This window comes from Apodemus sylvaticus, chromosome 23 (assembly GCF_947179515.1).
Source record: "Apodemus sylvaticus chromosome 23, mApoSyl1.1, whole genome shotgun sequence".
NCBI classification, from domain to species: domain Eukaryota; kingdom Metazoa; phylum Chordata; class Mammalia; order Rodentia; family Muridae; genus Apodemus; species Apodemus sylvaticus.
In genome coordinates, this window is record NC_067494.1 from 13,441,078 (window position 1) to 13,683,561 (window position 242,484).

At 44.3% G+C, this 242,484-nt stretch overlaps 2 protein-coding genes and 1 long non-coding RNA gene across 3 annotated transcripts; 2 read left to right on the forward strand and 1 right to left on the reverse strand.

The window, feature by feature from the left end:
- Positions 1-6,342: 6,342 nt before the first annotated feature.
- Map3k5 (mitogen-activated protein kinase kinase kinase 5) lies at positions 6,343-214,735 on the reverse strand. Its single transcript, XM_052170035.1, has 30 exons — positions 213,637-214,735; positions 152,283-152,422; positions 139,459-139,482; positions 135,061-135,254; positions 133,714-133,882; positions 132,259-132,365; positions 129,375-129,545; positions 108,418-108,530; positions 97,548-97,707; positions 95,119-95,272; positions 85,179-85,286; positions 75,262-75,311; positions 72,760-72,855; positions 68,980-69,061; positions 54,393-54,526; positions 50,093-50,220; positions 49,555-49,691; positions 45,422-45,527; positions 41,657-41,814; positions 39,077-39,254; positions 38,321-38,341; positions 31,253-31,430; positions 30,992-31,160; positions 23,866-24,051; positions 21,245-21,350; positions 16,605-16,848; positions 11,886-11,998; positions 10,610-10,722; positions 8,051-8,127; positions 6,343-7,164 (listed from the first exon to the last, which is right to left on the reverse strand). Exons 1-30 carry the CDS (start codon positions 214,112-214,114, stop codon positions 7,104-7,106), a joined length of 4,155 nt encoding a protein of 1,384 aa, XP_052025995.1. The 5' UTR covers positions 214,115-214,735; the 3' UTR covers positions 6,343-7,103.
- Positions 176,250-178,287, forward strand: LOC127674177 (uncharacterized). The gene is made up of 2 exons (XM_052170036.1): positions 176,250-176,710; positions 177,965-178,287. Exons 1-2 carry the CDS (start codon positions 176,411-176,413, stop codon positions 178,022-178,024), a joined length of 360 nt encoding a protein of 119 aa, XP_052025996.1. The 5' UTR covers positions 176,250-176,410; the 3' UTR covers positions 178,025-178,287.
- LOC127674178 (uncharacterized) lies at positions 206,571-212,656 on the forward strand. Its single transcript, XR_007975307.1, has 3 exons — positions 206,571-207,456; positions 207,555-207,674; positions 210,628-212,656. It is a non-coding gene; the product is annotated as an uncharacterized LOC127674178 (long non-coding RNA).
- Positions 214,736-242,484: the final 27,749 nt, after the last annotated feature.

The following is a 242,484-nucleotide window of genomic DNA, read 5'->3' on the forward strand; positions in this document are numbered from 1 at the left end:
AGCGAGCGAGTCGAGCGTCCACCGGCAGCCCCGGTGCGGCGGGGGCGTTCGAGCGCTCTGTTCCCCTTTGAACTCTGAAGCCGCTGGGTCAGTTTCGGCTCCGTGCGGACTGGAGTTCGTGGCGACAGTCGCCCAAGGAGCCGATGCCACGTGGAGAGCTGAAGTACACCGCTGGGCTCTGCGCCCGCCGGGATCCCCGCTCTGCCTGTGCTTTGGAAAGCCTTCGCCGGTGACCCTAGCTTTTCCGTGTCCGGTGGCCCAGCACGCACGTTAGTGAAACCTGCGCTGACTGGCGTGGCGTTTCTTATTCTTGGTTTCCGATTAGTAAACTGTCTTGTGGCTATCTTGTTTAGAAGGACCAGAGGCGTGGGGTAGGCAGTTTTAAAAAGAAACATTAGCAACTGAGAAACATATTTCTGCCTGGAGGAGGCAAAATAAACGATAAGCAACGAAATGCTGAGGGGTGTGGTTAAGCAACCTACAGAAATGGAAACAGAAGAACAGAGCAGCCTCCCAACTCCGCCTGCTCGCACAGAGGGGCACGTGCCCACCCTGGGTTAGCTGAACAGATCCAACGAGCTTTTATACTTCGAAACCCCACATAATGTGCTGGGAACAGAAAAGTGTCAGAACACAATCCTTATTTACAAGAGCTGTCACTCCAAGCCCAGGATTGGAGTGTGGGCTTTCTGGTTTGTCATGGATTCTCCCACAAGCACCATGCCTACAGTGGAAGAGGCAAACAGATCATTAAACAGTGAGAGATAGTCCTACATCATGTTCAAACCAATACCAGGCTTCCGGGCTAGGCAAGGGGAGACCAGGTCGTTGACCTCGGCTTAAGTGTAAGAAAGGATGTTTTACTTTTGAAATCAGGAGAGTTCTGGATACCTTTCTAAGAACAGCAGAAAGTCTTAGCTGAATGTAGTTAGTTCAACTCTCCTGGAAAAGAAAGGTAAATTATTTTCAAGCTTCTGATTGACGTTAAGTACACAAGTCAAGACATCATTCATACTAGATGTTTCTGTTCTGTTGGTGTATTTGTTTACTATTTTATTGGGTTTTTATATCTACCACTCACCCTTCCAACACTAAGTAGTTAGGAGAGAAAGAAGAGAGAGGAAAGGGGAGGGATATAGACCTTCCTTCATAGACCTTGTCCTGTTGATTGGGGCGTTGGGTTTCTTGGGGCAAGTCCAGTCGTAGTGAGAATATCCAGCTATAACAAAAACAGCACCAGACGGCTCCCGACTCTATCGTTTATACCCCCTCCAGAGTGCCCAGAATTAAACTATCTGCAGCTGGCAAAGATCACGCCTCTGCTAGTGCACGAGGTAGATCGTAATCACCTGCTGTGAAGCAGCCTCTTATCCCACGCCTGGGATTTAAAAACAACAAAACAAAATATTCACATAACATAACTGAGATTTTTAAGAAGCCAAAATTCTCACTACACCATCCCACCTTACTCCCTGAGGCAGGAGGATCATCAGGAGTTTGATGCCAGCCAAAGCCAAATAGTGAGACCCTTTCTCAAACAAGTACGAGAAGTCATTAATGAGTGCGAGGCGGCAGTTGATTCGCTGTGTGCTTGTCCTCCTGTTCTTCTGATTATGTGTGTTTCGGTTGTTCCAAGTTAAAAATGCATTGAGGAGGACACCCATCTGCACCTAAGGCCTTGGACAGACTCCTCGTCCCAAACCTAATTCACAGTGTCTGCTGCACAGTAGATGGTTAATTCAGGGAGGGAATGACATCTGTCACATGTCAGATGCCACCGTACTCTGTCCTTTAGGTTGTGCTTTTTACTAGGAACACAGAAGCCTTCTGCCTTGAGTTCACACAAAGCTCTCCTGATCCCCCCACTTCCCCTTGCCAGGGCCTCTGACACCCTGTTTCCCTTCTGCCTCCTTTTCTCCCCATCCCCTGGAAACCTCTCCACCCAGGGCCCCTTGACAACGTACGGTTTTTCTTGCTCATCTGCAGTAGCTTTCCAAGTGCCCATATCAAGTTGCTGAGTGCTTTCCTATTAGTTGTTCCCCAGATGTCTTCTGCCTCCTCCGCGATTTCGGGGACAATAGGGGGACAGTACCACCCGAGGGTCCCCTAGATATTTTGTGGACTGGCTCCTGCATTATTCTCCACTGGCTCACTCCCCACTAACTAGGTTTTGTACTCCCTGCGCCAACTCCTGTGTTGATGTAGATCTCTTTTCTTCCTGTTTCCTCCAAAGATCTTAATACTCTGCAGAGTTTTTTGTTTTGGGGGGGATTTGTATTTTTTTTGTTTTGTTTTGTTTTGTTTTGTTTTTTCAGAGACAGGGTTTCTCTGTAAAGCCCTGGCTGTCCTGGAACTCACTCGGTAGACCAGGCTGGCCTCGAACCAGAAATCCACCTGCCTCTGCCTCCCAGAGTGCTGGGATTATAGGTGTGCGTCACCACCGCCCGGCTACTCTGCAGAGTTTTAGCCACACCGTTCCTGTCTGTGCTTTGGGATCCTCCACCTTGGTGACTCTCAAGCCTAGAATGTGTACTCCTGGCCTCAGTGCTAACCTTCTCCAATACATTCTTTGGTCTGTGTGTGTGTGTGTGTGTATAGGTGTGCATGTAAGGAAGTATGGAGAGCAGAGGCCCACCTGAAGGACAGTGTCAACCTTTGTTTTCGAGACAGGGCCTCTCATTTTGTCCAGTTCTTGCTTCTACAATGGCTGCCAGCAAGTCCCCAGGGATCTGCCTGTCTCTACCTCCCCAGTGCTGGGATTACAAACATACACACCACCATGCCTGGCTTTTGGCTTTCTTTCCGTTTGCTTTCCCGGAAGTTGAACTCAGGCACTATACTGACTGAAGTACCTTCCCAGCCTGTTTTCCATATTCTTTGTACAATCCTATCAGGACGCTCTGCTTCCGAGTTTAACATATCCAGAACATCCCGGCTGAGTTTCTACCTTTGAATCCTTCTCTTACCCACTCAGGCTCAGCGTTTATCCTATCTTCTCCCTCGTCATCACTGCCCATAATTCCCATACGTTTACAAGTCGTTGCTGATGCCCTGACATCCTGTCAGCCTGACTCCTGCTGGATCCTCTTTCAGACCTGAGACAGCCTTGGAACTGCCCTGTTCAGCTCAAGTCCTCTTGCACCGTGTCAGTAGATTATCAATCATCGAACACACACACAGCCACTTTACATAGTTCCATCTGGCTCGAAACCATTTTAATAGATTCCCCATTTCCACATAATGTGATGTTAGCCTTACTCCCTCCCCATCCCTACTCCCCGACGGGTCCTTGGACCCCTCCCCCTTCTAACTTGTGCCACGATCATTTGAATTTCTGCCCAATGAATTCTACATACTTTCCACAAAATGTTTCAGATCCCCTTCTGGCCTTCCGTCTGCCCATGTGATGCCTTAGTCTCACCTCTGAAGGATCCTCCTGCCTGGAGTTTGTCTCCCTGCCCTGGCTCCGTGGGCTTACCCTCTGAACGTCACTAGTTTAGCATTTGCCCAACCTGTGAAATTTGGGAAGATTTATTGCAAATCTGGCTCTTCAATCGGATGCACGTTTTTGATGACAGAGATTTTGTCTTCTCCTTGTGTCTCTAGACTTTCCATAAAGTCTGGAACTAGGAGTCATGTGCCCACAGGTTGAAATGTCCTTGCTGACATCATGTGCAGAGTATGCACTTGGTAGGCATCATTTATTTCTCTTCTATAGTGCTACAGCATCTCAGCCATCGGAGCCATTTAAATGGGGTTCTGGTAAATCCGTTCTCTCTCTCTTATGACAGAGGCACCACCACCCCCACATAACTTTTTATTCTATACTATCTTCCCAGGCTCAACTCAGCCTTGGAAGACTTTTCTTGATCCCCTTCGTGACTTTTGTATCCATAACCCTTCCTACCCTCACCTGAGTGGTAGAACTACCTCTTACTCATATACCACAGCGTGTCCTCTCCAGTATTCATTTACCATGTTGTGTGTATAGTGTGTGGGGAATTCAGCTTGCACACATGTGGAGGCCTGAAGACAATTGTGGAATGGATCCGGCCTTCAACCCTCCCCTGAGTTCCTGGGGATTGAGAGATCATCACAGGCTACCAGGCTGGCATGACAAACACCTCTGCCCACAGAGTCATCTCATCGGCCCACAGTCAGTATTTAATAAATGCTCCTGAGTGACACCTACCCCAAGACGGGCAGCACCCGAGCACTTACTGTATGCTGAACAGTCACTGAGTACCTCAACTGTGCTGTCCTTGTTGAATTCCTAGAACAATCCTTTGAGGAAGGCACACCATTTCCCCATTTCACAGAGGAGGGAACTAGGTCAAAGAGACTAATCAATCTGCCAAAGGCCAAAGTTAGGTGAGAGTTTCCCTCTGGGCTAAAGAATAGTTTCAGTCTCCACAGTTAACAGTGAGGTAGCCATCTGACCCCCCACCCCCTTATGAGAGGGGCCATCTCCTACTTTGCTCTTCACTGGACATGTGATTTGATCATGTTAAATCACTGACAGGAATTTAAAAGATATGTTTGAGCCGGGCAGTGGTGGCGCACACCTGTAATTCCAACATGCTGGGAGGCAGAGGCAGGTGGATTTCTGAGTTCCAGGACAGCCTGGTCTACAGAGTGAGTTCCAGGACAGTCAAGGCTATACAAAGAAACCCTGTCTCCAAAAAAAAAAAAAAAAGATGTTTGATGCTTTTCTTTTTAAAAGATTGATTTTAAATTATGTACATGTATGTCTCTGCATGGTTATGTGTATATGAGTGTGGGCACCCCTGGAGGGCAAAGGCAGATTCCCCTGGAGCTGGAGTTACTGGCAGCTATAAGCTGCCAATGTGGGGAGCTGGGAAGCACACTTGGATCCTCCAGAAAAGCAGGAAACAATCTCAACCTCTGAGCCATTCCTCCTGTCCCAAGGTGCCTGGTCCTTAAGGTGGCAGGCTGTTCTCTTGTTGTGTATAGTGTTGCTGGATTGCACCTACAGTCTCACACCGGGCTAAGCAAGTGCTCTGTGATAGCACTTAAGTATCTAGGTCATCTGAACATGAACTAGGTTGAGAAGCCCTGACGTGTTCATGCTAAAGGCCTTCCTAGTACAAACCTTCCGTGAACATTAATCCACAATGGACAACCTTCTTATGTGTCTGAGATGCATGGTGTTAAGAAAAGCCTATGTTGGAGCGATGGCTCAGTGGTTAAGAACACTGTCTGCTCTTCCAAAGGTCCCGAGTTCAAATCCCAGCAACCACATGGTGGCTTACAACCATCCATAATGAGATCTGACTCCCTGTTCTGGAGTGTCTGAAGCCAGCTACAGTGTACTTACATATAACAATAAATAAATCTTAAAAAAAAAAAAAAAAAGAAAAGAAAAGCCTATGTGGCCTGGGCACATAGTGTGTGTTTTAAAGGCTCAGAGACAATGGGAACCTACTGTTATAAAGGCTCCTAGACAAGGAGAGAGAACCAGAGTGGGGGAGGGTGGCAGAGAAACAGAGACAGACAGACACTGGTGGGAAAGACTGAAGGAAAATGATATGAAGAGTTGATTGAAAATGGGTAGCTTGATCCTGCATACATACAATGTAAAAGAAGCACTTGAACTATTGGAATTAATGAGATGACCTGTATCTTAATGCAGAGGGGACCGGCATTCTTCAAAATTTCTGCAAAGGATTCAGATTAATGTTCTGTCCTCAGAGGTGAGGTGTTTTAAAGATCAACCCTGTTGCTGTCATGTGAGAAAAGTTTCAAGAGAATATTTTATATATTCAGATGCAATGTGATACACTGTACTTTTAGTTTCACACAGAAATAGAGGCCATTTGTATTTTATTGAAGACCTTTTCTATGGGTCAAATCACGACACTCGGATCCCTCTGCCCTGTTTCCACCCTATGGAATATACATTCCCGTGTGTATAGGAAATTAACTTTATTTATCCACCTAGGAGCTTCGGACCTCAACCTGTTTACATAGGAAGGCTCATTCATAAAAATATATTATTTGGCTCAAAAAAACTTCCCCAGATGTGAGAACCACATCAAGGAGACAGGAAACTTAATGGCGTCCTCTTGCAAACCGTTTGAGATATGGACGGTGGTGTCTTACTTTTTCAAGGTAACTTGGGGTCATGGGGAAATACATGGAGTCTAAAATATTCACCACGCTCTTGTGCCCCGCCGCTGTCCCCAGGGACCATTCTGGATCCCAGCAGTCCTTTGATTGCCTGAACAGAGACACATTCTATTGGATGTCATAGATGAAAACAAAGACAAAAACACAAACTCTAACCCATTCAGCACATCTGCACAAAGTAAGAATCCTCTGGACCTTGTCAAAGTAGCATACCAGCAATCTTTTTACTTTTATGCAAACATGACACAATGGATAGCTTTAGAACAAGCTAACATCACTGTGATACAGCATGTGCAACTGGTACCGTTCAGTAGTACACAAACCCCTCCGACAAACACACCTTAGGCCAGGAACTTAAGTTACAAAATACAGCCAATACGACAACCAGTACAGAGTAGGAACCATTACTCTCAGTTTCTGCACACTTTAAAAAAAAAGAAAAACAACTTTATACAACAACTGAAATTGTGCATTTCTGCTCAGACGCTCGGCACACCACACACACAGAGAACCCTAAAAAGCCGTGGTCACATTTTGGTTTTGTTCCAGTGCTATGGCGGTTTCTCACAAAACGTTCTGTCTTTTCTGTGATAAACACTGGGTTGACACGAGATAGCTGCTGACTTAAAAAAAAACAAAAACAAAAACAAAAACAAAAACAAAAAGCCTCTCCGTCAAAATGTGTAGCAATCCCCTACGTTACAACTTTAATCAGGATTATTCTGAAGGCCTTTACGAAGAGTCCGTAGGAATTTTGTAGAAATAGAAGTTAGGAAATTTCGGTGCGTTTTGTCCATTTCTTTCTTTCTTTTTTTCCTTTCTCTTTTTGACGCGAGTAAACAAATACTGGATTTAAAGTGCGGCTTCTTCCTCTCCCTTTGACTCCCCCTCCACAGGGAGAGCAGTCCTAGATCACGGTTCAGAATCTCCGATCAAGGTCACCCTGGAGGCCGTCAGGCGCATTTGTCCCGAAAGTCGATGATGGCCTTCCACAGCGTGCACAGCATCCCTCCCCTGCTCAAAGACAGAAGAACAAGCTGAAGAACGCTCTCATTCAGAAATGCCCTTGAGACAGAAAAAGGACCTTTTAGCGTTGGGCTCCTTGGGTGAGAACGTGAAGATCTGGGTTTATCGGGCTCTCTGTGATCGTGTGCACAGTACAGGCCCACCACTCCTTATTCCTTTCCTTTTCATTACTCAAAGTATCAAGGACAAAACATCATTTTACATTTCGAGCATTTTTGAAATGTGATATGTATGTATGTATGTATGTATGTATGTATGTATGTATGTATGCTTTGGTTTTGTTTTTCAAGTCAGGGTTTCTCTGTATAGCTCTGGCTGTCCTAGAACTCGCTCTGTAGACCAGTCTGGCCTCCAGCGCACAGAGATCTGCCTGCCTCTGCCTTCCAAGTGCTGGGATTAACAGCATGTGCCACCACCGCCCAGCAAATGTGTCATCCTAGAGGTAAGTTACCCATCTCCTGGACCAGGAGAGAAAACTGTGACAATAAATTGTACCAGATCATAAAAACCGACCGCTCCAGCTGGTAAGTAAGAACCACATCTACTATTTTATCAGAGGACCACGGGCTACATTAGAGCTCTTCTTCACGGCTGCCTTAAGAGGGTCTGTATGACTTTGGTCTGCAGTCTTACTTAAGAAATCTCTTCCCATTGATTGTCCCATATTTAAACATATGAAATACATTAAGAGTTTCCCCAAATAGCCTTACCCAACTAATGTAGTTTAGTCTGTAAGGGTGGAAAGCCAGACACAGCCCTTCCTGAGCCTGCAGAGCTGGTTAGAGACCCTGCAGGGCAGGAACCCAGAGTTCCTGTTCTAAACTTAGGGCCTTTCCCTCATGACAACCAAACGTTAAGGAGATGAAAGCAATACCTTAGTCTGAGGCACTTCAGATCATCCCGTGTGACGTAGTAGAGGACGTCCACCAGCGTGTAATCCTCAGCCAGGAACTGCAGAGAGCAAAGCATGCGTGTGGTAAGACCCTGGACATGCCGTGAACAAGCAGGATCTGCCCACAAGGCAAAGGTTGCTAATAATTAAGAATGAACCTAAAAGGAAAGTCGTGAAAAAAAAAACCACCCTTCTAGAATTAGCAGAGGAAAAGCTTTCTGATAACATAAGTAGAAAGACACACGTTGGTGTGAGTCCTATTGCTTACAGATTAGAAGTGGCACAGGCTTAATCCCGATTGTCACTGCACACACACAGGCTGCTCGCGGCTAGACCTTGTATTAAACAAGACTAGTGCGCCACAGCTCTGTACCCAAGTAGACAAGATTCTAGGGACGTTACTGCCTATATGTAGACTCTGAACTTACTTTCCATAACCAGTAGCAGAGACCTTCCTGTAATCCCCTGCCAAGTCGGTCCTTGGTGGACACAGAGCATTTAATTTTAAAGCAAATGAAAGGGAAGATGGTTTAGTGGATCATGACTTACTCTCCCCTTGACTGTGATTTAAGCCCAAAAGGATAAATATTTTGGAGAACTTGGTTAGGTATATTGTTTTCCCTTCGAAAGAAAATTATTAAAAAAATTATTTTTACTTAGGCAGCAGTAAATTGTTAAAAGTGTATTTCTAAGGAGGCCCTATGTTTTATATAGTGCATATATTGTGAGAATAAAAGTTTATTTTAGTTATTTAAATCTGTATACATAAATCTGAAGACAGCATTGTATTATTAAGAGGTCCTTCCTAGCAAATGGAAAATACAACATCCTAAAAATAAGAGTTTTGGGGGAACTAAGAAAGGGGATGACATTTGAAATGTAAATAAAGAATATATCTAGTTGGGCAGTAGTGGCGCACACCTTTAATCCCAGCACTATGGGAGGCAGAGGCAGGTGGATTTCTGAGTTCCAGGCCAGCCTGGTCCACAGAGTGAGTTCCAGGACAGCCAGGGCTACACAGAAAAACCCTGTCTCGAAAAAACCAAAAAATAAAAAAATAAATAAATAAAAGAGAATATATCTAATAAAAAGAAAGGAGAGACACGTGCTCAAGAAAAAGAAGAGTTTTTATTTCTAAGTATGGGTAACGATGTGTATTTGCATATGGGTACGTGCGCACAGTGCAAGCATGTCTGGACTCTAGGAGAGGGCATTGGATTCTCTGGAGCTGAGTTCTACATGGTTGTCAGCCACCAGATGTGGGTGTTGGGAACCAAACCCCAGTGTTCTATGAGAGCAGTACACCCTCTCGACTGCAGAGACATCTCTCTAACTCTCAAATAGTACATCTTAATATGTACACATGTGTTATGCATGTGATATTAGGTCAAATGCTCTACACGTTAAGTGTTGGGGGATGAGACAGGAATTCGCTGTAATAGACATAACTCGGTTTGCATAGCCAGGACCTCGGACATAAACTTACCAGCCACATCTGCTTTGGTCAAGTAGCAATTAAAAAGCTACAGCTTAGGAGAGATTAGTGACATTTGCAAAAGAATTAAAATGTTAAGAGGTCACAGCAGAGGAGAGCATTTCCCTCACAGTTCTGTTGGTTCCTTCCTCACCCTTCCTTTCCGGGTCTAAAATCAGAATCTTTAGAAGTCATGGACAACTGCACAGTGTCCACGCCTTCTTTGCCGTGGGGCATCTTCTACCCCATGGAGAAGGAGCTTCCTTTCCTTGTCTGTCCTGTCCTCGTTTACACAGTTGGCCTACCTTATGGCACTTTCTCCTTTAGAGTCATACACTGCCCTCCAGGAGACCCGCACATATGCACATACCCACACACATATGCATATACACCACAGCCCACATATACCATACACAAGCACATACATACCACACACAGACAAGCATACTACACACAGACACATTCAACCACAAACATATACATACCACACACAGACAAGCATACCACACACAGACACATTCAACCACACACAAACATACACACACCACACACAGACAAGCATACCACACAAAGACACACACAGACACGCAACCACACACACACATATGCACATATACCATTCCCCACATACACCATACATAAGCACATACATACCACATACAGACAAGCATGCCACACACAGACATACCCAACCAACCACAGAAACATAGACAGTGCACGTGCGCGCACACAGACACACACACAGACACAGTATGTACATACATCACACACATGCACATACACAGCACATATACACACAGAGACACATGCACACATATACATATCACACACAGACACAGGCACACACACTCAAACACATACAGACACACACACACACACACAGACCCCTGAAAACTCTGTAAGACTTTTTTTTTTAAATCAGGGATATTCATTCGTATGAATTTCCGGAGGGTGGGGCCTGTCTCTGACTAGCTCAGCAGCGCATCTCCTGTGCCAGAGGTGTCAGGCCCCTCATCAGGATGTAGAGAACTGCAACACCACCGGTCCCACAGATAGTCCCTCTTTACCCGACTTATAGTGTCGTCATCAGCTCCGTTCTCCCTCAGCCAGCCAGTAAGTTCAGAATCTTCAGTGCCTATGCCAGAAGAGTTCAGGTGGCACACGGGAAACCCGGGGATAGCTACAACCAAAAGCGGGGAGAATCATTAGCTTCACAGACGTAATGTGGAACCCTCAGAATCCTTGATAATTTCTTGCTCATTTTAAATTAATAAAAAAAAAACCCAGATTGGCTGTATAAATGAGAATATAAATAAAACTCAGGCTAGCTACTCTATTAGTAAATGGGAAGCCCGAAGTAACACTGTCATGAAACACAATGTATATGGTCATATAATTAATTAATTAATCAATTAATTAATTAATTAATTTGGTTTTTCGAGACAGGGTTTCTCTGTGTAGCCCTGGCTGTCCTGGAACTCACTCTGTAGACCACGCTGGCCTCGAACTCAGAAATTCGCCTGCCTCTGCCTCCCAAGTACTGGGATTAAAGGTGTGTGCCACCACCGACCGGCCATGTAATTTCTTAAAATTAACTTTGCGTGCACTAATTATGCCTTGTATCTGTCCCGCAACCAAAAGAAATAGTTAGCGGAGTACTATACCGTTATAATCTCTTTTTTGACTATTTGTAATAATACCAAAGAGCCGAATAGCTGAACAAGGAACTGAAGCTACAACTTCCCCATAGCGAGGCAAGAAGACGCAGCTCTAAGTTCTCATAAACCTATCTCTCCCAGGTGTCAAGCTACGGCCCTTTCCTCCTGTAAGCCTGTCCTGCGTAAGCCTCTAAATTCGAAGGGAGAAAAGGTGGATTATGCTAAAGACAAACACAGATGAACCAACGTAGCACTGTTGGATTCTGGCATTCTCGTGGTGGTGAAATCTTCTTCTGTTTGTTTTTGTTTTCCCCTGAGACAGGGTTTCCCTGTGCAGCCATGGCTATCCAACTCAGGGATCCACCTGCCTCTGCCTGCCGAGTGCTGGGCTTAAAAGTTTTGCCCCCGCCTCCCTCACTGAGAAATCTTTAAAAGGACCTCAAGAGTGGAGAGTCTTGTTTACTTCAATAAGGCACTATCTCTGAAACCGTCACCGTGAGCATGTGGTTTCGCTGTGCTTATAGAAGACGACCAGTTACTGAAGTTAAAAGGGGGTCTTTAAACCGGACTCCTGGCTGGGGAGGGAGGGGCTGCTGCCTGCTGCCTTCCCGGCCTTCCCGGCCTTCCTTCCGCAGCTTGAGCAGGCTGCCTGAACAGGGGAACTTTGGAATCTGCCGCTGCTTACCTATGGGTTGGGACTTAAGCTTCAGATGCTTGATTTCTTGGTCCTTTTCTTGAATCGCTTGATGAAGGAGTGCTTGCAACTCTTTCTCTTTCCGAACCAGCTCTTCAAGTAATCTGTGGGAGAGACTCTGGTTGGTTGATGGGATACCAGCAAGTACTGGGATTTTATAAAACTACAAGAGAGCACCAGTGGCTCTGGTCTGAAGTCAGGGAGTGCATGTCTAATGAGCTCTCAGTAGACAGGATGTGGCAGATCTGTGGAGACTCGCAATCATTTTTCTTAGGAAAGTTTGAGGGATAACCGAGGTGAGGCTACCTTTTATACCTGGCTCAGTAAATGTTAATGGTTATTGTTGCAATTGTAGTCATTACGGCTGTTTCCTTTTTCCCTTCTTGCGGGGTGGGTTAGGTTCGAGAGGCATTTAAAAGGACAGCCCTGTTCCTGGTTCGTGGTTTCCTAAGGTGGATCTGGTGTGCTCCCAGATGCAAAGATAAATTCTGATATTCTAACAAGATTTTTGCCCACGGAAAGCAACCAAGAACCAACCAGTGACCAGCTCACACTGTCCGGCAGGTTTCTGTGAGGAAACAGCTCAGCGTATGGAAGCAGCATACGGAAGCTGGGGTTTGAGTTCTTTAGAAAACTGCCTGAGTGATTCCGAGTCACAATTCTGCAAGCTTAAAATATATGATCACTGGGGCTGGAGAGTTGGCTGAGCAGTTAAGAGCACAACGTTATTCTTGCAGAGGACCCAGGTTCGATTCCCAACACCTGCATGGCAGCCCACAGCTATCCATAACTCTAGTTCGGAGGAATCGAATACCCTCTCCTGACCTCTGAGGGCACCAGGCACACACACGGTACACAGGTATACACGTGACCGAAACACTCATACACATTAAGCAAATTAAAAAAAAAACATAATTATTAACAAGACCTTTAAGACAAATGATTAAATAGCTCGTAGCTCTCAGCAAGCTAGCTCTGTTTCACTTTATGACCACTGACAGATTTACTTCAGGACCACGCATAGCCAAATGTTTGTTTCTGTTGCCAGGCTGAGCAGGCAGCATGGCGTAACTGAGAGCTAAGCCTGGGCCTTCGGGCTGGCTCGGCCTCATTTCCTGTGCTCGTTTGAGACACGTTTCCCAATGCCCCTGAGAGACAGCCTTCCGGTTCATTAAAATGAAATGGAAAACTCCTAGGAAGGATTACTGTGGGAATTCCACGAGATAGCATATATAAGATACTATGCCCAAGTAGGGGCTCCTAGCTTGAGCCCCAAGATCTCCCTGAGGTCCTCGCGAAGGAGATGCACCACCGTCGAAGTGGCTGCGACCTGGGACGAGCGTGACGTACTGTAAGGGAGAGAGGTGGCTGAAGACCTTGGGCAAGCAAAGGTCCCCATGGAGAAAATACTGCGCAGTTAGATGGTTAAACAGCAGGGGCTGGAAGCGAGGGGCTGGAGGGAGACGTTGTATCAACTCCAGTGTGCCCCAGAATGGGAAGCAGGCACTCCATAGGTTTTCAATGGGTGATTTTTCGTCTGGAATGCTTTGGTCTACCCTGCTGATTTACAGACCTATAGGAAAGTGACGGCATATCACTATAGCCCTCTCAAGGACACGGGCATTTCCTGGAACTTCTTTCAGCTGCACAGTCCCCTTTTGAACCTAACTCTGGCAGCACAGGTGTGCAAGGCCACCTCAACTGTCCCACAGCTTTAAGACCACTCGACCCGCGCAGTTAGCCCACAGGCTCAGTGTCACCACACGCTAGGTAGGAGGGAAATGACATGTAAGGATGCCATCTCTTCCTTTCTGTTTCGGAACAGAGTGACATGCCTTCTACCTCAGGCACACACACACACAGAGCCTTGAGGTGGCCTGGTGGGCAGAGCCAGGTACAGCTGACTTCATCAGCAATTCTAATAATTATAAGCTTAAGATTTTACGCATGTGTGTGTGTGTGTGTGTATGTGTGTGTGAACTCAATGTGTGTCTTTCTCAGTTGCTCTACATCTTATCTTTTGTGTCAGGGTCTCACTGAACTTGGAGCTTACAGATCTAACTCGATTGGCTGGGCACCAAGTCCCAAGCATCCTCCCCAGTGCTGGGACTACAGACCTGTGACGCCACGTCTAGCTGTTATGTGGCTGCTGGGGACTGAACTCATGTTTGCACAGCAAGCCATCTCTTCAGTCACTAAGCTTAAGGTTCTTAACCCCAGAGTTGCACCCTTTCCTAAAATACACACATGCACGTATGTGCACACATGTACGCTCATGCACACACATGCGTGCACGCACACACACATGCATACATTTTGTGTGTGTAGCGGAGGGGGCAGAGCTTGAAATCAGGGTCTTGTATATGTTAGACAGTGTCCTGTCACTGAGCTATACTACCATAATGACATTTAACTGCAGATAAGTTTAGGTAGCAGCCTATAATCTCTGTACTTGGGAAGTTGAGGCAGGAATATCAGGAGTTCTAGGGCACCCTCAGCTACATACTGAGTTCAAGGCTAGCCTGGACTACATGAGATGAATAAAAGGATTGAAAAAAAATTAAATTTTAAGAAATAATATTTAATTGAAAGTATAAAAGGACTAAGGTAGACATTATCAGTCCCGGCTTTATGCTCTTGGTGCTTTTAATAAACCGTCCACCCTTCTTCAGACTATTTGTAAAGAAAACATTGACTCTCTCCTCACTTTTCTGCTGGTTAGGGGAATCTAGGGGAAAAAAATCTAAAAAGGAAGGAGGAAAGCAGTGGCCCTTAGACTTCCCAGAGTCAACTGAGAGCACGTAGAGAAAACACAAACGTATGTGGATTGTTACAAAAAGGTGGCTATGTCTGTGGGTAGTACAGACATATGGCAAATCCCTCTCTGTAGGAATAGATTTTGAAAAGCAAGACTTCCGGTTGAGCAAGAGGACCTCAGAGAAGACCTGTGATCACGGGAAGGAAACAGTTGGGAGGAGAGCCACTCGCGCTTCTGAGTTTAGACAGAGAGCTACCCAGGTGCCCAGGTGGGCGGGCTGAGGGACAGACAGGCAGACAGAGCAGCTCTTTGGTTAACTTGGTAGCTTTCCTGCAGAACCATTCTGACCAGAAACTGTGGTGGGTGGGGTCAGAGAACACAGTAATTCCAGAAGCTTCCCCCGCCCCCAAGACTGGAGCAGGGGCTCCAAAATCAGGATTTCATGGCCGCGTGAGGCAAAGCACCTGAGTAGGTAGCCGCTACAAGGAAGGGTTAGAAGAGGCACGAGGCGGAGCTGTGTGTCAGAGGACAAGGCCAGGTATGGCTTATCAGAGCTACTGCCACCATGTTCTAAAACTTCTCCCCATGAAAAATCACCAGAGATAAGTTAGTGAAGTTTAACTTTTAAAACCTTAAACTTTCAATAAGAGATAAGTCACCTTTGCCACCAGCGGTGGACAACTATATCTTCACGACTAAGGTCTCTAAATATTTGAACACTTTTATTGATTCTCTAAAATGTTTTCATTGTAGGCCTAGAGCCATAAAGTCAGTTTCCCACATGGTGACAGGGACCGGCACAGGAAGCTGTAAATCACAAGTACTCAGACTTTGAACTGTGCCACCAACTGTGAAGAACAGGAAGCACTCGATGCTCATTCGATAACGTGATCGAGGAGGCTCTGTGGTATCCAATTCTTGGTGACAAACCCGATATATCATGACACAGTCACAAGTGTACCAGGAACCTTCAAGCGCCTGAGCGTAGTGTCTGGTTCTGTCCCTTTGAGTACCACGGCTTTTCTTAAAAGAACTAGATATTCCTCCAGGTGTAGTGGCACACGCCTGTAATCCCAGCACTTGGGAGGCAGAGGCAGGCGGATTTCTGAGTTCGAGGCCAGCCTGGTCTACAGAGTGAGTTCCAGGACAGCCAGGACCACATAGAGAAACCCTGTCTCCCAAAAAAAAAACAAAACAAAACAAAACAAAAAAAAAACAACAACAACAACAAAAAAACCCCAAAACCCAAAAACCAAGAAAAAAAAAAAACCGAGATATTCCCAAGTCATAGGCGAACTCTGTTCTCTCTCGCTCCATCTACTGCCTGAGTCTGTTTCGAAGAGGGCCCATCAGGTCACAACTCAGTTATTCTGTAAATCCCAGTGCACTTGGGGCAAAGCAGCAGATAAATGCTTGACCCACCAGAGGCAGGGAGCACCATTTGATGAGAGGCTACAATCAATCGTTGTTGATTTAGAGACAAGCCGTTAACTTTCTGTGCTGGGATGAAAGAACATCATATGTGGGTCAGAATTTTGTTTGTTTGTTTTTTGTTTTTGTTTGTTTGGTTTTGGTTTTTCGAGACAGGGTTTCTCTGTGTTGCCCTGGCTGACCTAGAACTCACTTTGTAGACCAGGCTGGCCTCAAACTCAGAAATCTGCCTGCCTCTGCCTCCCAGAGTGCTGGGATTAAGGCATGCGCCACCACTGCCCGGCTGTTTGTTTTTATATACAAGGTTCTTCGGTGTCCTTGGTGTCCTGGAATTCACTCTTTAGTCCAGGGTGGCTTTAAACTCATGGAGATCCACCTGCCTCTGCCTCTGCCTCCCGAGTGCTGGGATTAAAGACATACACCACCACACCCAGCCCGTGGGTCAGACTTGTAAAGTAGACTCCAATCATTCACTTTTATAGAAATAAGAAAAACGAAACCAACCCACACCGTCACATTACCTATTAGTTTCGATCTTCATCCTTCCGAGCTGCACGTTTAGTGACCGCTGTGCGTTCTGGGAATCGTGGGACACGGTGGAGCTGAGGGTGCTCACCCCCGAGGTAGCCACAGCATCCTCCATGACGGCCTGAGGCCTGCGCGCTGCTGGATTTGACGGCGACTCCTCGTGTTCCTCTTCAACATCCAGGTCTTCCGGATCAGCCGTGTCGCTTTCTGACGCGAGGCTAAAGTGCGGCCTCAACTCTGTGTGGCAAAAAAAAAAAAAAAAAAAAAAAAAAAAAAAAAAACATTTATTATTAATGAATAAGTCTGGCTGTCTATTCAGCTCCATGCTTTCGGATGCATCAGCCCCCGTGCAACCTGCCCAAGCTGCTCTTTGAAGGGAGGGCGAATTTCTGTGCGCTTGTTCCAATGTGTTCTTCTGGTGGGAACAGCAAGCACTCACAGGGCTCTAAATACCATCCTCAGAGCAAGAAGTCCATTATCAGTGCCCTTTAGCACCCCAAGGCCGCCCTGGCTCCTGTGCTCAGCATTTCTGTGCCTGGTCACCATCGAGAAGCAAGGAGAGATGCTCAGCGTTTCCTGGGGATCTCCAGGACAGCCTGGGGACAGAGCTCCTCAGGGGCTCGCTCCACGGCACGCTGTTCCATGACATCAGCTTGGCACAGGGAGACTGAACACTTGGGTTTTTGTTTGTTTGTTTGTTTGTTTGTTTGTTTTTTGGATTTGTTTTTTTTTTTTTTTCCGAGACAGGGTTTCTCTGTACAGCCCTGGCTGTCCTGGAACTCACTCTGTAGACCAGGCTGGCCTCAAACTCAGAAATCCGTCTGCCTCTGCCTCCCAGAGTGCTGGGATTACAGGCATGCGCCACCACTGCCCGGCGACTGAACACTTCTTAAACTGTTATTTTGAAACAAGTTTACAGTAGCAGAGAAGTTGTGTAGCACAGAGAGCAAACCTACTAGAAGCTCGCCCTAACCTTAACATCCTATGTGACTTCAGAACTACTGTCTCTTTCTCCTCCTCCTCCCTGTCCTCCTTCTCTTCCCCCTCTTCCTCCTTCTCCTCCTCTTCCTCCTCCTCCCCCTCTTCTTCTTTCTCTCTTTCTCTGTCTCTCTTTCACTCTCTCTCTCCCTCTCCTCCCACCCATCTCTCTTTCATTTTTAAGAACAGGATCTTTATGGTCCCCACCATCCTGCCCCACAGGCCCGGATGACAGACCCGCACGCACAACAGCACACCTTGACACAGTGGCAGTGTTCCTGCTGAATCTGTCTCTTTGCTGACTGACGGTTCTCTCACTGCAGCGAGGCGCCAGTTCTCCTGGTCTCTTCCGATCTGTGACTACTACCCCGGGCTAACTCTCATGACCTTTGCCTCCCCCGCCCCATTTGTCTTAGTTCTCCTCAGGGAGGGTCTCTGTAGCCCAGGTTGGCCTTGAACCCATGAGCCTCCTGCCTTAGCCTCCCAGAAGCATCCCACTCTTAAGGAGAGCTGTTCAGATATTTTATACCATGCCCCTTACTTTAAGAACTCTTGATAAACTCTCATCATCAAATAGAGACTGCATTTCAAAGAATTATCAGACATGATTCTGCACCTTTCCTGTGCCCATGACAGCAAGAGGTGCGTGGCGCAAGGGCCTTATTACGACCGATGCTTCCCTTGGTTGAGGGAGTATCCAGGTCCCCCTGTCCCCTGCCCTGCCAGAGTTACTGTCTTTCCCTTTGTAGTTAGTAAATACCTTGCAAGGAGAGACTTGGGAGCCATTCACTATCCTATCTCGTCACTGCTTCGGCTACTAATGTTAGCGGTCCTTGCCTGCCATCAGTATGGCTGCCGGTGCCTGTGAGGTGGTGGCTCTTCTCTGTCCTGCACTCCCTCGACAGTTGGCAGACAGAACTTTATTGTAGCTAAGGGCTGACTCTACTTATTCCATCGTTGATCTCACCCCCGACACACGGGTAATTCATCCTGTCAGGCTTGCTACAGTTTGGGTCTGGGGTTTCCCCAGAGGGGAAAGGCTCAACCCGTAGTGTGGCATCCCTGGAAGGTTGTGGGACCCGTAGGAGCTGGGGTCACTGTGAGGCATGTGTCACTGACTTGAGGAACCTGGTCTCTTGCTTCCCGGCTATGAGCTAAGAGGCTTAGCTCTACCAAGTACCTGGACAGTTTATTCAGGAGTCAAAACTTTCAGAGGCTTAGCTAGGACCTGTCCCCACAAGCCCACAGCCCAATCGCGGCCAACATAAACCGTCTCTCTTACAAACTGATCATCTTAAGAATTTGTACGGTGACAGAGGAATGACCAGCACAGACCTATAACCCAATACCATTTCTGCTTCATTTCCTTTTGCTGTTTAAATGGTGGTAGCATGGACTCGATGGGATTTCAAGTTGGACCCAGCGTCCTTGCAGTGACCCCTGTGCTGCTCAGAGTCACCGCAAGATATCTCCATCCCACTTTATATTTATCCTACCTCAGGCCTGAAACCAACCACTTCAGCAGGAGCCCAGATTCTACCTGTCAGAGGACAGTGTCTAGAAACTACAATCTAAGTCCAGACACACTTAGGAATCTACAGGTAGTAAAGATACTGGGGCCACACCAGCAAACCAAACAAGGTATTCTTAGAACAGAGAGGGAATTCCACAATTTCAAAGGATTCCCGCTACTTAAAAATTGTGATGTTCTAAGATATTTCCTATTGATTCTTTTAGCTTTCTATGTCTTATGTTTAAGATGCAGGCATACAACCTAACAGCAGTACCTGTACCTACTAACTCACGCATGTGTGTCTCTCTCTACAGACGGACCTGTCTGGGAACATCTCCACTACATACTAGCTGGGCACTACATACTTTCTGCTGAAAAGTTCTGGGGCTAGAGAGATGGCTCAGCAGTCAAGAGCACTGACTGCTCTTCCAGAGGTCCTGAGTTCAATTCCCAGCAACCACATGGAGGCTCACATCCATCTGTAATGGGATCCAATGCCCTCTTCTGTCTGAAGACAACTAAGTGTATATAGATACATAAAGTAAATAAATCTTAAAAAAAAAAGTTCTGACTCCTGAATAAGCTGTCCAGGAACTTCAGAGGTTAGCCTCTGAGCACGAAGACACTCTGCACTCATGTCCCAAACCTCAGCTCATTAGCACTATGACTTTTGTGTCTCAGTGCCCGCCGACAGAGCGAGAATGTTGGGGCTAGGGATGTCCAAACCCAGCCATGCCTCAAAGCGGCCAGAGAGCTCTACTCAAAGTGGATTTCTATAGCTAGAGTATAGAGGATGTTTTTCAGAGCCATAAAAATATTCTCTGTGATATCTAATGGTGGGGAGACATCATCCTATTATCCAGAGCCACAGACTGCATAGTCCTAAGAGTGAGCCCGTGGGAACGGACTCTAGGTGACTAGGATATCCTAGTCCAAGTTCATCAGCAGTAACAAGTGTGTCGTCGAGATGGGGAGTGCTCACACTGGGACAGCTCACACGCATGTTGGAGTGGAGAACATACAGGAAACCGTGGCTTTCCTCTCAATTTCATGATTAATTTAAAACTTTAATTTTTTGTTTTTTGTTTTTTGTTTTTGTTGTTTGTTTTTTCGAGAAAGGGTTTCTCTGTGTAGCCCTGGCTATTCTGGAACTTACTCTGTAGACCAAGATAGCCTTGAACTCAGAAATCCACCTGCCTCTGCCTCCCAGAGTGCTGGGATTACAGGCATGTGCCACTGCACAGCAAAAATAAATAAATAAATAAATAAATAAAAATAAAAAATAAATAAATAAATAAATAAATAAAAAAAGAAAAATCTAGTTCCTGGCCCTTAACTCCAGAAGACTATTGCTGGTTGGTCTGAGACGGACTGGCGAGCTGATTCATTGGGAAGAATTGACACTCACTGGTTAAAAGTCGTGACGAGGAAACATGTCTATGGGAACAGATATGTACACATCTACACGTAGAAATTCATAACTGTTCGGGGCATCTTACAGCTTCTAGGTTTCCTTCATGTCCTAGCATGCTGTCTTAAGCAGATCTTCCTCACTGATGGTGAACGTTTTGCTCGGTGTAACCTTGTGCATACTGGATTACTAAATGAATGATATTCAGTGACTGTGGTGATTAAAATGAGAACACCTTCCCCCCTTAAGCACATGTAATCGGGTGCCTGGTCACTAGCTGGTGACACTCACTGGGAAGGCTTAAGGGGTGTGGTGGCCTTGTTGGAGGTGTGGCCACTGGGAGCAGGCTCTGAGAGTTTAAAGATCTTAGCCACTTCAAGTTTGCAGTTTCTGCTTCACGCTTAGGATTTAAGATGAGGCTCCCGGCTTGCTGCTTCAGTCCCTTAAGCCACCAAGCTCACCCTCCAGCATGGCCTTCCTGCCACGGTGGTGCTGGGCTGCTGTGCTCTGGAGCTCAGAGCCCTGGTAAACCCTTCCTTCTCTCAGTCGCGTGGGTCGTGGCGTCATCAGAGTAAAAGAAAAGTAAGACGGCAACTCAGAGATGATTTTTTTAAAAGCTAACAAGGGCTCTTCAAACCACTGAAGAAAGTCAGAGCTGAAATGGCAGAGGCTGACACACCCAGACTATACAAGCACTCATTATCTTTACACAATAAATAAACAGCTCTGACCTGGAACCAGAATGGTAATAGCTGTCTGCACGGCCTTTCGGATGATGCTGTCCAAGGCGAACATCCAATGAGGCTTGATGTTATGATTCCGAAGAACTTTATTGACCTGGAAAAACAATGACCTTTAGTCTATGGTATATTATTTATTACTATTTATTACTGTTATTCTATTCCTCCAAGGTGTGTGTGTGTCCATGGGCGTATGCATGAGGAAGAAGAGGAGGAAGGCTACAGTTTGGGTACTTAGCACAGCTGGTAGAAGGTGTAAAAGCAAGAGAGAGAGGTTCATTCACGATTTGGAAACAAAAAATCAAGGGAAGAGAGTCCAAATTAGCATCCATGTACACCGCACACCTTGCCGCAATGTGAGCTTTGTCATCTTTCCCTGCAACGGCTGCTGATGCCTGTCTACACAGGGGAACAATCTGCTGGAGATTTCCACAAGGCCCAGTCACATTAAAAAATGGTTGTTGTAAAGATAACTTATTATAATGACTGGTAAAGGTCCCACCCATCCAAACAGTCACACACCCGACCATTCTGTCCTTTCAAAAAAGTATAGCAAAGCTGGGTGGTGGTGGTGCACGTCTGTAATCCCAGCACTCTGGGAGGCAGAGGCAGGTGGATTTCTGAGTTCGAGGCCAGCCTGGTCTACAGAGTGAGTTCCAGGACAGCCAGGGCTACACAGAGAAACCTTGTCTCAAAAAAAACCAAATCCAAAACAAAACAAAACAAAACAAAACAAGTATTGCGAAGTACATAGAATATAAGACTTCCCATGTTAATCATTTTTATCTGCTCAGATGAGTTTTAATAATATAAAATTAGTGGTTTCAACCTCCTGAGGCAGCGTGTACCCGCATGGAGGTCCTTACCGACCATCCTTAGGACTCTTTCTCACACAGAATTGGAACTCGGGACCCAGTCAGATCTCAGTTGTCACCCAATGAATTGGTTTTTGCAAGACCATCCTGCTTGACTCAGCATGACATTCTCGGGATCCATTCACATCTACAACCTGTGCCGGAATTTCTTTTTTTTTTAAAGATGGAGCAGAATTCCCTTAACATGTGAATTGAGTCTGCTACCTCCTGGTTCACACTGTCATCTGTGGAAGCAGGGGAAATGGTGGCTGAGCTGCAAACTCGCGCCAAGAGTCGGAACAACAGCTGTTCAGTCTTTCCCTTGGTCCAGACTCATCAACCTGGTTTAGGAGAGAGCCAGCCTGGGGATTTTCTCATAGTAGCTGCTCCCAAGAACACGAACTACTTCTTGGACCTCACTTGTTCCAGGAAATTCTTTTGGAGTGAGGTTGCAGTACCGCCACTTACTTCTTAAAAGAACTGGGCTGCTGATGTGTCTAACCAGCCTATCACTTAGGAAATAGGAGTATTTTAAATGTGAATCCTTTATAACCACGACCTGCCTGCACACCCCCTTATTACACAGGGGATTGCTCAATGCCTCATTACACAGCGTGTTACCCAACAAGAGCGCTGGACAGACAGGCGAGGGGCGAAGCTGGGATGAGCCGCATGTCTGTGTCTGACCTGGGCCCAAGGCCCAGGATTACAGCTCAACAGCTCTCCTTCTGAATTCTCCAGCCAATTCGCACCCAAGCGCTTGCCCAGAGGCCAGGGTGTGGGCAAGCACAAATCAGCTTTGTCACTGCACTCTATGGCAGAGGGCTGGGTTGCCACAGTTGCAGTGTAAGCATGCCTTAGCATTTAGTATTAGTGACAGGCGCTGCCAGCTGCTGTGATTCTCTGTGACCTCCTCGGTCCAGTCAAGAATCGAGTTCATCATTACAGCAGAAAAACCAAACAGATTCCACCCAGAACACCAGTGCCTATTGAAGGCTGAAGATCCAGTTTGGAATGGAGGATTGTTTCTTGTTTCAAATACAAATGTCAAGAAACCATCGAACACAGGAGTAATACATTATGAGTTAATGTTAAAAATTTAAATAAAGTGTGATTTTATATTCACATAACAGGCACCATCAAGATTTTTTTTCCTGCCTCCCATACCTTGTAAGTGAGTCTGAGAGTGGCTTGCAAAGGCTAGGGAGAAGCCTTATCCAAGAACAAGAGGAAAGGTTTTGAATCAGACTTGCAGAATAGCTTCTAGTTCATATTGCATAAGACTGTCGGCGATCTCTCATTAGATCACGATTCGTTTCCACTCACCAACTGTCTGTACTCTGAACCGTATTTCCGGTGGGAACATAGTGGATACTTTTGAAATGAACCTGTTAAGAATGTTTGCCAGAGAAAAGCCATTGGGGCGGAGGGGAGTGGTCACCAATTTAACAGTGAGCATTCCCAGGTGTAATAGTGCATTTCTCTCAGTGGCCACTAGATGGCACTTCTCATACAGCATTACAAAGCACATGACTAACTTGCACTGATTCAGAGGCCAAACCAGCCCCATGATCCCCAGGAGAGCCCCAGCCTTGGAAATGTCTGTCAGTCTTGCTCTTTCCCATGGTGGCCCAGCTGTGTGGGTCTCTGAGGGAACTCAGTAAATACCTCACTTCTGTCCTCTGAAGAGGATGCCGTTGATCGAGTAAATGAAAGGGAGCAGAATTTAAATTGTAATCACGGCGCGCGCGGACTTACCGCATCCTGGAAGCCAAAGAGGACCACCTGCACCTGGCTGATGCCGTGGCTGTCGAAGTCGAGCTCCAGTTTGAGCTTGGAGAGGGTGGTGGCTATGATCTTCCGGTCAGTGGACCTCACGAACTCTCTGAGGCTTGAGATGAGGGTTGTGATGTGCTCCCACTTTAGCTTAGGCTCTTCAGCACCCTGCAAACAAAACCCCCCGCAGGGCCTCAGTCACTCTGTTCTCCACACCAGCTCTCCCCCACCCCCTTCTCAGGAGACCTGAGCCCCAAGAGGCCTATAATGACAAAGAGTGTGTTTTGAAATCTGCGACTCCTGTTAGTAGCCATCACGGCTGCCAGAAGTAACCAACCTTTGGAGAAACAGCCTTCCGCCCACGCAGGTCGGTAGCCAGGACACATTTGGGCCGTGCCCAGATGGGGAGAGTTTGAGGCGCTGAGAATTCTGTTCTCAGGAACTTTAATTGGACACTAAGGTGAGAGAGGGGCACCGAGCCTCGGAATCTTAATCTGAGTCCGCCCATAGAAAGGTCACGACCCAGGGTCAGGGGTGCACCCAAGGACAGCAGAGGAGAGCAGGGGAGTCAAGAATGACAATGTGTAGGGAAAGAGAAGGAGACAGGACAGAGGCAAATTGCAGAAGGTCAGCAGCAGCTAAGGAAGGGCAAAGATGGAAGGAACCACAGCGCTTTCTGCCTCCCAGACTCACAGACCAAGGTCCTCTTGGCCAGGCTCAGCCGGGTACCAATGGGCTACCTCTCCTGGCTGTGTGAATCTATCAAAAGCTATGCCTGGCCCTTCCACTGCCTTAAAGTCAATTCCTTGTCCTAAAAGGGGCCAGCTTTGGAACGCAGCCTTAACACCAACTGGGCAATCAGTTATAAAAAAAAAAAAAAACGAACCAAAGAAAGGTTCACATATTTAAATAGACCTCTCTTTAAAGTGATTTTCATTTTAATTTATTTTAATGTGAGCAAGGCACACTGAGCCAGTAAAGAAAACCTAATTTAAAGACGCTGTTTATCCTCATTAAACTTCAAGGATTTCTATTAAGCTAACTTCTAAGTTCGTATTGCACTTTCTAACTGTATTATTAAAATTAAGTTTCTCCACCGGGCCAATAAAATTCCCGTCACTAGAATTCCATGAAAAATTTCACAAAAGCGCCCTCACCTTTTCTACAGATATTCCTGATCTGGGAGCTAGGTCCCTGTTCAAGTTCTCATGAGAAAAATCTGAACTGAGAGGCCTAAAGGCTGTCATTAAAGAAAGAGTTTAAAATTACGCTGAGAACAATTACGTGCTTTGTTTCTTTCTCACCACAAACTAAATGGCAGCCAGAGGGGGGATTCACAGGCAACTCCACAACACCAGGGCACTATCAGGGGAAAAAGCCGAGTTTACCCAGCGGCTAGGAGAGCAAACACTTATGTTTGATGTCAGGTCTGTCTTCAGAACAGCAGCAGGGGCACCACCAACAACAGAAACAGGAAGCCTTTGGATTCTGGATGCGAGTGTTGCTGTCCTACACAAGAGTCTGCCCTGGGAAACACTTTCTGTCCAGGCCGCCTCATCTGGTTCCTCCTCATCACTTCTGTCCTAACTCACATCCCTCTGTGGTAACTCATTAGACGGTTCCTTTCTGAGCAGGCATGTTCTGCGGGGTCAACGTGTCTCAGAACAATGGTGGCATTGACAATGAGCCTTTCCCACAAATTCAGCATTCATAGGTTTTTCTGCCAAAGTCCTCTCTAGTCTTGTGTGCACAGGTGTGTGTGTGTGATACAGATATGCACATATGTGAAGGTCACAAGCAGATATTGGGCTATCTCCCTCTATTCTCTTATTACATGGATACAAGTTCTCTCAATGAACTGAAAGGACCTTCCATCTCAGCTTGGGCTGGGTTTATATGCATGCCCTGCCACGCCCAGCTTTTGATAGGAAGGGAGATTTGGATTTGAACTCTGCTCCTCCTGTTCACAGGAAATTCTCTTGTCTACGGAACCCTCTCCCTATTCTTTACTCCTTCCACTGTTAGCGATTGGTGGAAGGTGATAAGGTTTAAAGGCGTGTCTGAGGCCAGGGAGATGGCTCAGCAGGTAAGATCACTCTCCAGGAAAGCAAGACCTGAGCTCAAATCCCTAACACAGAAAGAGAAGGCCTTGTCTTCACCTGCCTGTAACCCCAGCATCACGACGCAGAGACTGGTGAATCCTGAGAGCTCACAGGCCAGTCAACCTCGCTGACAGAGCAAGCTTCAGGTGGAGACACTGTCTCAAGGTCAATAAGTCAGAGAGTAGGAGAGGAAATCAAAGGTCAATCTGCTCTGACCTCTGACCTCTGACCTCCACATGTGCATATACCTGCACGCTCCTGTGCATGCAACATACACATGCTTACCTCCATCCCATAACACACTTCACAGCACACACATACAAGATACACATACCCCAAAATAAAAAAAATTAAAAAAAGCTTTTATGGGTTAATATACTAAGGACCTGACCAATAATCCCCTTTGGGTTTGTTCTGTCGTGTAGAATGAAATGTAAATATTTCTCTAGAAAGGTTTAAAAACGTTAAGAAAATAATGTCTACATAGAAGGGATTGTGATCAAGGTGCATGATGTGAAACTCTCAGAGAATCAAACAAAATGTTATGTAGTGGCGGGGGTGGGGTGGAGGGGTGGGAGGGGGTGTGGGGGTGGGGGGTGGGGGAGAAAATTATTTCTGCCTGGTTGTAGAATAATAAAGAAACTAGGTAACTATTACTAGGTTGGTTAACAGTAACAGGTTCCCATTTGTACAGTGTTTTTTTTTATTTTGACCTAAGTTTCCCATGACTCAGGGACTCCTGCTAGCAATCCCATGAGGCTTTGTCTAACAGGCGAAGCAGCTCTGGTTCTGAGGAGCTCAGTAACTTACCCGGATGGCACAGCCCTGAAATGAGGGAGCCGGGACTCCGACCAAGGCAAGTCCAACAAACTTACTCCAAGTGTCTAACTATCTATCCCCCTGCCACGAGCTGGAACATCAGCTGGAGTCAACACCTGTTCTGCCCCCTAGTCACCACGTGCTGCGGCAGATGGATGTCCCTCTAAGGAATTCACAGTGTCCTGAACAGGGCAGCCCACCACTGTCATCCGACCATGTGGGTGTGAGTCTGGCTGGCAGTTTCGGGTCCTCTAGGAGCTTCTTGGTGTCCACGGCCTTCTCTCTAAGGCTGACCTGGATGTGGGTCCTCAATCTTTTCTCTCATAGAAAACATTCAAGTGAGCTTTATTTTAAAATGTAGATATAAGCTGGTCGGTGGTGGCGCATGCTTGTAATCCCAGCACACTGGGAGGCAGAGGCAGGAGGATTTCTGAGTTCAAGGCCAGTCTGGTCTACAGAGTGAGTTCCAGGACAGCCAGGGCTACACAGAGAAACCCTGTCTCGAAAAAAACAAATCCAAAAAATGTAGATATGCTAATCCACTGAAAATAATTTGAAAAAAATCCTCAAATTTTAGGGTTTTATTAGGTTTACTAGGTTCATAATAAGCCATAGCCCAGTGGTAGAACACGTGCTTGAGATATTCCAGGCCCGGGGTTTAATCCCACAAGTGTATTCATTCAGTCAATCAGTCAGTTAATCAAAATTTCAGCAGTCACAGGAATGAGTGTTCTGGAAAATGGAGCTACAGTGAGAACCCAGGCAGTGACGTCACAGTCCATTAGGAGTCAAAGAAACAAAAAACAAAACAAAACAAAAACAAGAACACATCTTCTGTACCGGAAAACTGTGCCTTTTTGGAATGTGGATAATTTAGACAATTCCTGACCTAAAAATAAACATCATAAAGTCACGGCCATCAGCGAAGCCTTCATCCCAGCGTGGATAGCAGTGACCTTCCACCCCTGCTTTTCCACCATTTGCCGTGTCAGGGAGCCAGGGCAGTGTGGAGGTTATGACTAGACATCCTGGAGCCAGACTGTCTCAATCCCAACTCCATCTTTCAAGGGTGCATGACGCTGGGAGCCACACACGCCCTCTGTGTATTGCTTTCTTCACCTGGAAAAGATGGCTGCTAATAGTACCCTTTAGTTCTGGCATCCTGAGGATTGAAGGAGTGTGCACAGAGATCATGGCCCGAGCTTTGTGCTGTGGTCACAATGTATCTAATAACAGTAGTAGTAGTAGTAGTAGTAGTAGTAGTAGTAGTAGTAGTAGTTGTTCTTCTTCTTCTTCTTCTTCTCCTCCTTCTCCTCCTCCTCTTCCTCCTCCTCCTCCTCCACTTCTTATTCTTCTCCTTCCTCCTCCTCTTCTTCTTCCTTCTCTCCTCCTCTTCTTCCTTCTCCTCTCTCTTATCCTTCTTCTGCTCCCCTGCCTCCTCCTCCTCGTCCTTCTCCTCTTCTCTTACAATGTCAACTTTGGTGGGATACGGAGTTATATTTTGTTCACTGTTGTATCCCCTGCTTGTGGAAGAGACCTGGTGTGATGGTTTATATATGCTCAGCCCAGGGAGTGGCACTATTAGAAGGTATGGCCCTGTTGGAGTGGGAGTGTCACTGTGGGTGTGGGCTATACGACCCTCATCCTAGCTGCCTGGAAGTAGTCTCCTCATAGCAGCCTTCAGATGAAGATGTAGAACTCTCAGCTCTGCCTGTACCATGACTGCCTGGATGCTGCCATGTTCCTACCTTGATGATACCGGACTGAATCTCTGAACCTGTAAGCCAGCCCCAATTAAATGTCCTTTGTAAGGCTTGCATTGGTCATGGTGTCTGCTCACAACAGTAAGACCCCAACTAAAACACCTGGCATTCAGCATATGAGCAGTGTTGGCTGAATGACTACATGAACTGCAAGCCACACATCTGCTCCCTCCATCCAACCTTGGTTCCTCATATCTCAATCTGTCCTCTTCTCTGTTCCTGAAGGATCCCCAGGGGCACACCTGGCCTCCCTGACAACTACCGTATCCTGTTACCTAGAGGCCTGCCTGCCTGCCTTCTCAGGCCACAACACCTGTTTCCTGAGCCTCATGATCACTGTGGTCCCTGCCTGAGATAGCTTTCTATTAGGACCACAGTTGGTCTCCTTCAGAAAGTAGTGACGGCATTCTCTAAGTTCTCTCTGCAGCCGGAGCCTTTACTGGCACACACATTGCTCTCCATATGAGATCCAAAAGGTGGATATTAGGGAATCCTTATGGTGACAGGATGTTCAGACTCAGGGAACAGCACAGAAGCCTAGTGTGGCTGACGAGACATACCTGGTGCTGAACAGGAAGAGCCAAGAGAGAGGACATGGCTCCTCATCTGTGCTGACGGAAGACAAGGTCAGGCCAACGGTTGGACTGGGATAGTCACACCCTGGCCCACCCATCTACTCTCTTTGCAGCCATTTCCCTAGGACCAAGAGAGGAGCAGAGCTGTGTGCAGTCCACACTGCCACAGCCATGAGCTGTCCACAGTGTTCACGGGGCTGACAGAGGATGACAGATATCATGCTGAGGATTTGCTGTGTCTGTGGGAAGAAAGCGTGCACTTGCAAGAGGCCTGGGCTGTGGCCTATCTGCTGGAACTGGGGGACTCCTATTACCTCGGGCGTAAGTAAGGATGGCGTCCAGTCCACCTGGACTGGAATCTTCCTAAGATGCTCGAGAGACACCAGGGTGCTCATGTGCAGAGAGCAGGGCATCTTGGGATACTGGGAGAAGACCATCATCCATTCTCAGAAGACAGTAAATACGCTGGCCTTGCACTGTAAGCCTCTAGAACTTCAAGAGAATACATTTCTCCTGAGCGAGACACCTGGTTTGTGGCCTTTGGCAAGGTGTTCGGTTGGTTTGATTGCTCTTCACACAGGAATTCTAACATATGACTCAATTGCTCGCTGCTGCCCCCCTCCTGTGTGGATCTGGTGACCTCATAAGCTAGGGTTCCATCTGCTGATCAAAGGCACAGCTGACAGGCAGCCTTGCGCTAACGTCGAGATCAGCAATTCACGTGGCTTAACCCCCGTTTATCGACCCTGTGAATGAGCAGCAGAATTGTGTAGGCTGCCGCGTGTGCCATCCAAGTACTGTGTCTGCGTATGGACACTAAGTCCCGCACACTAACTTGCTAATAAACCAGCACATCCACCATTTCTACTGTGCTCTATTAGAGCTGAGGCTTTACCCCTTCAAGGGGGACTGTAAACACCTTAATCTCATCAGTTCTTCTCTTAAAAATGCAAGGACGGGGAGGAAGGGAGGGGTGAAGGGGGAAGAAGAACTGAAGAAGGGAGCACATCAGAAAGGATGAAGGAAGGATGGACAGAGGAGGGAGACGGAGAGGTGGGGATGGAGAGCAGCCAGCAGGAAAGGGGAACCGCATTGCTTTCGATGTAACAACAATTAGTATTCACAAACGTAGTTTCACACTTGAGAGGGTTTTTGTTTGTTTACCAGAAGGAAGGGCTTTTATCGTTATTTTTTTTTGCAAAATAAGGTCTCCCTATGTAGCCCAGGGTGGCCTAGAACTCTCCATCCCCCTGCCTCAGCCTTGCAGGGGTTAGGTCACTCAGGGTGTAGGTTGGTCTCACTGCTCAGAGTCCTACAGCCGCCATACACTTCCAGATCTCCTGGGCAACTCCAGGGTGAAAATCTGTGGCATTTGCCTGGGGTATGGTGGGTGCCCCTGTAGCCCCACCTAGTCAGGAGGTAGAGTATAAGGACAGCTTGAGCCCAGCCAGGTCAGCACAATGGAAATCGATCTTTCAGAAATTAAACTGGGGAGGGGGGAGTCATAAAATATGGAGTGTAAAAAAGCAAATCAATAAATTTTTTTAAATGAGAAAATTAATTAATTAATTGTTAATTAAAGTAGCCGGGTGGCAGTGGTGTCAGAGGCTGCACACGCCTTTAATCCGAACACTAGGGAGGCAGAGGCAGGCCAGTCTCTGAGTTTGAGGTCAGCCTGGTCTACAGAGAGAGTTCCAGGACAGTTGGGGCTACATGGAGAAACTCTGTCTTGAAAACAAACACCACCACCAAAAAGATTAAATAAAATTAACAAAATAAAACAACAACAACAACAACAACAAAACTATGTAAATCTTCAGGAAGGGAAGGGCCCCGGAGGAGGCTTTACCTGGGCCAGAGATTCCATTAGGTTCCTTACAACCTTGTCCTGGTCTTCGGTCAGGATCCTGTGAAGGGTCGCCCGCCTCTCACTATCCTTTCTCAGCATAAAAAAGCCGGAGTCTTTCTCCTCAGGAGATGGGGGCGCGCTGTGATCCTCAAAGTTTTCATCCGGAATGCTGTAATAATGGGTACAACATAAGTCAGGGTCTCCTCACAGAGCGACAGTCCACAGGGCATGCCTTTCGTCACAAGCAAGTCAGCTCTTTACCCAAGGAACAACGTCCGGATCCCTTTCCCGTCCTTTTCTCCACAGGACTTAGCTCTGGATTTGAAGGAGAAGGGGTCCGCCTTCAGCTCCGTGTCAGGAGAAACAGAGCCATACTCGCTACTGCTGCTGGTGTCTTCCACTAGGACAGGGACCGGCAGGGAGATGCTTCTAAGATACTCTGTGACAGGAGGAGAGAGGGAGAGATGGCAGCTGACACTCTAAGAACTTTATCCTGACTAGCAGGCACATCTTCGAAAGAGCCAGTATCCTTTGTCACGCCCACGACTGGATAAATCACGCCCTGTAAGAAGCCGATCATGTGATCGCCAACCCTGCCTCACTCAAAATAACATAGGACCCTCTTGGACCCTGAAGGGGACATCTCCCAGGAAGGAAGAATCAGGCTGCAGGCTCAGCACGTCCTGGGCTCCCATTTTAACTGATGACTTCAATAGAGATTTATAGGTCTCATTCCCCATATCTCAAAATAGAATGAGACGCACGATTTAAAACTTGAAAGCTATATCCTCACAGGTGTGAAGGTTCACCTTAGTATCTGTGGCTGCCCTGGACGTAGGAAGGAAAGAGATGCTGTGGGTATAAGCAACAGGATCTGACCCTGCTTCCCCTCAGACAAATATGCTGACTGCCACACGTCACGGCAGGAGGAGGCACACCAACAGTTTTGGAAACCAAGAGACCTCTAGGACTCTCCCTTCCTAGATGCCAGACATGAATCCCACTGCAAACACATTCATCTGCCTTACTGAAGACTAAGACGCATAATCAGAGCTCCCGACATTTCATTCCAAACTGTTCTAAAGACAGCAAAATTCTGCCAGAAACATCTTTAATGTCTCAACATTACAAACATCTCTTACTAAAAATAAGGCAAGTGTAAAGTTATATATATATAAAGTAAAAGCATGCATGGCTGCTTGGAAACCATTTTTTATTTAATTTCTGTTATGCTGGGTTGAGCTGAGCTCGCCTGAGTCTTAAAGACTGTGGATAATCAGTCAGCAAAGGCTCCTCTACCTCTGTTCCCCACCACTGCAAGTCGGCCATCATTGCCGGGGGGGTGCTGGCCACCGACCACCAGACAAAGGCCCACACTGTGATCACCCACTCTTCTTTCTGGTTTACAAACACCCAAGAGCAGGGTGGCAATCTTAGCTTCCCTTCTGTTAGAGCAGAAACGGCCTAGGTGACAAAGGGTTTACCTTAGCCCACAGTTCTAGGCTAAAATCCAGCACTTCAGGGACCAAGCGAGGACCCAGGTCAGGGCATGGTGATGCTCACACGGTCAACGGCCAACCTGATCTGACAACTCCTCACTAAGACATTCTTCTGGGGAGATTCTAGACTGGGTTAAGTTGACAAGTAAAACCAACAACAGGCCTTCTATTTTTCCTTTGGCTTCTCCAGGTACTTTTAGGTTGTAGACTGTGTGTGTGTGTGTGTGTGTGTGTGTGAATAAATGGTGTGTGCTGCATATGTAACTAAAGAAAATACAAAAAACTATGCCATAGCATTAATAGTAGTTCTTTCTAGAAGATACAATTTAGGGTGAAAATATTTTCCAAGTTTTTACACTAAGCAAATATTTTATATGTGCATCCAGGTGTGTACACATGTGTTTGTGCACATGTGTGGGGCCCAAAGCAAACTCCAGTATTGTTTCCTAGGCACTATATGTTTAAATTAAATATAAACATATATTTATATATTAAATATATTATATAAATATATATTATTCATGTAGTATATGTAGATATGTGTATATATATATATATATGAGCATATATATACACATATATACACTGCCACGCTTCCTGCCTTGATGATAATGGACTGAACCTCGGAACCTGTAAGCCAGTCCCAATTAAATGTTTTTCTTTATAAGAGTCGCCTTGGACGTGGGGTCTCGTCACAGCAAGGGAAACCCTAACAAAGACAAGTAGCAAAAGGGCTTTGATAAGAACCTGATTGAGCTAGGCACAGGCTGTAATCCCAGCACCTAAGATACCCAGGCAGATACCAGGTGAAGACTCAGCAGGGCGGGGCAGGTATTAATTTACAAATCAGTAAGACTCTATCTTCCCCAATAAATAAGGAATCAGCACCATGACCACTTGAACTTCAAAAGCAGAACTGGTATCTTGGGAATGAACAAATCAATAGTGTTTGCACTACCAGCTAAGATGTTCCTATCTTGTGCTTCTGTAAATGTAATCATGTGATGTGCAAGCACGCCTGTCTACCGAGCAGGGAGCAAGGCCTTAGCTATCCTGGTTTTTACCTCTCTGGTCTCCTTAGGGGGCCTGAGTAGCCAGCACTGAGAAAGCCTTTGTCCTGTGAATTTTAAGGTTGCTATGGATACTGACTGCCAAAAAGGAGGCCTCCCGGGGTAAAAGTCTACGTGGTTAAAGGCGGAACCTAGCCTCAATCATCTTATAGAGGACTTCTGTGGACACCGTGTGTCGTCCTGGCGCAGCCTCAGCCTGAGGAGAAGTCAACCCATGGACCTGGTTCTAAATTGCTCCTCTTGTTAAGCCCAGTGCCATGAAAAATGAAAATGCCCCTAAGATTTCTGTTCTCTAAAAATTAATGGAGATATATATTATTTACATATCATGATGAGAAAGAATGCAAGCTGGAGGGGAAGTCTCTGTAGCAGACAAGGGGCGTTATTTGATGATTCAGCCTACAAAGTGGGTTTGAGTGGAGCTCAGAAGAAATTTGGGTCAGTCACCAGGGACTTCAATGTAATTTAAAGCAAGGCGTGCCATAGCTTAGGGAAAGGGAACACACCCTTGCAGAATACCAATATTTCATAGAAAGGGGAGAGAGAAGCACCGGCAACGGAGAATGATGAGTCTCAGCCGCGGGAGGATGAGGCGTCAGAGAGGCCCACACACGGCTGAAACAAGACAAAACCGGCTTTCAGGCAAGAAGGCTCTGAGAACTGGGGAGAACTGAGAAAGTTCTGGTTGGATTTACCTCCGTGGGCCTCACTGGCAAGTTCAGTCAACTCGGGTTCAGAGGTCAAGTGGAAGGGCAAATAATGGACTACCAGGAATAGAAAGCAGAGGACACATGGAAATACTGGACCTGCAGACATGAATCTGTAATGGCAGAGAGGGAAAGAGCACAGTGCTAGGCGAGGGGCATATAGCCACCGGAGACTTATACCACAGGGAAAGGCTGGGCGGAAAGGACCCACCTGGGCTCCTGGCCTTCCAGGGATGCTGTCTGTCATTAGGGCTAGGAAGAAGGAATGGGTACTTGGGTGTCCAACTACACGCTTATGGGGGAATCTATTCTAGATTGTTCCGCTTGCTCTCTCATGTTCTGGAGCTCTGTGGGCCGAGAGGAAGAGCTGTGTCTCCACAGGCCTCGAACAGCACGGGTACCTGGATCCCAGCTCAGACAGGGGATTACTGGGCTCTCAGGCTGTGGAACAGGAGGTGGGAAGGGTTTCTAGTCACTGGCAGCCTTACTGCCAAGACTCACGAAGCCTGCAGCTCTGAGGAGCTGGCTGCAGGAATCCGAAGAGGCTGATGGTCAGCTCAGAGGAGTGTCTCTAGAGAATTATCGGCATTGCTGAGTTTTAAGGGCTCATGGAAAAGCATGTGAGTCCAAAGCCCTCTAAAGGAAAGCTTTATCAGAAGGCCAGGTTTGGCTGGGGAAAGGCGCAGGTGGCCCCATCTGTGGATAGGACCCAGATTGCCAAGAGTTCCCATCTAGAGGAAGAAGAGGTGCTAACTCAAAGAAATTAGCTATGCTCTCAGTTGCGGAAAGTGGGAATTTGTTGGATGCAATTTCCACAAGGAAATCTCAGAACAGATATTCAGGGGCAACCGGGACTTTCTAGGTTCCCCTCGTGGACAATCTAGGGACAAGGCTCCCCTCCAACACGAAGCCTCCCACCTAGACAGCCTGCCCGTCTCCAGTTGCCTAAGCCTTGGTGAGCAGTCCCCGCACTGTAGCTGCTCTGAGCTGGCTGAGCTCCCTCAAGAGAACAGGAGTCCAGGTTATGCTTCCAGACCATGGGAGGGGCCAGTAGGCATCTTAATAATGACTAGCAAACACCCAGTTAGTCCAGGTAGAAGGATCTCACTCTGACTCACTTCTTTTTTTTTTTAATTAGATATTTTCTTTATTTACATTTCAAATGTTATCCCCTTTCCTCATTTCCCCTCTGAAAACCCCCTATTCCCTCCCTCCCCCTGCTCACTAACCAACCCAACTCCTGCTTCCCTGTCCTGACATTCCCCTATACTGGGGCATGGAGCCTTCACAGGACCAAGGACCTCTCCTCTCATTGATGTCTGACAAGGCCATCCTTTGCTACATATGCGGCTGGAGGCATGTGCAATCTTTGGTTGGTGGTTTAGTCTCTGAAAGTTCTGGGGGTACTGGTTGGTTCATATTGTTGTTCCTCCTATGGGGCTGCAAACCCCTTCAGCTCCTTGGGTCCTGTCACTGAGCATTTGCCACTAATTCCTCTTGTGCTAAATGAAGAGCACCACTGAACCAATGACATTAAATAAATAAACTATCGTCTACCCAGCTTTGAGAATGATGACTAGTTTCGCCATCCAACGAGGTAGCTGGAAGCCTCAGGTGATTATTTACATTAACATTTAAATAAAAGCCACAGGCCTCAGCCACAGGTCCCATTTTTGAGTGTGAGACAACCACATAGGGTCTGGTGGCTGACGTACTGGACGGTGAAGACAGGACATGTCTGCTATTAGAAAACTCTGGACTCAGTGCTGGTTGGTTACACCGTTCCAGATCAAGTTCTCTCTGCTCTCTGCCCTTCTTTGCTAATTCTTTAGTAATTGGGTGCCGAGCCCCCTGGGGTCCAGTCGTGAGTGCCCTGTCCAGATCTGTCATCTGCACACATGCTAACTACCGGCACTACTAAGCCACCAGGTTCCTGGTAGGGCAGTATCTATGCTCTACCCAGAAATAGGTATATGACCTACAAAGTGCACCCAAGGAAAAAGGATAAAGGAAGGTTTTCTGTCATCAAGAAACCCCAGTCATGGTTAGATGTAATGGACTGGAGGCACAGAGGTCACAGAGACCCTCGAGAACAATGAGGTGGTACCTCTGCTCTTAGTTTGTTAGCATGTGTGTCTTACATGCTCCTTGGGGATATAGGGGATTCCCCTCTTCTGAGGGCAATCTTGTTCAGGTAAGGGGGTAGAGTAGGGAGGGATAATCTCTGGGAGGGAGAAACTCACAAGAGAAGTTCTAACAGGAAAATCCTGAAGGCCCCGAGAGAAAGATCAGGGACGCTCCGGCTATGGGAACCATGGTGAACAGCCTCCGGGGAAGCCGTGCTGAGCACAGGGGGCCTGCCTCAGGAAGAACCAACGTGCTTGTGTTTGTCACAGGTCTGACGCCAACACCCGTCCACTGACTCTCTTATAGTCTCAAGACCTTATAATAGCTTATCTAGAGCTAGACATCAAGCCAGGGCAGAGTCTAGATTCTTGCAGAATTACCCTGAACGCACAGCCAGAGGACATGGGAGCCTCAGCTGACCGGCAGAGAAAACCTGACACCTCACGCTCAGTCTGAGGCACACGCTCGCTGAGCAGACTGTGAGTAGAAGCAAGTACAGTTCACGCAATTTAATGTGTGTGGATGGGAAAGGCTTCCCACACATGAAAACCACGGCCCGTGGAAGGAACCCAAAGATGCCAGACTGAGAGGCTGGGCACAGCTCCAACGCTCCTCCAGGACATTAGTACAGTCTCAGAATCAACTCTGGGGAGCAACCAGCACAGAGTGACAGCTAAAAGAAGCTTTTGCACGACACATAGGAAACAAAAAAATAGAGGCCAAGGCATCAAAACTGACTTCTGTGCAATGCAGGGTACTCAGAAAGCTAAGAAGCGCTTGGGGTCTACCCTGAGGAAATGCAGGAGCTGCTTTCTATACCCCTGGATGCCTGTGGAGAAAAGAGGCAGCACCATAATCCTGTCTCTCTGCATCTTAGAGACAGCCTCGAACTCAGAATCACAGGAAAACCATAGTGAGAGTTACTGGAGAAAGACTGTTGAATGGGGAAGTCTGTTGCATGGGGAGCCTGGTGCATGGGGAACCTGTTGCATGGGGAGCCTGTTGCATGGGGAGCCTGTTGCATGGGGAACCTGGTACATGGGGAGCCTGTTGCATGGGGAACCTGGTACATGGGGAGCCTGTTGCATGGGGAGCCTGTTGCATGGGGAGCTTGGTGCATGGGGAACCTGTTGCATGGGGAGCCTGTTGCATGGGGAACCTGTTGCATGGGGAACCTGGTACATGGGGAGCCTGTTGCATGGGGAACCTGTTGCATGGGGAACCTGGTACATGGGGAGCCTGTTGCATGGGGAACCTGTTGCATGGGGAACCTGGTACATGGGGAGCCTGTTGAATGGGGAGCTTGGTGCATGGGGAGCTTGGTGCATGGGGAGCCTGGTACATGGGGAAAGCCTGGTGAAGGGGCTAATGAGGCACTTGAACAGCCTGCTGAGACCTGCTGGTGCTACTCCGCCCCCCACTACAATGGACATTAAAGCACTCCCACTCCAACCACCCACCCACCCACAGCCATCGACCTCTCCTTATTACTCTTCTAGATACTTTAGTTGACTTGAGCACAAACTTGTTATGATTTGCAAAAACTAACCAAATGAGACCAGACCACACCTCTTTGCCCGCTAGAGTACAGTGTACTGCCCTAAGATACCCAAAGAAGGTATATGAAATTGACATCTTCCTCCCAAAAAGATAGCCAACTGGTTTCTAGAAGGAAGACACAGACTTCATCCAACTGATGATTTAAAAAAAGCGGTCACCGCCCTGCGCTCAGGGAACAATAATCCAGTCTCTGCTATGGCAGAGGGCTGTTTGTACAGGAGGACACTGAGCCAGGCTGCGTGACTCCTCAGTGCTCAGGCGCCTCCCAGGTAAGCTGCAGGTGGGGAGGCGGTGGCCGAAAAAGCGTGGCCCGTGTCACATTTTGCCAGTTCTCAGGTCAGTGGGCAAAGGGAAGGGCCGACTCACCGTTCGATCCAGTCGAGAGAGCTGTGTGGGGGGAAAAGAAACAGCGTGTATCAGCTTTGTCGTTAAGCTGGGCAGCACACAAAACCCGAGCACCTAATAGGGGTCAATGTCATTTCCTGCCGTTCCTCTGCCCATCCAAGATAAACACCAAGGACCTTGGATAAATGCCAAGGACAGGCAGGTCCTTTACCCCATCTTTCTTCCCGAAATAAGTTATGGAATCACTGACCAAACTCGCTTATAAGTTACACTTCCGTTTTAACTGTTACTAGCAGCCAGACCACCTGCATTCCCTCCTCCTTTCTTCCATTTTGGGCAAATGTTCAGAAAGACCGTCTCTGAGAGGCAGCAGGTACTGCCTACCTCCTACAACTCAAAGGCTTCATTACCTAGATGTTTGGAAATTTAATAGTTTTGTTACAGCCAGTAGCCCATTTGTGGCACTGGGGAGTTTCAATCCTGAAGGACTCAAGATACCTCTTTCACCCTGTAACCTTTATTTCTCAATGCTAGAAAGCAGTAGAGGATGATACAGTTAACTATAATGAATATGCTGGAAGGCCATTACGGAGCAGGCCCCAGCATTTGTGAAATGGAAGGTAACATGACTTCCCGATAAGGAACCAAATGACCGATAGCAATATTGTCTTTACACCCATTTCCAGGGATACGGTATCTGGATGCTTACTTAGGGAAACACCGTTTCATTTAAAAGCTTAAGATTCAGAACCCAACCGGCTCCGTGCAGCAACCTACCCGAGAGTTTGGGTTGTGTCTTCTTCTTTTTGCTGGACACTTTTAAGAACTCGTCAATAAGCAAGTCGTTGGCACAGGCTCTCTTGTCGGGGTCTGGTTCAAAACACTTGAGGATGAATGCCTTGGCCTCCGCAGACATGGACTCTGGGATCTCTGGGTGGACCTTAAACATCCCCACCTACAGCCAAACCAAAAGCACTGAGCCCCCAGCATCCACTCTCCCTCACCCCGCCCCTTCTCCTCCTCTCCTCTCAGTGGGACCCAAGGCTTCCGGCACCAAGCGCCCTGACACTGAGTGGTATCCCCGGCCTGCCCCAGCGTTTCTGCGGGTGACCTGAGATGTGCTTTCTGTAGGTTACAGGAAGCTTACAGACTGCTTTTGTAGCTTCAGCAATGATGCAAGAAGATTTACTAGCTGAAGACATGCACAGTGTAGAGTAATAAGACATTCCTTCAAAACCTGAGAACACTTTAATATACTCTGCACACACACACACACACACACACACACACACACACAAAGATATTTTGTTGAGATCACTGAGCTGCCCAGAATAGCCATGGCTGGGTGGGTTGGAGTTTTTCCATTTACCGACGTCATGGAATCCTCTCAGGATTCCGTCCCTCTTAGACACACAAGGAAAGTATGGCTTTAGACAGAAGCATCTTGATTTGCTTTGTTTAAAGTCCACGTTCTTTCCCCCATTGCATAATTTGTAAGCATTTCCCCATCTCAAATCACCAACGTTAAGAAATATTTAAAAGCACTTTAACATTAAAGTACATTTTATATCATGGTCAGAATCTACTTCTAGTAGTATTCCAAAGGGTGGGGGCAGGCCAGATGGCTCATTTAAACGTGCTTGCTAAGCAAGCCTGAGAACCTAATGGTTGGTCCCTGGGACCCAAGGTGGTTTCCACATGCAGGACATCACGTGTGCACACACACACTCACGCTCCCTGTCATGTGTACTGTACATATCAATGATGTTTTCATGCATTTGTATCTACAAATATACATCCTAATAAATAATAATATAAATATTTATATATATACTCTTTATGTTAAAAATGATTCTAGGTGCTTTACATAGATCATTTCTCACATTCCTCAAAAACGTCCTGTGAGAGAAACCGCTTTTCTCCTCATTCTGTACCTACTGATAAGGAGGTTCATTAATTTGCCCAATGCCCCAAATATCCGACCCCATTGGAGCCTGTACCATAACACAGTCAGTCAGTGTCAGAGGCTGTATGGTCTAGCCTGGGCCAGTATCACTTCCCATGGTCAGCTTTCCAAGGCTGGAGATGTGCTAACCTGTTAACTGATAATTACTACATTATGGATAATGAGGACGGGGAGGGAGGAGGAGGGAGGGGAGGGGAGAGAGAGAGAGAATCCTGTGTCTCAACGCTCCCAGAAGCGCTGGCAGTGGAGTTTAGAGCTAGGGACAGAACTCAGAGCCTCCTGTGTGCAGTCCTCATTCTCATATCAACTTCTCAACAAGTGTAAAGTAGATCACACTTGGTACAAACGTTGATGGTGTGTAAGTATCACAGGGCCCCTGGTAAGAAGCTGTCTGCAGAGAACTGTGGGCTGAGCCCCAGGCTGAGGCTGACGGCTGCACTTAGCGGCCGGAGCTTCCTGGGAGCCAGGCAGCCTGGCTGGGAGGACTGTAGGGTCGCTGCTTTGTCTAGCCCTCTGCTGTCCAAAAATCTCACGCCTACATATTTCTATATCACTGCCCTTTGTACTGGGGTGGGGTAGGGGTGTGCTCTCACTTCTCAGAATTACTTAAGGAAAACAGACTGAAAGAACAGACCTAAAAAAATAAAGTTGGTTTACTTAAGATGGTAATTATACCCTCTATAAGAATGGATTCTTTAAGCCTGGTCAACAGAGTGACTGCCAGGACAGCCAGAGCTATCCAGAGAAACCCTGTCTCAAAAACCAAAAATAAATAAATAAATAAATAAATTAATTAATTAATTAATTAAAATAAATAAATAAATAAATAAATGAAAATAATTTGATGTAATTTTTAGGTGGATTCAAATGTTGTTTTGTGAATTTTTTGTGTTCATATGTGCGTGTGTGTGTGTGTGTGTGTGTGCATGTGAGTGCATGTGTGTGTGTGTGTGTGTGTGTGTGTGTGTGTATGTGTGTGTGTATGCTTGCTCATGAGTGTGCAAGTGTGTCTGTGTTGAGGTGCTATGGATTAAACCAGGGATGCTAGAAAAGTGCTTCCCCACTGTGACAGATGTCCAGCCCCGGAAATGTTCTTATGATTTTCTTACGAGGAGAACATCCACACTATTCCCCAGAGCTTGGAGTTGTGGGTCATTTATACTGGACGGTAAGAAGCTTACATGGTATCTCAGTTTAGAATGAGGAAAACTAAGGCTGAGGCACAGGTGTGGCCTGCGGAGGGGGAGAGAGCATCTCCTAGACCTTGTCTGTGACTCGCTTGTATTCTCCTGAGCGTCTCTCCTAAAAAAAACTCTGATAGCCATTCATGCACAAAACATCCATCAGCTATGAGAATCTTTTATCTCTTTGTGTTTAATATGATGTGTGACCTTGAACATGGCCGCCTGTGGCTCTCCTAGTTCATAAAATGGTGGTTTTCCAGTCGCCATTTCAATGATCGTGCAGCCCAAGGACCAAATGTCGGCAGCCTTCCCATAGCCTCGTGGTCCTTTATCGATTATTTCTGGCGCCATATACTGAAGGGTACCTGGGGATAAAGCAAACACATTTCCACTTTAGAAAGGCAAAGAATGATACCTAATAACCACTTCAGATATTCTACGTAAATACGACAGTTAAGAACATATGACTCAGGTCCTGATGTCTCATCTTTCTCTGAGATCCAGCTCTCTCTGCAGTTAATAAACCTGGAAGCGTAAGGGTTCATAATGAATTTTATCGCTGAAACAGAATAGTTCATCAATAGCTTCTGGTTATGGGTGGGTTAAGGCTGATCTGCCCCTCGAAGGGATGTTTTAGCCAGTTGACCATAGTTGGTCTTTTTTTGTTGCTCTGAACAATAGGAAACACAACATATATTTCTGTGTCCAGTTCTTCCAGTATGTGCCAACTTCCTTTACGTGTACTTTTCCAGAGAAAGTCTAGTTCATTTACTGCTCTCATTCAAGCCATACAGTCCCCAGTTCCAGAGCCTGGTATTTGACTCACATATTCCCATTTTAGAGCTCACTACGGTAGGAGAACTAAGCCCAGACAAAGATGAGTCCCAGTGTCATCAAAGACGGGAGCAGAACAGTGGTTATGAGAAGCTGCAGGATGTAAAGAAGTGAGAGACAGGTAACAGTGGTCAGTCAGCACCACGTCATAGTCAGGAGAAAGCAGTCTACCCCACAGCAGACAGCAGGCAGCCATAATCAATGGTGTGCTCTGTGTTAAAAACAAACAAACAAACAAACAAACAAACAAACCCAACACCAGCAGAAACCCAAGAAACTAGAAAGGGGACTCCTATGCTTTCAAAGGAATGCTTAGATGTTTGAGGGGACAGATGAAAGACATTAAACAATACATGCACGTATTCAGATATCACAGGCACTCTTCAATCTCAAGGGGAAAAGACCCGTGAGGCTAGAGCTTTGGCTCAGCAGCATAGAGCTTTCTAAGCACGCACGCGGGCCCTAATGCAGACAAAAATAACTAGCACCAGGATTCAGAGAGCTATGGTGAAAAAATGATTCAAAAACTTCTGATGCATGTGATTCTGTAAATGAAATCCTTGCAATTCCTACTGTGGATCTTAGTAAAATGAACCATGCAGTGGTTCTCCATCCGTGGGTCGTGATCCCTCTTAGAGCTGAACTGCCCTTTCCCAGGGGGTCACCTATCAGATTCTGCACATCTGATGCTTACATTATGATTCATAAGAGTAGCAAAATCACAGTTATGAAGTAGCAACGAAAATAACTTTATAGTTGGGGGGGATCACCACGGCATGCCAAAGTGTGTTAAAGGGTTACCATTTTAAGAAGGTTAAGAACAATTGTTTAATAGATCAAAGACAGGTCGTGACCCCCGATTAAAGGTAAACCAGAAGAGTAGACTCGAATAAACCAAGCAGGAGAGAGAGGGGGTATACAGAGCCAGGTAGTACACAGGGTGTGGTGTGTAGACAGGGAGTTGAGGGAACTAGACCCTTGGGCCTAGTTCTGGGCTTGAGGGAAGTCTATGCTCCAGCGCTCTGTGAGCCAGAAGCAGGGTCTGAAAGGCACTTGGCTCCAAGGCAGGCCGCACCTTGTCAAGGATTTCAGCTTTGTTTACTCTGCATGGAAGCCATGGAGGGCTCTGGCTGCAATGTTGAAGATGGACAGGAGGGGGCAGGAGCAGAAGTGGAGAGGCTGAGAGAGGCAGCTGTGACAGGAGTGCAGGACTGGAAGGGTCACAGCCCATCCCACGTCTGAACTGACATACTTCCTTGATGGTCGGACCACAGCGTGAGAAAGGGCGCCGGTGACAGCCAAGGTCTCAGTGGCCCTCAGTGGAGATAGAGAAGAGTGTGGGTGGGAAATGTCTGAGGAGAAGGTAATTAATTCCACTTAGCATGTTAAGTCTAGTTCAAACCTCAGATCTATTACTAAACAGTTTTGTGACCTTGGGCAAGTTATTTAAACCCTTTGAACCTTAATGTTCTCACCGTAAACTGGGATAATGATACCTCATGATTAGGGTTTATGTACAAATTTCAGTGAATATAATGCACTATGCGCCCAAGCAAAGTATGCAGTCAGAGCACCATAAATGATGACTACCTCTGCTTGCCCCTCACCCAAACCACCTCGAGCTGAAAACAAGCCAGGTCTTTCCGCCACATTCACCAGAGGTGATGAGGCATCTTGACCCTTAGACAGTCAGGACTCCAAAGCACTGTGTTGTAAGGACCAAGGCCTGCCTGCAAGCTATGGCTCTCAGATCAGCATGAAAGAGAGATCTGCACTCCTTAGTCATACGCTGTACATAACGCCTTCATGTGTGGCCAGTGGGAGGGTTACAGGCACAGGGCCCCGGTGAGGACTCCTTCCCTACAACACCTTGAAGACAAATTTTCAAGATGAAAAGAAGACTAAATCAACATCCTGCCCCCAACACATTGCAGAAGTAGGAATTATCATCTCCCAAGTTACTGAGCCTGGGCAACATCTACATCGGCGCTTGCCACGCTGAGAGAATGAGAGTAGAAGCGCAAACATGGAAGCTGCTAGTGGGTTTGAATTTATTTTTAAAATACATTGTAAATATGGCCAGTCTGAAATATGTTGTATGGAGCGTAGGAGGTGGAGTGGATCAGAGGATCTGAGAGACACAGGGATCTCTCCCTCCTCCTTCCCACCTCTGAGGCCACCAGCAGAGAGGAAGATGAACTGAAGTCTGCAGGCCAATGACAAGAACAAAGGGAGAGAGGAAAACCCTGACTCATTTCCATCATAGACAAACCGCCATCTCCCAGAGATGTCTCCCGCCTCTTTCTACCAATGTCCCCATCTGCTAAAAGGAGGAACTTTTGTCTACCTCAGGGGATTTGGAAATGGGCACATCTGGCCATTTTGCTTTACACTGAATCAAAGATTAGTCACTGACTCCTTAATTTTTTTTTTTTTAGTCAATCTCTAAATCTCTGGCCCTGCCCTCCTCCTCTAATAATAACAGAACCCAATGCTCCTAGAGAGTTAACATTAGAACATGAAACAGAGACATGTTGCAGGCTCAGTATCTAATGGGCGGTCATCCATCTGCTGGCTCTTGGCTGTGCTCCCCGCAGTCTCCACCCTCTCAAGACTTTGCATCACAGTCCCTGCGTTGCCTAATTTCTCATCTCCACCTCTTCCGAGTGGATGAGTCACTTCCTCTTTTCTGAATTGAAATCTTAGGGTTATTTCTATTGTGCAGTAGGGGAATTGATTCCTGGGAGAAAACAGACTGAGAAGGAGGGAAACCAGAGCCCAGATAGGAACTGTTTGAGTATGAGTAAGAATCAGAGAGGCTGGGCTAGGGCATGTTTGTAAAAAAGCAGTCTCGTGAGGGTCAGGGGGGCTGTAAGCCAGTCAAGGGGGTAAAAAAAAAACAATCAGAAAACAAAATGCAAGCACGTTGAGAGCGGAAAGTAGCCTTCAGTGGTTTACACACAGAACTGCAAGAAGACAGAAGGGCAAGTCAGACCCCGCACACAGTTTTCCAGCTAGCATCTGGCAATGCCAGCATCAGAGTTCGTGAGAAACCTTAGTTTATCTCTCACCTCGTGCGGAGGCTCGGCAATTGCATTCTTAATTATCCAAGATCTGTATCGTTAGGGAAAGGCGTACCTGTGAAGGTTTCGGTGCATGGGTTGATGCCAGCCAGCCTCTTGGATGTCCCAAAGTCAGAGATCTTGAGCACACCGCTGTAGGTATTAATCAATACATTGTCACCCTAGGGAAAGAATATGCCAATCAAAACGTTATCTTCTCACTGACGCTGTTTGTGGTTGACTTGATCCTAATAAAAGTGCCCTGAGAACAAACAATGGAATTCGTACTGTGTTCTTCAGGAACAGTTTATCACAGGAGAGAATCCCTTTCAACACAGAGTTCTTGATATAATTTTTATTTATATGTTATCAGTTGGTTATAATCTTCTCTTCAGGTCACAGGTCAAACATGGCCTCGAGCGAAAGCTAACCACCATTTATAGTTAGCTTGGATTACCTGTGGACAGTATCTATATAAACAACTTCCTTAACGTCCCAGGCACTTTATTTTCTTCTCTGTGTTATTTCTTACTTTCTGTGGATTACTTAGGACATTTAAATTGGTTTTAGGGTTGTAAGCCATAGCAGGTGCATAGAAACAAACACCTATAGTACATACAGAACACTGCTGTTTGTTTAAATGGTCTTCAGGGCTCGGTCTTTATTTTGGCTAATACTCTTTAAGACGTATTTAAGAGAAACCAGTCACACAATCACTCCTGCTCTGCTAGGAAGCCCAGAGTCATCTTTGCTCATTACCATCCTAAATTCTCAGTTCTGGAAGTATTATGTTCACCGTTTATCCCTTTGACCACGTGGATCTTTGCCCCTAAAGTGGTCACAGGATGGACACCATGAATTACATGTGCTCAGGCATGTGAACTTTCCAATATCAATATGGGTATGTATGGACAGGCTCCACAAGAAAAGTCCTCTCTCTGGTCAGGCGTGCACCCCAAAGTAAAAACCACCTCTGCTTGCTGCCTCTAAAGAGTGAAAGGCTCTTCTCTTTCTATTTCCTGGTTGAACTTTATGGCTTTGTATTCATCACCAAAAGGTAAACTCATTTTGTTTGTTTACAAAAGTAACATATTTTAAGAAAGCCAGGCTCAGGCTGGAAAGATGGCTTAGTGGTTAAGAGCACTGACTGCTCTTCCAGAGGTCCTGAGTTCAATTCCTGGCTGCTACATAGTGGCTCACAACCATCTGAAATGGGATCTGATGCTCTCTTCTACTGTGTCTGAAGACAGTTATAGTGTACTCATATAAATAAAATAAATCTTAGGAGAGGGGGGGGGGCTCTGTCAAAACTTCATCATTTTTTTTGCTAGTAGATTTTCCTGAACAGGACTTCATTTGCCAAGGAATTTAAGCCCAACAATCAACAAGTAGGACCTTATAAACTAAAAATCTTATTCACAGCTAAGAAACAATCAAATCAGGAGGAAGCCCATGGGTTAGAAAGGAATCAGCCCAGCAGTGAAGGTGCACGCCTTTAATCCCAGCACTTGGGAGGCAGAGGCAGGCAGATTTCTGAGTTCGAGGGCCAGCCTGGTCTACAGAGTGAGTTCCAGGACAGCCAGGGCTACACAGAAAAACCCTGTCTCTGAAAACAAAAACAAAAAAGAAAAAAAGAAAAAAAGAAAGGAATCTTTGCCCAGCTATATATCTGATAGAGGATTAACATCTAGAATATATAAAGAACTCAAAAATCAGAGTCATAAAACCCCAAAGGGCCAATTCATAAATGGGCCTGGGATCTGAATATATATATATATATATATATATATATATACACACACATACACACACATATATATATACATACATATATATATATGTATGTATATATACATATATATACACATATACACACACACACATACATATATCATGGAATACTACTCAGCTGTAAAGAAAAGTGAAATCATGAACTTTTCAGGTAGATGGATGGAACTACAACAGATCATGTTGAGTGAGATGACCCAAACCCAGAAAGACGAATGCCCTGTGTTCTTCCTCATCTGTGGTCCTAGCTCCAGGTCTTCAGATACGAGAACATGAACTAGAGTAAACACAGCAACCAGAAGGTAAAAGGAACCAGGGAGCGTGGTGGGGATGAAAAGGGGGAAATACCTGGGTGGAACTGACTTGTAGAAGGAAAAGCAGGGGGCACTTTTTTTTTTTTTTGAAACAAGGTTTCTCTGTAAATCCATGGCTGTCCTGGTAATTAGGGAGGTAAGGGAGATTAATGAATCAGGAGAGGGTAAAATAACAGTAAGAATGTCTGAAAATGTCATAAGGCATCACAATTATTATCCAGCTACCAGAATTACATATAAGACACGTAAGCCTATACATATATACATATATCTACATACATGTATATATATGTGTAACTATATATATATACTTAATATGTATATATAAGTTAGATTTACCATCTGGGCTGACAATTCTCTCCCCGAAAGTCATACACTAGCTAACAAAAGCCGAAGTATCAGGCATGAGGAAGTACCCTTTTGAGCTGGGGTTCAGGGTTGTTGAAGACACTCCCCACACATAGCTTGGATGTCTCCCAGAGGCTGACCATAGTAAGTCTCTATTGGTGAACATACAAAATACTTTGGACACAGACACAAGGAATCCAAGCTGGTTCTGATTTTAGAGCTTCCTCCATGAGGCCAAGATTTCGTTGTATCAAAAGAAGCCATGCATGCATCCAAAGAAAGGAAGTGCCCAGCTATGATGCCCATGAACCAAAACCAGCACCGCCCAATGTACCTAAGAGTGCACAGTGGTGAGCGTATTTACTGGAAACCACGAGTTCTCTAATTGGACTCAAGGTCCATTCAACAAGAGGGAAATCACGCCTAGTACTAGAACCCAGCCAACTTCAAGGGATGAAGTCATATATAAAGTCATGAGCCTTGGAGGAGAACCACTATCTACTAAACCATCACCATTTCTACCTCCATTCTAAACATGTATGTTTATGCCCATAGAAAAGAGTAGTTCTCATTTCTCATCAAAGCAACTTCTTGTAATAGACAGAGACCATTAAAGAAATCAAAACTCAGAGAAGTGACAGTATGACACCCAGGCCCAACAATACACCTATAACACAGCTCCTTCACCAAAGGCCCAACAATACACCTATAACACAGCTCCTTCACCAAAGGCCCAACAATACACCTATAACACAGCTCCTTCACCAAAGGCCCAACAATACACCTATAACACAGCTCCTTCACCAAAGGCTCAAGGGTCTAGGCAGAAGAGAAGACGGAAAGATCCAGACAGCAACAGGAAAGTTACTGTGAGGTTTCCTCTCCTAGAAATGTCAGAGAAGCTATACCCAGGAAGTCTCATCAATGTGGATGCCTAAATAAAACCTGGACAAGGATGACTGCCACCAACAGACACACTAACATGGAAGTCAGAATCTCATGGGGGCATCAACTCGAGACAAAGAACTACAGGCAACTAAGGAGTGCTGAGAGCAGGAGAAATAGAAATCTTCCCCAGAAAGGAGCCCCCAAATTAGTTATCCAATACTAAGAGGTCAGCCCTGAAACAAAGTAACACTTCACACACTGAGCAGATTGTATTTACATATTTTGGAATATATCTATCAACAATTAAAGAAATAGAGGCCATGAATTTGAGAGAGAGAGGAAGGGAGGGTGCAGGGGGAAGGGTGTATGTGTGTGTGTGTGTGTGTGTGTGTGTGTGTGAGAGAGAGAGAGAGAGAGAGAGAGAGAGAGAAAGAGAAACAGAAAGGAAATGATGCAATTATATTTTAATTTCAAAGAGCCAAGGTTTATTAGTTTGGAGTTTTCTTTTTTCAAGAGAAGCTGATGTTTTTATTTTAAGAATCTGTGTAAGGATAAATAGGCCTGGCTGTGCCTCAGGAAGAGGCCATGTCCTGTTCAGCATGGGTGGACTAAAGTCCACCCTACAGAACTCCTAGAAAACCCCACAGATTGCCAGTAAAGTCTCCTGGCTTCAGCGGGTAAGGAAGCTCTGCCGTCCGGAAGATGGCGGCATGAACATGACTGTGCACAGCGGACAGGGACTGACAGCTCTGTTATAGCTATTTCCTTACTCCCCATTGACAGAGAGCACTCAGAACACAAAACACGACATTTTCAGGTAAAGTAACTACCCAGAAGGGACCCCAGGAGGAGGAGTCACGGTGCAGCCTACCTTTATATCCCGGTGGACTATCTGGTTGTCATGAAGGTATTTTAATCCTTCCAATATTTGCTTTGTATAGAAGCCAATGGTTTGCTCATTGTCCTTTAATGGGCCCCATTTTGAACGAAGGAGAGCGGAGAGACTTCCTGTAAGATAAGAGAAAGGGTGGGCAAAACTCATCCAAGCTCTTTGTAGCGTATACATAACGTGACACTAAATTAAGCCAGAACGCACAGGCTCTTTACAGTAGGCCAGACTCTACTGGTTACCTGGGCTCAAATAAGAATATGAAAATATCCCTAATGTGAAGGCAGTCATTATCAACAGTTTATAAGAAATAGGATGCTCAGTTGCTAGCTTTAATCCAAGTCACAGCAACTGAAACTAAAGGTTTCAAAATGTCTGTACTGTCTGCTGAGTATCCTCAAGGTCATGTCACCCATCTGACCATTGTCTCAACACAGATAAATCATGACCTGGACTCGATCTAGCTCTTCTTCAGGCCTTAGAAATTCACACTTCTGAGAGTAAGGCAGGTACCTCTTACCTCCCGGGACTTGCTCCATGAAGATTTTGATGAAGCCGTTCTCACTGAAAGAGCCCAGATACTGAACAATGTTTTTGTGTTTCAGGTGCTTGTGCAAGGCGATTTCTTCATGCAGGGGCTGGGAGTATCTGGAAGACACGCAGATGCCAGTGTGCTAAGCATCAGCCAGACTCTAGAGTATTAACTTGAGCAAGACTAAAAATGCCAGCTAAACTGTGCCCACAAATAATGACCGCCTAAGGCCTTTATTTCTCATCAATTCTGTGACATTGGAGCTGCACCAGGACCAGGGAGTTAAGTGCTGGATATTGTTGAAGCTCCTTGCATAGATCAGCTCATTTCTTTGAACTAAATGTACTATCTATGCAACACCATTTTACAGACAAGGGAAGTGAATAATGACCCCAGATCACAAAGCTAGACAGACATAAGGCTTGACCTAGGAGATCAGACACTATTCACACCACTGTATTAGCACAGTAGTCTGCTCCACTGACTTCATCATCATAACCACTATACCAGGGAGCTCTTGTTCAGGAAGGCAAACATTCCCAATATCTTAATCCCATTCATCCACAACTTCCCAACGGTTGGTCAACTCCTTAGTATTCCTACCCAAAAACCGTTATGCTTCAATTTCCTTCCATCCACTCATTCACCCTTTTAAATAAAACCCTTTTAATAAAAATAAATAAAAACCTTTTAAATCCACAAAGTCTATCGCATTATGATTTTCACTTGATCCTAAACCAGCTTCAACACTGAAAGGCCAGCTGTACGCCAGAGTTCAAAAGCATGTGCTTAGTGTGTGTAACCATAACAAAGTACCAACATGTTTTACGTTTCTGAGCTAGCACCGTGCTTCTGATCATTAAGCGAGGTTTTGTAAGGCTTATACTCTGAAGAATAACAAGATCAGTGAGCACTTATGCAGATATTGCATAGCTTGTCCAATAATAAAATTTCAACAAATCAACTTTTAATGATTTAATTGGCTTCCACTGGTAATTCATGACAGCATCTGGTCCAAACAGACAGGAGACAGGACAGGACAGGACAGGACAGCTCAGGCTTAATGTAGTTTAAGCAGCAATGAGAAAACATCATGGTGCACAGAGTCACCGGCTGGCTTCAGGTCATTATGTTTGCAGTATCAAAGCAGGGAGGACATCCTTATTCTGAGGGCTTAGAGTGGGTGGGCTTCTTGGGACACTGTAAATCTTGATTTACGTAACGGTGGGACCTTATGAATAAACAGATTAGGTGTAGGTGATGTCAAACCTGAGCATAAACAATTCCATTTTGGATTGATCTGCTGCAGCCTAGAGTGGGCAGTTTAAATCAAGATTCTTCTATAAGCATTATTTAATATGCTAAATATTCTGGGATATCAGCAACTATAACTAACAATTCAATGCTAGTCCTTTACACACACACACACACACACACACACACACACACACACACACACACACACCTTCTCTCCCTTACTCTTTCTGTCTGTCTCTGTCTCTGTCTGTCTGTCACTCTTACAACAAGGCTATAGGTATGAAAAGCTCTCATTATATTAAGGTGTATTAATTACATTAAGGTATTGAACAGAAACTTGATCTCTCACTCTTGCTTCAGACATACTCTTAAGGAATGTTCAGATCTTCCAATGACAAATCCAACTAAACAGATGGGAGCTTTTTTAGGAGGACAATTAACAAAGAGTAAAATTCAGTGTTAAATAACGGTGTTTTCAAGAAGCAGTGCAGGGTGAGTTCTAGAACAAGCACTTACTAAATTCACTTAACTGAGATAAACTTTTATACTCTGTATAATACTCCTCAGAGATCTGGCAAGGAAAAAAAGGGAAATTCCCCTATGTTTCAGACATATTACTCTTTTATTTCCACCTTTAGAACTGCTACAGGAATTAAAAGGCAGGCATTAAAGGGATCCTTTAATAGTTTATCAGTGAGAGATAGCAAGAGCATGTTGATACTGTATAAGTTGACACAAGAACTACTTATATACATTAGTACCAACAAGACCCCTAGGTAACGAATGACTCTCAGCTGTGAAGACAACATTACTTCTGGAGGGATGGAGGGACACGTAGGGACTAGTTCATGATTGATCTTGATATATCTTAGAGGCACACTGTGTGTCCATTCTACAGATCCAGAAGATTAAGATTATCAACCTGATATAAGCAACTAACTCACGTTATCACCAATCGAAGGCATCCTACCTCCTGACCTTCTATTGAAAATCAAATCGGGCTGGAGATGGCTCAGCGGTTAAGAGCACTGACTGCTCTTCCAGGTCCTGAGTTCAAATCCCAGCAACCACATGGTGGCTCACAACCATGTGTAATGAGATCTGATGCCCTCTTCTGGTGTGTTTGAAGCCGGCTACAGTGTACTTATAATAAATAAATAAATCTATCTTTAAAAAATAAAGAAAGAAAAATCAAATCATAAATGTCTACATGTAAGATTAAGAGACACAAGCATCCAAATCCCATTATTTAAACCAAGGCTAGTTCAAAATTTACCATACTAATCAAGGGTCCAGCTGAGCTAAGGGTAAGTACTCCCCTCCAGTATGGAAAGGGTTAAAAACACTCAGTCACTTTCACCTGTGTAAGGGCCAAGATCTAAATGAGGATGAAGTAATAACTTTTCAGGTCAAGAAAGTGGGCCACATTAGGAAAATTGCAAGAAAATGATTTTTTTTGACTAGCTAAAAAAATAAAAGAATTGGTAGCATTTGAGATACTGCATATACTTAGCTTGGAAAAAAACTACTCATCTGTAAGCCTCTTCAGGCTCAACCATCCACCGTCAGTCATCTAGACTAGTATTTTTCTGGCATGTTTTATTTTGTTGTTGTTGTTTTGTTTTCTTTGGGTTTTTTGGGTTTTTTTTTTTTTGTTTTTTGTTTTTTTGGATTTGGTTTTGTTCAAGACAGGGTTTCTCTGTATAGCCCTGGTTGTCCTGGAACTCACTCTGTAGACCAGGCTGGCCTCAAACTCAGAAATCCACTTGTCTCTGCTTCCCAAGTGCTGGGATTAAAGGTGTGTGCCACCACCACTCACCACTGCACTGCCTGTGTCTTCCACCTCTTCTAAGTTCCCCCACTCCCTTTCAGTTTCGGAAGCTCCTCTCAACATGTTAACCACACTCCATGCACTATGCTACGGAACCGTCTCAGCCATGACAGCTTCCGACCTCTTGTGGATCTTTACCTGCTCTTGTAGCATCCCTACCTCAGAGCAGCACACCGCACACTGCACACTGTGTCTGTCTACTCTTTCCGTTAGAAGAAGACTCAGCATCTTAAACCCCCATCTGCTAATGCTAACAGTTCTGGCTATGGTTCTGATATCATTAATGCTCTTCAATGTTTCTGCCTTTTAGCATGCCTTAAGATATTTTTTGAAAGGTAAATGTGATGTTCTGGGCAGGAGAATCACAGTGAACACAGTGAACAGGCCTTTCCTGTGGGCAGTGGTGGGCCGTGGTAAGCAGGGCTGAGAGTGTTCTCTAGTCTTGTACCCCAGTCACTGGGGCTGCTGGGTACTTGTGACACGCCTCTTAGTCCCCACCTCAGTGAGATGGGGTGCTGAGCTGGACTCTCTCATGTCCTTTCACCTCATGAGAGGCAGGGCTCTCCAGGAACAGGCCTCGATAAAAAGAATAAAATCTCTGGCATGTTTTAAAGTGTTTCCTCTCCTTTCCCTGGCATAAACACAATGGAATTTTTCTCTTCTATTTATAATGAAGGTGTGGGAGAACTTTACACAGTTAAACTCACACAGGTGTGGGGCTGCTCACGAGAGGGTCCCCTGGAAGGTGTAACCCTCTAACTCCTCTGCACGGTGCCTCTAGCAGTCCGCTGGCCAGGGCTAGCTTCTTTAGTCCGCACTGAGTCCCATGGTGGTTTCTGCTCCTGTGAGGTCTGATTGCCGCATTTTGCCCCTCTTTCTAGTTCAGGACCCCGTCTCCTGTCTTCCCTGATGGAGCCAAAAGGGCTGCTGGCTTCTCAGTGTGTTCAGTGATCTGCTTGCTGGAGGAGCCAGCCATTGTAGCTCCTTACACAGCAGACTGGCCAGCGTGTGTGTGCTTATCGACCTCTGTTACGAACCACCGAGACCATTCTCCCTCCGCCCTTTGGAAGCCATTGTTTTCCCAGCTAGAGTCTTGTACTAATCACTAAATGGACAGACAAAACCTGAGTTGGAATTAACACAATGGAGTTTTCAGACAGCCCCAACAAGTATTTTTTATTAGCAAGAGTTATAGCATACCTGCTGTCTCGCTCTGGGATTTCCTTAATAGCAATTCTGACCTGGTTGCTCAGGTCCCGCCCCGCGTAGACAATTCCATAAGTGCCCTTTCCTAACACGACTCTGTCTCCATTTTCATCGTATTCGTAGTCATACTGCAGAGGGGAGGGAGGGGACGAGACAGAAGACCAAAACATTAGTTGAAAGTGACATTTAAAATACCAGTTTTGATTTGTTTTAAATTCATTTGTTCTAGGCAGGGTCTTATAGCTCAAGGTGACCCCGATTTTTACCATTCTCCTGCCTCTACTTCCCAAGTGTTGGGATTTCTGGTACTACCAAGCAAATACTAGGTCTTTTCATAAACATTTTCCTTACTTTAACAATGGCCTTACAAGTGAAATAATAAGATGGGCTACTTAGGGGATAAAGGGTAAAATATATATAATATATATAAATATATCATATATTATATAATCACAATACTATATTATATAATTATAATATATAATATGTAATTATAATACTATACGTATTATAATATATGTATAATATTATGTATAATACTTATAATATATTATATAACACATTTTATATATACACATGTGTATGTGTGTAATGTGTGTATATGTGTATGTGTGTGTATATGTGTGTATGTGTGTGTGTATAGGTATGTGTGTATGTGTATGTATGTGTGTATATGTATATATGTGTAAGTGTGTGTATGTGTATATATGTATGAGTGTGTATGTGTGTATGTGTATGTATGTGTGTATATGTATATATGTGTAAGTGTATGTATGTGTGTATGTGTGTGTATGTGTGTATATGTGTGTATATGTATATGTGTCTGTGTGTGTATATGTATGTGTGTGTATATGTGTGTGTATATGTATGTGTGTGTATGTGTGTATATGTGTGTATGTGTGTGTGTATATGTATATGTGTGTATATATGTATGTGTGTGTATATGTGTGTATGTGTATGTGTGTGTATATACATATGTGTGTATATGTATGTGTGTGTATATGTGTGTGTATGTGTGTGTATGTGTGTGCATATGTGTGTATATGTATGTGTGTGCGCGAGCGAGTGTGTGGTGAAAGCAGAAGGAAGACCCACTAGTGGAAGGGGAGAGAACCAGTATCTGGGAAGGTGAGAGTTGTGGTTATCCATTAACAAAGCACAATGCATTGTGTGCTAATTAAAAATTAATAAACAAAATAAAAAAGTTTCAAAATTATTTTTACAAAATTAACAACCCCTTTAAGAATTAAAAAACAGCAGACACTGCCAATACAAGGTAGGTGTTCTTATTTGATAGCACATGTGGCAAATACCTTGTAGCTTTACAGTTTTGGGTGTGAAGGCCTCCAGGAAGCCTCGAAGTCCGCCCTCCCCCACCCCGCCCCCGTCCCGATTTCCACGGTCCACCTGGCAGGACATCTGTCCTTTCTGCCACCTCTAGCTAAGTTTCCCTGTTTCTCAGCTTTGCGTGCTGCTGAAATACTTCACAGGCTGCCAGGACAGTAAAACCACGGACAGGTCTCAAGGAGGAGCACTGTCGGAGGTCTGAGGAGGTGATGGCTAAATAAGGATTATTTACGTCTTACCCTCAAGTCTTATGAGACGAGATGTTTCTGGTGACTCAAAATGAGACAAGTTTTAAGGAAGAGAGAAGCACTCCCAGGAATGGCTACACACCCAGGAGAGAAGCAAGACTCTAAAGTCCCCAAGGGATCCTTAAAATAAGAGGACATTTTTGATCTTTTATAGTCCTGAGCCTCCAAGAGCCAAGGATATTGGTCACAGCTGCACCAAAGTGAATGGGGGACAGAGACCACTCCAGAGAAGCTACCCCACACATCACAGCAGAAGGAGCAGCTCGAAGGATGAGGAGACTCAAGCCCTGGACGGGAACTGCAGGACTTAAGACCTTTCTAATGCTCAAGCTGTGTCCCCGGAGGAAGCCAATAAATGGGAGTAGACAGGAGAGACCCCAGGACAACCCCACCCTACCCATGCCCTATCTACAGCTGTCTGGAGTGCAGATCTAGCAACCCTTTGCCTCACGGAATGGTCTCTGCTATCTGCTTTTGAAAAAGGAGATGATTTCTTATACCTAAAAGCCAGAGATTTAACATTTAAGTGCCAGTACGTCACGAGGATGACTGTGTCTGTGGATTTTTATGTTTGTTAAGAAAATGACTTTGAAATACAGCATACTGGCTAGATTTACAAATGAGGTTTTCAAAGAACTTTTAAAAATTCATGGAACATTTTTTTTTTTTGAGAAAGAGTCTTGCTGTGTAGCTCATGTTAGCCTCGGGTCTCAGTCCCCCTCCCTCCACCTCTTGATTGTTGGGATGGAGTACAGGCATGTGCTGCCACACCTGGTGAGTTCTAGCAAAATAATTCAAAGGAGAAACTCTAATGACACAGAAACCGAAAAATGCGTACATAAAGATACAAGCCGAGGAATTTTCAAAACAAGGAAGAACAAAACAGACTATAAATGTTTGGAACAACCCAACGCAATTCCTAGAAACCGGGCCCTGAATAGGAGATAAAAATAAAACCATACTCAGACATGATGCAGGAAAATAGTAAGATACCAAATAAAACATCAAAGATAAGGAAAATTTCAAAAAAGAGCATGAGGCCACAAGGATGAGAAGATGACTTAGTAAGCAAGGGTACTTACTGTGGGCGCCCAAAGGACCCGAATTCAGTACCGCATGGTGGAAGGAGAGAAGACTCTGTGTCATCTACTCGTGTATGTGTGTATATATTCTTGGACACACACACCGTGCTGGCTAGTTGGTTTTATGTTAATGTGACACAAGCTGACATCATCTGAGAGGAGGGATCCTCAATTAAGAAAATGCCTCCATTAGATCAGGCAAGCCAGCATGGCATTTTCTTAATTAGTGACTGAAGGGGGAGGGTCCGGCCCATTGTGGGTGGAGCCATCACTGTCCTGGTGGTCCTGGGTTCTACAGGAACACAGTCTGGGCAAGCCCTGGGGAGCAAGCCAGCAAGCAGCACCCCTCCAGGACATCTGCCTCCATGTTCCAGCTCAGTCTGGAACTGAACTCTGAATCAGTTCCAACTATTCTGACTTCCTTCGGTGATGAACAGTGATTTGAAATAAGCCCTGTCCTCCACGATTTGTTCTGGTCACGGTAGTTCATCGCAGCAATAGTAACTCCAAGCATTCTAAATAAAATGTTAAAAGGAAGCAAGGTGGTGCCCTTCTCTAATCCTAAACTTGGGAGGTAAACCAGAAGTTCAAGGCTATCCTCAGAAACATAAGGGGTTCTAGAGTTATCCTGGGCTACATGAGATCCCGTCTCAGAAAAATAGTAAGAGCACAGATTAAAAAAAAAGGACAGGCCAACAACACAGGATGGTAATTAGACTCTAGGGGCCCAACAGGCCATGCCGGCCTCAGATCCAAGTTCTGAAGCTGTCCTTGAAGGCACTTGGGTCATATCTCTTGGACAAAACACTTTGTTAGAGTGGGGTACAAAGGACTCCATCTTAGACCCCTCTCTCTTGGAACATGGCCCAAATTCTTGGAAGAAGGTGTCTGTTCTCTTGATGGCAACCTTAAGCATCTACTCTGAGGTACCAGAGCCACATTGGAGACGCTTCCTATGCTAGAATGAACACCTAGTGTCCAGATGAAGGCTAGGTCTTCTAACAGCTCCTCGGGGAATTCTGCTTGAGAGATGAGGAACGTGGGGGTGGGGTGGGGGTGGGGCATGGTAGAGGCGGCAGGGAGCGTCCAACAATAAGCCCAGACTTGGACAGTGAAACAGGGATCTCGTAAGATGCAGTAAGACAACCATACCACCCAAGGAGTTCAAGTGGCCACACCCAGTTCCCTTGGTCTGGAATCTGGCAGTCCTGGGCTGTGCTGGCTGGAATCCCACCAACAAAGACCGTTAGCGAAGAAGCTCAAGTTTGCCAGTGTCCCTCTCCAAGAAACAAACCTACATACCAGGTTGAGATTCCTCGACATTTGATATTATTATTATAGTACTTCAAAACTTATAAGGAAAAAAAAAGTCAAATCTCCCTCCTCACCTGATTTCCAAACTCCTTGTTACACAGTAAGAAAGACAGACGACCCCTATGAATCTACACATGGCCAGAGATCTCTTTTTAATGAAAATGTCGGAGCTGTGTTTAAAGCCAGATCTCCAGAATCAAGAGTTTGCATTCTTCCTACTCTCCATGTATGGAGCTCTGAATGAGAATCGCTCCCACAGGCTCAAATATTTGCATGGTTAGTCTTTAGTTGGTGAACTGTTTAGGAAGGCTTGGGAGGTATGTTCTGGCTGGAGGAGCTATGTTAATGGGGGTAGGCTTTAAGGTTTCAAAAGCCCACACCAGGCTTAGTCTCTCTCTACCAGCTGCCTGCAGATCATGATATAAACCTCTTTTAGCTACTGCTCTAGTACCATGCCTGTCTGCCTCCTGCCATGATGATCCTGGACTAACCCTCTAAAACTGTAAGCAAGGCCCCAGTTAAATGCTTTCTCTTACAAGATTTGCCTCTTCATAGCAACGGAGCAGTAACTAAGATACCATGCTACAGGGACCCCATCACGGGTAAGGTTAAAAATCGAGTATTGATTTTGTTTTCAACACCAGCGCCATGATGATGTCCCAGCGTATTGTCTGAACCCATTCGACACCCACACACTTCTTCAGTCACATGGCTGATAACCTTGCCCATGCAGACTCCAGTGGTTCCTTCCCTTACTCCCGCCATCAGATCCACTGACAGACACTGTGGGGCTTCCTCTGTGGAGGCTCATGTTGCCAGGGTTCATCTTTGTCCTCAGTGCTAACGCCTCTGGACAGGCCTTAGAGTCTCTATGAATCCTGGTCCCTACCTCCTTTGTTGCTTTCTTCTCTAGCAAGTTTTCCCTAGGAAGATGACCCTCAAGTTTGCAACACCCAAAGTTCTAAAATGACCTTCCAAATTAAGATGGCTGTCTTAGTCAGGGTTTCTATTCCTGCACAAACATCATGACCAAGAAGCAAGTTGGGGAGGAAAGGGTTTATTGAGCTTATACTTCCACATTGCAGTTCATCACTAAAGGAAGTCAGGACTGGAACTCAAGCAGGTCAGGAAGCAGAAGCTGATGCAGAGGCCATGGAGGGATGTGTTTCTTACTGGCTTGCTTCCCCTGGCTTGCTTAGCCTGCTCTCTTATAGAACCCAAGAGCACCAGCCCAAAGGTGGTACCACCCACAAGGGGCCCTCCCCACTTGATCACTAACTGAGAAAATGCCCCACAGCTGGATTTCATGGAGGCAGTTCCCCAACTGAAACTCCTTTCTCTGTGATAACTCCAGCCTGTGTCAAGTTGACACACGAAACTAGCCAGTACAATGGCCCACTCCACTTTCTTGTCTCTGTTGTTTTCAGGGTCAGATGCAAACTCCTTGGCACAGCATGAGTATCCTTCAGGCCTCCTCTACCCATTTCCATCCTTTTCTAATCAGTCTCTTCTAGTGGGGATGATTCCAGAAGCTTCTTTTCCACCCACAAAAACCTACCTCGAGCCGCAGGAACAAGCTCCTCAACCGACCATTTGTTGACTTCTCAAGATGACTGATGTGCTTCCAATGAAAGGGTTAACTCAGGAATTTTGAAAAGGTCATGAAACACTGGCCCCTTCCAGAAGGTCAAGTGCTCCCCCTCCCAGAAGAGAAAGGCTAAATTACATTCCTCAGACCACAGGGAGGTCCCTGTGGCTAGGAAAGGCCCAGATTCCCTTGGCCACCTACCTCATCCCCTAACAACCAATTCGTTTAAAGGTAACACTGTTCTGCCAATCACATTGTGCCTAATGTCAGCTGCTCTGAGGACTGTATAAAGGCCTGTGCAGCCTGGCGCACGTGGTCTCTCTTTATGTGCAGGGCGACCCCAGCATGCTGGAAATTAAATAAAAATCCTCTTGCTTTTTGCATTGATTCCCGTCTCTGCGTGGTCCACTCAGAGGGTCTCTCCGGTAAGTTAAGACTCTCCTGAGGCTTACACCAAGATGCTCTGCTCTCCCTTGGTTACAATTCTCACTGTTTTACTAGGGACTGAACCCAAGGAGTGTTGATGCCAGCACGCTCTCTACCAGGGAGCGCTTCCTGGAGCCCTCTGCTCATATCTTCCACAGACCCCGTCTTGCCCACTTGTCTCAGCCCAGTAACTATTTGCCTGGTAAGTTAGAATACAAATACAAAGTTTTGAAAGCAGGTAATAAATCATTTGGAGTCAGTATCAGGTAGGGAGGCAGAGGCAGAGAGTCAGAATTTTTTTTGTTTTTTTAGGACTGTGGAAATATGACTTTAATAAATGAATACACAAACCCATGAGGTTCAAAACCCAGCAATGCTGGAAACTGAATTTGACTCAGTCCACTCGTTCAATGCACAGGACTGGAGCTTGAAAGTATGGAGAATTCTTTTCTTTTCTTTTAATTTTTTTGGGGGGGTCAGAAGTTAAAGAGTTGCCTTGCGTATAATTCGAGGCCATCCTGGGCTATAAGAGTCTATATGGGGGGGGGAGGGGGGAGATTCAGTATCAGCTTAGTTTTCATTGAAAACGTGTTTGCCACAGAATACTGATTTAGCCCAGTAAAGAGCGTGTATGCTGACAGGTTTAGTGGGCTTTCCGTTTCCCTCAGGAACCTAAGCATCCCAGGACCATTTTTGTTAAATTATGAATTAGTTGACTCCTATCGAAAATGGCAGTCATAAACAAAACTCAGAAGACCTTGTAATAAAAACAGAATGATTCAAATAAAAACCATTTCAATGGCGATTACCACTTTGATGGTTTACTGCTTATTTTTCTACTATAAAATAAAGATATAAATTAAAAAAGATAATCTGAAAGGGAGCGGAGATAGGAAGCTGGATCTTATGTAAGGAGAGGGAATTAGCAGACAGAAAACTGGGCGGAGAATGGGGCTGAGTACCCAGGAGGGCATGGAGGTGTCAGTTGACTTGTTGGCAACAGTGGGAATCTATTCTAAGTGCCTAGCGTACTCATATATTAGAGTATTATGTATTAGACAACCCTCCTATGCTAGGTGCTTCATATAAGCAGGAAGGATGCCCGGTCCAGGGAAGTCTGCCTGAGAGACAGGCATGTGAACCTGGAGACCTGAGGCAAACAACAGGAATAATGTAAACAAATATGTGTGGAGAAAGAAGGTTGCCCACTGCTTACAAATTTCTCGTTCTATTTCTATGGCAATGGGTTAGCAGGTCAGGTTGTTGCTAAGGGAGACAGCAGTTGCATTTCAAAGCAAGGACTGGGAATACATGTAGAATCATTCTTTTTTGTTTTCTATCCAGAAAATATAAACTGGGCCTGGGAAGAGAGCTGGCACGGAGGATAGGAGTGACAGGGGTGAATAACAGAGCTGTGATCTCCCAAACAGATCCCTGGTTCTCCCACAACAGATCCCTGACTCTCCCACAACAGATCCCTGACTCTCCCATAACAGATCCCTGGTTCTCCCACAACAGATCCCTGGTTCTCCCACAACAGATCCCTGACTCTCCCATAACAGATCCCTGGTTCTCCCACAATAGATCCCTGATTCCCCCACAACAGATCCCTGACGCTCCCACAACAGATCCCTAATTCCCCCTCAACAGATCCCTGTTCTTCCACAACAGATCCAGATTCTCCCACAATGGATCCCTGATTCTCTCAGTCCTTGCATTGGCCAGGGACCCACAGTGAAAGAACCACCTTTTAAAGTCTAGATAATTTCTTCTGGTACTAAATCACATCATGTAAGCAGTCACCTCATGGACCTAAAAGGTTGGTCTATACTGTCCCCTTAATAAATGTGAAAATATATTAACAACCATCAATACCTTTAACAGAATATCAAATCCAGCAGGTACAAACATAAGGAACGAGACCCAGAGTCTCCCAACTGTCAGGCAAGTGTTCCACCCATGAGCTCAACCCAAGAAGCTATTTTTCAAGAAACTTCCTTATCCCCCTGTGTAAAACTGCATATCCCTGGCACCCTACAGCCCACCCCTCCAGTCCTGCTTCATTTGCCCTTAACGCTGAGCACTGTCACACTCTACAGTTTATTTGTGTTACTGTCTGTTTCTTGAAACACTGGCTCCATGACAGCTGGGATCAACTTCTGTTTCAGGTTCTCCTGATTCCGTAGAACTGACTGTATAGCAGGTGATTGATATTTTCTGAATGTATATCTGGAATCCACTTGGTCCTGACAGTGTAGATGAAGATTATTTTCGACTGAAAATATCAAAGCAAAGAGCTGCCTTATGGCATGGGGACGGGGAGGCTTTTGTTGATGTAGCAAAACCTCCTTTAAAAACAGCTGCTGTGGCTTCCTCCCAAAGGGAGCCCGGAGAATTCCAACGTAGACAAGAAGCTGCCTGTGCAAAACTGTCAAAACTTTCACTGCTTTTTACTGGTTGGTCACTACATTACTCTGCTCTGTCCCTCCATCCGTCTAGTGGGATGCCCTGGTGCTGCTTGTATTCTAATGCTAATACTGGTTCCTCAAGACCTGGCTGCCCCAGAGACAAGACATCATCATGTAGGACCCAAGTGGTGCTATGCGACTTTGCTCCCAAGTTATTTCTAAATGGTAAATAAAGATGCTGACGGACAACAGCTGGGCCGAAGAGATATAGGCAGGGGTGTGTGTGTGTGTGTGTGTGTGTGTGTGTGAGAGAGAGAGAGAGAGAGAGAGAGAGAGAGAGAGAGAGACCATGGATTAGGAGTCAAGAGAACATGGCTCTGAGGACTGGCCAATCGGAGTTAAAAGCAGCTCAGATAAAATATAGTAAGTAATAACCTAGGAGTTATCGATAGTAAATTCTAATAACACAGAGGGTAAATATCTGCCCTGCTCTAGCGCTGTTTAACGTTTATTGTAAATAATAAAAACTGTGTGTCCTTTATCTGGGAACTGAGTCAAAGGTGGGGTAGAAGCCCCAGATTGGGACTGAAAATTTCTACAACAATGATGTACATCGGTAATCAACCCTAGCTGGCTAGGAAGCCCCTTCTGGGTATTTTACATCTCGTCCATTGATTAACATTAAAGCTTCTTGTCTTCTCTTTTGAGAGTTAACGAGCAGGCTCCTAAGTACAGAACCTTAATTGGTAGAGGACAAAAGATCAACAAGACGAATAGACAGCAAGTTGGTGTTGATCTTACACAGCATCTCAACAAGTGTTTGTGAAGCACATCAACAGACAGAAGTCTTTCTTCACCTCACCTCGCAGGGGTCTGAGTCGAAGGAAAGTGTTCATTCTACGGAGCCTGACCCCACCCTGCCAACCATAAGGGGCCGACTTTCTCTCCCTGTTCACTGGGAACCAGAGAGAGACAAGTTCACAGAGCTTGCTGCAGTAATGCCTCAGGCCTGTGTCCATTAATACACAAAAGAGAGCTATAAAGACATGAGAGAGAGAGAGAGAGAGAGAGAGAGAGAGAGAGAGAGAGAGAGAGAGAGAGAGAGAGAGAGAGAGAGAGAGAGAGAGATGCATGTTGAATTTGGTGACAGCAGACACCCTTGTTAGAAATATACATTGCGCCTTTAATCCCAGCACTTGGGAGGCAGAGGCAGGTGGATTTCTGAGTTCGAGGCCAGCCTGGTCTACAGAGTGAGCTCCAGGACAGCCAGGGCTACACAGAGAAACCCTGTCTTGAAAAAACCAAATAAAAAAAAATTAAATAACGTAAAAAGAAGCATGGCACCTGAGATCTTGGAACAGAAGACATGGTCGTCCAGTATGAAGGCTACAACCCTTGTCACGTCTAGCCACTGGGAAGCAGAGCACCCAGGAAGGACATGGCGCGGCTGGACCATGGGAGAGAAAGGGGAGGGGCATAAGAGCAGACAGGAGGGACAATGGCTTGACACAGTCCTCCTCACTGTGACTTGGACGTGAAATTACCCCCCATGGGCCTGTACACTTGAACCCTAACTCATAGCATTGCTTTTCTAAGATTGTGGGACCTTTAGTAACTCTCCAGCCTGGAGGTTTGATAGCCCATCACCACGCCCTGCATACTCTCTGCCCCTTGTTCCCACGGCCATGTCTTCCTCGCCATGGTGGACTGCATCTCCCTACTACTGTATGCCCAGACAAGCCCCCCTCCCTTTAAGCTTCTTGTCACACGTCTTTGAGCACAGCAACAGGAATCACAAGTAATGCCTTCCTTCTACAAGGATCTGCAATAGGAAACGCAACTAATGCACCACTTTAAGGCTCTGTAATAGTGTACAATCTGGCGAGCCCCAGGATTAAATGTGAACGGGTGGTCTCTGATGGTGACAAGGGACAAGGGCAGACAGGCAAGGGAGAGCAGCTGGTCTGGGGTTTCTCCCCAGTCTGGGGCTGCAGCTTGTACCCTGCAGGAATGCACTAGAGGCAAGAAGTACAACAGGGACCACGGGTAGTGAGTATTCAAACCTTAGTGGCCAGCTACACTCAGCTTCCTGAAGACCCCACTGTAAGCCAACACATTAAATTACTAAAAATACAGGGCTCATAAACCTTCCAAAAAAAACCCACAGCCTGAGTCAAAACACATGGCCCTGAATCAAAAGGAAATGCTGCTGTATGAGGCATGATATAGTGCTATCTATGAAACAAACCTGGAAAGTTCCTATGGATGTGGAAAATTATTTAAAAACTCAAAGCAGAGAAAAGATAATTAAGATCTTCTTGTTCTAATTTCTAATTCTAAAGGTGGAAATTATCTTAAGACAAGCCGGTATATAAAACTAAAGCTGATTACTGGCAAATCAGAGCCATAATCCAGGGCTCTAGTCTCCAGTTCAGAGATCACAGAGGGTTAGATCAGACTCTGGACAGGAGAGGCCTGGTCATGAGCCACAGAAGACCGTATCCATCATTGTTGTGCACCACTCGTTATTAAAATCTGAAAGAGTCTAACCCCAACTAGAAAGTTTTTCAAAGGCTGGGAAATCTAGGGTTGGCTATGTATTTGGAACCTTGGGAACCACATTAACATTATCTGTTGAATGTTAACATCATAATTGAAGATAAAAGTATTAGGAGCATCTCCTGGTCAGCCAGCTTTCCCAATATTTTCATTTTGTTGGGCGAAGGTACCCAAAGGCTTCTTGAATTGGTATGTGTGGTGAAACTCTATGAATTCCAGTTGAAGTATACACAAAATAACTGTGCATACCTATCCCGATTATCCTTTAAAGAGGCTCTCTAATAAAATTCTTCTTATGTAGGATAGAGGTTGAGAAGAAAAGGAATTTAGTTTTGGTTTATCATACAGAGGCTGAAGTTGGGTTTCTGATCACTGTCAGGAAGTGAAGCACTTCATTTTAATCCAGTAGCATGCTAATAAAATAATTTAAATGGGAAAAAATAGTTAAGAGACACCATCAGATACATACCAGAAAGTTATACACCATGCAAAATGTAAATAAAGGTTTAAAGATATAGCTATAGCTATGAAAGACACTGAGAAGAAGAGAGGTGGGCTCCAACATCCTTCAGTTTAGAAGACTACTGTAGCCATTTGTGAATGTATGCTAACGGACAAATGTATGCTATAGTAACAACTATAACATAATTTTATTGACTGGAACAAATAAGACAGTTTCATAGACTGGAAGATGCCTGAGTAACGCTTGTGAAGTGTATCTATAGCATACTGCATTCTTGACATTGCTTTGTTGCTACTACTGTTATTTAAAAATAACAAAATTAGCAATAGCTGAGGCACCAGGGCAAACAGAGTCCAAATTTGTAAAACAGAAGATGCTTGAATTCTTGGATGAGGCTGTAAAGCCCACTGAGAATACGATGGAAACCATTCTGTGTCCGAGAGTTTAAATTATTTTGATGCAACACAAACATAGACATATAAGAAAGTTCCTTAGCTGTCTCCTGAGAGACCCTGCCAGAGCCTTACAAATACAGAGTTGGATGTTCACAGCCAACCATTGCACTGAGTTCTGGGACCCCAGTGGAGGAGCTAGAGAAAGGATGGAGTTGAAGGGTTTTACAGCTTTGATAGGAAGAACATCAATATCAACCAACCAGACCTCCCAGAGCTCCCAGGAACTAAGCCACCAACCAAAGAGTACACATGGCTCTGACTGTATATGTAGCAGAGGACGGCCTTGTCAGGCATCAATGGGAGGAGAGGTCCTTGTTCCTATGACGGTTTGATAGATGCCCCAGTATAGGGGAATCAAGGGTGGGGAGGTAGGAGTGAGTGAGTGGGTGAGTGGGTGGGTGGGTGGAAGAAGACCCCCATAGAAGGAGGGGGAGGGGGGATAGAAGAGGGGGTTTCTGGGAAAGGGGGAAACCAGTAAGGGGAGAATACTTGAAATGTATATAAATTAAAATAAAATAACAACAACAACAACAAAAACAACAAAGAAAGAAAAAAGAAAAAAAGTTCCCTACCACAGATGCTAGGCGCTCCCACACTTAGTAGAGAAGAGTGTGATGGGTCAGAGTGATACTGAACATGCCTACAAGGTTTTGAGAGGTCAGCTGATTTAACAGAACCCTCTAGATGTTTCCAGAGATGACATGTGTATCCCCTTATTTAACTGGTCGTGGAGTTTTTGATAGGACCTGCTCAGCCACGAAGGGCCTCTCCCAACTCCCACTCCAAATGCTACTACCAAACAGAGCTCTTTGCAAAGTGAGCCACTTCCCTTATACAAGACACTGAGGCCAGGCAGACTGATCACAAATACTAGGCAAATAAAACCCATGCGCCATGTGGTGCATATACTGAAATTAATTCCCAGTCCCTAACTGGTGGTCCAATCACAAAACCAACCTTGCCTATCTATGGTTACTGTTACCGTAGCCTGGGTACAATACATGCATATTTTTAGCAAAATGTATCCAGTTCCTCAGAGGAAAAAATGAGGTAAGAGGTAGATGTTGTTGGTTTAAAAAAACAGAAAAAACAAAAAACCAAGGACCACGTGGGACTGTGAGGGGATTTTATGGATTTTCCTGCCTAAGCCTTCATGATTTTATTTTAGTGATTATTCTCATTATTTTTACCTGGACAATGGATTTGTATCAAGAAACACTCAATTTAAAACAAATAAAATACAGATTCTAATGATCAAAGAACACTGAAATAGGAAGTCAGAGGCCTGATCCAAATATATAAAAGTACTACATGTCAAATGCACACAAGTAAGTATTACTGTTTACTACTCCTGTGACCAGCAAGCTAACACACTGAGAATTTTTTTCTAAATTACATCTACCATCTTCTTACACCTTTAAGAAGCATAGGCCCCCTTGTCAATATAAAATTTATAAAACCATTAAATAATTACAGAATCTAACTATATGTGATAGCAGTAATGTTTGGTTAGTATATTAAAATTTTTCCTTCATCTGTTACCTCTACTGAGTAACAGTTATTTTTTTATTTTACATAAATATTTTTTAGTTCAGAAAACGGAATGAAATTACCAAAACAATCTAAAATGTACATATCCTGATCTTGGCTATTAGTTTATAGTTTTATCGTTTTTCAATTTCACTTTAATGCTAGCATGCCAATTTCAAAATGGTGGCAGAGCCACACACCTGTAATCCCAGCACTTGAGAGGCAGAGGCAAGAGGCTCTAGAACTCAAGGCAGCCTGGACTGCATAGTGAGTTCAAGGCCACACTACAGAAGGCCAGAGAGATTTTATCATCTGGAACTTTCACTGAAGAGAGACCAGGAAAAAAAGTAAGGACCCTGGGGCCCACACACTGAGGTCAGTTAACACCTCCATAGACAAGATACACGTAGTCACTATCATATAAGTAAATGTGGCAGCTCCGTTCCTCTGAGGACAGTGGTCCTCAACCCTCCCACTGCAGCAACCTTTTACTACAGTTCCTCACGTCGTGGTGACCCCAACCATAAAATTATTTTCCTTGTTACTTTATAACTATCATTTTGCTACTGTTATGAATCCTAATGTAAATACCTGTGTTTTCTAATGATCTTAGGTGACCCCTGTAAAAGGGGTCATTGAACTCCATAAAGGCCCACAACTTGCAGGTTGAGAACCATTGCTCTGAGGAGGCTGTGATTGGTGTTTGCGTTAAAGCTATTTTTTATTTATTTGTACATGCTTCTGTACACTTCACTGTAGGAGTGAAGGGGTTAGGGTTAGGGGTTAGGGGTTAGGGGTTAGGGGTTAGGGGTTAGGGTTGGGGTTAGGGGTTAGGAGTTAGGATTACGGTTAGGGGTTAGGGTTAGTGTGTTGGTGTCTGCAGAGGCCAGAGGATGCTGTGGGAGCCTTTGGAGCTGGAGTTACAGGCAGTTGTAAGTTGTTGGACCAGGGTGCTGGGAACTGAAGCTAGGTCCTCTGGGAGAACAGAACTGGCTCTTAATTGCATAGCCACCTGTCTAGCCCTCTTAATAAGAGAAAATTTCGACTCTGAGTGCGTCCCTGCTTCACCCCACCACAGTGATGAGCCTCATTCTTTCCCAGCCCCCTTGAAGTCAGCTTTCGAAGCTTATTTGTAAAATGCATGCTTAGTTCAGCCCTTACCTCCAGGGAGTCACCTTCACAGTCTCCTTCCTCCGTGCCTCTCCCCTTCTCTTCCGTGATGGTATTCACCATTTCAAAAAACCTACAACGAGAGAGTTGGTACCATCAAGTGCATGTGCTCCTCTCCTGCTCAGCGACCCCATCGTGAGCTGACAATAGCTTAGGTGGAGAATTCATTTGGACCCTACACCCACTGAACACCCTGCCTCAGCCTGGCCTGCCTCCAGCATGATAGAAGCTCTCAGATCAGTCAATAACTGGGCAGCCACGGAACACAAGCCGAGTTTATGAAGAATCAAATGATCCACAGGTCTTAGTGACTACAGTACTTGTGTCTAACTGATGGCCCCCAGCACAGAGTAACGTGCTGGTTGGCCACCAACCGAGAAGCTATGGGAAGCGAGATCTCTGGTGAATGAGTACCACACTCCCAGCTTTTGCTCAAGTTGAGAGATCCCAAGCCCAGCCACTGTAAATAAATATATCCCAAATCGACTTCAGAGCCAAAAAAATTGAGAACCAAGAGTCTTTAGGCAAATAAATCATCAGGATCAGCATTGTGTGTTGGGGGGTTGTGAGGAATAGGGGTGGGAATGCGAAAAGAACCTATCTCAGCTTGATAGGGTTTTCTAGAAATTTCTGGCTGCAAATAATAGTACATGTGACATGGAACTAGACCACTCAGAAATGTTACTAGACAAAGTCAGAAATGCTGACCATGTGGACTATTAGATCAAGATTACTGGTATCGGTATGACCTTAGGCAAACTCTTCCATCTCTCTGGGCGTCTAATTGTAGAGCAGATATACAGGGTTCTTGGACCGGAAGATACTTAGAGTAACACTTGAAAAGTGCACCCACAGCACACTGCCTTCATAAACGGTAATGTTAGCCGGGCTGTGGTGGCGCACGCCTGTAATCCCAGCACTCTGGGAGGCAGAGGCAGGAGGATTTCTGAGTTTGAGGCCAGCCTGTTCTACAGAGTGAGTTCCAGGACAGCCAGGGCTATACAGAGAAACCCTGTCTTGAAAAAAACAAAATCAAAAAAAAAAAATCTTAAAATAAATGGTAATGTTGCTTTATTGCTATGATTGTTATTTAAAAACAATAAAATACCCACATCCTGGATATTCCAGAATATCTAGCATCTATAAATTTGATCTGTTATTAAATCTTTTGCCTGAGGACTCCAATATTATATATATCCTATATATATGATATATATTATAATTATATATAATATATAATATATATTATACAATATATATACACACACACACACACACATACACACACACACACACATACACATATATCCCCTATAAGTACTGTCTAAAGCGCTGATATGAATCAGGGCAGACCGACTTACTTTAGCACAAGTGACAGTCACCTCTTTTGAATGACATTTTAAAAATGCTATGTTTTATTTCTGAGGTTAGTCTCAGTGCCAAGCAAGGTATCAGAGAAACACATTTGTCCTCCGCCCTCTGGGTAAACTTGAGGCTACTGATTCATATATAATGTATGGAAAGTACTGTATACAAGGCTGCTTGTCTCACAGGCAGCTCTATGCAAGGCTGACCGGTTGCATGGGCAGAGCAGGTTATCATGTGACGAGTTTCCCTATACAACTCAAGAAATGATTTCTGTGCCCCATTTTATCTGTCTATCCATTCAACAAATACTCTTTGAACGTTTAGGGCCCCAAACTGTTCTGCCTAATGGGAACCAATGAAAGTCGCTATTTTGGAGATTGCAACCTATTTAGAGTTGCCTTGTGTCTACTTCCTTTTGTTATTGAAAACAAATTTTGCCGTATAATATATTTTGATCATGTTTTTCTCCTCCCCCAATTCTTCTCTTCCTATCTTCCCACTCCCATCCCAACCAGGCTGGTCTTGAACTCACAAATCTGACTACTTCTGCCTCCAAAGTGCTGGGGTTAAAGTTGTGCACCAGCATGTCTGGCTCTCCTTCCCCAGGTCTTACCCTGCATTCCTAGTGCACATTTCTTAGATGTCAATGAAATGAAAGCAAAGCAAAATCCCACGATTGATTAGGAAAATAGTAAACTCTGAGTAAAGTTAAATTTCATGATAAGTTAGAAACAAAAGTAAGATCACTCGAGAGAGAAATGTAAGCTAGAAATGGCTTTAAAGTTAAATGTGAAGACCCGAGGTGAGGATGCACACCAGCCACTAATGGAAAACTTCCCAGGATGACCATCTTAACAGAATATATGACACAGAGGGACGGCAGTCCACTGTATGCATCAGGAGCACAGATACGGGGTCCCACGTGCCTGGGTCACGGCCCCATTTTTAACCTTATTGGCCATATGCTTTTAAGGTGGTTACCTCTCAAAAAGCTTTATTTATTTTTCTCTTTCAATGAAGATGGTCATCATACAGCTCTATTAGGATTTCACTAAAGATTAAAATGGATGCTACCTCAGGGCTGAACATCAAGAGAGAAGCCAGTCCCTGTCTACTGAGTCTACAGTCATTTATAGAAGAGGGTATCTGAAAAGAGCACATTCCTCAATAAAGTTTAAATCCGGACTGACTCTCAACTATGCTCTGTCTTCTAAGTGGTCATTAATCGTCCACCTCACTGCCCATCACTGAGTTTTAAGGGGATGTGAAATATTTCACTAAGAGTAATATACCGGGAGAGAATAATGCATACAGTGAAGTTCATAAATTTGGGGGGTGGGGCTATCTCTTTTACTAGTATAGATCAGCTCCTAGGCTATGTGACCACCAGAGAATCCAGTATAATTAGTCTGAAGTGGGGCTCAGGTACTTCTTATATATGCTCCCCAGGAAGTTCTATAGGAGGCAGGGTCACACTTGCAGACAGTAGTGAATTTACACTAAAGAATCTGAGCATGGAAAATTGGACACTCATTTCTCCACCACCCCAATGCCCCCAGCACCAAGGCTTTACTAAAAGTGTCCCTTTCTCCAAAGTACAAAGAATCACATGGAAGGGGGGGCAGGCCTGCTGAACATGTAAGGCCTCTACAGTGACCGCAGCTATGCGGGGCAGCAGAGGGGAGAGGGGAGGGGACAGAATACACAAGTTCAGAGGCTTCAGACTGGAAGTCCTGGGCCTCTGGCATAAGGAGAGGAGAGGAGGGGGAAGAAGAAGAGGAGGAGGAAGAAGAGGAGGAGGAAGAAAAGGAGGAGGAGGAAGAGGAGGAGGAGGAAGAAGAAGAGGACGAAAAAAAGGAGGAGGAAGAAGAGGAGGAGAGGGGACTATTTGAAAGGCAGACAGGGCCCAGGAAGCTGGGGACAAGATACACACTCTGCCTCCCCCCAAAAAAACCATAAAATGAGCCCTTCAAATGAAGCCTATTCAGGTTTACCGGGCACAAGGCATGCATACATGTGCATGTGTGTGGATATACACACACACACAGACACACAGAAAATAAAGTGTGCATTCATCTCTAATAAATAAGTATTTTAAGAAATGAGGCACTGTATTAAACAATTAACCTGCTGGCCGATGTTTTGTTTAAAATGCTGTGACTAGGCAAAGGCTTGATTTGATAAACAGAACCCTCAAATCCAATGCCACATGCTCATAAAGCAGAATTCAAATAAAGTGTGTACAACTGCCTCGCCCTGTGTGTATGAGCGCCTCGCTGTGTGGGTGGGTGGGTGGGTGTGGGTGGGTGTGTAACCGCCTCGCCATTCAGAAGCCACTTGTTCTACCTGAAAGCAGCGATCAAATGAAAATAGCCTGTTCCATCCACAATGACAAACACGTACCTTTTACAGTGAAGTTCTGTGCAGAAGTAGATTTGGAAGTCGTCAGAATTGTGAAGCACATAAAGGAAACAGCACCGTTCTTCGAACTTAGAGATGCTGAAACAAACAAACAAAAAAACCCACATTATTCAAGCAAGCACCACTTCCTGTACCTCTACTGAAAATTAAACATCTTTTGTATCTAACCCTGCTACGGCATCACTACCATTGACACTTAGCATTTCAAGAGCAATATTCCCCATACCATCATACAAACGTTATGTGTTGTTTGCAATTCATCTTTGCAGAACAGGGCTGCCCCGCGGTGTTGAACACATACATGAGCTGCATGTTGGGGCTGGTATGGAAATGAGTCCTATTCAGCACAGCACTGACACACACAGAGAGGACGCATACACAGCAACTCGCTGGCTAGCCTCAGTGATTCCGGGCCTGTGGGTGATGCTTCCAGAACTAGAAAGACAGTTCAAAGAGGTAGCAAAGGCAGGGCACTAGCCGTAGAGATTCCAAAGAGCAAAGCAACGTGGACTGGCAGTTGAACGGGGCGCAGCAAGCGCTTTGCTTTAGAACAACATGAAGAGTTTTGAGTTTGGTAAGTTAGGCCATGGTGGCTTATGCCAAAAGTTGGCCAATGTTTTCTGAATGGGCCTGATAGGTAAATATCTCAGGTCTGACAGGCCAGACCACTCAGTTCTGCGATTGGCGTGTGGAAGCCTTAGCTACACGTGAGACCGTGGCTGCTGTCTGACAAAACTGCTGATAAAACAAGCAAAGGTCCCTATTTGGTCCATGAACGTAACGTATCGGGCCTTCTTTAGTCATCTTGGGTTTTCTTCATTTGGGTTTTGAAAAATGGCCTTCCTATGTGCCTTAGGGTGACCCCCCACACTCACTGTGAAGTCCAGACTGACCCTGAACTCACGCTTTTCTTGATCTGGCCTCCTGAGTACAAGGATTGCAGGCATGTGCCACCATGCCTAGATTTTATTATTTTCCAAGCTTTAAAAAAAAAAAAAAGACTCTAGTCATCATCTAAGTTAGCCAGGTGAGCCCACGGCTTGGCTCATGCCACATGGCCACTGGTTGTTAAAACGTCTGCTCCCTCTTCCCACCTGACAGCACAGTTCAAGAGGACCTCCTGGCTTCGCCACCTTTGTTTCTTTAGCAGACGAGGACTCAATATGGTACACAGCTGGTGCTCATTAAATGCCACTGACTTGAGCTGGGCACATGGGTGACGCCAGGCAAACTGCTGTCCTAGCTGGGTTTGTTCCTTAGTTTGTCACCCTTTCTTGACAGAGAAGGAAGCCAGGTAAAGGTCTTTGAAGTCACAGAGTGGAATTCAAGTTTCCCTGACATGTAAGCCAGCGATCGCCAGATAGAGGCATGCTATTCACATGCCGTGAGTCACCAGAACTGCACGGAAGGGCTGTCAGGCCTAATTAACACGGGCTAATTCATTGTAAAAACAGATCTGATGAGGTGAAATGCATAGCAGCTCCAGCAGTGGATTGTTGAAGAGGGCAGCAATGATGGGTAAGGAGTACTCAGTGGAGTAGGGATTGACTATTAAGAGGGTAAAGCATTGGGAAGGTATTAATTAGAAAGACAGGAGTCAGCCCCTTAACTCTCTTGCTTCTATTCAGTCACTCAGGAGGTAACAGGTAGTTCTACCCGGGAAACTACAATTCTCTGTGACTCATCGCTCTACCAGTTCAGGCTCTAACAAAACCAGCTACAGTCCTCGCAAAAGCAACAGGATATTGCACAACCAGCCTGCAGAAGTCTGTTGTCTCCCATTTCCACCATGTGGGGGGCAAACAGTAATAAACAGAATTTGGTTTGAATGTTGAATGAGTCAAGAAGCCCAGGCTTCTAAATGACAAAGTTTCAAACACTTAACCTCGGACAATGGAATCTGACCGATAATCTTTTTTCTAATTCCCAGGAGAGAGGACACTTTTTTTTTTTCCTGAGTCATTGGCATTATGACAGAGTTTTAGAACTGAACTGATTTGTCACTGTGACCTCACAAACATAATTGCATCAACAGTAACCTTGGGGGAAATTTTAATGAATTTCCTATTTATATGTTATTAATTAGAGTTCCAGGGTGTAGCCTGGTTCATGTCCTGCAGAGCTTGGATCCACAGATTAGTTCCTGGTAACATAAAGGTCAGGAAGCCATCTTACAGCCTTAGCCAGAAGGTCAGTCGGCAGGAGAGGACCTCTACACAGCTCCCTTTAAGCCACATGTTGGCTCCAGGTCACAGGTCACATTACCCCGGAGTCACAAGCATGGTGTTAGTACGAGGATCTACAATGGTGAGGTACTGGTCACAACGGGCAGAGAGGCTGAAGGCTCAGTCTTTACAACAAAGAAGGGTTCCTGAAACATTCTTCACATTTAAATTATGATTTAACTTAATTTCATAAAGTCTGCTATGACTATCTCAGAAGCTTGTCTTCTAAGTAGATTCCAAATGGACTAGGGGTGCTTACCTCACTCCCCTGACTGAGGACGCGCTGAAGTTCCACTCGTGTATACCTTTCTGAAACACAGGAGAAGAGGAGCAACAATAAGCGGGGAAAAACACCATAAAATCATTGACTTTTATTATTTTTAATAACAAAGTCATTTTCCTGATGTGTAATTCCTCACACGTAAATCATCTAACAGAGGCGGCAGTTCCTCCAGAGCCCACCAGGGTGATGTTTACTTCATAATTCCTGTACGCCAAGACAACAGCTTTCGAGAAGCCCGAAAGAATTACCGACGCCCAATTCGAAACGCTAATTTTAGTTGTAACTATTGTGCTTCAATCGTAAGTTTAAAAAAAGGAACAAAATAAAACAACGAACCAGCGATCAAGGTAATTCAATTGCTATAGTGAATAAGCGCATTTTCTTTCAGTATAACTAACTGCCAGTTATTTTCCTTGCATTTGTGTGTTTGAGCACACAGGTGTGGGCTTTGTAAGCACATCCGTGCAGATGCGTGTGGAGGTCACAGGACAACCTCACGTGTCCTTCGTGATTTCTTTGTGAGTGTGGAGCTTTTCTCTTGAGTTCCCCGGGCAGCTGTTTCCACCTCCCGGGGTTGGGAGTGCGGGTGCACGCTACACAGCTGGTTTTTAAAATGTTGGTTCTAAGAATGGAACTCAACTCCCAAACTTGTATGGAGCACATTACTGACCAAGCTCTCTCCCCAGACTTAGCATATATTTTCTGAGAAAGAAAAAAAAATCAATCTGATTAAAGTCTCTGTAATTCTTTCTGAATTACCTTTTCCCCTTTGAAAGGCGGCCCTTACTGTATAGCCCATGCTGGCCGTGAACCTGCCATTCTCCTGCCTCAGCTTCTTGGGTGCTGGGATTCCAGAAGTACACTACCACAGCCAGCTTGGAACTAACTTTAGGTAGAAATTTCAACAAAACCTCTGTGTCTTTTTATTTTTCAGGAATTAATATGTGTGTGTGTGTGTGTGTGTGTGTGTGTGTGTCAGAGTTTATATGCATGTAGAGTGCCCATTACAGCTCAAAGGGATTATTACCTAATTTATGCAAAGCTTAATATGCTAATAATGTTTGGACATAAAAATTTAATTATGATGTGATACATGGGTGATTCATAGAGTCCATGTTTTAAAAACTAAAAAATTTATCTCTCAATCATGACTAAACTATCATAATCACTATCAAATAATTGTCCTTAGATCATTTTCCCTATACAAATCTTTAGGAATTTCAACATCTCCCAAACTGACATCTATGTACAGGGTGATCTTTTACCTCAGCCTACCTAACAGGTCTGGTCTGGTCTGGGACCTGCATACGAGTTCTGTTGGCCATGCGCTGCACCCTGGCTTTCAATATTCCTCTTAGCAAAAGCTAATTCCAAGGTGAGCACCTTAATCATCCCTGCTCCCTGACTGAAGAAGGCTGGTGGATACTCTCTCATCAGCACCACTTTGGGGTTTTATTCAGTTTTATATCAGCTTCACTCAGAACATCCACACAGCTTTTTTTTTTAAGCTTTCCTAGACAGTCCTATAAAAATGAACCGACAGGACTCAGTTTCTCTTTTAAATGGCCAATCAGGTGCTGACCCCTAACTGACTTCCTTAACAATGCTCCAGGCGATTGTTCTTTATGCAGGAGTTCTGACAGCTAACTGGAGTTAACTGATCCGTCTACAGAACTCTGGCTGTAAGAGCAAAGACCCAGTAAGATTCTGAACTTACACTAGGCAATGAAAAATGTCTCGGGTTCATCTACCAAGTCAGTGGCCTTCCATCTTGTGACTGACAACATTGACAAGACCATCGTCCATGCCATCACCAGCTAACAACACCCAGGCCAGAGCCTGTCTGGGCGTCTTGGATAGCTTCCCTGCCTGGCCTCTTCCTCCAGCAAGGACAAAACTACTCTGATTATTTTCTTAACTATACCCTCTGTAAAAATGATAATAGACATTGAAAAATCCCCAAGTGTTTGACCATGACATACAATTAATAGTATGATATATAAAACAACCGTAAAAGGAACCCTTTTCCCACTGCTATGAGGTTGTGGTCCTGGCCTGGCCAGTGAACCAGACACTGAGCTTTGCAGCTTCGAGGTGGTCTAGAACTCTTCTCTTGGCAAGAGGAACCCAAACCCCTACAATCTCTATCCACAGCTCTTAAATCTTTCCTAGGGCCATGCACCCAGGAGTGTGAACAGGTCCTCTCAAGTCTGATGCAAACTATTCAAACACCAGTGTTTACTGCACCTTACTGGGATTCGAGCAGATTCTATTATGATTTCAGGGAGGGAGGGCAGTGCAGAAAGGCCTAATGGAGAACTGAGGCAATAACTGGGTCATTAAAGCACTTACCTTGCAAACACAACCCTGAGTTTGATACCTTAGAACCCATGTAAAAATGCCAGGGAGTGGCAGGTCCCATGAAATCCCATCACTGAGGCAGGCAGAGGCAGGAAGATCCTGGGCCCCAGTAGTCAACCATTCTGTCCTACCTGGTGAATGCAAGGTCATTCAGAGACCCTGTCTCAAAGGAGGTGGACAGCACTCATGAAGATGCTACCTGAGGTTGTCCTCAGCCTTCACACACATGCATATAAACATGTGCACCTGGACACATATACACATGCATGTGCACGCATGCACTTGCCCACAGATGTGAACCAGTAAACAGATGAAAATATGTATATACATTTAAATAAAAAAAAGTAAAGTCACCAAAAGCAGCAAATTATAACTGCAGCCTGCAGCCTCTGCTGTCCATCTCGTAGTGGCTTCTAATATCTGCCAACCTGAGGCCAAATGTCTACATAACACTGTGACCCAGAGGCTTCGCTGCTGACCGATGTCTGATGCTCACACAATGTAGCCTTAACCTCTGCAGTCTGCTACTGAGCTGTCCCCCAAGGCCATGGTTGGGTTGGGACGTGGGAATAAGAGCAGAACAGGCTGGGTGGGTGGTGTGCAAAAGCAGCCACAGAACGTGACAAGCACAAAAGTTGGAATGTGGCACTGGGAGAGACCAAGGAGGGGTTCCTGAATAGACCAGGCTGGTTTGGTAGGAAAGAGCAGACTACTTCCTGAGTATCCGCTTTCCACAAGGCTGCTCCGCCTGGACACATTTTACTACAGTGCCCCCCTCTTTTTTAAAAAAAAAAATTAGATCTTTTCTTTATTTACATTTCAAATATTATCCCCTTTCCACATTTCCCCTCCGAAAACCCCCTATCCCATTCCCCCTCCCCCTGCTCACCAACCCACCCACTCCCACTTCCCTGACCTGGCATTCCCCTACCCTGGGGCAATGAGCCTTCACAGGACCAAGGGCCTCTCCTCTCACTGATGTCCAACCAGGCCATCCTCCGCTACCCATGCATTTGGAGCCATGGGTCCCTTCATGCGTACTCCTTGGTTGGTTAAGTCCCTGGGAGCTCAAGTTCAAAGCCTAAACTGCAACCACAGCATGGGAGGAGGCCTGACCTTCACGGCTAGCAGGGACTCACCACAGGGGGGCACTGGTGAGCTGTACCAGGATCCAGAGAGGCAGAGCTGGAGTGATTAATTAGCCCCGCAGACCCCACACCATGGCTACCTATTTGAACCAGCACAAAGCACCATTTCTAGGAACTGATCCACGCCATATCCCATGTCCTGGCTAGGGCAGGAATAAGAAGTAGGAGTTAACAATGAGAGTGACAGTAATAATTTAATAATTATACTGTGGGGCCTTATTGCTTACCTGAGGTACCAGCCATTTCGCCCTAGTCCCTCCTTCTCCCTAGCTAACAGTAACAACAAAGGGTTTTGTTGTTGTTGTTGTTGTTGTTGTTGTTGTTGTTGTCGTCATTATTGTTGTTGTTCAGAATCTGCTGGGGCAGAGGATTTAGCCTAAACTGGCCATGACAAGTTCAAATTCCTTCCAGGCGTTTTTATGAAGGTTCTGGGCTGGATCCTCCTTTCTGGGGTGCTGTCTGTGTGAGGCAATGCCTGCAGAAGCTGTTTATGACCACGAGAAGAGAGCCAACAACTCACAGAGAACTCAGCTCAGAACTCTGCTACAAAATCCTCCTCTGAAGGAACCCATCTCCGGATTTCTCAGGATAGGAAATACCATTTCCTTCTGGGTTGAGCTGTTTTGCTTGGGAGTTACAACCCAGAACATCACAAACGGGAAGGACCGACTACCTGGAACTGGGTACGAATCCTTCACACAGTTTTCTAGGCCTCTCTAAACGGCCACTGGCTAAGAGCTGGGGCCAGAGTGTGCAGGCAGCCTTTGGGTGCTGACGGGTCCCTGCCAGTCACACTCCTGATTGAGAAGCCACAGCATAGGCTAAAAACACAGCCTGCTTACATTTCAACCCTAAAAGGGAGAGGAGGGATTTCAAACAACCACACAAAATGTCTTGCATGTGGCTTCTCTCTATCTAGGTTTTCCTTCCATGGTACACATGCAGATTTTCCTCAAGTACTGGAACAGGAACAGGAGTCCTGGGATCTGGACTGAATGAATGTCTACAGAGAATCCACTTACAACCCAGAGGGACACTGGTTTGCAAAAGCTTACACTTTTGAACACGGGCATTTTTTACTATGAGGATTACAGGGGATGGGATACCACAGGTGCAGTCCACGCATGTCAAAAGACAGTGGGAGAACTGGAGGGATGGTTTAGGGGTTAGCGCACTTCAGAGAGGCCAGGCTCAGTTCCCAGCACCTACAGGCTGTCTCATGGACATCTATAGTTCTAGTTCCAAGGGACCTGGGGCACTCTTCTGACCTTTGCAGGCACCAAAAATACATATGCATGCATGCAAGCAAAATAAAATAAATATTTTTTAAAGGACACAGAAATAGACGGTGGATAACCCACAGCCTAAGCCAATAACCCTTCCTCACGTAGTCATTTATATCTTAACATATGTATTTCTTAGCATAGTGTAAAGAATGTCAGAGAGAATAAAAACATCTATACCAGACCCACTTCAATTAACAGAGAACCCTTCTAAAAGAGCAACCAAAACATCTAGTTGGAAGTAGTACTGCTTCCAAAAACCTCTGGCTCACTGCTTGCTCCTTTCCTGTCTTCCAAAATCCACTGGCTCTGCACTCCTTCTCGGGACCGTGTTCATCGCTAATTCCTTTAGCCGCATTCCATTCCAAGTGTCCCTGGGTAACCCTGCTCTTTCCGGTTAAGCCTCTGAAGATCTCTCCCAGGCTTGCCTCTTTAAGAGCGTGTCTACATCGACTTTAGAGTGTTGTAAATAAGGCACTGCGCTTCAAAGCAGTATGCTTAGAAGACACACACAAGTGCATTGACTATGCCCAGGGTTGTCTGGACAAATCTCGTCTCTGGAGGCGCTTGTAGGTCATGAGGTCCAAGTGCCCCGGTCCAAAATGAAATTCCTCCAGAATTCACCTTTCCCTTCTAAGTACCCTGCTGGTGTCTGGTGTCATCACTCTCAGACTTTGAACCATTAACACTTAACAGTTCTTAACACTAACCTAATGACACACTGGGTTATACATTTTCCCCTTTTCTTTTCAGGTGGCCCACCAATCTGCAGTTGCAGCCCCCTTTTCCTGCTCTAAGTTCCCTGACTTCTTCATTTCTGGTTCTTTCCTTTAGCAATCTTTTCTGTGGCCCTCCAGGGTCCAAGATTCACAAACACTCTCTCTCTCTCTCCCTCCCCGCCCTCCCCCCCCCTCTCTTGGGTTTGTTGAGACATAGCCCTGGCTGTCCTGGAATTCACTCTGCAGACCAGGCTGGCCTCAAACTCAGAAATCTACCTGCCTCTGCCTCCCAAGTCCTGGGATTAAAGGTGTGTGCCACCACTGCCCGGCTGATACCCAAACTCTTATGTCAAGGTGAGATATGTCTTGCAGCTACAGCAGTAACATCATTGACACAAGTTCTGTGCATTTAGCCCTGTGCTGGGGGAATTCCTGGTAATTATCGCAAGCACTTTCCTGTAAGTTACTGTCTTTTCTTCATATAAGGAGGCTACAGGAAGAGTTACCCGGACTGCCCAGGTAACACCAGACTGTCCACCTTTGCAGCCTCACTCTGACCCTGTCCTAGCTATTCTATGCTGCCCTCTTGCCAGTCCTTAGACTTTAAGTAGCTTGAATAACAGACAGCACATGTCTAAATTCTCTTTCCTCACTCAGGAAACAAGTTGGGATTTTTGTAATGTCCTGCCTACCACATTTCCCACCGCCGTCACAGCCTCTCCCTGGTAAGTCAGAAAGGCTCCTTCCTACCCTGAATACCTCAGGCTCACATCTGCTTACCCTGCCTCGGTGGGACTTTGCTCGATTCCTCTGATCTGAGGTCATTCCTCTCCCTTTTCTCTTCTAGTCCTGCTCCAAACCAAAGCCCAGACTCCAAGTCCTTCTGGAAGCTTCCACAAGAAGCACGCTCTGCCAATTGCTCCTCACTGAACTTCATAGACCAAAGGTCCACAGGGTCTTCCCCACAAGCCAGCATGGTCCCACAAGCCACAGAACTCCTCATGGGGGGAAGAGGCGGGGAGTTTCACTACCCATCACAGGCCTCCTCAGGTGTCACGTAACACTCCAAGATAGATACTAGAAATGCTACTGACATGGAGTCCGCCATTGGTGTCCGCCATTCTCTCCTCACAAAGAACACAGAGAATGCCTTAGCTGTCATAAAGTTCCTTATCAAGGCAGTTCCCTTTCTGAATAAGTTGGAATTATAAAAAAAAAAAGACAATTGTACCTTTTGGAATTTTCTACTTTAACGGCTAGATAAATGGACCTCATGACTATACTGCAGATACCAGCATGTATAAGGTGTATTTTGTCATGTGAAGATCGCTTAGTTATCATAACCTGTTAGTGGGCAAACTATAAAACTCGAGTGCAGCCAGTCCACAGTTGTTCTATGAACGTGGTAGTGGAGCCAGCACTCCAAAGATTGGATCTGAAAAGGCCACAGCTCTGACAGAAGCCACTCGGAGGCGGGTGCACAGACGTCCTTTTGAAAATGGGTAACTGCACACTCATTGGGTGGTTGCATGCTATCCAGCCTATAGCATGCCTGCCCAAACACCACCCCTTACCAGACTTAACATGACCGAATGTATTCAAACATACAATAACTTAATATATCAGGGCAAACAGAATCAGGGTGTTGCAGGGCAGCTGTCCAGTGACTCGCTGATGTTTTGATAGGCGGGGCCTGGGCGTGATTGACAGCTAGGAAAGGCTTAGCCCAGCTGATGTGAATACCCCAGTGCTTGAGTTATTCTTCCTGCATTATAAACATGCTGTGTGGCTGGGCCTGCTTCGCCTCCGACACTGGTGATTCGCGCATGTGAGTTTTGACAGTCAGGTGGGACACACAGCGGAAATCCAGATTGTAACCCAGTTGTTGTCACCCGAGTGCCAAGGTGCCATCCTTTGAAAACTCTCATCCCTAGGAGCCCAACTTAGTCATAAAGTCAAGGAAAGAATGATTCTTCATGTGTGGCTACAACTGAGACACTGGGTGTGTCCACAGCCCTTTATCAAACCTGTTCTCAACCACGGCTGCACACCAGAATCACACAGCGATTTTCCTATCAATGTATGTGTGTGCACTCAGGACTCACTGTGAATACCACACAAAACATCAGAACTTACAGTTATCCTGCAGGCTCACACAACAGGTAGCTCAACATGTGTCCTGAAGGAGTTACAATCTCCCAAATGACACCTCACATTGTTAAAAGAATAAAGCAAGGCTACATTCTCGGGTCTTAAAAAATACGAGTCAGCCCTAGTTAAAAAGAAAAAAAGCAGTCATTTTATAATTGTTGTTGTTATTCTTCAAATATGTGTGGTATTCATTGGAATAAAGGGCTCTGTGACGTGCACTCTCCACATCACTTTATATAACCTGCAGATCAAAACTGGGAGAGGGAAGGGTTTCTGTTAGCTCAGGTTGGCCTGGAATCCACTGTGTGGCCTTGAATTTATGATCTTTCTGCCTCTATCTCCCAAGCCCTGGGATTACAGAAACAGCAACCATGTCTGCTCAAAACAATCTTTTGAGGTAGGTGATGCTGTAATAACAACAATAATAAATTATAATTTAAAATAATGATAATAATAAATACTTTATCATCATCATCTTCCCTTATACAGATGAGGATGTCTTAGGAAATCCACGCTGCATAAGAACAGTGATAAAATCTAAATATATTCAAGTCTATTAACTTAAGTATTGCAAACTCATTCCCAGCTTGTGCATTATTTTTATCTTGTCACCGTTGTATACACCTTCAGGTCTCCCTCATTGGTTTAGTTGTCACCACTGTATACCCCTGCAGGTCTCCCTTACTGGTTTATTGTCACCACTGTATACCCCTGCAGGTCTCCCTCACTGGTTTATTGTCACCACTGTATACCCCTGAAGGTCTCCCTTACTGGTTTATTGTCACCACTGTATACCCCTGCAGGTCTCCCTCACTGGTTTATTGTCACCACTGTATACCCCTGAAGGTCTCCCTTACTGGTTTATTGTCACCACTGTATACCCCTGCAGGTCTCCCTTACTGGTTTATTGTCACCACTGTATACCCCTGCAGGTCTCCCTTACTGGTTTATTGTCACCACTGTATACCCCTGCAGGTCTCCGTCATTGGTTTATTGTCACCACTGTATACACCTGCAGTTATTCCTTACTGGTTTATTGTCACCACTGTAAACCCCTGAAGGTCTCCCTTATTGGCTTGTCACCATTGTATACACTTGCAGGTCTCCCTCATTGGTTTATTGTCACCACTGTATACCCCTGCAGGTCTCCCTCACTGGTTTAGTTGTCACCACTGTATACCCCTGCAGGTCTCCCTCACTGGTTTCTTGCCTCCCAAGAGAAAATGTAAGCCCCATGAGAGAGGGGTTTTGTTTATCTAGCACACAGTGCTTTCCCCAGTGTTTAACACAGTGCCTGGTTTGCCTGGCATAGAGTAAGTGCTCATCAAACATCTATTCCGGGAACAAATGAATGAGTCATGCTTAAAGAAAATTAAAAGAGTAATTTGGCAAACAATTATAACAAAAAAAGTCTCTCAAATAAACTTTTTCCTAAGACTTCTCTAATATCTGTGCTTTCCCCTGTTGCTTGGGCAGGTCCTGCACATGTCTGCTTTTTAAGAATAGCCATGTGAGCATTAGAACTGATAAAAATCATACCTATAATCTCACTATTTGACACTGAGGCAGGGGGATTAAAATTTAGAGATCAGCCTTGCCTACATATAAAGACCCTGTCTCAAAACGAAGAGAAACAATATCCGAATGAGCCTCTGGCATGCTAAGGATGACCGCATGCTGCCCGGGGCAGATATGAGGGGTCCAAGAACCTTCGGGATCCAAGCGGAAGTGTATGTCCTACCTCAGTTTATCCAAACAGCACCGAGCCAGGACTAATCTGAAATTAAGCTGGTATCTAGACAAGCATGCACTCAGACACAATGACTATAACAACAGGCCCAGTGTGAGCCTGTAAGTGGTTTTACTCCAGCAGGCTCCCTAGAATTAAGAAACATGACATTTACAACATAATTTTTAAAATATTATTTCTTTGACATAATTTTGAAAGCTACCCCTTCGGGCATAACTTGGCTTACAGTATGAATTTCTAAAACAAAGAAATATCCCAATTTTTAGCACACTTGAAATGGTTAGACCATCTACACTAAAAATATGAAATATACCCCAAGTATATCCTGCTAATTGATGAGGTTCGTAACCCCAAATTAGCAGTGTTTATCTTACAGCATGTACTTATACTAAGATAAACAGTCAAGCTATTTTTCTTAATTAACACCTTTACTGAGGTGAGACCAGAAGGGCAGAGGTCTTATCTTAATTGCACGGTTTACCTTGTCATCAGGGAGAACATGCCAAATAGATATAGTCTTCTCCTCAACTTCATTGTTGATCGACAGGTAAGAAGGCTGATAGATTTTGGTTGGCTCTAATATTAATACCTAGGAAAAATAAGGAAAAGAAGCTTGCATTAGAGACAACTGCATCCATAAATCTAACACCGTGTGGAAGAGGCTATAGGTTCGACTGCCGTAGAAATCATCTTAACTTCGGGTGAAGGTCCTAGGATCTTTTGAGTATTTTGTGATATACACTTATCCCAAGGACCAGCTTTTATTGCTAATGGACCCTAAGTCATATTTCAAGGTCCGTAGTTTGGCTATTCCAGGAGAACATAATGGCCATGAAAAGCGTCATGCTTCTAACTACGGGTCTGAAGAGGCAGAGGATCAGTGCAAGTTCAAAGCCAGTCTAGGTTACACAAGCAAGTTCCAGGTCAGCCTAGGCTACAACCGGAGACACACCTCATTCCCAAAACTTAGACTGATCATTATGTAATACACACGCTATTTCTATTAAAGTAAGTGTGTCAAAAATGGCAGAAACGTGATAAAGCATTTTTTGTATAGAACCAAAAGGTTCTATTTCTAGAACAGGAATTTGAGATTCTCTGCTGTCACACTCTGTCATAAGGAGGTGGAAGGATGGTTCTTATAGGCATGAAAATGTATTTATAAATAATTTGGGATTTTGTAGGAAGAGGGTTATATATAAACCAAATCAGTTATAGCTATGTGAAATAATAAAAAAAAATCTTTGCATTGCCTTCGAGATAAAACTGGAATCTTCAATAAGAGACATAGCATTTTCTCATATTCCAGCGATGTCTGAAGGGCATGGCATAAGCAAGTTGAGAATCTATATTGGAAAGTGATATGTAAAAGTTTTATTATTATGAAAACTTTATGCCAAGAGGGAATGGCATCAATATATCACATTCTGTCTAACTTGAAAGTTGTGGTAGTTATTTTTGTATAGAGTCTAAAAGTTAATTTAAAAAAAATATTGAGACAGGGGGTGTGATGTCCCAGGAGACTTTGACCTTCCGATCATTTGACTCCACCTTCCAGAAAGAGCACACGCCTCCATCGCTGCTTTAGGTGGTACTGGGAACTGAACCAGGAACTCACATGAATACCAGGTATTTACCAACTGGGCTTTATTTCTAGCCCCAAGGACTAATTTTTTTAGGGTAGTCAAGAATGTTTAAAAAGAAGAAAGAAAAGGCATTACTTCATTACAGAGAAACTGGAATGATTCTTTGTACTCTGCTGAATACAGTTACTTTCAGAAGTAATCATGAATCAGGCAGGTTTATCAGATAAAACTAGAGAAATAAAAATCCTAGCGCTCTGCTATCAAGAAAGAACAGGTTCACCAATGCATTAAAATATGTGATGCAGCCTGAGCAAGGAAAGACAAGAATGTGGGTCAGAAAACTGGTTCCTGGCTACATACCAGGAATCCAAAATAGTCATTTCCCTCTAAGTTTACTATCACAGAACACTTATGTAACTTTATGTACACAGAAAGGGTGCGGGGGTTGGGGAGAACCTCCAAATTTTCCTTTACCTTGAGAACAAAAAAAAAAAAAATCTCAACATGATGCCCAAGTTCTGACTCAGGACCACGCCCCCTTAGTGGGTTAACCAAGTCTACAACTCCAGTCGGGTCAAGCTCAGTGCTGCTAAGACTGAAGACTGACTTTCTACTACTAGTATAGAAATGGTGCTGTCTGGGACTTGGGTAGAAGAGGGGAAGTGGAGAAGAGGGCAGGATCAGGTGTGGGAAGAGTCCGGAGAGGCTCAGTGGGCAGGAGAATGAAGTGAAATATGTAACTGTTGGGGCTGGGATAGGGGGAATCTCTAGGAAGTCCCAGAGACCTGGGATGGCGGAGGCTCCCAGGAGCCAACGTGGGTGACCCTAGCAGAACTGCCCAACAGTGGGAATATAGACCCTAAAGAGCCCACCTCCAGGAGCCAGATGGAAGCCACAGTGGAGGAATGGGGACACCAACCCACCCACAAAATGTTCGACCCAAAATTTGTCCTGTCTCAAAAAAATGCAGGGACAAAGATGGAGCAGAGACTGAAGGAATGACTGACTGACCATAACCGGCCTAACTTGGGATCCGCCCCATGGGTGGGCCCCAGTCCCTGACACTAGTACTGATGCTGTGTAATGCTTGCAGACAGGAGCCTAGTATGGCTGTCCTCTGAGATGCTCTACCCAACAGCTGACTGAGACACACCCACAGCCCAGCACTCATTGGACAGAGGTCGGGGACCCCTATGAAAGAGTTGGGAGAAGGATTGAAGGAGCTGGAGGGGATGGCAACCCCACAGGAAGACCAACAGTGTCAACTCTCCTGGACCCCAAGGAGCTCCCGGAGACTGAGACACCAACCAAAGAGCATACATAGGCCGGTCAGAGGCCCCTGGCACATTTGTAGGAGAGGACTGCCTTGTCTGGTCTCAGTGGGAAAGGATGTGCCTAATCCTATAGAGACATGACACGCCAGGGTGGGGGAATGCCCAGGGTAGGGGCCTCCTGCTCTGTAAGGGGGGACCAGGAGGGAGGGCAGCATTTGGGATCTAAATAAATATAATAATTAATAATAGTAAAAAAGAAATGGTGCTGTCATACCTGAGCAACCCAGTGTTTAAGATATTTAAACAAGTAATAGACAATAAAAAATGAGGATTCCCAAAGGATCTTCCAAGGTTTCTTCACTAACAAATGAGAATCCTCTGCTCCTCGAATCCACAGGCAATTATTTCAGGAAAGCAGTCTCAGAAGAACCTCCCTCTCAGGTTGAACTATGCCTTTATTGTCGTCCCAAATGTTCCCAATAGATAAACTCTGAACTATGTGTTCTCCACTTGGGACAGGGAACAAAACAAGGTTATCACTGTCTAAAGTTCCAGGAGCCCTGAGATCTGCCCTTGAAATGACAAAAACAAGATAACCACAGAAGGGTTGAAGAATGGGAGGAGGAGCTGGAATAGGGAGGGAGGAGGAAAGGAAGGGAACAGAGAGGAGGAGAAAGGGAAGGGGTGAGTTAGGAGGAGACAGGAGGAAGAAAAAAATCAACTGAGAAAAAGGAGGCAGCTGAACGGAGCCTGGCGCGTGACCCAGCTCACGTGAGGCGTCCTCTCTGGCTTCCACACCAGTCTATGTTACAATGAGCACAGAGTTCACTTATCTGAGCCAGCGGAGCAGGGCAAGGTCAACAGGGAAGCTGTTAGCAACCCGAGCAGACCTATGTTTCTAGAGAGCCGCAGAGCACAGGCCCCTCTCCATCTGGGCCTCCAGGCTTTGCCAGGTGGAAGGCAAATCTCTTCCAAGCCCAAGAGGAGACAAGGAAAGGGAACAAACTGGACTGAGCCTAAATAAGGAGGGCCATCCAAAGCAAGTCCCAAACTTTCCGCCATCTTTGGCCATGTCTGGCTTTGTCTTTTGATTCTTGGATGGCAAAGAAGTTATGGGAACGAGGTAAATAGAAACAATACAGCATAGAATTTCCCATGTGAACTCTCCATAGTCAGACCAGCTTTACAAATGGACAATGTGACCATCCTAAGCAAGACCACCAAAGGCCCCAAGCAGGAGCCACAGACGATGCTACCATGAGGACACGATATTACAGTGACCGACATAGCACCAGAAGGTCCCTTTCTCTCTGTGAAGGAGCAAACGTGGCCAATTTGAGACACAGTGACAACTTGCTACCCAAATATGTATGCCTGCATGTATATTATATATACAGATGTATGTCTCTCTCCCCCGACCATCTCTGCTATTTCATGATTTACGCTGTGTGTATTTTTTTCTACATTTACAATATGCTTTCCTTATTTCTGCAGCAATATATTTATGCTTTCTGCAATGCTTATTTATATATGCAGATACAGGAAAATAGGCATGTGATTAATTGGAAGTAGTTTTTATGGACTTAGGAACTTCCTGGCAGACAGGCTTTCTGGAATTGATACAAGATAAAGTGTAAGACAGTCCAATCAGCTAGGCAGAGTGATGCACACGTGCTCTGAAGGTTGAGGCAGGAGGCAGTTTGAGACCAGCATGATCGACTTGGTAAGACCTTGTCTCAAAAATTAAAAAGCAAATGAATAAACAAGCTGTGGTATGCAGCAGTGGTAGAGATAGGAGGGGCGGGGTCAGTGTTAGAGAGAGGAGGGGCTGAGTAAGTGTTAGAGATGAGGGGCGGGGTCAGTGTTAGAGGAGGGGCGGGGTTGGTGTTAGAGGAGGGTTTGAGTGTTATAGAGGCGGGGCAGGGTCAGTGGTAGAGGAGGGGCGGGGTCGGTGTTAGAGAGAAGGGGTTAAGTAAGTGTTAGAGGAGGGGAAGGGTCAGGTTAGAGAGAGGAGGGGCTGGGTGTTAGAGAGAGGAGGGGCGGGGTCAGGGTTTGAGAGAGGAGGGGCTGAGTAAGTGCTAGAGAGAGGAGAGGCGGGGCGGATAGTAGATAGAGGAGGGGCGGGGTCAGTATTTGAGAGAAGAGGTGGGGGCTGGGTCAGTGGTAGAGAGAGGAGGGGCTGAGTAAGTGTTAAGAGAAGAGGCTAAGTCAGTGTTAGTCAGGGTCAGTGTTAGAGGAGGGGAAGGGCCGGTGGTAGAGAGAGGAGGGGCGGGGCCTATGGTAGAGAGAGGAGGGGCGGGGTCAGTGTTTGAGAGAGTAGGTGTGGGGTCATTGTTAGAGGAGGGCCGGGGTCTGTGGTAGAGAGAGGAGGGGCGGGGTCAGTGTTAGAGGAGGGGCAGGGCCTTGGTAGAGAGAGGAGGGGCGGGGTCAGTGTTAGAGGAGGGCGGGGTCAGTGGTAGAGCTCTGTGGGAGTGTGATCATTGAGAGTGCCTGACCCACATTCTCAAGGCCTTGGGTAAAGTAAGAATTAGAAAACTGCAATTTTGCACTCAGTGTAACAACAAAGCATGGAAAAGCAATTCCGAGTTTTCACGTTATGTATTCTGGAGTAGGAGTGAAAGAAATAAGCACAAAGCACTCGATTTTAGTCTCTTCAAAAACAGCCACAAATAAAGCATGAGGTTTCAACAAGTGGGATTGTTGCAAAAACAAACGATAAACAAGTCTGCAAGATAATGTGCGTGATAATGTAATGTGTGCAAGTGTGCATGCTAATGTGCGTGTGCATGATAATATACTGTGTGCAAGATAATGTAATATGTGCACAATAATATAATGTGTTCAAGATAATGTGTGCATGATAATGCCTGTGTGCCCCAGCCTGTCTATGAACACAGAGCCAATGCCCTATGGTGCTTACTTCAAGACAGTTCAAAGAAACAGACTTTGCAAATACAGTTGAAGTCCCAAGGTCCCTTCCATATCTCACCATCCCTACTCGAAACAATTTTCCAGAATGTCTGTCAATTCTTATACCCACCAGCAGAGTCTAAAATATTTCTGTCCCCTACATCTGCCAACTGTAAAAGTTTATACATGTGTGTGTTTTGCTTGCATGTTTGTCTATGCACCACATGCGTGCAGTACTCAGAGAGGGCTGAAAAGGTCATCATGTTCCTTGGACCCAGAATTCCATTGTGAGCCATTGTGAGGGTCCTGTAAATCAAACTCAGGTCCTTTGGAAGAGCAGCCAATGCTCTTAACCAAGGAGCCATACATATCTCTGGCTCTCACCTAAAGGGTCTCACACTGGCTTGGAACTTATCAAGTAGCCTAGGCTAGCTGGCCAGTGAGCCCAAAGGATCTTCCTGTCTCGGCTTCCCCTAGCACTATAACACTAATGGATCTGGCTTCCTTTTTATTTATTTTTTTGGATTTGTTTTTTTCTGAGACAGGGTTTCTCTGTGTAGCCCTGGCTGTCTTGCAAACCATTCTGTAGACCAGGCTGGCCTCGAACTCAGAAATCCGCCTGCCTCTGCCTCTGCCTCCTAGAGTGCTGGGATTACAGGTGTGCACCACCACCACCCAGCAATTCAAGACTGATTCTTGCAAATGGCTGACAGAATGCTTTCAAGCCTGGCAATGTTCAGCTATCTCATAAGGAGAACAGCAAATTGATGCTGCAGTGTTTCTTCTAGGTTCTTTTCCTGGATGGCCAGCTCCTTCTTCTTCTGTATGCTCTGCAGCATTTGCTCCAGTCTTTCCAGATCCTGTTCATTGGAAGACGGTGCTCTTAGTGCAGGGTTAGAGACACGAGTGCACAGGCTTTCACAGCAGAGCAACCACAGACAGAGGATCCCCAAAGTTTGGTGGGCAGCCAGGCAAGACAGAAGCTTTTCCAGCAACCTTCTGCGATGCAGGAAACCATGTTTCAAGGTAGAAACTGTTATGAGCTGCTTGGCTGGCTGAGACACGGCTTGACTGTAAGGCGGCTCGAACCTTCCCCTGGTGGCTGGAAGCCCTGAGGCCTGTTCCGTGCTCTTATGTGGCGGCCTTAATAAAAGAGACAGTTCATAGTTTTGATGTTTTATTATTAAAAGAATAGAGAGAAAAGGAGATAGAGAAGAAAAGAGAAGATAGAGAGATGAGGGATGGTAGTGACCATGTGGAAGAGGGAGAAAGAAGAGATGGGGAGAGAGAGGGGGAGGGGAGGGAAGGGGGAGGGAGGGGGGGAGGGAGAGGGAGGAAGGGAGAGGGAGGAAGGGAGAGGAAGGGAGAGAGGAGGGAGGGAGGGAGGAGGGGAAGGAGAGGGAGGAAGGGAGAAAGAGGGAGAAAGGGAGAGGGAGGGAGAGAAGAGGGGAGGGAGGGGAGGGAGGGAGGAAGGAAGAGGGAAAGAGGGAAGGAGGGAGGAGGGAGGGAGGGAGGAAGAGAGAGAGAGAAAAGGGAGGGAGGTGAGAAAGAGCGAGGGGCAGGGGACAGCTGGATCTGGCTTTTTTTAATACGGGCTCTCCAGGTGGGACTCTGTTTCTCAAATCTGCATATCTAATACTTTATAGACTGGGCTGTCTTCCCAGCTCTCCTCCTCCATTTTGAAGTGAAGTCAATTTGGATGAGTAATATTTTCCTTGAGGAACTATGGGGCTCTTCTTGCTTTAGGAAGTCTCTAAGAGAGACATGTGGCATATGCCGAAACAATACTTTTGAAGCTGAGGCAGGAGAATTTCAAGTTTGGAAGCCAGGTCTAGATACACAGGGGACTCAAGGCCAGTCTGGTATGCAGTGAGGTCTTGTCTTCCCTCCTAAAATGTCTGTCTGTCTGTCTGTCTTAAATAAGGGCCATGGGTATCTTAGAGGTAGAGTGCTTGCTTAGCTTTGAGTCTGATCCTCCTTGATACAGAAAAGAGGGGCCAGAAGTGGGGGAGAAGATGGGGAGAGGGAAAGGGGAAGGGAGAAAAAATTTTAAAGAGGAGAAAGATTAAAAAAGGAAAAAAGAAAAGTCTTTTAAACCTAGAGTTGATCATCCCATCATTTCTCACTATTTCCGGGGTCTTATTTCTTTACTCATTTACAACAGACTAATTTATACTGCCCTCACTCAAATGAGTTAGAAATGGCGGTGGTGCGGGTCTCCTCTCGAGCTCATCAGACCAGCAGCGAGCTCTCTTCTTCCACTACCACATTCACTGCCTCACACAGCACCAGGGAAACGCTAGCTGCCAGCTCACTCCAAGATGCAGGCTTTCCTAGGCTGCACCTTGTCTATACTGGGAACAGAGCTCAGGCTTCACAAGGAGTTCAGAGCAGAGCATGCTTGTTCCTGCGCTGGACTCAATGAAACGAGCACAGGATCCTGGAACAGGGAACCAGGGCTTAGACAGGAATGGAGACCTGTCACTCCCCATGAGCACAGAGGAGATTAGAGAGCTCAAACCAGAGTCGGACCACTTGGATACCGGAAGTAATCTGTGCACAGAGCCAGGTCCTAAGCCCTGGATCGGGTGCCACCCCACTACCTTATTACTTCGAATATGGGGTGCTCCAAGTGCTCTGTGTGTGTGTGTGTGTGTGTGTGTAGGGTGGAGGTAGCTTAGTCAGTAAAGTATTTGCTATGCAGGCATGAAGACTGAGTTTAATCCCAGTAACCATTAAAAGAGTCATGCGTGGTGGGACAAGTTCATACGATCCCCGTGTTAAAGAACTGGAGACAAGGGACTCCCTGGAACTTGCTGGAAGGCCATGCTAACCTAATCCCAGCGAAAGACCTTGTTTCAAAACACAAGTGGATAGTTCTTGAGAAATGATACTGAGGATGACCTATGGCCACACACACACACACACACACATACATACACACACACACACACACAGAACCTATGGGACAACCTATGGACACCCCTCCCATGGATGTGTATGTACACTATGTATGTGTATGTGTGAATATATATAGATATGTATGTGTGTGTCTGTATATATGTGTGTGTGTGTGTGTGTGTGTATTTATGCCTATGTCTTTGTATCCATACATACACACACCAATGAGTATGCACAATATGTATGTATACATGTATGTGTGTATAGAGATATACACATACATATATGTAAGTCTATAGCTATGTCTGTGTGTTCATGTGCACACACATACATGACCTATACTCATTCCCCCACATGGATATGTATACACAAGAAACATATACATGTATGCATATATATATATACACATAAATATGCATCTATGCCTATCTGTGTATCCATGCATACATACACACAAATGGATGTGTGTGCACAATATGTATATATGTGTGTGTATAGAGACATATATGTATATGCATGTATATATACAAGTGTGTGTGCTTATGCTTATGTCAATGTATCCATGCATACACACACTGATGTGTATGCACAATATGTATGTATACATGTATGTGTGTGTATAGAGATAGAGACAGAGACATATATATTATATATATATATGTATGTGTGTGTGTGTATATATATATATATATATATATATATATATATATACACATATATATATATATGTAAGTCTGTGCCTATGTCTGTGTGTTTATGTATACACACACATACACACATACACAGGTCTACTAGAAACCAGACAGACTGAATTGAAGACCAACCTGCAAGTCATCGTTTTCTAGACTCAAGCACAGGAGGCGATTGCTACATGGGTGTATATGTGACCACAGAGCAACTTTGACCTACCTGGCTTAGAGTTGTTGAGACAAAATTGCAAAACCAGTGAGCTGATAGTTTGACCATAACAATGCTGAGAATCCTTAAGACAAAGTAACAAAACTACAGCGTTCAAGGACATCAACCTCTCTGGGCTCAAGAGCTGCCCTGACCTACCCAAAGCATGATCTCTTTACTATTTTCTTTTTAAATTTATTTATTTTTCTTTTTATTTTCTTTTAAATTTATTTATTTATTATTCTTTTTTCTTTTTCTATTTATTTATTTATTATATGTAAGTACACTGCAGCTGTCTTCAGACAATCCAGAAGAGGGAGTCAGATCTTGTTACAGATGGTTGTGAGCCACCATGCGGTTGCTGGGATTTGAACTCAAGACCTTCGGAAGAGCAGTCAGTGCTCTAAACCGTTGAGCCATCTCTCCAGCCCCTCTTTACTGCTTTCTAAGTGTGCCTCAGGACACACCATAAGGAGCAACTCTAATCCTTGCCCCAAGATGTATCTCACTTCTCTGGTTTGGAGAATTCTTGTAGATAAGTCAACAAAACTACCATGGATGTGCCTGGAATCCCAGCACTCACGCTAAGGCAGGAGTCCAAGACCAGCTTGGGCTACTTAACCAGATCCTGTCTCAAAATATATAGCAATAATAAAGCACTAAAAAATAAAAAGTAAGCCAAAAAAATCAATCTGTAGAAAAGAAATATGTCTGCCAAGTTACATGATGTGCATGTTAGGACATCGGGTCTGAAAGTCACCCACATCAAGACTGTCAAAAGCACACAGCCATATGTTCCTTAAGAACAGGAAGCAACATATAACTGAACTCAGATGTCCATGAGAGTACTCACTGGAAATCGAACAACAGTAACATCTGTTTTTGTGGCCTCGACCAGGAAATCCATCCAGAAGTCCACAAGTTCCTGCTTGGCTGTGGGCTGCTCGGCCGTCAGTTTCACAAAATGTTTATATATCAAAATGGTCTCCACGATAGACTTGAGGTACCTGAGAATTAAAGCACATAAGACAGGCTAGATTCAGGGTCACCTGCTCTCTTCAACCCCGTGTTTATCCTACACATGTATTTATATTCTCTAAGTACAAGTGTACTTATCATTGGGCCTCTGTATTTATTAAACCTGCTGTACTTTATGCTGCAAATTGGATACTTTAACATGTTTAAATCCCACAAAAATTCAACGAAGTAGGCTTTTGAAAAATGAGAAAAATCAGGTTTAGAAAGGTTAAGGAAATTGGACCTGGGGACAAACATCTCCCTAAAACATGTTTTTTCTTGACAGTCTAGGGATCAAACCCAGGCCTTGTGTGTGCTAGGGAAATACTTCAAAACTGAGCTACATCCCAAACACCTCTTTATCAAAATGTGTGTGTGTGTGTGTGTGACTATTCGTAGCACACAAATTTTAAATGCCTATATTTGATTTAAAGACAAGGTGAACACATCTATTTTTAAATATGCCTCTTCAAGGAAGCTCTCTGAAATACATCCTTCAGGAGAGATTATTTTCCTCTGAGCCATTGAGCTTCAGAATTAAACAAATGTCCTCAAACCAAAGAATAACAGACGGTGTCTCAAAAGAAAAAGTTATGAAAAATGAGGAAGAAGATAATTATGCAAGGCGGTGGCTTTGTAAGCAGTTTGCAGGCCACAGACGTGGAAGTTGATATTACATAACAGGCGTTAATCTTGTGGCAGCTTCAGGACTGTGTAGAATGGTGTCTGCTTTCTTGTTAACAGACTCCAGGATACCTAAAGCCAGAGCTCTCTGTGTTTACTTTAGTCTCCACTTCTGCCATCAGAAGTGTCAAAAAGTTGTTAAACACATGTGGCTGGATGTAGCACGCGTGTTTACGGATTCATTTAGCTCATGTCATTTACTCAAAGCCCACTGTGGACACACATGAGATGTAAGCCCAGCCCATGACCTCAAGTTGCACACGGTGCCATGGTGACACATAGAAAAAGATATAATAACAACATGAATAAAATCAGTGGGGATGGACCGTAATATCATCAGAGGCACGCTGAAGAACTTCAGAAACAAGAAATCAGATGGAGGTTGGGGGGGGGTGGTAGGGGGTAGCAGCGGTGGCGGTGGTAGGGTGTAGGTTAAGGGGTAGCAGTGGTGGCGGTGGTAGGGTGGGGGTTAGGGGGTGGCAGCGGTGGGGGTTAGTGTGTGGTCAGAATGGAAGTTTGAAGTCAGCATGGAAGTTAAGATGTGATGTGTGAGCATTTCTCAAGATGGCTGAATAAGGAGGCTGCAAAATGTATCTTTAGGCAAGTGCTAGATGCAAACATTTAAAACCACTGGCTGTTCATTGAGCAGTGTGAACCCCAGAGCAAAGCCAGAGCGAGTCTGGGAGGCTGAGGACGAATCTTGCTTGACAAACCAAGGAGATGGACTTTACCCTTCAGCTGTGGTGACTATTAAAACCGGATTGATTTAAGGATTTCTGCAGGAAGCAAAGGTCAGGCTTACACTTTAGAAAGGTCAGTGTGGCGATGGCATGGAGGAGAACTGGGCAATGAAGACCCAAATGTGGCGTCCTGTAAGAAGCCACGAGGGCCTTAACATGGCATCCTGGGACGTGGCCGGTGAGAGCCTGGCCTCAGACCTGCTCTAGGATGGGACCTTCTCTGCATGGCTACGAACCTTTCACCACATTGGTAACCACATGGGACCCAGAATAGAATTAGCATCATTCTTCTTTTTTTTAAAGTCTCAAATGCAGAAGGAATCTTATCTCTTCCATACTGCAGAGACAATAATGAGACTTGGATATCTTCCAAAGACAGCCTGGGATTTACAAAACACACATATGGGAGACGCTCCAATGTGTCTACCGCACCAGGAGTGAATGGTAGTAATGAAATCCAAGAATAAGAATTCCCAGACAGGATTGGATCGTGAAGGAAACAGAGCACGCGGGTTTGAGACGGAGTCCAGGGAGGCTGAGATGAATGTGTGGTCTCGGATCTGGGGTGTGGCTCAGATGTGAGGGCACGGAGTATGGACTATGATCAATCTGTGTGAGTGATGCTGGTTGGGCTGGCCCCGCAATGTGTAGGAAAAGCTTAAGTGACTTCATCAAAGTCATCGCAACTTTTAATTCAATGGCTTTCTTTATGAAAATTCTGTTTTCTCCTACAGGTTCTGGATGTTAGCCTAAAAATTGACAAAATGTCCTATAAGCTGTAAAATTCAAGAACAGTACGAGGCTGTTTATTAAACTGTATAAGCACACAAGAGGTGATTACCATGCTGGTGTCTTCAGTCGGAACAGCCTCTCAGACGCCTGAATGACCCTGAGATGGTCGTTGGCCAGGACACTGGCTCCCAGAAAAAACCCGACTTCCCAGTAGCTCTGGAGTTTCTCCAAGTTCCCCTTTTTACCCAGAAGGCTGCTCAGCTTGACTCCTAGGAGAGGAATAGGATTAGAGAATGACAAGAGTTGATTTTTATTCAGATATGCAATCAAGTTTTCATTGTCCCTTAAAAAAAGATTTATTTATTATTATATGTAAGTACACTGTAGCTGTCTTCAGACACACCAGAAGAAGGCAGATCTCATTATGGGTGGTTGAGAGCGACCATGTGGTTGCTGGGATTTAAACTCAGGACCTTCTGAAGAGCGGTCAATGCTCTTAACCGCTGAGCCATCTCTCCAGCCTTCACTGTCCCTTTTTTAAAATTTATTCTATGTATGTGAGTACACTGTCACTGTTCTCAGAAGAGAGCAACAGATCCCATTACAGATGGTTGTGAGCCACCATGTGGTTGCTGGGAACTGAACTCAGGACTTCTGAAAGAGCAGTCAGTGCTCTTAACTGCTGAGCTATCTCTCCAGCCCTTAAAGATCACCAACAACTTAAAGTTTCTGATTACTGATGTGGTTCAAACTCGCTGTAAGGACGCTGTGCTGGTTTGAATATGCTTGGCCTAGGAAGTGGCACTATTAGGAGGTGTGGCCCTGTTGGAGGAAGTGTGTTACTGTGGAGGTGGTCTTGGAGACCTTCCTCCTAGCTGCCTAGAGGACAGTCTTCTCTTAGCAGCTGTCAGATGAAGATGTAGGACTCCTGGCTCCTCTAGTACCGTGCCTGCCTGGATGCTGCCATGCCTCCTGCCATGATGATGATGGACTGAGCCTCGGAAAGTATAAGCCAGCCCCAATTAAATGTTGTCCTTTGTAAGAGTTGCCTGGGTCATGGCGTCTGTTCACAGCAATGGAAACGCGAAGATAGACATACTGTCTTACTAAACGAAATGTACAGAGAAGATAAACATTATCTCTCAAAACTTGTATCTGTTTTTATTTATTGTTATGTGTATGAGTGGTTTTGGCCACATGAATGTATGTATGTGCCTGCCTGGTGCCCTAAGGTCGTAAGAGGATGGCAGATCCTCTGGAACGAGGCCTATGGATGGTTGTAGGCCACAGTGTGAGTGTTGCAGTGAACCTGGGTCCTCTACAAGAACAATCATCCTTAATTGCTGAGCCTCCCCTCCCACCCCAGCAAACAGAAAAATCCAACAGTCATTTCCGTACCACAGTCTAGAATTTTCACTTATCTACATGTGTATATAAGATGAGAAAATCCAGGAGAGTGTAGTGTAAGCCCCTTTCTTCTCTTGTTATATCCTGGATTATGAAATAATTTGAAAGGGGATTTTCTTGTGTTTTTTTTAGCATGGAAAATATGTGAACAAACTGAAGCACAGATAGGTGTTTGTATATGTGATGGATAGGGAGTGTTTGTATGTAATGGATAGGGTGTGTCTAAATGTAATGGATAGGGAGCGTCTGTATGTAATGGATAGGGTGTGTCTGTATGTAATGGATAGGATGTGTTTGTATGTAATGGATAGGGTGTGTCTAAATGTAATGGGTAGGGTAGGTCTGTACATAATGGATAGGGAGTGTCTGTAGGTAATGGATAGGGTGTGTCTGTATGTAATGGGTAGGGCATGTCTGTAGTAATGGATAGGGAGTGTCTGTATGTAATGGATGTGGTGTGTTTATATGTAATGGATAGAGTATGTCTGTAATGGATAAGGAGTGTCTATATGTAATGGATAGGGAGTGTTTGTATGTAATGGATAGTGTGTGTAATGTATAGGGTGTGTTTGTATATAATGGATAGGGTGTGTCTGCAAGGTAGAGGGTGTGCCTATATGTAATGGATAGGGTGTGTTTGTATGTAAAGGATAGGGTGTGATTGTATATAATGGATAGGGTGTCTGTATGTAATGAATAGGGTATGTCTGTATGTAACTGATAGGGTGTGTCTATATGCAATGGATAGGGTGTGTCTGTATGTAATGGATAGGGTGTGTTTGTATGTGTAGATTGCACATATATTTACATACACTATGTATTAACACAGATATGGACTGTGTAGTTTGCATATATATTTACATACACTATGTATTAGCACAGTTATGGACCTATAAAGCCAGACTCTAGATAGCCCTGTGTCAGTAGCGCCCCCCCTTTCCCTTTGTTATGCTGAGGAGGATTTACATGTGAGAAGCAGGCAGCACTCTGCTGCATGTCCAGCCCGTTACTGTCACTGTCTAACACGGCAGGATAACATGATTTGTATTCTCCAACTGTTTTATCATAATTGTCTTGTGCTATTCTGTACATCGTATTGATTTGCTTAAAATACATCCTTGTAAAATTGCTTAATACTACCAATATCCATTACATGAAGAATTATTTGAGGCCAGACCTAGTTGCACATGCGTGTACTCTTGGCTGCTGTGGAGGTGGCCAAGATATCAAAAGCAGAAAGTTTTCCTGGGCTATAGAGTGAATTCAAGACCAGCCTGGGCAATTTGCTGAGACTGTCAGAGAGTAAGAGGGTAAAGGGGCGGGGTGAGGCATAGCTCAGTGCGCGGCTCTCAGTTTAATTCCCAGTATCACCAAAAGAACTGTTTTTAAAATTAAAAAATAGGACAAAATGGTAGGACCTATCATTGTAGCAGGCTATGGGGCCATAAGGCCACTCAAGGAAAATATAATTACTACTCATTAAAGGTTCATTAATAGAAGTCTACTTATTAACTTGTATTAGTCTAGTTAATATATAAATAATTTGTCTAGCAGAACATATAATTCCTAAGATTTGTGGCTTGTTGGAACATAAACCAGCTTTAAAATAAATCAAGCATAGATATCTTACCCTAATACTTCTAGTTAAATCTTTATTACTGCTTAAATGGTCTTTGACTCAGACATATAATCTTATTTAAGGTTTTCACATTAAAATGATTTATATCTATGTCTATTTCATATTTTCTGAGAGTAATAATTTACCCTTTTGAAAATTATAACTAAAAAAAATAGCCTCTACCTTTTAAAAGTTACTTTTTATTATATAACTTACTTAACCCATAGATAATTCCAGGGGAAATGCACATCTGGGCATTCCTCACATTCTCAGGATAAATTAAAATGGGAACAGCTTTGCCACCAGAAAATTTCAAAAGTTGGAAACAGTTCTACCTACCTATGCAGACACATCACAGATCTTCCACGGATGTTCAAAAAAAATGTTTACAAAGTGGGCAGGAAAAACGAGATGCTAAAAATGTCTACTGGCCTTAGCAGAAAACGAACAACTTTTCATGACGTCACACTTGTATAAAAACGGGGAAGCCCAGATGCAATGTAACGGAGAGCCCTGTTTAGACAGAAAGCTACCACAGTGACAATAAAAATTCAGCACTTATTGTACACAGAAGGTCATTCTAGGGTAGTGATCTTTGGCTTAAACCATGGCGGCAGAAATTTGTTAAATGATCATGACACTAGCCTTTCAACATTTGGGAAAAAATGTTTTTAAAATTATTTTTACATTTATCTACTTGAGTATGTGCATGTATGTGTGTGTATGTGTGTATGTATGTATATGTGAGCATGTGTGTGTATGTGTGTGAGTATATGTGTGTATGTATGTGTATATGTACATGCATATATGTGTATGTATGCATGTGTGTATGTGTGTGTATATGTGTGTATGTGTATGTATATGTACATGCATGTATGTGTATGTATGTGTGCATGTGTGTGTGGGTGTGTGGGTGTGTGTGGGTGTGCCCGCCCATGTGTGCCTGTGTGTGCGCGCCCACCAACCACCAGTCATGCTCATACACAGTTTGCATGTAGAGGTCTGAGAACAACGTGACAGACTTCACTGTTCAACTATGTGATTTCTGAAGATCAAATTCAGTCATGAGGTTTTGTAGCAAGTACTCTCACCTACTGCCATCTCACCAGCCTCGAAATGTATTTTTATCTTTAATAAGAAATAGTATTTTAGCACACACATATACACATATACATACACACATATGGGCATATCATAAATTATTTGCCCAAACAGACAGCCAGGTTTTATTACGCTCTTGTATAGCTAGTTTTGCCCACTCACTCGATTTCCTCTGCATCATGAAGTCTAAGTACTGATATATTTTTGTGGAGATGAGATATTTACTCCTTCTGTGTTGACATGCTCTAAGCAACAGCTGACACACAACACTGATGTTCTCTTACTTGACAGTTGTGAGAATTGTCATGACCACTCAGCATTTCCGATCTTGTTTTATTTTGTTTTATTTTACTGAGACATGATCTTATTATGTACCTTAGACTGGCTGCAAATTCAGAATCTTCTTTCTTGCCTTTACTTATTGGTGCTGGGACCATAGAACTCTGCTCTAAACCTCTTTTTAAAGCCCTTGTGATTAACGATCTTTTCTTGTCTGTCTTGCAAGTGAACTTATATGTCCTTCAAATATGATACATAAAACCTATTTTTATATGAAACCAATGTATATGAAACCATTTTTTTTGGGGGGGGGCGTTTCGAGACAGGGTTTCTCTGTATAGCTCTGGATGTCCTGGAACTCGCTCTGTAAACCAGACTGGCCTTGAACTCAGAAATCCACCTGCCTCTGCCTCCCAGAGTGCTGGGATTACAGGCGTGTGCCACCACCGCCTGGCTGAAACCATTACTTTTAATATGGTGCTAAAATATGATTGTAATGTATGTGTGTCTGCTTGGGTGCCTGTATGTTTACTCTGGTGCATGTGTATTCAAGCACATGCTGTGTACGTGTGTACAGAGGCCAGGGGAGAACAACCTGAGGTGTTCTTACTAGGTGACGGACATCTCCAACTAGCGAGGCTGGTTGGGCAACAGGCCCAGGAGATCCATTTGCCTTTCTCAGTAGTAGGATTACATGAGATCCCACCAATTCAGCTTTGATATTTTTAAAATTTATATATTTATTCGTTTGTTGTTTGGTTGGTTGATTGGTTTTGTGAGACAGTTTTTCTGTGTAGCAATAGCAGTTCTGGAGTTCTCTCTGTAGACCAGGCTGGTCTCAAACTCAGAGATCAACCTGTGCTGGGATTAAAGGTGTGTACCACAACTGCCCAGCTTATTTTGACTTCTATTTTTGCTGTTCCATGTAGCTTTTGAGATTAGAACTCAGGTCCTCACGTTTGCAAGGCAAGTAACTTACTGGCGGAGCATCTCCCAGTTCCTCCAATGTTTTTATACTTATGAGGCTTTTCTTTTCCATACACATTTATATATTATGGAACTAAAGATCTTAGTACATAAAATTGTACCTGTATTAAGGATATTTCCATAGAAGTCCTCTTTAGAAGTATTATACTGGGTTTTAGGCTACAATACTTTATTTTCTAAGTGCTGGGATCATGTGTGCCACAGAAAGGTACTTATGCATGATTCCTGATGTAACTGCACCAATTATAACTCACCAAGTCCTTACCAATTGAGTAAATGTTATCTATGTAAATTTTTTTGTCTAAAGTTATAAGCAATGACTGTTGTGTCCTTGTTATTTCAAATAAGTTCCCACCGTTTCTTTCCTCAAACTGCCTGCGTATGCGGTTTGGATTTTAGCACCCAACTCTCGTTCGAGCTGGCTGACTTGTAAGCACTGAGTTTTCATCACAGTGTTTTCAGCTACTGGCTGCTATTAAATCCAAGGCTATTCTAATGGACAAAGAAGGACACAGAGCTCCCACCAAACACTCATTAGTTGCCTAGCACTGAGCACATTAAAATTGCTGACTGTTTCAATCCGCAGGGCACAATGGGAGAGGGACTATCTCCTTTGGCAACGAAGAGTACAAAGTCCTGAGAGATCTCCTAAAAGGTAGAGATTAGAGTCTTTCATTTTGGTTTTTCTATTATGAAGAGTTCCAAATGTACACAATTATAAGATATTCTGTGATAATGGAGTGGGGAGCCAATGTTCAGTGGTAGAACACTGGCTTAGCAGACACAATGTCCAACACACAGAGAAGCAAAACACATGTGTGTATGCACACACATATATGTACTACAATGAATGACTAACGGTTCTGTGACAAAAATGACATGTTATTATTGTTCTAGCTCAGCTCCTTGATTATTTTTGCTGAACCATTTCAAACTAAATCACAGATACAATATTTCATGTTTACAGATAATAGGTAAGCTTTAAAATTCCCCTATAATTATCTCCCCATTAAAAGTGTAATTCTCTGGTGTTATTCATTAGCTTGTCCTGACTAAAATAAATCCTGTTACCTAAATGACCCCCCATAGTGTTTTTCATAACTAAGGTCACTTCATTTCATTTGGTATTTGTCACTCTGTCTTCTAATCTGTCTAATCCAACCATGCTTTCTGTCCTATGACACAGATGCCCCCTCCCCCAACCAGAGCAGAGGTGCCTTCTTATAAAATGTCCTTGTACTCTGGATCTGTCTGCTGGAATTTCCAAGTAGTCCCTAACTTATTTCATTAGAACTCTTGATTCCTATTAAATGGGTATTGGACCTTAAGCTTACAGTTAAACATGTATGGAGAGAATGTTTTCATGAGAGACACTATATGCCTCTTGAAGAAGAACATGTAACAAGGTAACCACTTAAAACAGTGACTTGAGTTTTATCACTTTGTAGGCTCCTTCCCTTCTACAGACACATCTGTTCTTTATTTATTTTAAAGATTTATTAATCTAGTTATTTGTTATGTATACGGGCATTTTACACACATATACATCTGTGTACCATGTGTGTGAACATATTTTCCTTTGTGATGAGAGATTTCATCAGGGAACAGCCCAGGTACCCCGTGAGTATGGCAAGAGGCCCACTGTTTAAATAAGACTCTGACTGAACATCCTCACCATGGTAACTATGATTATAACATTCCCAGAAGCACAGCTTTATCTGCACTCGACTTTATTCATCAGGAGTCTCCAGGAGAACGGATCCTCCTTGGCAGTAAGAGCGCATGTAACAATCTTCAAGTGGACAAGCACATCAGGACAGGTAAACCAGAATGCCCTCTTAGCAGGAAGGGATGGTGTTTGACCTTTCCCTTCCGGGCTCTGATTTTCCCGGACAGTGACCACCTTCATAACTGACGAAAGGAGTTCCTTGTTGGTAATAAATTTTGTTTGTCTTAATTTTTCTTATCTTTATAGACATATGGATTTTATATTCAGTAATAATTATTATAGTTCATCATTTTTACTGATTTGAGGTTTTGTTTGTTCTGGTTTGGTTTGAGGGTTTTTGTTTGTATGTTTGTTGTTCTTTTTCTTTTCTTTTTTTTTTAAAGGTGGAATTGAACAGCCAAGGCTGTCACTGAACTTCTGATCCTCCTGCCTCCACTCCTGGGTACTGGGATTACATGGATGGTCACCGCACCACGGGATTACAGGTATGGCTACCGCGCGCCACTTATATGGTGCTGCAGATTGAGCCCAGGGCTGCCTGCATGCCTGACAAGCACTCTACCATCATGAGCTGCAGTCCTGGCTCCACTGCTAATTTTAATGTTCAGGAAAAAAAATAAGATTAAAATAGTAACTCGTCTCATTTCCAAACACAAGGTTCTTTTTCCTACATCATTACTGATGTGAACCTAAACAGTAATTTTGACTCTCCGTAAAATGTACCATAGTTTAAAATTCCCACAGAGGCTGTGAGAAACTATTTTTTTATTTGGTTAATGTCAGAATCTTAATTTTCAAGACTATGAAGTTGAAAATAGACAGAACATTTAAGATGTGATCCTGTGTTTTAAATGCTAGCTCTAAGTACTAGAACCATCCATTGTTATCCAAAAAATGAAGACCTAGGAAGCACTTAGTATACCTTAAACAAAGCCATAACTGTAATTAAGAGTTTGTGATGGTTTGGACGGGCTTGAATGTCTGTCTCTAAGGCTTGCGTACCAAAAGCTTGAGGCTTAGTACAGTGGCATAGGTCAGCATCAGAGCCTTTAATAAGCAGAGTCTTATGGGAGCCGGTCAGCTCATGGGAGTTACTGTCCTCATTGCCTTCAGAAGGGATCGAGGTAGTTCCTATGGGACCTTCGTTAGCTCCTATGAGAGTGAGCTGTTACCCAAGAAAGAGCAAGTCCAGTCACTGAATCATACCCACATTCCAGCATCATCACATAGCTGTTCCCCCTTGACATCCACCATAATGGGATACAGCCAAGAGACCCCCAGTGACTCAATCAATGGGCCTCCTAGACCTCGGAGTTTCAGACTGTAAGCCTATCATCTAAGTAAACTATTCATCCTCGGATATTTTGTTACAGCAGCAGAAAATGGTCTACAGATCCATTTTGGCTACAGATCATGACAGTTAAGAATTATTTCTTACATTAGAGATTTGAAAGTTTCAGATTTAGTGATTTTTTTCTTGTCAGTCTTTAAGTTTTAATTTTTCTGTTCATAAAAAGCAAACTAAGATGATATCATGAAAATGAAAATGATTATTATAATGATTTAGTAATTCAGACTAATTCATGTTTTAAGATGCCAACACAATGAATGGAAAAAGTTATAAATTTAAAATTCTGATTAGAGAATTAAATAAAATAAATACATTTAAATATGTCAAACATGTCATTAGACTACTTTTCCCTTATATAATATTTAATATTGTCATATTAGCTTATTAATTTATTTTCCTAAACCATTTTTCTTGAAAACTGACTATATAAAAATTAGTTTTAGGTCAACTCGGTTTTGATTGGCATCATTTATGACTAAATAAAATATAACGTAGAAAGCTAAATATCATTTCATGCTTTTATAGAAATTACAGTACACATGACAGAGCATTGTACAAACCTTTAACTTAGCTTTCAGAGCAGCTACAATTCAACATCAAGTCATATTGGAAGTCTTCGTGTTCAGCGCAACTTCCAAGTTTAAACAATTTAATTGTGTGTGTGTGTGTGTGTGTGTGTGTGTATGCGTGTTGTGTGTAAGGAAGGTGCACATGTGTGTGCAGGGGGTATAGGTCTGTGTGCACAAATGCATGTGGGGAGTACTGGTCAACCTCTAGTGCGGTTCTTCAGGTGCCAGGCATCTCAGTATTTGTTGACTTTCGAGGCAGGGTCTCTTGCTGGCCCAGAGCTCACCTAGTAGACTAAGCTATCTAAACAGTGAGGCCCAGGGATGACACCTGACCGTGTCCACCTCCCCAACACGGAGGATTCCGAGTGGTTCATCGCATCAAGCTTTGTTATGCAAGCAGAGGGTGACAGTCAATGTCACATGTTCCTAACTGCCCGGCATGCACTTTTACCAAATGAGTAATGTCCCCAGCCCAACTTTCAAAAAATTTAAAGTCCAACTTTGCTTTTGAATTCTTATTCAATATGTGTTGGGAGAGTTCTTCTTGGAATGAAATTTGGTGAAGTTACTTGGTGAAGTTACAATACCGTGCTCCCAACCTCAAAGGAGACTTGTTTCCTCTTAAATGAGACCGAGGATAAGCACATTTCCAAACCACTGCTACTGCTTGACCTACACATGCAAATCGGCATCAAATCCCACGAGGACTAAAAAGCTCCAACAAAACTTCATTTTTGTGTTCCAGGGCACAGCAACCAAAATGTTTGGACCACTCATGCAGGGGAAATTTGGGCTACGATAGAGCTTTTAAATTAAGATGGAATATTTTGGTATCATTTCTAAAAGGCTCAAGTTGATGTTTATTTTTGTTTTCTGATTTTAGTTATCAGCCAAAAGCTTATTCCACTTGATTTTAGACAAAAGGAGGAAGAAGTGATCCAATTAACTAACACACCACGGCAGGTAGAGCTTACTGCGTTAATGTAGAGCAATGGGCAGTGTTCGTTAATAGATTTTTATTATTCCTTCAGCCTGGGACTCTACTTACTCTCAAAAATGTCTTAGATGGAAACCTTGAAAGCAGTTCCCAGATGATTTAAAAAAAAAAAAAAGCATAGGATTTACGTTTTCTTAAAGACACCTAAACCATTTTAAACTTTAAAACATTTAAGAAAAAAAAATTTTTTTTTGTTTTTTTTTTCGAGACAGGGTTTGTCTCCAGGTCTGTCCTGGAACTCACTCTGTGGATGAGGCTGGCCTCGAACTCAGAAATCTGCTTGCCTCTGCCTCCCAAGTGCTGGGATTAAAGGCATGCGCCACCACTGCCCAGCTGAAAATTTTCTTTTATAATGAATAATTATTCATTAAATAATAATTCCTTCCTTGCCCTTCTCTCTCCCTGCCTCTCTTCACTTCCTTTCCTTCCTTTTTAGTTTGGCTGTCTTGAGATTCAATCTCATGTAGCCCAGGCTACCCTCGAACCCGCCATGTAGCAGAGGATGATCCCAAACTCTTGGTTCTCTCGCTCCACCTCCTGAGTGCTGGGCGTACAGGTTTGCATCCCCACACCCAGCTGTCTCTCTGGTTTTTGTTTTCTTTTGAAAGCACAAGGAACACACAATCTCAAACACATCTGATACTCCACAAAGCTAACTGGACCTGGGGACTGGGGACTGAATGAAGACGCTGTCTATATCATCAATGCGAGTTTGAGTTGTAACAACATGAACCAAGAGCTTGAAAAAATGTAAAGGTGTGAATCATATCCCAATACTAGAATTCTGTACAGCGGTATGAAATTCTGTTCAGGGGACCCAACAGCACCCCGCCACACACAAATTTAGGTGAGACAGGATACCAAATGCAAGGCTCATCTCCTTTGAACCAACTCTGGGTCCAGTTTCTTGATTTTCCTTAAAAATATCTAGCAGCAATTACCAACTTTCCGAAGCTCAAAAGAAGATTCAAACTGGTGCCCAGCCGCCAGCAAGAGGACTGCATAATTAATGCCTGACTGCAGTGTTGGCTCCGACTCAAATGCCTTTTTGAACCTATGAGGGGAAAAAGAGTACAAGTTTACTTTCTCAGTCATGAAACCCTGGGTGTGCAGTAACTTCTGTTTGCATAACTTCAGTGCCCAAGCAAAAATTATTCCATTGGCGTCCGCCCCAGAATCTAGTGTGCTAGGATTGTAATGCTTAAGTGACTGCATACCCGTGACCCTCCAGCTCCTCTGAATCTGATACTTAACTCATCCCGCAACCTACTGACCCTATCTTTTTAAAACGTCCTTATTTTCAAACAACTATCAGAAACATAGGAATGTGGGTGACTGATATTTTAAAAATGAAAACACATTGTATATTCGGTTGTTGTTGTTGTTTTGTCTTGGGATACACAAAGCTTTCATTGAGCAGTTTCATCCTGGCAACGCCCTGAAAGGATGAGAACCCAGTAAGTGGGTTCTCAAGGACAAAAGGCCAATTACAGGAAGAAGTTCACAAAGTCCAAGGTTGGACCCATGCACACAAGTTTTGGCTGGAAGGGCACAAAGCCGTTTTCTGGATGTGGATAAACCTGAGTTTCAACCTTGGGAAGCACATTGGAAAGGACCAGTGTTTGGCTCTCTAGCACAGTTTTTCTTTTAAAAAAAATTTTTTTTTGTTTGTTTGGATTTGGTTTTTTCGAGTCAGGGTTTCTCTGTGTAGCCCTGGCTATCCTGGAACTCACTCTGTAGACCAGGCTGGTCTCGAATTCAGAAATCCGCCTGCCTCTGCCTCCCAGGGTGCTGGGATTACAGGCGTGCGCCACCACAGCCCTGCCAATATTTATTTATTTTTTTTATACTCCATACTTTATCTCTTCCTGCCCCCTCTCCACCCTCCAACCAGTCCATATCCCATACCTCCTCCCCGCCGCCCTGTCTCCACATGGATGTCCCCACCCCTACCCCACCTGACCTCTAAACTCCCTGGGGCCTCCAGTCTCTCAAGAGTTAGGTGCATCATCTCTGAATGAACACAGATTAGGCAGTCCTCTGCTGTATGTGTGTTGGGGGCCTCATGTCAGCTGGTGTATGCTGCCTGTTTGGTGGTCCAGTGTTTGAGGGATCTCATGGGCCCAGATTAATTGAGACTGTTAGGGTAACACATGCTAGCAGTAAATTGGGGGATTCCACACATGCACAATTAAGCAGGCAATGATATCAATAATGATTTCATTTGGACACATAAAGAGGATAAGGAAAGATATAAACATTCCAGTCCCCAACAGAATCTGCTTGAGATGAGCACGTGAGAAAAGAGAAATTCAGAATGAAGGAAACATAGACTAAATTCTTCATAAATGACCATTTGAAGATACATTAAAAGAAGACTATATAAGGAAAAATATTATAGAAGCTATTTCATTTAAATCAGAGCTAAAATATAAGAAAAGCAAAACTGAGGTAGAGGGCAGATTATTGTATTTATATTCTTAGCTTTCATATGTGCTTGATATTTCTCATAATTTAAATGAAGTTAAACATTAAGCAAAAATACATCTCTCTGAATGTTGAAGTCCTTGTGTTTTCCTTAAGGAGCTAACTTTTAAGGAGGACAAATGCTCAAATCCACACAAGAAAACCCCAAATAATTATTCATCATCATTTGGCTCTGTTAGATAAATATTTGCAGATTTTTAAAGGAAATTCCAACTATACAAAAATATTTGCACTTCTTTTAGAAATATAGGTATTTCTGTTCTAAACGGAAAACCAAGGTCACGTCAAGGGACAGTATAATTTACAAGTCCTCATTTATGTCTTAAAGGTCTTTGTTCACAGACATGTGGATACTTCCAATAAAAAAGTATAGGAAATTAAATGAAACTTGACTTTCTTAAAGTAATATAAACTAGACAATATTATTCAATAAGGAACCAATGAGCACAGAGTATCCTACCTGTGATGTAACAGGAACCAATGAGCACAGAGCATCCTACCTGTGATGTAACCTTCTGAAACCTTGAGCCCAAACAAGCCCTTCCTTTCTTAAGTTGTTTCTGTCAGGTACTTCCTTCACATAACCAGCACGAGAGGGCAACAGGTACAAACCGGACTTTATATATGTCTGGAGACTGATGTTAAGCATCAACATCACTGAACTAAAGCTCTAGAGAAAAGACCCCCAAAGACAAATACTGTATGTCCTCTCTTCTGTGTGGAAGTCAGCACTGAAGCGCTTGGAATGCCTCAATGCATAAAACCACAGAGGTCAGGTACAGAGTAAGAGGCTGGCGGGCAAGGGAAATAGACCACACAGTTACGGAGAGACAGTTGGGGGATACTGGGGCAGGCACACTACACCTGGGGGTGGGGGGGTGGCAAGAGAAAGGTAAGCTAAGGGATACAGAGAGGAGTGACCAACGCTAAGAACCACTTGAGGGTCGCATGGAAGCTTAATACTATAGAAGTTTCTTAAAAAATAAACACATATATGAAAGAAACCTGAATGGAGTCACCAATTAATACGGAAGCCTTAACTACGCACTTTTGCCAAATGAACCCTCCAGTGTCAGGAATAGTTGTTGCAAAGAACCAACATGGAAACCCCCAAAACGACGCAGGCTAATGCCAAGGCTATGGGTTGTCCTCCACAAACAGATGGTAAGGCCTTACTGCCGAAGACAACACGTCTCATCAATCACAGATAAACGAAGGCAGTACCTACCGAGAGCTGTCACCCCTACTGGCTAAGGAAGGTACGCTGTATACCACCAGAGGAAAAAGATAAACACTACCCCAGCTATAGACTCTGCCATCTACAACCGTAACCTGCCTACAGGATGACCTGCTGGCAGAGCAGTAGCCTGAATGTTGTGGGAATAACCGACTGTCTTCTGATTGGATTGAAGAACTACTCCATGAGATGGAACCTATGCCTGAAACTGCTCAGGTAAACAAGAACCTGAGACTAGACGGGCTATGGGCCTAGGAGAAAGACAAATCCAAATACTGTTGTTCTGCTAAGGAAACAGTAATAAAATGACTCCCAGTGACGTACTACTAACACAGAGACCCAGAACGGGACCATGTGCAGAGACTGAGAGATTTTGGAACACTCAGTCTTTGATGTCTTCAAACACCTCCCCCCAGGGCTCGGGAGTTATGGGGAAGAGGAGGCGGAAAGTCTTTAAGAGCTGAGGGGATGGGTGACTCCAGGGGAACAGCGTCTTCCAAACCCAACAAGGATGGGTGCACATGTAGACTCATCATGCTTGCGTAAGTTCAAACCAGACAGAGTTCCGTTATATGCTGAGATGGAAAAGGGGACCCAGGCTTGGACTGTTGTCCAAGAAGCTGTCTCTGACATCTTCTTGCAAAGGAAGAATTAGTTTTCTCCAGTGGAGTCTCACTAGGCATATTAACTACTCTTAAGGGTTGGCCCCATACCCAGCAGTAGATGACCATCATAAAATTTGTAGACTTTTAGCTTTATATTGTACTGGCTAGTTTTATGTCAACTAGAGACAAGCTAGAGTCATCAAAGAAGGAGCCTCAATGGAGAAAATGCCTCCTTAAGATCTGGCTATAGGGCATTTTCTTAATTAGTAACCAATGGGGGAGGGACCAGCCTATTGTGGGTAGTGCCATGCCTGGGCTGGAGGTCCTGGGTTCTATAAGAAAGCAGGTTGAACAAGCCATAAAGAGCAAGCCAGTAAGCAGTACCCTTCTATGGCCTCTGCATCCTTCCTTCCTTCCCTGCCTAAGTTTTTGCCCTTACCACGTTTGACAATTAATTGCTATATGGAAATAAGTCGTTTCCTCCTCAAGTTACTTTGGGTCATGGTGTTTCATCGTAGTCATAGTAACCATAAGACACTTCGGTGGGATAGTGTTTCTCTTCCTGGCCTTTTGCTTGTACGGTACAGTTTCCAATTTTGGTTGTTTATGGAGAGCTCCACCCCCCCCATGTGTATATATGTGTGTGTTTTGTGTGTGTGTTTCCTGTCTTCCTTTTTTAAAAAAAAATTATGTTTTTTCTTGTTTTCTAAAGAGAGAAAAAAAGAAGGTAGGTGGGTGGGTGAAGAGGTCGGGGGAGGGGGAACTGTCATTGGAATATATTGTATAAAAAACTTTTTTCAAATAAAATGTGATATCATTCCAAAAACCATGAAATTTGCATATCTCTAAAGTAAACTAAAACTCTAGAGACAGAAACATTCTTCTAAAAAGAGCTGGGTTGCTGCTGATCATGAGATCAGGCTCTTCCCCTGGTATAAGCAGAGATTCTCTGCCTAGTTGAAGGTCTGCTCGGGAGAAGAAAAACTCACGGAGTGGGAGTGCTTGATAAGTGTATGGGCTGGAGACAGAGCCTCCGACAGCAGCGCTGACTTTTCCCCATAGGATGTGCTGAGGGACGGGTTGGGTTCTTCATCAGTTCGATGGGATGGGACGTGCTCGGACAGCAGTGAGAACTGATGCCTGGTAATGTTCAAGTCCCACCAGGTTAACACCTCCTAGGCAAAAGAACCTGAACATAAAGGTCTCAGCCTAAGGATATTACTGCAGTTGGGGAGACGTCTCAGCGAGCCCGAAAGCCTGGGTTTGGATGTCCAGCATCCATGTAAAAATCTTGGTACTGCAGCACACATCTGTAACTGGAGTACTTGATAGGAGAGGCAAGTGGGTACCTGGTCAGCCAGGCAGGAGAGCTGAATCAGCACACTTTGAGCTCACTGATTCTGAGAGATTCTGTCTAAAAACATAAGCTGGAAAAAGATTGAGGAAAATGGGCCTAGAGGCCCATGGTGCCTCTAGGCTGCATCCATGCGCATTTACACATGCATCTGAAAGCCCTCGTACAGACACACACGAACATGCATACATACCCCACACACAAACAAACACATACACATGCAAACATACCCCCACACACAAACACATACACATGCAAACATACCCCCACACACAAACACACAGACACACACACATGCATACATACCCCACACACAAACACAAAGACACACACACATGCATACATACCCCACACACAGATCACACACATGCATACATACCCCACACACAAACACACTGAATAAAGGGGGAAAGGGTTTGCTTAAGTTCAGAGCTGAAGGATAAAAAGCTAAATCCCAAAGCCCAAAATATGGACAAGAAATCTCCCATAGTGTTCAAGGGATCAAGAGGGGGAACCTTGCAGGCTCTCTGTCCAAAAGCCAAAGACGGTCACAGCCAAGACTTGGACAAAGCAGACAGATTAGCTCCACCCAAGCTGAACTCAGACACAGTTCAACTCCACTGCATTTGCTGACATCAGCAGCCTCCTGACCTACACGTTCTAAGACAGAAAACACTGATGTTTAGTCTTAGTATAACTCTTGGATGCAAAGTGTTCTGTGTATAATGAATTATGAGGCAAGGAAAGAGTCACCCCAGGTCAGCCACGGCTTGGAGTCAGCTCAGGCAAGCAGGGCCGAGGCACACCTTATCTAGAAGGCGGAGTCTTTAGATGCAGACTTTAAAATAACTACACATAAGGTAAAGAAGACAGGAAAAGATGAAGACATGAATGAAAGGAACAACTTTAACAGAGTTGGAGTCTTAAAAACATCAAATAATCTGAACCTAACATGTACCATACTTAAAAATAAAAGTAGGCTTAAAGGCACACCAAATACCAGAGGAGATTTTTTTTTTGGCGAAGTAAAAAAAAAAAACAAAACAAAAAATAGTAAATAAAGTATTTAAAACAAAGCAGAGAAGGAACTAAAAATGAACACGAGTGGCCCGCCTCCTCAGTCTCTGCAGGTGTGCACCACCCAACCCAATTTAAGAGGGAAATCTTGCAGGGCAGTGGTGGCTCACGCCTTTGGGAAGCAGAGGCAGGCGGATTTCTGAGTTCGAGGCCAGCCTGGTCTACAGAGTGAGTTCCAGGACAGCCAGGGCTACACAGAGAAACCTTGTCTCGAAAAACCAAAAGAGAAAAAAATCTTGAAATTGCCCAGCGGGAGCTACAGCGCAGCTTCCTGGAAGAGCCTTTATCAAATATGGCTAGAGCCCTGGGTCCAACCACCAGCCCTGAGAAAGGAAGGGAGAAAGGGGTGGGGCGTCAGGAAGGAAGACAGAAAAGGAAGTTGGCCAGCAGAGGATAAAGGCTGAACACCCTCAGAGGATCAATAAGACTGAGTTGGTTTTGCAACGCAAACAATGAAAGACAGAAGAAATCGGCTTCATCTTTAGGGTAAGAAAATAGATGTTTTGAGACAAAAGCTGCAAATCATTGCCAGTTCATTCACACCACAAACACACCACCAGAGTGCTTTCAGAGCGAGGAAGACTGATTCGAGTTGGTCCCAAATTGCAGAAAGACAAACATCAAAATAGTAAGCATATGACTATATATAAAGTCAGTTAACTATGGCATTTTAAATCTAATGACTATTTAACTTATTAAGAAAACAATGAGATGCAATACTACGCATTATTCAAGGGGACACCCTGTGATGACCAGTCTTGGCTATCAACTTTACTACATCTGAAAATAACTAAAAACCCAAGCTGCTAGGCATGCCTGTGAGGGTCTGACTGACTGACTCCTTCCCTCCCCACCAACCCCTCTTGGAGACACACTGTCCCTCGGTAGCCCTGCTATTGCTCTGTAATAGGAACTGGCACTGTAGCCCAGGCTAGCCCCTAACTCAGAGCTCAGCCTGTCTTTGTCTCTTGGGTGCTGGGACTAAAGATGTGCAACACCATACCTGGCCTGTGCAGGATTTTTCTTGATCTGATTACTTGAGAAGTCAAGTCCCACAAACCTCTGCCACACCTCCTAGTGACAACCCTCCTAAAAGGTCATGGAAGATGGAAGCTTTGCCTTTTTTTTGGTGACAATTTCATGCGCATATAAAATGATTTCACCACTGTAATAATCCTTATCCCCTCTACTTTCCCACCACTCTAATAAATCACCCTCAGGTCTCCTCCCCTCCCTTGTAGACCCCTCCCTACAATTTCCCTTCCAAACATCCACTCTTTAAGATCCACTGAGTTTGCCTTTGAGAGTCACACCCGATAAACAGGACCCACAGATGCTACGATAATGAAACTATTCCAGCAGAAACTGACCCATTTTTGAGAAGCAAACTGCTCTCACCTAACTCAGTGTGGGCCACACTCGGCAGATGGTTTGGCCTTCTCTTCTCTGCTCTGCCTCTGAGATCCGGCCCTAAAGGCACAGCCACAGGTAGAACGGCCAGGAAAAAATGCTCATGCTGGGCTGGAGAGATGGCTCAGCAGTTAAGGGCACTGAGTGTTCTTCTAAAGGTCCTGAGTTCAAATCCCAGCAACCACATGGTGGCTCACAACCATCCTTAATGAGATCTGATGCCCTCCCCTCTGGGGTATCTGAAGACAGCTACAGAGTACTTACATATAATAAATAAATACATCTAAAAAAATGTTCACGTTAAATCACCAATAGAATAGAATCACCAAGGTAGAAGGCACATCCATCAGGACATGCGCCAACCAAGCTCAGGGGACAGAGGTAGAAATGTGCAATCTTCCTGTAGAGAATGTCCATATCAGGGTAACACCTGTGCCGTCATCCACAAGAGAAACCCGTGGCTAACTCTAAAACACTGAGAGAGTGTACAAGTAGCAGTCTCCAAATATTGTGATCTTAAGACAGTGACAACTGTATGTGACACTTGGGGACCAGTACTTATAACCCTGACAACGGTTACAAACCAGAGGGAATTCCTAACAATACAGAAACTGAAGCACAGAAAAAGCCAGTCACACGGTGTGGAACAGGCAAGACCGAACCTGACTTTGTTCTCTGGATGCCAAAGAGCGAGCCTTCTTCTCTATCCCTCTCTAACCCTTGGTTTGTACTTTAAAAATTATTTTAGTTGCTTTTTGGCACGTGTGTGTGTGTGTGTGTGTGTGTGTGTGTGTGTGTGTATGTGTGTGTGTGGGGGCACCTGTACATGCACTTGTATGTACCTATGTGCACATGGGGTACAGACGTGGAGTCCTGTCAATCTCAGGTGTCTCTAACTGACCTCATGAAATGCGTATCTCACTGAATCACTTCCCGGCCCCCGTGTTTCCTTCCAGATGGCCACTGTCTGCTTTTCAGGAGGGGACTGAGGAGCTGAACTCAGGTCCTCTTGCTTACGTGGCTGGCGCTCTCAATTTAGTGCCAGCTCACCTGCCTCACATTATTTTGTTTCACATAATAAAAAGAGAGTCGACCGGAAAACATGAAAGGAAGAATAAAAGCAGAGAACAAATTTTGTATCTTCTATTGATATTAATATGCTCTAGGAAAATGGAGTTTTTCACCAAATAGATTGCATCAGCTTTATCAGGCCAAAGACTAATATTTATGAAAAAGTCAATACAGCAATAGTACTAAAATACGTCCATAAAATACACCAAAGCAGTTGTTTTTCATCGTTGAAGTCTTTACAGACTAATTTGCAGAAGGATATATGAACATACCTTTCTGTAAAGAAAGCTACAGTGGTTAGTGGTGCAAAATGATTCAGAAAGAACTAAAACGACCAGCCGAGAGTAGTGTTCAAGTAGGGGAAACTTCTGCCATAGATTCAGCTGTCATCTTGCCACAAACTTAATTACCTAGGAAGAGGGGACCTCTACTGAATAGCAGAGTCCTGACTGGTGTGTGGGCGTGGCCACGAGGCTTTTGGGTAGTGGCTCATTGATGCAGGAGGAACCAACCCGTGGTGGGAGACACCATCTTAGGCAGCTAGTCCTAGGCTGTGCAGGAAAGCCAGCTGACCCAGCCAGGGCCACACGCCAGCAAGCAGCCTTTCTCTGGTGGTTTCTGCTCCATTCAGTTCCGGCCTCAGGTTTCCCCTTGACTTCCTTTCCTAACTTGGCTTCCTTCCATAACAGACCCCTGGATCCTTTAAGGTGCTCTGGGTTACATTGTATCATCACAATAGAAAAAAACAAACAAACAAACAAAGCCAAACCAAAAGCAAATCCTTAGCAAAAGAACTCAACATTCACATACTAAGAAAATTCCTAAGTAATATTTGAATAATAGCATGATATTGCTTATATTCCTTTATTTGTTTCAGCACAAAGTATCTGTTGAAAGGGAGCTAATAGAGTGTCTTACATTCAACTCAATATTACATTTGAGAAACGATATTTCGCATCTAAGTGCAGTTATATAGGAATTGCACTTAAAACGAATCACTTCTCACTCAAATCTCCAAAGCAACAGATGTTGCTCGAGAACTTCTTCTAATTGGCACCGTCTTCTGACTGACAGCGAAGGACGAGGCCTTGGTGGTAAAGTAGGTGGGGTTTTCATCATAAAGACGGTGTGCACACTCTCATCCTCGCTGAAGGGAGTCTGCTTTCCAGCCAGGAGAAACGGGACTCGAGTCCCATTGAGCGGTCGCTTCCCTTGTCTGTGTCCTAACAGCTGTGATTCTCCCAGTGAGACATGGGTGATTAAATTAGAATGTCATGCCTCTTAGGGCCTCTACAGGCTCCTGAAATTATCATCCATGAAATGTTGAGAAGCAAAGCAAAACAGCATGTGTAGGAAATGAGTGTGTGGTCACTTGTTTGATCTGGGGACCAGGGACAGCCTCCTTTCTAATTCCAACCTCTTACACACTGGCACATCCTCCTCCTCCTCCTCCTTCTCATCATAACAACAACAACAACAATAACAATAATCAGATCAAGAATTGTAAAAGTCCTAAACACTATTTATTCCATCCATTTCTACAAAATCTTTTTTTTCCCTGAAAAGAGAAAAACCACGCTGTCTTATGATCTGCCTGCCTTTAAATTTGGTATATCATGACACATCACCAGAAACATTTTTTTTATCCAGAGCCACAAATGTCTCCTAAGTGCACATGTGAAAAAAAACTGAAATCGAGACCTCCAAAGAGATCTCTGTACGCCGATATGCATAGCAGTTCTTTTTACAAGGTGCTAAAGACGGAAGAACCAGCCTGTTTGTGGGCGGATGCAGGGATGAAGGAAATGCGGTATATGCACACGAAGAACCAGTAGTCAGCTTTTAAAGGAAAGTGATGCTGACACAGGCTATCATAGCCATACCCTCTGGAAATACCGTGGTAAGTCAGTTAAAATAACCACAAAGCAAATACGAGGTATCTCCAGTAGAGTCACAGAAACAAGGAGTAGAACTGTGACCCCCAGGGGCTAAGGTAAGGGAGAAATTATTTAATGGGTACAGAATTTCAGGGCTATAGGAGGGAGAGAGGCTTGTGCATGGGAGACAGACAGATAGACACATGAACATGCTCGATGCTACTGACTGTACTCTCAGAACTGGTTACCATGGTAAATTTCTTTCAAGGTCCATGACTGTCAAACAAACAACACAAAGAAACCAGGCCCACAACTCTGAATGACAGACATTCCACCTTGCAAAGATGCTATCCTTTATTTAGAAAAAAAAAATGACCAGTTAGTTCTCTTATTTCTTGTTACCACAAGTCCCGTGCAGAGAATGTCACTGTAAATACACCTTTGATTTGTGTCTGCCATTTCTTCAGGACAGGCTCCAAACGGCTCAATGGCATCAGAGAACGTCAATTAAGCATAAAGCTTATTTCAGACCGCTAGATGCGCAAACTGCATCCAAGACAGATGCGACCTGTTTCTGTTCCCAAGATCATTGAGCAGAGACTTCCATATGTACCCGTGTTGAACTGGTCGCATCTCTTTCCCCCTTTGCCAAAAGACAATGACAACAAAAAGTTGACTCTCTTGACCCTCGAACAATCACTGACATCAGAGAGGCTGCTGCTATTAATTGGTTAGCACAGCAATTGCACTGGGGCAACAGCAAAATGCTTCTTCCAAGTACAGGGGCTTCTGGGCTGAGAAATTATTCTCTGAACCGCACATGCCGATCTACCGCATCCAAGTTCCACTTGAGCATGGCAACTTCACTGGAAAGAATATAGCTAAAAAAAAAAAAACCTACCTCAAGCAAAGAATTAAGAGCAGATGAATCCATCCCAACAGAGACATAAGAAACATGAAACTATGGCAACACAAGTTCTCCAAAATTTACCTGCGCTCTGGCAGATCACCCAGTGAGATTGAATTAATGAAGTTCCAGAGAGCTTGGCTATGCAGAGACAGACAAGACAGTTCTGTCGCCTGAGAATTAAGTGTAATGATTTTATAGTTCTCTCTTTATAGATAAGGTCTTTCAAAAGTCTTGGTGACAAACCTGCTAATCAGTATTTCTGTGGCCTTCGAGGCACAGTAATCGCACCCTTTTACCCTTAGACGGATTCTGACTGTGACGACTATCCCCTCAACAAATTCCAGCGCCCCAGTTTGTTCCTCAGGGTTACCAGAGCTCCTTGGTGATCTCCAAGGTGACTGCCCATCCTGTTTCACTCTCCTTCCCTCATCCCACCCTCTCTGACACCATGCCAAAGATCCTCTAGCCAGCATGGCACCGGGCCTGCCTTCCCTGACTTATTTAGCCTCTGTGATTTTTAAAGAGGCGAATTGTTTTCACTGAACCACAGCCTAATCGCATAAAAGATGGAAGAACGTTATTTGGATGGCTTAGTCCATGAAATACGTGGTCAGCAAACATGGAGTTTGCCTTCTAGAACCTACGTAAGAGAAGCCCTGAGCAGCAAACATTGCAACCCCCAGCACTGCAGACATGAAGTCAGGCAGATCCCTGAAGCTCACTGGCCAGCCAGTCTAGAGTCCTAGATGAGGTCCAGGCCAATCGGAGGCAGGGACGGAGAGAGGGAGGGAGAGAGGCAGGGAAAAGAAAGACAGGAAGAAAGGGAGCTGGGGAGGGGAGAGGAGAGAGGGCGGGAGGCAAGATGGAGAGAAACAGAAAGTGATGGCACCTGAAGAATGACACTCAAGGCTGTCCTGACTTGACGTGAATACCTATGAATCAGGGTGCTCATGTGTATGAGCACACACACACACACACACACACACACACACACATACTTCTGCAATCTCAACCTAGATTATAAAGATTTCAGTATCAACATATACCTGGGCTTCCATATCCGTGGGTTCCCCATCACAACATTCAATACATGACAGGTTGAAAAAAGTTTAAGAAAATACTACGTGTACACTGAATTAGTACAGATGCTGTCTTGTCGTTATCTCCTAAACAATACAGGGTAATGGTTCCGGACACAGAATTTACATGTATGAGGCACTGTAAGGAGTGTAGACAAGTTAGGTACAGGCTTGCATGGCTTTGATGCAAGTACCAAGCCATTTCATCTAAACATTTGCACTCCCGTGGATTTTGATCCGTGGGCATTTTATAACTGACTCCCCTCAGATTCCAAGAGATGAATGTAGTAACAGTATTCCAGTCAACCTCAAGAGCTTCACTGAACAAAATAACTAAACCAAGGACCACGGACAGCAGGTTTAACAATTGCCCTTTTCTTTCTTTCTTTTTTCTTTTTGAGGCACTGGAATGGATCCACACATTCTTCCTTCCAACCTTATCCCCTGTGCCTCATCAGATTCAAAACCCAAAGACTATTGGACCGATGTATCGTAATGTGGAAAGCTAACGGAAAACAATAAAACCCCAAGTGTCTACAGGGCAGTCAGAGGATGCCCTGCATAGATAGCCCTTGCACAGTGGAGGGCACAATGGGGTAGGAACTTTCACTATCCACCCTAGGGCAGGAGCCCTGGACTTATTAACAGTATTTAAAAGGGGACTTGTAAGAAGGGCTCCGTGAGCCCTGACATCACAACTGGTTTGTTTTATAAAAGGGCGGTGTGAAGGCCCTGGTGAACAATCAAGCCTTGGGACAGGCCTGGTAGAAGAGGAAGTTTATTTGGGATCTGGAGGAGGGGGTAGAGGCAGAAAGGAGGGGAACAGAGAAGGTCAGAGAAAGAGAAAATGGAAGAGACGCAGGGAGAGAGAAAGATTAAAAGAGAATAGAGCAGGAAAGAGGGAGGGGGAAGAGAGAGAAAGAAAAAGAGAGAGGGCAGAGAGTCCTTTTTATATGGGAGCCAGGCTCTTACCTGGTACCAGGCTGTAGATAACTGTAGAGTGGAGCCTGGAGATAATGCTAACAACAACTGCCTGGGGTCTTCCTGTGGAACCGAAGCTCCTGTCTCTAAACTTTCCACAGTGCGCAGATCACACAAAAAGCTCCAGGCTAGGACTCAGGCTGGAGGGCCTAACTGCATGCTGTGACACACTGTGTTTTTTTATCCTAGCACCTGAAGTTGAGAAACGAAGACTCTAATGGCTATGACTCAAAAGAGAAGGTCAGTTGAGACATCAGGCTGGGATGCAGGCCCCAGGGCAGGTGTGAATTCTGGGCAGAAGGGAAGAGGCGCTTGGGAACCTCAGAGGTGCCCTTTAACCCCAGCACCCCAGTGGGGCAGCTTTATTCTCCATTCTAACAGAATGCCAGGCAATGGGCAATGCTAGTGCGAAAAGGGCATGCCCTTAGGATGTACTGAAACAGTAAGAAAATGCAACAGCTAACTCAACTAATTAATTAAAATTAATCTAACCAATTAATTAAAATTAACTTATATTAATTAATTAAAATAAATTAATAAATTGATAAAAATAAATAATTTTTACGTGGTGGTGCACGCCTGTAATCCCAGCACTCTGGGAGGCCAGCCTGGTCTACAGAGTGAGTTCCAGGACAGCCAGGGCTACAGAGAAACCCTCTTTCGAAGAAAAAAAAAAAAAACAAATCCAAAAAAACAAAAAAAAAACCAAAAAACAAAAAGCCCAAAACCAAAACAAAACCAAAAAACCAAAAAACCCCAAAGCATTTAAAATGGGGTCAGGCCTAGTGCCTAGCAGGATAAACAGATATAACAACTCTAAAGTTATAGGCAGGCACTCTGGTAAAGCGACATTTCTCCATTACTAAATAAGTAAGGAAGTGATAGGAGATCCTTTCTAAGGTTTCCCATGAAGTCAGCTGACTTTTAACAGCCTTCCCTATCACTAGAAAACTCAGAGCTACCTAGGAATGGAATCGTAAAACCCAGGCCCTCAAGACCTTGACCACAAAGCTTTTCTGAAGACAGTCGTTCTTGAGCTGCACAGGAAACATGAAAAAGGAACCGGGAAGTGAAACCAAAGCAGAAAAAGACATTAAAAGACATCTCTGCTTCCCTGAAATGGACCTCACAACCTTGATCTGTCTGGCCGTTGTCCAAACTCCGGTTCTCAAAAGAGGAAACACTTCTATTCTGCTCACTTGCCCAATGCACGTGACCTTCCCTGAACACAGTTTCCACTTGAATTCACAGACCTTGAAAATCAGGTATTTGGGGCATGATTGGCACACAATCTGCACCACATTTCAGTGGGCACAAAGCTCTGAAAACAACAGAGTCTAATCCTCTACTATGAAGAATAGTCTAATGTGTAAATCTCACGACAATAAACACGCTGTGTAATTACATTACTCTTTTGTAACAGGAGAGAGGCAAAGAAATTTACTGGCTTAAGAGACACAACAAAACTCTTTCATTGTAGGAATAATCCGAGGCACAAACTCAGATTTTAAACCAAAGCTTCCTGTGAAGGTACAGGGAGTCACTGCCCCTAAGCCTTAGATTCAGGCTCTTGGCCACTGCTGCCTTTCCAGTTCTCCTCTAAGCTACTAGCATGACGCAAATTTTAAATACAATTATTTCAGCCTCACATATTAACACTGTGTTATTAGCTACCAGGAACTCCTGAAGAGTCAACTTTCTTTAATAGACAGAGGCAGACCAACATAGTTGTACACAGAAAACTATACATTTAATTAGTCAATATTTTAGAGATAGTAAGACGTGCAAAAAGAACAATATAAACAGAGCTCTGATACAACCACATCCAGCTGTGAAATGAAGCATATTAAATATAATTAAATTCCATGTGAATCACACGACTCTTTCCTCTCTACTGGTGCCATTATACTGGATTTGGAGATTATGATATCCATCCATGCATCTACACTGACACTAGACACACAAGACACTTAAAAAATTCCTATAAATAAGAAATTTCTACTTGTTTATTTTGTTCAACGTACACACACACACACACACACACACACACATATTAGTACTAGAACCCAGGGCCTCATGCTTGCATGGTAAACACTTTACCACTGAGCTGTACCCCTCCCCGAAGTCTCTGTTCAACTTCTAAAAGGACTTTCTATATCACACTGTTCTCTAAGTTCTGCTGCATCTAGAGTCAACAAGTTGCTAATTTCTCTGGGTAATGCCAATATCTCCAGGTAGTTATAAACGTGAATACCCACCCAGCAACGGATTGGGACTCCCATCTCTTTAACATCCTTATCAAAAATTAATATTGTCAGATAATAAAATTTGGATAATCTGAATAGAATAAATTTGTATGTTAGCATTTTGGCTATAAAAGGACTTTATTTTATATAGACAAAATACTTTTTGGGCATTTGTGCTTCCTCTTTTATAGTAATCTTAGGCTCATTTCAATTTTTCTTCTTAAATATTTTTATGCCAGGCCATATATATTGAATAAAATCCTATGCTGGCTACATTTGTTGGTACCGTTTATATTTACTCATATATTTACCCTTTCCAGGGCTCTATTATATTCCTTCCTATATTCCCAGATTTCCCTTTATCCTAAAGAATTCCCTGTAACATCCTTCTAGCAACAAAAGACATGATCTGTATTTGCCTAGATCTTTATTTGCCATAGGTTTGCCTTCGAGTTTGAAATTACTGAGCTCGTAGCCTTTGCTGATCTTTCTTTCCTTTCAGTACTTCACTATGTTGGCCCCTGTCTTCTGGCTTCCCTTGATGAGAACTGTGCACTCTCCCTCATAGGATTTTAAGATTTAATACACACACACACACACACATACATAAGTACACTGTAGCTGTCTTCAGACACACCAGAAGAGGGTGTCAGACCTCATTACAGATAGTTGTTGAACCACCATGTGGTTGCTGGGATTTGAACTCAGGAAGAGCAGTCAGTGCTCTTAACCACTGAGCCATCTCTCCAGCCCGCCCTTACAGGATGTAGCTTCTCTTAGACTACTCTTTGGACATTTTCTGGCATTGCTGAGTTTTAGCAGGCTCAAGACGATGTGCTAATGCAAGCTTTTTTTTGTTTACTCTGAGGGTGGCTTTCTCTGCTCTCTAAACTTGTGGGGTAAGGATGCGTTTCATCAAGCGGGGGTAGCCAGCAGCCACGAATGCTTCAAATCTTTTTCCTTCTTGAACTTCAGATTAAAAGTTGTGTCAGATGCAGCAACGTTCCCCACAGATTACTCAGACGATTAATTTCTTTCTCAATGTTTTTCTTCCCTCTGATTTTGAATGACCTCTTCTCAAGGTTACTGACCTTTGCCTATAGTATATCATATTATATCTGTTCTATTATATATGATATAATATATATCATATCTATATTATATCATATTATATGCATATATTATAACATATTATATCTGTTCGATTAGCCCCAACCTATGGGGCTAATATGCTTTTCTTTTTTAGCTCTAAAATCTTTGTTTCTTTTTCAAATCTTTCCATCCCATAATTCCTCACAGTACTATTTATCATATCCATCTTTTCAGGTGTATTTTTAACATTTTATTACTCTTTTTATGTCCTGTCCTTTGACAATTCTAGAGCCTGTCTTGACCCCTTCCTTCCTTCCTTCCTTCCTTCCTTCCTTCCTTCCTTCCTTCCTTCCTTCCTTCCTTCCTTCCTTCTTTCCTTCCTTCCTTTCTAGCTTCTGAGCTTCCTTCCTCCTTCCTTCCCTCCCCTTTCTTCCCTCTCTCCAGTCCTTCACCTGAGATAGGGTCTCATGGAGCCTAGGCAGGTCCCAAACTCACGGTGTAGCTGAGACCTCCACTGCGGTCTCTACCTCCCAAGTGTTGGGACTGCAAGCATACATACATAGATCGCCATGGCCAACCCTGCGGATGTGTTTCTATGCCTGGCTTTTTTCTTGATCATGGACTGTACTTTTTCACACGTTCAGCAACCTTTCATGGAGTAACGAACATAGAGAATATGCTGCAGAGTCTGGAGTCTCTCTTTTCTTAAGAGTTTGGCCACTGTTCGATGGTTGTAAAGAGACATCATGACCAAGGCAACCCTTATACAAGAAAGCATTTAACTGGGGCCTTCCTTTCAGGCTAGCACATGGTCATCATGGTGGGATGTAGACAGGTATTGTGGTGGAGTAGGGGCTGAGACCTTTGCATACTGATCCTTAACCAGCAGGTAGGGGTGGGGTGGGGTGGGGGAGGAGCCTCTGGGCCCCGCCTGGTGATAGGCTTCCTCCAACAAGGCCACATCTCCCATTCCTAGTAATCATTCTCAAATAGTTCCACTCCCCGGTGACTAAGCTTTTTAAATATCTGAGTCTAAGAAGGCCATTCTCATTCAAGCCGCCACATTCCATTACCTCACCCTAGAGGCTCCGACCTGCATCCTAATTCAAAGTCCCTTTCTCTCAATGTCACAACTCTCCAGAGTCTTTCACAGTCTCAAGGCTGTTCAAATGTCCAAAGGCTCAAGGCAGTCGCTTAACTGTAACCCATTGTGGAATCAAAATGAAGACGCAGATCACACACTTCCAACATAGAACAGCACAGAATATACATCACGGTTACAAAGGAGAAGAGGAGCACAGTGAAGAAACACTGGACCAAAGCAGGAATGAGATGCAGCCCGGAAAACTCATCCAAATTCTGTTATTAGACTCTCCCAATCTCCTTCCGGCTTTGTTAAGTGCAACACATCTCTCTCTTTTGGGATGGTTCACACTCTGTCGGCAGCTCTCCTTGGCAGGCATCCCAGGGCTCCGCCATCTCCAACATCTTGGGATCTCCAACACAATCCGGGCTTTCCCTTCCTAGCTTACATAAAGGCGGCTTCTCCAGGCATCCACGCGGGACTCGGCTGGGTTCTGCCTCAGTGTCTTTCCTCAATGGGCATTTTACTCCTGGATCCTTATTAACCCTAAAGCCAGAGTAGCACGGCCAAAGCTGCCAAGTTCTTCTGTTTGCTAGGGCTGGAACCTGCCCCCTTCTTGAATCACACTGGCATAAGCCTTCAAGTGTTTCTGCCTAGGAGATCCTCCAGAGCTTTTCCTTTTACAGAGGGAAGGGCTGGTTGGGTGTGGTCTTGCCCTGGGGTTACCACTCCCTTTATTATTATTATTATATAGCATTAGACTTTTCTTTAATCTCTGGATCAAACAGGAGCCTCGGTCCTGGCACTGCATAGTCCGGTGCTTCTTTTCTCCCCAAACTGAACCTTTTGTATTTCTCTTTGTTTCACTTGTTGCTTCTAAATGTAGATATGCACAAGAGTGATAGCCACGTGGCACAGGCAGGACTAGGCTGACTAGAAATCTCCTCTGCCAACCTCATTAAATTAAAAAAACAAACAAACAAACAAAACTCTTGAATTTAGCCTAGGGCATTTTTTTTTTTTTTGGACAAGGGTGAAAAGCAGCCACATTCTTGGCCAAAATATCACAAGAATGGTCTCCAGGACAGCTGCTAATAGTCATTCTGAAGGCTCTTGAGCTGGACCAGCGTAGTCCAAATGATCCTTAGCACAACTGTCTTTCATGTTCCTAAAAGGATGTCCCAGTAAGCCCCACTTAAGGACTCAACCACTTTTATAGTCCAAAGTCCCTAAGTCTTTCATATTACTGCCACAAACAGCATGGTCAGGCTTATCATCGGAATATCTCAGTCCCTAGTACCATCTTCTGTCTTAGCTAATGTCCTATTGCTGTGAATAGACACTATCACAAATGCAAATACAAAAGAAAGCAATTTAAATTGGGCACTTGCTTACAATTTTGGAGATTTAGTCCACAATCATCAAGGCAAGAACCAGATAGGTACAGCACTGGAGCAGTAGCTTAGGGCTTTATATTCTGATCCCCAGATGGAAGGCAGGGCCGCAGAGAGACAGAGCAATAGACAGACACTAGTCCTGGCGTGGGCTTTGGAAATGTCAAAGCATACCCTCAGTGGCACAATTCCTCCAACAAGACCACACCTCCTAATCCTCTTCAGAACAGTTCCTCTCTCAGGCAACTAAGCATTCAAATACAGGAGCCTAAGAAGGCCATCCTCATTCAAATCACTATAGGTTATAAGAGGCAAAGAGAGATTTAGCAATCTCTCTTAGCATATGGAGGCTTGGTTTTAGTTTTTTAGCAGGGTTCTATGATGGTCTTAACTTTATCCTAAGGCTTGGTCTTTTAGAGTTTCTCTATAAAGTTTGGGGTTCTCAAAGTCAATGACTTCAAACTGAAAACTGTCTCCTCTGCAGTGGGCAGCTGCTGAAACTTCTGTGCTGCTCCACAGCCTTGTGGCTGCCATTTTTCCTAGAGACTCCTTCACCCAGGGTTCAGCCTAGAAGGAGTTCACATGCAGGTCCTGCGTCTCCTCCGTCTGCAGCATGGTCATTGCTCAAGGGTTGTTCTAGGAGCTCTGGACACCTAACATTGCCTCCATAGGCCATGAAGATTGTGATTTTTCTATTTGAGTCCACAGAGAGTTCTGGGGGACGAACTCCATGTTCTTCCCTTATCCAAGGAACCAAACCTCCCCAGGGTCTGATCCTCTATGAGTCCACACTACTTTCTAACTTTTCCCAATAGTTCTAATCATCAGCAGCAGGAAGATCAGTACAACTGAAGCCACTCTGCACCCCACAAAAGCCAGAACCTTAAGGAGCAGCAGCACATTTTAACATAGTCCATTCTTCAAAATCTTCTGTCTTTTTTTTGCTTGTTTGTTTGTTGTTGTTTAGGATTTTCTTTCTTTTTTGTTTAGTATTTTTAGGCCTTGTTTAAGAAATTAATTCCTAACCCAAAGCCACAAACATAATTCCCATTTTTAGCATAAAAAACTTTTATGCTAAAAGTATTTTCTTTAATATGTTTTTATTTTCATATTTGAATCTTTTCAACTCAGAATTAAACTTTTGCACGGAGCTTATGAAAGAGATCTGGGGCTGGGGCTGGGGCAGGGCTGGGGAAGGGGTAGGGTTGAAACTTAGGCTTGCCTAGCATAATAAAGTGTCTGGGTTTGATATTTACTACCAGAAAAAAAATAGCAGATTTAAGTAAGAAGTAAAACAAAATAGAGTTTCAACTTTATTTACCTTTCTGAGGTAAATAAACCCATTTCCTGATACCACTACTATGAGGCTCCAAACCTTCCTCTGGCTAATCATTTGCCAATCACTTCACATACCCTGCCACACAGCTAGTCTGGTGAGGATAAACTGTACTGCCACAGTGTTTCATTTCCCAAGCCACACTGCAACCTCGTGAGCTTCCTCGGGTAGAGCAGATTCCCCCATCTACTCTCCAAAACAGCTTTCCCTATTCTTGGCCCTTCAATCTTTCAAACAAACTTTAGAAATCAAATCACATGAAAAACCCTTCTGGGACAATTAAAATATTAAGCTGGTTTATCTGCAAATGTGTGTGTGTGTGTGTGTGTGTGTGTGTGTGTGTGTATGTGTGTTGACCTCTTCAGACCTCTCTATGTTTTTCTATATTTTTCTCACAGAATTTTACTCTGCTTTTCATGGTATAAGTTTCAAATCAAATTACATTCTTAACTTTTAACTTTTCCATCTAATGTACACAAACTTACCCTTTCAGGTTAAATGAATCTCATCAAATTATGTACCAAAGTTAAGAAATCAAAATTGAGCTCACAATATACAATGGACAGACACAGTCCCAATGCTTCCCTTCTCTCAAATGCATGGTTCTGTGCATCTCGGGGGTGTGGGGAAGAAGATACTTCCCATCCTCCAGGCTTACCAAGACGCTCCATGGTCCCTGCTTTCAGTGTCGGTGAAATTTGAATCCAAAAACATATCTTTGTAGATCCGGCCCACGAGACAATACATATCTGAAGCAACTTGTCCTTCACTTTGTACCATGGGGATCATGATGTCAAGAGCTTTTGCTCTGTCTCCAGGGAGATTTCTCCTAAAGTAGAGAGCATTGTTTTCATATAGATCATAAAAGCAATTACAGAACAACTGCCTATTTCATTTATTGATTTGCATTAGTAAAGCTTGGTACAATAAAAATAATTCAATTCTGAGATTCCTCTATGGACCCTGTCCTAAGCTTTCTTATCCTGGTTGTATGTCTACTGGGTCTGTCAAGGATCTCTTGTGAGGTGTACATGGCCAAGATGATGAACTTGTAGCTACCTGAGTCCTTATCTCCCTGCTGCCTATGAATAGGTCCAAGATGGTAGAATTCTATTGAGTGTGCACCCTGTAACACAGAATGGAGCAGGATCGACTATTATAAAAAAGGAAAAACTCTTGACGTTAGTTTTCAATGGCTTTTGTTGCAAAAGACCAAAAAAATTAATTCATAGATAATTCGAAAATTCAAGTCCATCCAAGAGTTGACCGGTTTCCCTGTGTGGTTGAGCATCTGTGGATGTGGTCTCATGTAGTTCTTGTGGTACTGGCGTGGAAGATGAGACTGTGGGCACGTCAGCAAAGCACCCTACCACTGAGCTGCGTCCTATGAGCTATGAGCTCCGTCACTACTTCTTTTTTCACTTTGAATTTCGAGATAGGAACTCACTGAGTTATCAGGACTGGCCTTCAACTCCATGTAGTTTATTATTAAGTAATAGGGATGGATGATTCTCAGAATCATATACTTTACATTTCTCCAAGGATGTAACTATTATGCTAAGTGAAGAAATAAAGTCACAAAAGACTGACAACACTTTTGAGAAATACTTAAAATAGAACAATCAATACAGACAGAAGCACTGTGTTTGCCAGGAGCGGCAGGATCTGTGCTGTGGGGAAGGATGACTGCTAATGGGTAGAAGGTTTCCTTGTAGGGTCAAAATATACCCTATAATTTGTGGGAATGGCAGCTATATAACTCAATTAATATACTAAAATTGAAGGTACAGGATAATTTAAATGACTAAGTTATGTATTTCAAATAAAGTTATTTTTAGGTTATGTATACTGTCATACTCTCAACTACTATTTAAAATTTTGTTTTGTTCACAAGTTCTATCTTTACCTAAACATCTTGAATTTAGAATATTGCTTTATACAATCATGGCTTTCATTCCATTATATGTTACTTTTGGAAAGAGAAACAAGGCACCTGAAGTAAAATTCTAAGAGATTCCTAGGATTTTTTTTTAGTTTGTTTCAAAATACATTTTACTTTTAAAAAAAAATAAAGAGGGATGTGTTTGACAAAGAGCAGGTAAGCTCTGGAGGTCTTCTCTGCATCTATTGAATGCATAGGATGTTTAAAAATGAAAGGCAAAATGTCTTTCGGTCTACACAGTCTATGTCTGTTGGTGAGGTTGGCAAGTTCTACAGTTCTGTTGGGTAGAGAAGGAAGCTCATCAGTTCTAGCTGAACGTCATGCTGGCCTTCTGAGACAGCACTGGGAGCCTTGAGGGACAATCACTCAGCCTTTCCAATCTGCAGGGGCCTCAGCTGTAAGGGGAGGGAAGTTGTGATACACAGTGAGTTCTATATGAATCAGATGTCTTTTCCTTTTTTAAAAAAAGTTTCTTCTGCAGGGACATATATACTCATCCATCTTACTGTGAAGAAAAGAGCAATTCAGCTAAGCATTTCGGACTGCTCAGGACGCTGGTTCTACCCATGGTCAGAGCACGGAGGACCCTCTGTGACAGCTGCAGCTGGGGAGCCGCACTGAAGTGTGCTATGATGCAGGCAGAAGACAGAGTGGGGACTAAGACAAGCTCTGTCAGAAGTGACTCAGACAGTCACGTAATTGAAAATGTCACCGGCAGAGTTCTGCTCATATGTAATCGTGTTCACAGCAGTCCTCGGGAAAACTGTCACTGGATGAGAAAAACATTTGCTTCCTCAAAGCTATCCTTATTCTTCAATGAATCAGTATGGGAAGGCCAGATGATACTTCGGTTGACTTATGTACCTGTGAATTCTCAGACCGGGTTCAATCAAATATGCAATGAAAATATTTGGAGAAATATCTATACTGAACATGCACAGACTTTTTTCCCCTGAACAGTAAAAAATAACAACCATCTACATAGCATTATATTATGTTAGATATCATAGTTATCTAGAGATTGCTTGAAATATATAGAGACTGTGTGTTTGTTATATGAAGTCCTGTATCATTATATAAGGACTTGAACATCCTTGGATCTGAGTACCTTTGAAGAGTTTGGAACAAATTTTTAACAAATGCCTGAGGACAACTATGTTTGCTTAAGAGTAGTATCATATTGATAAAATATTGAATGTTATAAAATATAAATAGCAAACACAAGCTGTCACAGAAAAAAAGAATTGTAAAAAAATTATATCTACAAATACCATGAGAGGCTTTTACTAACAGAGAGACAGGGGACACACACACACACACACACACACACACACACAGAAAGACTGGTAATACTAACAGCCATCAAAAGACAGAAGTAGGAGGATCAAAGCTCAGGCCAGCCTGAAATATACAGTGAAAACCCTGTCCCTACCTGCAAAAAAATTCCCAGAGAGAAATCAGAAGGCTTGCTTACAGTACTTCAATGGCTGAGGTAGATACAGCACAACAATATTCTAGTTGGGAGCCCCTGGGAAGCTATAAGGGACATTGGTAAGAGTTGAATCAGCACGTCAGAGCATCCCAGGAGGGAGCATCTTACCTGTTCAGTGCAAACGCGTAATGAAACTTCACATGGTGGTGCGAGGCCAAGTCGAAGGTTGGAAGCTTTTCTAAAGTCTCTACCAGCTTCACTATGGAGTCATAGTCCTTTCAATAAAACACGGAGCACAGAGTTAAACCCTGACGAGAAATCCCCAAGAAGACAGCCAGGCATCTAATGCCGAGAAAGGGATTAGCCACAAAGTTAGAATTGTTGAGGGACATAGAAGCCGTCTGTAGCAACCCCCACCTACACACAAACACACACACAATACACACACACACAGAGCAAACAGTCTAGATGGGAAGCCATCGAAGAGACCGGTTAAGAGTTGTGATGGGGATGGATGCTTCACAGCTGACGGCTTCTGGTGGGGTCGGGGTAGGGAAGGACTCAGTTTTCTTTAAGGGGCTGGCCATTGGGAGTTAGCCACATTCCAATAGTTATATGGGCCATACAAAATAGACTTAGTATATATATTTTTCTTTTTCTTCTTATTTTTTGGGGGGAGGTCGGAAGTGAGTGATCGTGGTGTATTATGTGAAATTCCCAAATAACCAATAAAAGTATGTTAGAAAAAAAAGTACTCTGTTGAGACCTTTGAAAACCCTAGAAGCAACAGCTGTGTTTCTCCTAAATTCCTATTACACGGATTACACGGATTAAGGCATGAAAAATGAAGTTACGGTATTTGACGAAACCTCAAGAAACAAAACAAATGAACCACGGGCACATGACTGGCTCCCTTCACGGAGCTCCTGATCTGCAAGCTTCCACCAGGGGCACCAAAAGAATTCCATCAAGGACATTAAAAGTCTGAAGGTCATGGAGCAACTGACGGGAACTTCCATTGTAAGTAGTAAGATTATTTCATGTCACATTAAGTGAGTTTCCTCTGGCCACAGGCTGCTAACTTCCAGGGCTCTTTATGTACTGAGTCTCTGTCATGGATGAAGTTTTACACAGGGCCAAGAGGCTGGATACAGGAAAGAGAAGCCAGGAGTTACCTGGATTTTATGATACGGCTCTAACACCACACCCCTCAAAGAGAGCTTACTGCTGCCTCTTAGAAAGCCTAAGACCTCTTGGTAGATATTTCTTGCCCTTGACACTCAGTTTCAGTAGCATAATTTCAGGAAGATAGATCCAGAAACATCTAAGAATCTCTGCTGTCTGCCAAAACGAAGCTCTCATTGGCTGACTGACAGGCTGCCTGAGATCAGCCCTCCAAGGGCAGAGCATGTGAGCAGTTTTTGAGGAAGAGTAAATATGTATATGTCATAATCCCTGACAGCTACAGTCTGTGAGCCTCTTCCCTTCACCATGAAGTTGCAGAGTGAAAAGGTCGGTTCTACACAGCCACGTGGTGGATTACTTCTTACTTAGCTGAAATTCAACAACCACGTCCCTCCCTCCTCCAGCGCGATACCTGAGAGACACCGTGTATCCTCTCACCTGGATATCTCTGTAGGAAAGCAACAGGTTGATGACAATGTCCGCTGTCAAGACTTCAATATTGTCGACCCGCTGCCGGATCCTCGCCAACTCAGCTGCCAATTCTTTACCAGTGTAGAGATTCCGGGCTTTCCTGATATCGTTGAGTATGGATTCCCGGAAGTACTGGCTGGCGAAAAGCCACAAATTTCAAAGAGTGAACTCTAGAAAACGATTTACTGAAATACAGCACATTTATGAGGAAACGTATGACATCTGTCCACGAGTAGTTTCCAGCCCATTAAGAGATGCCGAAGGAACACCTCGTATATCTGGCATTATTAACAAATTTGGGAGTCCATGTATTTCTTTTAGATTTCTGCCATATTTCAGAAATTATCCAAACTTTGTTTTTCATCTTACTAGTTTGAGTGCAAATTATCCCAAATAATTCAGATAGGCCCATGATCTGACCACACCACAACCTTACCTCTCTAGCTCAGTACCATTATCCAGTAACATAAACAACCGATTATTTCTTTAAAAAAAAAAATCACATTTGCTGGGCATATGCTCATAATCCCAGCGCTCAGGAGGCAGAGGCAGGTAAATTTCTGAGTATTGGAAACCTACCACCATAAAGAGTTTGAGACAGCATAGAAAATTCCTGGCCAGCCAGAGCTATTTGAATCAAGACGATTATTTTACATTTCTGACGTAGAGCACGTATGTGTGCTTCTGTGTGCCCAGCCTCAGGTATGGTGGTCGGAGGCCAACTACAGGAATCTCTCCTCTCCTTCCACCATGTGAATTTTGGGGCCTGAACTAAAGCTGTCAGGATCAGCAACAAGTGCTTGAAACCGAGCTATTTCACTGGTCCACGGATTATTCTTAACTAAACTATGTTCTGAGCAAATTTTGCAAAGTTTTGGCCCTTAAAGTCCTTGGACATTTATTCTGGATGTAGCCATAACTGATTGTATAGATGTGTGTGTGTGTGTGTGTGTGTATGTGTGTGCACATATATATACACATATTTATTTCTTTATAAGCATATATATTTATAAATAAGATTATATAAATGAATTTATTTAAAAATAAGTAAAAGAAATATAAATACTTGTAAGTATATACATCCATACATTTCACTGTCATTACTATAAAACAATTCATAGATTGGGAACTGCTTTTAGAAACCAAGTGAAGGAGATTTAACTTATGAACTAAAATGACCCATTTTCTCCCCCACTCAGAAGCTACTGTGCATTGTTCCCTGGCTCTTAAGTAGGAACCTGTGACAAGACACACAAACACACACAGCAGAACAGCACTGCAGGCTCATCAGCCTCTGTGGACACCAGGTGTTACCTGGAACTCGCCTGCGCCACCTTCAAAAGCTGAACAAAACGGTCCACGAGGGGTAAGCAGATGGGTCCCAGCAGGAGCTCGAAGTTGGGCTGCATGAGCTCCGTCAGGCCCTTCATGAAGCTACTGTCACAGCAGTAGACCTTGTTGTGCGGTGTCACCATGTAGGGGATGAAGGTGTAGTTCCCAGTGCACACCTGTGGAGACAGGAGGCACCAGCGGGTAAGGAGCTTGCCTGGGGGATACCACACTGAAAAAACACCGCGGCCGAGGTGTGTTTCAGTGACTGAAGCTATTATTTTCAACAATAATTCTCAGTGCAAAGGGAAACAGGAGAGATCCATTTCTTACTGATGACCCAAGAGAACCAAATTTTCCAATTTCCTTAATTGCCTACTTAATAATTAGGACTCGCACACGATAAAGTATCTTTTATCAGCCGTTAAATAGGTATGCGCTGTCACATGTTGCTACTAGGATACGTGCTAAGACAAGAATAATTTAAGCACAACTTCCAGCCTCTGGGGAATCAGAAATTCAGTCAGGCCCAACAAAAGGAGAGCAAAATACTGAATTTCACTGGGAGTTAAAGGGCTTCCCTAGGAAGGCAGGAGCAAGCCCAGAACACACAGCTGCTTCCTTCCTGGTCCACATTACATCATCCCCCACTCACTAAAACCTCAGACTGCCGCAGCCCTAGCTCTTCTGGCTCTGCAATCTCAGATTTGCCTGCTTCCCTCCTCTCTGCTAGCATGGAGGTGCACACGCCTTACACCGGCCTGAGTCTCTGCAATGGTTTTCCTGTTCCACGCTGGCTTCCCTGGTCCACTCTCACCTCCACATTGACCACCTGCCACCCACCCTCTCTCTACCCAGCTTCCCAGACAGTCTTTAACATCTCCATACATGAGCTGCGAGAAGCCACACAGGAGAGCCTGTGAAGAGGGTGAGGCCTCCGCAGCCACCGTCCACAGGCTCCTGATCCTGGCGCATCCTGCCTTTTGCTAGCTGCAGCCTGTACCCTCCCCCATCAGTCACTGAGACCAGGGTTGGCTGACCTAGCAGTTTTCAGATCATGCCAAACGAGGAGATACTCGTGCCAACAAAAACACAGTTGGGAAGATGACAAAGGGAACTGGACTGCAGACCCAGGGGTAAGCAAATCTGACTGCAGTTTAGGGCCCAAGGAAGGGCCCAGAAGACAAGCTAAAGATTTTCAACTACATATTCTGAGCAGTGTGGAGTGAACAGATGATCCAGGGCAGGGAATGCAAAACCACAGTGGCTTGCACTTTGGCATTCTGGGTAGGCTGCAGGGTAGCCGGTAAGGGGAAGAGCCAAGATTTAAGGAAATGAGGCAGAAAGCTATGTGGTATAACCAGCTCGGGGTTGTGGCAACACAAAACAGTAAGTAGTTATGAGCTCAGCCCCTGAAAGGAGAATCACCTGGGTCGGGGGAAACAGTCCCATGCCCAGGAAGTAGGAGCTGAGGGGAAATTCTTGAAAAGAATGGCTACCTTAACAGAAAGCAAGACATCAGCCTCACTGTGAGCGTGCTGTTCTCTGAGGAACTGCAGGCAATGAACCCCACCCGGAATCCCCATCTCCAGCTGAACTAGAAGGCCTGGGAGAGACTGACACTTGAAGAGTGGGCTGAAATGGAATGCTCACTTGGCAGGAGTGTAGATGTCCTTCAAAAGACTGGGAGGGATTTGGGGTGTATGCGAATGTAAACCCAGATCAGGGTATGATTTGCTATAACTGAATGGAAAGTCAGGGACCTCTAAGGGGAAACCCATGTACAAAAGCATATGCAAAGGTCCGAGCTAGACGGGGCGTGCGCCTCCTGGACAGCACTAGGATCCCAGCCTCAGGCGTGCACGGAGCAGAGTACATGCTCTCTTACAGGTCTGCCCCAACTGGTGAGAGCAAACATGAACTCAGCACTTGCACGGAAGAAGGTAAGCAAGGCCTCACTGTCACCACAACCTCAGTGCTTCCATGACTACAACACACACAAAAGAGGCTCCTGGTGCCACTTTACAGGTGAGGTGGCTTCAGTCTTAGATCAAGCTCCTGGCCCTATAGGGCCTGACTGAACTTCTGATTCCCCGGAGGCTGGAAGTTGTGCTTAAATTGTTCTTGCTATCTTGTATCTGAGCTTCTGCTATCGCCTTCACAGGAATCTACACGCACTAATGTCAGCTCACTGCGAGCGTGAGATTTTTATGGCCAGATTTAATCATATATGCACATGTTATGTTTTGAAACACCTGAATGACAGCAGTGAACAAGAAATGACACTGACAGAGTATGAGAAGGACTTCCACAGGGGGAGATTTGGGCTTTAAATCAAACCAAGTTACCCTTCACAAAGTGACGGGGAGGCCATTCAGGAAGATTGAAAAAGAACGTGTTCTTCTAGGATGCTACCAGGATCTCAGAGCAGCACAGCCACCTAACTTAATCCATTGACCGAAGCCTCTGCTCAAGCTGGATACATATTCTCTCCGTCTCTCTGTCCTTCTCTCCCTATTTCCTCACTCTGCCTATGTATGTGTAAAACATTCTAATGCTCAAAATCTAAAACCAATACTCGATCATATCCAGAGCACAGACAAGCCACCAAACTCTAGTCCTAATCTAATGAATCATAGCTTTGCTGTTTTAAATATCAATAATGCTGATCTTCCTTTTCAATCCTTAAGAACTGTGTGAAGGACAAGAGAATATGTGGAGGAGGAGTCGAACACCTGGAAGGAGATGGTCACAGCATTCCAACCCGCTGAAGGAGGTGTGCAGGAGTCAGATCTTTAAAGGGCATCCAGTCCCCAGGTCACAGGAGAACCTGGACCAATGTCACAAAGCGCGAAGCTCCCCTTCCCCTTCCGGCCCTTCAGGCTTAGGGAATGCAACCTCCTTCGGTGGACTTTGGTATAATGACAGTCACCATCTCTACAGCAGGTCCTGTGCCCTAATTTCCTAAAAATGTATCTGTTCGATTCTTTACTTGTCCTGATACACAGCTTCACTCTAGCATTCCTGCTATTTCATTTCGCACAACAGTCATAAATAGCATTGTTTTGATTCTCAAGCATTATTTTTATTCTTCCAGAGTGAAGTCTCCTTGGTAGGCACCAAGGTCCTAGCATACAGGTCACAGCCAATTAATACCAACTGAATAAAATGTGTTACATGGCACTGAGGCATGGAATGGAAGTGTTCATTTCCTGATGAAATGTGAGAGATTGGAGTTTATAATGGCCACGTTAGCTACACTGCAATGCGTCTTCCTTGTGGGGAAACCTTAAGCCCATCAACTATCACGCTAATCTCGCCATCTCCTGAGGAACCATGTGCGGTCTTACGTCATATGTTATTCTCACTCTGAGGTGTATACCTGTTTTAGGGTTCTTAGACACTGTCTTACTTCTCAAGACAAAAGATACCCCTGACCCATAGGGCCATTCCCATTTCTATGATAATAGTTTGACATTTTCCATGCAGTCTTTTAAAATTTAAAATATTAAATATCCTTGGCTTTCACATTAATTTACTTCTGTATGAGGGGTTAGTGTTCTGTAACAAGATCTCAAGGAAGGATTTCGGTGCTTAGGGAAAGGACTTGGGGATTTGCCTAAGTGGTAGAACACTCGCCTAACTGGTACATGCCCACAGGTTCAGTCCGCAGTGCCATTAAAAACGAAAAACAAAAAGACAACCTAAGAATTTGACTGAATTCCTCAAAATAGAAGATACATGAGAGACAAACCGAGACACAGATGATATATATTATAATATGTTTATTTATTATATTCATAGATGATATATGAATATAATATATTATGATATATAATATATCATAATTATATTATATAGTATCACATATATCATAATTATGATATATTATATATTATATTCATGTATATTTATATTATGTTCATATATTCATATATTGCGTTTATATATTATATATCAACACAGATTATAAATTACATATTATATATACAAATATACATGTATATATTTATATTCGTAGATATTGACATATGTATGGATAATATATATATATGCATATATATTACTTTGTTATATGCCTTGATATTGCCAATTATCATTGAATATACTGTGAAACTTTTTTCTGTAACATTGAATGTACTGTGAAACTTTTTTCTGAAACATAATTATGTACTCAAAAAGTAGGTATTAATGTTAGCTTTCATTGTTATAATATTTCACTATGATGAGTTAGAGACCATAATTGTGGTCAAACAGACATATGAGAAGCCCTAGAAAGGAGTAAAAGAAATAAAATTGACAATCTGTGCAGATTTTAAAATAACAGATTAATTAATGGAAAAGAAAGTGAAAAAAAGTTGGAAAGTTAAGCCAAATACTCACTGTATTCTTCTGGCAAATGATTTCCTAAAAAAAAAAAAGAGAGAGAGAGAAAAAAACAGTCTTAGCAAATGTTATAACAAAAACCTGTGGTCTTTACTAAACATTGTATGCAGGTAAATTTGTATTAACATTTGTATTAGCCATCAGAAATGTCAGAGGAACATTGTAAAAGCATTAATGCTTGCAGTCAGAAATTATACATTTAAGTTTCTACATATGAAAAATAGGTAATAGCACAAAAGTGTTGTGTGGAGTTTGATAGTAAAAACACAAGCATGCACAACCACACAAGCACACACAACCACACAAGCACACACAACCACACAAGCATGCACAACCAATAAGCATACAAAACCACACAAACATGCACAACCACATAAGCACACACAGCCATACAAGCACACACAAAAACACAAGCACATACAACATAAGTATGCACAACTACACAAGCATGCACAACCACAGAAGCACACAAAACCACACAAGCACATACAGCCACACAAAACACACAACTACACAGCACACACAACCACACAAGCACACACAACCACACAAGCATGCAAGCCACATAAGCATGCATAGCAACACAAACACATATGGCCACACAAGCATACACAAGAACACAAGCATGCACAACCACACAAGCATGCACAACCACACAAGCATACACAGCCACACAAGCACACACAACAACACAAGCATGCACAACCACACAGGCACGCAGAGCCACACAAAGCATGCACAACCACACAAGCACGCACAGCCACACAAAGCATGCACAACCACATAAGCATGTGCAACCACACAAGCATGCACAGCCACACAAGCATGCACACACAACACAAGGATGCATAACCACACAAGCATGCCCAACCACACAAGCACACACAACAACACAAGCTCGCACAACCACACAAGCACACACCACACAAGCCTGTACAAATCTCTAGACAGAGGGCCTAGAGCCTACTCTGGAGAAGGCAGGCACACTTCCTGAGCACAGTCTCTCACAGTCTGGGATAATAAGCAGGCACAGCATGTCGGGGAGCTGCAGGTAATAAGGGGTATTTTGGCTGATGGCAACCTCACACACAGATAATAAGGGCATCTGACAATAAAAGCGAGTGTAATTTAGATGTTTTTCTATGAGACACGTAATGGGATAAATATACCACATGGACAATATCCCTGCTTCCTAGATCGTAAGAAATGAGCTCATGAAAATGACTGAGATACGCAGCTCTTCACACCAAAGTTCTGATGAAAAGGTCTTTACTACTCCTCTTATTATTGCCAGACATTAGAGTAACGAGAGGCGCTGGGGAGAGGATGTGGAAAAGCTGTGGTACACAAGCTTCCCTGGTGGTGAGGGAATCACGACCTAGAAAATGGAAAATGAGACTGCGGATGAGGGAAGAGGGTGTGTATGTTGTCATGGAAACAGGATCTGTAAGGCATCTGTGGCTTCTTTCTGGAGAATCCATCTGGCTAAGGGGAGCAGCCAGAGCCAGCAAGGTGAGAGAAGGAATGACACAGCGCCCAGTGGCTTCCGGACGCTAAAGGGACATGGAGGGTCACAACGCACTAGCCAGCCAGGCTCGCACCTCTAATCCCAGCACTCAGGAGGCTAATTCGGGAGATTGGCCATACATTTAGGCTAGCCTGGGATACACAGCAAGTTCCTGGACATCCTGGGCATGAGTTAAGACTTGGTTTCAAACAAACATTTTCACATTTTTAAAGGAACATACGTCTGTGTGAACACGCAGACACATACATGTCCTGTTACGGTTTGACTGTGAAATGGCCCCTACTAGCTCATGTGTTTAAAAACTTGTTCCTTAGGGGTGGTACTTGTTTTAAGAGGCCATGGAATCTTTAAGAGACAGGGACTAGATGGAAAAAATAAGTCACTGGAAAGTGAGTCTCAGAGGCTACATTACACTCTATATATCTCTAGTATCTATCCACCTGTCTGTCTGTCTCTCCGTCTACTATCTCTTCATCATCACTATCTATCTATCTATCTATCTATCTATCTACCTACCTACCTACCTACCTACCTACCTGTTTACCTATTTTTCTATCCACCTCTGCCCTTGCTGCTGTGAGAATTCCCAGCCCCCACACTCCTACCACCATGAACTAACTTCAGCATTGATAGATCGTCCCCTCAAATCACAAGCTTACATAAGCCCTTTCTCCCACAGTTTGCCTCTTGTTGAATAGTTTACCACAGCAGTAAGAGCATGAACCACTGTGAAGGGACTTCCATACATGCTAAAAGGCAGAAGAAAGACACAGATGGTGTGAGCTACAGTTTCTCTGAGACAATATTCTTACAGAACTGGAGGTCAGCTACGAGGGTGGGTCAAAGGCTGAGCTGTGCAGAAGAGAGAAAACTACAAAGGCTACGCCTAGGGGTGGGTGGGTATTCTGCCTGGAGACAGATGGAAAGTCAAGGCTCACAAAAAATAGCAATGAACGCTACCTCTGGGAACCAAAGAAGACTGTTCACTTAGAGAGAATCAAAGGGGTATTTGAAAAAAAGCTTCAATACAATCACTGATCTAAAGCATAAAGTTCATTGTGACCCAGAACTAGGAAGAGAATGTTATTTCGGGACTTGGTGGAGAAAATCTTTGAGCAACAAAGAACCGTGTTCTGCAACCTCTTAATGGTCAAGTGTAGTTTGTTTCTCTGTCTTTTGGGACAGAATCTCAATGCAACCCAAACTGGTCTCAAATTCACTACATAGCCCAGAATGGCCTTGAACTTCCGATCCTCCTGTCTCTACTCCTGGAGCGTGCTACCACACCCAGTTTGTGTGGTGCTTCTTACATGTTGGGCAATCTCCCTCACTCTGCCGACTGAGCTATACTCCTAGTCCCTTCAAGAGTCTTCCGGCTGAGGGATTTTGGAACACATTGGTCTGTAGGAGGAATGGTGGTTGCCACCTCTGGATAAATGTCAGGGCCGTGCAGCCGCGAAGGCAACTCCTGCATGAGGAACTGATTGAAGACTGCCTGAGAGGCTCAGGATGGGTGACACAGACAATGCGAGCCAATCGGAAACTGCTGCTTGGAAGAGATGCTTGCTTGGGACCAATGGGACGTGGGTGGAGGGTATAAAGGGTGCCCCCCCCCCGCCCGCCCCAGGATTAATAAAGGAGCTTGTGGCAGCGTTTATATGAGCTTGCTGCAATGGTCTCACCTGCTCCTGGAGCGTTTGAACCGTGGATGCCAACCCACCTCACCTCCAACAGCCCAAGAGCAAGTAGGGTGCCCAGGGCACAAGCAGCATTGGTACAAAGGCAGAGGCAGGGAACACCTTGACTGTCCAGCACCTAGAAACAGGTCGAGTGAACCATGGTACATCCCCATTTCCCCAAAATGGGAGTCACTTCTCTTGTCCCAGCTTTGGTACAGCGGACACAGAAACAGAAGGAGCAGGGGGGAGGAGTGATAGGGAGTACGGACGAGCCAGACGAGCCAAGGCTCTGTGCAATCACTACAGTCTCTGGGGGCTGGAGCCAATGTGGTGTCTTCCTGCAGAATGGCTCTTATGTTCTGCAATCACTTCACACCACGCAAGCACTGTCATAAATCATGAACTATAGATGAGTCATAGACCTGACACCCAACAGCCGTGCGCCCTAAAGTGTAGAACCACGGGCTAGTTTCTTAACACTAAGGAAATCTTTCTATGTGATCCAGAAAGTGAGTACCTAACTCGTGTGCCTCACTACATCACACATTAAGACTAAGTGACATAAATGGGTGAGGTTACCTCAAAGCTATGTGCAGTGTGGGGTATTGATCACACCACAGCAAGCAACTTATATCAGGTCTGGGGACGCGGTGCATCTGTGCTGCTCATGGTTAGGACTAAAGCAATATGAGAAATGTTTCTCTTTCACTTAAAAAAAAAATCTGGTTCAGGCTGGTGGGATGGCTCAGCGGTTAAGAACACTGACTGCTCTTCTGAAGGTCCTGAGTTCAAATCCCAGTAACCACACGGTGGCTCACAACCATCTGTAATGAGATCTGATGCCTTCTTCTGGTGTGTCTGAAGACAGCTACAGTGTACTTACATATAATAAATAAATAAATCCTTAAAAAAAAGAAAAGAAAAAAAGAAAAGAAAATTAAATTAAATTAAAAAAAAAAAAACTGGTTCAAAACTCAAGTTCTATTACACCAAAGCTAAAAGCAATCATAAAACGCATTCAGTGTTACCCCCTCCTTCTCTTCCTCCCCCCGACAGTCCTCCTTTCCCTCCTCCTCTTTTTTCCCTATCATGTTTTTTGTGTTTAAAACATATCTCTTGGTGGGAAAACCCTGCTGTGGGTAGGTGCAGTCTTTCTGATGGGTCTCGTGAGTGATGCCTGATCCCCACGGCACCGACAGGCTCTCCACACAAACTCCACGTTGTGTTCTGTGGCTATCACTAGCTTTCTTCCTTTTGCCACCAACAACACTTAGTTAAAACAAATTATTCTGGTGAACATTTATATATATTTAAATATACATTGTTTAAAAGTTGGAGGTATGATGATTTTTCTGTGCAGAGAGTCACACTTGACATAGGAAACTGCTGGTAATCTCGGAAGATGAGGGACCCAAGAAGATGGTGGGTTAAACTGCCATGACGACAAGATTCTACCGCAAGATCCGTCATGTAATGAACAAGATGGTTTGCTCTGCTTTACCTGCCCTTTAAGGTATTCAAAGTCACATCCTCTAACTGGAGTCTCTCCAAATGATGACAGCGACTGGTGTCAACCCAGCGACATAATGGCCCCTTCCAGTTAAAGGGGCGGGGCTCACGCTTCCAGCTTTTCCTTTCCCTTTGGCAGATGGCAATGAGAGGCTGCAGGGAGTGGGTGGGCAGGTGGGGTGCGAGTAGATGTTACGAGAGTTTGTTTAATCCACTGTACAGCTAATGCCTTACAAGATGCAACATTGTTGATTTCCTATCCATTTAAGATCCTTCAAGAAAAATATCTATAAAGCCCTGGTGTGCACATGGTCTCTCTCTGTTCTTCCCCCAAATCGCCTCTTTCCCCAGCGTGAGAAGGAATGATTACAGCTCAGATGAAAGTAATTCTGAAATAAGTAAAATGGCATCCATCCTAAGTAGATGACACAGAGAACGTCCTGTGACATCCACTGTAAGTGTATGGGGTGAAGGGCTTCCTGCGACACAGGCAGTGTGTGGGATGGAGTACTTCCTGTGGCATAGGAAGGATACAGGGCATAGAGCTTGACCCAGACCAGGTCCAAATGCAAATTTTAAACCTGCTGAGTATAGATAATAGCTGGAGAACCTGTCAGAATTTATCTGAAGGGTCCCCAGGCAGTGCTGTTTAAAGGGGCGGGGCTCACGCTTCCAGCTCACTAATTGCAAGAGCCTTTTATAGGGTCATATTTTAAGTGACTTTTAAAGACATTTTAATGAATACTTTGCACCCCCAACGAAATTGAAATATTTAAAGTGCTGGTGGAAATCCATTAGTAACCTAAGAGTCACATGCTTTGGAAAATTAAAGTTTAGTTTTAAGGATAACTGAACTTTTAACTAAATTCTAGAAAGTCAAAGCTGTAAGAGAAGGAAGAAGTATTGTAGGACTGCCGAGGAGGTCCCGGGGAAGTGTGTTTTTATAAATTTAAAAAGCGTTTTGGAATCTGAGTGGCTTTACACCGCACAGGTAAGAATTCGGTTTAAATTTTAAAATATCTGTAATAAAAATCACTCAGCTGTTTTAATTTACCTCAAACTAGTATAACTATCAAAATGTAAAATAACTCTAAATAGTGTCTCTTTATTTCAGTTATATAAAAGTATGTATCTGAAAACCAGATTTAATGTCCAACTTCGTTTTGTTTTGGTTTTGGTTTTGAGACAGGGTTTCTCTGTATAGCCCTGGCTGTCCTGGAACTCACTCTGTAGACCAGGCTGGCCTTGAACTCAGAAATCCGCCTGCCTCTGCCTCCCAAGTGCTGGGATTAAAGGCATGAGCCACCACCGCCCGGCTCCTAAACAAGTTTTAAAGCAAATTACACTTGATCTTAGCCAAAAGGCCGAGAAGTGATTTAAAGCAAATTAAATCCCTCTTTACCTACAGAACAAAAATCACAGGTCAAGGATGGCACAGAATGGCCTGAAAGAGCAATTGTGGTAATTAATCAAGGGTTGTCCACATTGCAGCATGTGGCAGAATCTCCTTTATGACTGACTAGTAGTATTCCATCATTTGTACAGAACGATCACCCAACTCTCCATTAACACACACCTCTGCTACTCCCCCCTTTCAGCTATCTTGTCTCCTAGAGACACCGGCATACAAATATTTCCTTCATGTCTTGCTCTTCATCCTTTTGTGTACACAGCTAGAAGGAAGACTGCCGGATCCTTCTCGGAATCTATTTTTAACATCCTAAGGAACTGCTCTGCTGTCTAAAAGCAGCTGATTTTTAAGAGATGACTAAACGACGTTGTTACAGATTACATGAGATTTCCAGTGTCACTTCTAGAGAGACGCTGATCAGATGCAAACCGACCGGAAGATAACGGAGAGGGTATGTGGGGTCAGCACCGTGTCCAGTCAGAGTGTGCGGTAAGCACAGACAGACTGCCACAGACAACGGTCTGTTAAGGAGAGTCCCATCTGTAAGCAGCTTAAGGGGAAAAACAACCAAATTTCTCATCCAAGGAACAATCAGCGTAACCATTGCATTTGGCGCAAGCTGTGTCGCCGTCGGCCACATGAACGTTCCTCATCTCTGGAGAAACATTTCCTCCGCAGAGGAGCAATGGCAGAAAAGCAGATGCTCATTTGCAAGGAGAAAAAGATGCATCTGAGACCTCAAGTCACAGCCGGAACATGAGGGAAAGGAAACTAACAATATTTGGGAGTTCGAATGCTCAAAAATGTATGCAAATGTATGCAGTTATCCTGGTATACACAGGCATACACACTCATTTCCTTCAGAACTCTTAATTATCAAGTATTTCAAGTATATGACATGTCTAAAATATCAGCATGTACCTCACCTATGTACCACATACATCAGAGATGTGATCTTCTCACCCTCAACTCAATTCCTCTCCTCCACTCCTAAGAGGTAATTATTCTGAATGTCGCTTGTAATTCCTAAGCACACTTCTACCCATCGCTAATGCAAATGTGCATGATGCGTAGTCATGCATATGACATTTTATATAACTGCTATGATGCGTTATACAAATACTATGTACATCGTAGCATTCTAGCTGATCCACCTTAAGAGCTCTATAATACTCCATTAAATAAGTACCAAAAGGTATTTAGTCATTCTCCTAGTAGGTATTTACTATTTCCTCTGCAGAGAAGGAGAATTATAAACTATGTTACATAAAACTTCTTGATGGTATTGATGACTCACTCGAGTGAGCCACATTTTTTTTCTACCATGCATATCCAGGGTCAAAACTGTCCCATCTCAGGATGTGAAGAGTCATTGCCAAATTGCTCTTTTAGAAGTTGTGCCAATGTATCTCGCTGCCGGGAGTATGTGCAAGTCCTGCTTACCACAGCACTGCCTGGATTACAAGTGGGTTTCAGGGTTTCAGTTTTGGTTTTGGAGCAGGGCTGCAGAGGCAGCTGTTGGTAACTGGTCCACACCGCAGGCATCTATGAGCGCCCGTTAGTATCTAACCATCTTGCGCTGCTCAGCAGTCTTTATTTCTTCCTTCTCCTTTGTTGTACCAACAGATCCAAAGTGGGTAGGAGGTGTCCTCAGATGAAGGGAAGGAGCAGAAGAAAGACAAGAAGCACGGGAGCTTCAGGTTTTATCTTAATAGCATTGCTGGTGATGAAGGAAACAATGCTTGGGACCCAGAGAAACAATATCCCAGAGTAACAATATCCCAGAGTAACTCTGTCAGGTTGGGCACTCTGAGCTAAAAGGCAGTCTCAGAACCAAGGTCTCTCTGACCTTAGTGTGTGTGTGTGTACTTGTGTCTCTCTGTGTCTCTGTTTCTGTGTCTGTCTGTCTCTCCCTCTCTGGTACTTGTGTCTCTCTGTGTCTCTGTTTCTGTGTCTGTTTGTCTCCTCTCCCTCTCTGGTACTTGTGTCTCTCTGTGTCTCTGTTTCTGTGTCTGTCTGTCTCTCCCTCTCTGGTACCTGTGTCTCTCTGTGTCTCTGTTTCTGTGTCTGTCTGTCTCTCCCTCTCTGGTACTTGTGTCTCTCTGTGTCTCTGTTTCTGTGTCTGTCTGTCTGTCCCTCTCTGGAGTGCACAGTCATGTCACTCTCACTCGACCCCCAATGTCCTTACCTATCTAAAAACCCGATCCTCTAGAAGATTTATGAGCAGAAAGAAAGTCTGGAAGTGAAACCACAGGCCGCATTCAGAGCCCAGGTGAACTATGGCCCAGGTTAATGTCTGTTCTTGGACCTATTTTTCACCCCTGAACATCTGTCTCATTCAATGCCCAGGATGCAGCTCAGAGTACTTGCATGCCATCAGGTCCTGGGTTGAGTATCTTGCACCGAAAACAAAACACTAACAACCACCCTGTGCAGAGGGGAGGCTCAGAGGTTAAAGGGCTCGCCACAGAAGTGTGAGGACCTAAGGTCAGAGCCCCAGAAACCCACATACATGCCAGGTGAGTGCAGCAGCCCACCTGTAATTGTTGTCTCTAAGCAGCAAGGCTGAGGCTGCTAACAGCTTTGGGTTTCTCTGAGACGCCCTACCTCAGTGAAAAATGCAGACATCAACCTTGGGCTTCCATATGCACGCTGTACCTATGTGCAAACACCCATATGCATGTGTGCAATGTAAAGATATGCATATACACCCAAGCATCTCACACACACACACACACACAGACTCACACACACTCACCCACACACACACTCACCCACACACACACACTCACACACACACTCTCATACACACACTGACTCACTCACACACTCACACCCACACACTTACTCACAAGCACACCCAAACACACACTCACTCACACACACTCACACACACATATACTCACACTCTCAAACACACACACACAAACACACACATACACTCACACTTTCAAACACACACACTCACACACTGTCACACACACTCACACACAGAGAGAAAAAACAAACCCATCCACTCCTCCTAAACTAAATATGTGCCCCTACGCCTCTCTCCCATGGAGAAAGTATTTTAGTTTTAACTCTGGGCCCTTCTTTGATTTTACATTCTGTGTGATCCTGGATGCTTGCACATTATCAAGTATGTATGTCTCTTCTTGCAATCTGCTGTCTGCCTCTTTCTCTGTTCTGGAAGATGCACTATCATGCTGTTGGGGATGAGGAGGGACTTTTGGAGGCACGCATCTGCTCCACAGCCAGTTAGCCAGCGGAGTCCAGATGTCCTTTTCCTCCACAGAGTGGTCCCTGACCATTTTAAATGCAGGAAATAAATCAGAAGCTAATGGTTGTCGGCATTACAATTTTTGACAAAAATATAACTCTCAGCATAGAGTCTTGTCCGTAAGTCCTAGCAGGAACTTGACGTTCACATGCTATTTAAAGAAAATTGTGAAAATGTTACCATCCCAGAGAAAGTCAACTTCCCTTTCTCAAAGTCAAAAAGTTTTGGTTTTTTTAAATAACTTATTTCTCATGGGTATAATAACCACACTTAAGGGCAGGCCCTATGCTCAGCAGTAGATAGTCAGCACAAAATGAACTCAATGGTATTTGTGCACACTTTGTGTCTCATAGAGGTGTTGTTGGACTTTTTTTTCTCGTTGGACTTTTGCTTGTACATTGTGGGTTCTGATTTTGTGCTTTTATGGGCTTGTTTTTTGCATGCTTGTTGTGTGTGTGTGTGTGTGTGTGTGTGTGTGTGTGTGTGTTTCTAGTTTGTTTTGTTTGTCTGTTTTCTACAGTGAGAAGGAAAGGGTGTGGAGGTGAGCGGGTGGGCGGGGAGGTAGGGAGGAGATAGAAGGACCTGAGAGAAGGGAACAGTGATCTGGTGTACTGTATGAAAACATTATTTTCAACACAAATATAAACAATTACACATTTTACACAAATGCACGACATGGTTAGATTCTAATTATCCTTTAAATAATTCAGTCGTTGATCTTAAAGAATTTTTACAGTTTCTTTTAATTAGGTTTTGAGGAACCGACATCTTTCTTTTTTTTTTTTTTTGACTTTAGATTTTTTTTTAATTTATTGATATATTTATTTACATTTCAAATGATTTCCCCTTTTCTGGACCCCGACTCCCCGAAAGTCCCATCAGTCCCCTTCCCTCCCCCTGTTTTCCCACCCACCCCTTCCCACTTCCCTGTTCTGATTTTGCTCTATACTGCTTCACTGAGTCTTTCCAGAACAAGGGGCCACTCCTCTTTTCTTCTTGTACCTCATTTGATGTGTGCATTATGTTTCGGGTATTCCAGTTTTCTAGGTTAATATCCACTTATTAGTGAGTGCATACCATGAGTCACCTTTTGAGTCTGGGTTACCTCACTTAGTATGATGTTCTCTAGCTCCATCCATTTGCCTAAGAATTTCATGAATTCATTGTTTCTAATGGCTGACTAGTACTCCATTGTGTAAAGTCTTTTTCCTGTGATTTTGTTTTGAGGAGTCACTGCCTGCATTGACATGGCCACTTCTAACATGGAGCAAACACAAACAAAGCACTCTGAGCTGCGCTTTCCTTGGTGCCCAAGGGGCATCCGTGCCTAGGTAAAGCGAGGTGGAGGGCAAGGGGACCCCTCATTGGTTTTGCTCGCCTCGTGTTTTAAATGGCTGCTCTCATCTCCCACGCCTCCCCTTTCTGGCTGGAGACAGTAGGAAGAGCCAAGTCGCACTTATTGCAAACTACAACCTACAGAAGTAAAGTTAAGCTGCAACCAGGCCCTGCACCCGCCCAGCTCAGAGCTCAGGAGACTGTGAGGCTACAGAAATTGTTCTGTATTATTTCCACCCTCTGCAAATGGTATTAAGACTTCTCTATGGATTTTTGCCTGGAGGCCTTGATAGAGCCGTTAAGCCACGTTCCGGCTTCTAAGGCCCTACCTACCCCAAGGCTGACTTTGATTTGGAAACTGGAAGATGGAGATGATTTTGAAAAGTCCTCCTGAAACCAGAATGGGAAATGAGTGATGGCAGACGCCACGCTGGCTTTTACATACAGTTTTCAAAGAACCGTACAGTGTAAAATCACTCAACCTGGCAAGCACCCTTTATCAGTCTTTTAGTTGTTGTTTTTAAAAACAGGTCATCTATCTACATGTAGCATCCTGGGGATCGGTATGTAGACTAGGCCAGCCTAAAGCTCAAAGACAACCACCTGCCTGTGCATCCTGAGTGTTGGGATTAAAGTTGTGTGCCTCCTCGCGGCAAGAACCTTTCAGTCCACCACGTTGGATGGAGGAAATGCCTGTATATCGATAGTTGCCTATTAACGGAGAAAATGATATTATAGTAGGTTGGACTTTACAGAAAAAAAAGTTTCTGTTGCCTTCTGCCATCTTGGCTGAAATTATGCGTAGTTTTCTGGGGCTATACCGTGAGAACCCCTGTGGAGCACTTTCAAAAAGCAAGCATACTTTCAGCTGGAGCTCCCCTCTGACGGCACGGCTAGGCCTAGCATATCTCAAGTGCACTTTCTTTCTCAGAGGTTTGGACTGAAGGCTTCCTGTTGAGAGGTCTGTTACCATAGGATACTTGTTTTGATTTTGGAGTTTTGAGACAGGATCTCTTTTTACATAGCCCAGGCTGACCTAGAACTCACAATTCTCCTGCCTAAAGATGTTAACATCTGAGATTCAGGCACAATGCTACCATCACTGCTGAGGACTTCTTAGTGACAGTCTTATGGGCTGAAACTTGGCCTCTAACTTAGAGATCAACACTAAGTTTTTCTACTTGGGTATGAGGGGGTTATTTCTCTGCCAGTGAAATTGGCCAATTCAAGATTAGAATATATTAAAGGTAGGTTTACTAGAAAGCTGCTCTCTGAAAGAGTCCACTGGCCCCAAGGAAGGAGGGGGGTAGACAAAGATAGAAAGGGTACAGGTGGGGTGGGGGGGAGGAGGCAGAGGAGGGGAGGGGGAGGAGAAGGAGAAGAAGAGGGAGAAGAAGAAGAAGAGGAGGAGGAGGAAGAGAAGGAGGAGGAGGAATGGGAGGAGGAGGAGGAAGGGGAAGAGGAGGAGGAAGAGCAAGAGAAGGAAGAGGAGGAGAAGGAAGAAAAGGAGGAGGAGGAAGAGAAGGAGGAAGAGAGGAGGAGGAGAAGGAGGAAGAGAAGGAGGAGGAGGAAAAAGAGGAGGAGGAGGAAGAGAAGGAGGAGGAAGGGGAGGAAGAGAAGGAGGAGGAAGGGGAGGAGGAGGAAGAAGAGAGGGAGAAGAGGGAGAAGAATGAGGAGGAGGAGAAGGAGGAGAAGGAGAAGAAAGGGGGGAGGTCTGGATTATAGAAGGAGGGGCCTCTGGAGGAAAGGCAGCCCAGCCCCTGGGCTGGAGTTTTCAGGGTTGGGAGCAGGCTATGCTAGGCAGAAACTGAGGGATGCTGGGAGATCCTGGACACCAGGTCTGCTTTGATAGGTAAAATATGCACCCCAGTCCCTTGTCCCTGAGCCTGAAACCAGACAATTCACATTTTTATATTCAATTAGATGGACCTCACAAAGTGACCAGTCTTCCCTGCCTTAATTATCCTATCAACAAAATTAACCTTCCACAAATGTAAGCTGCTTCAAATGTTTTGGATGACAGGAATGTGTCCCTCACTGCCAGTGTGGAAGCTAAATGCTGTGTGAAGGGGGTATTACCTTCAGGGACTGAAGTGAGTCGGAGTTAGTGTCACAGTAGAGGATGATGTTGTTGGCCATACTGAAGCTTTCTCTCACTCCGAGATGGTAAAACAAGGAAGGCTGCCGGAAGGCGTCGCTCATCTCCACCACGGCGATATCTGCGAGCAGAAAACACAGTCATCAAAAGATAACCCTGTACCAACCCGATAAGCACACAGGTTTCAACATCTCAGAGTTCAAATGAGGAAATGAAAGGGATTATCCCTCTCTGTTTACCACCGAACTCTGAATGCTGGTCTCCCGGAAGTGGGTTTTTAAAAATTCAACAAACCTATACTTTTATTAAAGAAAGAAATCAAACAAGTCTTGCAAATCAAAGAAAGCCTGGGATGGTTAGAAGCGGCAGCTGAGGCTCTGTCAAATTTCAAGTTACAATAAGATACAATAAGTTTACAAGGTTAAAAAACAAAAGTTCAAAAGATCTATGGACTATTGCAGTCACAAACATAGGTTTTTAAAATATAATTTCATTAGTCTGTAACTATCTTTAATTATTAATTAATATATGGTCAGCTTGTGGAAATTATGATCAAGGGGAAATGAGGTGCAGAGCAATATGACCAGGTAGAATAATATAATCACAGATGCAGATATTACAAAACTCTATGACACCTCATACCGAGTAACAAAAACCCCATGCCAGAATTGGAAAATACGTCACAGGAATGAAACTGAAATTACTCTCCAACTCATTCACAAATATAAATAAAGATGTGTAAAAGAAACTAACTTGATGTACCAAACATGTGTGCATGGGGATGGGGGAGGGAAGGGGGAAAGGGAGGAGGAAGGGAGGGGAGGGGGAGGAGGGAGAAGAAGGGGGAGGAGGGGAAGGGGAATGCAGAGATGAAACTATGATGTGGGAGGCTGCAGAAGGGAGTGGGAGGGCAGAAAGTCAGTGGTGGCCTATGCCTATAATCCCAGCACTCTGAGAGGCAGAGGCAGGCAGATTTCTGAGTTCAAGGCCAGCCTGGTCTACAGAGTGAGTTCCAGGACAGCCAGGGCTACACAGAGAAACCCTGTCTCAAAAAAACCAAATCCAAAAAAAAAAAAAAAAAAGAAAAGAAAGAAAGAAAGAAAGAAAGAAAGAAAGAAAGAAAGAAAGAAAGAAAGAAAGAAAGAAAGAAAGAAAGAAAGAAATTTAATTTGAAAGTGGCTAGACGGGTCCTTACTGAACCACAACATTGCCTATTACACACCTATGTTGACAATTTCAAGCACATCATGTAGCCACTAAAAAATCATAAGCCAGAAAACTGCTTAGAAATGGGGGAAATTCCAATTTTAATGTATTAAAAGATAACACAGGCACTCTATAGTTATATTCATGTAAATAAAAAAATAGCTGGTGATGTATACACCACAATGTAAATCACAGTAAAGCCTTCTGCTTCTCATACTCCCTATTACTTCTTATGTCTCTCTTATGACCACCAATTCGTAAGTTAGAAATTCATCAAGAGTCAACGTAAGACAGGAAATAAAACTAAGGTTCTCTTTCTCTGTTCTGCGGTGCTAGATAGAACTCAAGACTTCAAACGCAAAGAATCTGACTTACCTAGCGAGTTGAGATAGTAAGTCAGATGCAACAGAGGTAAAAGACAGATTTACCGTTGAAAAAGCTGCTTCCAAAGCCTCCTCTCCTGAAGCTAACACTGACTGCAAGAATCATAAACCATGTCTTTTCTTCGGGGTTCCTACATAAAAATCAACCCAAGAAACAAACAGATCATCGGATTCCATCATGAGGCGGTATTCCACCCATCCAGATGAGACTCCTGCCTCCCCTAGGTCCCTGAACTCAACAGTCAGTCACACATGGCAGGGCGAACAGAAGCCACACAGAATAGTGGATGATGAAAATTAGCAGATTACCCAAAGAAAAAAACATGGCAAGTTAACGTAATAGAAGAGAAGGGGGGCTTCCAGACATAGACTCTGGAATTTGGTGCTAACATTAAATGACAATGCTGCGGCAGGTTTTCAGATGAAGAGAAGAACGAGATACTGAAGATAAATGATGTAAGTGAAATGGGGTCTATTCATTAGACCCCAAAACTGAGGAATGAAGAGACCCACCTGGGGAGGCTAACCAAGACATTAAGAAGGTCTTACTGGTCTAATTTTAAAATCCAGTAATACAATTCAGCAACTCAAAAGAGGCTTAGCATCTTCCTATTTTAAATCCAGACTTATGACCTGTTCTGTATTCTGTATGATACAGAATTTTATTCCCCTCCCTCCAGCAGCTCCTCCCAGTTTGTCCTCTCAGCTAGTGCCCCAAGCCAGCATCTCCTGGGGACTGCCATCCGATTATTGTCCCTACAATGTCGCCTTTTCCAGAACATGATCGAAATGAATCGTCCAGCTTATACCATTTTGGGTTCGGTTCCCTTCACCTAGCAAGACGCATCTGAGATTCATCTGTAGATGTCTGTTCACTGGTTTAAAAGACATTTGGATTGCCTCCAGGTGGGAAAACATTGAACAAAGCTGCTATTCTTGTACTACAAGACTTTCTACAGATGTGTCTCCGTTTGTCTTGGACAAACACCCAAATATTTGGGCCATATGGTAACTATGTGTTAAGTAAGTAAGAAAATGCCAAACTTTCCCCCAAAGTATACATTGGAGGCAAACAGGTCACAAGTGACAGCAGACTGCCCCGTCTCTAATTACACAACCCTAATTGCCTCAAGACTGACCAGTGACTTATGCAAACGTTAGAGCCGAACTCCTACGACTCCCGCTCCAAATGGCCAGTCTCGAGAAGGACAAGCAGTGATATAAAATTTACTACCTAACAAGATAGTAAGCCCCACACGTCTTATCTTTAAATCCTGACCTCACACTAAGGGCCATGAGGTATATCAATAGTGATTTGATTCAGAATGGGCCCTATAAACTTGCATGTTTGAATGTTCGGTCCTGCCATTAGTGGGACTACTTGGGAAGGATTAGGAGGTGTGGCTTTAGAGGGGGAGGGGCGTCGAGCCAGTACTGCTTCAGTTCCATGCCTGCTGCCACACTCCCCGTGACAGACATGGACTAACCTTCTGAAACTGCGAGAAAGAGCCTCCCATGGAATGTTCCCTTCTACAAGTTGCCTAGAGCATTGTCTTAATTACTGCTCGGTTGCCAAGAGGCAACTCTTAAAAAGAAAGCCTTACTTACAGTTTTAGAGATTTAGTCTACATCATTATGGGTCACCACAGGGAGCAGGGAGGCATCCTGATGTGGGGGGGGGGGGGGACACACAGAGAGAGAGACAGAGAGACAGAGTCAGAGAGATGGAGGCAGGCAGGCAGGCACTGATTGAGAAAGGCTGGGCCAGGCCTGGGCTTGACAAATACAGAGGCCAACCATTGGCCTGAATGCGGGGTCCCCGATGGAAGAGTTGGAGAAGGGACTGATGGAGCTGAGGGGGTTTGCAGCCCCATGAGGGCAGCAATAGTATCAACCAGCCAGCCCCCCCCCCCCAAGCTCCCGAGGACTGGGCCACCAACCACGGAGTACACATGGAGGGACCCATGGCTCCAGCACATATGTGGCAGAGAACGGCGTTCTTGGACATCAGAGGGAGCAGCGGCCCTTGGGCCTGAGGGGGTTCAATGCCCCAGTGTAGGGAAATGCCAGGGCAGGAATTCGGGAGTGGGTGGGTGGGTAGGGAAGCACCCTCATAGAGGCAGGGGGAAAGAGGTATGGGATAGGGGGCTTCTGGAGGAGAGACCTGGAGAGGAGATACCATTTGAAATGTAAATAAAGAAAATAATCAATAAAAGAGGGAGAAAAGAAAACCTTTTGTATTGCACGCAAGAAACTTGTCAAAAAACAAAACAAACAAAACAAAAAACCCTCAAAGCCCAACACCAGTTATATATTTCTCCAACAAGATTTCTCTATCATCTCCTAATTCTTCCAATCCTTTCAAATAGTTCCAATCCCTGGTGACTAGGCATTTAAGGGCTCCTAAGGGACTATTCTTATTCAAACCACCACAGTCAGGGCATTTCTTTATATCAGTAGATCAGTAACTAGGTTCTAACTGCTAAATCTCCTCCTCCTCCCTCTCTCTCTCTCTCTCTCTCTCTCTCTCTCTCTCTCTCTCTCAGAATTCACCCACTATAATTGCTGCCTCTCCTACAATGTATTTTTTTAAGAATCTGTGTGTGTGTGTGCGCACTTGTGTGTGTGTGTGTGTGTGTGTGTGTGTATGCACATGTTCCCATGTATGAGTGCAGGCCTGCATGTGTCATTCCACATGTCAAAGACAGAGGACAAAGCTGGGTGCTGCTCCTTACCTTCTACCTTGCTTAAGAGAGAGTCTCATGTTCAGCAATGCCCATACCTGGCAGGCTGACCTGTGAGCTTCCAGGGAGAGTCCTGGCTCTATTGCCAGCTCACTGTGGGAACGCTGGGACCAGAGATTTATACTCCCCGTCTTGTCTGCATGACATCAGCTCTGGGGAATGGAAGAGTCTGGGTCCTTAGACGTGTGTGGAACATGTTCTACCCACTGAGTAATCTCACCAGCTCCATATAGGTTTATTAAAACTTTGGATCAATCCCAGTCAGGTTAATACTTTTACCACCACCATGCCTCGAGTTTCTCCTTCTTGTCAGGAGGTGAGCTGTGCACAGGTAGCCTGGTCCCAGGTTAAGCACTGTCTTTGAACCCTGGTGACCTAGTAGGCAGGGTTTCCACCTATGTGGGACAGAAGGAGTCTGGCCACGCCCCCCTGGACCTCCTGGCCCCTGTCACAGTTACAGTCCCCACGCCCCACAGGAGAAGTGTGTGGCTATCAGTCACCCAGGAGCAGCACCAAGCCTTCCCACATGTAAATAAGGTTTCCCCAAGCTCTCAGCCCAAGCCAATGAGAAGAACCTGCTGTCAAACCCCGAATCACCCCCAAAACTGTATATAAATCCTATCCAGGAAATTAAAGGTGTGTGAGAATTACTCAAGCTTCTGTCATAAGAGCTGTAACACTCGGGGAGAGGTCTGCTCTCCCAAAACACCACCAGCAGCGCCGCTGCAATCCTCCTCGGCTAGGTGGACTTTTGTTGGCCCACCAGAACAGAACACTAGCATGGCAAAGACAGAGGTGGAGCCAGCTGTGGCAGAAGCGACTCCCCCTCCCCCCCACACCTGCTTCTCCTGCCTTCTCTCTGCCAGAACTCTTGCACCCAGTTGGGCCTCCGCCCCACAGGCCCACATCTCCCAGCACATTTTTGTTGGCCTGGTGGAGAACTCTCTCTTCACCTCCCTTGGCCTCTCTATACTCTGGTGCTTATAGCTGTCAGTCCAGCAGCAGCAACTGATGACCCCTGGCTGGAGCATCTCTTCAGTAAGACCCAAAGTCCTCAGAACTGTGAGAGTAGATTGCTGTCACCTGTAATCTTATGACATAAGTTTTCGCACACTCTCTCTATATATATTTTAATTTTTATTGGTTATTTTATTTATTTACATTTCTTTTTTTAGTTTTGTTTTTTTTCCCCCCGAGACAGGGTTTCTCTGTGTAGCCCTGGCTGTCCTGGAACTCACTCTGTAGACCAGGCTGGCCTCGAACTCAGAAATCCACCTGCCTCTGCCTCCCAAGTGCTGGGATTAAAGGCCTGCCACCCCCCCCCACCCCCGGCCTTTATTTACATTTCAAATGTTATCTCCCTTCCTGGTTTCTCCTCTGCAAACCCCCATCCCATCCTTCCTTCTCCCTGCTTCTACGCCCCCTCCCACCCATCCACCTAGCCACTCCCACCTCACTGCCCTAGCATTCCCCTACACCGGGAACCACAGGACCAAGGGCCTCCCCTCCCACTGATGTCAGATAAGGTCATCCATCCTCTGTCACATATGCAGCTGGAGTCATGGGTCCCTCCATGTGTACAGCCACCAAACGCAGACACGATTGCTGATGCCAAGAAGTGCTTGCTGACAGGAGCCTGATATAGCTGTCCCCTGAGAGACTCTCCCAGATCCTGACCAATACAGATGTGGATGCTTACAGCCAACCATCTGACTGAGCATGGGGACCCCAATGGAGGAGTTAAGGGGAGGACCGAAGGAGCTGAAGGGGTTTGCAACCCCATAGGAAGAACAACAATATCAACCACCCCCACCCCAGCCCCCAGAGCTCCCAGGGACTAACCCACCAACCAAAGTTCTCACTCTTTTAAGGAAAGCCTAACTTCCCTGAAGGTCCCTCGCCAAGAGTCAACTTCAATAGGGCCTGAAGGCACTAGAGGAAGGAAGACTGTCCAATATTGTCCACAGGTTAAGGAAACACTCTTCCTTCTGGGAGCTCCCCCCCCCCCCCCATCTCTGCATATGGCACTGTGACAGCCACAGCTCATCCAAATGAATCTGCGCATACCTAAGGACACCCTCCTGCCCCTCCCCTCGCTCCCTGTCAGGCGCTTGCGGCGCTCTTCACAGCTGCAGGATGCACAACACTTGCATCTGGCGGTGCTTGCTATCTACGGTTTTCCTGGCCTGGCCAGACGTCCTGATCCAAGGGACCGATGAGTACCTGGGCTTTCTGCAGGTCAATGATTCCTCTTTCCCTTACAACTAACTCGAAGCCAGTTTCAGTCTGTACCCTTCACGGTTCACACAGCATGTCCAACCAACCAGACAGGTGAACTCTGGAATGGAATGAGGTTTCACCTTCAGAGGACGGAAGGGCCCTTCTTCTTCTAGGTACTCCCAGAAAGAAGGCACTGGTAATGTGCAGAAAACAGGCCTCATTACCAACAAGGAATTCTTGTTGTCTGCAGCAGATACTGTCAGGGTAAACAAGGCATCTTAAAGAGGACCCACAATGAGACGTCTGCCCTCGAGCTCACCTTGGGATGTGTTAAAGAAATCAGTTCAGGTTTGGTCCCCAGACTAGTTCATCAAGCATCACTATAGACCTGGGCCTGCCTGACCATTTCCTAGTAGCATTAACTAGCTTATCTCTTTAACCTAAGCCTGCAGCAGAAGCCCTGATCTTTTGCCTTGCTAGACTTTCTCAGTGTTTAGGATAAGAATGTGTCATTGAAACAGAGGATCTAAGAGGAGTCCAGGTAAGGACCCAGTGCTAACAGCGGAACGGAACCAGAGGCCTCAAACCAGAGCCTGGCTCACGGCAATGAACCTTTGCAAGTAAAGATGTGTGGACAAGAGGGTGTACTGTGACACACCGTGGCAACTGTGACACACCGTGGCACGCTGCAGCTTCCACAGAGGGCTGTTCTTAGGGGAGGAGGAGGATTTGTACAGGCAAATAAAGCTGTCATGTTAAATAACCCAAGACAAAGCCAGTCATCTGAAGTTCAGACAGAAACATAAAAATCTCCACGATTTTTTACTTAAAGCATACTTTGTTTCCTTGTCCTAACCGAGTTAATGTTAAATGGAGCAGAAAATTAGGTTGAGCGGTAGAGTCTCAGAGCCCGATGAGGTTCAGGGCAATAGCAAATCTGTTGAGGCCAATTGCACTTTGATCACCAAACAACATGATTCAGAGTATTTGAGGTTTGCTTTTCTCTTCTTTAATTGAATTTTCCTTTCATGAAACGGTAGCTGTTAGTTAAATATCCAATGAATCACTGCTGCTTCTAAAAGCCAGGGCTAAATACAAAACAAAACATTAACCTATCACTACTTTTCATCTATTCAATGGAATATATATAATATATTATATTATATGTTATATATAATATATAATTTTATTTTATTATTTAGTTTATTATATAATATATATAATTGCATATTTATATAATTATATAATATATACATATACATGTACATATATATGTGTGTGTATATATATATCAGTCATACTAAAGCATGAGCCAAAGATCAATGTTTCTAGTACTATACAGCCTAGAGGTTGCTGCCCCCCTCCCCCAATGCAACAATCAAAGAGAGATTCCCAAGTTATTACATGGAATCTCCCTATCGAATCACAATGGGTTAATTCCCAACGCAACGTATTACCATCAATTTAACTTGGCAAACATCCCGAACACCTATTACATACATGGTTCTGTTATCTGTGATTCACTATGGAAGTCAAACGGGAAACATGGTGCTGCCTCCTCCGGGAGGGGTTAGAAGCACACATTGGTGAGTGCTGATAAAAAGTTGAAGGCAGCTGTGGCTGTGGAAAAATAAATAGGGGCGCTCAGGGGTGAGAGCATTCGGAGCCGTGTGGCGAACTGAGGCACGCCTGTGGGAATGGGGCACCGTCTGCCCGGGAACCTGAGAATGGCCTGCCGCAAGCGTGGACAAAATGGCAGTCTCAGCCCATGAGAGGCAGGCTAGGTGATGCCGAGGAGAAGAGAGACGCCCGAGGCACGGTCAGAGGAAATACAGAAAACCAGCGCCCTGGGCCAAGCATCCCCAAGGGATGCAGCAAGAGGGGTCCCCCAAGTGTATACCACTCCCCTAACACTCACCCTTTGATTCTTGACAGTAATACCACCTGCATTCCTGGGGTTAACCATTTTATGAGTAATTTGATACAAGTTCCAACTAAACCATTTGATGGAAATTTCTAAACTGTTACTCACGACCTACAAGTGTTGTGAAGACTTCCCAAGGCCCCTTCCAGGTGACAAGCATTTGATACCGGGAGAAACTAAACAACTCCTATTGTCTGTTGAGAATCTTGGAATCCCTGAAGGATCAAAGATGAATCTGGTGACGTTCTGTTAAGGTATTTAATCCCTCCAAGTCACTAACCACTGGGCTTCAGCAGTGTTGCTTCAGGCTCGTGGTCATGATTCGGTCTGCGCTACCGTGTGTGTGTGTGTGTGTGTGTGTGTGTGTGTGTGTGTGTGTGTGTGTATACTGGTGTATATTTCTCACAAGAGTGTGTGCTGACCCACATTTGCTGTCTCACTGAATTCCAACATGCATAGTGAGTCACACATGAAATTCTCAATCTCTCTCTCTCTCTCTCTCCTTCCCTACCTCTCCCTCCCTCATTCCCTCGTCCCCCCCCCCCCTTTCTGGGCTGAGGACTGAACCTAGAACCTCAGGCATACGAGTCAAACACTCTACCATTGAAGTGCACCTCCACCAGTGAAGCATTCTCTCTCAAGGATGCGTGGTTTTTATTTTATGTGCATGAAGGTTTTGCCTGCATTTATTCACATGCTCTGTGTGTGCACCGGGTGCCATGAGAGGTTAGAGAATGAAGGCGGATCCCCTGGAGGAGGAGTTAAAGATGGATGGACCCACTGCCCTGTGGGTGCTGGGAACTGAACCTGGGTCCTCGGCAGGAGCACATAGGCAAGTTATCTCTATAGCCACCTGTACTCATAAACCATTCGTATACTGCGAAAGAGGTGCAAATGTAATCTCCCACCCTAGTCCTAATTGGCTCCGTTACATTAGTAAAATAGTGGTTTATTATTAGACTAAGGTGGATTGTGGCTGCTATGACCTTTACCTGAGAATTGGGCACCTCTGGAGGTAACTTAGCTGTAAACAGCCTACCCTGTAAGCATGAACGCCTGAGTCCTATGCCCAGAACTCGCATAGAAAAGCCAGGTACGGCAGTACACACCTGTCATCCTAGTCGGGGAGGCAGAGACAGGAAGATCCCTGAGCCTCACTGGGTAGACATGCTGTCGGAATCAATGAGCTTCTGGTTCAGTGAAAGGCTGTCCCCAAAATTAAGGTGGACATCAGCTGCTGATCTCTGACCTCCAGAAACAGATACGCATATGTGTACACACACACACACACAGAAGCACACACATACACACACACACAGAAGCACACATGTATACCATAAAACAATAATAACTATATAAAATTATTAGGATTTTATAGGTGGTAAAGATCGTAAAGATTCTATGAATGATAATTATATGCAACCATTACAAGAAATGCTCAAAGGAAGCCCTTTGAGTAATTTAGCATAAAAGTATGTATGAAGACAATGTTAATAAGCCAATTTCTTATGAAAACATCTAAGAGTCTTCCTCATAAAAATGAGCTTGAAGTCAAGTTTATGGCAACGGACAGAAAGCCAGCATAAATAGTTTTGCCTTGAGTCGACAGCCATGCTCGAGACTGGTCTTTTGCAATGATCCTATAGTCTGCCCATAGGCATGAATTTCACTGAGGAACATGCAGGATCAAAGCTGGGCTCTGAGAGCAGAAACCTGTAGTCTGTGGATAGATGATGGACTTTTGTTTTTTTAATGGAAGGATGAGGAATTATTTATGAATCATCCAGAAGAAAGTGTGACCCTATAATTAGGTAGAGAAAATATAGGGGGCGGTAGACTTTAGGGTGAAGAGAGGCAAAGAGAAATGAAATTATGATTTGGACCCAAAGAATGAAAGATGGTAATCTGACATGATCCCAGAAAGGACACAAGGCAGCTTTTTGTTTTTTTTTTTTCAGGAACTGAGTCTAGATTGACTCGCGCTAAATGTCTTCTCTCTCTCTCTCTCTCTCTCTCTCTCTCTCTCTCTCTCTCTCTCAATCCTTCCCCCCCTCTCTGTGTGTGTGTGTGTGTGTGTGTGTGTATGTGGGGGGGGTTAGATTCTACATACACACACACACACACACACATACACACACTGATACACTGATAGCTACCCTTGAATCTCAGCGGAAAGGTCAGATTCAGAGGAATAGATGTACGAGTCTCAGCTTCAGGCTGTACCTGAAGCAGTGGGTGGAGAAGAGAATGTCAGTCCAGCACTGAACAAAACGTGAAGGGTTCTAAGACCCAGGACTTCCCCTCCTTGTTATGTACCCAATGGAAACACAGATCATGTTCAATAAAAGACAGATAACGGACGAGCACAGCAGCCCCGTGTATAAGCTATCAACAGTGGACGTAAAAAGGGTGGGATGTAAAGGTGGGGGGTGAACACCAGGAGGGGAGACGAGGGCAAGGGAGGCTCCCGGGAGCCATGCTCCAGGGCGTGCTCTCACCACATGCTGGCTCCTGGGACATGCTCACTTGGTGCGAGCCGGCTCATCTCTGGTTAATCTCTTCCCCAGTACGGTAAAGGACGACCCTATTAACTTCCTTGGCCACTGTAACAACTTAACAAGAACTTTATGTCATGAGAACAACAGAAACATATTCTGTATTTTAAAGGTCCGAAGTCTAGAATCAAAGCATCAGAGAGCCTGGGCTGATGTTGTATGTACATGTAATGTTAACCTACCCTCTGCATCTCTTATCGGGGTACTGAGGGTGGCATTTGGGAGCCTCCGAGATACTCCAAGAGGAGCTTATCTCGCAGTCCTTAGCACGATCACATCTGCAAAGACCCCTTTTCCAAATAAGTTAGCATGAGAGGTTCTAGAACTTTGCTATAGAGAATGGGGCAGGTCAGGAACAATTTCTGTTGGTACAAGAGTTACAGAGAAGCCTCCCATTGAAGAACGGGAACTTGAGCAAACTCGGGGTGCTAAATGAAATGAGAAGAACACAGAAGGGTCCCCGAAGAACCAGGATTATTTGCCAAGATCTTTGGAAAGAATGATTAGTAAGAAAATAAAGATATCAGAGAAGACTCAGGAGAGGCAGAAGGATTTCAGTATTGGAGTAGTACATTTGAACATCAGCTAAAGATTCAGGAATCCAGAGAGCTAATGAACGTAGATGGATAATCTGTGTTCTCAGACAAGATAGATGGGTTAGGCTCTGTGTCAGAGAGAAAAGGTTAATAAAGAAAGGACATTTTAAGGGGAGGAAGGGAAGTATTAATGGCAGAGAAAAAGATGAAATGGAAAGGATACTGAGGTCTTTGACTTCAGCTGGTGATTCTTGTTGGGCAGAGAGCTGGGGTCTTTCCACAGAGAGATGGACTCCCCTGAATCCCGGGGCCAGGACTGGAAATCTGGGCAGCAGTGACCTGCCTGAACTTCCCCACATTTCATCTGCACCCCGAGGAATCTGTCAGTGTCACTTGTGGAGGTGACAGTGGTGCCACAGCAACCCCCTAAACTTTCACGAGTCTCTCTCTCTCATCCTCACAATGAAGCTGTGTGAAGGAGCAAAGGGTGTAACTGAAAAGCTAGAGACTGAAGAACTCAATGGCCAGAGACCAAAGCCTGATCCAGGCATAAAAAGTCCAATCTCACAAACAATTCTTCTTAGTTACAGGTGAACAGGGCTGGCAAGGAATCCTTCTCTTCTGGCAAAGAAGAATCTTGAGCACACAACTTCTGATGGTAAATGCTGTACCCAAATTCTGTATTCAAGGAGTCCTTCACACTGGCTGATGAGGAAGTAAATATGCCACATCTTTATCTTCTAGCGTGCAGCAAATACTTTATGATGGAATAGTTTCTGTACAGGTGAGTGTGTGTGTGTGTGTGTGTGTGTGTGTGTGCATGCTCACATGTGTGCATGCACATGAAGAGAGGACAGTCCTAGGGATAATTCCCCAGGCATTATATTCTTGTTTTTGAAAAAGGGTCTCAAAAAAAAAAAAGAAAGAAAGAAAGAAAGAAAGAAAGAAAGAAAGAAAGAAAGAAAGAAAGAAAGAAAGAAAGAAAGAAAGAAAGAAAGAAAGAAAAAGGGTCTCTCACTGACCTGTAGTTCACTAAGTAGGTCAGGCTAGCTGGCCATAACCCCCTGAGGTTTCTTATCAATGCCTTTCCCACTAATGGAATTGCAAGTGAACACCATAATGCCTATCCTTTAGGAAAATGTAGCTTCTGTGGATCAAACAGGTCCTCAAAGGCCCTTTACTGACTGAGTCATCTTCTAGACTTAAAGTGGTATTTTAATGGTCACACACAATAGCCCCCTATATAATTTTGCTTTTTTAAAAACACAAAACTACTTTTGTGTTTTTTAAACACAAAAGGTCTTATATTAAAACATGTTATTCTCTTTCTGAGTTAAAATAGGATCTAGGTATACCTTAAGATTTTACTTATTTATTATTTACTACGATTTCTTCTTGTTTTTGATAGGGTTTCCATTGTTATGAAGAGACACCATGACCAAGGCAACTCTCAAAAAGGACTACATTTAATTGGGTCTGGCTGAGAGTTTCAGAGGTTTAGTTCATTATCATCTGTCCTAGATAGAGCTTTACTGCAGTGAATAGACACCATGACCAAGGCAAGTCTTATAAAGGACAACATTTAATTGGGGTTAGCTTATAGGTTCAGTCCATTATCATCCAGGTGGGAGCATGGCAGCATCCAGGTAGGCATGGTGCAGGAGGAGCTGAGAGTTGTACATCTTCATCTGAAGGCTGCTAGTGGAAGACTGACTTCCAGGCTTCTAGGATGAAGGTCTTATAGCCCACATCCACAATAAAACACCCACTCCAACAGGGACACACCCACTCCAACAGGGACACACCCACTCCAATAGGGACACACCCACTCCAATAGGGACACACCCACTCCAATAGGGACACACCCACTCCAACAGGACCACACCTTCTAATCATGTTACTCCCTGTGCCTAGCATATATAAACCATCACATCAACATAGCAAGATGCATGGAAGCATGCAGGTAGGCATGGTGCTGGAGAAGGTCTGCATCTTAACGCAAAAAGTCTCCCGGCAGAAGCAGCTAGGAGGAAGCTCTCTTCAGCAGTGGCAGGAGCCAGAGCATAGGAGGAGACCTCCAAAGCCCACCCCCACAGTGACACACTTCCTCCAACAAGACCACACCTCCTAACTGTACCACTGTCTATGGGCCAAGCATATTCAAATCTTCCCACTTATACAGTCCCATGCTGGCCTCAAACATTCCTCCTACCTAAGCCTCTCAGGTACTTATATCGAGATTATGAGCCATTACATCTGTCAAAGAATTAATTTCTTAATATTAGAACTGAGGAATGATTTATAAGGGATATATAGGGTAAGATGGGTGTGGTGGCACATACCTATATCCTAGTACTCAGGACAGGGCAGGATTGATGGCCATGAGTTCAAGTGTATGTGTTGGAGGATGGTATCAAAATCCTAAAATCCATGACAAGACAGAGAACACCTATCAAAAGTTTGGTGCTATGTATTCAAATGTTAAATTCTGAAAGGTCTAGGACTTTGTTCCTTGATTTAAAACTATCTGTTAAATAAAAATGACTACAGCCAATTACTGGAGGAATTTGAGTTAAGTGGGTTTCTAGTGACCTGGTTGAGGTGGAGAGCTGAGGAGAGGAGAGAGACCATGAGGTAGAGTTGGAGGAGGTGGAGGGGGAGGAGGAAGAAGAAGAGGGAAAAGAGGGAGAAATGAGGAGAGGAGAAAGCTGCCTTGAGGGAAGAGAAATCATGAGCACATGGCCAGGAGAAACAGCAAGTATGTGGGGCACACCGCTGGGGAGGTAGCTAGGCCAGCAGTTAGAAGAGTAGATTAGGGGTTACGCCCCCCACCCCACCCCACCCCACCCCCGCCCCCAGGAATTGTCAAAACCAGATAAAGTAACCATAGTCACAGTCTCATTTATTTGTAAGGTAGTCGGGAAAGTAGTTGTACTACAAACATCCTATGCATTAGAGGTAGAAACAGGATAGAACTGCTACATTTCCTGAAGATATCCTGGGCTTAAGTCATTATAAATTCAGCTCTCTATAAACTCGTTTCTTGTAGTATACTGCAGCCCTAGGTAATTAATCTAACTTAAGACACTGAAAAGTCTAACCGGGCTATTTTAAGAGTTCAGTGTGCTTTTGAGACGGCAGCTAAAGTGTATGTTATTTGTTTCTTGTCTTCCCTGGTCAGTTTTAATTACATCATCAAAGCTCCGCCTTCAATCATACTTCAGTGCTCTGTCTTCAATCATGCTTTAGTGAGGTCTGAAGTACTCGGAGAACTCTGGAGTTTTAAGAATCTTACACAAGTCCACCACTCCCCACCAAACCAAGCATTGGCCTCAGTGAATTGGCAGTTGCTTAGGTTATAATCATCTGGGAAAATCTGATTGCTTTTCTTGGATGTGTATCTTGAGTAGAATCTCATTCCCCATCATTCTAGACATTAACAACTTCGCAGAGACAGCAGAGAACAGCTAGGAAGAACTTTCACATCCCGTGACGGTATTCTTCAGAAAAAAAAAAAAGCTATGGCTGTTCCTTCATGTTTGACTGTTTTGACTGGAATATTTTCCCATCTTTGGTAAGGGAAAAAATTCTCACTGCCATTTCTGTGTGTTATGTTTACACAACACAGTGATCCAGTGACCACAATTCAGACTCTAGAAAAAAATATGTGGGGAAAATGATCTGGTTTTATTTTGTCTAAAAAAAAAAAATTATGCGGGAGCAGAGAAGAAATTAGAAATCAAAAGTGGATTGCAATGAGGATCTTACTTGGATTCTGCCAACACAAACTACAAAATCAACAACTTTGTGAGAGTTAAAATTCTGAAAATGGACAGAATTATCTCATGACATTAAGAAAATTATTATTTTAACAGGGCTGGAGAGGTGCCCAATGGTCAACAGCACTAGGTGTCTTCCGGAGGACCCAATTCAATTACCAGCACCCGCAGGGCAGCTCGCAATCATCTGTACCCAAATTGTAGCCCAATGCCCTCTCCTCGCCTCCCAAGACACTGCTTGCATGTGGTTCGCAGACACACCAGTAAAACACCCATGACACATAAAATAAAATGGAGAAAAAAAAAGAATTATTCTAAGTGTTACAAGGTACTGTGGCAGTAAGCCTTATCTTTCAGAATATAAATATGTAGCGTGATAATTAAACTGTATGCATGCAAAAAAAAAAAAATGTAGGTCAGTGTGATGGTTTGTATATGCTCGTCCCAGGGAGTGGCACTACTAGAAGTAGCACTATTGTTGGAGGAAGTGTGTCACTGTGGGCTTGGGCTTAGAGATCTTCCTCCTAGCTGCCTGAGGATGCCCAGTCTGTTCCTGGTGTCCTTTGGATAAAGATATAGAACCCTCAGCTCCTCCTGCACCAGGCCTGCCTGGATGCTGCCATGCTTCTGCCTTGATGACAATGGACTGAACCGCAGAATCTGTGAGCCAGCCCCAAGTAAATGTTGTCTTTTATAAGACTTGCATTGGTCATGGTGTCTGTTCACAGCAGTAAAACCCTAACTAAGACAGGTGGTGTCAAGCTGCACACAATATATGTATTCTTTATCTAATAGATTATCATTTCTAGGGCTGGGGTATAGCTCAGAATAGAGTAAGAGAGTCTGGTACACTTGCTCTATGTGGTGAATGGATGAAGCCAAGATGCTTCACACTAGTCATGTGGCAGAGAATGGTTCACCATGGCCAGCAGGTCAGCTTGGAGGATTCCCCCTTGAGTTTTCCCCTGTGCTTAGAAGCCTGGCTGGATCTCAGAGGTGAGAATGATCCCCGGGAGCTCCAGACTGGTCCAGGATTCCTAAGGGGTCAGCATCAGAACTTTCCCCCTGGGTTTCACTGAAGCGCCAAGTACCTGGCCACACTTCTTTTCCACGCCTAATCAATGACTGACTGACAAAAACTCCCACAATGGTTCTGTAATTCTAACACCACAGATGTGCAACTATGATTCGGCCATTCCTAGAGTATGTGTTGACATTGCATTTGAGTTCCACGATTCTTTGAGGGAGGGTGTTAAATATCTTTCTTGAGTATGATAGATTAGGCAAATGAGTGGGGTGAGGACTCTTCATTGACTATTGATCTTTTTTGTTTTGTTGTGTTCTTGCTAGCAGCTTGACCTTCCTTAACTGTAACAAATTAGTCTTTTCACACCCAATGTCAACTAAAATTAAATTGTTTTAAGGAACTAGCTTTCCAAGAAATTTAATAGTAATGTTTTAACTTGAAAAATGAGCACATTCACAGAAGTGTCACAAGAAAATAAAAAGAGAGAGAGAGTTGTCCATCTACAAGACCAGCCACAGGGATGACGTGGCCTATCTCCAGGAGAGCAAAGGGCATGGTCCATACAACAGACACCAGTGAGGCGAGAAAAATACCTAGGCAGCTCCCGCTGTGTAGCACACTGTCCTTCCTCCCAGGGGACCTTTCCAGGCCTTCCTGTCACACTGTGGAGGAGGCTCTGTGGCAATCCTGACCAACCCAGCCTGGAAATACTCTATTCTGCTCTCACACCTTGCTTACTTAACAAGATTTTTGTTATTTATTCTATGAAAGATACGATTATCGAGGGATCAAAGGAATTGGTAGCAGCTGCTCTGTGAGTGCTGGGTCTTCACATGAGAGGAGACAGCTGGCCACAGGAGCGCAGGGCTTGAGGCTCAAAGGAAATTTACTTACGGGGCACAGGATAGGAAGTGACTGGTTCTGAAGAGGGGCTCTGAAAAAGGATGGGAAAGAGAAGGCGGGACACTGGGTTAAGTCAGCACACCAACACTGGGAAGGAAGGACAGGCCCCAGTGTGCTGAGACTGCACGATCCAGGAGTCCCTTCCTCCACCATCTGAGAATGTGCACACATCACCTCCAATGCATGAAGAACGCCACCCATCCAGCTGCGCAAGCTACAGGAAGTTTACGGGAGTGAATTCGTACAATCACGTTGGGGGATTTATTTCCAGTATAACCTCTTAGAAGGAAAGATGCTGACTTTTGCTTGTGCCTTAATATGCTTGAACTTACTAAGAGATATATCCTCTTTCTAGACCTATCACCCATATGTTCACAGTCCTCCAGGGAGTTTGTGTCCCTTTCTCTTACAAAAATCACCCCCCTTGCATGCTACAGCGATGCCTTCTTGTCTACACTGGGAGTGAGGGTGGGAAGGAGGAATTACCTGTTTAACCAAAACACTTCAGAGAAATAGCCTTTGTAGTAAAAGGACAACTTTTTTTTTTTACTTTATTTTATTTTTTTTATTTTTGGTTTTTTGGATTTGGTTTTTTCGAGACAGGGTTTCTTTTAGCTCATGCTCCCAAAACAAGAGAAACAAACAAAACCACCAACTCCTTGAATCAAAGAGAGCTCCCCCAGATTCACCCAAAAGGTAAAGTCCGCACACCACCACACCAACAGAAAGGACTCCAAACGAACTGTAAAATTTCCGAAGGTATTAACGAGATGAATTCATTCGAAAGAGAGTCACATGTTCCCCGAACTCTCAGCATTTGTTTCTATCTGCCTAATTAACCATCGGAAACAAAGCACCTAGCATACAAAACCGAGCAGGGCGCATCACTGAGGCGCCCTATGCACACATATGCACATACATCCACACAGACATACATGTACACATACATGCACACACACGCGTGCGTGCATGTACACACACAATTTATGGCCCTGGTAAGTCTGGCAAGAGAACAGACAGTGCACAAACTGAAGCAAGTGTGCTCAGTGTGCTGAGAAGACACCGGGCATTCTGACCCGTAAAATACAGAGCTGGTTAGTGGTAGAGGCTCCTTTGACAATGCCATCGTTATCTTTTTTTTTTTTTAAAGATTTATTTTATGTTTAAGTACACTGTAGCTGTCTTCAGACACAGCAGAAGAGGGTGTCAGATCACATTACTGATGGTTGCGAGTCACCATGTGGATGCTGGGAATTGAACTCAGGACCTCTGGAAGAGTAGTCAGTGCTCTTAACCACTGAGCCATCTCTCCAGCCCAATGCCATCAGATCTTAAGGAGTTGTGGAAACGGAGTATGGAAAGCAGTGTGCCTCAGGAGTGGGCGGACCTAGGGGTGTAATGGCCTGGAGTCACACTGTACAAGCCCACACTTGTACCATGCAGCAAGCAATACCAGGAGCCCCGGTCTTACACCCTAAGCTCATATTTCTGTCAGTCATATAAGAGTAACAATAGTCCCTCTTATGGGAAGGGAGCCCTTAGTGACTATTAGTGACTGCTGCAGAGTGAGTCCTGGGCACCCTTTACTGAGAGGCTCCCGCACAGTTGACTGCCACCACAGGGACCTGTCAACAACAGGTCATAGGTGGGATTTCTACTCTCTTCCTGATTACGGGAGCTGGGTGATTGGCAATTTCAGCTACGTTCATCTCACAAGAACTTTGGGTGTTTTGAAGAAATCTGTAAAGAACATCTTCCAACTCAGAGACCCAGCCATCAGCTCAGGTAGTTCTCGGGTTTGGAGAGCAGCTGGTTACAAGATCGCAGAAAAATCTGAGGATGGCCAACTGAATACATGTCTTAGTCTCCTCGGTAGGGTCCCAGATGTCTGTGATTTCATGATGTCAAGCTGACCAGTGCCATCTAGGTAAACCTCTCTCTTCACTCTCCACCACCCCTGCCGCGCTTGACCAACGGGACAGAGACTGCATAGTAAATGCTCCTCCAAGGGACACTGGGAAAAGATGCCCACCGAGGCCTAAAATCCCCATGAGAGTGCTCGACATGTCTGACACCCGAAGCGCTTCTCTTAAGACTCTTGTCAGCCACATGCTGGTCACATTTCTCTCAATGACAAGCTGCTTTTTCCAAATCTCCCAGCCCATGTAAGAAAGAATATTTCAAAAAATGGTAAAGAACGACCTCAGCCAGCTTTTAAATGTCAGCCCTCATGTACCTTGGAGTAAAATGAACTTCATTTGGCGCAAGTTTGCACCTTGGCTTTTTGGTCAGTGTCCTGAAGTGGGCAGAGGTGGTGTGAAAAGATACCTACTTCCTTCTCTCCTTATTCCTTTCCTTCCTCAGATTCCTTTGTTGTCCCCTCCCCCAGGAGTTTACCTCTGTCCTCACAGGTTTCTGTTGTTTATTTTCATCTCTTACTGGAAGCACAGATGCCAAAGCTAAGGTCTTTTTTTTTTTTTCAGACATCCACGAGACAAAGTGGTTTTATAAGTCAGACCATGTGTTCCTTGAGTCCTGAACTGTAAGTGCAAGATATTCTTGGAGAACCGGTTTAATCCAGATGGCCAGACTCAGACTGTGGGTCTTTCTGCTCATTGTGATTTATTTCAGAGGAACACAGGCAGAGAGAGAAAATATGAGAACCTGAAATTCCACCATCCGTAATCCCATTGCTAACCAAACATCATGTTTACAAGGGCTCCTGAGTTATCCTGCCTCACTTTAGAAGAAGTATCACACAAATTGCTTTTTAAATCTGTTCCATTCCATTCCTTCGAGCATATCATACATAAGCCAGACTAGGAAAATGATCTTGAGTAAAAAAATAACAAGGTCATTTCCCACCATTTACTTGGATTGTTTTAACTCTGTGCAAGTGCTATGTTCCTATATTATTATCATTATTGGAAATAGGTATGTTTAAGTGGTGGGTGGTTTTCACTCTTAGAATCACTGCCTTGCCATGATGTTGGGTTTCCAGTAACTCCTCCACATCTCGCTGAGGTGTTGCGTGTGTGTTCCTGTCAACAACTTGGCTTGGTTCCATACGGACTATCCTGATGACCGTAGCAGTGTGACCATTAAATACACAAGAGAGTAAAGCTATATCCAGGTAGATGATAAAATGTAATGGTTTTATGGTTAATAGTTCTTAAAAATATAATATATAATACAGTGTAATACAGTGTATTTAATGATGTGTGGTCTTTGACTTAGAATCTTATCACGTAGGAGGCTGAGACAGGATTGCAGTGAGTTCGAGGCCAGCCTCAGCAATATAGTAAGATTGTACATATATATATTTCACATTATCACAGAATGCATGTGTTAAAATGACTATTAATTAGCAAATGGAGGTACCATACATTTTTGGTGCATTTCATTCATATATTATCATACATATCCCCGTATAGTCTGGGAGGAAAATTACTATTGTTCTATAAATAATGCATCGATAATAATCCCTTTTAGTTGCTGCCCTACAGCTGGGAAGACTAAAGATGTTCACAATTGCTACTCAATCAGAAGGATAAAAGTCTGTGCAAATAGCTACAGATAACTCACAGCTAACATTCATGTGTAATGGTGAGATACTAGCTTTCCAACTTAGATGAAGAAAAGATAAGTATACCTCCTCTCACTATTCCTTACAACATCATAGTAAAATCCTACGGAATAAGACAAGGAAATGAAGAGAATACTCAACTCACACAAGAGTTATATCCAATACATTTGTGAGTTGAAAATACTCTAATTAAAATACACATTCAATAAACCTACAAAACATCATGGCTTCACCACCTATGTTAAGTAGAATCAGAATACATCAAGTTGGGCAAAATCATCTTGGTATAAAAACAACTTTATAATAAGTTACTCGGTATTTCAGATCCTTCATTTACTTCTGCAGCTGGACAGAGTGAAGCCAAAATGGTTGTGAGCATTTGCGCTGTTGTAGGGTTGAAAATCGTAAATCGCATCTTTATAAGATGGAGACTATCTGCAAAAGGCATACTAATTAGAAAGGAGGAAATAAAACTTGTCCTTATTACCGAGCATGATAATTGTCTACAGAGAAATTTCACAAAATAGCTTAAAAACTTCTTAGAACTGTAGTGGTCAAAACAGAGATTCAAAACTAAAAGTTAATATACAAAACCAATTGTTTTCCTATATGCTAACCACGAAGTAAAATTTGAAATTAAAAATAGAGTATCAGTTACATTATCACTTCCTGAGATAAATTTGTATGCCGTGCACGCACACATCCATGTTGGGTGCCTGCAAGTACGTGTGTCTTCATCAGTACCTCTTGACCTTACTTTTTGAGACCAGGTCTCTCAAAGAACCTAGAACTCTAAATTTGACAAAACTGGCTGGCTAGCCATCTCCACAGGTCTCCCTGTCTCTGCCTCCCCAGAGCTGAGATTAGAAATGAGTATCACTCTGTGTTTTTAAAAATTAGTGTAATGTTTCCATTAGTTCTTTGAAAATTTCAATCAAATTATGTAGATCATATTCACCTGCCATGCCTCCCAAAATACACCCTTTGCCTTTTTTCCTCTTCCCAGTATCATGTCCCTCCTCTTTTTAATAACCCAAGTCCGATTTGTGCAGCCTAGACACTCACGGCTGTGGGACCATCTCCTGAAACATGGTCGGTCCACTGTGGGCCACACTCTTAGATAAAACTGGCTTCCCCTCTCCCAGAGCTATCAACTGTTAACAGGTCCTCAGTTAAGAGTTGTGGCTTGTGAGCCCCTCCCCTTTCCATGCAGGACGACTGTGCCTGGCTTTTTAATGTGGATTCTGGGGAGATCAAACTCAGGCTTTACATATAACAAACACTTTACCAGCCAACCTTTCCTCTTAGTCATCCAAAAAAAAAAAAAAGAGTTCTCGTTATTTGTACGTCTAATAAAAAATGTGCAAGATCTATATAAGATAAACTATGAAAATATTTTTTAAAAAAACTCCAAGAACGAAGTAAGTGAAGATGTGGTCCCTGCTCATAGACATGGAAAAGACTCAAGACTTACAATATCAGTTTCCCTCCATTGATGTTATAGGTGGATGAAAGGTGATCTGAAGCAAAATCTCAGTAAGGTACCTTGTGAATTTTGGCAAGCTGATCCCAAAGCAGTGGTTCTCAACCTGTAGTTCGAAATTCCTTTAAGATCACTGGAAATATCAGGTATTTACACGATGGTTTATAACAGTAGCAAAATTACAGTTTTGAAGTAGCCACGAAAATAATTTTATGGTTGTGGATCGCCACATGAGGATCTGTATGAAAGGGTCGTAGCATTAGGAAGGGTGAGAACCACTGTCCTACAAAGAGGCAAAAGGCTTGGGGTAGCTAATACGATAGGAAAAAGAAGCGTAACGTTGAAAAACTGGCTCTCTGCATTTGCTTCTCTGTCATTGTGATAAACACCACAAGCAAAAGAAACCTAAGGAGGAAAGGGTTAATCTGCACTCACAGGTCCATTATCAAGGGAACTGGAGGCAGGAATTGAAGCAGACACCATGGAAGAATGCAAGTCACTGGCTGGCTTCCCTTGCTGGGGGCCAGCCTGCTTTCTTACACGCCCAGGACCACCTGCCCAGGGTCAGCACTGTCCCTCAGAGGTTCCTAGCCATCTCACAGGAATCATTGACCAAGACAATGCCCCACAGGCCAAGGTTCCTTCTTCCCAGGTGTGTCAAGTCGGCAACTGAGAAGTTAGCCACTGCACTGGTGTCACTCAAATTCACAGTGTACTGTGAACCACGGTCATCAAATCAATGCCATATTAGCAGCAAAACAAACAAAAACAGATGAACTGGTGAATGAAAGAAAGAAAGCAGAGAACCAGGAATGAGCCCACACAGCGTGAGCAAAAGCCATCCAACGGAACAAAGTCTTTCCAATAAATGAGGCTGCAGCAACTTTAATGTCACATAGGAAAAGAAAATGGATCTAGAGACAGACCTTAGCTCTTCGGAAAAACTAACCCAAATGGAGCCACAGACTTGATTCTCCTGGAAGATACAAGGGAATAACTAGGCAATCACTGGCAGACATGGTAGTTGGTCACTTCTTAAACAGGACACTGAAAGCATAGGCCACCAAAGAAAGAACTGTTAGCCTGGATTTGAGGACTACTGCTTTGGCCAGACATGGTGGCACACACATTTAATCCCAGCACTTGGGAAGCAGAGGCAGGTGGATCTCTGTGAGTTCTAGACCAGCCTGGTCTACACTGTAAATTTTAGATCACACACACACACACACATACACACGCTCTCTCTCTCTCTCTCTCTCTCTCTCTCTCTCTCTCTCTCTCTCTCTCACACACACACACACACACACACACACTTCTCTCCTCTCTTCTTCCCTCTCCCTTTCTTCTGAAAATATTCTTCTGTTGCCAATGAAAAAGGCACTGTCAAGAATCAGAACACAAGCTGCAGACTAGAAGATTTATTTTCAAGAAACATCTGACACAGAAGTTATACAAAAACGTAAATTTTTTTTAAAAAGTCGTTAAAACCCCCAGTGAAACCAATCAGACTGAAAAGTACAACAAACACTTGAGCACACACGTTAGCAAAGAAGATAAACAGATGGCAAAAGAAAAATAGAAGAAAAAAAAAGCACATGAAAATTTAATCACTAGCTCTTGCCCTGAGGGACTTGCAAAGAAACAACAATGAAGCAGCTCTGTAATGGCATCATGGTTGGCAGGCAGGCAGACAGCAGCACCAAGAGGAAGAGGCATCAGCATGGGCGGGCAGACAGCAGCACCAATAGGAAAGAAGCATCAGCATGGGTGGGCAGATAGCAGCACCAACAGGAAGAAGCATCAGCATGGGCAGGCAAACAGCAGCACCAATAGGAAAGAAGCATCAGCATGGGCAGGCAGGCAGCAGCACCAACAGGAAGAAGCATCAGCATGGGCAGGCAAACAGCAGCACCAACAGGAAGAAGCATCAGCATGGGCAGGCAAACAGCAGCACCAACAGGAAGAAGCATCAGCATGGGCAGGCAGACAGCAGCACCAACAGGAAGGAAGCATCAGGATGGGCGGGCAGCATCAGCCACAGTGGACAGGCCCCAGCAGCAACAGTAAGCATGTATCAGGATGGACAGACAGCAGCATCAACAGGAAGGCACAGCTACCATGAAAGACAGTTTGGCAGGGTCTCACAGAGCACATTTGTCCTGTTATCTGTTGTTAGTTGTATTCCTATTCATTTATCCAATGCATTGATACTTATACTGGCAAAAGAGACTAACCCTGCACACAGATGTCCATAGCCAACTGTGAGAACTTAGAGACAACCAAGAAACCTCAAGTGAATGGGTAAACTGAGGCACGCACGGCACATGGGAACTGAGCTGTCAAGCTACGAAAAGATATGACAGAGTCAGATGTATATTACTAAGTGAAAGAAACTGGTATATCATACAGTTCAGCACTGAGACCTTCTAAGATGTAAAAGGAGCGACACTTGCCAGTGGCTAGTGAGTGGGCAGAGAGACAAATAGGGAACATGGAGGACATTTTAGGATGGTGCAACTTTCCTTTGTGGTATCGTTATAGTGGATATTTGATATCATATATCTACCTAAACTTGTAGAGTTTACACCAAGAATAATTCTGACTGTAAGCTATAGATTTGGGACAATAATGATAAGGCAGTGAAAGTTCATCAGTTGTAATGAATGCATTCTTCGGGTAAGGAGGTTGACAGTGGAAGAGGCTGTGTATGTGCAGAAATAGGGAGGGTATAAGAATGTTCTTTATTGCCATGAAATTAAAATTGCTCTAAAACATAATGTATACAATATATTCTAAAAATATAATTATATATATACACACACACACACACACACACACACACATACTAAAATCACACACACGTATGCATGCACATACACACACAGACTCCGCTTTCCTGCCTGTCCCAAAATTTCTGTTCACTATGTCAGAGTTACAAGGAAGTCTGCTAACAATTTAACAAAAACCCAAGACACATTAAGATTGTGCTAAAAGATCCAGCCAGGTCACCGACCCAATACCAGGAAGCTTACCGGTACCTTCCACCTACGCACCCCAGTGTCCAAAGACATCTATCCAGTCCTTGTGCCAAGTTCATCGACGCCCACACCTGGGACTCCTGGCTAGACAAAGTACACTTGCAAGGCCTTGTCATGTAAGGCATGATTCATGCACAGCCTTGGGTGTACACTGCAATCAGAGCAGCTTCAAAATAGTGAGCTCAGTCCTCACCCAGGAAAGCCTGGTTTACTAGGTTGTATGTGCTGTGGGGGAAGAACAGGTTTTTGTTATTGTTGTTTATTTGTTTTTGTTTTCAGAATCAGATGACTCTAATGTTCGCTAAGTCTGAAAACCACCAGAACCAACTGATTTCATGATTTGGAAGCTGCCTTAAAAATGTCCTCTCATCCGGCAGCCACGCGAAGATCAGGCTGCCTACTTCAGCACTTGGATCCATTATCCTGCTCCTTAGAAATTTTGCCGACAAATACTCACTTTCACATTAATGGAAGTAAATCGCCGTTCTTCTAACGAAGGCCAGTGTCAGCGGTACTTGGATGGAACCTGATTTCTTCCCGTTTGCAAGGCTGGCGGGGGCATCTGGCACGCACTTGCCCGTTATTAAATCACTTATTGAGCAATTTAATTGGAGCATTTACATCTATTGTATGTCCTGTTTTGGAAAAGTCTAAGTCGGTTGAACAAATGATAATGTTTCCCTTTTTTATAACATAGTCTTTATAAAAATGCATTTTATCTACACATAAATTCGAGGGAAGAAAAGTAGCTTCCCTGATTTTTCAGTTTTCCACCATGAATGCAATGGTAATTCTGATGATGAAACAGCACTGATGTGACCTAGGAAGTTTTCTCCGGGGAGCACAGTGTTAAGCGGGAAGGCAGCAGGCTCTGGCTGCCTCTGGTTTCTGGGTCAAGAGGCTGTGGGGACCTTTTCCCTAGACTGGCTTTTTCTCGTTTTGTTTGAGCCATGGAGACAGGAGTGCCTGAGCGCCCAGCACACCTACAATGCTGACCACGGAAATCACAAAACCCGTTCACCAAGTAGACTCTGAAAATAACGCTTGGCTCCTGTCACTGCCCATATCTCATTTTCTCTGCCAGAATCCTACACATTTTTGCTGATTGCCTCGCTCAGAGCTATGGGCAGAGAAGCCACGTAGGAGGGTTCAAATCCACATGTGCTACTTGACAATAAAAATACATATAACCTGTCCTTCCTGAAGCCAGTAATTATATATGTGTGTGTGTATTATATACATACACATACACATATACATATATATACATATATGTACATACATACATATGGGCTTCCTAGGAAAGTAAGTGAGCCTCTCTTCTTTCGTGTGTGTGTGTGTGTGTGTGTGTGAGCGCGTGCGTGCTCGCATATGTAGGTGCATGTAGACCGGATGCCACCTTTCAGAACCTTGTTCAGGAAGGGTCTTTGTTTGGCTGATGCTTATGTCAGGCTAGCTGGTCCTCCAGTTTCCTGGCCTCCCGTCTAGCAACGGAGTACCAGGACTACAGATGCCCAACACTGCTGGAAAGTTTTTCTCCCTAACACCTTCTGTGATGTGTCACATTCTAAACTACCGTGATCTTTAAAGTTGCCTCTTGCTTAAACCTACACATAAGGGAATCCATGCACAAAGTCTACTAAAACCTTGAAGAGACAGGAAAAATGTTCATTTGTAGATCCACGAAAAATGACATGTAGAAGATAATAAAAACCAGCAATGGCAAGAAAACTAGCTAATTATACACCGTTAGGTACAACTACATCAAAGATTTAGGAATTTCTGAGGGCCATTCCACTGACATGTTGTTTTGTTTTGTTTTGCTTTTTGGGGGGGGGTGGATTTGGTTTTTTGGAGATAGGGTTTCTCTGTATAGCCCTAGCTGTCCTGGAACTCACTCTGTAGACCAGGCTGGCCTCAAACTCAGAAATCCTCCTGCCTCTGCCTCTGCCTCCCAGTGGGATTACAGGCATGCATCACCACCGCCCAGCTTTCCACTGACGTATTTGACAACGGTGTTCTTAAAGTAGCTAGCAAGGGTCTGAAATGGCCAGCAGGTAAGCATGCTTGCCACCAAGACAACCTGCTTTGATCTCCCAGGTCCCACAGTGGGAGGAGAGAACAGACACTCACTTAGCTGTCCTCTGACTTCCACACGTGTGACACGGCACACATGTGCCCATCAGAGCCACACAAATATAAATAAATGTAGTAACGAAGTGTAAAGCAGACAGTGGGGAGTGGAGCATTATAGATGAAGACTGACTAAACCACGGAGAGTGGAGTGTCCTTATAGCAGCTCAGCAGGCAGACAGACAGACACCACCCCCACACAAGCAAAAGCCATGCTGGGTGTCAACACAAAGCCTGCATGTAATCAGGACTGGGACTAAAAGACCCAGCCTGAGTCTACAGAATGCTCTACACAAGTCTATCTCCCTCTCCTCCTTCCCTCTTTCCCCCCTTTCTCCCTCTTCCTCTATCTCCCTTTCTCTCTCCCTCTCCCTGCCTCCCCCCCCCCCCCCCCCCGCTTTTGCAAAAGAAAAAGCAATGGTGATTAGGATCTGGGGGACCTATAGAAAACAATACAGGCCCCTCCTCATCTCTCTGCGACGGACCTGGTGGCCCTTGAACGACTCTTGTTCTACCGGTGGACATGCTCCATTATCAGACTATTCGCAATCCTTTTAAAGTATTTTTAGTATAAAAGTAATCTTTTCTCTCTAGATTCTTTTAAAACATTTCTGTGTATGTGGCTGTGTTGAGTATATGCTGTGTGTGTGTGTGTGTGTGTGTGTGTGGAGGCCAAAAGAGGCATTGGATCCCCTAACACTGGAGTTACAGGTAGCCGTGAGCCATGTGACATGGGGGCTGGGAACCAAACTTGGGCCTTCTGGAAGATCAGAAAACACCATATCTCTAGTCACTGTCTTCAATATTGATTCTTCCAAGAGCTATTCCAGCACCTAACAGATGTCAGACAAGCATTCCACCACTGAGCCACATTCCTGCCTTTCTTCAAACTTCCTAGTCATTGCCTCTATTTCTAATTATTTTTTAAACCAACACTGAAAAAAAAATCAAATAAAATTCTGTTTCTTCCAGACACACTCAGATATTTAATAACAATAACCGTAGCATCTCTGACAGGAGCCCTTCCTGGTTACAATAGCTCTAGTCCCTTCATAAGGCAACAGGGCACCAATCTGCATTTAACATGGTTACTCTGGGTATACTATGGCTCAGGAATATACAAGAAGCCAATGATCAGTCAATGGCTTTCTGGAGAAAAACAAGAAAGAGTTACCTCTCAGTAACTCTTAATAGAGCCTGAATACTTACTAATCATCAAGATGGTACCTGCTGGAAATGTGTGTCACAGGCTCAGGGCACTGTGCACCTTTCACTGTTAATAGGTCATTAGAGTCCTTTTTTAAATGTAGTAGACAGAAATAATGAATCAAACACTGTGTGGGAGTTTATATGGTTAAAAAAAAATACCAAGTTCAGACTGGTAGGTACATTTAATGTGCACATGAGTCACCAGGATATCTTGGATTAAAAAACAAAACAAAAACAAGGTTCTGATTCAATTGTGACAGGTAGGAATTACAACCTGCCTTTCTCATGAGCATCCAGATGAATGACAGGCATGATGGGTACGGGAGTCACACTGTGAGCAGCCAAAGAGAGACTATTATCATGCCACAGGCAAGCAATGGCCACACTGGAAACATAGGCTGGGGTGTGTGTGTGTGTGTGTGTGTGTGTGTGTGTGTGTGAAATTAATGCCAAGGTGGGATGTAGCTCAGTGGTACTAACCTACCACATGCGAAGTACTGGATTTGAACCTTGTACAACACACACAAATGTTATCGGTATATTATCGACCCATAGAAAGAGTAAAAGGAGGGTTATAAGCATGGTACAAGGCAAAACAGCCAGCGTGGCAAATTGCTAGATAAACGAGAGCAGGTCTACCAGTTATCCAGTGATTGTCTTGGCTGGTTGACCAGTTATGCAGAGATTCTCTTGGCAGGTCTACCAGTTATCCAGAAATTCTCTTGGCAATCCGGTGTCCACCGCCATGAATAAATCAAGAGAATTCAAAATGCCTAGTCTCTTAAAGAACTGCAAATGTGTGCATTTTCTGCTACAAAGTAAGAACTCCTAGATAAAGCAGGAGTCACTGAATCATGTGTAGAGGCCTGCAGGTGCCCAGGTAGGCACAGAATATTCACCATTATCCATGTTTCAACCTTACTCTTTCTGCACCAAGTGGGAATAACTGGGAAGCTTCTGGAATATATTTGGACAGAGGACATCCCCAGGAAAATACTAGCACCATTGTATTCCCACAACTGAACATTGCAACTCCCCCAAAAAGAAATCTCCTGAAGTGTTTGTGTTCATTCAAATATGTGTTTGTTCACTAAAAACAAACTGGAAAATCTTTTCTATGAAACACCTGAGAACATGGGCTCTACAAACTATATGCAAAGAAAAGCTGTTTGTTAAACAAAATCTGAGGGGGGGGAAAGACATGATGTCAATATAAAGTTAACTTTTTCAAAGAATAAAGACCGAAATAAATCTAAAATTTTAGCACTTGAAATGGTATGATAAAAATAATTTAAAAAGCATGACCTAAAAATTCAGGGGAAATTTAAAGAAGTTTAAAGTGTTTCACAATGAAACTGATCAAAGGTGAGAGAGCTACTTTTCAAGAAACTGGCATAGAATTCTTTTTAAATAATTTTATTTATATTACCACTAATTAAAGTTCGTGGGCACGAATATGGTTTCATGATAAAAAGAGAACAACTCAGCCACTCCAAGAGGCTTAACATTTCAGATATTAAGTGATCACAGGCAAATTACTTAGTAAATAAAAGCAGGGATTAGGTGTGATTGTATATGCTTGGAATCCTAGCATTCTGGTGAGTGAAGCCAGAAACCCTGAGGTAGGGCTAGCCCCAGCTATGCCACATAAATGCCTTGTCAGAAAAGAGAAACATGGAAGGAGGAAGAGTATAAAAGTAGACAAAGAGTCATACAATAAGTTCAAAAGCTACAGGAGGGCACATATTAGGGTCACCAGAAAAAAAATGTGATCACTCCATGATAATACCTTTTTGACAAGAGCCACGGTCTCAAATAACTGCTTATCTGGGCATTACTGCCACAGGCAGAGCTAGTTAATCCTCCTTATGGGCTGCTTTGAACACCTGGGGGAATGCTCAAAGACATCTTTATGATTTCCCATCACCCATGAAAACAACCTGAGTTAGCAATTACCATAAATTCGGAACTTAGCTTTTGTCAGCTCTGCCCATGAATGTGAATTCTCAGGCAGGCACCACACCGGATACACCCTAGCCAGTAGCACAAATCTTAAACAGGGGTCTGTCTACCGAGTGACTAGCCAGGTGACAGGATGAACCAAGCTGGGAAACACCGGGCAGAAAGAAGAATGAGGAAGCTGGTGGAGGAAGCTGGTGGGTTACGGTATGCTGGGAAGCCGATTTGTGCTTCCATAGGAATTCATAGGTACCCTGTGGGCCCCAGCCAACAGTTGGTTTTTTGACTGAACCGTAAAGAACCAGCGACCAATGGTTGGGCAAGAAGACAGAGGTGGGATTTTAAGGATTCCCAGAGAGGAAACACAGGAGAAGGGAAGAAAGGAGGCCACCGTGAGAGGGGCGACGGGTGGACCACGCTGTGAAGGAACAGGAGGGTGAGACAACCGAAATGTAGTGCAAAGAGAAAGCGGCCCTGTGGGAGGGCTGCCCAGAAGGAAGCAGGGCGGTAAAGATAACATATAAATTTAGGAAGTGTTCACTCAGAAACAGCAGAGGGGAGTGTGTGCTAGCCGCGTGGAGGTTCATGAGTGCCCAGGCATTGAGCGAGTTAAGGCAGATTAAAATATAAAGGCAGTTTGTGTGTGTGTTTTCTGTCCAACATCCAGAGCATCTGGGGTGAGCAGAGTTCAGAGCATTTTAATTTATCACCACTATAGTGACAGGCTGTGAAGCACTGTCCCTCCAGGATTTAAGGTGACGCCCAGTGCTGTCCGCTGGGTTTCCAGCCTTTCGTGAGTTAATACAGACTAGCCTACAGATATCTCTGGTGGACTTCTGCGAGATGACCTACACCTCCCAGGACAAGTGAGGACTTTCTAAGAACGATGCGGACCATCAGTTCCCTTCTTCGAAGAAGGGACCAAGTGTTGAGATCATGTTGTGCTTGAGTGTTTTTGTTGATTAAAAAAAAAAAATGACACGTTAAATTACTTCTTTGTACCTCTCCACGAATTCAGAATGTGTTGATTTCAAGATGTATTTCTCAGTTGGAGATATGGTTCAGTGGTTAATGAAAGAGCCTCTTAACCTGGTAGAAAATCCCAGTTCAGTTCCCAGAATCCATATCACCATATCAAGTGGGTTACAAACCCTGTTACCCTAAACACACACACACACACACACACACACACACTTAAGAAACAATTCCTCTTTTAAAGCAGTCTTGAGTCTAGACTCCTAAGTTATGCTTCTTTATTTTTTTCAAGTGATGGAGAAACTTGTCCCAAATCTATCATTCTCACAGACTTCATCCTCCCCCTCCTCTTCCTGAAGAAAGCTGTACAGAGTCCAAGATGTGCAGTATGTTTACCCAACTGTCTCCATTTTCTGAGACTCAGATGAAGAATGTAAAACTTCCCACAGTTGTTCTTCCAGGAATGTTTTACTAATATATTTCAGGAATCGTTGGAGTTCCAAATTTTCATGCTATAACTTTTCAACTATGCTTGTCAGAATGATGGCTTGGAATGTTCCTATCATCTGGGACCCCTGGTAGTTAGAAATGTCTCATAGCTTCTAACTCCAGTAAGTGGCCACTCTTCTATCATGGTTACTATAATGGGCTCCACTTCCTGCATGTTTTACTGCTTAGTTTCTCTCTCTCTCTCTCTCTCTCTCTCTCTCTCTCTCTCTCTCTCTCTGTGTGTGTGTGTGTGTGTGTGTGTTTTCTAATGCAGAAAGCAATTCTCCTTGGGCTCCGTTTGCTATTCTGGCTAATGATCCTACAACCTTCATTTTAGATTAGGCCACCAAAAGATCTGTCATCCTGAATTCCTATACATGCTAAATGTTTATTTTGGGATTACAACAACATCATCCTGACGATGAAATTACATACCAGTCAAAGGAACTGAATTCCAGGCTGCCTTGCTATACCCATAAGGAATTTATCAATGTTGGAATATACTAGCATTGAGGAACCACTCAAGAAATCATGTAGGCGTGAAAAGACAGCCATGAGAACTCAGGTCAAAGCTAGTAATGACTTTTTTAATAAAGGAAAAAAATGACATTCATTTGGGGGGTGTATATGTGTGTGTACGCATATATGTATGCGCGCACGCGCGCGCGCGCGCACACACACACATGCACATGTCAAGGTCAATGGACAACGTGCATTGGCTGGTTCAGGTTATCAGGCTCAGCAACAAGCACCTTCATCCACAGAGCCATCTTCCCAGCCCTTGTAATGACTTTTAAAGATGGGATATACAGGGATGGAGGCGGGGGGGGGGGGGGGGGGGGGGCAGGGCTGAGCAAGGAAAGTAGTCATTTACTGTGTCAGCATGAAGACCTAGTTCTTCGCACCCCCAGCACCCATGTAAAAAAAAAAATGTTTGCGGGTGCCTATAATCCCAGTAACTAGGGAAGCAGCAACAACTGGATCCAAATGCAGCTCTTTAGCTGGCCAGTCTAGCTGATTCATCAAGTTCAAAGTTCAGGGAGAGACTGTCTCCCAAACATCAAATGGAGAGCAATCAAAGAGACACCCAACACTAACATTCGGCTCCCATTCATACATACATGTGTACAAGTGTGCAAGTGAACACACACACACATATACCATAGACACAGACAAATGGAACATGCTATAAATGTCTCTTTCTTCCTTTTTGTCCACTGAACAGGAAATTATCAAAATGCCCCCAGATACAGCAATCAACCCACGAGTGCAGAACTGAAGTCTTTTCTCTTTCACTACACAATCAAGCTGTAACGTGTTGTGAAGTCCAAAGACATGGATTCAGCCTAGAAAAGAGAGAACAGCAAACTCGCGAGCGTCTTGTCTTCTGGCCTGCAGTGTTATTTTCCAGCCCGGGCTGGAAGGATGTGGTTATACAGAAAGTAGATTCAGGCGTGCGTTCTTGTAATCTAACCCACCAAATATGTAAAACATCGAAAACATGCTGACTTCAAAAAGGCAATGACAAACCCACTCCTACTTCCAGGAGGTTGCCACCCTAGAAATGTAGGTGAATTTTCAGTTTGATGCAAACACTGTGACCATGGCAATCAGTTGGCTGCTAGCTAACTTTTCGGGAAACATCTCTGGTGCTATTTTTCTTTACATTTATTTTTCTTGATGTTCTTTTTAAAAAGAATTTTTACATCTGTTTCCTTCCTTCCCTCATTCATGCCTTTCTCCTTCTCCTCATTCATTCAAGCCTTCAATAATAATCTATTAGTTCTCCTGGTCCGGGCAAGGTTCTAAGGACTGCTCTACCTGAGATTATCATGTCCCGTGCTCTGCTGTCTCTGCACCAAGCTCCACCCAACTCTCTCTGCTCTGATACTCCAGTTCATCCACAATCCCCTCACTCTAGCCCACCTCAGCATCCTCTTGTTATGGTCTGGATGTGAACTGTCGTGTTTTTAAACACTTGGTGCCTAGATGATGGGACCCTTCATTAAAGAGGAAAGAGAATTTCTAAGTAACCCCCTGTAATTTACATCAAAAGGAACCATTTGAGAAATGTCTCCAGAAGAAGAGACTACCCCCTTCTTGGACTACCCCTTCTTGCAGGGGGAGCGATGGGAGGTGGGAGATAAGAGAGGGTAGCCAGGAGCTGGTAGCACATGTTCCAGCTCTGTTCTGGGAGTGTGACTACACTCAAGTAAGCAAAGGAAAGATGTCCTCGACCAAGGAAAGCACAGAGATCTACAGCGAAAAAGTTCAGACTTGCAGGGGCTAGAACAGCAGATGGGTGGAGGAGGAGGAGGAGGAGGAGGAGGAGGAGGAGGAGGAGGAGGAGGAGGAGGAGGGAGGGGGGTGAAATGCACAGATGGCTCTTCAGGAGTAAGCTCTGCTCTCTGTCTGGCCCAAACTCTGCCTAGACCTCTGCCCTGATACGCCAGCACATCCACAATGTGTTCATCTTCCCTCATCTACAATTTTAATCTTGCCTACAGTCTAGCCTGCCTCAGCACCCTGTTGTTAAGGTCTGGATGTGAACTTCTCCCACGGGCTCATCATCATTTCCTAGATGATGGTACTGTTGAGGGAGTTTGTGGACCATTCTGGACACGGGGTCGAGCTGGTGGACATCAGGCCATAGGGGCAACTTTTAGAGTTATAGACTAAGGTGACTTCGAGTCTGGTTCTCTGCTTTTCAATCTTCACCATCTGAAGACATTGGCTGCTGCAAGCTCCTGCCACCACAGGCTGTCCACGGGCCACCCACATGCCTTCTCCACTGTGATGGAGAAGTCTGTGACCCTCGTGTTAAGTCACCACAATGCTAATCACTGTAGATTTGTTATCAGTCAATCAATCAATCAATCAATCCTGGAAAGGGACCATAGATGGAACTCGGTGCTAGAGCACCTGACCAGCATAAAGCTCTGGAGCTGATCCATTATAGTGATAACATTCAGAAACATCTAGTATAAGGGTCAGTAAGGACAACTGTCTAGGGTTGTGAGGGTCTTCCACTGAGTATCATGATCCAAAACTCATTCTTCAATGCTACAGAAGAAATAGGTAGAAAGGATCTTTGGTTTGCTGTGTTCTAAACCATATAGGCCACACAGTCCAAAGAGTTTGAGAATTCTGGTTCAGCAGTGGTCTCCATGGGACCTAGAGGCAGAAAACTCGAGCAACGAAGGGCTACCTTGCCTTGCTTTATTTTCTGACTATGTCCCTACTTCTTGGACCTCTAGCTAAGACTGTGGCGTTCCTTAGCAACCTAGACAAAAACAACCCAAACAGCCTATCAGTTTCAACATAGTTTACAGGAAGAAAGTCAGGGCTTCAGAGAAACAAGGTCAATGAGATGTCTCAGTCTTAGGAAGCAAGAATTTATAGGAGCGTCCTCTGACTAGTCAAGTGTGAGTATCGCTCTTACACTGACCATTCTCAAGACTGGCTGTTGCTACTGGGTCCACCTGTTAGAAATACCGGAGGTCCAGTGGACATTAACCAGAAAGCCCACTGTATATGTTAAATAACTGTTTCCATATGTCGCAATGTGCAAAAGAGTAAAGCATTTAAAGTGACAAGATGCCAGCAGGAACATTACATAAAAGCATTAGAATTAAAGAAATACTCTATTTTAGTACCAGCAGCCCATGTAAGATTTCCGTGAAAAGATCTTGAGTACATTAGGTTCTTTAGTAATTTAGTAACAAATACTATTTTCATTTCCCTTTCACTTAAATACACTGCAATTTAGTGTCATTATATCATAATAAAATTTAATCTTCAACATTTTTTTCTTTGCTCCAGCATTTTTAGAGCACTTCGAAAAGTTATTATATAACAAACTCTTGCAGTTTTTTTGGTCACTTCTATTATTTTAATCACTTTTTATTCTTTATGATGCCCTGTGATAGGTATTTTAACATCTCATAACTTTACATGTGAGGGAGTGAGGGAAGGGAGGGAGAGAGGGGAGAAGAAAGAGAAGAAGGGAGAGAGGAAGAGAGGGAGAGAGGGAGAGAGGGAAGGGAGAGAGAGAGGGTGGGGGGAGAGAGGGAGAGAAGGAGGGAGGGATGAAGAGAGAGAAGGAAGAAGGGAAGGAAGGAGGGAAGAAGGGAGGGAGAGAGGGGGAGATGGAGAGATGGGAGGGGAAGGAAGGAGGCAGGGGGGGGGGACATTCATGCCTAATTTTTAAGGATGTCTGAACGTGCCAAGCAATATATAGTATGCTTTGAAAGGAGGAAGACCATCGCTTGACTTTCGAATTCTGTTCTTACAGACACAACGGAATGCACACAGACTAGTCAATTAGTCCACAAGCGCTCTGTCATCATTGTCGTTGTCATGTCTAAGAGCAGCACAGGGCCTTTCATTTATCCACGTTGAATGCTCCATGTGCACTCAGCAAAACCTAGCTCGCAGTCGATGCATTCAACTGTCACGAGTCTGGAGTTTTCTTTCTTCCAGAAACAATAAAAGACTTAAAAGTGGTTGCCATCTGTAATTCTGTACTACACTGGAAGGCACTGTCAGTTCCTATATTGATTAACTTCTGCTTTTAGGCCACAGCAATGACCAGAAGGAGCAGCGGATTATTTCCTGAGTTCTTCCATGATCCATCGTTGACAGAAAAATCACATCTGCTCGGGGAATTTAATGAAGAGTACTATTTGTTAATGTTTACTCGGTACATTACACAAGCCCTCATAAACAGAATAAGTGGCCTTATAAAAGACACGCCAGAGAGATACTGTGTCTCCTTTGCTACCTGTGGCTATAATTAGCAGACTCTGTCTGTGAGGAAGTGGCCCTGTCAGACACCAAATCTTCCAGTGCCTTGATCTCGGACTTCCCAGTCTGTAGATCGTGAGAAAATCTTATCAGTTTATAAACCACATAGCCTACAATATTTTCCTACAGAAGCCAGAACACACTATGACAAATGCTTCAGAGAATCACGTGTGAACAACAGAGACATAAGAAGGAAGGAGATGACCCTACCCTAAAAACACAAGTCGGCATTACGAAACAGTGGACTTAAGCTGAAATCCTGGGTCAGGCAGGAAAGGACCCTCTGCGGGCTGAAGTTCCAGAAAGGCTCGTGGAATACTGACCAGCAGGAGGCCACTACATCCAGAAACCACAGGAGACAGATTCTAGGAAGGAACGACCAAAGCATCTAGAAAGGATCCTCCAGTTCCCTAAATGATTGATTCCAACAACTATAGGCCCTTAAGAGGGGCGGCAGGACCATGGAAAGAATATGCAGAGGATTTGGGAGCAGGAGATCTCCCTGAGAGCTATCTGCTCAGGGAAAGGCAGGAAGGGACAAGGCTGGGTCTGGTCACAGGGGGCTGCAGTGACCTCCCAGGGACCAGTGTGGTGGACTAGGAAGTGTCCTTTCCATTGGCAGGAGCCACAGACAGACAGAGCTCAAAGCAGGGTATTGCTTAGAAGATCCTTTCAGGTGGGGGGGGGGGGGGCACACGCCTTTAATCCCAGCACTTGGGAGGCAGAGGCAGGGGGATTTCTGAGTTTGAGGCCAGCCTGGTCTACAGAGTGAGTTCCAGGACAGCCAGGGCTACACAGAGAAACCCTGTCTCAAAAAACCACAAAAAAGATCCTTTCAGAGTAATGAGAAGTGCAAGGGGAGAAAGGTCAGATAGGCAGAACAGAAAAGTCACCAAGAGCCCCCCAAGGGCAGAAACAACACAAGGCTCAACGGCCAGAAAACCTGCAGTATCTTCAAACCATCGAGCAAATGTCCCCCAAATTGAGAATTCCTAAGCAGGGGTAGGGGTGAGGGGTTCGTTCACAGCCCTATAACAATTCAAGACAATTAAAGAAAGTCAAGCAAATACCTTTTGTCTCTCATCTGAGGTGAGCATCTCTGCCTCATTTGGAGGCAAGTGACAACAACAACAACAACAACAAAAAAAAAAAAAAAAAAAAAAAGGACAACTTTGACAGCCAGCCTGAAGGAAGAGCAGGAGAGGGAGTGGAGGTGCAGGAGGGGGGAGGGGAACAGAAAAGCTCTGACTGACTGTGTGTGGTTCCAGCTGCAAACATCCTGTTCACAGAATGGAAGAAGCCCTGCTTTTTCCAAATGTAAACAGAACTCTTGATAGCACCAGCCGCCAAGAACAGTCCAGTGTTTGCTCAAGGCTGGCAGGTGTGCCCCAGCCAAAGATTAAGGAGGGGCTGGCTCTGGTTCCTAACTGCTCCAGCCTGCCACTGGATTGTACCAGAAATAGGTGGAGAGTGTGTGAGGATAAGGGCGTGGAGAATTTAAGATTATGGGAAAAAGACTAAAAGAAAAAGAAACTCAGATGTTTCTGAGGGGGTTTGAAGCAGGGGAAGGAAGCCCTGAGGGAAAGAACCTCCCTGACTCCATCTTTTATCTGGATTAAACCAGTCTATGAGACACACTGGTGGCTGCACTTGACCCTCAGGGAAGGCCTCTCTCCACCCCCAGACTCCCGAGATTTCTATCACCCTTGCTACCCTGAGTTCTGTGGAAACCTACACCACCACCTTTTGCTTTTTAAAAAAATTTTATTTATTATTATTATATTTAAGTACTCTGTAGCTGTCTTTAGACACTTTACGGATGGTTGGTTCTGAGCCACCATGTGGTTGCTGGGAATTGAACTCAGGACCTTCCTAAGAGCAGCCAGTGCTCTTACCCGCTGAGCCATCTCTCCAGCCCTTGCTTGGTCTTTTTCATAGAAAGAGAATAAAGGTGACAAATTAGCCCATTCCCCTGGGGTGGGTGGGAATAAAGCAGTAGAGCAAGGATAATTTTTTTAAAACGCAATAATCCCCACTCTTTTGCCTAGTTAGTTAGTTTAGAGCAGTCATTCTCAACCTGCGGGTCTCAACCCCTTTGAGGGTCACATGACCTTCTCACAGGGGTCGCCTAGGACTACAGGGAAATAAAAATATCTATTTTACGATTCACAACAGTAGCAAAAGTATACTTATGAGGCAACAATGAACATAATTTTATGGTTTGGGGGTCACCACAACATAAGGAATTGTATTAAAAGGTCACAGAATTGGGAAGGTTGAGAAACCCTGGTTTAGAGAAAGCACCTTTCTATAAATAGGACTTATGCATGGTCACCACTTTCTTCTCACACCTCGGCCACTGAGGATGGCTACCCTTTCATCTCTGTTCACCATGTCACCCACCGAGCAAAACAGGAGGAGGAAGGTCTGCATATAAGCCAATGCTCGCCCTACTTGAAAAAGTCACAGGTTCTGATTTTGGCAGTTCGGTGGTTGCTTTTAACTGTCAATTTGACACAGCCTAGAATCTTCTCGGCACAGAGTTTCAAAGAGAGGTGGTCTACATTGGGTTTAGCTGTGGACAGTCTGTGAGAAACTGCCTTTTAAGTTAAGTGATGTGGTTAGACCCAGCCCATTGTGGAAACAAGAGGTGCCGGACTGTGCAAGAATAGAGAAATTGCTAGGCATGGTGGTGCGCACCTTTAATGCTGGTACCTGGAGACAGGCAGGTAGATCTCTGTGAGTTCAAGGGCAGCCTGGATTACAATACTAAGTCCCAGGCCAGCATGGTGGCATAGAGAGACCCTGTCTGTTGTTGTTATTGTTATTGTATTTTAAAGAAGAAACTGAACTGGACACAGCAAGCAAGCGAACAGGAATTCATTTCTCTCTACCCCTTGACTGTGGCAGTGATGTGATTGATGTTTTTAAAACTCCTTTTCTCCCCCAAGTTTCCTTTTTTCCAGGGTATTTTATCACAATAGAAACAAAGCTAGATGATAACTTTCAGTCAGGCCTATCTACAGACACTCAAAATTCATAAAGGAAAACAATCTACCATATTCTGTAATTGATTTCATTCTGTTTTCAATGACCACTTTCTAAAAATGCAATGCCTATTCTAAAAGCTAAAGCCTCAGTCTCTCTCCATGGCTTGGCTATGAAGCGGAAACAGGACAGGACGGAAGCTACCTGCCTGCTTGATCAGCCAGGTGCATCTGTGTACATCTGGGTGACGCAAGCAAGAACTTCATACTGAGGCGAGTGCCTTCAAGACGGGCACCATCAATTCCTGACCCTCCTGTATACACATGCCCTCTCTCACACGGAAGCATTTCCCTCCCTTCAATTCCAGGCTCTCGATGTGACTGCTCTGGTCAGGAGAATACAGCAGAAAGAATATTCTTAAAAGGTTGAGATCAACTTCAGATAACTGACAGCTTCTATCTCCTTCTCCTTGGCACGATCACAGAATGCTCTTCCCAGAAGCCAACCTTGTTGTACGGAAAGGCCATACAGCAGATGTAGGAGGGGTATCTCTGAGGCCAGCTGCGTCAACACCTAGTCACTGGAATGACCCTTCTTGGACACTGCAGCCCAGTTAAGTCTCCAGGTGATTACAGACCCAGCAAAGTGGAGACACACCCAGGAACCTACTCAGCCCATTAAGGTGTGACAGATAACAGGCTGCAGTTTGAAGCCAATATGTTTTGTGCAGTGACACAACAGAAAAGTGAAACACAGACCTCTCAAAATAATATGGTCAAGACAACATTCCTGGTCTTTCTTTCCCCAGTTAATCTCCTTAGGTGTTGAAACGCAGGCTTTCTTGCTGTCAAAGGGATACAGAAGAGGCTGGACTGAAACTCAGAGTGATCCTCCTGGTTCTGTTCAGCAGGACTTCCCCCACTGTGCGGCAGATGCTGGCACTCTCAGCTCTATGAAAGAGATCACGGTCTGCTTTGAGGTCACGATAACCAGGTTCCTATGTGATATCCCACCACCAGGTCAGTCACTTAAGGCCTAATGCTACTACCACTTAAATGGTGACTGTCCTCCAGAGACCCCAGGCTGGAAGCCTGCTCCTCAAGCTGCTCCTCTGTTAGGAGCTGGTAGAATCTTTAGGAGATGGGCCTAATGGGAGACGGTCAGACTGCTCGAGGTACTAGGACCTGTCCACGGCTCTTCTCCTACTTCCCAGACACCATGTGGTAAATAGGCTTCCTCTGTTGTATGCTGCCTTACAATGGGTCCCAAAGCAACGGGGCCAATCAACCAGGCACTGAAACTCTAAAATGGGCTCAGAACAAACCTTCTCTCTCTTTGCATTGATTATCTCGCCTTTGGAGATCTTTATTTACATAGCATACTGATAAAAAAAAAATTAGGAATTTGAAATTTGATCCCATACAATAATAATTTTTTATTTTATTTAAATTTTTATTTAAGTTAAATAAAAGATAATTTTATTTAGTGCATCAAAAGAAAACCTCCTAGCAGATCACAGATCAGATAAGATGCTAGATTATACAGCCTTGAAATCCTTACTACCTTGGTGACCTATTTCCTCCAAGATGGCTTGGAAATTCCTGATAGGGGTTATCACATGTAACTTCTCAGCTGGCCTGCAGGGCTGTGACTGTGTATCTCCATATTGCAGAGGAGGAAGCTTCAAGACCTGGGAGGGAACTGAATGCCAAGCACTTGCCCAGCACGTGCAAGGACCTACGCTTAATCCCTAGCAGAATGCAATAGCAGCAAATAGAAACTTGGTGGCTTAGAGAAGCATTAACACAGAATCAGTAAGTGGCAGGGCCAAGATTCAAACACTGAAGCCTTCCAAAGCCAGCCCCAGTTCTGGTCCTCATAGTATATGACTTCAATTCCTCGACCAACAAGGCTGGTTTGTTTATTTGTTTGTTGGTTTGTTTCTTCTGACCACTGGGCATACATGTGTACCCATTTAGACTGCACACATTTCAAGAAACAATCTCTGTCCCCAGAGAGCCATTTAGGCCACACTACAGGTCATGAGGCAGGTAAGAAACTATTTGATATAGTCCCAAAGCATGAGACTCCTACAACAACTCCTAGAGCCAACTTTCTACCCCACCCCCAGAGCAGAGACTGTCTGACCACCTTGCCTGCTAATCTGTAACTGCTTCGACTCAACCGCTTCTGGGTTGAGGCTCCAGATTCCTTTTGTTACAAGATCAAGCAAGAACAAGCAGAGAAATACTGACAGACATGACCTCTGGGAACACTTCAAGATCTGCAAACAAAAATCGCTGGCGGCCATTGGCCTCACAGCCCAGGGGGGGTGGGGGGGCGTTCCTGACAGATCTGCACTCCCTGCCGGCCTTTCCTCAGTTTACTCACAGTGATTGGCAGAGCTGGAGGTTCTTTCAGGTTTTCCTTCACTCCCTTCACAGTCAGACCCACTGGCCTACGAACAAGTAGGTTTTAGGCACAGGTAACTAAAATTTCTGGCTCAGCAAACCGGACAAGTCAGTATTTGTGATTAAAAGCTATCTGGGTCTGTTAAAATACTTACAGAGTAAATGTGATCTCCTATGTTAAATAGAACACCTCAGAGAAATGATTAATCACCAGAGTCGATTAATTAATCTCTAATAAATTCCACTTCTCCATCTGTTTTTTTTTTTTTTTTGGTTTTTCGAGACAGGGTTTCTCTGTGTAATCCTGGCTGTCCTGGAACTCACTCTGTAGACCAAGCTGGCCTCGAACTCAGAAATCCACCTGCCTCTGCCTCCCAGAGTGCTGGGATTATAGGCATGCGCCACCACTGCCCGGCTCCCACTTCTCCATCTTGCATCTGAATGTTAAAATGCAGCCTTCAAAACACCAGGTAAGTCGGGCAGTGGTGGCGCATGCCTGTAATCCCAGCACTCTGGGAGGCAGAGGCAGGCAGATTTTGAGTTCGAGGCCAGCCTGGTCTACAGAGTGAGTTCCAGGACAGCCAGGGCTATACAGAGAAACCCTGTCTCAAAAAAAAACAAATCAAAAAAAACAAAAACAAAAACAAAAAAAACCCAAAACAAACAACAACAACAACAACAACAACAAAAAACAAGAAATGTCTGCTCCTGACTTCCTTGGGATGCAGATGTAGAACTTGGAGATGTAGAACTCTCGGCTCCTCCTGCTCCATGCCTGCCTAGACACCGCCTTGATGATAATGGACTGAACCTCTGAACCTGTAAGCCAGCCCCAATTACATGTTGTCCTTAAAAGAGTTGCCTTGGCCATGGTGTCTGTTGACAGTCATAAAATCCTAACTAAGGCACATCACTCGACACAGTGCATCTTTGTCAGTGACATATGTGAGAAAGATAAGGAGGTTGATCCCTGAAACACGGGTAGGACATCAGCAGCTCTCTTGCAGAAGGACCAGTTTTGACTGGGCAGCTTCTTTTTGAAAAACAGACAAAGAATACAGATGAATGGACAGGGCTGGTAGTTGGGAATCTCTTCAAGTTAATCTAGGGTTTGCTTGAGAAGCCAGTGAGAGCAGTCTCCACTAAACACTGGTTAGAAAGCTAAATGAAGAAAGCCTAAAACTTAAGGACGTTGAAAAAACTGTGGAGTGTTTCCATTGCAGACTTACAAAGTGGGAAACTAGGCAAAGAGATCATTGTTATATCTAGCCAGAACTACAAGCCATGAAATATTTCAAGTGGTTGAGAAAGCAACAAAAGTATGTCAGGGCTTCCAGGCCCTGTTTGTTAACATTTAAAAGCATGTGAAGCCTGGCTACTAGGAACAGAGGAAAATAAATTTACCTGATGTCTTAGTCAGGGTCTGTAGTCCTGCACAAACATCATGACCAAGAAGCAAGTTGGGGAGGAAAGGGTTTATTCAGCTTACACTTCCACATTGCTGTTCATCACCAAAGGAAGTCAGGACAGAAACTCAAGCAGGTCAGGAAGCAGGAGCTGATGCAGAGGACATGGAGGGATGTCTCTTACTGGCTGGCTTGCTTCCCCTGGCTTGCTCAGCCTGCTCTCTTATAGAACCCAAGACTACCAGGCCAGGGTTGGCACCACCCACCTTGATCACTAATTGAGAAGAAAATGCCCCACAGCTGGATTTCATGGAAGCACTTCCTCAACTGAAGCTCCTTTCTCTGTGATAACTCCAGCCTGTGTCAAGGTGACACACAAAACCAGCCAGTGCACCTGGCCTTAGATATCTCTTTCTTTGCTCCCTGAGCAAGCCCTACCCTTCTGTAAAGTAAGTCCGGCAGTAAGGAAGTCCTAAGCTTAAGGTGTCTCATGGAGAGTTCAAATACACCTAAGTTATCAAACAGCACCAGAAGAGTAGCTCGAAGGCAGACCATCTGTGTCACATGCACGGCACCCTAGGGTCAATTCCCCAAAATCAAATCAAACCAAATAAAGGGAAGCACTGGCTCTTAGTAAGAAAACCAGTCCGTTTAATCTGGTTTGTGTGCGTTTACTGCTATCTTAACCTTCCTCCAAAGGTTCTTCCTATGCTAAAGTCCTTGGAAATCCGTATTCCATGCTCTCAGAAAGCTGGGTACGCTGACCTCGCCCTGTCTCTCAGGCACAGACAAAGGCGGGGTGAACCAGAGTGTTCTCTGCTGATAGCAGTTTCTTCTGCTTCCACTAGACTGTCTTCCTTTCACAAGTATGTTTGTTCTTTAATTTTTATGTTTTCACTTTCTTTATCATTGTTTTGAGTGTGAACAAGAGGGGCACAGGGAGAAGGACCCAGGGCAGTGTGCAGGGCAGAGGAGAACTCCCAGGAGCTGGTTCCTCCTTCCACTGTCCGATCTGGGCACGGACTTGCCCAGCAGAGGGTGATTTACCCAGCTGAGCCATTTCACAGGCCGGAAAAAACACACTTTTCAAAATCACACGCTTCAACTTACTCACCAGCAGCTGCCCAGACCCCTCTACCTGACGTCTAACATCGCCCACTTTCTGGAAGTTTCCCCGACGAAGGTTACTTAAAACTCTGTAACCTTCAATTCCAGTTATTTCTTTTAAACAAACCCTACTTGGGTTGGTAAGATAATAGCTCAGCAGGTAAAGGCAGTTTGCTGCCTGCCAAACACACACAGACATGGAGGCAGTCAGTCAGACACACAGACAGACACACAAACAGACTGACACAGACAGACCGACGGACACAAACAGACAGACACAGATACACACAGACAGATACACAGACACAGACACACAGAGACAGACACACACACACAGAAAGACAGACACACAGATACACAGAGAAACACAAAACCACTAAATAAAATGTAACAAAAATCACATATATGTAAAAAGAAAAATTCACCTAATAGTCCCCTGCTTTAGTTTGATCGTGACTGTCTCCACAGAGGTGTCCCCGTTGCTAAAGCTTAGGCCCAGGAAGCTGCTACTGGGCAGCAGCAAAACCTTTAGGAGGCAGGGTGGAGTGGATGTTATTAGGTCACTGGCGTGTGCCCGTGAGGGTTGTGGGAACCAGAGCTGCTCTCAACATACTCTCTGAAGCTTATGATGTGAACAGTTCTGTTCAGTTTTGAACAGGCCAAAAAGCAGTGGGGCCACTCCATATAGCCTGGAAGCCCCCAAATGTGAACCAATCTCAATCCCTGCCCCAGAATCCTCTACCATCGTTTCCTCTTTCAAATCACTTTAAATAACCCTCCAGCGTAATGATTAAAAGTCCCAGGGACTGAACCAGGGGCATCGGTCATGCACAGCAAGCACTCTCATCTGCCAAACCATCTCCTCAGCCCCTTGTTTTGCTTTTTTAAGACAGGATCATGTAGCCTGGTTGGATTTGAATTTCTGCCTCCACTTCCCAAGCGTTGAGATCACTGACCTGTGCACATCACCATTCTCTCACAATGGTGAGCTATTTTTAATATCTCACAATGAATCAACTCTGCTTTGCATGCTGAATCCTAAAGGCAAATCAAAATTTATTTAGCGTCTTTTTTTTTTTTCCGTTTTTTCGAGACAGGTTTTATCTGTATAGCTCTAGCTGTCCTGGAACTCACTCTGTAGACCAGGCTGGTCTCGAACTCAGAAATCTGCCTGCCTCTGCCTCCCAAGTGCTGGGATTAAAGGTGTGCGCCACCACCGCCCGGCTTATTTAGTCTTTAAGAAAGATTGTGTTTAGAAGGAGCAAAGGCTACTAACCAAAGCGTGCAGCTTAAAATCACACAGCTCCTAAAGAGAGAGCAAACACAGAAAGATAAAGAGTTCTGTGGTTATTGTTAACTTAAATGGAAATGGAGTTTAAGGTCACATTCATAAATAGCTTTGTGATCTGCTGGATTCAGGGGGAATTTCCCCTGTGACCATATACCAAATATATGTTGTAGCCCAAAAGTTGGCTAAGAGGTTCTTCTGTGGGTAAATGGGAAGTTACAAGTGCTGAAAAGAAAAGTCTCATAAAGTCAAGTCATCAAGAGCTTCTACCTTAGCCCAAGTCACCAGTTAATCTCCACACATTTAGATCAGGTCACTGAAGACTAAACGCACACGAGGCCTTAGAGTCTTAAGTTATAGCTTAAGTCAAGTCTTCTTTTACATTCTTGGAACATCTCAAAACGCCATGTGGCTTGTCCTCTGACAGACCTCTCTTTGGACAACGCACGCCTAACTGTCTGACAAATAAACCAAGGACGACCCGAAGAGCACAGGGTTCATAAACAGAAAGGAGAGGATTGCTTCATGCGTCTGCCTCGCCACTTAACTCCAGCGTGCAGAATGGTATTCTTAGGGGAAAACAACATCATGACGAGAATAGCTGTACTCCGGGAAAATGGAGGAATGCCGATGTATAACACACACAGCACAAATGTGCCTCAATGTCCCAAGCAGTGTCACAAGGTGTACTGGCTGGTTTCGTGTGTCAACGTGACACAGGCTGGAGTTATCACAGAGAAAGGAGTTTCAGTTGGGGAAGTGCCTCCATGAGATCCATGTGGGGCATTTTCTCAATTAGCGATCAAGTGGGGAGGGCCCCTTGTGGGTGGTTCCACCTTTGGGCTGGTATTCTTGGGTTCTATAAGAGAGCAGGCTGAGCAAGCCAGGGGAAGCAAGCCAGTAAGGAACATCCCTCCATGGCCTCTGCATCAGCTCCTGCTTCCTGACCTGCTTGAGTTCCAGTCCTGACTTCCTTTAGTGATGAACAGCAGCATGGAAGTGTAAGCTCAATAAACCCTTTCCTCCCCCACTTGCTTCTTGGTCATGATGTTTGTGAAGGAATAGAAACCCTGACTAAGATACAACGCAATGGTAGCTTTTAACTACAAACAACTTCCAGCCTTCTCTCTGAGGTAGCGTTGTGGGGAAGCCTATGATCCCAATGCTTCAAAGGATGAAGCAGGAGGATTCAAAACCAGACCGAGCCATGCACCCTGAAGATAAGTAATGAAAAGAGCCAGTTCTGGAGTATCAGAAGGCAACTACCAAGAATAATGTTCACTACTTATTTAACAACCAAGAATAATGTTCACTACTTATTTAACAAGATGAACAGTACTTGATAATGAAAGGCTCTACTATGCAGAGCTCTGTAAGGCTTGGACACTGGGTCCGGGCGGAGGGTGGGTGTGCACACCATTACTATGTATATGTCAAGTCTTAAGAATACGTGACTTAGTATTGCAGGCGATTAGGAGGAAGGTCAGATCTTCATGTTAGTTCTGAATGGATGTAAGATTTTGGGGAAGTAGAGAAGTGTCACCCTTATGTCAAGGCTTAACCTTCTAAAAGATGCCATGCGTCCCCATGAGCCCCAGGCGATGACAGTTACAAATAATACCCGTAGTAGGCCTGAGATGCCTACTTAGCCATCTGCTGAATACTTGGCTTCTGGTGCCTTACTGTAAAATTACAGAATACAGCCTGAATTTCGATGGGTGTGAGCCACCATGCAGTTGCTGGGATTTGAACTCAGGACTTTTGGAAGAGCAGTCAGTGCTCTTAACCTTAACCACTGAGTCATCTCTCCAGCCCCGCCCCCCAGCCTGAACTTCTAAAGAGACTCAGGTAAGGCCATCTCTAACAGTGCCATTAGTGAACACTGAGGACCCTTTACCTGTTGCCAGCTTTGAAGCACAATTCCCCTTCTTAATTAGTATGTCTCTGCATCTGGTTTGTTTCTTCAAAAGAATGTCTAGAACATTAATAAGCTATGCGTGTGCGGTATATTCAGGATAGTCTGAATTCTGGTCATGTAAAATGTCGGTCTGAGGGACTCAAGCCTGGAGTTCAGTCCCAGTAACTCACGAGAAGGTGGAGGCAGAGAAGCAACTCCATGCAGTTGTCCATTGACCACCACGTTTGCCGTGACACAGGTTTTTCAATCTCCCTCCCCTCCCCGCCCCACACTAATAATAATAATAAAATAATAATAATAATTTTTGACGTAATACAGCAGGATTAATATTGATGAGACAAATGTGCTATTCACTTCAATCTATGCTAAATGGACTGGCTGAAGTATTAACACGGATTTCCTATAAATTATTGGTAACAAAGTCAAAAGCCTAATTGTCTGTGTGAATATTCTATAATGTTGACAGCCCATAATATCAGACTTCAGAGGCAACAAAAAAGAGGTCTGCTGAATGACATCATGATAAATACAGAAGGATCAGTCCTTGGGCAACACACACACACACACACATCATATGACACATCATTATGTTCTGCTTAAATGAATTTTCTGCACTGGTAATCCTATAAGACACTGGTTCTCAACCTTCCTAATGCTGTGACCCTTAAGTATATAGTTCCTCATGCTGTGGTGACCCCCAACCACAAAATAATTTCCATTGCTATTTCATAACTGTCATTTTGCTACTGTGAGGACTCACAATATAAACACCTGTGTTTTCGGATGGTCTTAGGCGACCCCCGTAAAGGGGTCCTTTGAACCCCCCCTCAAAGGGGTCATGACCTACAAGTTGAGAACTGCTGTTATAAGGCCAAGAAGGATCTAGAACTCTGCTAGGAACTTAGGCTAGCATTTCCTTTCAGATTTTATTTCAGATTTACCGACGGCCAAGTGTACTTTAAGCACAGAAAATATTGACAGGTTTGCTTGGCAAGAAGAGGCAAGGCACGTTCTGCCACGGCTCACGGACAAGCACAGCACTGGGCAGGGCCAAGTGACTTACAACCCAGCCCTGCTTTACCCACACCTGCCCACACCAAGAAATGCGGGGTCTGTAACCCAAGCTTCCTGCTCAGGTAGATGGTCTCTACGCCTTTTCCTTACTCTGTTGTAGCTAGACAGTAACACTTAGTACACCCCAGAAATCAGGGGTTCTGGGAAAAATGAAATTCTATTGTTTAGAAGGAAGACTGAAATTTTCACTGATTCAACCAAAACTAGTTTCTCAAGACAAATACTTCCAGACCTAGGCTTTGTCATAGTGAGATCAACATATGTTTACTCTATACATGTGACCCCCAAACAATTACAAATGTCACCAGTGAATACATAAAGTTATCCCAGAGACACAGCCTCCTACCCCCACCCCACCCCACCCCGCCAGAACTGTGTAAGCTATTGCTGTCCCTCCAGAATTCTACTGCTGAACACACCATGTACTTGAATCATAAAACAGCAAAGCCAGGCTAGGCTGGAAGGCTCCGGAAGCTTCAGCTCTGCTGGCTAACAGTGCTGGAAGGTGCTCTACAGGCTACCAGAGAAGTTATCTGGTTACCATCAAGCACAATGCTGTGGAGAGCCGGCAGAGAAGTGCATATTTCTACCTCATTAAAAAAAAAAAAAAAAAAAAAAAAAAAAAAAAACTTGCCAGGTTGTGGTAGCGCACGCCTGTAATTCCAGCACTTGGGAGGCAGAGGCAGGTGGATTTCTGAGTTCGAGGCCAGCCTGGTCTACAGAGTGAGTTCCAGGACAGCTGGCTATACAGAGAAACCCTGTCTCGAAAAAACAAACAAAAACTTTTATATATTTATCTATAAAACTTTTACATATTTATATGTGTTGTGTGTTTGCTTGAACGTGACAGAGCCCATTTGTGTAGGTGGGAGGAGAATTCTGTAGAATTAGTTCTCTCCTTTCCCCTTTCTACAGGGTCCAAGGATTAAACTCAGGTCATGAGGTTTGTGCGAGTGCTTTTGACCCGCTAAGCTGTCCCACGTCCCAGGGCCCTCTGCCTCATTTTTTATGCATAAATCCTAACTTGGCTGTGATTCCAACCGTATTTGCCTTTTATTATATAAAAGGAATTTTGTTTGTTTACTATTCTCATTCTGGCCCAGCCGTTCAGTAACTTGGCATTCAACAGACACTGCCTGCCTCCTAGAGCTTTTTAAAAATTAGGTAAGATCACACGTGTGGGGCTCCTGGCGTAGCACCCAGCACACAACAATCATACTGTTCATTTGGCTTTGACTTGCCTAAAAAAAAAACTGTAAGGCCAAAGTCATGTCTTTGGCATAAAGAGGTTTACTGCAGTTGCAGGCCCTCTGAAGCAGGTTTATTTTCAATCTCCAAAGAAAGTCTATTGAATGACACAGTAGAATAACAAGGCCATTTGTTGAGGTTTGATCTTTTGATATGTATTGTAATGATAAATACGGGTCTCCCAAGGCCAGGTTGCTCTCAGGAATGAGAGAATGTGACCTTGCCCCTTAACTTAAAACTATTGGTTAAATAAAGATGCTGAGGACTTGTGGTCTGAGGAGACCATGAGGAGATGAGAGGAAGATGGAGAAAAGAAGACATGGGATAAAAATCTTAAAATAATGGTCATGAGGGACGGCTTACTGGAGCTAAGAGCGTCCCAGACAAAACATGGCAAATCATACAATGGCGTTACTGGCAGGGATATAGACAAAATAACACAGAGGATAGATAACTAACTGCCCAGCTCTAGTAAATGGAAGGTCACATGTATTTTTATTTGGGAACTGAATACACCAAAGGAGGGGTAGAAGCCCCTTAATTGAGATTAAATATATTCTACAACAGCCATTGGTTAACAACAGTGGTTTCCTGGCAGAATAATGAAGACGGTTTTTCTGACTCTACAGGCATCATCCTGACAGATTCTTGGGGTTCTGGCCACAGAGCCTTTACCTCTTACTGTCTCATTAAAACCCTGTGGACTGACATCTTGCTATTCAAATGGCGCTGTGATTCCAACCACAGTGATTGGAAGCCTGTTTCACAGCACAATGATCTGGAGCCTTTTCAGGGCGGGAACAGCTGCAGACAGCAGCGTCCTTCCACAGACAGAAGGAAGCCACAGTTGCTTTCAGTCAGATAGAGCTCCTGCAAGGCAGGCTTAGGGATGCAGAGACTGCACCAGCCCTCAGCCCAGGAAACTGTTAAAGACCTGCCGTGGGCAAGAGCAAGTGGTGGTTCCCTTCATTGGAAGCCTGGGCCTTATAGCATATCATCTGGGAGTTAATTATCCAGTCTGAAAGGTAAATGTTCCTGATATTGTCCCTCTCAGTGTCAATGGGTAATGTGCACACCTGACAGAAATGTGATTGTTTCCTCTCTATAGAAATACATATGAATATCTTTGGTATAGATTGATTTCTATCTTATAGAAAAATAATGACTCCAATATTTACACCTACAGACTTACCTTACACAGGAGTAGCCAGCATTTCATCCATTACCACATTCACTTCTACTTTTCTGATTATATATGTGTATCAACATCTCCTATAATTTCTCATTGATTGTTTATATACATATTATATTTGGCTTTCCTATTAAATAATATGTTAGTTGATCAGGAGTGGTGACTCTAGAGACTGAGACGTGAGGATTAGAGAAGGACAGACAGAAAGACAGGAAGGACCCAGTCAGTGGAGACATCAGCAAACCCAGGTACCAAGGAGAGAATAATAATAATAATAATAATAATAATAATAATAATAAATTTTAAAAGGTGCAGCTCCGGAGGAGGAACAATTCTGGAGGCTGATCTGTGGCCTTTCCACCCAGGTGAGTGCACACATGCATACATACACAATCTTAAAACGAGTTAACTAAATATTTCACACATATGTGTAGGTTTGTGGCTTCATGAATTTGAAAGTATCAGTTTACAAAAGAACCGTGTAGCGCTTCCCAGGAAGAATGGGGGCTTTCCCAGGAAGGGAAACTGACAAAGGAGAAAGGAGATTTTAGTTTTCTCCAGAATGGCTCCAGAGAGAAATGACACAACTCCATCCACATGTTTAACAGCCGTGATCTCTAGGCAGAGGCTGCATGTGTGTCGGACTGTCTGCTGCACCTTCCGACGCTCTGAGTTATGTTTTAACATTATTTATTTATTGTGGAGGTGCTGGGGACCCAGGGCCAGGGCCCTGGCAGATGAGGGCTTTCCTATTGAGGCAGACCACTGTTTTTGCTGTTACTGTTGTTTCTAGTTAGTTGGGTATGGGGGGGTGGGGGGTGGAACACAGGGAATTCTTGACTTCTTCCACATCAGTTGTTCCCATGGAAACAGACACACAAACCTTTTTATTCCCAAAGCCTTATGCCTTCTGTTTCAAAGTTCTTCATGTATCTACTGCCTCAGGCAAGTAATCAGCCTATGAGAACTAAACTACTAGGCCTGCGCTGTCACATTAGGGGTAAGCAAATCAGACTCAGAAAAGTGTGAACAGGCTGTGGTCATAGCCTGCCTCTGCGCATCTTTCCACAAAAAGGCCTCTTCGGTCTGCCATCATCTACGATCCATTTGACTCCCCGACTCAGAATCTGACTCAAGACTTCCCTGGACAAAGGCTTGAGTCCCAGCAGCTGGCAATTGGAAATTGTCTCCTTCGATGGCACTGAGAGGAAAAATGTCACCTGGTATCAGTAAGAAGTCACTGAACTGTGGTAGCAAGAAGAGATCAGAGGGAAGTGTCACGGCCACAGTCCCCCTCACAGTGGCTACCATCATGGACTGAGATGTCAGACCTGTGGTTTGAATGTTGGTCACCGCAGAGGACACCTGCAGTACTTTGGCACACTGCACATAACATGTGCACACAACCATGACAGTGGGGAAACAACCTGGGTGATTTAAAGGTTGGGAAGATTTGGTTCCTATTTGGTCACTTGATTAATGTAATATATATAATATATAATATACATGTGTTTTTATTGCATATTATACATTTTATATAGTATATATAATATGTAATTATAATATAGTATATATTACATATTATATTTATATATTATATTTTAATATTATAATCATTATTGATGTTAATAATTATATTAACAATAATATACTTAACATTAATATATAGTATATTATAACATATATAATACATATTAATATATAATATATTATAGCATATAATATATTATATATAATATATAATATGTAATATATATCCTACTTGGATTCCGAGATCTGTGTACCAGTGTGACCAAGAAATGCCAAGGTGGCGATGAAAGCAGCAGCCTTGAGAAACAGGAATGGCTCTGCTGGTCCTGACTCTCCAGGCTCCTGGCTCTTCTGGTCCTGGCTCTGCTGGTCCTGGTTCCCCTGATCCTGGCTATCCTGGCTCTAAACTATACTCTTCACAATTAAACAAGTCAGAAAGCTTGAATATGACATCAAGAGGCATTTGCGCTGGATAGAGTGGTGCATACTAATAATTCCAACACTGAGCTGAGACAGGAGGATGGCCAGGGTAAGAAGGGTTACAAAGGGAGACCCTTCTTCAAACAGCAAAGCTGTGTAATAACCACCAGTGTTTTTAACCACACACATGTCAGTGTGCATGTGTGCATGTTGGGGAGGGTGCCCATGCAATGAGACATGTGGACAGCCAAGGTTAATTGTTATCTTTCTTCTGTCACTATCGTTGAATTCTGAAACAGGGTCTCTCACTAAGCCTAAAGTCCACTGGTTTGGCTAGGCTGGCTGGCCAGGAAGGGGCAGGGATGTGTCTTCTACCAATTCACCCTCTGGCATTGGAGTTATGGGAGTCAGCTACCACCCCCTGACTCTAACCTTCCCTTCCCTTTCCCTCCCTCCCTCTTTCCCCCTCCCTCCTCTCCTCCTTCCCTCATTCCTTTCTTCCTTTCCTCAATGTGGGTTATCAATATCTGAACCCAGCCAGGCTCTTGTGCTTGCACAGTAGGCACCTTAGGCAAACTGAGTCATCTCCCAGGCTCCAATGTAACCGAGATTCTTAAATGAGGTAGAGCTTTCTGGCTTGGGAAATCCTCGGTTTCATATAGTCTGTGGTCGGTGAGCAGACGGACGGACAGATAGGCATTCCCTGACACTCACTAGGCCCTCCTGAGCGTCTGCTGAGCAAGAAGTTCCCAGGTATGAAGTTCACTAAGGGTGCTGGAAAGTTCTGAGTGGTCTCGGGCATTTTCACACTCCCTGTGCAAAGGGACTGATCCAGTTTTCTGAATGATCGGATCACATACCCAGGGCAGTAGCTTTTCTCGTTATTGATTACCCACAGCAAGAGAAGACATTTGTTTGGAAGGGATACGCCCTGACACCCCGAGTCTCAGAGACCTGCCCTGCTATGCAGGAGATGGTCTTGCACTGACATCTCTGTTGCCTCCCCTAAGACAATCACCACGACAACGTAGCTTGGGTTTTGTCTCTTAGCTTCTATGCTTTTTCTTTAAGTTAATATAAACATGAAGGGGGTGGGGAGAAGGGAAAGAAGGGGAGGAAAGAAAGTCTTAGAACCCCCAGCCAAAAAAGAAGTCACCTGTAGTTCTGCAGGTTTGGACCAGTGTTTGAGGAGACGGACTAGATAAAGCACTAGAGTGCACTGAGGTTTGGCACCTCACCATGGAAAGATTTGCATATTCACATCTGCGTGTCAATTTCCCACTGCAGCACAAAGAAACTGTCAATCAACTTGAGCCCAAACAAGAACTAAATAGGGCTCAAACCAGGCCTCTGAAACAGGAAGCAGGGCCTAGTCCCTGTGGCTACCACAGAGGAACCGACCTGTGCTGGTAAACTCCCAGGAAACTCACCAGCCAAGACCTCTGGTGAGAAAAGACAGGCAATGCTTCGCGCTCCAGCCTCACCTAGAGAGGGAACCAACCCTGGCGATCCGATGCCAATGTTTCAAACAGGCCAAGCCGGCCTCATAGGAAAGAATCCACAATCATAGGAACAGGAAGCCAGGCCAGTCGTGACTATCTGTGCTTGGCTATTTTGGGTAGGACATGGGAGCTCTAAAAAGGAAATCTATTTTTTTATACGGAGAACTTTTCTTTTTAGATTCCTCTCCACCATACTAATTTTTTTTTCTTGCAGGGTTTCTATTGCATTTTGTTTAGGAAAATCAGACTTTGTTTCGGCCTAGCCAGTTAGCCAAGAAAGCAGGAGGGAGCACTGTGCTCTGTGCTTAGATGGAGCAGCAGCAGCTGACCCAAGGTAAGCAGGACATGAAGAAAGCACATGGGGGGATGACGGGGGCTTGTCTCTTTTTAAAGTCTAACTAGACAGAGGTGGGTAGGCCAGTGGCTTGATTTCAATGAACTTACCCATTTCTTCTTTTGAAAATTGCACTGAGGCTTGTCTCTCTTGAAGATTAAAGTGACTGAAAAGCACAGAGGCCACAGGACAGTCCAGGCCAGAGGTTGAGAACGCAAACCACTATACTGATTGGCGAAACAACGCTTTCACTCACCCATGGCATTATGGGAAAATGAATAATACGGACTTTTTCTATACATATACTATATGCAAAGACCTATCCTTTATTCCGTTTGGCTTTGTTTGCTTCCCCCACGCCCATCTCTCTTGGGCATGGTATTATACAGTCCGAACTGATTTCAGAATTGTCATATAACTGGGCATGACCTTGAACTCTTATCCCCCTGCCTCGGCCTCTCTGTTAAAGACTGCGGCCAGCTTGGGCACACTTAAAAAGTTTTCTTCTTGTTGTCCTCCTCTTGTTGTGGTCACTGGGGTTGCTGTTTAGTGCTGGGATGGAACTCAGGTCTCTGCAAATGCTAGGTGTGTGTATGTTTGCGTGTGCGTGTGCATGTGCCTGTGTGTGTGTGTGTGTGTGTGTGTGTGGTGTGTTTACCTGTGCTTATACATGTAGAGGACAGAGGTCAACATCAGGAGCCTTCCTTTATAGGCTCCCTCACTGAACCGAGCATACCATTTTAGCACAACTGGTTAGCCAGCAAACCCTGCAGTCCTCTTGTCTCCAACACTACGATACCAGATTTCCTTTGCCATGCTCAGCTTTCATATGCATTCTGAGGACTTGAACTCGGGTCCTCGTGTTTGTGAAGCGTGCACACTTTAGCCATTCTCCCCATCCCTATAACATGAATTTTTTAATTTTTTTTTTACAACCTGATTTTTTAGTATTAAAAAAAAAATCTTTCGCTAGGCAGTGGTAGCACACGCCTCTAATCCCAGCACTCTGGGAGGCAGAGGCAGGCAGATTTCTGAGTTCGAGGCCAGCCTGGTCTACAGAGTGAGTTCCAGGACAGCCAGGGCTATACAGAGAAACCCTGTCTCGAAAAACCAAATCCAAAAAATAAAAACAAAAAACAAAACAAACAAAAAAACTTTCCTTTTTAAGAATATTGTATTGGGTTTCTCTTTCTTTCTCTATGTTGTAATATCCTTAATTAGACAAATAAAGTGTTGACAAATATATTTCCATTTCAGTTCTCTGGAGATATTTGGTTGTTTTTGGTTTTGTTCTGTTTTGATTTTTTTTTAAAACTGGTTCATGGGAACAGCCGGTTCATCAGGAATACCCACTCCAGCGCCTCATCCTCTACCTCAGAGCCAAGCACAATCCTTACAAAACCTGGGCTGGCCTTGGAAAGCAGAAATGCAGAAGTCTGCAGCAAGACTTTCAAGAACTCGGTGTAGGGTAGACGGGTGAAGGGTCATTTTTATTTTACCAAACAAAACTGAAAGTCCTAAGAGGGTGGGGTGGAGACAAACGAGGCTTGCCTAGGGAGGTCAGGTGTCACCCCGGCGCACAGCACAAGTGCCACTCTCGGCACAAACTCTACTCCACAAAAAGCCCAACTTCAACTAGCACACACGCTGCTGCTTCCTTCCGGCTCGCCCGCTATGGCTGCGGCACGGCAGACCCACTAAGAGATCGCAATCTGCAGTGAGTCAGCCTAAGAGGAAGGCCCGAGAGATGCCATAATGGCTCGTGGCAAGGAAAGGGGAAGTGGGCAGTCTGTCTAAGCAGTACCCACCGAGAGGGAGGGAGGTGGCTCTGAGCCAAGCAAGGTCCTGATGCCTGACATCAGCATCAGCAGGGAGTTGACAGCATCGAGTGGGCGGAGCATCGAGTGGGCGGAGCATCGAGTGGGCGGAGCACCAAGTGGGCGGGGTTAGGAGAAAACCCAAAGAGATAAAAGTGTTTTGCTATCTTTCTGACTTCTCTTTCTTTGCCCCGCATTCTCTCTCTTGGCTCCTACCCCTAATCCAAGTTGATGCTTCTCCTACCCATGCCCAAGATGCAACCAAAATCTGCATTAGAGCAAAAGTCACTGATGTACACGGAAAAGTGTATCCAAACCCCGCTGTAAGGGGATCAGAAACATTTCCTGACTGTTTAAAGTAGTGACTGGGTTCCACGTACTTGAGCTATCAAGGCTTCCTATAGAGGAGCTCCAGGATCTGCTACCTGTGACAGTTGGTTCTGTGGAAAGGTGTGAAGTTAATCTTAAATCACGCATTAACCTAACTGAATACACAGAATTATGGTCCGGCGGTTTCACATGCAAAGTACGGAGATAAATGAAGGCCATTCCGGCAAGGCACACCAAGGAGTGCCCATTAAGTGTGTGTAAGAGCCCAGAATGTCACTCAGTTGCTAGAGTGCTTGTCAACCCCCTGTGCTACATAAATGGACGGCTGCCAGCACCCAAGAGGTAGAAACTAGAGGATTGGACCCTCAGGGATCCTCCACTGCATAGTAACTTCAGACTCGGGCAGCACCCTGTATTACCAACACCTGTGGCCTTTACAGAATGTTTACTGCCTGCCATACAAGGGGCTGGGGCAGGGGTGTGGTTTGGCTTGCTACCTGCCACCTTGGTGTGATACTGTCTTATTTGTAAAACCATAACTACCTTTAGGATGCGTAAATGTTTTTCATAGCAGCATGAGCGAAGCATGAGTCGGCTTTACTTGACAGACTAGAATGACACACGTGGTCAAGAAACAAGCCAGAATAAACAGTAATAATAAAATCCATAATTCAGTGAACACTTGAACTCTGATGTGTTCTTCAAAAGACATCAGTACAGAAAATAGGAGACGTTCTAACAATACCAGCACCCTTTATTCTGTTATTCGTTCTAAACTGGACTACTTGGGCTCTGTCCTTTCCCAGATGCGGTCATCCTGGCTGTGGGCTCCGCTCAGTGGCAGAGCTCCTGTCTGGCATGCACGAGGCCCCCAGGTGGGATTCCTAGCACTGGAGAAGAAATAACAACTAAGCGAGATCCAGGTTGGGCTGTTCTTGCGTATTCTCCCACCTCACTTCTCCTATCGCCTTGGAAAAGCTACCCTAGAAAGCTCTGGTTTCTTCTGGGTGACCCTCACAGGCTCTGTCAAAGGTCCCCGCCCCTCCTCCCAACTCTGATCTCCTCAGGACCAAGGACAGGCCATAAAGGAGCAGTTACGAATCTCTATGAAGTACAACGAGTCACTCCCGGTGATGGTAATAATACTGAGATTTTAAAGAACAGATCACTCCAACCATCTACTCCTCTAAAAGTTCGAACTGACTCACTCAGTATTACAGAAGAGACTGGACCGGAATCCTGACCCCCAAAGCCCTTGTTACCATATTTATGCTTTCTTGATTTCACAAATACATACAGGATTCAGGGGACTCTCCAACACACGATTCAGTTCTCCCTCCACTTCTACCCTGGAGAACTTTTCAGAGAAAGAAACTCTCCTGCAAGGCACAAAAAGCCTTTCTCACCAGTATTATGACCCAGAGCAGAAGTGGACAAACACTCAGCTCTACCAGGAGGGGCCGCGCCCTTCCAACTGTATCTCCAGATGAGGTAGGGAAGAAGAGAGAGGCCCAGCATGAGCCAGGACCTGCAGTGCATATGCTTAGCAGACTGCAAGCCAGTCAACACCGGCTACTAGTACGGTTTTAGCATCCACAGTCACGTTCTCTTGCTTGCCCGATTTGCTTTTTGTTTCTGAAAAAGAGTCTCATTGTGTGGCTCGGTGTAGCCTTTGACTCGGCCACTAGCTCAAGCTGACCTCAAACTATCCGCGGTACAATCATCTCTTTAGGGACTGTTTACAGCCGAGTTGAAAACCTGTGACAGAAACCTGAAAAAGTCACGAGTCTAAAATACTTAACTATCTGGCTTCTGACAGAAAACAAAACACTTGACCAGCTTTTGAGCAACAGTTGACCGGCCGTTGGCAGAAGGAGAACAATTAGTCTCTTAGAAATCGGGGGTAGAGGGGGGGGACCCCAAACTGGCCTACTACCAAAGCCCAATGCCTTCAGTGTAGAAAGACCAAGGGTTAGGGTGAACTGGTAACATCTTCATTCTATCACAGCACCACGCTGGGCAGCGAGCGATTAGACTCAGGCCTTACTACGTGGAAAGAACCAATGGGTTGGGAAGGTGGCCACCAACGGAGGAGTCCCCAGAGCTCATCCTCACCACTGTTTCCTTGATTCTAATAGCAAGTGCGCTCTGCACAAAGGCAGCCAGAGCCCTCTGTGAGCTTTTAATGTCAGCACCGTGCACTGGCCAGCCACTGCCTGGGAATCCCAGGGTCGGCTCTTCTAGTAAGCAAATAATCCTTTCCTCCCAGGCCTGGTCACAGGACTGAGTGAGACAGAGCTCAATGCCTGCTGTCCTCTAACCTTTCTCCTTTTGCAGCGATGGTATTTGGAGAGTAACAGAGGACAGCCTTGTTAGGAAACTTTCCTTCCTATGAGCTGAGGGTTTAAGAAATTTTTTTCTGGACTCCTAGGAAAAATAAGCCTACTCTATCATCGCAATGAAAATAAGCTCAAGTTTTTATTTGGTTTTTTTCCCCCCTCTCATATCATTTGGTTCTTTGAAGCGTCTTCCAAATCATAATCCAAAAATAAGAGTGCTATAATTTTTAGAAAAGTTATGTTTATGTAATTTTTATAGCTAGCCACCCCAAGAACCAAGCTATAATATATTATATTCATGTTCAGTTATGAAGACACAGACTGTTTAAAAAAAAAAACCCAAACCAGAAAGTCTCAGTTTATTTAGTCTGGCTTCCTTAACATGAAGTTCTTCTTGTTCTTAAAATATTCAGCTTTGGCTGAATCCCAGAGCAGACATAAGCCTACTCCAGGTGTTTTGAAGAGGCTGTAAGAGAATTAGATTGAAATATAGAACCTTGTGATCACAAATGCAAGAAGCTTACTGTATTTGAAGACAAAAAAAAAAAAAAACACGTTTCCCACCACCACGATTATAAAAATTAGCATGTTTGTTTACTTGATCCCACTGGATTTCAGTAGAACACAACCATTCCTAACATTGGCTGACAGACAGCTAATTGCTTTTAGTCATTAGAACTCTCTAACAGTTTTTGAAATCTGAAATGGACTAAAAGGGAGACATGGATTATGACAGCAATCAATCACTTTAACGGTCAACCGAATCTGTCATTAAAATTGCCTAGAAACTCTTTAAAAGATGTTAAATTATAAACTCTTCTACCCACCACAGTCTCTGAGGTAATTTTTTTTAAAACTGCTTCTTTGAGCAAGATTCTAACAAAGATCACACACATTTGGTATGTTTCTCGCTCCTTTTACTCTAACATGCAGTTTATGTGACCGTTCAAAGTGGTAAGAGAATGGGAAACTGAAGCCACCAAAACGCGAAGGTGAAATGAGTTGGGGAAGGTCAGGCCACGCTTTGAAAACTCCAAGGAAACTCTGCATGCAGCTGGCTGCTTAGCATAAGGCATTTGTGCAACCCAAGACAGCACAGAGAACAGAACATCACCTCAGAGGGCCACAGGTGTGTGCAAAAGGAAAACCTAACCATACCCTGACTAAAGAGAAGTGATTGAAGCAATTACTGGCAGTGGTGGGGGGGGGGGGCGTGTTTTTCCGAGCCAGGGTCGTCGCTGCCAGATAATGAATACATGAGGGGCTCTCCCGCACAAATACAGCCTCTTGCACCAGTACTCTGCTAGGAGCAGCCAACCTGAATAGTCCTGCAACCCCTCTCACCGCTCCCAAGGTGGAGGGTGATGTAAATAGGAAGCTTGCTTCCCGCCCACGAGAAACAAAACAAAAAATTCTCCCCAACGAAGACAGCCTGGAGAAACCGGGTGGGCAAAACGAGGAGCTGCCGCCACTCACCTGCGTTATAAAAACGGTCCAGCACGGCGGTTTCCCCGAAGTCCAGCTTCCCGAAATGCAGGGTCTCCAGGGTGGCGCCCACCGCCTCGCACGCCTCCCGCAAGCTCTGCAGGGCCTCGCTTTCCGCCACCACCAGTTGCCCCTGGCTCGCCTCGTTGATCACATACGCCACGGTGGTACGCCGGCCGCCCCCGCTGCCAGAGTTGCCCCGGCCTCGGGTGGCGCTGCTCCCGGGGGCGTTGGTAGGGCAGCTGGTGCCAGGAGCCGCCGCGCTCTCCACGTTCCAGAAACTGCCCGGCGGTGGTGGTGGCGGCGGCGGCCCAAGCAAGGGCTGCAGGCTCGGCTCGCCCTCCGCCGCCGCGGTCGCCGTTCCTCCTCCTCCCCTCCGGCAGCTGCCGCCCTCCGGGATGGTGCAGAAGCCCGCGGACGCGAAGGGCGGCACGGAGAAAGTGATGCCCTCGCCAGCTTCGGTGCCCATCTCTGCCTGCCCAGCTGCCACAGCAGCGGCGACCCCGGGGTCCCCAGCCCAGACGCACCGTCTGGCCAGCCACAGCTCCGGGCTGCTCCGCGCACGCCGGGCTAGGCAGCTGCCATCGCGCGCCGCGCCTTCACCGCCCCGCCGCCGCCTCCGCTCGGGCGCCCTGTCCCCCGGGGCCACGCCGCTGCCCGGCGGCGGCTCGCCCCTCCTCGGCGCCTCCGTGGCCACGCCGCTCGCCCGCTGCAGGGTTGGGAGTCCACGGGGTGGGGACGCCGGCCGCGGCGAGCGGGAAGGGACAGAGCTTCCTCCTGTTGGCGGGCGGACCAGTCGGCGGCCAACCTGCGCAGCCCGGCGGCTCAAGGGCGCCGCGCTCCGGGAGCCGCGAACTGTCGCTGGGCGAGGGCGCCCTCTGGGTGCCGCGCTACCTGGAGAACACCTTACGCGCGGTGGGCGGGCTGCCCCGAGCGGCGTCCCGGAACCGCGGTGGCCGCTCCCGAAAGGACCCGCCTCTCTGCTCCGCTGCAGCTCCTTTGCACCGACTCCGTCTCCTCCTCCTTCCTTCCTTTCCTCTTTCACCGGTTCGCCGCTCCCTCCGAGTCTCAGCGACCGTCTCGCAGCCGCCCGTCCTCTCGGCTACCCGCCTCTGGCCGCCCACTCGTTGCAGCCGCGAGAGCCAGGCCCGCCCCGCCCCTGGGGAGGGCGCTGCTGGGAAGCTGCAGCCTGGACCGAACCCACTGCTCCAAGAACCGGGAAAGAGGGCTGAAGCCCCGCGTGCGCCCCGCTGCGGGACGGCGCAACACAAGCGTCCTTAACCCGCACTGTCCGGGACAGCCGGCCAGGCGTTTGCAGCGCACGGCAGAGCCCCACCGCGCCTGGCTCACACTGGTCCGCTCGTGGGCAGCGCGCACTCGGACCGCGCGTGGCGCTGAGAGCACCGTGGCGACATGCGTGCAGAGAGGAGGAAGGATCCAACAAGCGTCCCACAGCCCAGGCCTCAAATGGAAAGTGGTTTATAAGTGACAGGGGCGCTAAATTTAGAAGTGGTCGGCTAAATTTATCGTGGCAGCCGCTGGTGCTTTTCATTGTAAAATTTCCAGTTGCTTACGCTGTTATCGTTAATGAGTAATTGATTGGCTCCAGTGCTGAATGATTTAATAGTCTCATATATCATCTTAAAGTCACCCCTCCCTCAAAATGCCAGATACCTAAGATAGAAAATACATGGGAAGATTATCATCCGGAGTTGAAAGAAGTTGATTCATTTCAGTTTTTAAAACTGAGCCACACACAAAAGAAATGAGTTGATTGAGTGTAATCAAAAAAACTCCCGCTTATTTTGGGAAGCAAAACCAGATGTGCAAATTCCCAGAGAACTCTTCCAGAATGCTGTAGGTCATGTTAGGAAAGGAAAGGCAAGCTGCAATACGTAAAGGATTTGGATTTCCTAACTCGAGGTTAGTAAGCCAACTTAGAGAGGCAAAATGCAAATTGGATGTCAAGCTCTCCAAAGACTTATTTAACACAGCATTAAGTAAGGGGAATCTGGGGGTGGGGAGGGGGGGATACATTAAGACCAGAACAATGCCCAGTTCTTAAATCGTTACAGCATTTTATTGATAGTTTCCAAATAATAATGTCCCTTTTGTGACTTGATTGTACTCCCCAAACAAACCGGAAGCCTGAAGACTCATCTGTCAGTCCAGTTCCTTTAAAACAGTCACCTACTTCATTTTCTACTAAATAGCAAGGTAGCTTCCAGTTTATAAGTAGTAAGCATGCATCACCAGGCTGGTTTACACGTGCTTCTTAAATCTCCCCCTGTTTAGATGAGAATTGGGATTCAAAAATCTAAAAGGCACAGGACTGGAGAAATGGCCCAGTGTTTCTGAGCACTGACTGCGCTTCCAGAGGTCCTGAGTTTGATTCCCAGCAACCACATGGTGGCTCACTGCCATCTTTAATAGGACCCTATGCCCTCTTTTGGTGTGTCTGAAGAGAGCAACAGTGTACTCATATACATAAAATAAATAAATAAATCTTTTTTTTAAAAAATCTAAAAGGAAATTATAAACTCGATAACAAAATCTTTCCATGGCAAATGTAGTGTAGACAAATAAAATGTTATCTGATATGTCACGGATATGTCACAACCATGAGTTTCTAAAAATAGGAAAAAGATAAAGTTTTCTTTTTTTAAGATGTGTTTTATTTGTCTGCCCGTAAGCATTTGCGTGTGAGTGCAGGTGACCTCAAAGGAAAGTGGGTGTCAGTCCTCCTGGAGTTGGAGTTACAGATGGTTGTGAACTGTTTGATGTAGGTACTGGGAATTAATTCTGGTCATCTACAAGAGTAGTTACGTTTTAACTAATGAACCATCTCTCCTACCCCTAAAAAAAATTCTTTAGAAAGAAGCATAAAGCCATATACAATTCATGATCATGGGACTATAAGTGACTCTTACCTGTATAAAAAGAAATTCTACTCTCTTGATAATGAAATAAATACAAATTAAAATGTATATTAATATAACCACGTTCACTAAATGTATTGGCAAGATCCTGACGTTTTCCAACACACTTTATGAGACTGGATGTAAGAAAATAGACACTCTTATTTGTAGGCTTTTTGTTTTTAAAAAAACCTACTTTAATAAGAGTTCTTAACAGCTTCAGCCTCCCGTATAGCCCACCAATCAAAGGTAGGGAAAGATGGTTAAGAGGACAAGGGGGATGTGGACTTTTTAGAAGTGTTGTGGATTGCCCTGGTGCTGTTTGTATTTTGATGTTAATTCTGCTTCCTCAAGTGGGGCTGCCCAGGTGAGGAGTGGATCAAGTACTCAGGCGAATCTACCTTCTCCCCATCTTAATTGATCAGTAAAGATGGCAGAAGGCAACAGTTGGGTGAAGGATAAGGTAGGATTTCAGGGTCCCAAGGAGGAAGAGGAGTTGAGAGAGGGAGAGGGATTCCTCGGGGACTGATAGTTTGTAGCCTTCTCAGGCAGCTGCTGAGGCTAAGAATGATGGGGCAAAAAATTCTCTGCCCAGCAGTTGTGTTATCTGACTGGTTTTAGAATATAAAGGCTGCCTGATGTTTTCCATCCACCAGTGACTCAGGTGGGCTGGAGAAAGGGCACTGATTGGACGGTTGTTAGAGGCTTGGGAAAGTTAGCCCTGGGAGCTGAGTGAAATGGCCATCGCCAGTCCAGGCAAAAAGCAAGGGTGCATTTTAAAATTATATGCAACATGGAAGTAGTTCTCTGGAGTGATTCCATCTTCGTTAACCTCAGTTCAGCCCACTCAGATCAGCATGGAAGTAGTTCTCTGGAGTGATTCCATCTTTGTTAACCTCAGTCCAGCCCACTCAGATCAGCAGCAGTGGCTGGATCCGGAAGAAACAGAGAGGCATGAGTCTGGGGAAGCAGCAAGAAGCAGTTTGAAGGTCTCCAGAGGTCTTTGATTAAAATAAAAGAAAGAAAGTGAAGGGGCTTAAAAAGAGAGGAGGGGGGTCACGGCGGTGTGGGGATGGGGGTTAAGGGGGTGTGGCACGGCGGTGTGGGGATGGGGGTTAAGGGGGTTTGGCACGGCGGTGTGAGGAAGGGGGTGCCCAGGCAGGCCCCTGTCCAGGCACCTCTTCTCCCTGAGGGACCACACACACACAGGCATGCTATAGAGTCTATAGAGTAGAGTTTATTCAGAGTAGGGGATGGGAGTTAGTGGTAGAGAGAGAGAGAGAGAGAGAGAGAGAGAGAGAGAGAGAGAGAGTAGAGAAGTGGAGTGGAGGCCGGCCATGACCATGTGGGGGGGGGGGGGGAGAGCCCCAGGGGCAGAGAGGTGAGAGTATGTGGGAGAGCGGAGAGAGCAAAGAGGGAGAGGAGGGGCAAGTAGCCCCTCTTATAGTGGGCCAGATCTCTGGGGCGGGGCATACCTGGCTATTGCCAGGTAGGTGTGGGGTGGAGCTTAGACAGAATACCGAAAGAAAGAAAGAAAGAAAGAGAGAGAGAGAGAGAGAGAGAGAGAGAGAGAGAGAGAGAGAGAGAGAGAGAGAGAAAGAAAAGAAAAGAAAAGAAAAGAAAAAGCCGGGCAGTAGTGGCGCACGCCTTTAATCCCAGCACTTGGGAGGCAGAGGCAGGCGGATTTCTGAGTTCGAGGCCAGCCTGGTCTACAGAGTGAGTTCCAGGACAGCCAGGGCTACACAGAGAAGCCCTGTCCTGTGTGTGTGTGTGGGGGGGGGGGGGGAGGGGGGCCAGGGAACAGAAGTTCTTTGATGCATTTCTTTCTACAAAGTCACCACAAGGGAAGATCTGTAAAGAGCCACTGCCATATCATCATATCATCTTCAGCGCCAGGGAAGCCCAGCCAATGGCAGAGCGCCATCCACTGTCTGTCCGACGGCTTACACTTCTACTCTTTCCAGACATCATGTGTCCTCTCAAGTGTCTGCCCTTTCACCTAACAGCTCCCAGAAAACCACCACGTGTCTGTTCTCAGCAAGACATCCTCTCCTAAGACAGATTCCAGAAAAACCCCACACGACACAACCAAGTCTCCACTGAAACCAGAAATCCTCACTTCACTCATTTCCAGTGAAATGTGAAATAATGAAAACCACGGGTGTGTCGGCAACATGCCTGTAATCCCAGCACTTGGGAAGCTGAGCAAAAAAGATCACAAATTTGAAGCCAGCCTAGGCTACCTAGCAAGAACTTGTCCTAACAAAGCATACCTACCTACCTACCTACCTACCTACATACATACATGCATGCATACATGCATACATACAACAACTGTAAAGTGAAATTGTTAATATCTAGCAAAATGGAACTGGAGAGATGGCTCAGAGGTTAAGAGCACTGATTGCTCATTCAGGGGTCCTGAGTTCAATTCCCAGCAACCCCATGGTGGCTCAGAACTGTCTGTAATGGGATCAGATGCCCTTTTCTGGTGTGTCTGAAGACAGCTGTAGTGTACTCATATGCACAATAGATAAATCTTTAAAATATCTAGCACAATACATATACATTTATGCCTATAAAAACATGCCTCAAGAGGTAGAGACATACAAGCAGCAGAATCTAAGGAAGGAGCCCCGCTCCTACCCCAGCACTTGAAAACTCAGGCACATAGTTTGTGCATGCAAGGGCAGCACTGGGAACCGGGAGAGGACGGAGACTGGGGGACCCTAAAGCTTACTGGCTGGTCACCCGAGACAAACTGAAGCGCTCAGGTCTAATAAGAGACCCTGTTCCGAAAAATAAAATGGGGTGTGGTTGAGGAAGACATTCAGTGTTGACTTCCGGCTTCTATACAAACTTGCATATGCGCCTTGAATACACAGATGTGCACACACACACACACACACACACACACAGAGAGCTTTTCAAATGAGTAGAAACCAAAGCTGCATCTCACTCCCTTATATGAATGGCAGCATATTATCTACATTTTGTTCTTTTGAAATATTTTAACTCCTTGAGAATGTCATACAATGATTTTCGACAGTATTCATCCCCCTTAGTATTTTTTAAATATCACACTATCAGCAGTGAAAGACAAGGGGAAAGGGAAGAATGAAAGAGATGCACCTTCTGATAAGTAAGGCAGCGGTCCTTGGGTGAGCACAGAATAATCAGCATTCCTCTAGGCTGAGGCAGTTAGATTCCAAGAGCCGGAAGCAGAGAAGAATTTCAAGAATGTGTGTACAGAACTCTTAAGTCTTTTGTTGAATGCTACCCTGCACACCTATAGAAAAAACAAAACAAAACAAAACTGCTTCGATTCTGGCAATAAGTATCAGGGAGGCCTAAAATGGACACTTTCCTCAGCTAGCAGTTATCAGGGATAAGGAACGTTCCACCCCACCCTTCCTTAGCAAGGGATAACTAACGAATGCTTCACCGCACCCTACCTTAGTCAGGGTAGAGACCTCACAGAATACATGGACCATTTGAAAGAGACCCCAAAATACCACACCTGAAACCAGGTCATTAAAAAGAAAAGTTTAGGTATGGCCTAGATTAGCTTAAAAACCAGAAAGTTCACCCATAAGTAACTATTTGCTTACCAGAAAACCAGATCAGAAAACAAACTTTTGAAGAGCTGTACCAAGAGTGGGTGAAACACATATGACATGTACCAAATCTTACCGAACAACAACAAACAAACAAACAAAAAAATCATGACTCTTAATAAAAAGAGAAAAACTAGTAAAATGCAGTCACAGAAATGACCAGATGATGTATGGAAGACTTTAGTACAGTTATTAGTTATTGAAACTATAGACTGCAAATAAGCACATGAGCAGATTGAAAAACCAGACAAAACAGAACCAATCGGAATGTCGTGGAAACAATGTCGAAAATTGGTTTGGTTTTGTTTTTTTTGAGACAGGGAATTCTCTGTGTAGCTTTTGCTATCTTTGAAAGCACTCTGTAGACCAGGTTGGTCTCAAACTCAGAGATCTGCCTACCTCCCAGGTTTGGGGACTAAAGGTGTATACTACCTTGCCCAAGTTAAAATTTATTTTTTAATTAGATGCAATTAGACACCATGGAAGACATCTATGAACTTTAGTAGCAGAAGCAATACATAAATACACATACTTTTACAATGTAACATTTTACCTCAAGATCTCCCCTAAGTACAAGATTCAGGAAGAGAACTTACCTGTGGTTCAAACTCATGCCCAGAGGAAGTCAGGCACTGAATTCTAGCTGTGAATTTTCCAGTCAAGTCACACAGGACATTGTCCCCTCAGCAGTGTGTGGTAGCAGTGCCTGTGAAGTGTCAGAGACTGGGAACCCAGGACTCAACAAAGATTCAGGACTCCATAAGAAAAGGAGGTGCCCTGCGTGAGCCATGCTCCGCGCGCAGTCTAGACACAGCAAGGTATTTTTAGCAGGGGATGAAGAAAATGCTCAGAAATCCAACCTTGAACTCTGAGCTTTCTAAAAATAGTAGCCTCAAGTCTGCGATGTTGCCTCTTCTCTGAATATTTCCAAGCTGTACACCACAAATGTGTGCAGTTTACTGAAGTTACTTGTGACTTAATAAAACTGCTTGTGTTATAAAAGTTGTATGAATAATAATAAAGGCAAACACTGGATAATCAAAAATCTCATGGCAGACAAAAGCTAAGAATAACGGAAATGCTGCATATAGCAGTAGTTGAAAATGTAGAAAAAGCAAACACAACTTACAGAGAAAGAAAGTGGGTCAGTTCTCCAAAGTTGTCTAGAGAGGGAGGGTTGGTCCCAGGATGTGTGTAATAGATTTGTTAATGTACAAAATTGTTGGATGACTTCATCGAAATTGTTACATGGGTGCATACATTTTTGCCTATTGGCTGGAGTAAACAGTGAGTTGGACATGTTGATATAGGTCTCAGAATTCAAGTAGAAACAGTGGTGTAGAATCACTTGTTCAAGGCCAGTCTGTGCTACAACAATGACTTCCGGGCAACAGTGAGAACTTGTCTCAAAATTAACAATTGGAAGTTTGTGTAATTCAGAGTATGCAAAAACTCAAAAGCATGGGAAAGGTGGAAATAGAGACATTCTTATGACTATTAGAACATTATTATTCAGAGACTTGAAATTCTTGTCATACAGATCTTTGACTTGCTTGGTTAGAATCACACCAAAATATTTTATATTATCTGTGACTATTGTGAAGGGAGTTGTTTTCCTAATTTCTTTCTCCACTTGTGTTTCCTTTGAGTAGAGGAAAGCTACAGATTTATTTAATTTTATATCTATCCACTTTGCTGAAGTTGTTTATCAACTTTAGGAGTTCGCTGTTGATGTTGGCTACCGTTTTGCTGTATATTGCTTTTACTTTGTTTAGATGTGGGCCTTGAATTCCTGATCTTTCTAAGGCTTTCTCCTTTGCTCATGGATTGGCTAAATTAATATAGTAAAAATGGCAATCTTGCCAAAAGTAATCTACAGATTCAATGCACTCCCCATCAAAATTCCAACTCAATTCTTCATAGAGTTAGAAAGAACAATTCTCAAATTCATTTGGAATAACAAAAAACCCAGGATGACTAAAACTATTCTCAACAAAAAAAGAACTTCTGGGGGAATCACCATCCCTGACCTCAAGCTCTATTAAAGAGGCATAGTGATAAAAACAAACAAACAAACAAACAAACAAACAAAAAACCTGCATGGTATTGGTACAGAAACAGACAGGTAGATCAATGGAATAGAACTAAAGACCGAGAAATGAACCCACAAACCTACAGTCACTTGATCTTTGACAAAGAAGCTAAAACCATCCAGTGGAAAAAAAGACGGCATTTTCAACAAATGGTGCTGGTTCAACTGGAGGTCAGTATGTAGGAGAATTCACATCGATCCATTCTTATCTTTGTGTACAAAGGTCAAGTCCAAGTCAATCAAGAACCTCCACATAAAATCAGATACACTGAAACTAATAGAATAGAAAGTAGGGAAGAACCGTGAACACATGGGCACAGGGAAAATTTCCTGAACAAAACATCAGTGGCTTGTGCTATAAGATCAACAATAGACAAATGGGACCTCATAAAATTACAAAGCTTTTGGAAGGCAAAGGACATTGTCATTAGGACAAAATGGCAGCCATCAGATTGGGGAAAGATCTTTACTAATCCTACATCTGATAGAGGGCTAATATCCAATATATACAAGAAGTTAGACTCCAGAGAATCAAATGACCCTATTAAAAACGGGATACAGAGCTAAACAAAGAATTCTCAACTGAGGAATATTGAATGGTTAAGAAGCACCTAAAGAAATGTTCAACATCCTTAGTGATCAGGGAAATATAAATCAAAACAATCCTAAGATTCCACCTCACACCACTCAGAATGGCTAAGTTCAAAAACTTAGGTGACAGAAGATGCTGGCAAGAATGTGGAGAAAGAGGAACATTCCTCCACTGTTGGTAGGATTGCAAGAGGATTGCAAGCTGGTACAACCACTCTGGAAAGCAGTCTGGTGGATCCTCAGAAAATTGACAACCCAGTTATACCACTCCTGGGCATATAACCACAAGATGTTCTAACATATAACAAGGACCCATGCTCCACTATACTCATATCAGACTTATTTATAATAGCCAGAAGCTTGAAAGAACCCAGATTGTCCTTCAACAGAGGAATGGATACAGAAAATGTGGTGCATTTACACAATGAAGTATTACTCAGGTATTAAAAACAATAACTTCATAAAATTTTTAGGCAAATGAATGGAACTAGAAAATATCATCCTGAGTGAGGTAACCTAGTCACAAGAACACACATGTTATGCATTCACTGATAAGTGGATATTAGCCCAAAAGCTCAGAAAATCCAAGATGCAATTCACAGACCACATGAAGCTCAAGAAGAAGGAGGACCAAAGTGAATGCTTCGGTCCTTCTTAGAAATACTCCCAAATACTCATGGGAGGAAATACAGAGACAAAGTATAGAGCAGAGACTGAAGGAAAGGCCATCCAGAGACTGCCCTACCTGGGGATCCATCCCATATACAGTCACCAAACCAGACACTATTGTGGATGACAAGAAGTGCATGCTGACAGGAGCCTGATGTAGCTGTGTCCTGAGAGGCTCTGCCAGAGCCTGACAAATACAGAAGTGGATGCTCACAGCCAACCATTGGACTGGTTGGTCCAATGGAGGAGTTAGTTAGAGAAAAAACTGAAAGAGCTGAAGGGGTTTGCAACCCCATAGGAAAAACAACAATATCAACCAACTAGACAACCACCACCACCCCAGAGCTCCCAGGGTCTAAACCACCAACCAAAGAGTACACATGGAGGGACCCATGGCTCCAGCAGCATATGTAGCAGAGGATGGCCTTGTCAGGCATCAATGGGAGGAAAAGCCCTTGGTCCTGTGAAGGCTCGATGCCCCAGTGTAGGCAAATGCCAGGACAGGGAGTCTGGAGTGGGTGGGAGGGTGAACACCCTCATAGAAGCAGAGGGAAGGTGGGTGTGATAGGGAATTTGGGGGGAGGGGAAAACCAGGAAATGGCATAATATTTGAAATGTAAATAAAGAAAATATGCAATATTAAAAACATTGTTAACACATTAATAATTATTATTAAATCTTATTTAGATGTTTAATAACATGTTTAATAATTTAACATGTTTAATAATTTAATAACATGTTTAATAATTTAATAATAAAATAATAATATGTATAATCATTATTAAATACTATTAAAACATATATTAAGATATTAAAACTTCTTATCTTGTAGATTTTGACTTTGGAAGTATGATATGTTATACATAGTTTTAATAACAAAGGTTAGAAAGGGATTCTCTAAAAATAAAACAAAATTAACCTCAGATGTGTCCCACTGATAAGTTGCTTCATAAGACAGTCTGTAGAGGGTTTGACCAAACATGGGAGAATTTGGATCGAAATAAGGACAATAAATCAGACTAATCAAAACACTTTGCACAATGAAATTCAAAAATTAATAACGAAGCAACAAAAACAACTTAGTCAAACACCTATAATATTGGAGATCTGACAAGAAGGAGAAGAATTATATGTTTATATCGGTTTCCACATAGCAGTGTGGCCTGGACACATTGGTGCAGTCCTGTAATACCTGAACTCAGGAAGCTGAAATTGTAGAATCATGAGTTCAAGGCCTTCCAGGACTACATAACAAAACCTTGTCTCAAAAGGAAAAAGAAAAATCCATGCATATCCCAGCTGTTCCTGAGAATACCCACACAATGTTTCTCTTCATGAATGGAGCCTAATGAATAAAAAGACCAAGTGATGGAATTAAAATATGAACCAGATAGTTCTAAGTCTCAAAGGTATGATAGTCATACCACTATTGGCCCATGAAACAGTTTCACTTAAATCGAAATAAGAATTCATTTTGAACCTGAACAGGTGTCTGGATCAAAATAATTTTAATAGAGGACAAAGGAACACGGGAAAGTAATCATATAACAGGGATGCAACCAGCGAAAGTCAAACTTGGACAAAAGACACATGCCTTAGTTTATTCTGGCTTTTGTTACAAAATACTATAATTGGGTCATTAAAGTACAAAAAAATTATATGTGCATATGCTCTACATGCTTACACACTAAAACAAGTAAAAACGTAAATGAAACCAGAAGGAAAATGCAATTGTGTTGAGTGTAAACATGAGATGGCAGGATATAGAGAGATCAATATCAAACCAACCAGGAAATGTCTTCCTTGCTGGCTTGCTTCCTTGATGGGGCTGGAGGGAGGCTGTTGAGGGAGGAAGAAGCTGTCTTAGTGAAGGTTTTACTGCTGTGGACAGACACCATGACCAAGGCTGCTCTCATAAGGCCAACATTTAATTGGGGCTGGCTCACAGATTCAGACGTTTAGTCCATTATCATCCAGGCAGGAATATGGCAGCATCCAGGCAGGCGTGGTGCAGGAGGAGCTGAGAGTTCTACATCTTCATCTGGAGGCGTCTAGTGGAAGACTGACTTCCGGGCAGCTAGGGTGAGGGTCTTAAAGGCCACGCTCACAGTGACACACCTACTCCAATCAAGGCCTTCTAGTAGTGCCACTCCCTGGGCCAAGCATATACAAACCATTACAAACATCAACGTCTTGCTCTGTCTTACTTACCCTGTCTGCTGAAATAGTTACCTGCCCTGGCAAGATACATGCAATGGGACAATATGACACGACATTTATGGGACAATCAATCACTCTCTGCTTGGAGTTGAGGACAACTCCATAGGAAAGAATTTCATTTCTGGTACTTTACATGGAGCTAAAAGTCCACCACTGGGGAGCTCAGAGGCCCTAGATTGGAAACAGTTATTGTTATTTTGTAAAACGGTCATGTTATCAACTTACCTCCTAAATAGTTATATTTATAGCCGTAGACAAGGGTTTCTCTCAACATAGTGGAAGAAGCATCTTTCTGGAGTGGGAAGCAGCCAATGGGGAGATACACAACTGTCACAAGGCTAAGGATAAGAGACTCTGTGTTCAGCCCTAAATGGGACATCTATGTAAAATCCCACCACCACCAGAAAGAATGTGGGAGCTGTGGGATAGAACGGAATGCTGTGGAATTCAGTCTTCTGAACAGCACAAAAATTGCAATCATGAACCTTCAGCAGCGTTGGCTACCTGCATAAGAGGGTGCAAAATCAAGTCAGCCAAAATCCCAGCCTTGATCAGGTGGAGAATCTCCAGGCCCCGCTCCTCACCAAGGAGCTATAGGGAAAATCATTCTTTGTTGAAAATGTTGTCACTTGGAGTTCTTCCATGTTCCAGTAGATGGCGCCACACTCAGTCATACAAGGGCAGCACTAACTGGTCTAGTGGGTTATTACAAACAGGAGCAAAACCATGACGTTGGAAAGAGGGTATTTTAAGGTGGTTGGAATGGGATGGGGTAGATATGATTGTATATCATATTTCATTGTATACATGTCAGAAATTCTCAAAAATAAAGACGAAAGTAAAAGAATTAGAAAGGAAAAAAACATAGAGGAACCCTTTGCTGACAATGGGAATATGGCAGGGAAGGGCTAACATACTAGTCTCTGCTTTTATTCATCATGTTTAAATTTTCCACTCTAAGATACAGACAAAAATATGTTAATATGGAAATATCTAAAATCATTTAGATAATAGAGTTTTATCATAAACATGCACGGGAAAACTGAATGCCTGAAACAGATTAACTTATTTTGACCTTAATTTGTAAAGTTAATGAATTTCAAACTCAACTAACTTAAGCTTTTGACAGATTCTAAATTTTATGTGAAAGTAAATAATTAAAACTAACCATTATAATTTTAAAGAAATGTGAAAAGGGTATACTTAACCTTATCTCAAATTAGGACATTTTATATGTGTGTGTGTGTGTGTGTGTGTCAGATACACACACACACACACACACACAGAAGACATACTTGAATAAATGCCCAAAACAGTAAGTTGCAAAAGGACAAGAAATATTTTGAAAACAGAATTATTTGTGTAGAAATGCACACTGTGAAAGCAAAACACATGGGGGGGAAAAAGAATTCAGAGTAGTTGGAAAATATATTTTCTTCCAAGGGAGAAATAGAGATGGAAAATTAACTTGTTTCTTTGGCATGATCTTACATGGAAAGATATCACTTGCCTGACATGTGATGTTTACTATGTTGTACATATTTGAGACCAGTATAACTTACATACAACAACATGATGTGTAATTCTACATAAAGGAGGCCAGTAGACCTTTGCATTGTCTTTTCTTTACTCTCCTTGAGAATTTTGCCTTCTGTTAAAACCATTCTGGCTTTTCATAGATTTTGTCTCTTTTAGTTAACCAGTGGCATTTCTCTCTGTACTTTTGTGTGTTTCTTTTCACGAGTTGGTTGTTGCTTGTTTGTTTGTTTGTTTTTGTAGTGTTTTGGGTGTTTTTTTGTTTGTTTGTTTTGTTTCAAGACAGGGTTTCTCTGTGTAGCCCTGGCTGTCCTGGAACTCACTCTGTAGACCAGGCTGGCCTTGAACTCAGAGATCTGCCTGCCTCTGCCTCCCAAGTGCTGGGATTCAATGTGTATACCACACTGCCCAACTATCTATTTTTAAGTAGTATTTTTAGTTATTCTTTGAAATTTTCATACACACATACAATGTATCATAACCATATTTACCCTACACTCTACCTTCCGTTCCTGCTGGAGGAGCCACAAGGTGTTTCCCTCCCAACTTTACATCCTCCTCTTTTTGTTTTTATAACCCACTAGAGGAAACTAGTGCTTCCCCCGTGTTCACAGATACTCTATCCACTGGAGAATGGGTGACCTCTTAGTGGCCACCTGCCAAAGAAAAGAACAACCTGATTTCTAGCCTTCACCTACTGCCAGAGCCCCTGCGCTAGGTGAGGCTTGGGGGGCCCTTCCCCCATGCTGGATTTCAAACTGGCTTAGTCTTATGCAGGCCTTGTACAGGTAACAATAGCTGCTATGAATTCATGCACGCCACAGCCGTGTCCTGGTTCTCATTATTGTGTTCTTTAGCTATTCCATTTTTCACTATCAAGAAAAGCAGTAAAACGATGTCTTTAAAAATGAAGCCCCATGGGGCTGGAGAGATGGCTCAGCAGTTAAGAGCACTGACTGCTTTCCCAAAGGTCCTGAGTTCAAATCCCAGCAACCACATGGTGCCTCACAACCATCCGTAAAGAGATCTGACGCCCTCTTCTGGTGTGTCTGAAGACAGCTACAGTGTACTTACATATAATAAATAAATCTTAAAAAAAAATGAAGCCCCATGAAGTGTCTTGTGCATACGGTTACAACTGCTTGGAAGACCAGAATCTGGAGTCCAGAAGTTTAGTGCCTGCCTGAGCACAGCTTTGTTTAAGACAGAAGGGCTGGCCAGATGGGTCAGCAGGCAACTGTGCTTGCTACCAAGCCTGGGGTCCTAGGTTCAATCCCTGGAATCTATATAGTAAGAGAAATCCAGTTCCCACAAGCTGCCCTCTGACCTCCACAGGTAAGTCATGACTCATGCCCTTTTCCTAAAATATTAAAAAAGGGATAAATAGGGCTGGAGAGATGGCTCAGCGGTTAAGAGCACTGACTGCTCTTCCAGAGGTTCTGAGTTCAAATCTCAGCAACCACATGGTGGCTCCTAACATGGAAGAAAGACTTTAAGATAACATTTTATTTGTTTGTTTGTTTGTTTGAGACAGGGTTTCTATGTGTACCCTTGGCTGCCCTGGAACTCAGGCTGTAGAGAGTGCTAGCCTTGGATTTGCAGAGATCTGCCTGCCTCTGCCTCTGCCTCCCAAAGGCTGGGATGAAAGATGTGTGCCACCACTGCCTAGCTTTTGACTTTAAGAGTTTTTTAGGGGCTGGAGATATGGCACAGCAGTTAAGAGCACTGACTGCTTTTTTCAAAGGTCATGAGTTCAATTCCCAGCAACCACATGGTGGCTCAAAACCATCTGTAATGATACCCTCTTCTGGTGTGTCTGAAGACAGGTACAGTGTACTCATAAACATAAAATGAATAAATCTTTTTTTAAAAAAAGAATTTTTAAGGGGCTAAGTTGGTGTTTTCTATTTCCAGGAACATTTACTCAGACTTTGCAGAGAAAATATTTTCATTATTTCCCCAGAAGTTTATTGAATAATCCACATGAACTTTTTTTTTTTTTGGTTTTTGGAGACAGGATTTCTCTGTGGAGCCCTGGCTGTTCTGGAACTCACCCAGGCTGGCCTCCAAATCAGAAATCCACCTGCCCCTGCCTCCCAAGTGCTGGGATTAAAGGCGTGGCCACCACCGCCAACCCACAGGAACTTTTAAGCTGGGCTCTTTCTCATCCACTCTCTCTTTGCTTGTTTATTATTTCTTCCATGCGCCCTTTAAGTGTGGACTGGATTAACGGGAATATGATGTGAGTTCCCTTGAAAATAAGACACTTAATGCTTGTCGTTAGCAAACGCTTCATTACTGTTTATGACTTGACGCCTTGACTCATTCTAAATGACTATCAAGAAAAGATAAAGAGAAAAACAAGTATCTTTGCTTACGTGAAACAGAATGTTGCCTTTTGTATTTAACAATTATTTATTGTATTTTATTAAATCTATGTCTAGTTTTGATCAACACAATACTATATAGCTTAATATTACTTTCTACTGGTATTAATAATAAATGAATATAATTAAATTTAGAAAGTAATCACAAAAATCATAGGTTAGTGAAAATACTTTAATTGAAATTTCAGTTTACATCTATAATATATGTGCAATGACATAGTATAAGAAAGGTAATAGAATACTTTTGAGTATAGCTGTAGAAAAGTATAAACATCAGCAAAAAAAATTTAGAGGAGAATAAAAGAACGGAATTATGAGTCTAAAGAGAACAAGAAATAATACTATTTTCTAAAAGTTAAATTCACATACTTTTAGAAACCGGTAGGTAAGCATCTCTAAACCTTTGATGATCTCTAAACCTTCAGGGCCTGTGCTGATGATCCTCATTTGCATAAATCCCATAATCCCCATGAAGAGCATGGTTGATATAACTTGCTTATGGAAATTACAGAAAAGGGTGAAAACGTTTCCAAGATAAGGTTGCAAAAACCCTTTAATATCCTCCTGTTCATTCCCATTTTCTCTCCCTCCCTCTTTCCCTCTCCCTCTCCTGTCCCCCTCCCCTCCCCCTCTCCACCTCCCCCTTCCCCTTTCCTCCTCTCCCCCTCTTCCCCTCCCAGTCACTCCTTTCCCCTCCTCTCCCCCTCTCCCCTTCCCCTTCCCCCTTCCCTCTTCTCTCCTTTCCCCTCCCTTCCCCTTCCCTCCTTTCCCCTCCCCTCCCCTTCCTCCTTTTCCCTCCCCTCCCTTTCTCTCTCCCCTCCCCCTCTCTCTCCCCTCCCCCCTTTCCCCTCCTTTCATGTCCTGTTCCCCTCCCCTTCCTTCCCCTCTCCTTCCCCTCCCCCTCTCCCTTCCCTCCTTTTCCCTCCCCTTCCTTTCCCCTCCCCTCCCCCTTCCTTCCCCTCTCCTTCCCCTCTCCTTCCCCTCTCCTTCCCCTCCCCCTCCCCTCCCCCTCTCCCTTCTCTCCTTTCCCCTCCCCTTCCTTTCCCCTCCCCTCCTCTCCCTCTCCCCTTCCCTCCCTTCCCCTCTCCTTCCCTCTCCTTCCCCTCTCCATCCCCTCCTCTCCCCCTCTCCTCCCCTCCCCTCATCTTTCCCCTCTCCCTCTCTGTCTGTCTCTCAGAAAAGCCACTTGACGCTGTGAACTGCCATATGGGAAACCGTATGTGTATGTGGTGAGCGACCAGGATGTCTCTGGCCTTTAGCCAGCAGGGAGGGAGTCCGCCCAGCAATGATGTGGACGCCAGGGCGGCCCTGTCAAGCCTTCAGGTAAAAACTGAGTCCTGTCCACCTCTTGATGGCAGCCCTGTGCCAGAATGGGCTTTTAATCCAGAGACACGGAGATAATAAACGGTTGTTTTCAAAGGTTACAAATTGGGAAAATTTGTTACATGGTGATAGTTAACTACTAAAATAACCAAACAGCTATTGCTTTTAGAATCTACTGGGTGGGGGCTGGAGAGATGGCTCAGTGGTTAAGAGTACTGACCGCTCTTCTGAAGGTCATGAGTTCAAATCCCATCAACCACATGGTGGTTCACAAAGATCCGTAATAAGACCTGACACCCTCTTCTGGTGTCTGAAGACAGCTATAGTGTACTTACATGCAACAAATAAATAAATCTTAAAAAAAAAAGTGTTAAGATCTGGCTGGAGGCAGGCTATAAAACATTTTTTAGAAAAGAATCTACTGGGTGCATTTAAGAACAATACATGGGTTTTCTTTTTCTTCTTGAATGACATTAATTTTCAATAAACTTGAATTTATGTCATTTTGCAGCTACTGAGATGTCTGAGAAAATATTTTAAGGGGCAATGAATGTTGGGGGTAAGACTTTTCATAAGTTATTGTAAGTAAATCTTAGCAAAGAGAATCCTCCTCTGAGTGACAGCAAAGGCCCTGAGAGAACGGGATCTGGGAGGTTCCCTTTCTGTATGAACTAGGGATAGAGTCAACCTAGAGAGCACACAGCTAGAATAACCTCTGCGAGTGAGAACTTACAGTTACATCCTCCTGCCCTTTACTTAACCCTCACGACCTTTCGAGGTGAGACGCTATCACCACGGAACCGTGAAGGAACCATCACCGGGACTGCCTGCTTCAGCTGAGTTGAGCTTGCAGGGGAGGTGTCTACTCAGTCTCTCTCCTGTCACCCAGACAAGGCTGGGCCATCGTCACATCAGCACAATCAGTGGCTGAAAGGAGACCTGGAGATGTCAGACTCTCTTGATCACAGAAGCATAGGACTTAGGTTCAGTCGCAGGTTTGTGACTTGAGCCTTGTTTTCTTGATGGTGGCCATAAAGCAAGGGGAAATAAATGTATATTCTGGTATATTCACATTATATTAGGATTCCTGGAGTTTTAGTTTGGTAGGGTTGTAGTTGTTGTTGTTATCGTTATCGTTGTCGTTGTTCTTCTTCTTATTGTTCTTGTTCTTCTTGTTCTTGCTGTTGTTGTTGTTGTTATTGTTGTTGTTGTTGTTGTTGTTGTTCTTCTTCTTCTTCTTCTTCTTCTCCTTCTCCTCCTCCTCCTCCCTCCCCCTCTCCTCCCTCTTCCTCCTCCTCCTCCTATTCTTCCTCCTCTTTCGCCTCTTTTTCTTACGATGGAAATAGATTTCCCATACCAACAATCTCATTAAGATTCTAATTTCTTACGTGATAAGAATACATTCTATAAAACTTACCTGTAGCCCTTCTTAGTGCACAGATCCGTGAGAGCACATCTGCATTGCTGTGCATCACCACCGTTTACTCCCGGCACTTTTGCATCTTATCAAGCAGAAATGGCATCCCCATCAAGCACTCTAACTCCCTATCCCCTCCGTCTCCCTGCTTCTCCAAGCACCACCGACTCTGGGTACGGCGTGAACACACGTGGTATTTATTTTTTCCTCACTGCTTTATTTAACTTGGTATAATATCTTCAACATTCATCCATTTAAGAATACCCTTTGCAGTTTCCAAACCCTGACACAATTACTGATGCTATGTTGTGCTTGCAGACAGGAAGGAGCCTGGCATAGCTCTCCTCTGACAAGCCCAGCAGCTGACTGAAACGGATGCAGACAACCACTGAACTGAATCTGGGGACCCCAATGGAAGAGTTAGGGGAAGGACTGAGGGAGCTGAAGGGGATGGCAACCCCACAATGTCAACTAACCTGACCCCCCAGAGCTCCCAGGGACCAAGGCACCAACCAAAGAGCACATATGGGCTGACCTGTGGCCCCCACTACATATGTAGCAAAGGACTGCCTTGTCTGGCCTCAGTGGGAAGGGAAGCACTTGGTCCTCTGAGTACCTCTGAGGCTTGATGCCCCAGAGAGCCCCCCATCTGCTAGAGGGGTGAGGTGGGAGTAGGTGGGTAAGTGTAGGGTCACCCTCGTAGAGGATGGGGTGGGGGGACCAGGAAGGGGTGGCAACATTTGAAATGCAAATAAATAAAATAATAATTAATAAAAAATATCCTTTACCTTAAGCCTAAATAATACCCCACTATTACGTACTTCCTACATTTCATTTAACTGGTCATTTCCTGTCATAGTCCTATTATAGCAAAAAACGTTGTAAGAGGGTAGTTTATAAACAACAGATATAACTTCACATTCCCCTGAGTCTGTGATCAAGATGCAAGCAGATCTGGCAGATGGAGAGGGCACACTTTTTGGTTCACAAACAGGTAGAAAGTTCTTGCTGGGTTCTCATATGATAGAATGGGGGAAGCATCTCTCTCTCTCTCTCTCTCTCTCTCTACACACACACACACACACACACACACACACACACACTCCTTGGTTTCAAAGACTCCAAGCTTACAATGTCCTACCTCCTAGGGTCCTCCATCAAGCTGTTGGCTACAGTCAGTATATGACTTTGGCTTATAACATCCAGACCACACCCCCGTCAGTGTCACTTGGGTGCTTCTATCTCTCTGCTCTTGGGAGCAACACAGTGCTAGGCTTAAACGTATCCGAGTTTCTACTTTCAATTTTAAATATATATCCCGAAGAGGACTTCTTGGGTTACGTGGTAATTCTATGTTAATTTTTTTTTCTTTTACAGACATTGTCTCACTATATATCTCAGGCGGGTCACCAACTTGGATTCCTCCTGCCTACACCTCTAAATGCTTAGATGATAGAAGTGTACTGTCATGCCCAGATCTATGGTAAATTCTTTTGAGGAACTACTACACCATTTTTTTTTCTCACTGGCTGTACCATCTTCCATTCCACATGTTCAAAATCTTCTAACGAGGAAGGACAATTGAAAAACAGTGAAGAATGGTCTAAGAATGAGTGATGTGGATAATTATCTCCTAATTATGGCCTCTCGGAGCTTGAAGGGCCTCTTCTACAGCCCGTCATCATTTAGATGTTCATTATGAAGATGATGATTGGAATCCTCTCTGTCAAACTCCTTTAAAAGTTTGCTTCTTGCCCAGGACAATGCAGTTCAGCGTTCAGAGGAAGAAGGAAATCACCCATTCTTTTTTAATTTTTTAACCCATAACAACCACAGGCAGTCTTAAACATGATTAATTTACCTATGATCAGGAGCCATCTAGCTGGAAGCACAAGGCATTTTGGTTGTTTGACTTCTAGTCAATTTCTATAGGAGAAATAAACTAGCTTTATAAAAACTATGTCGGGGCTAGAGAGATGGCTCAGGGGTTAAGAGCACTGACTGCTCTTCTGAAGTCCTGAGTTCAAATCCCAACAACCACATGGTAGCTCACAATCGTCCGAAATGAGACCTGACGCCCTCTTCTGGTGTATCTGAAGACAGCTACAGTGTACTTACATATAATAATAAATAATTCTTTTTAAAAAAAAAAAAAAACTATGTGACTTGGTAAATATTTGCAATTAGAAGTTTTATGAGGTCACCATGAAAAAGCAAAACAACTTCAATATAACTGCATATCTCTTACAGAGACCTGACACGTAGCCATGCCCACCTACATTGTTTTTTAACTGTTAATTGTTTTCCACGGTGTTGGCCAATGTTGGAAATTAATTCTCTAAGGGGTAATGAATGTTTACACAAAGTGGCGGCTATTTCAGGTTAGAAATGCTGAGAACCCTAAACAATAATGATGACAGATTGCATATGGCACATTCTAACCATAAAGGGGATTTTGTCTAAGTGCAGCAGAGGGGTTGGGTTGGAGTCTAGGTTATAGTGGATGGAGTAAAGAGCTTAAGTGCCCTGGTGCCTTCCCTCTGGGTGTGACTTCTGGTGAGAATCCCAGTAAGGTATGCAAGACAAACAAACATCTTAGTTTTCACGGCTCTACAGAACCATGGAGACTGACCTAATACCAAGAAACCTTTCTAAATTGTTAGAGCCTGAGTCTGAAATCACTTATGGGATCATGTGTTTGAATCCTTGGTCCTCAGCTGCTACTGCTATTTGGGAAGACTTATGGAAGCTTTGGCCTGTGGGATCCAACTGACAAAGTGTTCCTGGAGGCTGCAGTTTCAAAATTATACTGAATTTTGGTTCTGGCTGGAGCACTCTCCTCTTGGGTTGGGCTGCCTCACAAAGACCCCACACATTCCCAGCCTTCCAGAAACACTCCATCTTGCCTTCCTTACCACGACGGGTGGTACTTGTCATGAGTCATGAGTCCTGAGTCAGAGGGAGCCACTGCCACCAGGAGCCACTCCGACCATACCAAACCTATGTTGACTGTTCTCAGAAACAACATAAAATAGATACCACACTGCAGCATCGGGAAAGTGTGGTTTCTATCCTACATACTTAGAATAGCTTGTCTAACTCCTTTTGAAACTTCAAGGTGATTGATATAATTACACCTACCATTTTCAAAGGAAGAAACCAAAGTTGGGATTGGGAAGTAAAGGCAGAGCTGAGAAGCGTGGAGCACATTGAGACCAAGCTCTTTGTCCCCTGCAAAGGGCACAGCAGTCTGACAGTCTTGATCAAAGTAACTGTAACCTTCAACAGGGTGTGTGAGCATTCCTATGCCTCCACTGACAACAGACAGACAGACAGACAGACAAATGGTAGATAGATGAGAGATGATTGATAGACAGATGATAGACAGACAGACAGCTAATACAGGCAGATAGATAATAGATGATAGACAGACAGACAGATAGACAGATAGATAAATGGTAGATAGATGAGAGATGATTGATAGACAGATGATAGACAGACAGACAGCTAATACAGGCAGATAGATAATAGATGATAGACAGACAGACAGATAGACAGATAAATGGTAGATAGATGAGAGATGATTGATAGACAGATGATAGACAGAGAGCTAATATAGACAGATAGATGACAGACAGACAGACAGACAGACAGATAGACAGATAGATAAATGGTAGATAGATGAGAGTTGATTGATAGATGATAGACAGACAGATAGCTAATACAGGCAGATAGATAATAGACAGATGATAGACAGACAGACAGATAAATGGTATATAGATGAGAGATGATTGATAGACAAATGATAGACAGACAGCTAATACAGGCAGATAGATAATAGACAGATAGATGATAGACAGACAGACAGATAAATGGTAGATAGATGATAGATGATTGATAGATGATACACAAACAGCTAATAGACAGGCAGATAGATAATAGACAGATAGATGGTAGACAGACAGATGGATAGATGATAGCTAGAATGACAGATAGACAGATCAATGTACTGTAGGGAGAGAGTTAGGATAACACTGGGATAAAAAATAAAATAAAATAAAAATTAAAAGGCCGGGCAGTGGTGGTGCACACCTTTAATCCCAGCACTTGGGAAGCAGAGGCGGGAGGATTTCTGAGTTTGAGGCCAGCCTGGTCTACAGAGTGAGTTCTAGGACAGCCAGGGCTATACAGAGAAACCCTGTTTCGAAAAAAAAAAAACAAGCAAACAAACAAAACAAACAAACAAAGAAGTAACATTACGAAAAAAACCTCTTTTTTCCTTTGAGACAGGGTTTCTCTGTATAGTCCTGGCTGTCCTGGAACTCACTCTGTAGACCAGGCTGGCCTTGAACTCAGTGATCTGCCTGCCTCTGCCTCCTGAGTGCTGGGATTAAAGGCATGTGCCACCATCACCTGGCAGGAAATAATTTTTACATGTCTGATATTCAGGGTTATTATTATAAGCGGAGTAAAAGGGGTTGGTTTTTTTCTTCTTATTTATTTATTTTGGCTTTTTTTTTTTTTTGAGACATGGTTTCTCTGTGTGACCCTGGCTGTCCTGAAACTTGCTTTATAAACCAGCTGGCCTTGAACTCAGAGATCTGCCTGCCTCTGCCTCCCTAGTGCTAGGATTAAAGGCATGTACCACCAGGCCCAGTTTAGTATTTATTTTTAATAATTATTTATATATGTATTTGAACAGGGTATTATCTATGTGAGGCAGTCCTCTAGTGCACCATGTAGTCTAGGCTGGCTCCCAGTCCAACTCCCAGTCTCCTGTCTGAGATTCCTAAGTGAGCAGATTATTAAGAAGCATAATAAGAGCAATCCTTTGGTAATCCATTTCTAAACGCACAGGGAACACGTGTAGTGATGAGTTCTGGGCAGTCCTTTCTTCCACAGAATCCCTTAGCATCCCAAGACTCCCCTCGGAAAATGCAGTGGTGGGATGCGAGAGAAGGCGAGAGGCTGAAGAAAAGAAATGCATTTCTCAATTTTCCAGTTCAACCCCAGTTCCCCAACATTTACCGCGTGGCTTCCTACGTAATGATCGTTCTTTAAGGCGTCAGAGACACGAAATAATTAGAAGCACACAATTTTGCTTCAAGGTGCCTGGACTCCAGAGTGGGAGTGGGGTTTTAATAGCTATCTGTTTAATTGTACACACTCCAGAAAATCTCTTGGGTCAGATGGATTATTTCATAATACTATACTTATGCATCCCACAGCAAGTGGCAGGTAATATCTTGGAGCACCAACCCCACCCCACCCAACCTGCCTACTTTTATGGCCAGGGTTACTATAAATAGTTTACACCAGCTGGCCCAGCCTCTGTCCTTCCCAGGCAGACCACACTATTTTTAGCTTAGATTGGATAAATCTTCCCATACTACTCTTTGCCAAAGTCCCAGCTATTTGATGGTTGCTTACTTCAATATTTAACTAATCCCTAGAGAGCAAATCCAAAAAGTTCTTCAAATTTTCCAGTTTATCCCGTAAAACTACAGCAAAGCCTTTAAGTGTTGTAACAGGCTGTAGTCATCCCACAGCAGTATTACCTGAAGGCATAAGGTATATCCTTTATGTGTAGCAGTGCACGGTAAAGCTATCTACCTCCAAGGAATGGGTGTTCCATGCAGTGACTGCTTGTAACAGAAATCCAGATATAACAGAGGCACGACGACAATACCTACATCTTTTTCTCGTGTGAAACAGGTCAGGGCCTGGTTAGTCCTGGCCTCCGTTGATCTCAACTCACCACAGCTCTTGACACCTTCACAATTCCTCTTTTCTCAGCCCCATTTCATAGATGACACCCAGAGCCATCTCATGACTGTAAATGGTGATCGTGCCCACATTCTGGCTGCTCCATTATTTCTCTCATTGATGTGATCTGCCTAGAAGCTGTTTAAGGGAAGAGGTAAAGTTTACGTCAGCTCACAAGTCTAGGGGAGCATTTACTTCTGACAGGAAGACATAGCTGCGGGAACAGGTGAGCAATTGCTCACATTGCAACTACACTAAGAATCATGAAGTTGGCCTGGGCTACACACCCTCAAGGCCCGACCCCAGTGATCCACTGACTCCAGCAAAGCACCTGAGGTTTCTACAACCTTCCAAAACAGAACCATCAATTCTGCTTCATACACTGGCTGGTCCTGAAAACCTTTTTTAGCATTGAAACTACAAACCTTGGAAGGCCTGAGTGGAAGTGTCAAAAAGTGCCGGTCAATTTCCTCAGGCTGCTGAGGTTGGCGGTATGGGGCTGTCTCTGAATCCTGATGGCTGACAGGAGAGAAGTATCAGCAAGAGGGATCTGTCTCTGCATGTTTAGTCATCTCCTTAACAGTGGGCATACTCTAAACTATATCTAATCGTGTCTACTTACAAAAGGGATGTTTGTAAGGTGGTCTGGGAACTATAGTTTTAAACCAGGGCATGGGTATGAAATCATGAAACGATTTAGGGGGGTTCTTATTAGAAAGGAATAGGAGAGTGGACATTGTACAGACAGCAGCAATCTTCGTCACTGAAATCTTAATTTCAACATTATTTGTAGGCATGTGTCTGTTTTTACCTTTAGACAGGCAGTCTGAAGGCAGAAGATACTAGGACAACATACTGTGAAAAGACAAGTTTAAGGCAATGTATTCGATAATTATATAATTATATATCGATAATTATATATCAAGTATTTATTATATATACAGTACTTTTTAGTGGTGGTATATCTTTTGAAAAATCACATCCATAAACCCTAACTTTAAATATTAGACCCCTACTAATATTTTTGTTCATTTGTTTTCAAGACAGGGTCTCACTATGTAGCTCTGGTTGTCATGGAATTCACTATGTAGACCAGGCTGGCCTTGAATTCACAGACATCTCCCCTGTCTCTGCCTCCTGAGTTCTGGGATTGAAAAAGTGTGCCACCACACTGGTTTACTCATTTTAAATTCAGAATGCCAATTAGCCCGTCTAGAGAGCTGTTTAGAACAGTAACTCTCCTCACTGAGTGAACTCTATTTCTCCTCTCCCAGTTTCTCTTCCTCCTTGGAAATCTCACTCTTAAATGAGAGAAAGGATTTCTTGGGAAGGGCTTGTTTTGGGCTCTGGTCCAACAGTATTCCTGAGTTTGGTGACATCAGAGTGCTATTAATTTCTATCATCTACTTTTGGCCAGATTCTTTGAGAAAAAGCAATGGGGATAACACGGAGAGCACCAGCATCTAAACCAAAACCAATTCTCAGTTTTCTAGTTTATTCTGAGGGACCCTAAGGGGTTTTCCAGCCTCACACACTCCTTACAGTTTCCCCCTCCCATCTGGGGCCAAGGCTGGGCTAAGTCCCATTCTCTACCCACAGGAACATTATTGAGTAAAAAATTCTCATAATGTACTGATAGTCACCTGACCTTCTAGAAAGTCCCAGGTAGAGTTCACATGTGTGTCATGCTTGCTAGCCAATAGATTTAAAGGTCAATATGCTTAGCCAATAAGTTTGAACTGTAACCTTGTTGATATAATCTGTGCCCCTAAAAAGCATGAGAACTGCTTGTAATAGCCATTTAGGGTCTCCTTCTAATCACTCGCCTTGAGGGACTGGCTGAGGGTTGACCTGGGCGTGCCGGAAAATACACCTCTTGCTTTTTCCATCTGTATCTCGGTGTCTCACTACGGGGTATCTCAAAGAAGTACCAACGACCGAGGGTCGGGGTCTTACATTTGGGGGCTCATCCTGGGGTTCAAGGAGACCCCAAGTGACCACCGAGGAGGCTGATGGGAGGGAGAAAGATGAAACTCAGCCACCGCCTAAGTAACTGTTTGTCTCTCTGCGTTCTGCTTTCACTCTCTGCTCCAGAGCATGATGTCAGCTGGAAAAATATGGGTTGATATGGAATAATACCCAAGATGTAGTGGAGTTGCTTGCGGTATACAATTAAAAAGTAATAAAAGAATACAGGGACTAGTAAGTCAGTCTTGTTCAATTTTACTTACAGTGTCTCCATTCTTTGTAGAGAAACTGTGAAATGTTTTCCTATTTTTTTTCTATATTCTTTGTTTACATTCCGAATGCTTTCCCCTTTCCCAGTTCTCATAAGCCCTCTTCCCTCCACCCATTTCCCAATCACCCCCTCCCATTTCCCTGTCCTGGTACTCCCCTACAATGTTGGATCAACTCTTTTCAGAACCAGGGTCCCCTCTTTCCCTCTTCTTGGGTATCATTTGATATGCTAACTGTGTCTTGAGAATTCACAGTTTCTGGGCTAATTAATATCCCCTTATCAGTGATTGCATTCCATGAGTGTTCTTTTGTGATTGGGTTACCTCACTTAGGATAATATTTTCCAGTTTCAACCATTTGCCTAAAAATTTCATGAATTCATTGTTTTTAATTGCTGAGTAGTTTTCCATTGTGTAATATACCACATTTTCTGTATCCATTCCTCTACTGAGGGGGCATCTGGGTTCTTTCCAGCTTCTGGCTATTATAAATAAGGCTGCTATGAACATAGTGGAGCATGTGTCCTTATTGCATGCTGGGGAATCCTCTGGGTATATGCCCAGGAGAGGTATAGTGTTTCCCTATTTTCTTCACATAAACATTTTATGATTCAATTTACCAGTAGACCACACACATATACACAGTCACTCACTTTTTTTCCCTTGGAAAGCAACTTTTGAAACAAAGTTTCAGGTAGCCCAGGCTGGCCTAAACTCCCTATGTAGTGGAGAAGATAGTCACTTAGGTGATCTATGGTCAGGAGGAGGTGCTCTTTCCAGTCATATGGTCCGAGAGTTTTATACAGAACTCAAACCGATGTTAGGCCAGATACAGATAGTGATAGTAAAGAGTTGTTGAGCAAAAGCTAGCCAAAGACGACTTGGCTCTTGATGTGGAATATTCCATTGCTCTGCAAATCCTAATGTTCTAGGACAGCCGGTGTCAGCCTGCTGGCTTTGCAAAATAGATGGAAGTCTTCAGAGAACGGCCTGCCACACATTGCATTGTCTGGAGAAAGAAGCAAGGAGAAAAACATCACTACATGGTCGGTAACATCATCCGTTCCTCAAATATTTTCCATAGATTGGTTAAATCTTCTAGTTCAGAACACTTTTTTTTTTTTTTGAAAATTGGAACTCAAATGTAAAGGATCTGCCATGAGAAGACTTCTTGTTATTTACTGTCCAAATATTTATTTACCATGTATGTGCATCTTTCTTAACAAATATACAAGGTATATAACCTTGATATTTGGATGAATATCTCAAAAAATACTAATTTTTTTTTAAAGAAAATGAATTTAGGTCAACATACTTTTACTTTCGGTGGGTAATGTTTTGTAGTTCTCAAGGAGCATGGTTTTCAAACAATATTTGCTTTATTAATTGAGCCCCCCAACATCACTTCTCCACTGACAGGAAATGTTACTGTTACCATGGAAACATAGGATAAGGCTTCACTGCCCCCTAGTGGACTTAGTTTGAATAAAAATATCTTCCATGTAGGTGAGTTTTCCTTATAAGAAGCCTTAAAGTTATAATAAAAAGATTTTTTTTAAAAAAAAATAGACCCTACCATGCTTATTTTATAGGTAAGAAAAGACAACCCCAAACGTTCATGTGTCTTTTTTAAAACACAGGTCTTCTGCTACTCAGCCATGCTTTCTTCACTATAAAGCGGTCTTAATATTGGTCGTCTTACCAACATTTTTAGTCATCAAATTTGATCTGTTGATCCATGGCTTGAAAAAAAGGAAAAGCCTTCAAAATTCTGGGCTTAGAGGCATTCATTCACCATGACCGGCTTGAGTGGTATACTTTTTTTTTTTTAAAGACTTATTTATTTGATGTGAATGTGAATATATGTGTGTACACTGTCCCTGTGTTCAGACACACCAGGAGAGGGCATTGGACCTCATTACAGATGGTTGTGAGCCACCATGTAGTTGCTGGGATTTGAACTCAGGACCTCTGGAAGAGCAGTCAGTGCTCTTAACCACTGACCCATCTCTCAAGCTCCTGAGTACTATTCTTTCTTTTTTTTTTCCTTTTTTTTTTTTGTTTGT

Coding starts and splice junctions, on each gene's coding strand:
- LOC127674177 (XM_052170036.1), top strand. CDS start 176,411: ATGGGTGGGCAGATAGCAGCACCAACAGGAAGAAGCATCAGCATGGGC. Junction 176,711..177,964: donor GACAGGCCCCAGCAGCAACA/GTAAGCATGTAT, acceptor TTTTGTTTTCAG/AATCAGATGACTCTAATGTT.
- Map3k5 (XM_052170035.1), bottom strand. CDS start 214,114: ATGGGCACCGAAGCTGGCGAGGGCATCACTTTCTCCGTGCCGCCCTTC. Junction 75,312..85,178: donor ATGTTCTCCCTGATGACAAG/GTAAACCGTGCA, acceptor CCTGTGTTTCAG/AAAGGTATACACGAGTGGAA. Junction 49,692..50,092: donor CATGGAGCAAGTCCCGGGAG/GTAAGAGGTACC, acceptor CTTATCTTACAG/GAAGTCTCTCCGCTCTCCTT.